Here is a 288,358-nt window from a genome sequence, read left to right as displayed (position 1 = left end):
AATTACGCGCCACGGGATTACACTGGCTGTTGAGTAGGTGGGACGCAAGTGTCCCACCTAGCCCATAGAGGTTAAGGTCCTGGAGTGGCCTAGCCAGTCTCCAGACCTTAATCCCATAGAAAATCTGTGGAGGAAGCTGAAGGTTCGAGTTGCCAAACGTCAGCCTCGAAATCTTAATGACTTGGAGAAGATCTGCAAAGAGGAGTGGGACAAAATCCCTCCTGAGATGTGTGCAAACCTGGTGGCCAACTACAAGAAACGTCTGACCTCTGTGATTGCCAACAAGGGTTTTGCCACCAAGTACTAAGTCATGTTTTGCAGAGGGGTCAAATACTTATTTCCCTCATTAAAATGCAAATCATTTTATAAAATTTTTGACATGCCTTTTTCTGGATTTTTTTGGTGTTATTCTGTCTTTCACTGTTCAAATAAACCTACCATTAAAATTATAGACTGATCATTTCTTTGTCAGTGGGCAAACGTACAAAATCAGCAGGGGATGAAATACTTTTTTCCCTCACTGTAGATCTACTGCACAGATTCTGCCAGACCTGGGCCCTGACAGTAAATCTCAGTAAGAACAAAATAATGGTGTTCCAAAAAAGGTCCAGTCGCCAGGACCACAAATACAAATTCCATCTAGACAACGTTGCCCTAGAGCACTGTCACGGTCGTCGTAATGATTGGACCAAGGCGCAGCGTGAGTAGCGTTCCACATCTTTATTATAACGTGAAACTTCAGCAAAATACAAAAACAATAAATGATCAAACAAAACGTGAAGACAGTGAAATGCAAACAGGCACCTACACAAAAACAAGATCCCACAAAACACAGTGGGGAAATGTCTGCCTAAATATGATCCCCAATCAGAGACAACGCTAAACAGCTGCCTCTGATTGGGAACCATCCAAGCACACCAACATAGAAATAAACAACATAGAACACCCCCAGTCACGCCCTGACCTAGTATACCATAGATAACCACGGGCTCTCTATGGTCAGGGCGTGACAGTACCCCCCCCAAAGGTGCGGACTCCGGCCGCAAAACCTGAAACCAAATAGGAAGGGTAGGGGGGGGTGATTAGTGTCGGTGGCGACTCTGGTGCAGGACGAAGTACCCACTCATCCCGCGGATCCGCCAGCATCGGGGGCGGCTCTGGTGCGGGCCGAAGAAACCGCTCATCCCGCGGATCCAGCCATGGACCCAGGCTGAACACTGTGCCTGGACTGGATCTCGATGCCGAGGAAGGCTCCTGCCATGGAGCGGGACTGGACACCGGCCCTGGCCTGGACATCGGTGCAGAGGAAGACTCCTGCCATGGAGTGGGACTGGACGCCGTGTCTGAACTGGGCATTGGCGCCGAGGAGGACTCCTGCCATGGAGCTGGACTGGACACCGTGTTTGAACTGGACATCGGTGCAGTGGAAGGCTCCTGCCATGGAGCGGGACTGGACGCCGTGTCTGGACTGGGCATTGGCGCAGAGGAGAGCTCCTGCCATGGAGCTGGACTGGACGCCGTGTTTGGAAGCTCCGGGCCGTGGACCGTCTCAGGAGGTTCTGGGCCGTGGACCGTCTCAGGGGGTTCCGGGCCGTGGACCGTCTCAGGGGGTTCCGGGCCGTGGACCGTCTCAGGGGGTTCCGGGCCGTGGACCGTCTCAGGGGGTTCCGGGCCGTGGACCGTCTCAGGAGGTTCCTGACTGTGGAACCGTCACTGGAAGCTCTGGACTGGGAACCGTCGCCGGAAGCTCTGGACTGGGAACCGTCGCCGGAAGCTCTGGACTGGGAACTGTCGCCGGAAGCTCTGGACTGTGAAGGCGCACTGGAGGCTTGATGCGTGGGGCCGGCACAAGACGTACTGGGCTGTGGAGGTGCACTGGAGACCTGGTGCGTAGAACCGGCACACATGGCCCTGGACAAATGATACGCTTCTCAAGGCGAGTGTGGAGAGCTAGCACAGGACGTACCTTGCTGGGAAGGCGTACTGGAGACCTGGTGCGTGGAGCCGGCACAACTTTCACCAGACTGATAACCAGACTCCTTCCCTTTGTTGATTGCCCCATCTATAACTGTCTGCTCCCTGTTTGTTCCCTGTGTCTGCATTAATGTCGTTATGTGTTCATGTCGACATTGTTTTGTCCTGTTCCATGTCCTTTGGTAATTAAATGTTCACTCCCTGTACAGTGTGCAATCACAGCAGCAAGATTTGTGACCTGTTACCACAAGGGCAACCAGTGAACAACAAACACCATTGTAAATATAACCCATATATATGTTTATTTATTTTCCCTTTTGTACTTCAACTATTTCCACATTGTTACAACACTGTATAAAGACATAATATGACATTTAAAATGTCTTTATTCTTTTGGAACTTTTGTGAGTGTAATGTTTACTGTTAATTTTTTATTGTTTATTCTACTTTTGTTTATTATCTATTTTGCTTGCTTTGGCAATGTAAACATATGTTTCCCATGCCAATAAAGCCCCTTAAATTGAATTGAAATTGAGAGACAGTGAGACAGCCAGAGAATGCGAGAGACACGGAGAGCGAGAGACAGAGACACGGAGAGAGAGAGACAGAGAAAAAGACAGAGAGCGAGAGAGAGAGAGAGAGAGAGAGAGAGAGAGAGACAGCAATACTCAAACAAATGAGTCACACCAGACAGCAACTCAACTCGGTAGTGTTTTACATCAGGTTTATTAAAACATTATTAAACACACCAAACCAATTGGCATTCTGTGTGAATATCTGAATATCGTAGAGACAACAATGCACATAATTCCCATCTCTACAAACAACTGTAGATTGACTGTTTTCATTATCAGAAGACTACCATACAGTTAAAATGACCGTCTTTTTGTTATTTTGTCAGCTCAGACCAGATGGACACACAACACAACAGATCCATCAAGTAGCTCATAACACCAACTGGGTCCGAATCTCCCTACTTCGGCTAAGGTAAATGAACAGACTAGAACAGAACCCACTGAATCAGCATAGGACCGTAATTAGGAAGGGAAGTTAATTTTTCACCAGGTGACAGTGGAGCGATTAAGGCTGGCTGCCAGATAGTGCTTGAGGTGGCTGGCTTGTCGACCCCCGGCTGAGGCCCTAATGGCTCTGAGAGCCTGGGAGCAGCAAACAAAGGTAGAGAGAGGATGAGGAACAGTTATGTGATTCAGGGCCACGACAAGAGTCTTACCACCAGAACAAAGTCTCCCTCCATAGACTATGGGGGAAGAGTGATCAATTGGCCTGAAAGGACAAGGTAAACAAAGTGAGGGTTAAAGGTTTGGAAAGCAAAGGAACTTCCGTTCAATAATCGCTGTTGTTGGAGGAGCAGGCTGTTTTCAAGTGGTGATTATTCACACGTTAACTAAATGCATGAACATAGTCGTTTGGGTCTATTCTTCTATCTGGCTCTTTCTACAAACATTTTACTAGAGTGGCCTACAAACATTTTACTAGAGTGGCCTACAAACATTTTACTAGAGTGGCCTACAAACATTTTCCCAGCCTCACAGTTACTTCTCCACACTGCCTCGCTGTTTATAATTGGGGAACAGAGTACCGAGAACAGAGATCTTTCCAAATCACATCATCTGCTTGTGGAGATCCATTCAAAAGCTATTTTATTTTATTTCACCTTTATTTTAACAAGGTAGGCGGGTTGAGAACAAGTTTTCATTTACAACTGCGACCTGGCCAAGATAAAGCAAAGCAGTGCGACAAAAACAACAACATAGAGTTACACATAAACAATCATACAGTCAATAACACAATAGAAAAATGCAAATGTAGAAGAGTAGGGAGGTAAGGCAATAAAAAGGCCATAGAGGTGAAATAGTTACAATTTACCATTAGCACTGGAGTGATAGATGTGCAGATGATGATGTGCAAGTAGAGATACTGGGGTGCAAAAGAGCAAGAGGGTAAGTAATACTATGGGGATGAGGTAGTTGGGTGTGCTATTTACAGATTGGCTGTGTACAGATACAGTGATCAGTAAGATGCTCTGACAGCTGATGCTTAAAGTTAGATAGGGAGATATAAGACTCCAGACTCATGATTTTTGCAATTCGTTCCAGTCATTGGCAGCAGAGAACTGGAAGGAAAGGCAGCCAAAGAAGTGTTGGCTTTGGGGATGACCAGTGAGATATACGAGCTGGAGCACGTGCTACGGGTGGGTGCTGCTATGGTGACCAGTGAGTTGAGATAAGGTGGGGCTTTACCTAGCAGACTTATAGATGACCTGGAGCCAGTGGGTTTGGCGACGAATATGAAGCGATGGCCAGCCAACGAGAGCATACAGGTCGCAGTGGTGGGTAGTATATGGGGCTTTGGTGGCAAAACGGATGGCACTGTGTTAGACTGCATCCAATTTGCTGAGTAGAGTGTTGGAGGCTATTTTGGCATCGCCGAAGTCAAGGATCGGTAGGATAGTCAGTTTTACGAGGGTATGCTTGGCAGCATGAGTGAAGGAGGCTTTGTTGCGAAATAGGAGGCCGATTCTAGATTTAATTTTGGATTGGAGATGCTTAATGTGAGTCTGGAAGGAGAGTTTACAGTCTAACCAGACACCTAGGTAGTTGCAGTTGACCACATATTCTATGTCAGAACTGTCCAGAGTAGTGATGCTAGTCGGACGGGAGGGTGCGGGCAGCAATCTCTATAGGGCTAGATTGAACGATTTACACAAGCCCCAAAACTGTACAAACAGATCATCAGTGACCTGCCCAGAACAAACAAGGAGAATGAAAAAACTATGAAAATCCATTTTCAACCACTTAAAAAATCTCTACAGTGGAGTGTGATGTATAACTTAACGGTGGATTGGTTTCCAAGGCAACCAGCATTATCTGTCTCTTTGATAGGAGCTGGCTGGCTGGCTTCTGTCTATTTGGTGCAGGAATGAAACTCACCTGAGGCTCTCGGCTGTTTAAAAATAGAACGCCATTAGAAACCGTATGCAGAACCTGCTGCGCGGGCGCGAGGCGCTCAGAAAAGAAAAACTGACAGCGCCACAGTCAGAACACCTTATCAGATGTTAACGTCAATACACTAGAGTCTCAGCTAGAGAAATATGGTGATGACTCAAAAAATAATGGTCACTTTCTTCGAGCAGCTGTGCTACTTTTCAGACTGTAGTAACTTGACAAGGAATGCCCACACGCATTTCAATATTACTTTCCTTTACTTTCAACCCAATAACTAAAAGGTGTACAGCCAGGTACAAATGGCACAAAAATAGCAGAACTATATAGCCCACTCAACCGGTGATGGAACCACATTGCACAGATCTGACTCTTTGTGATGACATCATCAAAGGGGAAAGGTCACGGTCAATGCCAATAATAACCATGTAATTATTTATATAGTGTCCACACTATAACACAGACCAAAAGGCAGAAATAACAAAGTATAGGTATTATATTATATAAAACACAATTTAGACAGAAAAGGTCTGTATTCATGAGAGGTGCTGTACTGTACGAAAAACAATAGAAAAGTTATGTAGAACTAAAACTCACCTTGCAGCAATAAGATAACAGGGATTTGTTTGCCACTCACTGTTCTGATATGAGCAGGAAGTGTCTTATAGACTGCCAATAGACCAATAGCTGTTAAGAAAACACTCCCATTCCTCAGAGGAGACCTGAGCTCAAAAACTTTATCCCTGGCCAACATTCCACAACAGCCCTCACCACAAATGTAAATCCTCACAAAATAACTCTTTCCTCTCTACATTTAAAACATTTTGCCTCACTGAAGAGAAGCATCATATTTTTCACCTGAAAGTCTTTAAACTCTCAAATTAAGATAAAGTAACCTGGGGAGTATGGTTATGTCCCAAATGGCACCCTATTCCCTCTGGCCAAAAGTAGTGCACTATATAGGGAATAGGTTGCCATTTGGCACCCTATTCCCTATGGGCTCTGGTCAAAAGTAGTGCATTATATAGGGAATAGGTTGCCATTTGGATTCTTCATGCAGCCCTCTGAGGATGCCTGACATGAGACAGGGACATAGTCACAAGATTCAGATTAGAACTGCACACATTGACTGTTCTTATCCTAATATTCATTCTGTAACTGGCTGTGACACAGTACACAGTAGACCTGCAGTAGATTACCCAAGTGATCAACCCCCCACTGCCACGACACAAAATCCTTGCCCAAAATTAGTTAAGGATCAAGAAACTCAGGCATTTAAAATGGGTAGATATTCTCTGTGACAAAACCCACAGACCCAACGAGACTTGCTAAACTCTATTCCAAGGTGAAAAGAGCACTTGGTCTGGCAGCTCATCTTTTAACACTTTATGTCTCTCCAGCTACAGCACTGTGTACAACGCAGCTGTCTCCATCACTCACTATAGGATATTACTCTTTGTCTGATGATGTAGAGCCATCACACATTGTACATAGCCTAATGTATGGATTCATTTTGTTAATATTTCAAAACACACTGAATGCAAACATGCAGATAGTGTTAAGCATTTGTAGCTTTCCCTGTCCTCCTCATTTCGCATTGAGCACAGTGCTTTATTCATACAACTGTTATATTTACACATGGTAATACCAATGCTTACCATTTTGTCTAACTGCAAAAAAATCAAATGGACATTGTTCTATGAAAAAGCTAGCAAAAACGACATCGTCAACTAGAGCTGAAAAAAAGCAGTGTAGCAGCACAAAAGCACACGAGGGTTTTTCATTTTAACATCCCTCCCTGATACTGTATATCAAATGGTAGCTCAGATTATCCACACTTTGCTCTGCTATCCTACTGCCACTTTCCTGACTTGGTGTCTCAGCCCAAGTGGTCAGAGCAGAGGATAGGCTACAGTACCCCCGGATCACATGGCTCAGCCACTGGCTTTGATTCCCATCCCACCAGACAGGCTCAGCCACTGGGTTGTAGCTGTGTTTGTATCCAGGCTGCTGGCCGCATGCGGGGACCAGTCAGGCCCAGGCTTTGTAGTAGGAACTGTCAGAAAGACAATGGGAACATGAGTAACTCCTACACTCTGCCTGTCTGGAGCTGCCCTTTGTGTAAAAGGGACAGTACTGCCAACCTACTTCAGCTGGCCAACACTACAAATGGAATAGGATATTCATGTCTCTCTTTCTCTCTTGGGCAATTGAAGGCCTGTGTGTATGCATGTGTAATTCTAAGAGGTAATAGACACATTTGAGTGGTGTGTGTGTGTGTGTGTGTGTGTGTGTGTGTGTGTGTGTGTGTGTGTGTGTGTGTGTGTGTGTGTGTGTGTGTGTGTGTGTGTGTGTGTGTGTGTGTGTGTGTGTGTGTGTGTGTGTGTGTGTGTGTGTGTGTGTGTGTGTGCGTGTGTGTGCGTGCATGCACGTGTTGCTGGGCGTAAGTTATGCATGGGGCAAATGCACATTTGGAATATTAATGGTTATATAAATTCACTGCCAAAACGTGTGGCCCAGGAATCCATTTGACTAAACACAGATAGCTGCAGTGCTTCAATACAGCACCATATGATGTGTGCACTTCATTGGAATGTTTGCTCGGCAAATAACATTATTTCTGGGAACATTTTGATACTCACAGGCAACATAAGACCATAATAGTGTTCCATACCTTACATCCACACTCTCTCTGCTAACATGTTGGTGCTGTAGCACTTTCCCTCTAACAGCTATAAGTGGAGCTGATCTGAGTGCCTCCGCACGCAAGGGAAGCTGGTTGGGTATAGTAAGGATGGATGATAATGGGTGGTACAAGTCGAGAAAACGGTCCTGCTGTTGCCATGGCACTGTCTGCAGGTGATGTCTTCATCGTTCTGTAAGGTCTCCAGGAGCGTGTAGTGCAAATCTGTTTTTATCCTTTTAACCAGGGAAGTCACATTGATATTGATATATCCTTTTATGGGGAGCCCTAATTTCAAGTGTGACCTAACCCTATGGGCCCTGGTCAAAAGGAGTATGCTATAAAGGGAATAAGGCGCAATATGGGACATAACAAAAATGAATTTGTGATGGATCCACCAATACCCCACTGGTCAGCATATACAGTGTATTCGGAAAGTATTCAGATCCCTTGACTTTTTCCACATTTTGTTACGTTACAGCCTTATTCTAAAATGAATTCAATTGTTTTTTTCCCCTCATCAATCTACAGTCGTGGCCAAAAGTTTTGAGAATGACAAAAATATTCATTTTCACAAAGTCTGCAGCCTCAGTTTGTATGATGACAATTTGCATATAGTCCAGAATGTTATGAAGAGTGATCAGATGAATTGCAATTAATTGCGGTCCCTCTTTGCCATGCAAATGAACTGAATCCCAAAAAACATTTCCACTGCATTTCAGCCCTGCCACAAAATGACCAGCTGACATCATGTCAGTGATTCTCTCGTTAACACAGGTGTGAGTGTTGACGAGGACAAGGCTGGAGATCACTCTGTCATGCTGATTGAGTTTGAATAACAGACTGGAAGCTTCAAAAGGAGGGTGGTGCTTGGAATCATTGTTCTTCCTCTGTCAACCACGGTTACCTGCAAGGAAACACATGCCGTCATCATTGCTTTGCACAAAAAGGGCTACACAGGCAAGGATATTGCTGCCAGTAAGATTGCACCTAAATCAACCATTTATCGGATCATCAAGAACTTCAAGGAGAGCGGTTCAATCGTTGTGAAGAAGGCTTCAGGGTGCCCAAGAAAGTCCAGCAAGCGCCAGGACCGTCTCCTAAAGTTGATTCAGCTGCGGGATCGGGGCACCACCAGTACAGAGCTTGCTCAGGAATGGCAGCAGGCAGGTGTGAGTACATCTGCACGCACAGTGAGGCGAAGACTTTTGGAGGATGGTCTGGTGTCAAGAAGGGCAGGAAAGAAGCCACTTCTCTCCAGGAAAAACACTGCAAATATTGACTCTTTCTCAAAACTTTTGGCCACGACTGTACACACAATACCCTGTAATAACAAAGCAAAAACAGGTCTTTATAAATTTTGGCTAATTTATTACAAAAAAAAAACTGAAATATCACATTTACAAAAGTATTCACACCCTTTACTCAGGACTATATTGAAGCACCTTTGACAGCGATTACAGCCTCGAGTCTTCTTGGGTATGACACTACAAGCGTGGCACACCTGTATTTGGGGAGTTTCTCCCATTCTTCTCTGCAGATCCTCTCAAGCTCTGTCAGGTTGGATGGGGAGCGTCACTATTTTCAGGTCTCTCCAGAGATGTTCGATCGGGTTCAAGTCCAGGCTCTGGCTGGGCTACTCAAAGACATTCAGAGACTTGTCCCGAAGCCACTTCTGTGTTGTCTTGGCTGTGTGCTTAGGGTCGTTGTCCTGTTGGAAGGTGAACCTTCGCCCCAGTCTGAGGTCCTGAGTGCTCTAGAGCAGGTTTTCATCAAGGATCTCTGTACTTTGCTCCATTCATCTTTCCCTCAATCCTGACTAGTCTCCCAGTCCCTGGCACTGAAAATCATCCCCACAGTATGATGATGATCACCATGCTTCACCATAGGGATAGTGCCAGGTTTTCTCCAGATGTGATGCTTGACATTCAGGCCAAAGAGTTCAATCTTGGTTTCATCAGACCAGAGAATGTTGTTTCTCATGGTCTAAGAGTCTTTAGGTGGCTTTTGGCAACTCCAAGCGGGCTGTCATGTGCATTTTACTGAGGAGTGGCTTCCGTCTGGCCACTCTACCATAAAGCCTGTTTGGTGGAGTGCTGCAGAGATGGTTGTCCTTCTGGAAGGTTCTCCCATCTCCACAGAGGAACTCTAGAGCTCTGTCAGAGTGACCATCAGGTTCTTGGTAACCTCCCTAACCAAGGCCCTTCTCCCCCGATTGCTCAGTTTGGCCGGGTGGCAAGTTCTAGGAAGAGTCTTGGTGGTTCCAAACTTCTTCCATTTAAGAATGATGGAGGCCACTGTGTTCTTGGGGTCCTTCAATGCTGAAAAAAAAAATTGGTACCCTTCCCCAGATCTGTGCCTCGACACATTTCTGTCTCTGAGCTCTACGGACAATTCCTTCGACCTCATGGCTTCGTTTTTGCTCTGACATGCACTGTCAACTGTGGGACCTTATATAGATAGGCATGTTCCTTTCCAAATTATGTCCAATCAATTGAATTTACCACAGGTGGACTCCAATCAAGTTGTAAAAACATCTCAAGGAAGATCAATGGAAACAGGATGAGCCTGAGCTCAATTTTGAGTCTCATAGCAATGGGTCTGAATACTTATGTAAATAAGGTATCTGTTTTTTATTTTTAATGCATTTGTAAAATGTTCTAAAAACCTGTTTTCACTTCGTCATTGTGGGGTATTGTGTGTAGATTGCTGAGGATTTTAATTTATTTAATCCATTTTAGAATAAGGATTTCCCAAAATGTGGGAAAAGTCAAGGGGTCTGAATACTTTCCAAAGGCACTGTATAGCTAGCAGCATATCTAGTGAGTTCCAGCTTCTTTGGGGTGGCTTTAAGGGACACGCAGCACCTTCTAAAGAGCCCTGTGTTCTCATTAAGCCTAGCTCAACCCCCCTGGCTTTGAAGCTTGAAGGGGAAAATCTCGCTATTGATCTGAAAATCGGACTACTCTCCCTAGAACAGCAAACCGCTGACCACTGAGAAAGTACTGCAGCAAAAAGAACACCTAAATGCAAGTCAGGAGGATTACATAATTCCGTTCCTCTGCATATGACAAAGGGCCAAGAAGAGAAGTATCATAACTTATTATTAACCTCTGAAATTACTGTTGACGTAGTTTTTCCAATACGCAGCATACAGTCATTAGCTTACCCCTTTCACACAGTCACCTGAACATTTTGGCAAGTACTTGATTTTGTAGGAAGGCCGGGAACCAAATACATAAAGTAAGTCATCAAAAGAGGTATGTCTAACATAAATTGTATCTAATGTGGTGGAATGTATACATACTTGGCATAAGTTGATGGTAACAGGCTTCTCCTGTCACTCACTGCCCCTAGTTTCAAACGCAGTGTACGTACATACAATAACTTGCAGTTGCTTGGAACAAAAAAGATCACTGTCCCCAGCACCTCTCCGCACCGATGGGCAGCCCTCCAAGAACTATCCGTAACCCACTCTTGTTCCTCCCTCACACAGCATTTCTCTGCCCCTCTCCCGCAACACCCATCTCCTCCCGTGGGCAGCACTCCCAGAACAAACCCGTTCCTTAGACTACTCTACTCCTGTACTATTCAGACCTGGGTTCAGCTACTATTTCAAATCTTTCAAATACTTTGAGCGTTTGCTCTATCCTGCCTGGAGTGGTGGGGTGCAGTTATTGGACTATTCTATTGGTTCCATTGTGCCAGGCAAGCTCAATCAAGCTCAGATAAAGTATTAGAAAAAATATCAAATAGTATTTCAACCCAGGTCTGGTAATGTTTATACAGCAGCTTTCCTCCGGTGGGTCAGTTGGTGGGCCGTTAGGTGGAGGGAGAGAAGGAGGATGAGGATCAATAGAAGGGCTTCCTCATCCGGCCTCATCCGAGACGCAGGACACTAATGAGCCGAGAGAAAGAACAGCTGACTACTCACTTTCCATCTTGTATACACCCCGGTCGGACCACAGGGGACTCGGACTTACACACACACGCACACACTGTACTGGGACAAAGTGAAAGCAGATTGCAGGGTGATATGCAAATGAGTTGCTGCATGGATCATTGACTCATATCGGAGCAAACCATGGAGGAACAAAAAACATCATGCAGCCACATTCCTTTGTTTAACCTCTCACTACCCCACTCCACAATGCATAGCAGTAGCCTAGGAATACTATAAAGGTTTTAACACATTTAAAAGAATGCAGGCCTCTCATTAAAATGAAAGTTAGAAGACAGTTATTGGTGATATAAGTATAGCCAGTTATAATTGTAATGGCTTAGCAGATAATAAGAAAAGACTATCAGTATTCACCTGGCTAAAAGAGAACAAATATAATATCTACTGTTTACAGGACACTCATTCAACAATTTCAGATGAAGTTTTTTGAAAAAGGACTGGGGGGCAAAATATATTTCTCCCATGGGCAAAGAAATTCAAAAGGGGGGATGATATTAATTAACAGTAATTTTGATCCAAATGTGCAAATTGTCCAAACAGACCTTCAAGGTAGATGGATGATTTTAAATATGTTATTGGACCATAAACAGACATGGTGTCATAAGATAGTTCTGCAGGAAGGGGTGAAGTCAGGCGCAGGAGACTCAGGTACGTGAAACACGTATTTTAATAAAGGGAAAGAACAGTCCAAAATATCAAGCCGAAAAGGCAGGGAAAATTCCAATAAAGGAAGACTAACATAGTCTTCTAAAATAATTTGGGACGCAGCACAGCAACCCTAACACCTAAACGTTAAGATATAAAAATGACAGGAATAAATTCCCCAACCTACAACAGCAGACACGAAACAATCCCGCACAACCCCAAAAAAGAAACTGACAAACTAAATACCCTCCCACTAATTACAAACACGAAACAGGTGCGCACAAAACAGACATAACTAACAAACACATGAAACATGGATCGGTGGCAGCTAGTAGGCCGGTGACGACGACCGCCGAGCGCCGCCCGACCGGGGAGTGGCGCCACCTTCTGTGGACGTTGTGACACATGGTTTATTAACCTATATGGTCCAAATAATAATGTATCAACTCTACAAGCAACACAAGACTCTATTATTATGGTGGGAGATTATAATATGGTTTTAAATACCTCTATGAACCGTAGAGGAAATAAATGTCATGGATATATTGGAATTAGTGGATATATGGAGGCTTAAATACCCTGACCTAGTGAGATACACATGGCGGAGGTGTAATCAAGCTAGTCGTCTTGATTACTTTCTTATGTCATTCTCTCTGGCACCAAAAGTTTAAAAAGTGTTGATAGGGGACAGAAAGCGGTCAGACCATCACATAATTGGCATATATATTACTCTTACAGAATTTCCACGTGGGCGAGGATATTGGAAATGTAATCAAAGGCTACTGGATGATAACTTGTTTTAAACTAGGACAGAATAATTTATAACTGACTTTCTCCAACATAAGATAGGTACAGCAGATCCCCTTATTGTACGGGACACTTTTAAATGTGCCTTTAAAGGTCATGCAATCCAGTACTCATCTATAAAACAAAAGCAATTTAGGTCAAAAGAGTCCATATTAGCAAAGGATATTGAAGGACTAACAGTACAGATAGATAGCAATAAAAACTGTACCATAGAGGCTCAGAGTAAGTTAAAGGAAAAGCAAAAAGAAATGAAGGAACTTATTCAAGAAAGATCCAGTGTAATATATTGTAAAAATAAAGTGAACTGGATGGAATATGGGGAAAAATGCACCAAATTATTTTTCAATCTTCAACATAGAAATGCTACCCCAAAAAATTTATTGAAACTTCTTACAAATGATGGAGTCACTCATGATTCACCAAACTATATTTTGAAAGAGGAAGTAAAGTACTTTAAGCATATGTTTTCGTTTCAATCTCCTCCATCTCCACTAACCGAAGCTAATTGTATGGAATTTTTTCCTATTAATAATGTAAAATCAACATCTGTACAGAAAGACTCATGTGAAGACCAAATTACAGAGGAGGAAGTTCTTGATGCAATTAAAGCCTTTAAGGCTGGAAAAACTCCAGGGCTGGATGGCACAACAGTGGAAGTATACCAAACTTTTTTTATATACTCAGAAGACCATTATTAGCATGTTTTAACCACTCCTATATAAATGGTAGATTATCGGACACTCAACAAGAAGGTCTGATTTCATTATTACTGAAACGGGATCCAAGTGGTATATATAAAGATCCAGTCCATAAAAAAAATGGAGGCCTCTTACACTTTGGTGTTGTGATGCAAAAATTCTAGCTAAATGCTTAGTGCATAGAATTAAAAAGGTTTTGTCAGATATTATTCATCCTAATCAGACAGGTTTTTTACATGAACGATACATTGGAGATAATGTAAGATGAGTACTGGAAACGATAGAAATATCGGGGAAAACAGATATTTCTGACTTTCTGACATAGCTGACTTTGAAAAGGCTTTTGATAAAGTACGACTGGAGTTTATATATAAATGCCTGGAATATTTCAATTTTGGAGAATCTCTTATAAAATGGGTTAACGTTACCTATAGTAACCATAGGTGTAAAATAGTAAATAATGGCTACATCTCAGAAAGTTTTAAACTGTCAAGAGGAGTAAAAAATGGTTGTCCACTATCGGCATATCTATTTATTGTTGTCATCGAAATGTTAGCTGTTAAAATTAGATCCAACAATAATATTGAAGGGATTAGAAATCCGTGGCTTAAAAACAAAGGTGTCATTGTACGCTGATGATTCATGTTTTCTTTGAAATCCACAATTAGAATCCCTCCACAGCCTCATAGAAGATCTAGATACTTTTTCTAACCTCTCTGGATTAAAACCAAACTATATTACGTATTGGATCACAAAAAATGCAACTTTTACATTACCGTATAGTTTACCGATAAAATGGTCTGACGGGGATGTTGACATACTCGGTATACATATCCCGAAAGAAAGAAATGATCTCAGTCCAATACATTTGAATAGAAAGTTAGCAAAAATAGATAAGATCTTGCTACCATATAAAGGAAAATACCTGTTTATTTGTGGAAAAATCACCCTAATTAACTCTTTAGTCATATTACAGTTTACCTATTTGCTTATGGTTTTGCCAACACCTAGCGACCTGCTTTTTAAATTATATGAGCAAAAAATATTCAATTTTATTTGGAAGGGCAAGACAGACAAAATAAAAAGGGCCTATTTATATAATGAATAGGAATTCGGAGGGCAGAAATGATTAAATATTAAAGCATTAGACCTCTCACTAAAGGCTTCAATCATCAGAGGTGTGGAATCGAGTCACATGACTTGGACTCGAGTCTGACTCGAGTCACAAATATAATGACTTGCAACTCGACTTTGACTTTAACACCAATGACTCGTGACTTAACTTGGACGTGAGCCTTTTGACTCGAACTGACTTGATACCCTCCCCAAGCCCAAATATTAAAAATGATGCTATTTAAAAAAGTGTGCAGCGCATCAACTCTTCATTTAACGGATTACAGTTTGAATCGGACAGCAGCCAATCAAATTGTGCCATTATTTTCGGATATAAAATGACGCTGTATCAACAAAAAACGGATTGCAACTGGCAAAACATGTGGGAAGAAAATTACAGACGGAGGCGCAACAATTTCTAACTTCGTTCGACATTTGAAGCTGCACAAAGAACGGTAAATCGTGGCTAATATGGCTGACAGCTATATAATTTAGAACTTTACTAGTATAGCATGTAGGCTAACGTAAAGTTAAATCAATGAGCCTCCACACAGTCAGTCAGTGCGGGAACGTGATCATTGCACCCAAGATTGAGCTACAACTGCTGGCTAGGCAGTTGGTAGCCTAAATCCTGCCTGATGTTAATGCTGTTCCTAAAACCATTGACATACGTTAGCCTACTGTAACCATACAGAGAGAGTGTGTGTGTGTTTGTGTGTGTGTTAAGGTTGGGCGATTGTGTACAAGACTACATCGCCCGATTGCGCCCCATAGCGATCCTGGGGGGGCTTTCTCATGGCTACCCATGTATTTCCATGGAAATAACGTTTATTTGGAAAGTAATAAATCTAATAAAAATACTCTTTTAAAAAATATGAAATGGTATTACATTTGGTGAAGAGCACATTATAACTTGTTTAGGACTCGAAACTCAAGTTTACATTTTACATTTACATTTAAGTCATTTAGCAGACGCTCTTATCCAGAGCGACTTACAAATTGGTGCATTCACCTTATGATATCCATTGGAACAACCACTTTACAATAGTGCATCTAAATCTTTTAGGGGGGGGTTAGAAGGATTACTTTATCCTATCCTAGGTATTCCTTAAAGAGGTGGGGTTTCAGGTGTCTCCGGGAGGTGGTGATTGACTCCGCTGTCCTGGCGTCATGAGGGAGCTTGTTCCACCATAGGGGTGCCAGAGCAGCGAACAGTTTTGACTGGGCTGAGCGGGAACTGTGCTTCCGCAGAGGTAGGGGGGCCAGCAGGCCAGAGGTGGATGAACGCAGTGCCCAAGTTTGGGTGTAGGGCCTGATCAGAGCCTGAAGGTACGGAGGTGCCGTTCCCCTCACAGCTCCGTAGGCAAGCACCATGGTCTTGTAGCGGATGCGAGCTTCAACTGGAAGCCAGTGGAGAGAGCGGAGGAGCGGGGTGACGTGAGAGAACTTGGGAAGGTTGAACACCAGACGGGCTGCGGCGTTCTGGATGAGTTGTAGGGGTTTAATGGCACAGGCAGTGAGCCCAGCCAACAGCGAGTTGCAGTAATCCAGACGGGAGATGACAAGTGCCTGGATTAGGACCTGCGCCGCTTCCTGTGTGAGGCAGGGTCGTACTCTGCGAATGTTGTAGAGCATGAACCTACAGGATCGGGTCACCGCCTTGATGTTAGTGGAGAACGACAGGGTGTTGTCCAGGGTCACGCCAAGGTTCTTAGCACTCTGGGAGGAGGACACAATGGAGTTGTCAACCGTGATGGCGAGATCATGGAACGGGCAGTTCTTCCCCGGGAGGAAGAGCAGCTCCGTCTTGCCGAGGCTCAGCTTGAGGTGGTGATCCGTCATCCACACTGATATGTCTGCCAGACATGCAGAGATGCGATTCGCCACCTGGTTATCAGAAGGGGGAAAGGAGAAGATTAATTGTGTGTCGTCTGCATAGCAATGATAGGAGAGACCATGTGAGGATATGACAGAGCCAAGTGACTTGGTGTATAGCGAGAATAGGAGAGGGCCTAGAACTGAGCCCTGGGGGACACCAGTGGTGAGAGTGCATGGTGCGGAGACAGATTCTCGCCACGCCACCTGGTAGGAGCGACCTGTCGGGTAGGACACAATCCAAGCGTGGGCCGCGCCGGAGATGCCCAACTCGGAGAGGGTGGAGAGGAGGATCTGATGGTTCACAGTATCAAAGGCAGCAGATAGGTCTAGAAGGATGAGAGCAGAGGAGAGAGAGTTAGCTTTAGCAGTGCGGAGAGCCTCCGTGACACAGAGAAGAGCAGTCTCAGTTGAATGACCAGTCTTGAAACCTGACTGATTTGGATCAAGAAGGTCATTCTGAGAGAGATAGCAGGAGAGCTGGCCAAGGACGGCACGTTCAAGAGTTTTGGAGAGAAAAGAAAGAAGGGATACTGGTCTGTAGTTGTTGACATCGGAGGGATCGAGTGTAGGTTTTTTCAGAAGGGGTGCAACTCTCGCTCTCTTGAAGACGGAAGGGACGTAGCCAGCGGTCAAGGATGAGTTGATGAGCGAGGTGAGGTAAGGGAGAAGGTCTCCGGAAATGGTCTGGAGAAGAGAGGAGGGGATAGGGTCAAGCGGGCAGGTTGTTGGGCGGCCGGCCGTCACAAGACGCGAGATTTCATCTGGAGAGAGAGGGGAGAAAGAGGTCAAAGCACAGGGTAGGGCAGTGTGAGCAGGACCAGCGGTGTCGTTTGACTTGGCAAACAAGGATCGGATGTCGTCAACCTTCTTTTCAAAATGGTTGACGAAGTCATCCGCAGAGAGGGAGGGGGGGGGGGGATTCAGGAGGGAGGAGAAGGTGGCAAAGAGCTTCCTAGGGTTAGAGGCAGATGCTTGGAATTTAGAGTGGTAGAAAGTGGCTTTAGCAGCAGAGACAGAAGAGGAAAATGTAGAGAGGAGGGAGTGAAACGATGCCAGGTCCCCAGGGAGGCTAGTTTTTCTCCATTTCCGCTCGGCTTCCCGGAGCCCTGTTCTGTGAGCACGCAATGAGTCGTCGAGCCACGGAGCAGGAGGGGAGGACCGAGCCGGCCTGGAGGATAGGGGACATAGAGAGTCAAAGGATGCAGAAAGGGAGGAGAGGAGGGTTGAGGAGGCAGAATCAGGAGATAGGTTGGAGAAGGTTTGAGCAGAGGGAAGAGATGATAGGATGGAAGAGGAGAGAGTAGCGGGAGAGAGAGAGCGAAGGTTGCGACGGCGCAATACCATCCGAGTAGGGGCAGAGTGAGAAGTGTTGGATGAGAGCGAGAGGGAAAAGGATACAAGGTAGTGGTCGGAGACTTGGAGGGGAGTTGCAATGAGATTAGTGGAAGAACAGCATCTAGTAAAGATGAGGTCAAGCGTATTGCCTGCCTTGTGAGTAGGGGGGGAAGGTGAGAGGGTGAGGTCAAAAGAGGAGAGGAGTGGAAAGAAGGAGGCAGAGAGGAATGAGTCAAAGGTAGACGTGGGGAGGTTAAAGTCACCCAGAACTGTGAGAGGTGAGCCATCCTCAGGAAAGGAACTTATCAAGGCGTCAAGCTCATTGATGAACTCTCCAAGGGAACCTGGAGGGCGATAAATGATAAGGATGTTAAGCTTGAAAGGGCTGGTAACTGTGACAGCATGGAATTCAAAGGAGGCGATAGACAGATGGGTCAAGGGAGAAAGAGAGAATGTCCACTTGGGAGAGATGAGGATTCCAGTGCCACCACCCCGCTGGCCAGATGCTCTCGGGGTATGCGAGAACACGTGGGCAGACGAGGAGAGAGCAGTAGGAGTAGCAGTGTTATCTGTGGTAATCCATGTTTCCGTCAGCGCCAAGAAGTCGAGGGACTGGAGGGTAGCATAGGCTGAGATGAACTCTGCCTTGTTGGCCGCAGACCGGCAGTTCCAGAGGCTGCCGGAGACCTGGAACTCCACGTGGGTCGTGCGCGCTGGGACCACCAGGTTAGAGTGGCAGCGGCCACGCGGTGTGAATCGTTTGTATAGCCTGTGCAGAGGGGAGAGAACAGGGATAGACAGAGACATAGTTGACAGGCTACAGAAGAGGCTACGCTAATGCAAAGGAGATTGGAATGACAAGTGGACTACACGTCTCGAATGTTCAGAAAGTTAAGCTTACGTTGCAAAAATCTTATTGACTAAAATGATTAAAATGATACAGTACTGCTGGCTGGTGAAGTAGGCTAGCTAGCAGTGGCTGCGTTGTTGACTTTGTTTGAAAGTGTAGCTGGCTAGGTAACCTCGATAGTTTCAGTGCTACACATTATCATGATACAAAGGCAACTATGTAGCTAGCTAACATAACACTAATCAAGACGTTCCTTTGGGACTTGAGACTTGACTTGATACTTGACGCTCTTGATTTGAGACTTGACTCGGACTTGCCTGTCTTGACTTGGGACTTGACTTGGGACTTGAGTGCTAAGACTTGAGACTTACTTGTGACTTGTAAACCAATTACCTAGTCCCACCTCTGTCAGTCATACAAAAGTTATTCCTAAAACCCGAAATGATTCTCTAGTAAATTAGTAAGAATGTCTCACCCCATGTTCAAGAATGGCCTTTTTCCCTTTATTCAGATCACAACCGCTCACTTTCGGTTATTTGAAAATTAAATAATCTCCAAAATATCATTATTTTTTAAACAAGCCATAGAAAGTTTGTTGCAATTTCAGTTTAATCCACCTGAAAAGACAGAACTGTCACGTCCTGACCAGTAAGGGGTTATTTGTAATTAGAGTTTGGTCAGGACGTGGCAGGGGGTATTTGTTTTATATGGTTTTGAGTGTGTGTTTATGTAGAGGGGCGTTTGATTTATGTTTCTGGGGTTTTTGGTATAGTTCTATGTTGTATAGTTCTGTCTGTTTCTAGGGTGTTTATTTCTATGTTTAGTAATTGGGATTGGGGCCTTCAATTGGAGGCAGCTGGTTATCGTTGCCTCTGATTGAAGGTCCTATAATTAGGAGTATGTTTGTTTTGGGAATTGTGGGAGGTTGTTTTGCACTGCTAGGGTTAGCCTGCAAACTGTTATGTTGTCGTCCGTTTTCTTGTTTTTGTGAAGTGTTCGTGGTTATTTAAAATAAAGGTCAAAATGAGCACTCAACCCGCTGCGCCTTGGTCCAATTTATACGACGGCCGTTACAGAACCCCCCACCAACAATGGACCAAGCAGCGGGCCCAGGAGGAGCAAGGAACCTGGGCTAGGGAAAGAAGGGAGCAGCACCTGAAGTGGAGAAAGCAGCGCGCTCGGGAGGTGATGGCATCCTGGTCGCTGGAGGTATTAGAGGCAAGGATAGACTGGACGTGGGAACAACTACTGGACCATTGTGACAGCCTGCCTGGGAAGCAGGTAGAGGTGGAGAGGCATCCACAATAAAAAAAATTGGGGGGGGGGGGGGCACACGGGTAGTTTGGCTGGGCCAGGGTTAAGCCCCAAGCCAACTAAAGGGAGGGAGGGAGGGAGGGTGGCTGCCGTCACCGACGGCTCCCGTGCTTACACCCCCCCTCCCCAAACCTCCTACAGTGGAGGTGGCTTAGGCTCAGGCCTTAGTCCCCTACCTAACCAGTCCACCCCTACTGAATACCTCGGCCTGAAGCCTGTCACTGTAGATCCTGGACTGGACTCTGGGAGCTCCGGAATGGAGGGCCGACTCTCTTGGTTCCGGACAGTGGGCCGTCTCTCTACGGGGCACTGTCGCCGGAAGCTCTGGACGAGGCACTGTTGCCGGACACTCTGGACGAGGCACTGATGCCAGTGGGCATTTTTCCTATTTTGTTGCATTACAACCTGTAATTTAAATTAGATTTTTATTTGGATTTCATGTAATGGACATACACAAAATAGTCCAAATTGGTGAAGTGAAAAGAAAAAAAGAACTTGTTTCAAAAAATGCAAAAAAATTAAAACGGAAAAGTGGTGCGTGCATATGTATTCACCCCTTTGCTATGAAGCCCCTAAATAAGACCTGATGCAACCAATTACCTTCAGAAGTCACGTAATTAGTTAGATTGCACACTTGTGGACTTTATTTAAGTGTCACATGATCTCAGTATATATACAAGGGGCAAAGGGCACCACCAAGCAAGCGGCACCATGAAGACCAAGGAGCTCTCCAAACAGGTCAGGGACAAAGTTGTGGAGAAGTACAGATCAGGGTTGGGTTATAAAAAAATATCAGAAACTTTGAATATCCCACGGAGCACCATTAAATCCATTTATTTAAAAAATTGAAAGAATATGGCACCACAACAATCCTGCCAAGAGAGGGCCGCCCACCAAAACTCACGGACCAGGCAAGGAGGGCATCAGAGAGGCAACAAAGAAACCAAAGATAACCCTGAAGGAGCTGCAAAGCTCCACTGCGAAGATTGGAGTATCTGTCCATATGATTACTTTAAGCCATACACTCCACAGACCTGGGCTTTACGGAAGAGTGGCCAGAAAGAAATAAGCAAACATGTTTGGTGTTCGCCAAAAGGAATGTGGGAGACTCCCCAAACATATGGAAGAAGGTATTCTGGTCAGATGAGACTAAAATTTAGCTTTTTGGCCATCAAGGAAAACGCTATGTCTGGTACAAAACCAACACCTCTCATCACCCCGAGAACACCATCCCGACAGTGAAGCATGGTGGTGGCAGCATCATGCTGTGGAGATGTTTTTCATCGGCAGGGACTGGGAAACTGGTCAGAATTGAAGGAATGATGGATGCCGCTAATTACTGGGAAATTCTTGAGGGAAACCTGTTTCAGTCTTCCAGAGATTTGAGACTGGGACAGAGGATCACCTTCCAGCAGGACAATGACCCTAAGCATACTGCTAAAGCAACACTCAAGTGGTTTAATCATTTAATTATCTTGGAATGGCCTAGTCAAAGCCCAGACCTCAATCCAATTGAGAATCTGTGGTATGACTTAAAGATTGCTGTACACCAGCGGAACCCATCCAACTTGAAGGAGCTGGAGCAGTTTTGACTTGAAGAATGGGTAAAAATCCCAGTGGCTAGATGTGACACGCTTATAGAGACATACCCCAAGAGACTTGCAGCTGTAATTGCTGCAAAAGGTGGCTCTACAAAGTATTCACTTTGGGGGATGAATAGTTATGCACACTCAAGTTGTCAGTTTTTTTTGTCCTAATTCTTGTTTGTTTCACAATAAAAAATATTTTGCATCTTCAAAGTGGTAGGCATGTTATATAAATCAAATGATACAAACCCCCCCAAAAAATCTATTTTAAATCCAGGTTGTAGGCAACAAAATAGGAAAAATGCCAAGGGGGTGAATACTTTCGCAAGCCACTGTAAGGCTGACAGCATTGGTGGTCTACGGCGATATCAAATCTTAATGGTCACATACACATGGTTAGCAGATATTAATGTGAGTGTAGCGAAATGCTTGTGCTTCTAGTTCCGACAGTGCAGTAATATCTAACAAGTAATCTAACAATTCCACAACAACTACCTTATACTGGGCCAGACGTTTTGTTATTGTTTCATCTGTGGATTTGCCCTTTAAACAGCTGCATATTATCAAGATATCAAAGTGTCACCAACAAAAAGGTAAACAATGGCCTATAGCAAATGCAGCATATGGCATTACATTTTCACATGTAAATAGAACTTTTCAGTAGTGCTCAAAGCATGGCATTCCAAGAGCGCAGCATTTCTTTTTCAACTCAAATCAATGAGCCCAATCAGTCCTCCATGACAACAAGATCATAAACAACAGAGAAGGGCTGGCTAATAAGTCCTTAATATAGTGGTCATGCTCAGGTAAAACAATTTGGCTAATCTATACTTCCATATTTCCAAGTCCTATTCTTGAAGTTCAAGGGGTATAACATTTATTGGAATGACTGGAATTCTGAAAGACTTTCGTTTTTAATGTGAAGATATCATTTAATCGTATTATTATATGTAATAGAAAGCGTTGGGTTAGAAGAAGCCGGCATAAAGTAAAATTTAACATCCATATACGGCCATGTAAACTTCATGACTGTGTAAACTTGAACACTGATAACTTCTGCAATAGATGTTGTTCAATTGGTAACATTTTTGTCTTCTCTAATGCCTCTTAAGGGGAAAGTAATCCAAAAGTAAACGGAATGTAATCAGATTACGTTACTGAGTTTGGGTAATCCAAAAATTGTTACTGATTACAATTTTGGACAGGTAACTGTAACAGATTACATTTAGAAAGTAACCTACCCAACCCTGAGACCTCACTATCCATTAATAGGCCCAGTAAACCATCTGTATCCTTGCACTGACCCAAAATCAAAAGTATATTTATTTTCTATACTATTAAAGATAATGAACAATGTTGCAGTTGGTTATATAGTCTACCCTAGTGATTCAAGCAATAATATTGTTTGTCCATGAGTGCTTAGTGCGCAAGAGAAACGCAGATAGGGCTTTGGGTTTATACCCCTGGGGCACTACTGTCACCAAGTGGACATTACAGCTACTGCACCTCTGGTATAATTAATCAAATCAAATGTTATTGGTCACATACACATGGTGAGCAGATGTTAATGCGAGTGTAGCGAAATGCTTGTGCTTCTAGTTCCGAAGGACTGCATAGAACCCTCAAACTCAACTCTGGACCTCGAAGCCAGTTCCACTGCATTTTGTCCCCCTCTAGTCAGGGACTGACTTAAACCTGTGACACCAGGTGTGCAATTAATAATCAGATAGAACAGAAAACCAGCAGTCTCCGGACCTCGTAGGGTAAGAGTTGAGTACCCCTGGCATAAAACACCCATCTTAGCATTCTTGAATTTGACATTGGAGAGACACTGTGAAACCTTTTGTGTCCAATGTGATCAGCAGTACAGGTTCATTACTTTTTCATCCAGTCACTGTCAAACTGTCCTGTTATCATGAGCTTCATTGTGCATCACCTGTATATTTAGTACCGGATTCGTTCCAAGCCACTTGAGCAGAATAATATTATAATTAGCATTACCATTTGAGAACTACATGACTCTTTGCCTGCAGCATGTTCAAAACCGGACTACCTTTAATCAAGTCATTTTGCAGGACGCAGTATATAAGGGCTGGGCAGTATGGCAGTGAATGACATATTACAGGTTGAACGTACAGTGCCTTCGGAATGTATCCAGACCCCTTTACTTTTTCCACATTTTGTTAGAATAAGGCTTTAACCTAAAATTGATTAAATCATTTTTTCCCCCTCATCAATCTACACACAATACTCCATAATGACAAAGCAAAAACTGTTTACACATTTTTGCTAAAGTATTAAAAATAAAACTGAAATATGACATTTACATAAGTATTCAGGCCCTTTACTCAGTACTTCATTGAAGCACTTTTGTCAGCAATTACAGTCTAGAGTCTTCTTGGGTATGACGCTACAAGCTTGGCACACCTGTATTTGGGGAGTTTCTCCCATTCTTCTCTGCAGATCATATCAAGCTCTGTCAGGTTGGATGGGAGCATCGCTGCACAACTATTTTCAGGTCTCTCCAGAGATGTTCGATCGCATTCAAGTCCAGGCTCTGGCTGGGCCACTCAAGGACATTGAGACTTGTCCCGAAGCCACTCCTGTGTTGTCTTGGATGTGTGCTTAGGGTTGTTGTCCTGTTGGAAGGTGAATCTTTGCCCCAGTCTGAGGTCCTGGAGCAGGTTTTCAGCAAGGATCTCCCTGTTCTTTGCTCCGTTCATCTTCGCCTCAATCCTGACTAATCTCCCAGTCCCTGCCGCTAAAAAACATCCCCACAGCATGATGCTGCCACCACCATGCTTCACCGTAGGGATGGTGCCAGGTTTCCTCCAAACGTGACGCTTGGCATTCAGGACAATCTGGTTTCTCATGGTCTGAGAGTCTTTAGGTGCTTTTTGGCAAAATCCAGGCAGGCTGTCATGTGCCTGTTACTGAGGAGTGGCTTCCGTCTGGCCACTTTACCATAAAGGCCTAATTGGTGGAGTGCTGCAGAGACGTTTGTCCTTCTGGAAGATTCTCCCATCTCCACAGAAGAGCTCTGTCAGAGTGACCATTGGGTTCTTGGTCAACTTCCTGACCAAGGGCCTTCTCCCCCGATTGCTCAGTTTGGCCGGGCAGCCAGCTCAAGGAACAGTCTTGGTTCCAAACTTCGATTTAAGAATTGAAGCCAAACTGCAGGATTTTTTTGGTACCCTTCCCCAGACCTGGACACACCCCTGTCTTGGAGCTCTACAGACAACTCCTTTGACCTCGTGGCATGCACGGTCAACTGTGGGTCTTAAATAGACAGGTGTGTGTGTGCGCGCTTTTCCAAATCATGTCCAATCAATTGAATTTACCACAGGTGGACTTCAATCATGTTGTAGAAACGTCAAGGGTAAATCGATGAAAACAGGATGCACCTGTGCCCAATTTCGAGTCTCATAGCAAAGGGTTTAAGTGACGTGACTCATCTTTAATCAAACATTTGTCGTAGGAAAGATTCCCAAATATTGGAAAACTGCTTGTTTTACCACTCCTCAGGGGAGGTAAAGAGCCGATAATTATCCAATTCACTACCATCTCTAAGTTCTCCTATTTGGCAAAAATTCTAGAGACATTGGTGAATAGGCAACTAATCTTTAACTGTTAATACTCTTTCTAGTAATCAATATGGCTTCAGACCTAAACACAGTACTATTACAGCCACTGTACGCATTGTAAATTATATTAAATGCCCTAGATAGAAAGTACTGTGCCGCCTTGTTCATAGATTTATCGAAAGCTTTTGACAGTGTAGACCATGCTACTAAACTTGCACTTGAGACTCTTGTCCCCCTTGCCCAATTTAAATATTTATTGGAGGATTTTTATTTTTGTATTGTTTGTAACTGTTTCAGGTAATGCAAGTTCTTGTGCTGTTAGGGGAATAACCTGTGTAAATGTAATCTGTTGCTGAATTATGTGATAGTGTAGTTTCTTAATCATTGTACCTAAACTGTATGTGTAAACATGTATACGCAGGGCCCAGCTGTAAAAGAGACCTTGGTCTCAGTCTGTGTTCCTTGTTGAAATAAAAGGAAAGTTCATATTTTTGCAAAAATTCATAATTTTTTTTGCTTTGTCATCAAGGGGTATTGTGTATAGATTGAAATTTCATCAGCATCGATTTTAGAATAAGGCTGTACTGTAACAAAGTGTGAAAAAATATATTTGCCAAAGACACTGTGTGGAGCATCATGCGTCACAAACCCATTCTAAAAAGGGTACCGGTCTGCCAGAGGGTATCCACCAATTATATAAAAACACTTAAATCAGTTAATCTAAAGATAACATTAAACAATATACATTGAATATGCATGTGGTTTCTGCATCCCAACCAACAAGTAGCATTTAATGACCATTAGGCTGTAAGAAATCATTAAGATGTGAGCCATTAATGACAAGAATATGACCTGTTTCTTTCTCTTTTAATTGAAGATGCTTAGATTTCATTTGAAAAAAAATTATAATAAAAACATTACATTCCAAAACAAGTGTCATGCACATTGCAGTCAGACTGAGGCTTTAGATGAATAAAAAAGCTGTATGTTAGAATTCCTCAACATTACACTACTACCCTATACCTTAACACTGGATTCAAAGAATACACCACATCCTCTTCACATTGCACCTGTTTAGGAACAATTAAAAACCAAACAATAGAACAATCAAATAAAATAAATCTAGGTAAAATAAGTCCAGACCCCAGCGCAACAGGGCTGTCAACTGAATGGGGACTAGAGAAAGAAACATTTGATTAAAAACCCACATTGTTCCAAGAAATACACTAAGGCAGATAAGTTTCCCTACCCGGTGGAACTCCATTTAAGGAAATCCACAACATTTCAGTTCTGAAAATGTATTTATCAAAAGGAGAAACAGAACTAAGCATGACAGAAGAACCAACTTTAACGTCTTTTTTCCTTCCTATCAGACTTGCGATCCCGGTCACTGCGAGAGGACATCTTCCCTGACCGGCAGCCCTCAGAGCTGGTCCTCTTCCTGTCAGACTTAGAGCCCTTGTCTTTGGAACCTTTGGATTCACGACCACTGCCCATGGACGACTTCTGGCTCTTGTCCCCACCTCCCTTCTTCCTCTCCCTCTCGGACGGCTTCCTCCTATGCTTCCTGTCTTTCCTCCCCCGGCTGCGGCTCCTGCTAGAGGAGCTGGAAGAGGAGCTGCCGCTGGAGGAGCTGCTCCTGCTGGAGGATCCACTAGAGGAGCCGGAGCTCCCGCTGGACGAGGAGCCAGAGGAGCTGCTAGAGGAGCTACTGCTGCCACCACCATCTCCCTTCTTGTCCTTTGACTTGGACTTTCCACGTCCCCTGCTTGATTCCTCGATCAGAGGCTCCAGCTCCTTGGGGGCAGCATCATCCTGGGCAGGCTGGACATCAGCGGTCTGCTTCATTGAGCCTTGATAAGCCTCTTGGCTCTGCTCTGTTGAGAGAGGCTCTGTTCCAGCCTCCAGCAGGGGGATCTGAACCTCAGGGGCTATAGATGCTCCATCAGAGACTTCCAGACAAGGGTTGGGCTCTGAGAGCAGGGGTTTGGACACTTCTGTTTGCAGCTCTTCATCGTCGGTTGGTTGCATTTCAAAGCTTTTCTCCTGGTCGTCTGACACAGCTGTGGGGTCCTGATTCTGAAGGGGCTTATTTTCCTTTTCTACCTTAACCTGTTGCTGCTGTTCTGCGACCCTCTCCTCATTACCTACCTCTGCCCCACCTATCACCAAACTATCCTCCATCTTCTTATCCCCGACCTGCCCCTCAGCCTCCCTCACCACTGCAGTAACCTCCATCTGCTCTTCCATCTCTCTGAACTCTACTATTCTAATGTCTTGACCATTTTCCTCATTCTCCCCCTTAGTTGCCTGCTCCTCGACTTTCTCTCCTGACTTTTTCTTTCTATCCTCCTTACACATTACACCCACATCCCCCTCTTCCTTCTCTAGTGTTGCCTCGTCCTCCATCTCCACATTAAACCGATTACCTGTCACTTTGACTACCTGACCCGTGGGCTTACCCTCCTCTTGTTCTTCTTTCTTCAGGTCCTTACCCAGAGCGTTGTCCCTCAGAGACTGGCGTCGAGGCCGAGCCTCCATCTTATTCAGATACTCGGCAAACGCCTCGCGTCTCTCCTCAAACATAACTGGAAACAGGGATAAAACAAAAACAGATTCAGTGACAGACAACGCACACCAAGGACGTGTATTATTGCCACTTGTCGAGCGCAGAGGAATGGCTAAAGGCACAATTGCTTACCATTCATTTTTTTCTGCGACTCATCAAAGAGCTTCTGAGTGGCTGAGCACATCCTCCCAGGCAGATAGAAGATGGGTGGCTTGGTCTTTGTGCGGATGTACTTGACAATTTTTGTATTGTGCACATTCCACTCCTCTTGCTAGAATACAAAAAAGTTAATAAGCACAGAATCTCCTCATTGACATGTGGGGAAAACACATGAGGGTTTAATTTCATCTTACTGCAATGTTCCTACTGGTTTAATATTTACTTTGTTTTTGTAAGGCTACTCCATAACCAATAAGATTGAATATTGCTTTCAAGAAAGGTCCTTACCAAGTGAGCAAGCTCCACTTTCTGTTCCAACAGTTTCAGCTCTGTCTGCTTGGCACGCCTCTCATCAAAGAGCTCTCGTCTTTCGCCCTCTACTTTCTTGCGTTCTTGTTCAGCTTGAACTTCCAATTTCTGTTCAATCTCAATGCGTTTCTTTTGCTAAGACAAGAGATAAAAATGAAGTTCCCATTGGGAAATATTCCAAACTATAGCCTAATGGTTGGAATCATTTTCACCAAGCATAAAGCTAAGGCAAATGTTTATGCATTTACAGTATTATGCAGTGATTAGTTTTATTGATGCACATATTGCAGTAAAGTGTTATCCCTACCCTATCTGTTGCCACATTAGATTCCTGCTTAAATTTCTGTAACGTTCCCATCAACAGGCCAAACATGCGTCGATTCCTATAGGGAAAAAGAAGCAAAAGCAATGACTAGTATGATAAGATGATTTCTTGGAAATAGAATAGTTAAATTATTTAGCACATGCTCTTACCCAGAGCAACTTAGAGGCGGAATTAGGGTTAAGTGTCTTACTCATGGGCACAGATTAGCGCCTAGTCGGCTCAGGGATTCGAACCAGCGACCTTTCGGTTACTGGGGCTCTTAATCACTAGGCTACCTGCCGCCCACTTATTCCTTACACATACGTATTGATGCATTACCTTTGTTTTCCCCTCTCATCCATGGTCTGATCCTGAATCAGGTCTCGACGCGTACGCTCCTTGGAGGTAGCTACTACTGATGACTGCAACGCTGGCTGTGTATGGAGAACGGCAAGCGGGGAGTTTAAAGACGGATTAAAGACATTAAAGACATTCAGTGTACAATGATTTACCTTTTTGACATCGTCATCATCCTCAGCGTCACTGTCATGGCGTGAATCTCTCCTCGCTCGCTGGTCACCGGCCAGCCTATACAATAAAGACACGCAAGAGGACAAACGCGTGATTTACCGGCCATATGAAATAGAAAACCATTTGAATACCACCAGGTAAAGGTAATGCCTTTTTAGGAGTGCCCACTGCCGATTCATTGACACCACATGGAAGTGACTGCAATAACTAAGGAGGAATGGCAGCCTACCAAGTGAAAGTTGGCTTCTTGCACATCTCCATCTATTTGGGCTCTATGTCTACTTTTACACTTGTCTGTGCATCCATCTTTGGTACAGCAGCCACAGATTTTTTCTTTTAAGCCAACTACTCGACCAGGCATTAGAGGGAGAGAAGCAAAAATGACTTCAATTAAATACGTGGGAATACTCTTTCAGGGATATTAATCCAGCAAAACAATCTAAAATACCACAACACTTCACCCATGCACACATACAGCTTATGCTGTCACGGAGCTGATGGCACGGGAAAGTTTGCGCCCAGAACCAGTTGATACAAAGTTCCAATTGACAGACTCCACTCAAGACAGAGTGTGGACAGGCAGAGTAGAAAGATGACTCGAATGAAAGACAACCTGAACCAACTTCCATGCAAAGCAAATGTGATTGAGGATATTTATTCTCAGTATATTTTCTGAATGTTTTCCTATTCTAATTATTTATTTTAAAAATCAGCCAACAGCTGGCTAAAGGAAACGCAACTACACTCCCTAAACAAATCACAATCAGAAACACCAAGCTCTAAGGCCAGGGAGAAAACCCCCGCAGTAATGAAGAGATGGTAGATTCATGCTGAAAACCAAACAAATTAGGCCTGGCTATATACCCTAGAATGCATTGGATTTTTTGCTGTGAAGGTGTAGCCAAGCCTGAAAAACATGGATGCAATTCTCTGTAAAGGGTGAGATCTGAACCGCAGTCTCCGCTCGGGAAACCAACCAAAACAGTAGTCAATTTATCACCCGATTTACTTAGAGGCACGTCAATAGAGCAACAATGATTTAGAAGTTGGTGGTGAAGGTAGGAAACAACATCTCCACTTCGCTGATCCTCAACACTGGGGCCCCACAAGGGTGCATGCTCAGCCCCCTCCTGTAATCCCTGTTCACCCACGACTGTGTGGCCATGCACGCCTCCAACTCAATCATCAAGTTTGCAGACGACAACAGTAGTGGCCTTGATCAACAACAACGACGCAACAGCCTACAGGGAGGAGGTGAGGGCACTGAGTGTGGTGTCAGGAAAACAACCTCTCACTCAAAGTCAACAAAAGGAGATGATCCTGGACTTCAGGAAACAGCATAGGGAGCACCCCCCATCCACATCAAATGGACGGCAGTGGTGAAGGTGGAAAGTTAAGTTCATGGGCGTACACATCACAGAAACTGAAATGGTCCACCCAACAGCGCCTCTTCAACCTCAGGAGGCTGAAGAAATTTGGCTTGTCATCCAAAACCCGGACTAACTTTCACAGATCCACAATCAAGAACATCCTGTCGAGTTGTATCACAGCCTGGTACGGCAACTGCAAGGCTCTCCAAGGGTGGTGCGGTCTGTACAACGCATCATCCAGGGGCAAACTACCTGCCCTCCATGACACCTTCAGCACCCGATGTCACAGGAAGGCCGAAAAGATCAAGGACAATAACCACCCGAGCCACTGCCTGTTCACCCCACTATCATTCAGAAGTCAGTACAGGTGCATCAAAGCTGGGGCCGAGAGACAAATAAAAATAACCTCTCGACCATAAACAGCAATCACTAACACAGAGAGGCTGCTGCCTACATTGAGACCCAATCACTGGCCACTAAGTGGATCACTAGTCACTTCACACAATGCACCTAAATGTATACATATCTTACATTACTCATATCACATGTATATACCCTATTTTATACCCTCTATTGCACCTTGCCTATGCCTCTCAGCCATTGCTCATCCATATACTTACAAGTACATATTCTCATTCACCCCTTTAGATGTGTGTATTAGGTAGTTGTTGGGGAATTACTTGTTGCATATTACTGCACTGCCGGAACTAGAAGCGCAAGCATCTCGTTACACTCACATTATCATCTGCTAACCATGTGACAAATAAAATTTGACTTGAGCAGAGTGAGTACGACTCATTTTTGCTACAGCAGGGGAAGGCCAGATCTATAGATTATTCTGACCTCAGAAGGGCCCCTTCAATGTCCCTCTGTTTAGCTGGGGGTCCTCCAGGTCCTCCACCAATGTCGGAGAGTCCACGTCTGTAGACAAATGTGAATGTTACATACAGCTCTCACAGAGGTATTGACACCAACTGATGGAAAGTAAGGCAAAATGTTTTACCTCAACAAGTTGATTCCTCGCCCCCTACCTCCAACGCCTGGGATTGTTGGCCTTCTAGCTTGGCCAGGTCTGTAATGAAGGTAGAGAGATTAGCTACTTCTTGTGATTTAGCTGTAACATACATAGATGGACCAGAGTTGTAGTCATAGCTAGCGATAGCTTTTAGAAAACCTAGCTAGTTAACGTTATATAGTGGTGATAATCCATTTGGAATGGAGATCGACACAATAATAAATCAGTGTTCCATAGCTAACTACCGTTACTTCTACTCCGATAAGTCTGGACATGAAACTGAATCGAAACTAGCCAACGTGGCTAGTACTGTTAATAATTAGCAAGCTAACGTTAATTGGAGAATAAAACATAACTGACAACGACTGAGTAAGTTAGTAATATTATATTTTTTCTGCTAGAAAGCTATCTCGCTAACGTTACTTCGCCAGTTCAACAATAATGAATGGGCAACGGCAACCACCCAGCTGCCACCTACCGGTAAGTAAAAACTCCAGTAAGCCATTTAAGTATATGTACTTCCATTTAACTAGCACAAGGTCGATTCGATTATACAGCACGCACCCTGGTTGTGGACGAGAATGGGAGATGCCATTTTTTTCTTGGGACTGGCGTATATTACTAACTAACGTTAGTTAGACGAATAAAGGCTGACAAATAGAATACGATGTTGCGTTTCAAAATGCAGTATGTCTTACCTCAATTCATTAGGATCCCGGCCAGTTAATTTACGAATATTATCGTCTACATTTTTCAAACTCTCTTTAGCTTTCTCAAGCTGGGCTTGCAAAGAACCTACTGCCACCGCCATCTTAGCTAACTAACAAGCTTTCCTCTCACAGGTCGCTCGCTGCAATGCATCATGGGGGGTGATAAACGCGTTTCACAACCTTGATTGACAACTCAAATGCCCAATTGGCAACTTCATTAGCGTAGTTAAACGCACATGTCCATAAATTGTGGGTTACTGCTTTCCAGAATCCTTGGGACATCCCTACCCCAACCATTTTCAATGTTAACTTCAATGGGGTTAAGGACGACCCAAGGATTCCAGAAAGCAATGACCATAAATGTGAGCATTCTCCAATCGCCACATGTCCAGTATTTTCTTGACGATAATCAAATATTTTCTTTGGGCGAAATCGTTTTGCATGGCCCGCTGCCCCGGGTAAGCGGAGTTTGTACATTTTAGACCATTCCATTGGTCCTTAAGTGAAATCTCCACCCGGGAACCGGCCCATGCAAAACGAACTCGCCCATTGATTCTGACTGGGTCCTGTATATCGTTTAATCATGTCACATGACCTTGATTTGACGCTTTTTCATCAAACTGTCCCGTTTTCTTTTGGTCAGCAGCACCATCCTCAGACACTTGCTTTTATTTTTTGGTCTAATTCTCATTTTTGTAAAATAAAGGCTATAATTCAGGTCATGTCACATTATTAACAAAAACACAGGGCCCTAATGATGACAAATAATAATAGTAATTTGGTTGTTTTGATCCTAAAGTTACACAACAGAAAAGTGGCATTTAAAACATCTGGTTACTAAAACACTCCTTCAGAACAATGGATTTATGTGTATGTCTGACGTCTGTATGGCATACAGTTTTTCTTTATGGTACATAGCAGTGGTGGGCTTGTAAAGATGAAAACACAACAATTGTGAAAGCAAACATTTTATTTACTTCCAACAATAGCAGAAGTTGAAAACAACCTATAATAGAAAAAAACAAAAAACGGTCCAATTTCACCATTTATTGGGTACATTTTCTTCACAAATTGCCACAGTGCAACTTCCCATGAATCCCAAATCTGAGCAAGATGATGGGTTCATAGAGCTACAGTTCATGGTGTGATCAGTTTCAGCCTCAAATCGTGGATTTCATCACATTAACCCGTTTAGTCCTCCTTATCGGCCAAGTCGTTCTGATCAAAGTACCTATGTAAAAAAAAATATATATGATTATCAAATGACAAGTTTTCCTGGCTGTGAGTGTTTGTGAAGTCAAATAACGTAGCTTACCTTGCAACAAGGCAGATCATCAAGTTTAGAGGAGACAACCTTTCATCTTCCTGGCTTTCCTGTAATGGTAAAGAAAGAAAAAATTAAGAATGACTATCATACCCTGATCAAACATTATCATGCAAACATTTGAGCATCTGATGTATTTGAACTTTACCCATAAGGAAGTTGGTTTGCAACCTCTCATCTCAACATCCATTAATACCAGCCACTATATCATCCTACCAGATTGGCCCGCACTTCAGAACTCCGTCTGGCCAGCTGTCTTATTAGGGAATGTGCTTCAGGGAGAAGAGGTTTCTCAAGGCAAGCCAGCAGTGCATACAGCCATCTTCCCTAGAGAAGTTGAACACATATTAGCCATGAAAGCATCATGGTTGGGGTAAATTCCATTTAAAATTCCAGTCAATTCAGAAAGTAAACTGAAATTCCAATGTCAATTCCAAATACTCTTCAATGCTTTTTATTTGGGACAATTTGGAATTGGGTTTACTTTCTGAATTGACTGGAATAGATATGAAATTGACCCCAAACCTGGAAAGTATTAAAAATGCCAAATTGTCTTGATGACGTTAAAGAAACTGAACTTACCAACTGTGGGACAAACTCTCTCTCTTCAAACCAGTTTATCAAGTACTCCAAAACTGCAGAGATTGTGGCCTAGTAGGGAAGATATAATTGAGTGTCAAACAAGAGTACCGTCATTGTGGTCATGATTAGAAGCATCAATTGATGAGGGAGGATTGCAGTGAGTGTCATGCCAATGCTGTGAAAACACTCACTTGATTTAATCTGCTCACTATGCTAAGGAAAGGTGGAAAACCAACCTGGTGAAACAAATGGTTAAATATCAGACACATGATTAATGGCAAACTCTTCATACAAAAATCTTACATGATGTATATTATCTATGGTCAGATATTTCCACTTTAACAGGGGTTCTTAAAGGTAACTCTCAATCCCAATTTCAGCATTTGCCCAAAACCTTCAAATAATAAAAAATAAAATGCATTCAGATGAGAAGTTGTGGCTGGGGGAGAATTGCTCATAGATATTCATTTTTGGGGTGGGTAAACATTATTGTACCGGAGCCAGACACTTTCTCACAAAAGCATAATAACTACATTATGCTACACAAGCATAAAATGTTTGGCTTTAGACAGTTAGTTAAGGCACTAAATTCTAGACATCTATTGTCACTTGCGGTGTAAATTCAAATCCCCCATGGGGCGTAATTGTTTTGTTGTTGAAACGTGAACTCACATTTATTTCAGTATTGTGTTGGGAAGAAAAGTGCAATCATCACCTTGAAAATGAAAATTAGGGGCTCAATTCAATTCAACCAGCATTGCAGTATTTAATCCAACTGTAAAATGAACTCACAGATTAGGTTTTTATACAGTACCCAAGACCACAACTACTACGAGGGCGACGCCTCTCACAGGTAGGCGTTCACTTTTCAGAATTAGAAGTGTGGGCACGGAATGAATATTGAAAATAAAGCATATGAAGAAAAAAGATATCTGCCCAATGTGGGATTAGAACTCACAACTATTGAACTAAGAGCCAAACTATCATGGTTCAAACACACCAAAACAGTCGTGAAGAGGGCATCACAACACCTTTTCCCCCCTCAGGAGACTGAAAAGATTTGGCTTGGGTCTCCAGATCCTCAAAAAGTTCTACAGCTGCACAGCAAGAGCATCCTGCTAGGCAACTGCTAAGCATCTGACCGTAAGGCGCTACAGAGGGTAGTGCGTACGGCCCAGTACATCACTGGGGCCAAGCTTCCTGCTACCCAGGACCTATTTACTTGGCGGTGTCAGAGGAAGGCCCAAAAAATTGTCAAAGACTCCAGTCAACCAAGCCATAGACTGTTCTCTCTGCTACCGCACAGCAAACGGTACCGGAGCGCCACGTCTAGGTCCAAAAGGCTCTTTAACAGCTTCTACCCCCAGCCATAAGACTGCTGAACAATTCATCAAATTATTTTACACTGCTGCTACTCACTGTTTATTATCTATGCATAGTCACTTTACCCCTACCTACATGTACAAGTTACCTCGACTAACCTGTACTCCCGCACATTGACTCAGTACCGGTACCCCCTGTATATAGGCTCCCGGGTGGCACAGCGGTCTAAGGCACTGCATCTCAGTGCAAGAGGCGTCACTATAGTACCTGGTTCGATTCCAGGCTGTATCACATCTGGCCGTGATTGGGAGTCCCATAGGGCGGCGCACAATTGGCCCAGTGTCGTCCGGAGTTGGCCGTCATTGGAAATAAGAATTTGTTCTTAACCGACTTGCCTAGTTAAATAAAGGTTAAATATATATTTTTTGAATTATGTTTAAAAAATATAGCCTCGGTATTGTTATTTTATTGTGTTACTTTGCATTTTATTTTATTTAGTAAATATTTTCTAAACTATTTCTTGAACTGCATTGTTGGTTAAGGGCTTATAAGTAAGAATTTCACGGTAAGGTCTACACCTGTTGTTGTCATGTGACAAATAAAATTTGATTTGAACTGTGTCATAGCAGACTGCACCACCAATCAGTCATCACCACTGAGGAAAAAAAACAAATACTTTGACATGACCACCACTGTCATCTATTTCTTGTTACAATGGATGTAGACACGAATATAAACATATAATCCTCATAGCCTACATGTTTTTTTCTCGTAAAAGCACAGTGTATGAAATGGTAAGCAAAAACATTGAATTTGGTCATCTGCGGAAATGTGCCTTACTGCATTTTGAATTTGGTGTAAGGTCAGTAGTTTAGTCATGGAAGTATCATTCAAAATATATTGGCACACTCCACTTAGCAAGACCATTGCCAAATTAGGCAGGCTTTCACCTGCTTTTATAGTAAGCTTTGAGGTGGGACCACCCAGCACATCTTGAAGGGGGTGTACTTCATACCAAACCCTCCCTTGAGATGACGTAGAGGCACCTTCTCAAGGTGCCTCTACATCACGATTTCAATGGTAGAGTTAAACCGCAACAGGGAAAGAGCTAGATTTACTGCTAAACTATATCACTTTTGCAACAAACTGTCAATCTGAAGACATTAAATGACGTTTCACTATAACTTACTCAAAAACATCTGGTTTTCAATTAAATAAATGTTTTTTCATTAAAGTTACTCTTTAAACTTTTTCAGCTCGAGACCCAAATGAGAAATGTACCATCCTCCCATGACCCAAATCGTCCTCCCATGACCCAAATTAAGAAAAAATAGTGTGAGACTATAGATGAATTCTCATAACTCGTGACCCACTGCTCACATGCCCAGGGCCCGCTTTGGGTCTGGACCCATAGTTTACGAAACCCTGGTCTAAAAGATTACCTTCACATAATCAAGGCCTCGATCTTCAGCACCAGGGTCAATGGGAGGGGAGTTCAAATAAACATTTTCACCCAGGCAGAACTTTTTCCATTGTTCCTCCGCATCCTGTTTTGGCTGGAGATAGACAAAACACATAGTTAGAGAGGGTGTTGTATTTTACAATTCACTTTTACCAATAACAACAAAAAATCATAATCTCATACTCACCATTAACACATTGTCATCCAATGCATGACCACTCCAGTGTTGTCTATGCTTACTGATACTCTGCAAGTAGTAAAACATGATCAGAATAACTCACTTCAACCCAACGTGACAAATAACTTGAAATGTATAGGGGATAATACAATCTACAGCTACCTGTCTTATTTCTGAGAAGTTGCTGACTTGCTGTCGCTGCCATTTTAAACTCGGTGAAAATCCTTGTGGAGCAGCTTGGCAACCTGTGAGCTACCAAATAGAAGAGTTGTCAAGAAATTATACATACATAGATAAATAGATACATACATACATACATACATACATACATACATACATACATACATACATACATACATACATACATACATAGTCGGACAGACTCTGTCGGTCTCTCTCACGCTCTGTCTCTCTAGTTACATTTTATTTGTGGCTGTGGCCTATATGCTGAAACTTACCGACACGTTCACTGATTGTTTCTTCCTCAATTTCTTTGGATCAATCTTCGCCACCACAACATCAGGACAGAGAGACGCCTCTAATCTGAAAAAAAGAGAAAGGCGGCGTAATTTTTTTATTACATGAATGCGTGTTTCCTGGGAATATGCGTGAAAACTATGAAAAGACAGAGCAATGCGGGACTTACTGAACCTGTCTCAAATACTCCTGGGGATTTCTTGGAGGCTCGTTTAGATTGAAGTCTTCGCCAGTGTCGCATGTTTCCACAGGCAGAAGCCTGGGCATCAGTTCCTCCACGTCGGATTTCATGCTGAAACTCCAAACTATTTGCTCAGTGTCGGATTGATATACTGTTAGGTTAACAGGCAACTAATGACACTTGCATTTACTACTGTACTTCTGTTATCACGTTATAAAGGTTGTTTTGTTGGATAAGGACACAAGTCTCACATCAAAATAAACTTTGACGCCATTTTGTTTCAAGTGCGAATCATGACGCGTATAGAATGTGCCCGTTGCCATGGCGATTTAAAGATAACGCTACATGTGTATTTTGGCATTCCAAATTCCACAGGTCAAGGTCTACAACATAATTTTCCACGCGTTGCTTTCCAACATAATGACCAATAACATATTGTTTTAACAACAAAATATACTATACGCCATAATTACTGTACAAATAATTAAAATCACCCAAAGGGAGATACTTCTCCAATAAACATTGATTGTTTGTATTGCTTATAGATCAGCCCTTGCCTTGGTAAATTAAATCGTTCTTGTTGCAAGCACTGTTGCCACGTTAATCATTACTCCTCAGTTACATTGTATCTTGATTCCCTCCTCATTTAGCCATTGAAACATGTTTACTTGTTGAGATGTGACTGCAACAACTTGAAGGCAATGTCCATTTGGCACAATGGAATTCAACGCAACATGACTATTCAGCTTGGAACCGTTTCACCAAAGTTTTTTTAACTACCCAGTTTCACTGTGGACCATTCTACATGACAGGACTTTCCAGCGTCGATATGGCTGCTTTACAGATATACATTTGGACATTTACTATTTTCATTTTTCCAACTCTAACTTGGGGATTGCTGTCTGACTTCAAAATTTGTGGCGACTCTGAATGTGAAAGTAAGTAGATAACAAGAAAATAAGTGGTTAGGCTATGTGCAGCACATATTACAAATTAATAATTCATACATTACCTTGTGTGGCTTTTGTGTGTATAGGCTTGCTGAGTCGGGTCAGGGCCACAAGAGATCACAGAGGAAAGGATTGTAGATTCCTGAACTTCAAAAAAGGGGATGTGATATTTGTTTACCACAAACTCTCTGGCAAAAGAGATGATCTATGGGCAGGAAGTGTAAGTGGTTTTTTTTTGTCACTGAAATTACATTGAATAACATATATTTTGTTGTAAGTTTGTTATGCAATAATGTTTTGTGCCCTATGCTGTATTTCAGATTGACAGACGATTTGGTTATTTCCCAAAAGACGCTGTGAAAGTTGATGAAATTTATGCAAACACAGAGAAAGAAGTGGCCACACAGGTAATCTTTCCACTTTATTACTCTATGAATTTTAGGCCTACTGAATGTATGGTTATAGATGTGTATTGAAGGGTGAATAAGCAGTGCTTTAAATATTTTTGTTAAACACATTCTGTTAATTAAACATACTCTTATGTTCCTTTTAGAAACAAGACTTCTTCTGCATAGATGAGTATGGCTCATTAATTGATAATGACTCCAGTGAGTGGGACAATGAAGAAAATCTAGTTTCAGAATTTCAGGAAATTGCAGCCAATGATGCTCAGGATTCTAAAACTTCCAAAGATGCCTTTCTGTCCCAAAGTTTTGCACAGAGCAGTGATGAAACAGGAAACAAAGATGCCATTCAGGCTGTAATGGAAGACTTCTCTGATGATACCAAACCTGCACCTAGCGAACAAGGTGGGTCTCAGTGGATTGGCTCTACAGTAACTGGATGGCTTAGTTTAGGTGGTGAAAGCCCTGGTGATAATCCCAAAGAAGACAACCCAGAACAAGAGTCTTTCAGGAGCAGGAAACTTTCTTTGGACATTGATGCAAACCAATTGAAGGAAGAGACGAAAAATACGGAAAACTCTGGCTGGTTTGGCAATGGACTGACTAGCGCCTTTGGTTTTGGTCAAAAAGCTCCAGAGGAGGAGAAGCCCATTGAAAAGGAAGTGGAAGAGCAACCCCCACCCTCTAACTCCTGGCTGAATATTGGCATTAAAGATATCTTACATTTTGATCAATCTAATCAGGATAAAGTTGAAGAGAGAGTAGAAGCAGCAGGCAGAGATGAATCGACAGGCACAATAGACCCACAGGACCTTGGCACAAGTCAGTCTCATCATGATGCCACAGTGGAGCAAATAAAAGAAACAGAGCACCAGAGAGATGATAACACTGGTAAGAAGGCAGAGAGAACAGAGACACACCCCTCAAAACCTGTTAAGGATTATAACCAAGAGGACCGTCATAGTCAGGAAGAAGATGGTGAGTTAAGAAAAGAGGAAGATGCAGGGTGGTATGGTAGCATCTATAACAATATTGTTGGCCTTTATGGAGAACAGGGTGATGTTGAGGAGGAGGATATACTTATAGCTGAGGATGAAGAGGATAAAGATATCAGCCTTCAGTTAGAAACAGAAACAGAGTCACAGTCTGTGTTCTCATCCATGTTTGACACTCTGGTATCACCGTTTCAGGCCAATACAACTAACAATTATAAAAATGCCCAAAGTGATGAGGTAACAGATATAAAACCGGCAGAAGCAGATGGAGATACAGAGATCTCCCTTACTTCTCAGACGGCTATCCCATATGATTCTACTGAGGCTTCTGTAGGTAGGAAGGATGATAATGATGGTAATGACAGCAATGAGCCTCCACATCCCCCTCCATTAGATATAGATAAGGTTCAGAGTGCCAATAAAATACTTGAAACTAGCAAGTATATGTCTTTGTCCAACGACCCTCAATTACAAGACACAACCAGAATAGTGAATCTTGAAGTTGATCCTGAAAAAGCTATAGCTGAGATGGAAGTTGTTGATCAAGAGCAATTTCCTTCCTCTGATCATTCCAAGGAGTGGCACGTTGAGACCGATCCCATAGATAACATAGGGTTTATAAACATTATCCTTGACCCAGTGTTAGACTCAACTATACTAAATGCTGACACTACAAGTAACAATCTTCAATTTGATAAAGGTAATGATGATGGGGAAAGTTGTATTGTGGACAAAGCATCTGAGATAGAGGAAGCAGATTCAACTAATGAAGTTACTGAGACAGAGGGGCTAGAACCAGGGAAAATAGTTGAAGTTGAGAGAGACCATGGGGATCAAGCAACTCTCCCTACACATGTCTTTGAAAATACACAGAGCAGTTCCGGACCTGATGCTAAAATTGAAATGTATCCTGACAGCTCAGATCTAGTTCCCTCTGAGACAGGAGCAGGAAATGAACAACAACAGACAGAAATCCTTGATAAGGCAGACATAGAAAACATGTCAGTGGACGATTTCATTCATGTCCACAGGGTGTCCCATGAATCTCAAAAAGACAGTGATGAGAAAAACGTCCTGAATGATAGATCTGGGATGACGGATGACCAGACGACAGCAAATGAGGACAGTAATCTGCTGCTAAATGACAGAAATCACACAGATGACAGTAATGAAATGCTGGAGGCATTCAAACAGCTACTTGGAAATAGCAAGTATATGTCTTTGTCCCACGACCCTCAATTACAGGACACAACCGGAATAGTGAATCTTGAAGATGATCCTGAAAAATCTATAGCTGAGTTCAGTGAAAATGATGAGCACGATTCTGTAGGTAGATTAGAGCTAGATGATGTCACTACTAATGAACCTGTCAGTTCCCAAGGAGATGTAGAGCCAAAGCAATTAGTGTCGGACCCCAAACCAGACAATGAAGAGGACTTGAAAATATCAACTGTGCTCCCCGAAGCGCTTTTGCATGATAGTGATGAGAATGCCCTTAATCACCATGAAGACAGTCCTGCTGTTGACCTTGCTGAAAATAGCCTGGATGATTTTGAGACTGATCATTCAGTTGGTCAGGATGCTTTAGAAGGCTCAGGGATTCTAAATCTCTCTGATTCGATTCCTATTCAGACAAAAGCAGAAACACTGACAGAGGAACTACCTGATGTGTCTGTAATGCACGCTGAGGTGGAGGACATTGACACTACAGGTATTGAAGTGGTATCCTCCAATCAGAAAGGAGACGACAGTATTCTAGTGCCTCAGAGCCCAGCAGAAGAGGACAGTGGGGACAGAGTAGGGATGCTATATGGTCAGACAAGCATGCCAGGTACAGAGGATGCTTCAGTGCTGGAGGAGGTCACACAGACACCTGACCCCCATCTGCATGATGCTCAGGACCCTCACATAGCTGAACTTATCCTGAACCTATCTTTAGTTGAACCTGTCATAGTTGATCCAGTCATTGAAAATGTATCAGGAGAGGAAGGACATCATTTGATTACCTCAAGAGAGGATGGGGAAAGTAAGGACAAGAATGAGAATACATTAGAGGTACCAGATAAGAATGTTCATGTTGGAGACATAGATTCAGTTTTTCTCAAAGACTGGTTATCTTCTAACTATGAGGAAAGTAATTCCAATGTAATGGAAGTTGTTGATCAAGAGGAATTTTCCTCCTCTGATCATTTCAAGGAGTGGCGCGTTGAGGCCGATTCTGTAGATAACATAGGGTTGATAAACATTACCCTTGACCCAGTGTTAGACTCAACTATACTAAATGCTGACACTACAAGTAACAATCTTCTATCTGATAAAGGTAATGATGATGGGGAATGTTATATTGTGGACAAAGCATCTGAGATAAAGGAAGCAGATTCAACTAATGAAGTTACTGAGACAGAGGGGCTAGAACCAGGGAAAATAGTTGAAGTTGAGAGAGACCATGGGGATCAAGCAACTCTCCCTACACATGTCTTTGAAAATACACAGAGCAGTTCCAGACCTGATGCTAAAATTGAAATGTATCCTGACAGCTCAGAGCTAGTTCCCCCTGAGACAGAAATAGGAAATGAACAACGACAGACAGAAATCCTTGAGGAGGCAGACACAGAAAACATGTCAGTAGAAGATTTCATTCATGTCCACAGGGAGTCCCATGAATCTCAAAAAGACAGTTATGAGAAAAATGTCCCGAATGATAGATCTGGGATGACGCGTGACCAGACGAAAGCAATTGAGGACTGTAATCTGCCGCTAGATGACAGGAATCACATCTCATCAGTCAGTAGCCAGGAAGTACATTCAAAAGGGACCAAAGGATTGTATAATGAGATCACTCTAGAAAACGAGAGAGCACAGGAATTAGGCCTACAGGATAGGGAAACCAATGATGGACGAAATAGCTTTGATCAGTCACATGCAGTTAGTCAGCTTTCCCCCACTGATGAAGCTTATGATGTCATTACTCAGTCAGAGAGAACAATAGACCATGATACATTGTATTCAGGTGAGAATTTCCTCTCAGACAGTTGGTCTAATTATCAAGAAGCAACAGATGTAAAGAGCACAATTAGTGATGAAGATAGGCAGCAGGATTTTGAAAAGGTGGACGTGATTGAGAAGGATGATTTTGAGAAAATCAGTTATCGGGATATTGAATCTATTCACAATGTTGAAAGAGAGGGTGAGACTTCCACTTCTCACAGTGAACCCCCTGAAAAGCAAGACATGCCATCAGATCAGATAGTAGGCCTAGACCCCACTCAAGAAGATATTGTAAACAAATCAACTTCTCACAGTGAACCCCTTGAAAATCAAGACATGCCATCTGACCAGTATTCAGTAGGGCCCCCTCAAGAGGAAATCACGGACACATCAGTCAACAAGGGTACTAGGAGTTTCTTTGAAAATGCTATGGACTTTTTGATCCAAAGCACCGACATCAAAGACTTAAAAGACCCAGAACCAAAGGGGCAAGAAGAGGAGGAACAAGAACCCCCACCTGTTCTTCCTTACCTGGACCTCCATGAACCGGAACCACAGTCTCAGTCAACCTCAGTAGAAGACTCGCTAAAAGCTACAGCATTTTTGAAAGAATACAAGAATATCCAAAAGCAAATCAGCGCAGATGAAATAACTACTTTGTTGGACATGTTTGGGAAGCACAAATTCCTGTGGCTTGACTACAGCCTAGGAAGCTCAGAGACTTTGACTGATGGCCAAGATGGTGTTAATGACCTAGCTATTATATCAGACTTTGAAAGGCTCCTGCAGTATCACATTGATGAGACAAAAACTCCATCTGGTGGAGTACTGGAGGATGAAGACCAATCCAGAAAATTGGTGTCATTACGAAAACTAGAAATACTCTTGTCAAACATAAAAAACAGATTCACCCAAGTGAAAGCACCTGTCAGTATAAAAGACAATCAAGGTACTACTCAAGTAGTATGAGAAACATTTATTGATTTTGGTTGCATGTTTCTTTCTTGTCTCTTGCATGTCAATATTGAAAAGGTTAGCAGTTGTCAAAGTGTTATATCTGACAACCATTTATTGACAAGGTCTTACATGTTTTAAAGATGATTTGGTATCATAATGTCTATATGTTATCCAGCAGAAACAGACAAGGCAAACTGCATCAATGATGATTGTTTCACTCGCAATGAAAACAAAGACCTAACCAACCTGAAAGGAGAACATTTCTCTGGGGAGGGAGACATCCAAACCCCAACACTAACAGACAAATGTAATGCATTTATGTCCATTCTTAAAAATAACATACTAATTATATAGATGAAAATGGTTCCATCTGTGGCTGGTAAAAATATATTATCAATTATTATGACACTCACTATTGTGTTATTTATACCTTGTAATTATATTTAACAGATAAACCTGAGCCTGCATTGATGGAATATCTTTTTTCTTCTGCACGTCAAGTCACTGGTGATGCTGTTGCTCATATGCTGACAGTTAAGGCTCTTCTAAAATGGCTCACTGTACAGGTAAGAAAGTTATATGACTACTATATCCCCCTTGTAATTTATTGAGATTAAATTAGCTAAACAGCCCATACATTTAAAATGATTGGACTGCGCTATGGATGCCTCCATCATCCTAAATAGAATGTCATATTTTTCCAAGAGAGGGAACTTCGGTTGTGGCATTGGACTTAGACAAATACATAACAGCACAATACACACATGACGATAATCATTGACTAGATAGCTGAAAAAGCTGGTCCTTTAAAACCTCTGGTATGTGTCTCTGGTATGCAACATGTCATATGCACTGCCCCTATGAGCCATCCAACACTTTGAGGAGTTGTAGTTGGCTCTGGCGACGAGGCTTTTCCACACACTATGGTAGTGCAATAACATGAGGACTTTATATTGAGAATACAGATGGAGGTTCAGGTTCAGGATGTTGACCAGGTGAGTAAAGGGTAGTGTTTTGGACACTGGGGAAAGCACTGAAAAGCTACAGGAAAGGTCAACACCCAACCAACAACAACAACTGGGGCTACTCTGATAGGGCAAGGCAGTTGACAGCAGAGGGAATTTGGTGACAATCTGTCTCAGCTGGAGGAAAAGGTCCATTTCTCCTGATTTATAGACTATTTGAGAATAGGGATAGGAGATTGACTAATATGTGTTGTTTTTCCACAATTTGCATGTTTCGTCAGCTTCAGTGTCACTTTAAATACGCCTCAGCCTGCCGGTGTGGCGTTCTACGATTGGTGACGTTGAAAATATACCAACTCAACGTTAGGCAGGAAGTGGGAGTGTTGTAACAATTACCAATAACTCTTTTGATTGAAAAGTCAGATAACATATATCATTGTAAAAGATTACAATTATATAAATCAATAAATATTAGTTTTAGGAAAAAATAAACGAAAGTGAGTCGTTTAAGTGAATCTGGCGTGCATAAAATAGCAACAACCTCCACCGTACGTTTCAGCGTGATGACGTTACCCGCTACCACTATCAGGTCCAAGTAACAGCTGAGCATTCGTTTTTTCAATGTTATCTAACATAATCCCGAAAATAATATTTAAATGAAATATTCGACAAATGGAAGATCAAACAAGTGTCGAGACAGTCGCTACTCAAGTGACTGATTTCAAAATGACAGCAAGGACCTATTACACTCTTGCCTTGGAGAAAGCGAAATATGTGAGTCACGTGTCATTCTATCTAACGTTAACTTGGACCAATCACTGCTAAAAACATCAACTGGTGTTATCAAGCAAGCTAGCCAACTACTACATCATTTTATTTGTAGGGCTGTCAGATAAGGCTTATCTAGCCAGTGTCTCGTGTCTTGTTGGCTATGAGAGCACTGTTGCCTGGTAAACTAACGTAAGCTAGCTAACTACTTAGCTAGATAACTAGCTATCTAAGTTGCTGGCTAGCTATTTAGCTTGTTGAGGCTCCTTATAGCATTGACAATCACTTTACTTCTCAGTAACTCACAACAAGTTGTCTCTGTGTTTGGAGGAAGTTGGACGTTTGAACTATCATGTATCCACAATCCAGGACCTGAAACAAAAATCTATAGCAGATCTATAATGATTGTCATTTCTCTGATTTTAATAATACTTTAAAAAAAGATTATTATATATATTTTTCTTTCTACCCAGGTCGTGTCATCCTTTCCTGATGACATAAGGCCAGGTCCTGACCTGTATGGACTGCCATGGGAAGCTGTCATCGTCACTGCCTTACTGGGGTTGGGCACCCTTCTATTGTTCAGCTGCAGGTTCTACCAATGTGTAAGTTGTCTGATATTATTATCAGCATGCAAGTATAGGGATGAACAACCACATTCTTTATTTTGATTGGCGAGTGACCAAGCTCACAAAATTGTTCCATTGTTTCCACAGATAAAGAGCAGACTGTATTCAAGCAAAGAGAGGCGGATGGGCCTGAAGGTGGCTGAACTATTAGAGGAAAAGTGCAAAGTCCTTGAGACGTTGAGTGACGTTCAACAAAATGTGAGGCCTATGTCAAATAATCCTGTGTGTGTGTGACTGACTGGATTTGCAAACTATTCAATGCAATTCCCTTTGAAATTACATGTTTTGTATTGACCTGTGTGTTATGAATGCCTTTGCTACTGTTTATGTTTATTCATGTACCTTTTTAGTATGAAGAACTGGAAACTGCCCTGCGGAATAGTGGCGTTTTGGCTCATGTCGCAGAGAGAGAGGATCTGGAGGTAAGACAGAGATACTACACGGTATGATTGTTCTCAATACTGAAGAAACATTCCCATATATCACAGCTAAATAACACTGCCAAGTGGTATAAAAGGACTTTGTGTGACTTTCAAGTCCCAGTAAAACTATAATGGTGTCCTCCTCAGGTGATGTCCCAGAAGCTGAAACAGTCAAATACACAACTTGAAAATGATATAGAAAAGTTAAAGGAGGACCTGAATATCCAAAGAGCGAGGAGGTTGCAGCAGGAGGAGACAGTGAGTTTACCTTTGGACTTCTTTCTCATCACCTTTTCCTGTGTTTTGATGTTTATGCGTTGACATGTTTCAGCTATTGTTATTATTTTCCGTTTTCCTCTCTGCTCTCATATTTCATTTTTTTTTTTTTTGAGTTGTGGTGTTGTGTGCAATTCTTCAGATTGCAGATATGCAGGAAACCTTGAAAACCTTAGAAGAAGAAACCAGGGACCTCAAGTCCCAGATAGAACAGGTAAAGTCTGATCTCCCCATTACAATGTTATATATTGTGAACAACATGTTAATTGTAATTCCTTCCCATAAGGCATTTTAAATCTGTTGACACAGTCAGAGCCAGGTTAGATGTAACTCATTCTGTTATCATTTCAGGCACAGACAACCCTGAAAATATTTGACGTGAACAGTGAAAGGAATCAGAATAATCTGGAGGCAGCAAAAGAAGAGAAGGTGTTGCTCCAGGAGAAAAATGGCCAGGTATGTGACCTGACATCTAAAATGTAAATTTTCATCTATATCTAGGCCTACTCATGAATCAGAGCCATAGATGCAGTATCTATGTGTGTGGCTCTGTCACTAATAGTGGTGTATACTCCAGTTCCATATCAGCCTTTGTTGCCATTAATGCAAAACAAGGCATTTGAAGTTTCTTGTTACACAAAGAACCTGCATGGGTTGTCCTGAACAGAAAGCAGAAAGAGTCCTATAGTCTGGTGGGGTCCTCACCCTCTCCCCCTCTTCCCACAGCTGGTCCAGGAGGCAGAGGGCTGGGGGGAGCGGATGAGTGAGCTGGAGGAGGAGATGAGGATGTGTGAGAGCACCTACACTGGAATGCTGCAGGATGCTACCAACAAAGATGAGCGCATCAAGGTTTGCATTCATATTACTGCACTGGCAAAAACCACATGCAGTAAGATGTCTAAAACAAATATTTGTGTACCTTGCCCTGTACTGGAAAAACCAGTCAACACCCACTGAAGATTACTTGGGGTTTCAAGTTAAACACCCTAAATGGCTCAACCTATTTAGGCCTATGATAAGCTTCATAATGGAAATCCTTTTGCTTGTTATGTAATAATAAATTGCATGTACTGTGTGTGGTATGTGTATGTGGACACCCCTTTTGAATTAGTGGATTTGGCTATTTCAGCCACACCTGTTGCTGACAGGTATATAAAATCGAGCACACAGCCATGCAATCTCCATAAGAACATTGGCAGTAGAATGGCCTGACTCTAGAGCTCAGTGACTTCCACCGTGGCACCGTCATAGGATAGCACCTTTCCAACAAGTCAGTACGTCAAATTTCTGCCCTGCTAGAGCTCCCCTGGTAAGCTATGTTATTGTGAAGTGGAAACGTCTAGGAGCAACAGTGGCAGGCCACACAAGCTCACAGAAAGGGACCACTGAATTGCTTAGCATGTGAAAATCATCTGTCCTCGGTTTCAACACTCACAACCGAGTTCCAAACTGCCTCTGGACTTAACGTCAGCACAATAACTTTTTGTGTCCTTGGCTGAGCAGCCGCACACAAGCCTAAGATCACCATGCGCAATGCCAAGCGTTGGCTGGAGTGGTGTAAAGCTCGCTGCTATTGGACTCTGGAACAGTGGAAATGTTTTCTCTGGAGTGATGAATCACGCTTCACCATCTGGCAATCTGACGTACGAATCTGGGTTTGGGGCTGTTTTTCATGGTTTGGGTTAGGCCCCTTAGTTCCAGTGACGGGAAATCTTAATACTACAGCATACAATGACATTGTAGACAATTCTATGCTTCCATCTTTGTGGCAACAGTTTGGGGAAGGCCCTTTCCTGTCCAGCATAATGCCCCCGTGCACAAAATGAGGTCAATACAGAAATTGTTTGTCAAGATCAGTGTGGAAGAACATTACTGGCCTGTACAGAGCCCTGACCTCAATCCCATCAAACACATTTTGGATGAATTGGAACAGAAGAGTGGAGGTTGTTAGAGCAGCAAAGGGCGGACCAACTCCATGTTAACGCCCATGATTTTAGAATGAGGTGTTCGACAAGCAGTTGTCAACGTACTTTTGGACATGTAGTTTATGTGTTTTGTTGCATGTATACAACACAAGTTCTCAAGAGTAAAATAAAGTTGAAGTTTGAATGGTAAAGCCTTCTCTCTCCATCAGTCCTTGACAGACTGCCTGTTGAAGATGAAGGACTGGGACTCGGTGCTGGAGGACGGCACCAACAGAGAGGAGAGGAGTGGGACACAAGGGACAGAGAATGGAGAAGGACAAGGTGAGATTCTCTTAATGATGTATACAAGGCTGACCACTTAAAAAAATAAATATATATATATTTCACCTTTATTTAACCAGGTAGGCCAGTTGAGAACAAGTTCTCATTTACAACTGCAACCTGGCCAAGATAAAGCAAAGCAGTGCGACACAAACAACAACACAGAGTTACACATGGAATAAACAAACGTATAGTCAATAACACAATAGAAAGAAATCTATGTACAGTGTGTGCAAATGAGGTAAGGCAATAAATAGGCCGTAGTGGCGAAGTAATTACAATTTAGCAATTAAACACGGGAGTGATTGATGTGCAGAAGATGAATGTGCAAGTAGAGATAGTGGGGTGCAAAGGAGCAAAAACAAAATAACAGTATGGGGAGGAGGTAGTTGGATGGGCTATTTACAGATGGGCTATGTACAGGTGCAATGATCTCTGAGCTGCTCTGACAGCTGATGCTTAAAGTTAGTGAGGGAGATATGAGTCTCCAGCTTCATTGATTTTTATATATATATATATATATATATATATATATATATATTTTTTGCAATTCGTTCCAGTCATTGGCAGCAGAGAACTGGAAGGAAAGGCGGCCAAAGGAGGAATTGGCTTTGGGGGTGACCAGTGAAATATACCTGGTGGAGTGCGTGCTACGGGTGGGTGCTGCTATGGTGACCAGTGAGCTGCGATAAGGCGGGGCTTTACCTAGTAGAGACCTTATAGATGACCTGGAGCCAGTGGGTTTGGTGACGAATATGAAGCGAGGGCCAGCCAACGAGAGCATAGAGGTCGCAGTGGTGGGTAGTATATGGGGCTTTGGTGACAAAACGGATGGCACTGTGGTAGACTGCATCCAATGTGCTGAGTAGAGTGTTGGAGGCTATTTTGTAAATGACATCGCCGAAGTCAAGGATCGGTAGGATAGTCGGTTTTACGAGGGTATGTTTGGCAGCATGAGTGAAGGATGCTTTGTTGCGAAATAGGAAGCCGATTCTAGATTTAATTTTGGATTGGAGATACTTAATGTGAGTCTGGAAGGAGAGTTTACAGTCTAACCAGACACCTAGGTAGTTGTCCACATATTCTAAGTCAGAACCGTCCAGAGTAGTGATGCTGGACAGGCGGGCAGGTGCGGACAGCGATTGGTTGAAGAGCATGCATTTAGTTTTACTTGCATTTAAGAGCAGGAGGCCACGGAAGGAGAGTAAGGCATGGTCAACAGGCTTTTGCTCACCATCTCTTTGGATCGTTTTTTAAGGAGTCAAGATATTGACTGAGGGGTGTCTACATATGTGTATGTGTCTTCCCACATTTAACTTATTTGTTAGTTTTTTTTGTTCCACAGATAACCATCAACGACAAAGAATACAGAAACTCATTCATGCAGCCAAGGTATGTCTTCTCTTCAACAACTGAAATGATGGCTTAAAAACAAAACTCTTATCAGCGATAAATGGAAGATATGAGACTTGTTTGTTTTGTTTTTTTCCCTTCTCTTTAGATGAATGCAGACTTGAAGTCGGTGGATGAAGACAAGGACAGGGTGTTTGCTAAGCTAGCAGATGAAGTCAAGGCCAAGGAGGACCTCCAAGGTAAGCAGAGTAGTCAGCTGTTCAATAGTAATTCCTCTGATCACGGTGGGTAACAAAACAACGTTTGTTTCATAATGTACATAAAATGAAGGTCTTTTGAAAGACGCTTCAATAGCTGTTTTCATGATAACAGACAATTTTTACATTTTAGTAATTTAGCAGATGCTCTTATCCAGAGCGACTTACAGTTAGTGCATTAATCTTAAAATAGCTAGGTGAGAACCACATATCGCAATCATAGTAAGTAAACGTTTTCCTCAATGAGGTAGCTATTAGCAAAGTCAGTGCAAGTAGGAAAAGACAAATACTAGGGTTAGTTCAAAAAGCGAGGGTGTTTTGGGAATAATCAAGATGCAAAGACAAAAGGTCGGTTTCCCAGACACAGATTAAAGGGATACTTAGCATTACTAGTAAATACCCATAGACTTCCAGTTATTGCACTAAAGCTAGTTAGCATTGGTTCGTGAAACTACCTCTCACTTCCTTCATACTGGACAGAGATACATTAAACTGGTATCCAAGTTCATCTGACTTTGGGGAAGTCGATTAAAGGGCCTCATTACCAAAATCCCAAAGTATCTCTTTGAGCCTAGACCTGGACTAAACACCTTTACTGTTGTGTTGCAGAGGGGGTTAAGAAACTGGAGAATGAGAAGGCCTCTCTGCAGACAGACAGTGAGAAGTACACGGGCCAGGTGCAGAGACTCCAGCAGAAACTGCAGATCATGACAGAGATGTTCCAGGAGAATGAGCTCAAACTACACAGGTACTCTCACGGGAGCCACACCAACGCTGACCCAAATGCACAGCTTCATCTATAAACATTCAAATCAAATAACATTTTATTGGTCACATACACATGATGTTATTGCGGGTGTAGCGCAATTCTTGTGCTTCTAGCTCTGACAGTGCAGTAATATCTAACAAATAATAAATTACACAACATATACACACATCTAAGTAGGAATGAATTAAGACTATATACATATGGACGAGCGATGTCAGAGCGGAACGGACTAAGGTACAGTAGAATAGTATAGAAAAACAGTATATACATATGAGATGAGTAATGCAAGATATGTAAGAATTAAGTGTCTAAGATACCATAGAATACAGTATATACATATGAGAAGTGTAATGCCAGATATGTAAAACATTATTCAAGTGACTAGTGTTCCATTCCTTAAAGTGGCCAGTGATTCCTAGTCTATGCCTATAGGCAGCAGTCTCTAATGTGCTGTGATGGCTGTTAGAAGCTGTTTTTCAGTCTCTCGGTTCCAGCTTTGATGGACCTGTATTGACCTCGCCTTCTGGATGATAGCGGGGTGAACAGGCAGTGGCTCAGGTGGTTGATGTCCTTGATGATCTTTTTGGCCTTCCTTACTCCCTGTTCAAAAAATGTAGAACCAAGAAACAGATATAGCCCTTGGTTCACTCCAGACCTGACTGCCCTTGACCAGCACAAAAACATCCTGTGGCGTACTGCATTAGCATCAAATAGCCCCCGTGATATGCAACTTTTCAGGGAAGTTAGGAACCAATATACACAGGCAGTTAGGAAAGCAAAGGCTAGCTTTTTCAAGCAGAAATTTGCATCCTGTAGCGCAAACTCCAAAAAGTTCTGGGACACTGTAAAGTCCATGGAGAATAAGAGCACCTCCTCCCAGCTGCCCACTGCACTGAGGCTAGGAAACACTGTCACCACCGATAAATCCACGATAATTGAGAATTTCAATAAGCCTTTTTTTACGGCTGGCCATGCTTTCCACCTGGCTACCCCTACCCCGGTCAACAGCTCTGCACCCCCCACAGCAACTTGCCCAAGCCTCCCACATTTCTCCTTCACCCAAATTCAGATCGCTGATGTTCTGAAAGATCTGCAAAATCTGGACCCCTACAAATCAGCCGGCTAGACAATCTGGACCCTCTCTTTCTAAAATGATCTGCCGAAATTGTTGCAACCCCTATTACTAGCCTGTTCAACCTCTTTCGTATAGTCTGGTCATGGGTGCACCTCAGCCACGCTCAAGGTCCTAAACGATATCATAACCGCCATTGAAAAGAGACAATACTGTGCAGCTGTATTCATTGACCTGGCCAAGGCTTTCGACTCTGTCAATCACCACATCCTTATTGGCAGACTCAACAGCCTTGGTTTCTCAAATGACTGCCTCGCCTGGTTCACCAACTACTTCTCTGATAGAGTTCAGTGTGTCAAATCGGAGGGCCTGTTGTCCAGATCTCTGGCAGTCTCCATGGGGGTGCCACAGGGTTCAATTCTCGGGCCGACTTTTTTTCTCTGTATACATCAATGTCGCTCTTGCTGCTGATTCTCTGATCCACCTCTACGCAGACACGCACAAATATTAGGCAGGTGAGTATTCTGATCTCATTGTTTCTATTCACATTTTCGAACTCCAAAACCATATAAACTTGAATGCTTATTGGATTTAATCATTTTCAGGTGATATGTATTTGTGTAATGAGGGAGGGTGTGGCGCAAGTGAATAACACCTTATATCAAGGTGTGCATAATTATTAGGCAGCCTCATTACCTCAGGTAAAATGGGCCAAAAAATAAATTTAACTGACACTGAAAAAACAAAAATGTAAAATGCCTTTCAGACACTCTTTAAATGGCTAAACTATTGAGGTGTGACCACCAGACATTCAAACGTTTTGTTGCGAATAGTCAACTGGGGCGCAAAAAAACACACGGGGAAGAAAAGGCACAAATTAACTGCAAAAGACTTGAGAAGAATTAAACGTCAAACTACCAGGAATCCATTATCCTCCAGTGCCACCGTATTCCAGAACTGCAACCTACCTGGAGTGTTCAGAAGTACAAGGTGTCAAGTGCTCAGAGACATGGCCAAGGTCAAGAAGACTGAAACAAGACCACCACTGAATAAGATTCACAAGTTGAAGTGTCAAGATTGAAAAACCTGTCTTCAGGTATTTCTTTGCTCAAAGGTTTTATGGACAGATGAAATGAAAGTGACTCTTGATGGACCAAATGGATGGGCCTGTGGCTGGATCAGTAATGGACACAGGGCACCACTTTGAGTCAGGTGCCAGCAAGGTGAAGGAGGGGTACTGGTATGGGCTACTATCATTGAGGATGAGGTAGTTGGATCTTTTCGGGTTGAAGATGGACTGAAACTCAACTCCCAAACCTACTGCCAGTTTCTGGAAGATTCTTTCGTCAAACAGTGGTACAGGAAGAAGTCCTCAGCATTCTAGAAGGCCATGATCTTTATGCAGGACAATGCTCCATCACATGCATCCAAGTACTCCACTGCTTGGCTAGCCAGCAAGGGCCTCAAAGATGCCTGAATAATGACCTGGCCCCCTTCCTCACCTGACTTAAATCCTATTGAGAACTTGTGGGCCCTTCTCAAACGTGAGATTTACAGTGATGGAAGACAATACACCTTTTTGAACAGCATTTGGGAGGCTGTGGTTGCTGCTTCAGCGGAAATTGATCGTGAACAGATCAAGAAACTGACAGACTCCATGGATGGAAGGCTCATGGCAGTTATTGAAAATAAGGGTGGCTATATTGGTTACTGAATATTTTTGAAAGGCCAAAAATGTTATAATTGTCATTTTGTGTTATCTGTTACTTACTCTAAAAATTGAGAATAAACAAGTGAGTTGAGAGATTATTTTTGTAATTTAGTTGCCTAATAATTCTGCACACTTATTTCCCTGAGAAAGACACAACTCACTTTTCCTTTGTTAAACATTCAGGTTTGAGGTTCAATAACATTTTGGATTGACTGAGCATTGTTTGTTCAACAATAAAATTAATCCCGAGGAATACAATTTGCCTAATAATTGTGCACGCAGTGTACTTCTGGCCCTTCGTTGGACACTGTTTTAACTAACCTCCAGACGAGCTTCAATGCCATACAACTCTCCTTCCGTGGCCTCCAACTGCTCTTAAATGCAAGTAAAACTAAATGCATGCTCTTCAACTGATCGCTGCCCGCCCGTCCAGCATCACTACTCTGGACGGTTCTGACTTAGAATATGTGGACAACTACAAATACCTAGGCGTCTGGTTAGACTGTAAACTCTCCTTCCAGACTCACATTAAGCATCTCCAATCCAAAATGTAATCTAGAATCGGCTTCCAAATTCGCAACAATGCATCGTTCACTCATGCTGCCAAACATACCCTCGTAAAACTGACTATCCTACCGATCCTTGACTTCGGCGATGTCATTTAAAAAATGGCCTCCAACACTCTACTCAGCACATTGGATGCAGTCTACCACAGTGCCATCCGTTTTGTCAGCAAAGCCCCATATACTACCTGCCACTGCGACCTGTATGCTCTCGTTGGCTGGCCCTTGCTTCATATTCGTTGCCAAACCCACTGGCTCCAGGTCATCTATAAGTCTTTGCTAGGTAAAGCACCGCCTTATCTCAGCTCACTGGTCACCACAGCAGCACCCATCAGTAGCACACGCTCCAGCAGGTATATTTCACTGGTCACCCCCAAAGCCAATTTCTCCTTTGGCTGCCTTTCCTTCCAGTTCGCTGCTGCCAATGACTGGAACGAATTGCAAAAATAACTGAAGCTGGAGACCCATATCTCCCTCACTAACTTTAGGCACCAGCTGTCAGAGCAGCTCACAGATCACTGCACCTGTACACAGCCCATCTGTAAATAGCCCATTCTCACTGCCTCATCCCCATACTGTTATTTATTTAGCTCCTTTGCACCCCAGTATCTCTACTTGCACATTCATCTTCTGCACATCTATCACTCCAGTGTTTAATTGGTATAATGTAATTATCTTGCCACTATGGCCTATTTATTGCCTTACCTCCCTCATCCTACCTCATTTGCACACACTGTATATAGACTTTTTCTATTGTATTACTGACTGTATGTTTGTTTATTCCATGTGTAACTCTGTTTGTCGCACTGCTTTGCTTTATCTTGGCCAGGTCGCAGTTCTCAACTAGCCTACCTGGTTAAATAAAGGTGAAATAAAAAAATGTAATATGACATTGGGTGCTGTAGGTGTCCTGGATGGCGGGTAGTTTGCCCCCGGTAATGTGTTGGGCAGATTGCACCAACCTCTGGAGAGCCTTGCTGTTGCGGGCGTTGCAGGTGGTGATACAGCCCGACAGAATGCTCTCAATTGTGCATCTGTTAAAGTTTGTGGGTTTTAGGTGACAAGCCAAATTTCTTTAGCCTCTTGATGTTGAAGAGGCTCTTTGCGCCTTCACCACGCTGTCTGTGTGGGTGGACCATTTCAGTTTGTCTGTGGTGTGTACGCCAAGGAACTTGAAGCTTTCCACCTTCTCCACTGCAGTCACGTCGATAGGGGGGTGCACCCTCTGCTGTTTCCTGAAGTCTACGATCATCTCCTTTTTGTTTTGTTGACATTGAGTGAGAGGATGTTTTCCTGGCACCACACTCCCAGAGCCCTCACCTCCTGTCTCATCGTTGGTAATCAAGCCTACTACAGTTGTGTCGTCTGCAAACTTGATTGAGTTGGAGGTGTGCTCGGCCACGCAGTCATGGGTAAACAGGGAGTACAAGATGGAGTGGAGGTGATGTTTCCTACCTTCACCACCTGGGGACGGCCCGTCAGGAAGTCCAGGACCCAGTTGTGCAGGGCAGGGTTCAGACCCAGGGCCTTGAGCTTAATGATGAGCTTGGAGGGTACTATGGTGTTGAAGGCTGAGCTATAGTCAATAAACAGCATTCTTACATAGGTATTCTTCTTGTCCAGATGGGATAGGACAGTGTGCAGAGTGATGGCGACTGCGTCCTCTGTGTATCTATTTGGGTGGTAAGCAAACTGAAGTGGATCTAGGGTGGCAGGTAAGGTAGAGGTGATATGATCCTTGACTAGTCTCAAAGCACTTCAGGATGACAGAAGTGAGTGCTACGGGGTGATAGTCATTAAGGTCAGTTACCTTTTGCCTTCTTGGGTACAGGAACAATGGTGGCCATCTTTAAGCATGTGGGGACAGAAGACTGGGATAGGAAGAGCGTGAATATATCCGTAAACACACCAGGCAGCTGGTCTGCGCATGCTCTGAGGACGCGGCTAGGGATGCCGTCTGGCCAGGCAGCCTTGTGAGGGTTTTACTCGCGTCGGCCACTGAGAAGGAAAGCCCACATTCCTTGGTAGTGGTCCGCGTCGGTGGCATTGTTATCCTCAAAGCGTGCGAAGAATGTGTTTAGCCTGTCCGAAGCAAGACGTCGGTCTCGGTGACGTGGCTGGTTTTCCTTTTGTAGTCCGTGATTGTTTGTGGTCCCTGCCACATGCGTCTCGTATCTGAGCCGTTGAATTGCGACTCCGCTTTATCTCTATACTGACATTTAGCTTGTTTTGATTGCTTTGCGGAGTGAATAACTACACTGTTAATATACTGCCATATTACCAGTCGCCTTGCCGTTGTTAAATGCGGTGTTTTGCGCGAATGCTACCATCTATCCACGGTTTCTGGTTAGGGTAGGTTTTAATAGTCACAAATAATTCTATACAGGCTAATCATAAAAAGATGCGTACGCTAATATAGGATTTATAAGCAAATTTATAATGGCTTATGTATGAAAGTTATAATGAAGTGTAACCAAGGTTTCACTTATTAGAGTGGGGCTATTGAACTGTACTATGCCTGATAATGTCTGTCTGATAGTGGGTGTTCTCCCCTGGTGTCAGGATGTTGACTGTGGAGGAGAGGGAGCGTCTGCAGAAGGACGAGAAGCTGACCAAGGCTGACAAGAGCATCACCCTGGCCGTGGAGGAGCTCAACAGCTACAGGTCAGTTTCTGCATGGTTTTTGCCTTAGCACTAGACCGCTGATAAAACTTTGATTATTTGAATCAGCTGTGAAGTGCTCGTGCAAGAAACCAAAGCGTGCACCCCAGAGGGAGTTCCTATCCATCAAATAGATCCAATGTGTCCTATGAGACTCCACTTTGCGGGGTGTTTTTGTTGTGAGTGCTTGTCTCAGGGTGCAGTTTTGTTTTCACACATACAGGCAAAGGGCACAAGACCTGGAGGATGAGCTGGAGAAGACTAACCAGGCCTACAAAACCCAGGTGGGAGATCTGACACTGTTGTATCATAAGAGACTGGGAGAGGGCAAAAACATTCACCACGTGCAATGATGATGTATGGCCAAAGACGCATTTTAATTCTCTTTCCATCTTTCAGATAACTTCTCAGGAAAAGAAGGCACACAATAACTGGGTAAGTACATAGTTGCATCATACATACACTATGGAGCACACCTCAGGTAACTCGTCTGTAATCTCTGTCATCTGCATTGTAGCTAGCAGCACGAGGTGCTGACCGAGACCTGGCTGAAGTTAAAAGAGAGAATGCACACCTGAGGCAGAAGTAAGTACTAAAGAATACTTCTATATTCAAGTCAGTTTCACCAGACATGGCAGTTGTTGCTACAAAATAGTATTTCCCTGTAGTGAGCAGTATTCTCCAGCTGTGGTATGTCTCCATGCAGATTGACTGATACTCAGTTCAAGCTGGATGTCGTGGAGAAAGACCCCTATACTCTGGACAACATGGACAGACCTCTGTTCAGAGGTCAGTCTCTAATAAACCTCCCTAACTGGAACAATATCTTCTGCAAAATCTCAGCTCGCCCGGTAACCCCTACTCCATACATTGAGAGGGTTGGATAGGGGAAGCAATATGGCGACAATCCAAATGCAAGATGAAGTTAACACAACTGCTTATAGCATAAAACTGGTTATGGGCGACAGGTAGCCTAGCGGTTAGGACAGTTGGACAAGTAATTGAAAGGTCGCTGGTCTAAATCCCCGAGCTGACTAGGTGAAACATCTGTCAATGTGCCCTTGAGCAAGGCACTTAACCCTAATTGTTCCAGGGTCACTGTCAATAATGGCTGATCCTTGGCTCTGACCCCACTCTCTGAGGGGTGTATCAGGGGGAGTGCAATATGCACAAAAAAAAAACATTTCCAATTCACACATGCACTTGTACATGTGTGAAATAGGACAGATGTAAGCACCCACCTAATTATTATTTGTATAATATCCATCCTCAGATCTACAGGAGTGCATTCTTACTTACAGGCCCTTCCCAACAATGCAGAGAGAAAAAGAATAACAAATACACAATGAGTAACGATAACTTGGCTATAATTTAAAATCTATATACACTGGGTACCAGTACTGTGTTGATGTGCAGGGGTACGAGGTCATTGAGGTAGATATGTACAGTGTATCTGGAAAGTATTCAGACCCCTTGACTTTTTCCACATTTTGTTACGTTACAGCCTTATTCTAAAATTGATTGGTGAGGGGGGAAAAAACTATTCAATCTACAAACAATACCGCATGAGAAAGCACTTTTTTTTTTTTTTGCAAATTCATACATTTCAAATGGAAATATAACATTTTAGATAAGTATTCAGTCTATACTCAGTACTTTTGTTGAAGCATAATCCAAGATGCCGTAGCAGTCAGACGTCTTTGTCCTGTCCCTTGTGTATATATCTTTTTCTCCACATATCTTTTAAAAATATTTTCCTAAACCTCAACTTCTAAATACTCTCCTGCAACCTGCCTCACCCAATGTGGCTTGGATCTGTTTTTTTCTTCTAAAGTATTTCTATTTACTTCAGATCTGGAATCCCTCAACTGAAGCTAGCCAGCTAACTACCTACCAGCTATCAGTCAGCAAACCATTGCTAGCAGTCATCAGCTAACCTTTAACTCGGAAAGCTCTCGCCAGTTCGAACAACGTGACTCAAACCAGAACATAACGGACCTATTATTATTTTTTTATTTCCCCGGAATCCTACCGCAAACTCTGAACATTTTCATCTGGATCTTCGCGACTAGCTAACTACAATCCCGGGTGACTACTCCTGGCTAGCGTTTCCATCCCGGCGCAAGCGCCAATTAGCCTGAAGCTAGCCCGGCCAGGGCTCCTGTGCTACCACCGAAGCCCACACCTGGGCTACAATATCCAGACCCCTTCTACTGCCGGTACGGGGCACGGAACCCCACCGATCCTCTACGACTGGAATACTGACATATTCAGCCCGAGGATTCCAACAGGCCCCTCAGGAGCGACGTCCGCTGAAGGCCCATTCTGCTAACCGCGGCCTACTAGCTACCTAGAGCTACTTGGAACCCTACTAATTCCAGAGGCAAAAACAGACTTACCCCCATCGCGACATCCCCCAAATGCTAACTTGCTAGCCCCGGTCAGCTAAACTGCTAGCTTGCCTGCCCCGGTCTGCTAACTGCTAGCCCCGGTCTGCTAGCTGCTAGTTTGCTAGCCCCGGTCTGCTAATTGCTAGCTTGTTTAGCCCTGGCCTACTAACTGTTAGCTTGTTAGCATCAGCCTGCTAACTGTCTGAATCGCCGTGTCCCCAGTCAGCCCAACCACTCACTGGACCCATATGTTCACTTGGCTACGCATGCCTCTCTCTAATATCAATATGCCTCGTCCATTACTGTCCTGGTTAGTGATTACTGTCTTATTTCACTGTAGAGCCTCTAGCCCTGCTCAATATGCCTTAACCAACCATGTTGTTCCACCTCCTACATATGCGATGACATCACCTGGTTTAAACGTCTCTAGAGACCATCTCTCTCATTACTCAATGGCTAGGTTTACCTCCAATGTACTCACATCCTACCTTACCTTTGTCTGTACACTATGCCTTGAATCTATGCTATCGTGCCCAGAAACCTGCTCCTTTTACTCTCTGTTCCGAACATGCTAGACGGCCAGTTCATATAGCCTTATCCTACTTTTCCTCTGGTGATGTGGAGGTTAATCCAGGTTCTGCAGTGCCTAGCTCCACTCCCACTCCCCAGGTACTCTCATTTGTTGACTTCTGTAACCGTAAAAGCCTTGGTTTCATGCATGTTAACATTAGAAGCCTACTCCCTAAGTTCGTTTTACTCACTGCTTTACCACACTCTGCCAACCCGGATGTCTTAGCCGTGTCTGAATCCTGGCTTAGGAAAACCACCAAAAACCCTGAAATCTCCATCGCTAACTACAACATTTTCCGCCAAGATGGAACTGCCAAAGGGGGCGGTGTTGCAATCTACTGTAAAGATAGCATGCAGAGTTCTGTATTACTATCCAAGTCTGTACCCAAACAATTCGAGCTTCTACTTCTAAAAATTCACCTTTCCAGAAACAAGTCTCTCACTGTTGACGCTTGCTATAGACCTCCCTTTGCCCCCAGCTGTGCCCTTGATACCATATGTGAATTGATTGCCCCCCATCGGTCTTCTGAGCTCGTGCTACTAAGGTGACCTAAACTGGGACATGCTTAACACCCCCATCCTACAATCTAAGCTTGATGCCCTCAATCTCACACAAATTATCAATGAACCTACCAGGTACAACCCCAAATCCGTAAACACGGGCACCCTCATAGATGTCATCCTAATTAACTCGCCCTCCAAATACCCCTCTGCTGTTTTCAATCAAGATCTCAGCGATCACTGCCTCATTGCCTGCATCCGTAATGGGTCTACGACCACCCCTCATCACTGTCAAACGCTCCCTAAAACACTTCTGCAAGCAGGCCTTTCTAATCGACCTGGCTGGGGTATCCTGGAATGACATTGACCTCATCCTGTCAATAGATGATGCCTGGCTATTCTTTAAAAGTGCCTTCCTCACCATCTTAAATAAGCATGCCCCACTCAAAAAATGTAGAACTAGGAATAGATATAGTCCTTGGTTTACTCGAGACCTGTCTGCCCTTGACTAGCACAAAAACATCCTGTGGCGTTCTGCATTAGCATCGAATAGCCCCCGTGATATGCAACTTTTCAGGGAAGTTAGGAACAAATATACACAGGCAGTTAGAAATGCTAAAGCTAGCTTTTTCAAACAGAAATTTGCATCCTGTAGTACTTATTCAAAAAAGTTCTGGGACACTGTAAAGTCCATGGAGAATAAGAGCACCTCCTCCCAGCTGCCCACTGCTCTGAGGCCAGGAAACACTGTTACCACCGATAAATCCACTATAATTGAGAATTTCAGTAATTATTTCTCTACGGCTGGCCATGTTTTCCACCTGGCTACCCCTACCCCGGTCAACTGCCCAGCACCCTCCACAGCAACCCGCCAATGTCCCCACCATTTCTCCTTCACCCAAATCCAGATAGCTGATGTTCTGAAAGAGCTGTAAAATCTGGACCCATACAAATCAGCTGGGCTAGACAATCTGGACCCTCTCTTTCTAAAATGATCTGCCGAAATTGTTGCAACACCTATTACTAGCCTGTTCAACCTCTCTTTCGTATCGTCTGAGATTCCCAAAGATTGGAAAGCTGCCGCGGTCATCCCCCTCTTCAAAGGGGGTGACACTCTAAACCGCTACAGACCTATATCTATCCTACCCTGTCTTTCTAAGGTCTTCGAAAGCCAAGTTAACAAACAGATTACTGACCATTTAGAATCCCATCGTACCTTCTCCGCTATGCAATCTGGTTTCCGAGCTGGTCATGGGTGCACCTCAGTCACACTCAAGGTCCTAAACGACATCATAACCGCCATCAATAAGAGACATTACTGTGCTGCCGTATTCATCGACCTGGCCAAGGCTTTTGACTCTTGTCAATCACCACATTCTTATTGGCAGACTCGACAGCCTTGGTTTCTCAAATGACTGCCTCGCCTGGTTTACCAACTACTTCTCTGATAGAGTTCAGTGTGTCAAATCGGAGGGCCTGTTGTCCGGACCTCTGGCAATCTCTATGGGTGTGCCACAGGGTTCAATTCTCAGGCGGACTCTCTTCTCTGTATACATCAATGATGTTGCTCTTGCTGCTGGTGATTCTCTGATCCACCTCTACGCAGACGACACCATTCTGTATACTTCTGGCCCCTCTTTGGACACTGTGTTAACTAACGTCCAGACGAGCTTCAATGCCATACAACTCTCCTTCCGTGGCCTCCAACTGCTCTTAAACGCAAGTAAAACTAAATGCATGCTATTCAATCGATCACTGCTCGCCCGTCCAGCATCACTACTCTGGACGGCTCTGACTTAGAATACGTGGACAACTACAAATACCTGGGTGTCTGGTTAGACTAAACTCTCCTTCGACTCACATTAAGCATCTCCAATCCAAAATGAAATCTAGAATCTGCTTCCGATATCGCAACAAAGCATCCTTCACTCATGCTGCCGAACATACCCTCGTAAAAGGATCCTACCGATCCTCGACTTCAGTGATGTCATCTATAAAATAGCCTCCAACACTCTACTCAACAAACTGGATGCAGTCTATCACAATGCCATCCGTTTTGTCACCAAAGCCCCATACACTTCCCACCATTGCGACCTGTACGCTCTCGTTGGTTAGCCCTCGCTTCATACTCGTCGCCAAACCCACTGGCTACAGGTTATCTACAAATCTCTGCTAGGTAAAGCCCCGCCTTATCTTAGCTCACTGGTCACCATAGCAGCACCCACTCGTAGCACGCGCTCCAGCAGGTATAGCTCACTGGTCACCCCCAAAGCCAATTCCTTCTTTGGTCGTCTTTCCTTCCAGTTCTCTGTTGCCAATGACTGGAACGAACTGCAAAAATCTCTGAAGCTGGAGACTCGTATCTCCCTCACTAGCTTTAAGCAGCAGCTCACAGATCACTGCACCTGTACATAGCCCATCTATCTACCTACCTCATCCCCATAATGTATGTATTTATTTATCTTGCTCCTTTGCACCCCTGTATCTCTACTTGCACATTCATCTTCTGCACATCTACCATTCCAGTGTTTAATTGCTATAAGAACATTCAGAGACTTGTCCCAAAGCCACTCGTGCATTGTCTTGGCTGTGTGCTTAGGGTCTTTGTACTGTTGGAAGTTGAACCTTTGCCCCAGTCTGAGGTCCTGAGCGCTCTGGAGCAGGTTTTCATCAAGCCTCTCTGTGTACTTTGCTCTGTTCATCTTTCCTTCGATCCTGACTAGTCTCCCAGTCCCTGCCGCTGAAAAACATCACAGCATGATACTGTCACCACAATGCTTCACCGTAGGGATGGTGCCAGGTTTCCTCAAGGCTTGGCATTCAGGCCAAAAATGTCAATCTTGGTTTCATCAGACCAAAGAATCTTGTTTCTCATGGTCTTGAGTCCTTTAGGTGCCTTTTGGCAAACTCCAAGCAGACTGTCATGTCTTTTACTGAGGAGTGGCTTCCGTCTGGCCACTCTACCATAAAGGCCTGATTGGTGGAGTGCTGCAGAGAGGGTTGTCATTCTGGAAGGTTCTCCCATCTCCACAGAGGAACTCTGGAGCTCTGTCAGAGTGACCATCGGGTTCTTGGTCTCCTCCCTGACCAAGGCCCTTCCCCACCGATTGCTCAGTTTGGCCGGGCGGCCAAACTTATTCCATTTTAAGAATGATGGAGGCCACTGTCATTGGGGACCATCACTGCTGCAGACATTTTTTTGGTACCCATCACCAGATCTGTGCCTCGACACAATCCTGTCTCGGAGCTCTACAGACAATTCCTTCGACCTCATGGCTTGGTTTTTGCTCTGACTTGCACTGTCAACTGTGGGAGCTTATAGACAGGTGTGTGCCTTTCCAAATCATGTCCAATCAATTGAATTTACCACAGGTGGACTCAAATCAAGTTTTAGAAACATCCCAAGGATGATCAATGGAAACAGGATGCATCTGAGCTCGATTTTGAGGCTCATAGCAAAGGGTCTGAATACATATGTAAATTAGGTGTTTGTTTCTACATTTCAAAAATGTTGCATTGTCATTATGGGGTATTGTGTGTAGATGATGAAAAATGGTAATATAATCCATTTTAGAAAAAGGCTTTAACGTAACAAAATGTGGACAAGGTCAAGAGGTCTGAGTACTTTCTCAATGCACTGTCCATGTAGGTAGGGGTAAAGTGACTAGGCAACAGGATGGATGGACAGTAGCAGTCAAGAGTTAGTGCAAAAAGCTTCAATGCAGATAGTTAGTCCTTGTAGCTACTGGTTAACTATTTAGATGTCTTATGGCTTGCCTATCGTGTTCTGGGTGTTGATTTAGAATTTCTTATTATTCTGTACATTGAACCATCTGTCCTGCAGGTGAAAGGTCACCGTATGGTCCCTCCCCCCTTCATCGCCCTGCCTCTGAGAACAGAGCCTTCCTGTCTCCGCCTACCCTGATGGATGGCCCGCCCCGCCTCTCACCAAACTTCCCCCCCATGGGACCAGGAGGCAGAGGTGAACTCTCCAGTCCATGCCTCTTATCAGTGCACTGCAGGCCTGGGTCATACCAGTCATACAATAACACCACAGCTGAATTTACATGTCTTGTGACATGTGTGCCCTTTTACCATCAGTGCCATGTTATACTCGTTGAAATGGCGTGTGATGAGTTTATATTTAACATAAATATTTTTACGTTTGTATATAATACCAATTTCCTATGTGCCATGACCTTGTAAAAATGACATTAAGAAAAATGATCTGCAGGATAAATTGATTGTTTAATTCATTCATTGAAATTAGAGTTTTCATTTTTAGTCTTATTGACTAAAACAACGCTGAAAACCTGTTCTTAAGCACATAATACAAATGCGTACTAAGTCTTGATTGGCACAACATCTGTTAGAGATGCTTATCTTTATAGTAAATTGTCTTGGCAGTGAGCATGCACCAGCAAGATAGGAAATGCTATGCTGCTGCAGTATATATATCACCTACAGTGAGGGGAGTGTTGTCTTTGCACATGTTTTGGTCTTGTCATCCATGCTTCATGAACTCATTGACATTATGCTGGCTCTCTCTTTCTCACTCACCTACCACTCCCACATATCTCTCCTCTCTTTCTCATATGCTCTTTGTCATGCTCTCTCTTTCTGCCCTTCCTTCTTCTCTCCATCCCCCCCTTTCTCTCTCTCTCCCCCATAACCAGTATCCCGAGGCCTGTTAGATCCCCCTGGTGGGGTGGACTCTGATCGTAGTGGTGGTCCTCACTCTGACAGCGGCTCGATATCTCCCACCTGGGAGAGGGATCGCAGGGGCCCACCTATACACCCTCCAGGTACAGTGATGACCACCCGCTATTGCCCCCCCTATGATCTCAGGCAGCAGCCGCTCCAATCACAATAGACAGAAGTTATTCTATCCTTCTGCTATTCTAATCTTCTAGCCTTTGACACATTCATTTGTTTTTTAGTATCAGCCCTAAAGGGTATGTTCTTTATTTATTTACTTCAGTATGTTTTACCATCTTTCTACGTAAAGAGGCCCTGACTTTCTTTTGGGTTTTAGATAATTAGTAATCAGGTTAGAGTGAGTTATGTTTAACTAACTGTCAGATTTGTTCACAGCAAAATATTTCCCCTCAGTTGGGTTACTATTTAAATTTCACGGTGAAGTCTACATCTGTTTTTATTTGATTGTGGTGCTGTAGTGTGGTCAGCCGGCCCTGTGTAAGGTTTGAGATTCTCTATTTTGGTTGTCAGTCTGTGAGGCATAGGTCAGTGAGTGTATGACTACTATTTGTCCAGTACTGATGTGGTCGATTGTCGTAGTTTCAGCCTCACCTCTGTCTGAGTCACGTGACAGGACCACAGAGATGGGCAGCGTCAGCTGGTTGGGCACACTGATTGCAGACCACTGAATTGAGGAGCTTGAGCCTCCACTGGTTTGTTCCAGAGTTTTCCCCCACCCACACTTTGGCCTTTGTCACCTGGGCCCCTACGCTACTCTAACCCAAGTCTGGCCTCAGCCTGGTTTGAGATGTCTAATATTCACTGGAGTTAGGAACTATTATCTATTTGGTTGCGTTATCATGGGGAGCAATTAGCATGTGGCATCACTGTATTTTGATTATACATTGACAATTCCACCCTGCCTACTACTGTCACTGTTTTGATGTGTACTAACTCAATGCATCATGATTTAAATGTGTGCTTGTTTTTTGTTTCTGATATGATGGAGAGGCTTTTGCTTTTTGCTCCAATCTCCTTTGGACCAGTGGAGGCTGCTGAAGGGAGGATGGCTCAAAATAATGGCTGGAATGGAGCGAATGGCATTAAACACATAGAAACCATGTGTTTGATACCATTCTGCTCCAGCCATTACCATGAGCCTTTCCAATTAAGGTGCCACCAACCTCCTGTGCTTTGTACACTTCTGACTGTGATCCCCTAATTCAGCTGAGCTGGTCTAAATAAATCTGAAACGGTGCTCTCTCCTTTTTTTTTAAATTTTTTATTTTTTTTTCCTCATATAGGGTATATGTATCTAGACCCAGGCCTTCCCTACAGGAGACCTCCACCCGGAGCCCTTCCTATGGGCCCCCTACCACCCAGGGGCCCCGGTCCTGCTGAGCCCCACAGCTTTGGCCACCAACCTGGTGAGAACCGTCCTTTCTAACATGTATTACAGCACCATAGATTTCGTTTTTTAAAATGTCTGAGATGATTTCTATGTCTGCACTATAGCCACTCTGTCAAATTAACTTCAAAAGGGTGTTTAGTGCTTGGAGTATGTAACTAAAGTGATTAAATATATTTCAAAGACAGGATCTTTAATGCTGACGTGATTCAGACCGATCTCCTTCGTCAGCAGTGACTAGTAGGAGTGTAGATGATTAGTATACCCCTGAAGAACAATCCAATTTTAGAGAATGGGCAGGATATTGTGCCTAATCTGGAAACTCCCTTGGTTTAATAGAGTTAAGCTAATAGCATTATCGAGGCATGAATGAGCCCTCTTCATCAAATAAACCCACCAAAGACGGAAGTGAATCTAGCTAGGTTATTACTGTGTTTTTCCTCGTGTTCTTGCAGACTCAGCATTTATGGGAAACAGTATGGGTCCTGGTGAAAATGAAAGAGACGTAAGTTTTCTCACCCTTCTACTAACAATAGTGGTGCATTCATGCAATGTCTATTTCTCTCATAGTTTTTTTATATAAATAAATAATTTCCCCATGGGGATAATAGTGTTGTAATGCTACAGTGCCCTCCATCATTATTGGGTATTTTAAATGTGTTCCCTCAGTCCCATCTGTCAGCACCTGGAGATCAGAGAGACATGAGGATGGGACCTCCTCTCTTAGTACCCCCTGGTATCGGTCCCCTCCCACCCTTGGACCACAGGGACCCTTACTTTGCACGCAAAGGCGCTTACGGACCTCCAGACTTTTTCTCCCCACGAGGTCCAGCCCCCATGGGCAGTAAGTATGATGATTTCCCTACATAAAAGGCTCATGTGCTTTTAAGTTGTAATGCATTATGGGCCTTCCGAGTGGCGCAGTGGTCTAAGGCACTGCATCACAGTGCTAGCTGTGTCACTAGAGATTCTGGGTTCGAGTCCAGGCTCTGTCGCAGCCTGCCGCGACCGGGAGACCCATCGGGCGGCGCACAATTGGCCCAGTGTCGTCCGGGTTAGGGGAGGGTTTGGCCTTGTCCCATCGCGCACTAGTGACTCCTTTGGCGGGCTGGGCGCAGAGCACACTGACACGGTTGCCAGGTGTACAGTGTTTCCTCCGACACATTGGTGCGGCTGGCTTCCCGGGTTAAGTGGACATTGTGTCAAGAAGCAGTGCGGCTTGGTTGGGTTGTGTTTCGGAGGATTCACGGCTCTCGACCTTCGTCTCTCCCGTGTCCGTACAGGAGTTGCGGGGAGAAAAAGGGGTATAAAAAAAGTTAACGCATTAAAACTGCAGGTTTTAAGTAGTATTACATGTAATAATTTGTTTCTATTAAACTAAGTTTTGGGTGGGAGATGACGATTGTCATTCCATACATCATTTGCTACATCTTGCAGGTTAAATGTCTCTGCGTTCATACTGTTAGACTGACTAAAATATAATCATTTCCCCTGTAGTGCGAGGACCACCTCCCCCGGGAATGTTCGGGCGAGTCCCCCCTCCACCGCCGCAGCATATGGGGTACCCTCCCCTGAGGCCCCACCCAGACAGTTTTCCCCCTGGACCCCCTCCAAGGCCCTCCCCACCTGGCAGCGAAGTGTCTTCTGACCAGTCCCCCTCTCCACATGTCATCTGAGCCAGCTCTCTCTGTGCGGGAGAAACTCTCTCGGCCCGCTTCCTGTGTGAAACTTCACTTCCTGTTGTGATAGTAGTGAGCGTGTGTTCAGGGACTGTTTCCTGAAGTGTAACTTCAACATTCATGTGACTCTTTCTCCCTTTTTTAGAGGTTGGGAGTGGAATTGTTGCACACACAAACATAGATCACTGTGTCTTAGGACTTAATAGAACAATGTGGTACCACTAGGAGTTTTACACAACTGGAAGTACTGAGCGATCATTTATGTAACAGTTTTTTTTGTAGATTCACATAGCTGTAGGAGTCATAATACCCAGCAGTCAAACAGGGAATTGTTTTTCCAACCATTTTTCCCATAGGGGATTTTAGAAACACTTAAAATGGATGAATTGAGGCAAAGGTAAGAATCTCTGTATTAAGGATCTAATTTTCGCTAAATGTATACTGAACAAAAATATAAATGCAACAATTTCTAAGATTTTACTAATAGTTCATATGAGGAAATCAGTCAATTGAAATGAATTCATTAGGCCCTAATCTATGGATTTCACATGACTGGGAATACAGATATGCATCTGTTGGTCATAGATACCTTATGATCGGGAAGCCCTTTTCTTGTCACGGTATCTGTGCATTCAAAATGCTATTTTGCCCATACCATAACCCCACCACCATGTTCACAGCAAACATGACACCATACACGTGGTCTGTGGATGCCAAATTCTTTAAAATGGCGGAGGCGGCTTATTGGCAAGGAAATTATCTTGAAACAGCTTTGGTGGGCATTCCTGCAGTAAGCATGCCAATTGAACGCTCCCTCAAAACATCTGACAACTGCACATTTTAAAGTGGCCTTATTGTCCCCAGCACAAGGGGCACATGTGTGATGATAATGCTGTTTGGTGTCACCTAGAGATGACTTGCAGGGATTTGTCATTTTGCATGTCTACTAATTAGCATTTTTGAATCTGAGTAAATAGAGCCGACTATATTAAAGTCTCCTTTGTCCGAGAGCGTTAAATGGTTATCAAAATGTCACACCAGGGTAAGCCTACATGAAACACAGCCCGTAAGGGTTTCTGAAATCCCTACAGGAAAAGTAGAAAAACGATTGGAACCATTTCTGACCGCTAGGTGTTATGGGTATGATGACTCTGCCTTGTTCTGAGTGGCGACTTAGACTAACTTGAAGGGTGCGTTTGCTTGTAATGTCAAAGGCCTTTTAAATCAATCTTATGTCCCTTGCATTCTTGACATGGGTATATATATAGAGATTGTCAATATTGTGAAGGAATTGTATATACCACTCACATTTCCTGTGTCTAAATTGAGCTGAAAAATATTTGTTTTTAGCATTGAGGTCTTGACAGTCCATAGTTTGATCATTGAAGAGATTTATTGTAAAAATGTAAAATGTTATGCTAAAGTAATTAAACTGTTGCAATGTTCATATAGTATCAAATGTTTCATTAAAAATTACATTGGTCCTATTCAGGTATAGCTGTAACCTCATGATCTGAACCACATAAGCTGTGCCAAGTCACAAATGTCCAACGACGTCTAGCTCTGACATGTTCCTGTAAGGTAAAATTACACCTGATGAATATTAAGGGTGAGATGTGGAACAAGATTAAACACTGCAATAAAAACTAGGATCAGCAAAACAATGAATACAAAAGACCATGTTTGTCTTTATAATGCTTTTATTCACTGATTAAAAGAAGCATTCAACATTGATTCAAATCAACATTCGGCTGGTTTACCCAATCTGTCAGTTAGGGGTTGTTTTTTTTTTTCATAGGATTTTCCTTCTTTAGCTATCTTGAAACCTTGGATCACTTTTCTAAATCAATAAAATTCTCTCCACACCTGGCATTTTCACACATGCGCCAGTGGATTTCCCGTTTGCAGATGTACATATAAAATCCAATGCTATGTGCTCACTTGAAACAGAACACACCTGTCCAAATATTTAAACATTTAAGATGGTAACAAACCGCTTACAAACTTTGTTCATAAATAGAACCCAGACATGTTGCATAAGAGTGTATGTATTGATATATACAAGTATGCAATGCGTTATTTTCTTCCCCGAAAGTTTATAAGGACACAGCCCAGGTGTTCGCACTGCTCGTGCCCCCGTGGTTGCCACTTGTAATGTATGACTTATTTTATTGCAAACTGTCCTGATTTTAAACAAATGCACGACATTCGTACCACTTAACTGGGGCCTGCTGGCCAGTCTCATAGAGACCATGTCTGTAACCCACGGTTGCCTTTGAAACAGAGTTTGGCTTCCGAAGAATCAAGATCTTAAAACAATAATTGTAATAAGGCCAAGTATCGTAGCAAGTTATTTCCATTTGTAAGTGACAAAAAAAAAAAAAAAGAAAGCCACTGGATTATATGCATTCCACTTGCATAGTTTGACTGCTGTAATGCAAGCCAGCCATTAAGAGATGTGGCTTGTTTTAAGCTCGCCTCCCTCCTGACCCTCACAACAGTGGACCTGTGGTATTACAGTGGTTCAGGCTTTTAATAATGGAATAAAACCAAAAGACAGAAAGCATCAGTTCTCCTCACTCAGGTCTCTTAACTTCAAGCATTTACACTCTTAAGGCTGGCATGAGTTAATTTAGCTGTAAAGTACTGTAGCTTCTATAGACAAGTTAGACCTGCCCTCCAAGCAGCTCACTGTAGCTACACAGCTTCATCCTACTCAACAAGAGAGATTTGGATTGCAAATGCATATAAAGTGTTCAGAAATAATAAAACTATCAAATAAAAAAAGGGGATCCGACCTCACAGTTGTAACCTACAAATAACCCAACTGGTCTTTTTTTCCATAGTAACAAAATATCCCCAGTCTGCTCTGCTGTGCCTTTTAACGTGCAGAAAGACTGGGCTACACAACCTCTATGCAAACAATTATTTTCATCAAAAGACCAGTTGTGACCAACCTACTGGATCCCGTTACCCTTCAAAACAAAGAATAAAAGAGTAAAAAAAAAGTCATCTCATGCAGACATTTGGCCATTTTGTTTGTTTTTAACTCCCCAGTGGAATGTTCCTTACACATTTCTTAGCAGCGTACTGGTCTGATAAAAATCAAGATTGGTTGATTCTATCTATACTTAAATTACATTCACTCTTCACAGTGAAACAGGTGCATTTGTAAAGAGAGAGAGAGCTCTACTGTTGTTGACCAAACCACAGCTCAGCTGTGCACCACATGTGGTCCAACTTCACCCCCTATTCAGTAAGTATATCATATTTCTAGAAGTATAGTAGTAGTTGTAAAGGAGTAGTCGTAGTAGTACATAACGGCTGATCAGCCACGGGCCCTGCCCTCTGCCAGCATGTGGGCACTTTATAAGAGTTGTTTCACACCGTGATCTTTGGCAGCTGACGCAGACGCGCTGACAACGTTTTTAAAATCCAGTGACTTGTTGGAAAAAAGATTGATCCTAACTTTCATTATGATGTTGAGGCCTGAGCGATGGAAATCATTTCCTCCTCTCCCTCAACTGACAGTAACCCTGAGAAAGGCTGTTTCCTGCTCACTGGTGAGAAAGTGGTACACCATGTTTTACTTCAAAACACACCATACACCCCCTTCTCTGATGTATGCACTTTTGAAACTTTACACAAAAACACACAACAACAAAAAAACACTGATGCGTAAATGAGCTATGCTTCTGTAACGGTAGACAAATGCGCTACTGGACAATGAACTGGAAACGAACGCAGAACAAATGGAACATTTGAAATGAAAGCTACTCTGGACTTAGGCACAGCATGAATGCAACATTAGGATGTTTTACACATTGTAACAATTGACTGGCATTCATCATCCTCTAACAAGGTCTTACCCTACCCCTGTTCAGCACAAACAAGTTAACTCCAAATATAGAATATTATCTATCCTTTTTGGTGTGGTACTAAAAATAGACAGGACTTGAACACTTTTAGAATCCCTCTTAACATGCATATAGTTTCAATATGACTTTTCCCCCATATTGATGCTTCTCATGCATAAACCGTAGATAGACTAAGTTTACTCCGAGTGGAACCTTGCATGCAGGCTCATCTGACTGCAACAGCTAAACAGATTAGTAGTGGATTCCACAGGCTGATTGTGACATTGTTTGAAACATGGATCACACACACACACACACACACTTCTTGCCATCCGATGTCAGATGTTTCTATGCAAGGTAATTTTTTCCTCAATATACAGTACTTTATCTCTTCTTTAACTGAAATGGCTGGCTTTGGTAGTACCAATGAAAGTCATGGGCACGGAGGAACGCAACAAGAAGCAATAGCCGACCGACGGCTTCATAACCACTCAAGGTCAAGAGATGTAGCCTACTCTCGTCTTCTCTGGAATGTTACAACATCTCAGCAGCACAGAACAAGCAGAGACCTACCAGAGAGGTCACCTATTCCAGGCCCCACACACTGTACTGCCTTATCAGTCAAGACTGGTTCCCTAAGCTTTACAAGCGAGGATAAAGAAGATATTTGTACGTAGGGGGAATCCTGGATAGCAGACAACTTTACACATTAAAAAAGGTTGTTAGCTTCACATTTACATTCTACCACTGAGCAACCAACTTCAGATTCCCTCTACTACTCTGAGCTCTAAAACAGCAAGTACACAACAATAGAAAACGTCATTAAAAGTCTTTTCACAGACGGACATCACGGATCTTAACCTTCTTAAAAGTTCAGTCGAGGGAACGAGGCGGGCTAGAAAAATAAAACCAACAACCTCTGGTGTGCGTTGTGTTGGAAGATTTCTTTCCCCAGTATTAGTATCCAGTATTCAGTCCCACCACCACGCACACTGGCCCTCAGAACAACAGATAGCTTTGCATTAAAATAAAGCCTTCATTGGAAAAAAGTACAGAAAGTGCAAAAATCCTGAGATATGGAACAAGCAAATATATGCCTCCCTCCATCCAACGCTCAGCAGGTGAAACACTGTGGCCCTGGAGTCAGTCAACACAGCAAGTACTTTGCCCTAAAACTGTGAACAAGAGAAATACGTGCAAGGAGTAGTTTGCCATTCTTTAAACTCTTTCAACACCTTAATCTTAAAACAAATGTACGACTAAGTTAGTTTACCCCGTGGTAAAAGGGGCAGATTTGATGGCAAAAACGATTGAATCCAGAACACAAGGGGATTTCCAAGGCAACTGTGACTCAAGAAAAACTGGATTAAACTGACAGACTAGCTGATTGTTTCATAGTATACATCATCACCCCCACCACCATCTTCATCATCATGTTTTGCCTACCTGAGACAGACAGAGGATTTTTCTGAGAGCAAACTGCAGCGCATGACTCTCAATGCTGACCCCTGACTAAAGTACTGCAGCTGTACATAGGCAGCTCAAAGGGTCTCAGCATGAGTGTGTCAGTGTGGAAACCTTAGCAATTGGTTTCACCAGCAGAACTGTATCACATCCCACCTCTGGGCTGAGAAGAACCAGCAGGATCTTAGTCCCGTAACATAGCAATCATATTATCTCCAAAACACAAAAGTAAAGAGCAGACAGGAAGGGAGGGGTTAGGGGGGGCCTAACAGTCCACCAGCACTGTCCCTCCCTCTGCCGGAAGACCACTGGACTAATCTCCCCTTAAAAAGGTGAACAAACAATTACAAAGGATTCCGTCATTGCAAAAAGCCAAGGTGGATTAACTGATAAGTTAGTTTACGGTAACTCAGCACTCGCTAAGAGAAAAACAACAAACAGACAAAACCAAAAAGAAAACTTGCAATACAAGTAAGCTAGCTGTGTAAAAAAAGCCCCCTCCATACACCAATCGCTCAATTAGCTACTAATCAAATACCCGACTATACTCTCCTATTCATAAGCAGGATATATATAGATAGATATAAATAGAGCTAATACTGATTAAACACAGCACATATAAAGGATTAGTTCATTCTACAAAGAAAGAAAATATAAACTAAAAATAAAGTATGCAAATGAGATAGGACCCATAAGGTTTAGATTATATCATCATGACAAGCACTGAGCATGTGCAGCAGGCCAGACCAGGGTCGTGTTCTTTAGGGAACGCAACAGAAAACGTTTCAAAACGTTTTGCAACAGAAAACAGAAGGTGAGTGTTTCTTACTGGACAAGTCCAGGTAGTCCCTCCCTGTTTAGGTCTTGTTTTCTTCCGTTTGGTGCCTAATGAACACGACCCAGATGGAGGCTCGGCCTGGCGGCTGTAGCTCTAGCCTACATGCCCAGGCTGAAGCTCTGCATCTCCCTGTGGAAGTGCTGGGTGGGCTCGCTGAGGACCAAGTTGGAGTCCATGGAGGGGTGCCAGATGCGCCCCAGGCCCTGGGACACCTCCTTCACCAGGTTGTGGACGGGGTCACCCTCCATGAAGACACCCTGGTCCGGGTCGAAGTCGATACTCTCCTCGGACACAGCCAGGACCTTGAGGCTGGAGCCACGTAGACGGGAGATGGCCACCAGGTTGTGGGACCACACAGTGTAGCCTGTGGTGTTCAGACAGAGGAGAAATTGAAAACCACTGTAGAATAAACATACTGAATGTAAACCAACTCCATTTGATCTGTGCTATACAAATCAACATGCTGCCAATATGACCTCTACACTATACACACACTAGACATAACATTACTCCTATAAAATAACCAGTTATACATCTTTTCTATCTGAGCAACTAGAACCCATGATATTTGAAATCACTCCCATTAAAATGTTAGGCTACACTAAAAGTGTTGAGCTATGTAATACTAGCTTTTGACCCAGGCTGACTCACCATGGATGACCAGGACAGAGAGGTGTACGCAGCGCCAGGTCAGTAGGACCAGCGGGTCTTCGTTGCGGTTGACGCTGAGGTCAGGGAAGCCGGTGTCATCCCTCATCAGGACGAAGTGGCTCAGGGTCTTGTTGTACTGCTGGGAAATGAGCTCCAGAGTGCCATCTGTGACCAGGGTGGAGTAGCTGTCCAGGTGGATCCTCTCCAGGGGCAGGCTGGGCTTGAACACCCTCAGCAGGTCCTGGCTGGACACATCCAGGGCCATCATGTAGACCCGCAGGTTAGCGCAGCGTCGGACCAGGGCCTTCCAGTCATCCTCACTGGCGGTGCAATCCAGTGGCTTGGCCTCCAGAGCGGCGCCATTCACCATCAAGGAGAGGCGGTGTAGTGGAGCACGATGTCCTCCAGCCAGCAGGCGGCACATCTCAGAGGTGAAGTCACAGAAGTCGAGGGCCAGGGAACGCAGGTGGACAAGGCGCTCCAGCTCCACAGGGGAGGACAGGCAGGGCAGCTGGTTGTCCAACAGGCTGAGGTGCTCCAGGGAGGCAGCGCTGGGGTTGGACAGAGAGGCCAGGGAGCAGGGGGTCACCACACCCAGCATGAAGGCTGAGGACAGCCACTTCATCTGCCTGCTGTTAGACAAAACTTCCACTAACAGCTGCTGGATTCTATTCCAGGCAAGAGGAATACAAACACAAAAAGAGAGAGAGAAAGTTCAAATCTGTGTAACGTCTTTGACTCTCAGATCTGCAAATAAAAGCCTACTCTAAATGAAAATGAATACAGGAAGAAAAAAAAAAAAATAGGCAGAACATAAATCCTATTGGATTACCTGGGGCAGGAGGTAGCCTAGTGGTTAGATTGTTGGCCCAGTAACCGAAAGGTTGCTAGATCAAATCCCCGAGCTGACAAGGTCAAAATCTGTCATTCTGCCCCTGAACAAGGCACTGTTCTTAGGCCTTCATTGTAAATAAGAATTAGTTCTTAACTGACTTGCCTAGTTAAATAATAAAATTAAAAAACTAGTTGTGTGTTCTATATGTAATTCTATGAGGCAGAATTTCAACTGAGGACAGTACTGTGATTGTGACCCATATATGCCATTTTGTCACCTTGGGCAAGATATAAAAAGACACTCACTCTTTGATTTTCACTCCTCCTTGGTCAACCTGGTTGAGATCGGCACTGTCCAGAATGCCCTCATCCTGAAGAACGCAGGTATCCCCATACAGACTCAGCTTCTGGAGATTTCTAGAGCAAGAAAGTAGCATGAGCTTTAGACAAAACCGGACACAATCAGCCATAGTGGTCAGTGACAGTATGTTCTAATTGTACTCTGCAACAAACACGACTGCAAACAAGCTCAAACAGTATGCACTTCCTCACCAATTTGCCAGAAGGCACCTTTCAGCATCACTGGTGTACACCACAAACCCAGCATTCCTCATATGACTGTACAACCAACATCTCTGGAGCTCTCTTTCACAAGTGTGCTGTTATTGAATGAGTACTGGAATTAACAACCAACAAAGAAATGCCTCAAGACAGCTTTAGTCTCCCTATGTGGCAGTGCAACTGGAACTTTTCAGGACAGTACGTGTCCAAAATATATTGGCATATTGCTAGTACAGGTTTGAGAAGCCGGACTTGCAAATGAAAGCATGCTGCCAATGTCATTGCGGACCTTAGTGGTTCCGTGTATAGATTACCTGAGCATGACCACCACTGCCGCAGCAATGTCGTTCAAATTTTCAACATGCCCTAGTAACATTTGCATACCAGGCAGAAAAACAGACTTCAGACTGTCATGTCCTATATACCAAGTAGCTAGATTATAGCTTGAATAGGCGAAAAACGACACGTCAATCAGGCAGTACACGCAGAAATCCGTAGAGAACGACATGACCCGATTACGTAATGACATTGTGGGTTTGTTTATAGTTAGGCTAGCTAAAGGTTAGCTCGTTGACTACGCAGACCCAACACACTCAAATTGGCGAGTATGGCGTAGCTGACGCACTTTGCATTAAACATTATGTTGATGTATCCAACTACCTGTTGTTTCGAATACATCCGAGGACACACAACACCTGGTCCAAATAGGTGATAATTGCGTCTTTCCAGCGGCCAGGGAACTGAGGGTCGCTTTCGACAGATTCCATCCTGCCCTCCACACCATTCAATGGCCTTAGATATCCTTCAACTGGGGCAAACTCGAGCTGTAGCTCGTGCACGAAGGAGCCAAACTTCCTCATGAGAAAGTCTAATCTTGGGGTCTGTTCGGAGCCATAGCCTCCCCCATTCGAGCCACCACCGACACGCAACTTGAGCTCCGTCCAAAGCGATGGGTAAAACAGACACTCCCTCCAGCGAGAGCACACCGACGAGGCCCGAAGCTTGTCACGGTCGGACAAGAATGAAAATATGTGGACGATAAGCTCGCTTGGTAAAGCCATAGCTCCAACACCCCCGCACAGCGCCATGGCGCAGGCCACTAAACTATTATTCGCAAACAAAAGTGTAAATATAACCGTTGTAAGATTGTGCGACAACGGTACTGTTCCGCTACTCTCTATGTGGAAAACAAACAACATTCAGCAGCTTTGCGTTCAATACTATTGGATCATACCACTTCTATGACTACGTGGGAATGAAAACAATACTCTGCAAAATCCCACTTATGAAACAGGCCGACATAGTTTGTTTTCCTTATGAAAATACATATGTTTGATACACGTTTAGTTTCCCTATAGTATGTTGTCCATTTAGTTGTACTGACGACATCTACAAATGTAGTATTATTTTATCAAGCCATTTGGAGAAATGGTTTGACCCAAGTGCTGTTATTTTTGCCATACCTCTCAAGTGCGCAAGGTGGAGTACTTTCATTGCAGTTGAGCCCCGCACTATTCTACTGGATTTCTAAAAATAAAATAGTAAAATGGTCATTTTATTGAATTCTCTGCCCACGCCAAGACCACGTCGTTCAATCAATCAAATGTATTTATAAAGCCCTTCTTACATCAGCCGATGTCACAAAGTGCTATATAGAAACCCAGCCTAAAACCCCAAACAGCAAGTAATGCAGATGTAGAAGCACTGTGGCCAGGAAAAGCACCCTAGAAAGGCAGGAACATAGGAAGAAAACAAGAGAGGAACCAGGCTCTGAGGGGTGGACAGTCCTCTTCTGGCTGTGCCGGTGGAGATTATAACAGTACATGGCCAACGTTCATAGATGACCAGCAGGGTCAAATAATAATAATCACAGTGGTTGTAGAGGGTGCAACAGGTCAGCACCTCAGGAGTAAATGTCAATTGGCTTTTCATAGCCGAGCATTCAGAGTTCGAGACAGCAGGTGCGGTAGAGAGAGAGAGTCGAAAACAGCAGGTCCAGGACAAGGTAGAACACCCAGTGAACAGGTCAGGGTTCCATAGCCGCAGGCAGAGCAGTTGAAACTGGAGCAGCAGCACGACTAAGTGGACTGGGGACAGCAAGGCGTCATCAGGCCAGGTAGTCCTGAGGCATGGTCCTAGGCCTCAGGTCCTCCGGGAGGGAAGGGAGAGAGAATCAGAGGGAGAAAACTTAAATTCACACAGGACACTGGTTAAGACAGGAGAATTACACCATATAACAGACTGACTCTAGCCCCCGACACAAACTATTGCAGCATAGATACTGGAGGCTGAGACAGGAGGGGGCAGGAGACACTGCGGCCCAGTCCAACGATTCCCCCGGGCAGGGCCAACCAGGCAGGATATAACCCCACCCACTTTGCCAAAGCAGAGCCCCCACACCACTAGAGGGATATCCGCAAACCACCAACTTACTACCCTGGGACAAGGCTGAGTATAGCCCACGAAGATCTACCCCACGGCACGAGCCCGAGGGGGCACTAACCCGGACAGGAAGATCACGTCAGTGACTCAACCCACTCAAGTGACGCACCCCTCCTAGGGACGGCATGGCAGAGCACTAGTAAGCCAGAGGCAGAGAATCCCAGTGGAGAGAGGGGAACCGGCCAGGCAGAGATAGCAAGGGTGGTGCGTCGCTCCAGTGCCTTTCCGTTCACCTTCGCACCCTTGGGCCAGACTACACTCAATCATAGGACCTACTGAAGAGATGAGTGTTCAATAAAGACTTAAAGGTTGAGTCTACGTCTCTCACATGGATAGGCAGGCCATTCCATAAAAATAGAGCTCAATAGGAGAAAGCCCTAGGGACAATAAGGAGGCCTGCATCTTGTGACCGTAGCGTACATATAGGTGCAGTGGGGGAAAAAAGAATTTGATCCAAAGCTGATTTTGTACGTTTGCCCACTGACAAAGAAAGGATCAGTCTATGATTTTAATGGTAGGTTTATTTGAACAGTGAGAGACAGAATAACAACAAAAATATCCAGAAAAACTCATGTCAAAAATGTTATAAATTGATTTGCATTTTAATGAGGGAAATAAGTATTTGACCCCCTCTCAATCAGAAAGATTTCTGGCTCCCAGGTGTCTTTTATACAGGTAACGAGCTGAGATTAGGAGCACACTCTTAAAGGGAGTGCTCCTAACTGCAGCTTGTTACCTGTAAAAAAGACACCTGTCCACAGAAGCAATCAATCAATCAACTCCAAACTCTCCACCATGGCCAAGACCAAAGAGCTCTCCAAGGATGTCAGGGACAAGATTGTAGACCTACACAAGGCTGGAATTGGCTACAAGACCATCGCCAAGCAGCTTGGTGAGAAGGTGACAACATTTGGAGCAATTATTCGCAAATGGAAGAAACACAAAAGAACTGTCAATATCCCTCGACCTGGGGCTCCATGCAAGATCTCACCTCGTGGAGTTGCAATGATCATGAGAACGGTGAGGAATCAGCCCAGAACTACACGGGAGGATCTTGTCAATGATCTCAAGGCAGCTGGGACCATAGTCACCAAGAAAACAATTGGTAACACACTACGCCATGAAGGACTGAAATCCTGCAGCGCCCGCAAGGTCCCCCTGCTCAAAAATACATATACATGCCCGTCTGAAGTTTGCCAATGAACATCTGAATGACTCAGAGGACAACTGGTGAAAGTGTTGTGGTCAGATGAGACCAAAATGGAGCTCTTTGACATCAACTCAACTCGCCATGTTTGAAGGAGGAGGAATGCTGCCTATGACCCCAAGAACACCATCTCCACCGGCAAACATGGAGGTGGAAACATTATGCTTTGGGGGTGTTTTTCTGCTAAGGGGACAGGACAACTTCACCGCATCAAAGGACGGGGCCATGTACCGTCAAATCTTGGGTGAGAACCTCCTTCCCTCAGCCAGGGCATTGAAAATGTGTCGTGGATGGGTATTCCAGCATGACAATGACCCAAAACACACGGCCAAGTCAACAAAGGAGTGGCTCAAGAAGAAGCACATTAAGGTCCTGGAGTGGCCTAGCCAGTCTCCAGACCTTAATCCCATAGAAAATCTGTGGAGGGAGCTGAAGGTTCGAGTTGCCAAACGTCAGCCTCGAAACCTTAATGACTTGGAGAAGATCTGCAAAGAAGAGTGGGACAAAATCCCTCCTGAGATGTGTGCAAACCTGGTGACCAACTACAAGAAACGTCTGACCTCTGGGATTGCCAACAAGGGTTATGCCACCAAGTACTAAGTCATGTTTTGCAGAGGGGTAAAATACTTATTTCCCTCATTAAAATGCAAATCATTTTATAACGAGAGTTGCACCCCTTCTGAAAAAACCTACACTCGATCCCTCCGATGTCAACAACTACAGACCAGTATCCCTTCTTTCTTTTCTCTCCAAAACTCTTGAACGTGCCGTCCTTGGCCAGCTCTCCTGCTATCTCTCTCAGAATGACCTTCTTGATCCTAATCAGTCAGGTTTCAAGACTGGGCATTCAACTGAGACTGCTCTTCTCTGTGTCACGGAGGCTCTCCGCACTGCTAAAGCTAACTCTCTCTCCTCTGCTCTCATACTTCTAGACCTATCTGCTGCCTTTGATACTGTGAACCATCAGATCCTCCTCTCCACCCTCTCCGAGTTGGGCATCTCCGGCGCGGCCCACGCTTGGATTGCGTCCTACCTGACAGGTCGCTCCTACCAGGTGGCGTGGCGAGAATCTGTCTCCGCACCATGCGCTCTCACCACTGGTGTCCCCCAGGGCTCTGTTCTAGGCCCTCTCCTATTCTCGCTATACACCAAGTCACTTGGCTCTGTCATATCCTCACATGGTCTCTCCTATCATTGCTATGCAGACGACACACAATTAATCTTCTCCTTTCCCCCTTCTGATAACCAGGCGGCGAATCGCATCTCTGCATGTCTGTCAGACATATCAGTGTGGATGACGGATCACCAGCTCAAGCTGAACCTCGGCAAGACGGAGCTGCTCTTCCTCCCCGGGAAGGACTGCCCGTTCCATGATCTCACCATCACGGTTGACAACTCCCTTGTGTCCTCCTCCCAGAGTGCTAAGAACCTTGGCGTGATCCTGGACAACACCCTGTCGTTCTCCACTAACATCAAGGCGGTGACCCGATCCTGTAGGTTCATGCTCTACAACATTCGCAGAGTACGACCCTACCTCACACAGGAAGCGGCGCAGGTCCTAATCCAGGCACTTATCATCTCCCGTCTGGATTACTGCAACTCGCTGTTGGCTGGGCTCCCTGCCTGTGCCATTAAACCCCTACAACTCATCCAGAACGCCGCAGCCCGTCTGGTGTTCAACCTTCCCAAGTTCTCTCACGTCACCCCGCTCCTCCGCTCTCTCCACTGGCTTCCAGTTGAAGCTCGCATCCGCTACAAGACCATGGTGATTGCCTACGGAGCTGTGAAGGGAATGGCACCTCCATACCTTCAGGCTCTGATCAGGCCCTACACCCAAACAAGGGCACTGCGTTCATCCACCACTGGCCTGCTGGCCCCCCTACCTCTGAGGAAGTACAGTTCCCGCTCAGCCCAGTCAAAACTGTTCGCTGCTCTGGCACCCCAATGGTGGAACAAGCTCCCTCACGACGCCAGGACAGCGGAGTCAATCACCACCTTCCGGAGACACCTGAAACCCCACCTCTTTAAGGAATACCTAGGATAGGATAAAGTAATCCTTCTAACCCCCCCCCTTAAAATATTTAGATGCACTATTGTAAAGTGGTTGTTCCACTGGATATCATAAGGTGAATGCACCATTTTGTAAGTCGCTCTGGATAAGAGCGTCTGCTAAATGACTTAAATGTAATGTAAATGTAAATAACATGTTTGACATGCGTTTTTCTGGATTTTTTTGTTGTTATTCTGTCTCTCACTGTTCAAATAAACCTAATATTAAAATTATAGACTGATCATTTCTTTGTAAGTGGGCAAACATACAAAATCAGCAGGGGATCAAATACTTTTTCCCCCCACTGTATGTACGACAGGTCCAAATCGGAGAGATAGGTAGGAGCAAGCCCATGTAATGCTTTGTAGGTTAGCGGTAAAACCTTGAAATCAGCCCTAGCCTTCACAGGAAGCCAGTTTAGAGAGGCTAGCACTGGAGTAATATGATCACATTTTTGGGTTCGAGTCAAGATTCTAGCAGCCATGTTAAGCATTAACTGAAGTTTATTTAGTGCTTTATCCAGGTAGCCGGGAAGTAGAGCATTGCAGTAGTCTAATCTAGAAGTAACAAAAGCATGGATTAGATATTCTGCATCATTTTTGGACAAAAAGTTTCAGAGTTTTGCAATGTTATGAAAATGGAAAAAAACTGTCCTTGAAATAGTATTGATATGTTCGTCAAAAGAGATATCAGGATCAAGAGTAAGGCCAAGGTCCTTCACAGTTTTATTTGAGATGATGGTACAACCATCAAGATTAATTGTCAGATCCAACAGAAGATCTCTTTGTTTCTTGTGACCAGGAACTAGCATCTCTGTTTTGTCTGAGTTTAAAAGTAAAAAATGTGCCGGCACCCACTTCCAGGGAGAGCAATTTTGGGGCTTCACCATATTTTATCGAAATGTAGAGCTGTGTATCGTCCGCATAGCAGTGAAAGTTAACATTATGTTTCCGAATGACGTCACCAAGAGGTAAAATATATTGTGAAAACAATAGTTGTCCTAAAACGGAACCTCGAGGAACACCGAAACGTACAATTGATTTGTCAGAGGACAAACCATCCACAGAGACAAACTGATATATTTCCGACAGATAAGATCTAAACCAGGCTAAAACTTGTCTGTGTAGACCAGTTAGGGTTTCCAATCTCTCCAAAAGAATGTGGTGATCGATGGTGTCAAAAGCAGCACTAAGGTCTAGGAGCACGAGGACAGATGGAGAGCCTTGGTCTGATGCCATTAAAAGGTAATTTACCACCTTCATGAGTGCAGTCTCAGTTCTTTGATTGGGGTCTAAAACAAGGCTAAAGCGTTTCGTATACATTGTTTGTCTTCAGGAAGGCAGTGACTTGCTGCGCAACAGCTTTTCCCATTTTTTTGAGAGGAATGGGAGATTTGATATAGGCCGATAGTTTTTTAATATTTTCTGGGTCAAGGTTTGTCTTTTTCAAGAGAGGCTTTATTACTGTCACTTTTAGTGAGTTTGATACACATTCGGTGGATAGGGAGCCATTAATTATGTTCAACATAGGAGAGCCAAGCACAGGAAGCAGCTTTTTCAGTAGTTTAGTTGGAATAGGGTCCAGTACGCAGCTTGAAGGTTTAGAAGCCATAACTATTTTCATGTGTCAAGAGTGAATGTGTCAAGAGATATAGGATTTTAAAAACTTGAGTGTTTCCATTGATCCTAGGTCCTGGCAGTGTTGTGCAGACTCGTGACAACTGAGCTTTGGAGAAATATGCAGATTCAAAGAGGAGTCCGTAATTTGCTTTCTAATGATAATGATATTTTCGTTGAAGAAGTTCATGAATTCATCACTGCTGGAGTGAAAGCCATCCTCTCTTGCTGTTTTTTAGTTAGCTTTGCGACAGTATACATTTTTTATTTTGGATTGTTCTTATTCTGCTCAATTAGTTTGGAAAAATAGGATGATTGAGCAGCAGTGAGGGCCCTTCGATATTGCACGGTACTGTCTTACCAAGCTTGTCGGAAGTCTTCCAGTTTGGCGGAGCTCCATTTCCATTCCAATTTTCTGAAAGCTTGCTTCAGGCCTCTGGTATTTTCTGTATACCAGGGAGCTAGTTTCTTGTGACAAATGTTTTTGTACTCCGACGTCCTTGGGTAGGTGGAGGGAGTCTGGAAGGGCATCTAGGAATCTTTGGGTTGTCTGAGAATTCATAGCACGGCTTTTGATGATCCTTGGTTGGGGTCTAAGCAGATTATCTGTTGCGATTGTAAACGTAATAAGATGGTGGTCCGATAGTCCAGGATTATGAGGAAAAACATTAAGATCCACAATATTTATTCCACGGGACAAAACTTTGTCCAGGGTATGACTGTGGCAGTGAGTAGGTCCAGAGACAAAACCCACTGAGTCGATGATGGCTCCGAAAGCCTTTTGGATCTGTGGACCTTTCCATGTGAATATTAAAGTCACCAAAAATGTGAATATTATCTGCCATGACTACAAGGTCCGATAAGAATTCAGGGAACTCAGTGGGGAACTCTATATATGGTCCTGCAGGTCTGTAAACAGTAGCTATAAAAAGTGATTGAGTAGGCTGCATAGATTTCATGACTAGAAGCTCAAAAGACAAAAACGCAGTCTTTTTTCTTTTTTTTTTAGGTAAATTGAAATTTGCTATCATAAATGTTAGCAACACCTCCGCCTGTGCGGGATGCGCAGGGGATATGGTCACTAGTGTAACCAGGAGGAGAGGCCTAATTTAACACAGTAAATTCATCAGGCTTAAGCCATGTTTCAGTCAAGCCAATCACATCAAGATTATGATCAGTGATTAGTTCATTGACTATAACTGCCTTGGAAGTGAGGGATCTAACATTAGAGGGATCTAACATTTAGTAGCCCTATTTTGAGATATCATAATCTTTTTCAATAATGACAGGAATGGAGGAGGTCTTTATTCCAGTGAGATTGCTAGTGAACACCGCCATGATTAGTTTTGCCCAACAGAGATCGAGGCTGAGCTGACTACACTAACTATGCTAGTGCCAGACTCCACTAAACTGGCAGGCTGGCTGGCAGCTTGCTGCCTGGTCTGCACCCTATCTCATTGTGGAGCTAGAGGAGTTAGAGCCCTGTCACTCCTGAGCAAGCCAAGCTTGGTTCTGTTTGTGGACACCCGATTAGACAACATGTTGTGGATGAGTCGGATGAGTCCCAGAAAGAGGGCATATTATCTACAAATTCTTTCTTTTGGGAGGCACAGAAAACAGTTTTCTACCAGCGATTGAGTTGTGAGACTGTTGTAGAGCTCATCACTCCCCCTAACTGGGAGGGGGCCAGAGAATTACTCAATGCCGACACATCTTTCTAGCTGATTTACACGCTGAAGCTATGTTGTGCTTGGTGACCTGACTGTTTCATCCGAACATCGTTGGTGCAGACGTGGATAACAATATCCCTATACTCTCTACACTCGCCAGTTTTAGCCTTAGCTAGCCCCCTCTTCAGATTAGTTTTTACGTCGGTAGCCCTTCCCCCTGGTAACTTACTTATGCGTTACATTTTTTTTAATTATTATTATTAAAAATTATTATTATTATTTTTGCGTTACATTTATTGTCCTGTGTAAGTATAAGCAGGAAATGCATCACCTATGCCTCTACTGCCATTCATTCCAATTAGACAGGTTTTGGATTTCTCCCTGACTAAGGTGGCTGCCATTGTTACCCATTTTGGATCTTTGAGGGTTTATGAAACATCCGTCTAGTCATTTAATAGGATCTCTATGACCAAACCCCTATCTACGTCACTTCCGAAATTTGAGGGAGAAGTGAGATGGCAGAGCTGTCGCTATATCTCACTAATGTCAACATCTCTTTGGGGAAAGCTATGGACGCCGAAAAGGTGCGATTGTGTCATAATTGCAATTTTAGACCTGTTCTCATGAGTTTAGCCAATAAAAAACGATTGTGTGTTGTGTTTGTTTTAGCTAGCGATCTAACGTTAATACTTCCTTGTAGCATCAGCAACTAGCTATATATCTAGCTTTCTATTTCGAGCATGAATAAATATGTGCATTCTGTAGGCTATTTGTTCACAATTATAACACAGACATAGCTGGCTATGAATCAGTCACTCACAGAAACTGCTTGAAAAACCTGTTGGAATGTTTTCATTCAAATGGGGATTTACTAACCTCAAAATAACGTGAGACAAACAGCCCTATAATGTAGCTGCTAAGTTTTCTAGTGCTAACATGATAGTAAAATCCTGTTTCTACCAGCTGTAACCAAACATGTCTTGAGAATAGACTGTTTTTGTTGTTGTTGGTGATGATGATTGACAGAGCTCCAATATGGTGAAGGAGTTTGAGAGTGTGGAGCTGGGAGACATAGGGATGAAGAAGCAGAAGGTGCCCCGAAGAACAATTTACTTTGCCAGTGGAGAGACCATGGAGGAATACAGCACAGATGAAGAAGAAGAGGAGGAAGTGCAAGCTTCTATAGCTGTTAAGACCTCAGCTGACCCTGTTGGTTTCTATGTCCTTATAAATTCAAATTGGACTTTACTCCATGACATGAGCTTGAATAGAATGACATTTTCCTGCATTTTGTTAACTTTGTTTTCTTATTGTGTCATTTTTGTTATAGTCCAGGTTGACTTGGGGTCCATATTTTTTGTTTCACATGTGGAGAGTGGCAACCTCCACTATTTCAGGTAAATGTGGTATTACGTATACTAGACTAAAGATACACATATGATGAGTGTCAAAATATATCCTATATAAATGTCATGTTCTGTGTCTTGGTAATACTGTGCCTCTGCCTTGTGCTTTCAGTTTGTGACTATCTTGGGGAGAGAATGGCCTCATTGTTTGGCATTACCTCACCTAAGTACCAGTATGCTATTGACGAGTACTACAGAATGAAAAAGGAGGTACGTTGTCTTGTCAATGGGGGAAGCATCTACTGGCAGACCTTGGAATGCTTAATTACTACTAATGTGTTACCACTATTTTGTCACTACTTGTTACTACTCCAAGGTGTAGTTTAGTATCCCTGCTCCTCATTCATGTTGTGACTGACAGGAGGAGGAGGAGGAGGAGGAGAACCGGCTGTCTGAGGAGGCAGAGCGTCGTTTTGAGGAGGAGCGTGACCAGGAGATGCAGCAGCCAGCCATGGAGCAGCCGGAGGGTAAAGCCTCCTTCGTCAACGTCACCTTTGAGCTGGATCAAGATGCCACACCTGATGCCAACAGATTCCCTGCCCCCATCCCCACCTAACAGTTCAATTAAATGGACATCTTCACATTTCACGATGTAGCCTCCTCAGCATTTTTGCTATAGTGTAGTTCTTATTTTTGTATCATATTGATCATGTTCTATTAATACTGTAAGTCAGACATGAGACAGAATACATTTTTTAGTTGCTGTGTTGTCAATATGCATTAACTTTTGTGTGCAATGAACATTGCTGTGCGTCAGTGAATGAGCACACACATTATAGATATGATGCTGATTTTAACTATTTGCGGGTTTAAGAGATCTCTATGATACATTTTTTCAGGTACTTAATAACATTGTTATACAATAAGTTAGCAGCGAGATAAGTGACCTTTCTAAAACCATTTCAGAGGTGGATAATGTTATTGGAATAGTTGATTTATTTCAGTTGGAAATTGCTTTTTATATTCATTGTCAACTATGACAATTTTCCCCTTAAAATACCCACAAATATCCTATTGCTTTACTATGACTAGTTCTCCTGTTCTTTTCAGAAAGTTCATCAAAATGATGTTGGGAACTGTCCTCCAGGCCTTTAACAAAACTTCACACGTTGCTTGTTGGCATCTGTGCTCACACTTCAGTCATTACTATTGTCCAGAACCATATATTTAGAAATAGCTCTGCTGAAGTTTACCTTATCTGCCATGATCCCTTCTATAAGCCTTCTATAAGGCTTGAGAAGTAAGCCCAAGGTAAAGCGAAACATGTTTAAAAAATATCTGCTGCTTTTCTTTTGAACAGCAGTATTGTCAAGATAACTACTTTTCACAGTCCCCAAATAATATGAAATGCCACTTTATTAGGGCTGGTTGTATAAGGAAAATATGTTCCCATCCTACGGTATTCACACTACACACCTTTACCCAAGGAAAGAAAAACTGAAAGGCCAACATAATTATGTAAAAACATTTTATAATGTGTTAATGGAAAAACAGTTTCATTTGAAGGCTTTTTATAATAACTTTTAGAGTAAAATACATAGTATAGAAAATGAAAATACAATGTACACTACATTAATAAACATTTAAACAGGTCATACAACTGTTGTATTTTGAAGTCTTCACAAGTTATTTTTTAAACAACTGAGTTCCAGTGAGTGTCTAGAAGTTTTACTGTAACATTTATCTTCTTCTTGCTGAGTCTAGTAGTCCCCAGTTTGACAGAAGATTCATGTATCGTCAAGGTCAGCTGTGTTGCTGTCGTTGTCGTTAGCAACCAGAACTTCCCTGTTTTCATAAGTCCAGAATCCGTTGAGATCAATGAGGATGCTGGTTACTGTGTCTCCTTGGCTGCTGTTCACTAGATCCTGCAACGTGATCTTGTAGGGATCCTTTGGCTTCACCATGTCAAAGATCTCATCCTGAAGGCACAACATTGCGACTTATTAAAATCATTGAGTTAATTATTGAAATCATCATTAAAGATGGAATCCACAGTGGGGGAAACAGCGCCACTCTCCGCCCCACGGCCGTTGTTATTGTTTTTGTTTTGTTGAAGCAGAGCTGGGGAGCATCAAGGTGAAAGAAATGTCAGTAAATATGCTGCTGTTCTTTCACGCATGCAATGACGTCTGAGGGAAAAAACTGTGTTCTTTGCAGTCATTTCTTGTAATATCGCAAACGGACGTATCACCATTAAAGATTCCAGTTTTAAAAACAAAATCCCTACTAGTACAAATGAGAATGCAGTTTGAGACTGTAAAAAAAGGTCAGGGAACTTCGATTTTATGGCATGAGAAATTTGAATCAATGTAAAATTTGTATAAACAAACTCAGAATAGAGCTTGGGGAAACACTGAACACCTACTGAGCACAATACCTTCTGGTTAACTCCATACAAATGCTTGACGCCCACACTAACATGCTGACCAGAACACTCGTGTCGCGTGTGTCCCAAAATAAATGGACACATACATGTTATTCAATTATTTCACCCACACTGCTCGTGCGCGCCAACGAGCGTCTGCGTTGCCAAGCGCTAAAACAGAAGTCAGTTCTATTTGTGACACTGAACGCAGTGCAAGTCCTGCCTCTCCCATCTCCTCATTGGTTTATAGAAGCATATACCCACGTGCCATCTCCTCATTGGTTATACCCACGTGGGTAATTGATAAATGAACTGAGGTTGGTGGGTCAGTTGTGGTAATACACCTTATTATGAATGCTAGATGCCAATCGCCATATAAAGTCCAAAGAAGAAAAACGCTGGAAGGAGGAGAGATGAGTAGAAATGAGTCGGTTGACCGTTTTATGTGTGGATTAATTGTCGGAGTCGATGACCTTGTGCATCTCAGGTAAAATAACTCAACGTTTATATCCCAGGACAAATTAGCTAACAACAGCAAGCTTGCTAAATTGGACAAATTTGCTAGCAACTTCAAGCTAGCTAGCTTCAAATTAATATAATTGGTTCAGAGTTTGTTGTGATATTTCAACCTGCGAGTCGTGATCGCGTTTGGTGTGGGGGGACAAAATCAATTTGCGCACAATGGCTTTTGGGCATGGTGTAACCACACAATATTTCTGGAGGAAATGGATACTTCAAGTTGATTTACAGTAACCAGTAGTATACTTCAGAGTTCCTTACTCCATGGTGAATTCGGTAACAGGGGACAAAGTCTATTTACCTTGACATCCTGGAAGGACACCGACTCCTGGCCATGGATTTTCATCTGCTCCTGAATGGCCTGGTGGAAAATACATGAAGCAAAAATACATGATGCAATTTTCAGATGTAGATCAATTATTATTATTATTCTCATTGATTGGTTTGATAAAGTGACTTAATAAAAAACAATTGCTCACAAAAAAAGTTGATAATTGATATAGATATCTTTTTTTTTTCTCCCCAATTTCATGGTATCCAATTGGTTGTTACAGTCTTGTCTCATCGCTGCAACTCCTTTACGGACTTGGGAGATGCGAAGGTCGAGAGCCATGCGCCCTCCGAAACACGACCCTGCCAAGGCCCGCCACAAGGAGTCGCTAGAGCACGATGAGACAAGGACATCCCGGCCGGACAAACCCTCCCATAACCCAGATGGCGCTGGGCCAATTGTGCGCCGCCTCATGGGTCTCCCGGGCACGACCGGCTGTGACACAGCCTGGGAACGAACCCGAGTCTGTAGTGACGCCTCAGCACTGCCATGCAGTGCCTTAGACTGCTGCGCTACTCGGGAGGCCCATGACAACACTTTTTATTCAGTGAGCAGGATTTCAGATGGAGAGATCTCACTGTCTACTCTGCTGTCTCTATTTATCCCTCTGATGTCTCACCCTGAAGAAGTAGTTGAGTGCGAAGACGTTGAGGTAGCCCTTATTCTCCATGTCCAGCAGCTTGAAGATGTACTGCAGCGCTGCAGGCTCCTTCCTGTTCTCCAGAGCCAGGACAAAGTCCAGGTACGTCTTATAGTCCTGGGAGACACAGGGTCAAGACCAGATTAAGCATCAAATCAGGTCATAACACATTTCACACTTACTGTGTCCTTTGATAAAATCTTAGAACGACTATTATGTGATAATGGTCTTATGCCACGTGGAATCTGAGCAATTCTGAGTAAGAGTGTGTTTTAGATGGTTTTGTACAGTTCAAAGTCATCGTATTTGGTTAAACTATTTTAAATGTAGACAAACAAAGAGCTATAAACCTGCAAGGAGAGTCTTTGCAACACACCAACATCAATCATCTATTCTAAGTGTGCATATGTATAGTAAAATAGGTCAGAACAGCAGGCAAGGTTCTTACCATCTCTCCGTCGTAGGTGAGGCACTCCTGGTACACGCGGTCCAGAAAGATGCTGGTCAGAGTGCCAGTGCCGTAGCGAGACAGCTCCTCCTTACTGAGCATGCCGTTGTGGTCCTTGTCAAGATTCAGGTACTGGCCTGCAAAAGGGAACACAGGATTGACCATCTTACCAAGAGGGCAAGGAGAAAGATCATCTGGAATCTCTTTTTTATTTGAACATTCAGGTGTTACCGGCTTCAGATTAGCCTAATGTCTATGAGGCAATTTTTTATCAAATAGCTGCTGTGTACCATAAACTCTAAGAGCAGAGGGTGCAGAGAACCAATTGGATTCCTGGCTCTCCTTGGAAAGCTCCTCATCTCTCAGCTCGAGTAGATCATCCAAAAAGCTGCAGGCCAAGATGTCTTGAATCTTAATTTTCCCTGAGAATAAACATGAATAAATGGAACAAGATGTTATTTTGTCAGAGTACGCACAGACAAACAAGTTATAGGCATGACAAAGAAGTTATAGAAATCTTACAGAAGTCTGCACATTTGACAAATATGTTTTTGGTTAGTTATCATAAGTAACAAACCAGTCCGTAGGGGATCCAGGAAAAAGAAGAACTTGCGGACAGCGGTGCAGACATAGAAGGAATAGAAGGACTTCTCCAGGCCATCCAGCTGAGGGAGTGTGGGAATCAGCTCTAAAATGTAGTTCTCCAAGTCCTATCACATTACAAAACACACACATATCATCTCAACAATAAGTCAAATCTGAATTCTAAACAGTCTGATGTTCAACCTATAGTGAATCTGGGGCAACTTGGACAATTTACACCCCAAAAGTTCATAACATTTGTCGCGTTGCTGGAAAAAACTAATCAAATAAAATTGTATTAGTCACATGCGCCGAATACAACAGGTGTAGACCTTAAAATGGCAGGAAGCTTGGCCCCAGTGATATACTGGGCTGTTCACACTACCCACTGTAATGCCTTGCGGTCGGAGGCCGAGCAGTTGCTATACCAGGCAGTGACGCAACCAGTCAGGATGCTCTCGATGGTGCAGCTGTTGAACCTTTTGAGGATCTGAGGACCCATGCCAAATCTTTTCAGTCTCCTGAGGGGAAATAGCTTTTGTCGTGCCCTCTTCACGATTGTATTGGTATGCTTAGACCATGTTAGTTTGTTGGTGATGTGGACACCAAAGAACTTGAAGCTCTCAAACTGCTCCACTGCAACCCTGTAGATGAGAATGGGGGCATGCTTGGTCCTCTTTTTCCTGTAGTCCACAATAATTTCCTTTGTCTTGATCACATTGAGGGAGAGGTTGTTGTCCTGGCACCACACGGCCAGGTATCGGACCGCCTCCCTATAGGCTGTGTCGTCGTTGTCGGTGATCATTGGCAAACTTAATGATGGTGTTGAAGTCGTGCCTGGCCACACAGTCATGAGTGAACAGGGAGTACAGGAGGGGACTCAGCACGCACCCCTGAGGGGCCCCTGTGTTGAGGATCAGCGTGGCGGATGTGTTGTTACCTATCCTTACCACCTGGGGGCGGCCCGTCAGGAAGTCCAGGATCCAGTTGCAGAGAGAGGTGTTTAGTCCCAGGGTCCTTAGCTTATTGATGAGCTTTGAGGACACTATGGTGTTGAACGCTGAGCTGTAGTCAATGAATAGCATTCTCACATAGGTGTTCCTTTTGTCCAGGTGGGAAAGGGCAGTGTGGAGTGCAATAGAGATGGTGTCATCTGTGGATCTGTTGGGGCGGTATGTAAACTGGAGTGGGTCTAGGGTTTCTGGGATAATGTTGTTGATGTGAGTCATGACCAGCCTTTCAAAGCACTTCATGGCTACAGACGTGAATGCTACGGGTCGGTAGTCATTTAGGCAAGTTACCTTAGTGTTCTTGGGCACAGGCACTATGGTGGTCTGCTTAAAACATGTTGGTATTATAGACTCGGACAGGGAGAGGTTGAAAATGTCAGTGAAGACACTTGCCAGTTGGTCAGCGCATGCTCGCAGTACACGTCCTGGTAATCTGTCTGGCCCTGCGGCCTTGTGAATCTTGAGCTGTTTAAAAAGGTCTTACTCACATTGGCTGCGGAGAGCATGATCACACAGTCTTCTGGAACAGCTGGTGCTCTCATAAATGTTTCAGTGTTATTTGCCTCGAAGCGAGCATAGTAGTTTAGCTCGTCTGGTAGGATCGTGTCACTGGGCAGCTCTCGGCTGTGCTTCCCTTTGTAGTCTGTAATGGTTTGCAAGCCCTGCCACATCCGATGAGCATCAGAACCGGTGTAGTACGATTCAATCTTAGTCCTGTATTGACGCTTTGCCAGTTTGATGGTTCGTCGGAGGGCATAGCGGGATTTCTTATAAGCTTCCGGGTTAGAGTCCCGCTCCTTGAAAGCGGCAGCTCTACCCTTTAGTTCAGTGAGGATGTTGCCTGTAACCCATGGCTTCTAGGTTGGGTATGTACGTAAGGTCACTGTTGGGACGACATCATCGAAGCACTTATTGATGAAGCCAATGACTGATGTGGTGTACTACTCAATGACATCGGAGGAATCCCGGAACATATTCCAGTTTGTGCTAGCAAAACAGTCCTGTAGCTTAGCATCTGCTTCATCTGACCACTTTTTTATTGATCTAGTCACTGGTGCTTCCTGCTTTAATTTTTGCTTGTAAGCAGGAATCAGGAGGATAGAATTATGGTCAGATTTGCCAAATGGAGGGAGAGCTTGGTATGCATCTCTGTGTGTGGAGTAAAAGTGGTCCAGATTTAACATGCTGATAGAAATGTGGTAAACCGGATTTAAGTTTCCCTGCATTAATGTCCCTGGCTACTGGGAGCGCCGCCTCTGGGTGAGCGTTTTCTTGTTTGCTTATGGTGGAATACAGCTCATTCAATGCCGTCTTAGTGCCAGCTTCCGACTGTGGTGGTATGTAAACAGCTACAAAAAATACAGATGAAAACTCTCTAGGTAGATAGTGTGGTCTACAGCTTATCATGAGATAAGGCGAGCAATAGCTTGAGACAAAAATACCTGCCGGTACAGCGTATCACCAGACAACTGTATGTTGATAGTGTCGTCGTTCAGCCACGACTCCGTGAAGCATAAGATTTTACAGTTTTGAATGTCCCGTTGGTAGTTTAATCTTGCGCGTAGGTCATCAATTTTATTCACCAAAGATTGTACGTTTGCTAGCAGAATGGAAGGAAGTGGTGGTTTATTCAATCGCCTACGAATTCTCAGAAGGCAGCCCAGCCTCTGGCCTCTTTTTCGCCGCCTCCTCTTCATGCAAATCACGGGGATCTGGGCCTGTTCCCGAGAAAGCATAATATCGTTCGTGACGGGCTCGTCAGACTCGTTAAAAGGAAAAAAAGGATTCTGCCAGTCCATGGTGAGTAATCGGAGTCCTGATGTCCAGAAGTTATTTTCGGTCATAAGAGATGGTAGCGGCAACATTATGTACAAAATAAGTTTAAAAAAAACCAGTTACAAACAACACAAATAAATGAACAAAAAAACACCATCGGTTGGTTAAACAAAGGCAAATGGGTCACTGAGAAGAACATGTCACTGAGAAGAACAACACCCTGTAACCAGAGATGCTTCACAGGAGGGTGGTTCCTGCATCATGGTCATAGTAAATATCATCTTTCACATCTCTGAAAAGCACAAATGGGTCTCAATAGGAATCATGAGAAAGTAGGGAGGGAAGGAATATCCCTATTTCACTAAGGAACCATCAACACAAGATTTTGGTGTAAAAGTAAAGTAGTGAGTGCTTACAGACTCACGGAGGTAGCCCTGTCCAGCCACGTCATAGAGACTCAGCCCTATCCTCGTCTGGTGAAGCCACACTGGAAGAAGAGACATCAATATCAAAATCAGGACAAGGCACTTATCAAACACTCTTACAAAATACCAACTTCACTTTCTCACCAAACTCAACACATTTTCACTTAGGGCCCTCAAAAAGTATGGATGTGGGTTCGCAGACCCACTGCGGCCCCTCATGATGAGTTCCAATTTTTTGTGGCTCCCACCCCATCAAAGTTGCCCATCCCTGATGTACAACATGCCATTACACCAGACTTAGTTAGATAGCACATTTTATGTGATAATTTTCTTCTGTAGTCCCTAGGCAGAAAACAGCAATATAACACTAATATACAATAATAGACAAAATAATGATATTTTGTTTAAAGGTATCTGACATCTTAAGAGTAGGAATGTCTTAATTTTCACATGACTGGTTTGCCTTTAGCCACTTTTTCAGGTTTTGATGCTAGTAAAGGTACTGCACTCTCTTGGTTGGCAGGGTGTTCCATTATCCAGATGCTCTGACTGAAAAAGTTGTCTGGACAAATTTGTTGGACCTAAGTTATGGATGAACGTTATGGATGCAAGACGATAGGAGACATGGATAATAAACTGACCTTTTCTCATAACATAGTTAAAGAACTGCATAATTGATATCCTGCCATATGGATCGTTGTGGAGAAGTTTGGCATACACTCTGGCAGTGAAGAACTGCCTAGGAGCGAAAGGCGGGACAAAAAAAACTGTTAGAAGATTTCCACGTTCCATTCCAAGATATAATGTCAAAAATGGTTAATGAGCTTAGTGTTCCATCTGCTTGTGACACACATAGTCCTGGGGTGTATTCATTAGTTGCTCACCGTTGCAAAAAGTTTTACACTGCAAAAAAACAAACATTTTGCAACGGAAACATTAACTCTAAACCAGGGATCATCAACTAGATTCAGTTGCAGGCAAATGTTTTCTTGAGCAGATGGTAAGGGGGCAGGAACATAATTACAAATAATTTGTAGACTGCAAATTGACAACAAGAAACGAATATAATATTAGATTAAAACATAATATTTTCAAACCTTGCTTACATTTACATTTACATTACATTTAAGTCATTTAGCAGACGCTCTTATCCAGAGTGACTTACAAATTGGTGCATTCACCTTATGATATCCAGTGGAACAACCACTTTACAATAGTGCATCTAAATCTTTTTAAGGGGGGGGGTTAGAAGGATTACTTTATCCTATCCTAGGTATTCCTTAAAGAGGTGGGGTTTCAGGTGTCTCTCTTACATTTGTATACAATCACATATACTGTACCTCTCTATTATTCGTGGGAATACTTTGGAGCAGATTTACAAAATAAAAATTGCTATGGTGCAAAACGTTTTGCTACGACTAATAAATCCACCCCTAGTTTACACATACAGTATGTCTCATTATGGTATTCATGTTGCCTTTTCACACCAGCTAAAAACATGCTTTTGGGCTAATATGAATGTAAACAGTGTTAATTCTGCTCAAGTGATTAGCACAAAACGTTGTGGCTCCAAAACGTAATATGCCGAGTACTCACTTGCACTTAACTCCTGCTTTTTCTCCAACCTTCAGAAAACTGTCATAGCTTATCATTGCCTCCTCTCCTGTCATGGGTGGCACTTGATGTTTGTCAAGCAGAAACCACAGATTCTAGATAACAGAAAGAAGGTGTAGGTTAAATAATTAGGTTTGATTACTTTAATAGTGCCATGGACTTACCAGATTCCAGTGCTTGTAAATCTTTCTATTTGACTAAATAGTTGTTTGATTGAACCAGATATCAGTCTCACTTGTAACTCCTCATTGTCCAGAAGCTCCCGGCTCTTCCTCTGCAGAAAGACAGCTCTGGACTCCTCTCGCAGCTTCTGCAGGAGAACTTCATCCTCTGCAGGAAGCTATAGGGATCACACAGATATATAAGACTTCAGAAACCATGATCCTTTCAGCCCCTCACAGAATAATTTCAGTCCCGTTTGGCTCAGTTGGTAGAGCTTGGTGCTTGCAACGCCAGGGTTGTGGGTTCCATTCCCACGGGGGAAATGTATGCACTCATACTGTAAGTCGCTCTGAATAAAAGCGTCTGCTAAATGACCCTAACATTTTTTTTTTTTAATTGACACGTTGTGAATATCACAATTGCTATAAAGATGTCAAAACACCACCAAAGAATTATCTGATTAGTTAGCTAGAATGTTTCTGTCAGAATGTTCAATTGCCCTGTAGTAGAAGCGTGGAATGTTCCTGTAGTTCTCTCTGTTGCCTCCACCCCTCCACTCTGTGTAGTATTTAGTGAAGAGTGCCGTCTCTTCTGCTTTCTTCTCCTCCTCAGTCCTCTCATCTGTACAGAAATGGATACATGTTGACACAATAAGGCTTTGTGAATGTTCAATAATTGAGTGGGTAGATTGCTAGTTATCTCGTTTTTCTTACACAAAAATAAATAATTAGATAACTAGCTATTCATAAATATGACTAGCTAGCTGAAATTAGCCTAACATTAGCTAGCTAACTTGCTATCTAAAAAAACACAACAGATCTAGCTATGGACGTAGAAAACCTTTCTTGGAGGATGCCAATCTTCTTTTCAAAAGTTCCTTCCAGTGTACTACCGTATCGTTTGACATTTTAACTTCTGTTTATTCCTAATAACATGAAAACAAGCTAATCAATGTTATGATAACTTATTTTTTCAGCTTCTCTGACATGTCTAAACAATCGTTAGCTCGCTTGGGATTGGTCGGCTAACGACTTCTTGTTCTTCGGTGGGGTTTATCGGCGCTTGGCATCCAACGTTATGGTGCATTACCGCCACCTACTGTACTGGGGTGTAGACCAGAGACGGAGAAACAAAATTCTACCTGCCCCGTTGCTCTTAAAAAATATAAAATATTTGAGACTATATCTAATGACGTTCTACTCTATATACTCATTAAACTAATTTCCTGTATCCCCTTCTCCGGCGTCACTACAGACCCTGGTTCGATTCCAGGCTGTATCACAACCGACCGTGATTGGGAGTCACATAGGGCGGCGCACACAGCGTCGTCCGGGTTTGGCCGGAGTAGGCCGTCATTGTAAATAAGAATTTGTTCTTAACTGACTTGACTAGTTAATTAAGGGTTAAATAAAATAAAATAATTAAAATTCTCTCTCATACTTGATCTCACCCTCTCTCTTTCCCTCTGATACTGCCCACACTGTAGCAATACATGCTCCACCGTCCTGGCAATAATCACACTTTCCTGTTGGATGCTTTCCTATCACATTTAAGGACTTATTCAACCGGCTGTGTCCCGCCCTTAATCTTGTAAAAATAGCCTCCTCTCTTCTGTCCCTTCCTGCCATCCTCCCCTCCCCGTATACTCATCTGTCTAATCCTGCAATGGGTTTGTCGGCTATCGACATGATTATGACATCATGAAATTCAACTTTCTGATCACAGGCATTCATTCTCCTGCAGGTGAATACTCCGTCAATTCTTCTTCAGCTATATTATTTAGCCAAATTATCAGCCAAAGAATAAAATAATAAACCTGTTATTATCAGCTGTTAACTGGTTGTTACTTGTAGGCAATGACAACGGATGTGTCTTGACACTTCCAGCTAGCTAGCTAATGTTAGTTTGAATTTCACTTAACTGTTTTTGGTACAACAGAGGCATGAGACCGCACAGCTGACACTGACAGTGTATACAAAATAATATTGTTAAAGTAGTTGGTATCATCAAAATATTTTCTGTAAACAATGGGCTCCTTCCTGATATCAAAACCAAGAAAATGTCAAATACATTAGCCCACACTTTCATCCCAGCACTCCTGGCTTTATTCCCCTAAATAATGTGATCAGCAAGCTATCAGGTTGTACCAGACTATTATGCATGAAAGGAGTGAGTAGACATGAAAGTACCAACAGGAAAGAAGACAGACAGAGGGACTTCAATATCAGAGAGAGGCCCCCTTTTCCCAAGTCTGTGTTTGCTGCTGGAACAGCTAAGATAACTGCTGAATACCAAAAGAAGAGAGCTGAGGCGGCCCTGCTCATAAAGGGCTTCAGCAGATCAGAACGCTGGAAGGAGGCGCTATCACACCCATCAAGAGGGCCATCACAGCGTAACTACGGCGATGCCATCGTGGGGGCAGTACTGCATGGTGACGGTGCCACTGCCGGGGCCCTGTATGCCGAACTGATGGAAAAGGGCCTCATTCCCAACCAGGAGACATGGCAGGGCCTATTCCAGTGTGGCCTCTCTCATCAGGGCCACGGGGACGGGCTGCAGTTCATGCTTCATATAGAGACAACCAGATCTATCCCATGGAGACTCTGGCTAAAGATATCAAAGCTTGGTTTGAGAGGTAAGTCCTGAGTATAGGTTACTGAATAGGCCTACAATCACACAATATTATTGGGACAAAGCATGGGTTGTGCCTATTTTAGTTTGATGATGATGATATCTTCCTCTCTCCTGCCAAGAGTGGAAGCTGGTCCACCGTAGACCCCAGGTAACGACATAAACATTCTCCTCTTCATTAAACCATTAGACCTAATGAATTCAGAGTTTTAATCAGCACTTCATAGGCTACTTCTATACTTCTATAAGAAATCTAGATGGCTGGAAAATGTAAATATTTTTTTACCTCTGGCCTTTACCCCCTGTAACCAGGGAATTGTGTCTGAGCTGTCAGGCAGAGCTGGAATTCATCACACAGAGTCAGGAGGAGTACACCCAGCTCAAGGACAGGGTTATGGGGGATGTGATCCAAGGCAGTGACGTCTTAAATGAGACCACTCCAGAGGTTTTGGAACCTCTTTTTCTTTCTTATTTGTCTCCCTCTTGTCTATCCCCACACTGATAGTGTCCAAACACATTATGCAAACTGTCTGCACTACAGGTCAGCTTTATGTTTTTTTATCAGCCGATCCTTTTGAGTACATTTGGTTGAACAAACACATCATGTAAAAGTAGATAGATCAATGGCCAGTAGATGGTGCTAGTTTCGTATTAAACCAAGTCTGCACGATGTGAATTTAATGGCAAAGGGTTGGTATTGTCAAGCAACTGCAGATTTCTCCTGCATTTCTCCAGATGCATGCAGTGAGATTTGCACATTTTTGATTTTGCATTGAACTATTCCTTTGGTGCTGGATGTTTGGGGAAACATTTTAAAAGTATTGGTCAAACTAATCAGCTGGGAAATGCATTATTGCATGATACAGTGTTGTTCAGGGCTGATCTTGCTTTAGTCTTAGAGTTTGCTGTAGTTTAACGATTTATCTCATTCCTGAATTAGACAAGATAATTTGCTGCATGGGGTCCTCTTGTATGAGCAGGACGTCTACTGATTAAATAACAAGATGTCCTCCAAAGAATCAGGCATGTTTCACAATTAGATGAGATTATGGGGATTTCCAGTTGCAGCACATTTAGCTCCCCGTGTCTCTCTATGCATCCCTCACTGAGCCCGCTCATAGTCAGTCAGCTCAGTCCAGCCACACATTGCAGACACTAGCAAAGGCTGGTCAATATGTAGGTGACAAAATAAATTTCAGCCTTTACTGGCAAAGACCTGTTGCACCTCATTGGCTTTGTTAGACAGGCAGCCCAAATCTGATTGTTTTCTTTGTCACTAATTGGTCTTTTGACCAATCAGATCAGCTCAGAAAAAGAGCTGATGTGGAAAGATCTAATGTGATTGGTCAAAAATATCCGAATTGGGCAGCCTGTCTAAATGCAGTGTTTGATGATAGCTGCTTGTAGGCTCTTCACAGGTCAAAATAATTGTACAGTATCTAGCTTACCTCCATTTGTCACTGTTCCTATATGTGGCAATTTATGTTTCATCAATAAGAAATCTTCAGACGCATGAGAGGAAACATATAATTCTTAGAGACTGAGTCTTATCTTATGTACCTAATGCTCCTTAGGGCTCAGACACAACAATAGCATTTACAGTCTGAGAGTACTTAGCACCTCTGAACGTAATTTGCCCACGGATTTTACATGTAGAATTTTGTGAAAATGTTGCCAGCCAGACGTCTACCGCGGGTTGTACTTAAAACACAGCGCGCTGAACGATCAGCAGACGAACGCTAGATACACATTCATTGCGATGTGTGCAAGCCTTTATACACAATATAACCTACAGACTATTGTGGGGAAAACACCTTGTTAATTCTGTTTTGTCTTAATGGGACTATGGGAACTCCTTTTTGTACAGATACACTACATGACCAAAAGTATGTGGACAGCTGCTCGTCGAACATCTCATTCCAAAATCATGGTCATTAATATGGAGTTGGTCCCCCTTTGGCTGCTATAACAGCCTTCCAATTAAATTCCAATTCATCCCAAAGGTGTTCGATGGGGTTGAGGTCAGGGCTCTGTGCAGGCAAGTCAAGTTCTTCCACACCGATCTCGACGAACCAATTCTGTATGGACCTCGCTTTGTGCACAGGGGCATTGTCATGCTGAAACAGGAAAGGGCCTTCCCCCAAACTGTTGCCACAAGGTTGGAAGCAAAGAATCATCTAAAATGTAATTGTATGCTGTAGCATTAAGATTTCCCTTCACTGGAACTAAGGGGCCTAACCCAAACCATGAAAAACGAAGGATACGTATGTAACAGCGGTTATGTGAGCTATATGGATCACTCCAATATATTGGTATTGCTCCGCGGCGGAGGGATAAATCCGAAGTGAGGATTTACAGATTTACTCCCGTGTACACCTGTGTCACGGCTGGGGTCCGCCCCTATATATAGACCCCATGGCCGTGACACATGTTCTCGACATCATTTTTGAGGCGCCTCTAGCACCCTAGAGGATTAGAGTGATCCATATAGCTCACATGACTGTTGCTACATACATAACCTTCGTTATGTTTCACTATATTGGATCACTCCAATATATTGGTATACCCGTACCAGATTTAGTCGGTGCTAGAGGGACCTGGCCAGCCTGCAGCGAAGTCCCAGCGAGGGATCGAGACACAGGGGCCGTCAATGTGGAAGGGGGTCACGGCACAGTCCCAGGAAGGGGAGACGACGCCCAGGACCGCTGAACCAACCGCAGAGGGAGGTGCCACATTTACCCGATAGTACCTAGCAAAGTTGCAAGAGGAAGCCCAGCTGGCCGCAGCACAGATATCAGCAAGGGGTACTCTTCTCAGTAGAGCCCAGGATGCAGCCACACCTCGTGTTGAATGTGTCACCTCAGATCCCAGCACTGGCCTGCCAGCCAGGCGGTATGCTGTCGTAATCGTGTCTATGATCCAGTGAGAGCCTCTGCTTTGATAGCCCAGCCCCCAGGACTCTCTCACCATAGCAGACAAAGAGCTGGTCTGTTGTTCTCACTGACCGTGTTCGCTCCACATAGGCAGCCAGTGCCCACACAGGGCACAGCATGCCGGAGGGAGGCCCAGGCTCCCCCGCCATTGCCCGGGGGGTCGTAAGCAGACAGGATAAAAGGGATGTTCACATGTTTGTCTGACAGAACCTTCGGGAGGAATGAAGGGTTGAGGCGGAGAGATATACTCCTCCCACCGGGTCCATCCGGTAGCACTCAGAAAGAGCATGGAGCTCACCCACCCCCTCATGGAAGTAATCGCTAATAAGAAAGCCACCTTCATAGAGAGGTGTTTCAGGGAGGCAGACTCCAACGGTTCGAAAGGCAGCTTTGCCAAAGCTGCCAAGACAACATCCAGATCCCAGCTCGCCATTGAGCGGGCCCAAGTTGGATGCAGGTGACAAACCCCCTTCATAAACCTGGAGACCAAAGGATAGCACCCTCTAGCCTGTCCATCCACCCCACATGGCAGGCAGATATAGCAGCCAAATACCCTCTCAGTGTAGAGGTTGCCAAGCCCTCATCCAAGAGAGACTGCAGGTATTGGAGGACATACTGCACCCCGCATCACTCGGGCACAACCTTAATACCAGTGCAACAAGAGCATAATAACCGCCAGTGCAACTGGTATGCCGCAATTGTAGCCGGTGCCCTTGCACTCTGCATGGTGTTCATTACACCCTCCTAACATGGACCATTGGTGCCGTTTAGCGGTCAAGCCCACAGACTGAGGCGGTGTGGTCTTGAATGCCACAGAGTTCCCCCAGCCTGAGACAGCAGGTTGGGTCTCAGGGGCAGTTGCCTAGGTGTCCCAGTCAACAGGGACAGGAGAAGGCTGAACCAGGGTTGTCTGGGCCAGTACGGGGCCACCAGCAGCAGACAATGCTCCGCCATTCTGGTCCTGTCCAGCACAGCCTGGATCAGGGGAAAAAGGGGGAATGCGTAAAGCTCCAGCCCTGGCCAATCATGAGCCAGAGCATCCAAGCCCAGAGGCCCTGGTGGCTCCGACATGGAGTACCACAGGAGGCGGTGTGCATTGTCCAGGGAGGCAAACGGGTCAACCTGCAACCTCCCGAACTTGTCCCACAGGTGCAGCTCCAGTCCCATGGTGGCGGGCCCTCCCTCGAGAACATATCCACAGCTACATTCAGGATGCAGGTATGTGCGCTGCGCGTAGAGACGCTAGATGTCCCTGATCCCAGAGAAGGAGCTCCCGTGCCATAAGATGGAGGTGGTGGGACCTCAGTCCACCCTGATGGTTGATGTAAGCCACCACTGTGGTGTTGTCCGTTCTCACCAGGACATGTCTTCCCTTCAGATGTGGAAGGAAAGACCGCAGGGCCAGCAGTACATCTCGGAGCTCTAGTGTATTGATGTGCCTGCTGCTCCAAGGGGGTAGCCAACAGCCGCTGGCCTACCTGCCCTTGGTCACCCCCCCCATTGTTGAGGAGTGACAGCACCACCTCAACAATGCTTTGAGGCACTGTGCGGTCACCCACAGCTGGCGGTGATGGTGGCGCTTCGGGTGCGGCCGGTGGGAGTTGAACCATCGTTGAAGAGGCCAGAGATGGAGCAGGCCCAGGGGAATCAGCAACGAGGCCGCCGCCAGCAAGCCCAACGGGCATTGGCAGGTCAGGGCGGATACCACCCGCTCCTGCCGAAAGTGGTCGAGACAAGATAAGATCGCCTGAACCCTTCTGGTGGGCAGGCGTGCGCTCATGAGAACTGAGTCCAGTTCCATGCCAATGAAGGCCACCCTCTGGGTGGGCATCAGACCCAGCCTGCGATGTGGGTCAGTAGCATGTCTCTGTCTGACAGGACCTAGGTCCTGGTCAGGGCACAAATCAGCTAATCGTCCAGGTAATTGAGGATAAACAATCCTCGGGACGTGAGAGGTGCCAGGACAGCGTCCATGCACTTTGTGAAAGTGCGTGTGCCAAGGAGAGGCCGAAGGGAAGAACCATGAATTCGTAAGCTGTCCCTTCGAAAGCGAATTGGAGGTACTGCCACAGGAACATGGAAGTACGCATTGAGGTTTCGGAGGTAAAGAATCAGTAGAAACCCTCCATCTCTTTTTGGGAGCACAAAATAAGTGGAGTAGAACCCACCTAGCCGTTCTGATGTCTCGATCCTGCGGATGGCACGCTTGTCCAGGAGTGAGGAGATCTCCAGCCGTAGGGTTTTCTTCAGGGGGTCGGCCACAGTGGTGACACAAAGGTCCCTGAAGGATGGGGCCGGCACCGGAATTGGAGTCAGTACCCCTCGAGCATTGTGGACAACACCCAGTGGGACTCCACACCCTCCCCCCACATTGCCCTTTGAGACCCGGGAGAAGCGGCCGAGGCCGGAGAAGGGTGTGTCAGAGGTCCTGCCGTGGCCCGCCTCTCCTCGGATTCCCCAGGCACGTCCCTGTGGCGGTGACGGTTGACAGGTTGTTGCTCCACCGCACGCTGTGCCCCTCCCTGCTGTCATCCCTCAGCATGAGGCGATGGGGCAGGAGAGGGACCCCACTATCGTTCAGGTGCAGGTGGGTGGCATGGATCGGGGCCTGAGGAGGCCTTGGACCAGGGCCTGAGGAGGCGGCATGAACCGTCTCAGGGTCTCCCGGTCCCTACGAACCTTATCGGTCCGCTCCAGAATGTCATCAACCCCTGGGCCAAACGTCAGCCCTGGGGTGATGGGGAGAGTGGCAAATGTGCTCTGGAGAGCAGCTGGCAGACGGGATTGGGCCAGCCAGAGATGGCGCCGGGAGGTAACCACATGCGCCATTGCCCATTCATTGGCGCGGGCCACATCCCTCAAGAGCAGGGAAAGCAGGCGAGACACCTCCATCGCTTCCCGGAGGAGCTCCTCTGTGCCCTCCTGCAGCCAGGGAAACAGAGTCTGCAGGTAGGCCTGCAGCAGCATGGCCGCGTTGGTAAGGCGGCCAAGAGAGCAGAGGGTCCCATATGTGGCTTTCAAGTACGCATCAAAGACTCTGGGGTCCCAGCTTCAGTCACAGGATCCGCCCTATAATCTCCCAGTCCGAGAGGACCATGGCAGCTATCATGGTGTCCATGGTTGGGTACTCCCGGAGCCCTAGTGCCTCTGCGCCCGCAACATAACTCCATGGTCCAGTCTCTGCAGTGAGTCGGAAGGACCCCCTGGCAGAGGCCCAGCTCTCCTGCAAGGTCTCGCGGAACTCAGCAGAGATGGGGACAGTTGGAGAGTCATCACTGTCTACCAGTTTTATGTCCTGTGCAGTGGCTACCCGAGCAGCATCACACCTGTCACAAAGAGAAGCCATAAGCTCAGCCAAGCCAACAAGGCCATGGAGCAGGGGTCCGAGGCCATGGAGCAGGGGTCCGACACCCTGGGAGAGCTTATGTCGTGACCCGCTTGGAGTAATTGGAACCAAGTGAGGGATAAATTACCCAGTACCTCTGCAAAAAACAGGGAAGACCCGTGTGGGAAAAGCAGGCAGACAAAAAAAACAACAACCAGGTAATGGATTTGAATTATTAATTTATTTGTTTTTGGTTTACGCCAACTGCAATATTACCTAGTCGGTTTAATATCCAAGCAGTAAAAACAGCACCATATGATGGAGTAACTCCGTTAAGGAACTCCAAAGTTAATGTCTCAACGTAGTGGAAAGCCCACCATGATACTCTTACACTCTGCAGGGGAAGAAAATGAAAAAAAACCCTGCAGGGTAATTAGCAGAGAACCCGCGTGGGAGCAAGATGTTAAAGCAATTCACAACACACACATAGAACAAGTCAGTCAGCAAGTTGTGTAAGGTAAATTATAGTTTGTGGCAGCAAGAGCCACCATACTAATGGATGCACACAGAATCGTAGTGTAACACTAACGAAACACAAGTACGACAAACCACGGGCAGAAGATACAGATCAACCGTGCACAGCAAGTGGAGCACTCAAGAGGAGGGGCTGGCCATGTGACCAGCTGCTCCAGGCTGCAAACAGCCAGTGAGTATACTTCCACGCAAGATATTACACTTACCAGTGACTTACCACTCTAAAATGTGCAGTTTTGTCACACAACACAATGCCCGTATGTCTCAAGTTTTGAGCGAGCATGCAATTGGCATGTTCAGTATAGATAAAGATATGCATATTGTATAATAAAGTAATATGCTATTTTATGGCAGTTTATTTACGGAAATGCAATTCGCTGCTGCTGCATGACAGTTAAATCCCTGTTTTGAGCTGTAATCCCTCTCTGTTGCTTTAGGTAACACTAGGTTTTTGTGACATGTTTATTTCTGGGCATAGCTTGGACAGTTTTAAACCCGCTGCAGTTGTAAGCTGCACAAAAGAGTTTCACATTTCAGCCCTCAATAGGCTCTCACATGAGTGACCCTGGAAAGTCCCTGCCTGCTCTGTGTGTGTGTGTGTGTGTGTGTGTGTGTGTGTGTGTGTGTGTGTGTGTGTGTGTGTGTGTGTGTGTGTGTGTGTGTGTGTGTGTGTGTGTGTGTGTGTGTGTGTGTGTGTGTGTGTGTGCGTGCGTGCACATGTGTTTGTGGGTGGACTCTAACCCCCCATGTCTACATGAGTGAGTAGTTCATGTAGTGAAACCACTGTGGGGCACTGAAAACTAACGCCTTCAGTCCTGGGGCTGGAGCATTGCTCCTTGCATGCTCCTATGCAGCATCAGTGTTTTATTTTCAAGGTTCAACTTTTGTTAAGTCTGTCGCATGAAACAGTGCAAGAACAATGCATTTGGAACCAATTGAAAAGCATCTGCATAATTTTTGTCTAGGATTCACAATACTGCTTTGTATTAGCCAGTTTCTCTTTCTGTCCCATCAATACTTTGAGGTAAAGGCATAGCATAAACACAAAATAATCTTACACTGACAAGAAAGAGTTTATGGTAACATTTTGCAGCAAGTTGACAGGGTTTTTTAGAATATAAACCCAGCCATAGAACTTAAACAACCGCTTTCTTTTGCTTTAGACTAGACGCTATTAGGTCACAGACATATGGGTGGAACAAATAGTTATCTACAACTTTTGTTTTGGGAGGTTGGGGGATTTTTGTAGAATAGTTGTGGAATGTCACTGTGTAGCCTAATGCATTTAATATGTAGGCTCCTTGGTGCTTTTAGACATTTTATCTTGTTGATAAAATTGTTTCTCAGACTTCTGTCCTTTTTCCACATGGATAACTTAATTGTGCAAGAACAATGAAGAGCCATCAAATGTGAAAGAATCTCTTCCTACTTGTCACAAGTGTGGAGAGGAGTAGGCAGGAGGCAGTCACAGGTTTAGAACTACTGAATTTATTAAAGCACCATATATAAAAGCGTGACGAAACCCAAAGTGCAAAAATAATAAAGTACTCGGGAAATATTAGGAGAGATTCCTCTCAGGAAAACAAGCAACATTTACAATGACCGACAAAGACAAATGACAGGGAGTATATCTATACAGTGATGGAGTGGGAATTTGAACCAGGTGTGTGTAATGATGACGAGACAAGTCCGGGGTTGACGAGTGAAGGGCATTTGCCAGCAGCAGATTCAGCAGCAACTAGAAAGCCGGCGACACTGAATGCCTGAGCTGGACAGGAGGGGGAGGTCAGTCAGGATGACGCCTGTGGAAGTCCCGAATGAGAGAACGGTCTAGGACGTCCCGCCCCGAAACCCAGCACCGCTCTTCGGGACCGTACCCCTCCCAGTCGACCAGGTACTGGAGAGACCCCTCCAGTACCCATCCCAGACCCCAACAGGCTGCGGACGGAGTACGCTGGGGCCCCCTCGCCGTCCAAGGGAGGGGGAGGTGCGTCGTGGAGTCCAGCACTTGCCAAGCGACCAGCTGCCACCAGCCTGAGGAGAGATACATGAAATGAGGGTGAGATACGGTAATTGACGACGTGCTGGAGACGGGTGTGCGCTGTGTTCCATACCTCCTCGACTCGCTGGAACCAAATCGTCCACCGCAGGAGCCTCGATCTGACTCCGGTGCCAGGATGCCAGGGCCGGCTGATAGCCTAGAACACACTGAAAGTTTAGTGGAGGTTAGTGGAGGAGTGACGGAGGGAGTTTTGTGCATGTTCTGCCCAAGGCAGAAATGCAGCCCACTTCCCCGGCCGGTCCTGACAGTAACTACGAAGGTACCTACCCAGTTCCTGATTTACCCTTTCCACCTGCCCATTTGATTGGGGACGGTACCCAGAGGTGAGGCTGACCGTGAACCCCCAGTCGTTCGATGATGGCCTTCCAGACATGGGAGGTGAACTGAGGACCACACAGCCAGACACGATGAATCCCGTAGTGCCGGAAGACGTGAGAGAAGAGAGCCTCCACGGTCTGCATGGCCGTAGGGAGACCAGGCAGAGGAATCAAACGACAGGCTTTGGAAAACTGGTCCACAATGACCAGGATGGTGGTGTGCCCCTCCAAGGGGGGTAGGTCTGTGACAAAGTCCACAGAGAGATGGGACCAGGGTCGTTGTGGAACCGGCAGCGGGTGGAGTTTGCCATAGGGGAGGCGTCTCGGTGTCTTGCTCTGTGCGCAGGTGGAGCATGAAGAGATGTAAACCCGGATGTCCTAGGCCAAGGTGGGCCACTAGTACTTGGCGGAGAGACAGTCGATAGTACGGGCCATACCCAGGAGCCCCGACACAGGTGCTGTGTGTTCCCAGGCGAGGAGACAGTCCCGCTGTCACGTCCTATACCAGTAAAAGGGGTCATTTGTCATTGTAGTATGGTCAGGGCGTGGCAGGGGATGTTGTTTTTGTGTGTTTTGGGGTTGGTTTGTTTCATGGGGATTTGTTCTTGTTTTCATTTTCTATGTTAATTTTCTATGTGTGGCCGAGTATGGTTTCCATTCAGAGGCAGGTGTCTTTCGTTGTCTCTGATTGGAAGCCATACTTAGGCAGCGTGTTTTTTCCTTTGGGTTTGTGAGTGGTTGTTTTCGTATATAGTCAATGTTACCTTACGGAACTGTTTGCTGTCGTTTGTTTTTTCTTTGTTTAAGTGTTCTCCTATAATAAACAAGTAAGAATGAGCACTCTACACGCTGCACCTTGGTCTCATCAATTCGACGTTTGTGACACCCACACATCAGAGGGTACGTAGGTACGCCCCTTGGGACAGTGGGCAGGTAAGGGCTCCTGTCGCAGGGCTTGACGGATGTCCGCGTCCACACAACAGAAGCCACAACGCGGGACGGGGGAATATTGGGTGTCACTTTCTCCCTCGGATCCTCTGTATCATGCACTCGGGACGACATATCGGCCTTGACGTTCTTAGATCCCGGCAGCTAGGAGAGGGTAAAGTCAAACCCACTGGCTCCAGGTCATCTATACGTTTTTGCTAGGTAAAGCCCCGCCTAATCTCAGCTCACTGGTCACCATAGCAGCACCCACCCGTGGCACCGCTCCAGCAGGTATATTTCACTGGTCACGCCCAAAGCCAATTCCTCCTTTGGTCGTCTTTCCTTCCAGTTCTCTGCTGCCAATGACTGGAACGAATTGCAAAAAAATTTTAAATCACTGAAGCTGGAGACTCATATCTCCCTCATTAACTTTAAGCACCAGCTGTCAGAGCAGCTCACAGATCACTGTACCTGTACATAGCCCATCCAACAACCTCATCCCCATACTGTTATTTATTTATTTTGCTCCTTTGCACCCCAGTATCTCTACTTGCACATTCATCTTCTGCACATCTATCACTCCAGTGTTTAATTGCTATATTGTAATTATTTCGCCACTATGGCCTATTTATTGCCTTACCTCCCTTATCTGCACACACTGTATATATACTTTTCTATTGTATTATTGACTGCATGTTTGTTTATTCCATGTGTAACTGTGTTGTTGTTTGTGTCGCACTGCTTTGCTTTATCTTGGCCAGGTCAAAGATGTAAATGAGAACTTGTTCTCAATTAGCCTACCTGGTTAAATAAAGGTGAAATAAAAAAATGTAAAAAACAAAAGTCGAACCTGGTGAAGAATAGGGCCCACCTGACCTGACGCGGGTTCAGCCTCTTGACTGCTCGAATATACTCTAGGTTCCGGTGGTCCATCCAAACCAGGAATGTGTTTTGAGCACCCTCCAGCCAGTGCCGCCATGTTTTCAATGCCTTCTTGATGGCCAGCAACTCACTATCCCCCACGTTGTAATTTCGCTCTGCGGGAGACAGCTTCCGTGAGTAGAAGGCGCATAGATGGAATTTAGGCAGTGATCCAGTGCGTTGGGAGGGAACAGTTCCTACTCCAACCTCGGAGGCGTCCACCTCCACGATGAAGGGCACATACAGATCAGGATGAGCCAGAACAGATGCATTCGTAAAACGTTCCTTGAGCGCATGGATGGCTTTGTTGGCCTCAGTCCAGCGCAGCTGTTGAGGACCTCCCTTCAGGAGTGTCGAGAGAGGGGCCACCACTGTGCTGAAAACCCCTAATGAAACGCCTGAAATAGTTGCCAAAACCTAGGAACCGCTGCACCGCCTTTATGTTGGATGGAACAGGCCACGACCGTACTGCACTGACCCTCTGCTCTTCCATTTCCACTTCCGCGGTGGATATCCGATAGCCCAGGAAGGAGACAACCTGCTGGAAGAAAAGACACTTCTCCGCCTTGGCGTACAGGTGATGCCCTATCAGCCTCTCCAAAACAGACCTGACATGAGACATGTTGTTCGCGTGTAGTGGCGTACACCAAGATGTCGTCTATGTACACCATTACACAGCGACCCAACATGTCTCTGAACACCTCGTTAATTAAGGATTGAAACACAGAAGGTGCATTTGTCAGGCCGTAGGGCATTACCCTGTATTTGTAGTGCCCGGTGCTGGTGCTGACGGCGGTCTTCCATTCATCCCCCACTCTGATGCGCACCAGGTTGTAGGCACTACGTAAATTCATTTTGGTAAAGTACTGAGCACTGGGTATAAGAGGCAGGGGATAACTGAATTTAACAGTTGCCTTATTCAGTGTCTGGTAATCGATACAGGGGCGGAAACCTCCTTCCTTCTTCAGGAAAAAGAAGCTGGAGGAGGCCGGAGAGGTGGATTGACGGAGGAATCTTTGGGCCAGCGCCTCCTGGACGTAGACCTCCATGGCTTCGGTGCATGCGAGAGAGGGTAGATGTGCCCCGCGGGAGGGTAGAACCAGGCAGTAGGTCGATAGTGCAGTCCCATGGGTGATGAGGGGACAGGCACATGGCACAAGTCTTCGAAAAAGCCACCTGTAGGTCCCAGTATTCCTCCGGGATAGGGACGTGGGTGGCCTGGTCCGGACTTTCCACAGAGGTGGCACAGATAGACACCTCCCCTGACACTCCTGTGACCAACCCAACAACCTCTTCTCTGTCCACGATATCCTGGGGTTATGCAACTGTAACCAGGGGAAACCTAAAACTACGGGGTGTGCAGGAGAGTCTAAGATGAGGAAAGTGATGGGTTCACGGTGGTTGTAGCAACTGAGGGAAATGGGAATCGTGGTCTGGCACACCAGTCCTGTTCCTAGTGGACAGTTGTCTAGGGCATGGACTGGGATAGGAGGTTGTAAAGGGACTAGAGGAATGCGTAATGATAAGGCCTCTGACCGGTCTAGGAAATTGCTTGCAGAACCTGAGTCCACTAGGGCAGGACTCAGTGGGGGGCCAGGATAGTCTGGGAAGGTGACAGGAAGGAGGACGGACTGGGTGGACAGAGAGGAGGAAGGCATGTTCACATCTAGCTGGGAAGGTGCAGGAGCGTCACCTCAGCCTTTCGCTTCCTCGCCTGGTTCTCCTTCTGGGACAGGTGTTCCAGGGGTGGTCCGACTCCTCACATTAGCAGAGACCCTGTTGACGGCGGTGTTGATGTTCCTCTGGGGGAAGGTGCGTCGTGCCCACCCCCATGGGCTCAGTCTTGCTGGAGGTTCCTGGGAGAGACCCGAACCCCCGGGATGGGCGACAACGGGCACGCAGTAGATTATCCAGGTGGATGGCCATGACGATGAGCTGGTCCAGCATAAGGTCCTCATCGCAACAGGCCCACTGGCCCACTGCGGAAAACCATCAACAGGGTCTGGTCGCCAGTGGACGCAGCCACCGTCCGGAAATCCAGAGCGTACTCAGACACTCTCCTGGACCCCTGACGTAGACGGAGGAGATGCTCACCTCCCTCTCGGCCCTCTGTAGGGTGGTCGAAAATGGCACGGAAGAGTTGGGTGAAGTGCTCATAGGACTGCACTTCTAGAACTTCCCTCTCCCAGACAACGTGCGCCCATTCCAGAGCCCGGCCTGTTGAGACCACCAAGGCCACCTTGTCCCTCTCAGAGGCTGTCCCAGCATGACAGGCAAGGTGGAGGTCACACTGCAGGAGAAACCCCCTACAGTGAGCTGGGGTGCCGTCAAACCGCTCCAGGAGGGGCAGGTGGAGGTTGCTAATCAGACCGGGTGATGCAGATGGTGGTGGGGTGGCTGGAACGACCGCGGGGAGCTGGGAAGGTGGTGATTTAGCCTGCAGCTGGCATACAGTCTGGAGCACCTCGTTCATGGCAGTCCCGAGGTGCTCCAGGCACAAGTCGTGGTGGTGGAACTTTGCTCCTGTAGCGGAGAGGTGGCGATGTCCTGCTGCTTCCTGTTCTCTTGGGTCAGTCATTCTGTCACAAGTGTAGAGAGGAGCAGGTAGGAGGCAGTCGCAGGTTTAGAACTACTGAATTTATTAAAGCACCATATATAAAAGCGGGATGAAACCCAAAGAGCAAAATAATAAAACAAGCAACATTTACAATGACCGACAAAGACAAATGACAGGACGAGTATATATACAGTGAACCAAGTGTGTGTAATGATGACGAGACAAGTCCGGGGTTAATGAGTGAAGGGCGGCAGCAGAATGCCAGCTACGCCGAACGCCTGAGCTGGACAGGAGGGGGAGCCAAAGCGAAGGCTGTGCTCTGCCAAACACTTTCTCTCCACAATCAAATCAAATCAAATCAAACCAAAGTTTATTTGTCACGTGCGCTGAATACAACAGGTGTAGACCTTACAGTGAAATGCTTACTTACAGGCTCTAACCAATAGTGCAAAAAGGGTATTATGGAACTAGACTGGAGATTCATTGTATCAGACTCCATCAAACAAACAACATCTAGGCACCAGTCACGTGACCCTACAACCTCTGAGAATTCCCAGTTCTTCTAGTTCCATTGTGCTCCCTCAACTCTCCATGACAACTGCTTTTGCTGCAGGGAGTAGATAGCAACACAACAAGCTGTGTTAATAAGGTAGAGGTGAAGTAAATGTGAAAGTAACCTCGTCCCAAGCCTATTGGTCAACTAGATGTTAACATCCTGCTTTTATCACAGAGGCCTGTATATGAACACTTAATGAATATGAATGTCTATGGCCTGAAACAGGGCCCGAACATTTCTTGTCTTCTGAATGTTATTTATTTCAGATCTTTCTCCCTTCTGCACAAAAGGGATTCCCCAAATATTCTTCCCCTTTCCATTCTATACATATGTCTCACTGCAATGCTGTTAATAATAAAAGTAATAATAATAATAATTTATTACATTTGCAAAGTGATTTTTATTATACAGAATAATCTCGTAGTGCATAATATAAAAAATGTAAACCAAATGGAAAATTTAAAAAAAGGACACCCCTAGACAGAGCAACTGACACAATTCACACAGCTGACGCTACAAGGGACAAGTTACTAGCTTTAGTCAAATAAGCTACAATTCTTTCTAGAACTATTATCTGCATTTTTTATTCTCAAAGGTACAGTACAATCAAGCAGTTGGAGCCTACTTGAAGAATGGTTAGTATTTTGCAAGGGTATACAGTACTGTTGTTCTGGTGGACTTTGAGGTTTGTGTTGGGGTGTGGCGGGGGATTTCTCAGGCTATTTGTATCGCAGAGACAAAGAAGTGAAAGTAGTGGGCTGTTCCCATGGCTACAGTATTGTATAATAGACACTTATACAACATGATTTGTTTAACAATGAATGGACCCTGCAGTGTCCTACTGTAATCTCCTGTGTGTAGGCTGCAGTTGGTCAGTCTCGTTGCATTCTCTGGAAACAGGAGGAAAACATTTGCATATACATGTGATGAAATCCTTTTTTTTTAAAGAAACATTTTAGTTCAGCAAAATACTTTAGATTTAGACATGTATGACCAGTATTTACCAACCTCCTACCAATGAAATGTATCTCTATTTCCAATGCAGCAGTGACGGCAACACGAAAGACCTATGCATGCATACATACAGTGTACATTTTTTTACATTTTAGTCATTTAGCAGACGCTCTTATCCAGAGCGACTTACAGTAGTGAATGCATACATTTCATACATTTTTTTTTTTTCCTCTCCGTACTGGTCCCCCGTGGGAATCAAACCCACAACCCTGGCGTTGCAAACACCATGCTCTACCAACTGAGCCACACGGGACCATGTGTACAATGTACATAATAGACAGACATGTAGAGGTGTGGCCTGGAGTTGGCATGTGGTCCAGCCAGAAATTCCCCCACTGTACTGTGTACTGCCAGACTCATATCTGGAGCCAGTCCAGGTTCCCATTGAAATGGAAACAAGAAAAGAAAAACATGACAAAAAAAGGGAAGGTCTGTCTGTCAAGTTCAGTAAATATTGAGCAAGTCTTGCCCTGTTACTAAAATTCGTCCTTGTTGTGTACAGTCAGGCATGCAACGTGCACTGGTGCTTGTGACTTTCAATAATGTTTTTGTCATGAAGTGATAATGTTCCAGCATGTGAATCCCCCCACTCCCCCTTTATATTTCACGTAAGATTTTCATATTTGATAGCTGTGAGACATTTAAATGCATCATAAAAATTTCAATATTACATATGATATGCACTTGACATGCACAAACATTTAAAATGGAAGCACAAAGCATTTCACCAAATATTTAAACCAGTAGCTTGGGTAACCAAATGTTTCTCCCTCTCCTAGGAGCTGGAAAGCTTCAAGAACTTTGTCAAGTGGAAGCCGGCCTTTGACATGGTCATAGATGGTTTCAGCGTTGCCAACATGGGCATCAAAGGGAACCAGTCGCAGATGGTGAGTGCTCTGCCAGATCTCTCATATCTGCTGGTGTGAATCCAGAATATATAATTGTCATGAGTTAAGGCAAGGCCTTGTCTATTTTCTTAAGGCAGCGACCTGCCAAACTCAATGGAACAACAATCTGAGCAAGATGGCACGAAATGTTCCGAGCCTAGGTTGGCACTGTTGATCTGACCATAAGATCTGACCCATAAGGTTGAGATGTGTTATTGATGTGGCTTCTGCAGTGCAATTAGACTGCACCTGATGGAATCTCCAAGTCCCAGCCCTGCCCTCTCCTGCCATGCCCTGCCCAGCCCTCTCCTTCCATGCCTTCTCCTTCCCTTCTCTCTCCTTCACTGCCCTCTCTACAGTAGCTATTAGAACATAATGAACACCCACAGCTGGTGTTACCATTTCCAGTTGGCGAGGCAACAGCTCATGTTAGTGTGTTCAGGTTCATGCTGACTCACTGTTACTCTTCCTCTGTCTTCCAAACTAAGCAAACCACAGTCCGTGTCACTCAAAAGCAATCTCAAAAGGCAATGGGTGGATTTCCTTAATCTGGATTTTCTACTACTTGAGTGGTCGAGCATCAGTCATCATCATTAAACCAAATACTCTCAAACATCAGTTTGGTTGAATCTGTGAAAGAAAAGTACTTGTTGATTTTCCAATATAATGACTAAGGCTGAAATTCTGTGAATATTACCTAATTCCTAGTTACAGAATGTAAAGGGTGCCTATTCTGTATTTGTGACTCAGTACAATTAAGTAATTCTGAATAGAATGTACTGTATGTACAGTATGTCTCCACCATCTCTCCTTTTGCCACTAGGGGGTAATATGGAGCACAGCCACACCAGCAGATATAGATGAATAGATTAACATTAAGATCACTTTATCGGTCAGTTGCACATAAGGTCCAACCAAAATGTAATTTCCGCTTTTAACCTAACCCCTCAGGAAGACACACATACATATACAGGTTTAGAAGAGGTGCAAGTGGCAGCCTCACTGGACGCCCAAGGAGCTGTTGTTGTGGGGGGTTAAGTGCCTTGCTCAAGAGCACAACTGCAGACAATAGCATCTAGGGTATCTAACCATTAGGCTACCTGCCTCCCCCTCGGATAGACCCCTCGGATAGAGCCAAATACAAATATCCTGAAAGGGAACGTCTTGAATTCCATTGAAGTGACTTAGTTGTAATGACAGTCTTCCCCCACTTGAGACACAGTGGAGATGGCATTGTCACAGCTGCAGGGTGATGTGGGAGGCTGTTGTTTAGATTGGATCCTGTGGGAAAGATGGGTATATATTTTTTCATAGCCTAACCATACTCTGTGGGTTTCTATCCGTAAGCAGAACCCTCAGTCACCACAGAGTCTGACCACACGGTGTGAATAATGACATTCCTTTTCCTCCCTCCAACTCCACACAACTGTGTGGCATTATTGTTTCTCTGACAGGTGAAGTGAGCAGGAGGGGCTGTGGCCTCAGGTCACTGACTGCATAGAGTAGATATTAATCCCCTGCTTTCAAATAAATAACATTTTTGTATAATCGCAGCACAGAGAGTTTTGTTTCAGCACACCTACAGGCCCTGATGCCTTATTGAGGGGGTTTCCTCTCCGGTTCTCACATGACTAACATCAGTATTTCAAGTGTGTGTGTGTGGGGTAAACTTCCATCCCAGTTATGAGCTAAAGGCCACATCTCCCTAACCCACGCGTCTGCAGCCTCAACCACATCGGACAACTAGACATGTAGGAGTTTTTTTGTGTGTAAAACCATGAATCTACTATTAACAGATATTTGCAATAAGCAATGAATTTTAATATAGAAATCATTGTGTAATTAAATCATTATTCTGGGTTTATTTTTTTTCCATCTTCCTCTTCTTGCTAGAAGAGAGAATGAGAAACTAAAACGGATACAACAATGAGGTGAGAAATATAAATTACTTCAGGTTACAGCTAAAAGTTCATGGCTCTTGTCTCACGCTTTACTTGTTAAAGCTTACACCTGCTGCTCCAAGCTCACTTCCCTAATGATGAGTTAGCAGAAAACAGCCACACCCACCGGCTGTTCCCAGGTCAACATTTCCTCATCTAGAGTGGACAGAGAAGAGAAGAGGGTGAGGGTGTGATTAAAAGGGATTGATTAGGGCTGTTGCGGTGACCAAATTACTGCAACACCTGCGGTCCTGAGTCATGAACCCAGTAAAATTCTAAGTGACCGTTGAACCATGGTAATCTCCTTTTATGCACTCTGGACATGCATTAGTAGTACTCAACTCGCTAACAATCACTCAGGGGTCTATTGTCCCTCTAACCTCTCTGACATCAATGCAAACGCAATCGAAAATCACATCAAACACTTCCAGTTCCAGTCAAAAGTTTGGACACACCTACTCATTCAAGGGTTTTTCTTTATTTGTACTATTTTTTACATTGTAGAATAATAGTGAAGACATCAACACTATGAAGTAACTCATATGGAATCATGTTGTAACCAAAAAAGTATAATTTATATATACACTGCTCAAAAAAATAAAGGGAACACTTAAACAACACAATGTAACTCCAAGTCAATCACACTTCTGTGAAATCAAACTGTCCACTTAGGAAGCAACACTGATTGACAATAAATTTCACATGCTGTTGTGCAAATGGAATAGACAACAGGTGGAAATTATAGGCAATTAGCAAGACACCCCCAATAAAGGAGTGGTTCAGCAGGTGGGGACCACAGACCACTTCTCAGTTCCTATGCTTCCTGGCTGATGTTTTGGTCACTTTTGAATGCTGGCGGTGCTTTCACTCTAGTGGTAGCATGAGACGGAGTCTACAACCCACACAAGTGGCTCAGGAAGTGTAGCTCATCCAGGATGGCACATCAATGCGAGCTGTGGCAAGAAGGTTTGCTGTGTCTGTCAGCGTAGTGTCCAGAGCATGGAGGTGCTACCAGGAGACAGGCCAGTACATCAGGAGACGTGGAGGAGGCCGTTGGAGGGCAACAACCCAGCAGCAGGACCGCTACCTCCGCCTTTGTGCAAGGAGGAGCAGGAGAAGCACTGCCAGAGCCCTGAAAAATGACCTCTAGCAGGCCACAAATGTGCATGTGTCTGCTCAAACGGTCAGAAACAGACTCCATGAGGGTGGTATGAGGGCCCGACGTCCACAGGTGGGGGTTGTGCTTACAGCCCAACACCGTGCAGGACGTTTGGCATTTGCCAGAGAACACCAAGATTGGCAAATTCGCCACTGGCGCCCTGTGCTCTTCACAGATGAATGCAGGTTCACACTGAGCATGTGACAGACGTGACAGAGTCTGGAGACACCGTGGAGAACGTTCTGCTGCCTGCAACATCCTCCAGCATGACCGGTTTGGCGGTGGGTCAGTCATGGTGTGGGGTGGCATTTCTTTGGGGGGCCGCACAGCCCTCCATGTGCTCGCCAGAGGTAGCCTGACTGCCATTAGGTACCGAGACGAGATCCTCAGACCCCTTGTGAGACCATATGCTGGTGCGGTTGGCCCTGGGTTCCTCCTAATGCAAGACAATGCTAGACCTCTTGTGGCTGGAGTGTGTCAGCAGTTCCTGCAAGAGGAAGGCATTGATGCTATGGACTGGCCCACCCGTTCCCCAGACCTGAATCCAATTGAGCACATCTGTGACATCATGTCTCGCTCCATCCACCAACGCCACGTTGCACCACAGACTGTCCAGGAGTTGGCGGATGCTTTAGTCCAGGTCTTGGAGGAGATCCCTCAGGAGACCATCCGCCACCTCATCAGGAGCATGCCCAGGCGTTGTAGGGAGGTCATACAGGCACGTGGAGGCCACACACACTACTGAGCCTCCTTTTGACTTGTTTTAAGGACATTACATCAAAGTTGGATCAGCCTGTAGTGTGGTTTTCCACTTTAATTTTGAGTGTGACTCCAAATCCAGACCTCCATGGGTTGATAAATTGGATTTCCATTGATTATTTTTGTGTGGTTTTGTTGTCAGCACATTCAACTATGTAAAGAAAAGAGTATTTAATAAGATTATTTCTTTCTTTCAGATCTAGGATGTGTTGTTTAAGTGTTCCCTTTATTTTTTTGAGCAGTATATTTTATATTTTTCAAAGTAGCCACCCTTTGCCTTGATGACAGCTTTGCACGCTCTTGGCATTCTTTCAACCAGCTTCACCTGGAATGCTTTTCCAACAGTTCTGACGGAGTTCCCACATATGCTGAGCACTTGTTGGCTGCTTTTCCTTCACTCTGCGGTCCAACTCATCCCAAACCATGTCAATTGGGTTGAGGTCAGGTGATTGTGGAGGCCAGGTCATCTGATGCAGCACTCCATCACTCTCCTTCTTGGTCAAATAGCCCTTACACAGCCTGGAGGTGTGTTGGGTCATTGTCCTGTTGAAAAACAAATGATAGTCCCACTAAGCGCAACCAGATGGGATGGCGTATTTCTATCACACCATAACACCTCCTCCTCCATGCTTCATGGTGGGAACCAAACATGCGGAGATCATCTGTTCACCTACTCTGCATCTCACAAAGACACGGCGATTGGAACCAAAAATCTAAAATTTGGACTCATCAGACCAAAGGACAGATTTCCACTGGTCTAATGTCCATTGCTCGTGTTTCTTGGCCCAAGCAAGTCTCTTCTTCTTATTGGTGTCCTTTAGTATTGGTTTCTTTGCAGCAATTCGACCACGAAGGGCTGATTCACAGAGTCTCCTCTGAACAGTTGATGTTGAGATGTGTCTGTTAATTGAACTCTGTGAAGCATTTATTTGGGCTGCAATTTCTGCGGCTGGTAACTCTAGTGAACTTATCCTCTGCAGCAGACGTAACTCTGGGTCTTCCTTTCCTGTGGCGGTCCTCATGAGAGCCAGTTTCATCATAGTGCTTGATGGTTTTTGAAATTCTGGAAATGTTCCGTATTGACTGACCTTTATGTCTTAAAAGTAATGATGGACTGTCATTTCTCTTTGTCTATATGAGCTGTTCTTGCCATAATATTAGCTTGATCTTTTACCAAATAGGGCTATCTTCTGTATACCAGCCCTACCTTGTCACAACACAACTGATTGGCTCAAATAAATTCCACAAATTAACTTTTAACAAGGCACATCTGTTAATTTAAATGCATTCCAGGTGACTAACTTGTGAAGCTGGTTAAGAGAATGCCAAGAGAGTGCAATGAAATGGACAGCACTTTCAGAGGTGACGATTAATTCCAAACACCCATATGCATATTAGACCTTATACATAGGCCTAAAGTAATGATGGACTGAGTATATTCAGAAATGTTTCATACCCTTTGACTTTTTCCACATTTTGTTACGTTACAGCCTTATTCTAAAATGTATTACATAATTTTTTTCCCTCATCAATCTACACACAATACCCCATAATGACAAAGCGAAAACAGGCTTTTAGAAAATTTAGAAAATGTATTAAAAATAAAAACTGAAATACCTTATTTACATAAGTATTCAGACCATTTGCTATGAGACTCGAAATTGAGCTCAGGCACATCCTGTTTCCATTGATCATCCTTGGGATGTTTCTACAACTTGATTGGAGTCCACCTGTGGTAAATTAAATTGATTCGGCATGATTTGGAAAGGCACACACCTGTCTATGTAAGGTCCCACAGTTGACAGTGCATGTCAGAGCAAAAACCAAATCATAAGGTTGAAGGAATTGTCCGTAGAGCTCAGAGACAGGATTGTGTCGAGGCACAGATCTGGGGAAGGGTATCAAAACATTTTTGCAGCATTGAACGCCATCATTCTTTAATTTATTATTTTTAGGTTACACCCTTTTTCTCCCCAATTTTGTGATATCCAATTGCGATCCAATTACGATCTTGTCTCATCGCTGCAACTCCCCAACGGGCTCGGGAGAAGCGAAGGTCGAGTCATGCGTCCTCCGAAACGTGACCCTCCAAACCGCACTTCTTAACACCCGCCCACTTAACCCGGTAGTCAGCCACACCAATGTGTCGGAGGAGACACCGTCCAACTGACGACCGAAGCCAGCCTGCAGGTGCCCATCCAAACCCTTCCCTAACCCAGGTGAAGCTGGGCAAATTGTGCACCGCCCTATCGGACCCCCGGTCACAGCCGGTTGTGACACAGCCTGGGATCGAACCCGGGTTTTTAGTGAGGTGAAGGTTCAACAGAATAGGTGGAATGAATACACCCCTAATCACACGCTAACGGTTCACTTTCATAGCAGCCACATAAAAACAGCATGATCACTTTGCTCATTGTAGGCCTATATATAATTACTTCTCGCAACTATCTATTCAGTCTCCTCCTCACCTTTTCCCTTCACTTGCACAACACATCAGCTGTCTGTGACCAGGTGAAAAAACCTTTCCAAGCCAAAACTTCATATCTTGACCACTAACCGTTACACACAGCCTACATCGTTGTCACATCATAGTCAACTAGAACTACTAATAAACCCGCTAAAATCATACAGTACAGTGTACAGTCAGAAATCAGTTTAGCAGTTACACTGGCTGGCATTAATAAAATACATTAATAAAACCAAAATTGTATTAATACATTAATAAAACCAAATGCTTACCTTGACTTGGAAGAGTTCCAGTGACCAAAGCTTATGATTTCAGTACTAGATTAATTCTATGATCCTTTGATTTGGTGGACAAAATGTCAGTTTATGCTGCAAGAGCTCTGATAGGTTGGAGGATGTCCTCCGGAAGTTGTCATAATTTCTATGTAAGTCTATGGAAGGGGGTGAGAACCATAAGCCTCCTAGGTTTTGTATTGAAGTCAATGTGACCAGAGGAGAACGGAAGCTAGCTGTCCTCCGGCTACACCATGGTGCTCCCCTACAGAATACTGCTGAGGCAACTGTAGACAATTGCAAAACAAAAATATAAACACAACATGCAACAATTTAAACGATTTTACTGAGTTACAGTTCATATAAATGTCGTTGGAAGAAATGGCAGCAGTTTTACGGGCGCCTAACCAATTGTGCTATTATGTGTTTTTTTCGCGCTATTTGTAACTTATTTTGTACATAGTATTTTATGCAACCGTATCTTACGGCAAAAAAGGGCTTCTGGATATCAGGACAGCAATCACTCACCTCGGATTAGACAAAGATTTTGTCTTCAACAAGCAGGATATACTGCTAACACCCGACAAGGTCAACATCCCCGTTATTGGCAAGAGAAAGAGACGCAGGTACAGAGGACACAGAGCGGGGTTCCTCGTAAGGATCCGCAGAAGGCGAGTGGGAAAGCCGCCGTTACCGTTAATATTAATCGCCAATGTACAATCATTGGACAATAAATTAGACGAGGTACGATCACGAATATCCTACCAGCGGGATATCAAAAACGATAAAATCTTATGTTTCACGGAATCGTGACTGAATGATGACATGGATATTCTGTTTATTTACCACCACAGATGGATGCTGGCACTAAGACCACACTAAGACCGCACTTATAAGGAAATAAGCAAACAGGAAATCGAGCACCCAGAGGCAGCACTCCTAGTGGCCGGAGACTTTAATGCAGGGAAACTTAAATCAGTTTTACCTAATCTCTATCAACATGTTAAATTCGCAACCCGAAGGAAAAAATTGTAGATCACCTGTACTCCACACACAGAGACGCGTACAAAGCTCTCCCTCGCCCTCCATTTGGTAAATCCGACCACAACTCTATCCTCCTGATTCCTGCTAACAAGCAAAAATGAAAGCATGAAGCACCAGTGACTCGGTCTATAAAAAAGTGGTCAGATGAAGCAGATGCTAAACTACAGGACTGTTTTGCTATCCAAAGTGGAACATGTTCCGGGATTCTTCCGATTGCACTGAGGAGTACACCACTTCAGTCACTGGCTTTATCAATAAGTGCATCGAGGACGTCGTCCCCACAGTGACTGTACGTACATACGCCAACCAGAAGCCATGAATTACAGGCAACATTCACACTGAGCAAAAGGGAAGAGCTGCCGCTTTCAAGGTGCGGGACTCTAACCCGGAAGCTTATAAGAAATCCTGCTATGCCCTCCGACGAACCATCAAACAGGCAAAGCGCCAATACAGGGCTAAGATTGAATCGTACTACACCGGCTCCGACAGTCGTCTTATGTGGCAGGGCTTGCAAACTATTACAGACTACAAAGGGCAGCACAGCCGCGAGAGCTGCCCAGTGACACAAGCCTACCAGACGAACTAAATCACTTCTATGCTCACTTCGAACCAAGCGACACTGAGGCATGCATGAGAGCATCAGCTGTTCTGGATGACTGTGTAATCCCGCTCTCTGTAGCCAATGTGAGTAAGACCTTTAAACAGGTCAACATTCACAAGGCCGCAGGGATAGACTGATTAACAGGATGTGTGCTCTGGGCATGTGCTGACCAACTGGCAGGTGTCTTTATTGACATTTTCAACATGTCCCCGATTGAGTCTGAAATACCAACATGTTTAAAGCAGACCACCATAGTCCCTGTGCCCAAGAACACTAGGGCAACCTGCCTGAATGACTACAGACCCGTAGCACTCACGTCTGTAGCCATGAAGTGCTTCGAAAGGTTGGTAATGGCTCACATAAACACCATTATCCCAGAAACCTTAGACCCACTCCAATTTGCATACTGCCCAAACAGATCCACAGATGATGCAATCTCTATTGCACTCCACACTACCCTTTCCCACCTGGACAAAAGGAACACCTATGTGAGAATGCTATTCATTGACTACAGCTCAGCATTCAACACCATAGTACCCTCAAAGCTCATCACTAAGCTAAGGACCCTGGGACTAAACACCTCCCTCTGCAACTGGATCCTGGACTTCCTGACGGGCCGCCCCCAGGTGGTGAGGGTAGGTAGCATCATATCTGCCACACTGATCCTCAACACTGGAGCCCCCAGGGGTGCGTGCTCAGTCCCTTCCTGTACTCCCTGTTCACCCACGACTGCATGGCCAGGCACGACTCCAACACCATCATTAAGTTTGCAGAAGACATAACAGTGGCAGGCCTGATCACTGACAACGACGAGACAGCCTATAGGGAGGAGGTCAGAGACCTGGCCGGGTGGTGCCAGAATAACAACCTATCCCTCAACGTAACCAAGACTAAGGAGATGATTGTGGACTACAGGAAAAGGAGGACCGAGTACGCCCCCATTCTCATCGACGGGGCTGTAGTGGAGCAGGTTGGGAGCTTCAAGTTCTTTGGTGTCCACATCACCAACAAACTAGAATGTACACCATGACAATAAATCCATTAAACACAGCAAGACAGTCGTGAAGAGGGCACGACAAAGCCTTTTCCCCCTCAGGAAACTAAAAAGATTTGGCATGGGTCCTCAGATCCTCAAAAGGTTCTACAGCTGCAACATCGAGAGCATCTTGACTGGTTGCATCACTGTCTAGTACGGCAACTGCTCGGCCTCCGACCGCAAGGCACTACAGAGGGTAGTGTGTACGTTCCAGTACTACACTGGGGCTCAGCTGCCTGCCAACCAGGACCTCTACACCAGGTGGTGTCAGAGGAAGGCCCTAACAATTGTCAAAGACCCCAGCCACCCCAGTCATAGACTGTTCTCTCTACTAACGCACGGCAAGAGGTACCGGAGCGCCAAGTCTAGGAACAAAAGGCTTCTCAACAGCTTTTACCCCCAAGCCATAAGACTCCTGAACAGGTAATCAAATGGCTACCCGGACTATTTGCATTGTGCCCCCCCAACCCCTCTTTTACGCTGCTGCTACCCTCTGTTTAGCATATATGCATAGTCACTTTAACTATACATTCATGTACATACTACCTCAATTAGCCCGACTAACCGGTGCCCCCACACATTGGCTACCCGGACTATCTGCATTGTGTCCCGCCACCCACCACCCCCCAACCCCTCTTTTACGCTACTGCTACTCTCTGTTTATCATATTTGCATAGTCACTTTAACCATACCTACATGTACATACTACCTCAATTAGCCAGACTAACCGGTGCCTGTATGTAGCCTCGCTACTGTTATAGCTTCGCCACGGTTATTTTTCACTGTCTTTTTTACTGTTGTTTTTTTATTTCTTTACTAATCTATTGTTCACCTAATACCTATTTTTTACTTAAAAATTCCACTGTTGGTTAGTAAGCATTTCACTGTAAGGTCTACATCTGTTGTATTCGGCGCACGTGACAAATAAAGTTTGATTTGATTTGATATAAGGAAATCAGTCAATTGAAATAAATTCATGAGGCCCTAATTTCACATGACTGGGCAGGGGCGCAGCCATGGGTGTTGCCTGGGAAGGCATAAGGCTACCCACTCACTGGGGAGCCAGGCCCTGCCAATCAAAATTCATTTTTCCCTTCAAAAGGGCTTCATTACGGACAGAAATACTCCTCAGTTTCATCAGCTGTTTGGGTGGCTGGTCTCAGACGATCCCGAATGTGAAGAAGCCGGATGTGGAGGTCTTGGGCTTGCATGGTTACACATGGTCTGCGGTTGTGAGGCAGGTTGGACCTACTGCCAAATTCTCGAAAACAACGTTTCAGGCGGCTTATGTTAGAGAAATTAACATTAAATTATCTGGAAACAGTTCTGGTGGACAGTCAGCATGCTAACATTATGCTAAAATGCAGTCAGCATGCTAATTGCACGCTCCCTCAAATCTTGAGACATCTGTAGCATTGTGTTGTGTGACAAAACTTCACAATTTTAGAGTGGCCTTTTATTGTTGCCAGCACAAAGTGCACTTGTGTAATGATCATGCTGTTTTATCAGCTTCTTGATATGTCACACCTGTCACTAACAGGAATGTAAAGAATTCTGTGCTTAAAATGTGAGAAATGTGCTTTTTGTGTGTATGCAAAATTTCAGGGATTTTTTATTTCAGCTCATGAAAATAGGACCAACACTTTACATGTTGAGTTTATATTTTATTTCAGTATAAAAATTATGTTTTTAAAAAAATATTTGTCTATTTTTATTTCTATGAAATTTTTGTCAAAAGTCGAAAATATGCAATATCCTGTAGAAAAGAACTCCCATCATCATCACCTCTGAGTAGGGTTGTCCAGGAACTCCAACTGTTTTTTTTTGGAAAACCAGGGAAATTTGGGAAAGTTACTGGATTTTTGCAACCCTACCTGAGTAAACCAATAGTTAATACCAAAAAAAGCCAAAACAATGGTTAAGCATTGAGATAATTAATTTCTCTACAGCTGATGTAGGCCGTCATCATAAATAAGAATTTGTTCTTAACTGACCTGCATAGTTAAATAAAGTTTCAAAAATAATAATATGTGTCAATTGTCACAGACTCAACCAGGGAAATTCCCTACAGAGGAAGTGAATGAAGGTATTAACACATGACGGACTGAGTATTCATCCCAATGGGCGAATGCATTGTTCTTTCATTCATAAAAATCTTACATTACAGGGATAGGAGAATGTTCACCCTAAATGCAATGCATTATATTGGCTAACCTTTGTTGATCTTCTAAAAGCAAAATAATGTTTATTAAGGCTGGCATGCAACAAACATTCTGTTAAAATTTGCAAAGAAATTAGTAGTCCTTTTAAATACATTGTGTTCTGTTTGGTTCCTAATTAAAAGGACCATGGTGTGACATAAGTGATGATGGCTAAATGTCTTTGTGTTTACATGCAGCTCCTGGTGGTGGTGTCAGAGCTGGAGCGACAGGGCCTGGTCATTCTGGTCCTGTGGAGGAAGCACATGCAGCGGCCCTCACTCAGCTGGGACAGACATGACATGAGCCTGGTCCAGCAGAAGGCCCACTGCTTTTTCACTGACATGTGAGTTCAGCTGTATACTCTGTCTTACAAACTCAGTCCTATATCTTTACAAACCAAAGCTTTCTGGAGGATCATATTAGGCAACGCAGTATTAGAAAGGTGTTCTTAATGTTTTGTCCACTCTGTGTATTTGTGTGCAATACATTGTGTATTCTTTGGGTTTGTTTGGATCTTGACACCGCTGGTTGTTTGACAGTTCTGAGGATGACCCTTTCCTTCTGTATGTCACACTGCACTCTGGGAACCACTGTAACTTTGAGCCGGGACCTGATGCGGGACCACAAGGCCTGCCTGCCCGATGGTGCTACTCGACGCCTCTTCTTCAAGTGGCAGAGAGGGCACTAGCTGGTGCTGAGCAGTTACACTCCAGGAAAGAGGGTACAATTCCAGGTGAGAGTAAAAGAGAGATGGAGCTTGCTTATTTATTACAAATCAATGCATAAATTCATGTTGTCTATATGAGGACCTAAAAGGAACATTGTGCGCCGCCCTATCGCACAGGGATACAGCCTGGATTTGAACCAGGGTGTCTGTAGTGATGTCTCTAGCACTGAGATGCAGTGCCTTAGACTGCTGTGCCACTCAGGAGCCACAAATAAATAAATACATGGCATGCGTGTGTTTGAGGTTATTATAATTCTTGTGGTGTTCTGTTACTTTTTTTCAGAGGATATCAAGTTATGACACCATTGTCCAGACAAATGGAGGCTCCTGTCACATCCACTATGATGAGAATGGGGCAGAGAGATATACTTATTTAGTTCCCCAGAAGTGGCTTTGATTCACCAGGGAAAAATAAGGCACCTGCTTCTGTTTGCTCTTCACAAACTGTAAAATACAGTGTTCCTTAATGAAACTATATAACGTGAAAAAATTATAAAAGAAAGACGCAATCACTTTGAGTCCTAGATTATATATAAAAAAAGCATTCATCAAACCAGTGTGAGTAAACTACGCCCCTTCTTCGTTTGACCCAAACAGGAATCTACTGTTCCCGAGAACTACTTCCGGGGGTCATTGCCGTGCATCGTTTTTTCCCTGAGCGGTTCTATTTTCAGTTTCAACTTTTATACATATTTACCAACAAAATGTCCCGAGGGTCGAGTGCAGGATTTGACCGACATATTACCATCTTCTCTCCAGAGGGCAGACTCTACCAAGTCGGTTAGTATGGGATCGTTATGAAGAAAAAAAAAATACTAACTTGCGCAGTCATCACCGGTAGCAAACTAACGTAAGCTAGTAACTTAGCTAGCTACTAATGTTAAGGAACATGTTACTTAAGTTAAGCATATTATCTCTAGCTAGCTGTTTAATTATGTCAGTGAACGAATAAAGTATGTTAACATTGTCAGATCCTAACGCGTAAGTAATTGATTATACTTGCTAACTTGTAGGTAATCAATTAGCTAGTTAGCCAGCTAAGTAGCTATCCTAGCTAACGTTAAAATTCAACAGTTCCTGCTGCGCTTGAAATTTGTTAACTTAAGAACTACTCGTGTCACGTTATTTGACAGAAGTTGCCGCTTTGAATCTGTTATCTCTCCCATAAACAACAGTCTGGAGTGATACATAATTTTTTACTGTTGTGTTTATTTCCCCAGAATATGCATTCAAGGCTATCAATCAAGGTGGCCTTACCTCATTAGCTATCCGAGGACAAGACTGTGCAGTTGTCGTCACACAGAAGAAAGTTCCAGTAAGAACACCATTCATGACTTATTCATTGCTCTGTTATCAATATGCTTATGCGATGTTACAGGCTGTAATGAGATGTACTCTTCAATCTCTCCCACAGGACAAGCTTCTTGATGCCTCCACAGTCACACACCTATTCAAAATCACAGAAAACATTGGCTGTGTCATGTCCGGAATGACAGGTGGGAAATATTTTATGTTGAAATATCCAATACACACTGAAGATTAACTTAACTTAATGGAGTGTATTAATTAATTTCTGTAATAATGACAAATAATAACCGATTCATTTGTCTTCAGCTGACAGCAAGTCTCAAGTCCAGAGAGCTCGCTACGAAGCAGCCAACTGGAAGTACAAGTACGGCTATGAGATCCCAGTGGACATGCTGTGTAAGAGGATGGCTGACATCTCTCAGGTGTACACACAGAACGCTGAGATGAGACCTCTGGGTTGCTGTAAGTGTTACAAATCTGTTTAAAAATAATAATAATCTTGGACTATAAGTGGTTTCAAATTATTGGAGGTGAACCAAACCTGCTGGTTTAAAATTAACAGTACGGCTGTTGTTCCTCACTAATAAAAACGTCAGGACAGCAGAGTCCCTGCCCATCTTATGAAAACGTCTGAAACCCTACCTTTTCAAAGAGTATCTTAAATAAGACATCTGTCTTATCCCCCCTCCCCCTAAAAAAACTGCACTTTTCCTACTTGCACTGACATTGCTGATAACTTCTTTATTGAAGAAAAATGTACTTACTATGACTGCGATATGTGGTTCTCACCTAGCTATCTTAATATGAATGCACTAACTGTAAGTCACTCTGGATAAGAGCGTCTGCTAAATGACTAAAATGTAGATTTATTTTTTGGGGGGAAATGCAGAGTAAGGAAGTTGCATTCTTAGCTAAGATGTTTTGGCCTTTGATCTCACTTAATGCATTGTTTTTTTATCCATTGTTGCAGGCATGATAGTGATTGGTGTGGATGAGGAGTGTGGTCCCCAGGTGTATAAGTGTGACCCTGCAGGATACTACTGTGGCTTCAAGGCCACCGCTGCTGGGGTCAAACAGACAGAGGCCACCACCTTCCTGGAGAAAAAGGTCAAGAAAAAACTGGACTGGACCTTTGCGCAAACAATCGAGGTAAAATACCATACCCCTTGGCGTGTAGAATAATAAAACCTAAATCAGCAAACTAGTCCCGATTTGAAGTAGTTTGAGTTTCATCCTCTTCTGTTTACAGACTGCGATAACTTGTTTGTCTACGGTACTGTCCATTGACTTCAAGCCCTCCGAGCTAGAGATCGGTGTCATTACAACGGAAGACCCTAAATTCAGGTGAGTCTCCATGGGAATTGTTTAATAGTGATGGAACTTTTCGAAGCTTGGTGCAGAAAAGAACATAGGAAGTCATAAGTGTAAATAGAAATGTAATCTGAAATGTAATCTTTTTTTGTATGTCGTGTAAACACCAAGTATACACTGGACAGATAGGTTATGTACAAAGAACCAGGCAGAATCAGTATTTCTCTCTCCATTTGCAGGATCCTGACAGAGACCGAGATCGATGTCCACCTTGTGTCCCTGTCAGAGCGAGATTGAGTGTTTCCATGTGTTCCAGTCTAGAGGGGAGACTACCCTAGATATATGACAGAGAACACTACCGCTGATCTTCAGAACGAAAGCCCCGACTTCTTTTTTGCTGTACATTTACGCTGTTCAATTAAAGAGAATGTTTTCGAGAAACTCAAATCCTGGTAGGTTTTCTTTCCCCATACAGATATGGTGCATAGATCCAAAGCCTTATGCTGACTGTTATTTGACACCATGATTGTGTGTGTGCTATAGAAATTCCTGAATGTCTTATTTTCCTTATTTTCCTTATTTTCCTTCAAAGGCAAGTGGATTCAGATCTTTTGAAATAAATTGTCCACACAGCTCAGCACATTAGTGATGCAATACAATAATATTTGAAAGTTGAGCAATGGGATTGAAGATCCCCTTATTCCCTGTTCTAGACTGCTGGATGTACAGCATTCTTGAAGTGGTTGTAAGCATATGTGCATTATAAACTTGATACTCACATCCACAAATGTCTTATCAAAGACAACTCTGATTTTTAGCAATCACCTAAAATGGAATTACCTCATCTTCAATGATGACATTTTCATAAGTATGCATCCTGTTTCCATTCATTGTCCTTGATGTTTCAACAACTTGATTAGAGTCCACCTGTGGTCAATTCAATTGAATGGGCATGATTTGGAAAGGCACACATCTTTCTATGCAAGGTCCCACAGTTGACAGTGCATGTCAGAGCAAAAACCAAGACATGAGGTCGAAGGAATTGTCCGTAGAGCTCTGAGACTTGGTCAGGGAGGTGACCAAGAACCCAATGGTCACTCTGATGGAGCTCCGGAGTTCCTCTGTGGAGATTGGAGAACCTTCCAGAAGGGGAACTATCTCTGCCGCACTCCACCAATCAGGCCTTTATGGTAGAGTGGCCAGACGGAAGCCACTCCTCAGTAAAAGGCACATGACAGCCTCCTTGGAGTTTGCCAAAAAGCACCTAAAGGACCCTCAGACCATGAGAAACAATATTATCTGGTCTGATGAAACCAAGATTTAACTCATTGGCCTGAATACCAAGTGTCACGTCTGGAAGAAACCTTGCACCATCCCTACGGTGAAGCATGGTGGTGGCAGAATCATGCTGTGATGTTTTTCAGGGACTGGGAGACTAGTCAGGATCGAGGGAAAGATGAACGGTGCAAAGTACAGAGAAAACCTGCTCCAGGGCGTTCAGGACCTCAGACTGGGGCAAAGGTTTACCTTCCAACTGGACAATGACCTTAAGCACACAGCCAAGACAATGCAGGAGTGAGTTCGGGACAAGTCTCTGAATGTCCTTGAGTGGCCCAGCCAGAGCCCAGACTTGAAGCAGATCGAACATCTCTGGAGAGACCTGAAAATAGCTGTGCAGCGACACTCCCCATCCAACCTGACAAAGCTTGAAGAGGATCTGCAGAGAAGAATGGGAGAAACTCCCCAAATACAGGTGTGCCAAGCTTGTAGCGTCATACCCAAGGAGACTCAAGGCTGTAATTGCTGCCAAAGGTGCTTTAACAATGTACTGAGTAAAGGGTCTGAATACTGAAGTAAATGTGATATTTCAGGGGGTTTTTATATTTGAAAAAAATACTAAAAACCTGTTTTTGCTTGGTCATGGGGAATTGTGTAGGTTGATGAAGAAAAAAATGATTTAGTCAATTTTTGAATAAGTCTGTAATGTAACAAAATGTGGAGAAAGTCAAGGGGGCTGAATAATTTCCAAATGCACTGTATATTCCCCTTCATGAAGACGGTCTGGATTTTCCATCCGAAGGCTTTGTCATTTCTCCTTGTCATGCCGAGTCATATGAGCTTCTCTTATTCCCCCTCGGGACTCTTTTCTGAATGGCCTGGCTGTCCCTCTTGTGTTTCCTGATCACTTCAGGCTTTGAGGGAGCATGCTATGACTAAATAATTTGCCTTCACCTGCAGAGGTTTCTTTGAGAATGCACCACTGAAAAGTAGACCGACAAGGCAAAATGACTAATCTTTGTAGTATGAAAATCAGAAGCTCCGTGGTAGGATTCCCATGAGCTTTTAAGCTTGTACTTATACGCATGACAATAACCACACTGACAATAGTCTCAGAGTTCTACCAGACTGTTTGTACACACACACACAGGTAATCAAAGTTACTGTATATCCCTCATCACATGACTTTAATCACAGTAAACATCTGAGAGTTCCTCATGTCTGGGAAGCTCTGACTCCCCAGGGAAATTGTTCACTGCTGCCAGTCTTGGCCCCACCCTTACAGGAAATGCCAGTGTCCTCGGCTATAATAACATTACAAATGACCCATACAAGTCTATGGATAGATGGTACAGCTCATCATATGGCTGTAACACATTCACAAGCCTGATAGACCAGCGTCTTGGGACTTGAGTCCCTTATTCTGTTCAGGCATTTGTGATGTGCCATTTTATCTGCATAATAGTGTGTTCGTCTTGAACAATGACCTTTCAGCATATGTGTAATTTATTTAACATAATTGCATGATTCAGTCTCGTAAAGAAATATGACTGAAGTTCTGAAAAATTACCATATTTTTTCATCAATCTCCAACAGATGGAAAAACACCAGAAATCAAGGCAATGTTAAATATGTATTGTTTTAATTTACTGGAGTGTGTGGCTTGCTTTACCTTTCCACAAACAATGGAAAGCATTTACAATAGTCAAACTTTACGTATTTAAAAATATAAATCTTTGTATTCACATCCATTTACAATATAATACATGTAGGTGTTATTACATCGTTGGTTGGATGTATGCTGTGATAATGAGTCTCTTTCAGAGCCATAAAGACTTATTTATTGGCATCCATTTTGTTTATTTGGCATCTTCTCAGTGGTTCACACTGTCCATCATCACTTTGTCAGTCTGTTGTACCCCTGCTGTACCAGTCTTCTGCCATCCTCTACCTCAGGTTGGCACCACTTCGGCATGCGACTGTACCAAAGCTAAAGCCTGTGCACAGATGAGCTTCTGTCTCTGCCTGTACTACTGTTCTTTGGAGGTTCTGTGGTCTATTTTCTAATGGCACCCATTCCATTGAACGTCATCATACCAACATGTCACCTGCGAAAGGAAAGGAGAAGGTGGATTAGAACCAAAGTTCACTCATGACTATCTAAAACGTCTAATCTGCTGGGTTCACTCATGACATACAGCTAGATATGCTGAACCGTTTTCCCAGTTTAGTATCACTTCAGAACTATATGGCAAAACCCTATACCCTATGTAAGCAATCACACACAGTAGCGATGTGTCACACTCACAGTCCAAATAAACTCACATCAGAGTTAAGTCACACTCACCACTTCATCATCAGACTGTCCCTCCTCTTCCTCACTGTCCTCAGACTCACTGTCTGGCAGTTCTCTCAGCTCCTGAGCCGTCAGCTCATACAGTTCCCTTTCGATGGAGGCGTTCTGGCGTCCGTAGGTCAAGTGGTACGGCGTGTGACCGCCATAGGTCAGGCTGTTGACATTCGCCCCTTTACTGACCAGGAGCAGCACCAAGTCCAGGTTCTGTAGGTCAACAGCCAGGTGGAGAGGGCTGCGGCCATTGCACTGCTCCTGGAACACCAAGGGACAAATAAGTACCAAATAAGTTAACGGAAAATACACAGCATTTGGATGCTTTTTATTAAATGTGCACGGCATTATAGTCAAATGAGTGGACTATTGTGAAGGTAGGGTTGAAGAAAGACTAAGTTGTTGCATGCATACCTGTGCATCGATGTCAGCGCCGAGATCAACAAGGCTCTCCACTAGCGAGAGGAAGCCATGGATAGAGACCAGATGCAAACAGTTCTGACCTGAAACAGAGAGCAGAGGAAGACCAATGGTCAGAGAAAAAGGATAACACTTTACATTAAGCTGCCCTTATACCTGTGTAGTAACTGTAATTACTGCAGTTGTTAAACATTATTAGGTAATTGCTTAGTTTCAGTATGGCCACAGGTTCCCTACCAGCTGAAACAAGTAACAGAAAATAGACTAGACCCTTCTTACCACTGTAGTTTGGCGTGGCCATGATGGCTGGGAGCTGGGTAGAGCAGCCCTGGGTCTGGGTGAGGACACTGAAGCAGGTGAGAGAGCCCTTCCTGCAGGCGATGTGAAGGGCTGTGTTGCCACTGTCGTCCACTAGCGTGGGGTCACAGCCAGCCTTCAGGAGACGCTCCACTATCTCAGCCTGCTCTGTGATCACTGCCAGGTGGAGAGGAGTCTATGGGGGAGGAGGGATTTGGTTAGGAACTGGAAGTATGGGTCTCACACAGAAAAACTTTATTGTAAGTGTGCATCTACTTCACTCTCTCGTACATACACATACACCTTGTATTCTACCTATGCAGGTTTTAGCTGTATTTACCTGTCTCTGGTAGTTATGTTGATTGAGGAAAGGCTCATTGCATGACAGCTCTATCATCTTCCTTGCACAGTCCTTGGCTTCATGGATAATGGCAAGGTGGAGAAGCCTGCATAGATTTAAAAAGAAGTAAGAAAAAAAGGATGTATTATTTAACTGCTCAGATTACTCAACAAAATAAATGAATATGACATGTAGGGGTTTAAAATGTAGAATGAGAAAACGGCAGCACTTCATAGACTTCACACTTTTTCCCCCTCAAGCTATTTCTACTAGTGGTGGCTTGACGCACTGGCATACGTTGCAGCGCGTGGTTTCTGGCACGAGGCCTGGGACTTTCCCGGCTGGGGCAGTGTGAGCGCCGCCCATTTGACCCCCGGCCATAGTACATTCCGTTCTGATAGCCTTTTGTTTACGTACAGTCCACAATGACCATAATAATCACTCTGACTGTAACTCCCCCCAATACCTTCCTTGTGCATTGTTTAGAGGCTGCTTTGCATGCAAATGCTAACAATAACTGTTGCACACTGGAAGGCACCCACAATTGCGCAAAAATTACTCAACTACAAAAATAAGCGTACATTTGTTTTTATATTGTCACATTCACCGGATAGGTGCAGTGAAATGTATTGTATGCCATAGTAGTAAGGCGCCCCTGAAGCAAATTAGAGTTAAGTGCCTTGCTCAAGGGCACATCGATTGATTTTCACCTTGTCGGCTCGGATATTCAAACCAGGACCCTTAGGTGAACTGCCCACCGCTCTAACCGTTAGGTTACCTATATAGCCTAAAAATAACAATAATAATGCATTATTTATAGTAGACTTGGTGTAACTATCTTCTGACATGGAAAAAAACTTGAATGTCCACAGATGGTATTATAGTTTCTCAACTTACGTGTCTCCATCCTCTGAAACTTGTTCCTTCCACGGTTCATTGCCGCATTCGTCTCTCTGCGGTGGGGGACAATCCACACGAAGACGCTCGAGCTCACAGGCGACAACTTTATATTCCTCATCTTTGAGAGAGTCGAGGCCACTGTCCAGCCGCTCTTCATTGAAAGATTTAACTTTCCCATCCTTAGAATGTCGACCATCAGTGTTACAATCCATGTGGTTGAGGATTCTCGTTCGATGAAGGTCCATTGACACTGGCTTCTGTGTTTGTTGTAATTCAGAACTTTACATACACCAGCATTAAATTATAGCAGTGCCCGAGGGGGAGGAGTCAACACAGGGTGGGGGATTTCCAGGCGGATTGCACTGTCACATATTTCAATTCTGCATTTTCATTATTGTGGCCGTTTATCCAACATGAAACGAACCCCCTTAAAAAAAACAACATATTAGGTTTATGTTAGAACACTGCAGAGGGCATTTGAAGTTTTGAGAAATGTGCATAATCCTACATAAATGCAAATAATAGCCTAAATAAAATCAAGACTATTCACTCATTTAGTTGATTAAAAGTAAGCAAAATATAATTTTGCCTGATTATAGTGCATGGCGTTGGCTACTTGCAGAATAGATCATATAGCCTATTGGCTGAGTAGGCCTGTCAATACATTTTATTTTGTCAAATATTTTATCTCTCTGTACAATGATAGGCCTAATGAGACAGAACTGCATTACAATTAGAAAACTCCTGTCTGCTTAGAGTGCATCCAGAAAGTATTTGGACCACTTTACTTTTTCAACATTTTGTTGTGTTACAGCCTTATTCTAATTATAATTTTTTTTAATCTCCTCATCAATCTACACACAATACCCCATTATGACAAAGCAAAAACAGGTTTTTATAATGTTTGCATGTATTAAAAAAAAGAACTGAAATACAAATCACATAAGTATTCAGACCGTTTACTCAGTACTTTGTTGAAGCACCTCTTCTCTGCAGATCCTCTCAAGCCCTGTCAGGTTGGATGGGGAGCGTCGCTGCAAAGCTATTTTCAGGTCTCCCCAGAGATGTTCGATCGGGTTCCAGTCCAGGCTCTGGCTGGGCCACTCAAGGACATCCAGAGACTTGTCCCGAAGCCACTCCTGCTTTGTCTTGGCTGTGTGCTTAGGGTCATTGTCCAGTTGGAAGGTGAACCTTCGCCCCAGTCTGAGGTACTGTCACGTTCTTGGAAATGAGCGGACCAAGGCGCAGTGTGAGTATAGTTCCACATATTTATTTAAGTGAAACTAACAAAACAAAATAACAAAACTTACAAAGACCGCTCTTCAGGGCGAGTGCGAGGAGCAGGCACAGGACGTACCAAACTGGGGAGGCGCACTGGAGGCCTGATGCGTGGGGCCGGCGCAGGTTGCACTAGACTGGTGACACGCTCTTCTGGGCGAGTGCGAGGAGGAGGCACAGGACGTACCGGACTGGGGAGGCGCACTGGAGGCCAGATGCGTGGAGCCGACACAGGTTTCACCAGACTGCTAACCGGATCTTCTGGTCGAATGTTGAGCAGAACACACTTGCACAACATCTCTCTCCCAACTTCTCCATTGCCTCCCTGACAGTCTCTGGCTCTTCCCGCGGCTCAGCCACCAGCTCCATGTGCCCCCCCCAAAAAATATCTTGGGGTTTCTGTGGCCGTGGTCTGACGACACGCTCCTCCAGAGTTCACCATTCCGGCTCTGGCACTCTCCTCGGCTCGACCGGCCACCCCTTGTGCCCATCCCCCCAAAAATCTTGGGGTTGTCCTTGGGCTTTCTGTGGCCGCGAACCCTGGCGTCGTCGCTGTCCTCCATTATTACCTTCTGTCTGCCGCCAAGGAAGGGTTTTGCATCCACCCATCACTTCTTCCCATGTCCAAAACTCCTTTACCTGGTGAACACGCTGCTTGGTCCTGGTTTGGTGGGATATTCTGTCACGTTCTTGGAAATGAGCAGACCAAGGCGCAGCGTGAGTATAGTTCCACATATTTATTTAAGTGAAACTAACAAAACAAAATAACAAAACTTACAAAGACCATGAGGACGTAGTGCCCAAACACACTAACAATCAATATCCCACAAAACACAGGTGGGGAAATAGCTACCTAAATATGGTTCCCAATCAGAGGCAACGATAAACAGCTGCCTCTAATTGGGAACCACATTAGCACCAACATAGAAATAGATATACTAGATCACCCCCTAGTCACGCCCTGACCTACTACACCATAGAGAACCAAGGGCTCTCTATGGTCAGGGCGTGACAGGGCGTGATCTGGTGCAGGTTCTCTCTAAGGATCTCTCTGTACTTTGCTCTGTTCATCTTTACCTCGATCCTGACTAGTCTCCCAGTCCCTGAGGCTGAAAAACATCCCCTCAGTATGATGCTGCCACCACCATGCTTCACCGTAGGGATGGTGCCAGGTTTCCTCCAGACATGACACTTGGCATTCAGGCCAAAGAGTTTAATCTTGGTTTCATCAGACCAGAGAATCTTCTTTCTCATGGTCTGAGAGTTCTTTAGGTGCCTTTTGGCAAACTCCAAGGAGGCTGTCATGTGTCTTTTACTGAAGAGTGGCTTCCGTCTGGCCACTCTACCATAAAGGCCTGATTGGTGGAGTGCTGCAGAGAAGGTTGTCCTTCTGGAAGTTTCTCCCATCTCCACAGAGGAACTCTGGAGCTCTGCCAGAGTGACCATCGGGTTCTTGGACACCTCCCTGACCAAGGCCCTTCTCCCCATTGCTCAGTTTGGCTGGGCAGCCAGCTCTAGAGGAAGAGTCTTGGTGATTCCAAACTTCTTCCATTTAAGAATGATGGAGGCCACTGTGCTCTTGGGGACCTTCACTGCTGCAGACATTTTTTGGTACCCTTCCCAGATCTGTCCCTCGACACAATCCTGTCTCGGCGCTCTACGGACAATTCCTTCGACCTTGTGGCTTGGTTTTTGCTCTGACATGCACTGTCAACTATGGGACCTTAAATTGACAGGTGTGTTCCTTTCCAAATCATGTCCAATCAATTGAATTTACCACAGATGTGGACTCCAATCAAGTTGTAGAAACATCAAGGGTGATCAATGGAAACAGGATGTACCTGAGCTCAATTTTGAGTCTCATAGCAAAGGGTCTGAATACTTATCTAAATAAAGTTTTCCTGTGTTTTATTTTTAATACATTTGCAAATAAAAACCTGTTTTTCACTTTGTCATTATGGGGTATTGTGTGAAGATTGATGAGGGGAAAAAATGTTTTCTTCCATTTCAGAATAAGGCTGTAACGTAACAAAATGTGGAAGAAGGGAACGGGTCTGAATAGTTTCCGAATACACTGTATTTATCCTTGATGCCAATCGACTGTTGTTTAATGTGTGTGGTGTGAACAACATAGTGAAATCCAGGGGTCTTTCTATTTGCACAACACAGGAAGAAACACAATCATACACATCAAGGTACATTTCTCTTCAAATGAAAGCAAAAGAAACATAGCAACTATCTCCATGTGTTACCAGACCACACTGACAGGAACATACACACTAGTGGTGGTAACCACTGTTTATCTGACCTTACTGACAGAACATGACTAATGATTGGCACGTCTGAAATGACCCAGCTGAACTTGAAAAGAAGACCAGTTTGTTGCCATTTTGAGTCTCTCTGTCTGTATGGGTGAACCATGATCTGATCAATAACCTGTATAGCAAGACAATTAATCATTTGACGAGGCCGGTGGCAAGTATTACCTGAAGTGCAGTTTATTCCACTGTGGCACAAGACCATATGATTAATCTGACTTTAATTCAAGTCTAGGTATGTAAGGTCATTACTTTCTTTTATCTCATGTTATGATAGTCCTTTTTTGACATGTTCTCTTTAGATGTTCTACGGAGTCACATGACTGAGTGGACCGGATGTGGTAGGAAACTCCTGGCACATGAAGTACTTTTTGAGGAACAACAACGTCTGTGCATGGAAAGATGGGAGACTGTGTTATTACACAACCCTGGGTTGTCTGCACTGAAACAGTAATATTAAGTGTGCGTGCAGAAAAGACACACACACAGGTTTCAGCCTGAGAATATTTTCATATTCACAACAAAGAGAACAGCAAATCTCCATTAACTATCTTCTGCAAAAAATGTCTTATAACATTGGAATATAAACTTTTTTCACAACACTAGTGCTGCAGTTAGATTATGTCTGATGGGTGGATGGGAGTTTCAGGGGAAACTCAACTTTAAACCCCATAATCTGCATCTTACTGGGGGAAGGGAGGAGGACAGGGTGGAGGAAGGGCATGTATGGGAATCCCTAAAACTCCACAGGGCAGAAATTTCAGAAACACAAACACTGAGCAATGGGCATGAGCAGACAAGTATGGACATGTACAGTACAGTAATAGTGAGTCATAATTAATACTAGTGAATCACTGAATCAAAATGTAAATGATGAGTGTGCTGCCTTGTCAAACAACCAGTCCAACCCAATGGAAAACAGTAGTGTGTGTTAATTGAATTGAATTGATGACATTGTGTATTTTGTGTGCAACTTTGTCATTACAGTTGGCATTTCGTTGTGACATATTATCCAGGCAAGGTGATGGTATGAATCATGACTCCTTTCTTTGGATTCCTCCGGACTTCCCAGTGAGTAAATTAGTAAAGCATACCAGGTGAGGTGAGTCAGGTGTGTGTGTGTGTGTGTGTGTGTGTGTGTGTGTGTGTGTGTGTGTGTGTGTGTGTGTGTGTGTGTGTGTGTGTGTGTGTGTGTGTGTGTGTGTGAGAGAGAGAGGGAAATAGAAAGATCATGCTCCTTCCCCATGGTTTAGCGAATATTTGAACAATGTGGGGAATGCAGTTTCCTTTCAGTTTCTTGTCCAGAGAAGAGAAAGGGTTGGCAGATGGAATAACAGGCATATTTATAGATCCTTCAGCTAAAATGACTCATTTATCTAAAAAGTAAATAATTTACTAGAATCATTTACAGTATCCTGTTTAAACTTCCTCAACATTGTCCTTGTTATATTATGGCGTTTATTAGTCACATGCACAAGGTTGTCGATTTAATTGCAGGGTACAGTAAAATTCCTCTAAAAGTGCAGGTCAAAAAGAGAAGTGAATTATAGTAAATGCATGGAAATAAGCCACAAAGTATTAGCATATAGGCTAGCTGAAAAGAACACAATCTTTGTTCTCTGATGATATGCTGTGGCATGTTAATACTGTGACCAAACATTTTTCATACCATTAGCCCTACTCAGACATGTAGGGGAATATAAGGGAATGCTTTATTTTCTTATTTAAAGGCAGACTGAAAACACCTGATTTGGATGCATTTCATGTCTTGGGATGAGAAGATATCACCAACTACACAACAGCAAAATATCAGTTCAAGCTCAATAACATAAGAACAGGGCTACCAACTCTTGAAGAAAGCTTGGGGTGAGATTTGCTATGTGAATTTCATTCCCCCCTAGTACAACCCCTAGACAGGTAAAATTGTAGCCTACTGTTTCAAAGCTCATTTCCTACAATTCGAGGCATTTTGACATTAGGCCTATGACCAGAGTGGATTTAAAAAAAAAAAATAAAACACAGGTCATGTGTATTCAGTATGCTTTGAACATTAAATGAACACTCAAAATTGGACGACTTTGTTACTTTGCGATATTTGGGGGATGAAATTTAAAGTATAATAATATTTTTTTGTGCATATCTTTCGGTGGTTTGACAGTTTATTCTGACAGTAATGAAATGAGATCGGAAGACAGGCAAATACCAGAAACAGTGTGAAGGTTGGAAGCAGGGATTGATCCCTGTTGTCAGGTAAATACCAGAAACAGTGTGAAAGTTGGAAGCAGGGATTGATCCCTGTTGTCAGGTAAATACCAGAAACAGTGTGAAGGTTGGAAGCAGGGATTGATCCCTGTTGTCAGGTAAATACCAGAAACAGTGTGAAAGTTGGAAGCAGGGATTGATCCCTGTTGTCAGGTAAATACCAGAAACAGTGTGAAGGTTGGAAGCAGGGATTGATCCCTGTTGTCAGGTAAATACCAGAAACAGTGTGAAGGTTGGAAGCAGGGATTGATCCCTTTTGTCAGGTAGAAAGTTGTCTGCAACGTGCCGGCAGACTGTTACAACTACACCAAGGCTCTGTACAGGAAATATTAATGGTTAATGGCAGTGGGTAACCAAATCATAGATTGCAGTCTCCTTGTCCATAGACTGCTTTCAAGGTATGGGCACAAACATTTCGTATTTTGTAATTTGGGTGAACTATCTCTTTATAATGGGTCTGGAAGAAACTTCTGCTTGCTCTCCAGAAGGGTTGGCCACTCCTGATCTATGTTTCCCAAGTGATGGGTGTTTGAAAATGTTCTTGTTATAACCATTAATTTCTCAAAATTACCAAACCTTCAAGAAAAATCGAATGAATATCAATATTCAGGTGGTTTAAGCCTACTAGTTGAATATCCTTGTCATCATCGTACTCTACATAGACGCGTTTTTGAGCTGCCTAGCATGTGCACAATACTAAAATGGAAAAAATTATATTTGATTCCTGGAGCATTTAATATCCTGTGCTTATTTGTATAACTTATTAATAACTGTCCATGAATGGCTGCACAAATACATTGCCTCACATAATTCATTTTCAAAGACACAAGTAGGCATATGAGATTTAAAATATGTGATTACAATGGCAAAATTGGGAAGAAGTGGAATAATAAAATAAGTTTGGGGAATAACAGTAGTGTCCTTGCTGACAAGCACAGTAATTACCCTATAGCCCATTGTTAAGAATGATAATTGTTCCACTGATCAAACTAAGTAAATAGATAATAACATCTCCTAGACAAGATTACATAAATCTGCCCGACACACTAACCAAATTATTTAAATTTTTATTGTCCCCTCTCTAGAATCTAAATTACAATTTTGGGTTCACAATCTGTTTGACAAAATGATTTTCATAATTACAATATGTCACCTAACCAAACTTCCCTGCTAAAACATATTGTAGGTCTGCCAATCACCAAACGAGGGGACTAATGCAAATGTGGATGAAAGTTGGCATTATGTCACGGCTGTCGTATAGAGGGGACCAAAGTGCAGCGTGGTTGAAGTTCCACATGTTATTAAATCCATGAAACCTTTGCAATACACAAATAACTGAAAATGACAAAAAACAACAAACCGTGACGCAGAGAGAAACAAACACTACTCAAAATATAATAACCCACAAAACCCAGGAAGAAAAACCCCTACTTAAATATGATCTCCAATTAGAGACAACGAGGACCAGCTGCCTCCAATTGGAGATCAACCCCAAAAACAACAACATAGAAATAGAAAAACTAGAACTAAAACATAGAAATAGAAAACATAGACAAACCACCCAAAACACCCCCTGTCACGCCCTGACCTACTCTACTATAGAAAATGACATCTTACTAGGGTCAGGACGTGACACATTAGTACATGCTGTGTCAATAGGCACGGGTGTAAATGCAACCTAATTTTGTTTAAAATATTGTACATAAAACACTATTTTACAGTTTTATAAACTCAGCGGAGAACTTCTCGCTCTCCATTCAGCTCCACTCCCTTGTGGGGCATTTATTTAAAACATGCATCCAATCCCCTTAATCCCTTACATTTAATTTTTATTTAACCTTTATTTAACTAAGCTATTCAGTTAACAAATTCTTATTTACAACGACAAGAGAGACAACACAACACTACATAGAGAACTAAAACAACAACATAGCAAGGCAGCAACACATGACAACACAGCATGGTAGGAACACAACATGACAACAACATGTTAGCAACAACATGGTAGCAGCACAACACATGGTACAAACATTATTGCGCACAGACAACAGCAGAAAGGGCAAGAAGGTAGAGACAACAATACATCACGCAAAGCTGCCACAACTGTCAGTAAGAGTGTCCATGATTGAGTCTTTGAATGAAGAGATTGAGATAAAACTGTCCAGTTTGAGTGTTTGTTGCAGCTCGTTCCAGTCACTAGCTGCAGCAAACTGAAAAGACAAGCGACAAAGGGATGTGTGTGCTTTGGGGACCTTTAACAGAATGTGACTGGCAGAACGGGTGTTGTATGTGGAGGATGAGGGCTGCAGTAGATATCTCAGATAGGGGGGAGTGAGGCCTAAGTGGGTTTTATAAATACGCATCAACCAGTGTTGCGACGGGTATGCAGAGATGACCATTTTACAGAGGAACATAACTAGACAAATCATATGCTTCAATCATATGCTTCAATGTGCCGTGGTTCACAGTGCTGTGGCAAGACAGCACAATGATAGAGGTTCAGGTCGTGATGTTAAATTGCAGGCACAGCTGCTTTGATTTCAAAAGGATTTGGAGAACAGTTGAACAGTTAACGAGCTGACTATACAATGGACGAATTAGAAAAATAAAAGCAGTACTTTTCAGTGCGCGAGATGTGTGCGGTGAGAGCGTAAGAAGAGGGTCAAATGCGTGAGAGTTGGCAGCTCTGTAAGAATCAGACATTCTGAAATACAGTGAAAAATCTAGTGTGCATGTAGTACCCATATGACAGCATATGCACACACTAATCACAAGAAACCAGAAGATGGCGACAGAGGACAACATAAAAAATTAAAAGGCTACTGGATGTTCTAAAGACTTTTTGATTCACCAGTCGACTTAAAAATATATATATATATTTATTTGACCTTTATTTAACTAGGCAAGTCAGCAGAAACAAATTCTTATTACAATGACGGCCTACCCCGGCCAAACCCGGACGACGCTGGGCCAATTGTGCGCTGCCCTATGGGACTCCCAATCATGGCCGGATGTGAAGCAGCTTGGATTTTAGGCCTACAGCAGTACGCCTATATTCTCTAGTCTAGCAAGATACATGGAGACAGGGAGAAAGAAAGACAAGGTAAAATAAAGAAAAGTTTCCATTTAACTGTATATACCTAAACATAAAGACTGTCTATGTCTTCTTTCTAACGGGCAGAATGCGTAGACGAAATGGCTGGTGTGTTTACGGACATATTCAATAGCTCCCCATCTCAGTCTGCTGTCCCCACATGCTTCAAGATGGCCACCATTGTTCCTGTACCCAAGAAGGCAAAGATAACTGAACTAAACTCAGCAAAAAAAGAAACGTCCTCTCACTGTCAACTGTGTTTGTTTTCAGCAAACTTAACATGTTTGTATGAACATAACAAGATTCAACAGCTGAGACACAAACTGAACAAGTTCCACAGACATGTGACTAACAGCAATGGAATAATGTGTCCCTGAACAAAATGGGGGGTGTGGCCACCAGCTGCATTAAGTACTGCAGTGCATCTCCTCCTTATGGACTGCACCAGATTTGCCAGTTCTTGCTGTGAGATGTTACCCCACTCTTCCACCAAGGCACCTGCAAGTTCCCGGACATTTCTGGGGGGAATGGCCCTAGCCCTCACCCTCCGATCCAACAGGTCCCAGACGTGCTCAATGGGATTGAGATCCAGGCTCTTCGCTGGCCATGGCAGAACACTGACATTCTTGTCTTGCAGGAAATCATGCACAGAATGAGCAGCATGGTTGGTGGCATTGTCATGCTGGATGGTCATGTCAGGATGAGCCTACAGGAAGGGTACCACATGAGGGAGGAGGATGTCTTCCCTGTAACGCACAGTGTTGAGATTGCCTGCAATGACAACAAGCTCAGTCCGAGGATGCTGTGATACACCGCCCCAGACCATGACGAACCCGCCACCTCTAAATCGATCCCGCTCCAGAGTACAGGCCTCAGTGTAATGCTCATTCCTTCGACGATAAATGCGAATCCGACCATCACCCCTGGTGAGACAAAACCGCGACTCGTCAGTGAAGAGCACTTTTTGCCAATCCCATCTGGTCCAGCGACAGTGAGTTTGTGCCCATAGGCAACGTTGTTGCCGGTGATGTCTGGTGAGGACCTGCCTTACAACAGGCCTACAAGCCCTCAGTCCAGCCTCTCTCATCCATTGTGGACAGTCTGAGCATTGATGGAGGGATTGTGTGTTCCTGGTGTAACTCGGGCAGTTGTTGTTTCCATCCTGTACCTGTCCCGCAGGTGTGCTGTTCGGATGTACCGATCCTGTGCAGGTGTTGTTACACGTGGTCTGCCACTGCGAGGATGATCAGCTGTCTGTCCTGTCTCCCCGTAGCGCTGTCTTAGGCGTCTCACAGTACAGACATTGCAATTTATTGCCCTGGCCACATCTGCAGACCTCATGCCTCCTTGCAGCATGCCTAAGGCACGTTCACCCAGATGAGCAGGGACCCTGGGAATCTTTCTTTTGGTGTTTTTCAGTCAGTAGAAAGGCCTCTTTAGTGCCCTACGTTTTCATAACTGTGACTAATTGCCTACCGGCTGTAAACTGTTAGTGTCTTAACGACCGTTCCACAGGTGCATGTTCATTAATTGTTTGTGGTTCATTGAAAATGCATGGGAAACAGTGTTTAAATCTTTTAGAATGAAGATCTGTGAAATTATTTGGATTTTTACGAATTATCTTTGAAAGACAGGGTCCTGAAAAAGGGACGTTTCTTTTTTTGCTGAGTTTAAATGACTACTGCCCTGTAGCACTCACTTCTGTCATCATGAAGTGCTTTGAGAGACAAGTCAAGGATCATATCACCTCCACCTTACCGGCCACCCTAGACCCACTTCAGTTTGCATACCGCCCTAACAGGTCCACAGACGATGCAATCGCCATCACACTGCACAATCCCATCTGGACAAGAGGAATACCTATGTAAGAATGCTGTTCATTGACTACAGCTCTGCATTCAGCACCATAGTACCCTCCAAACTAACCATTAAGCTGGAGGCCCTGGGCCTCAACCCCGCCCTGTGCAATTGGGTCCCGGACTTTCTGTCGGGCCTCCCCCATGTGGTGAAAGTAGAAACAACATCTCCACCTCGCTGACACTCAACACTTGGGCCCCACAAGGGTGAGTGCTCAGCCCCCTCCTGTACTCCCTGTTCACCCACGACTGTATGGCCATGCACGCCTCCAACTCAATCATCAAGTTTGCAGACGACACAACAGTAGTGGGCTTGATTACCAACAACAACGAGACAGCCTACAGGGAGGAGGTGATGGCGCTTGGAGTGTGGTGTCAGGAAAACAACCTCTCTCTTAAAGTCAACAAAACAAAGGAGAAGATCGTGGACTTCAGGAAACAGCAGAGGGAGCACCCCCCTATCCACATCGAAGGGACAGCATTGGAGAAAGTGGAAAGTTTTAAGTTCCTCGGCATACACATCACTGACAATCTGAAATGGTCCACCCACACAGACAGTGTGGTGAAGAAGGCGCAAAAGTGCCTCTTCAACCTCAGGAGGCTGAAGAAATTTGACTTGTCACCCAAAACCCAGACTAACTTTTACAGATCCACAATCGAGAGCATCCTGTCGGGCTGTATCACAACCTGATAAGGCAACTGCTCCCCCATCAACCGCAAGGCTCTCCAGAGGGTGGTGCGGTCTGCACAACGCATCACCGGGGGAAAACTACCTGTCCTACATGACACCTATAGCACCCGATGTCACAGGAAGGCAAAAAATATCATCAAAGACAACAACCACCCGATCCACTGCCTGTTCACACTGCTACCATCCAGAAGGCGAGGTCAGTACAGGTGCACAAAGTTGGGACCAAGAGACTGAACAGCTTCTTTCTCAAGGCCATCAGACTGCTAAACAGCAATCACTAACTCAGAGAGGCTGCTGCCTACATGGAGACCCAATCACTGGCCACTTTAACAAATGGATCACTAGTCACTTTAAACAATGCCACTTTAATAATCTTTACATATCTTACATTACTCATATCATATGTATATACTGTATTTTATACCATCTATTGCACCTTGCCTATGCCGCTCGGCCATCGCTCATCCATATATTTATATGTACATATTCTCATTCACCCTTTAGATTACATTTACATTTACATTTAAGTCATTTAGCAGACGCTCTTATCCAGAGCGTCTTACAAATTGGTGCATTCACCTTATGATATCCAGTGGAACAACCACTTTACAATAGTGCATCTAAATCTTTTAGGGGGGGTTAGAAGGATTACTTTATCCTATCCTAGGTATTCCTTAAAGAGGTGGGGTTTCAGGTGTCTCCGGAAGGTGGTGATTGACTCCGCTGTCCTGGCGTCGTGAGGGAGCTTGTTCCACCATTGGGGTGTCAGAGCAGCGAACAGTTTTGACTGGGCTGAGCGGGAACTGTGCTTCCTCAGAGGTAGGGGGGCCAGCAGGCCAGAGGTGGATGAACGCAGTGCCCTTGTTTGGGTGTAGGGCCTGATCAGAGCCTGAAGGTATGGAGGTGCCGTTCCCTTCACAGCTCCGTAGGCAATCACCATGGTCTTGTAGCGGATGCGAGCTTCAACTGGAAGCCAGTGGAGAGAGCGGAGGAGCGGGGTGACGTGAGAGAACTTGGGAAGGTTGAACACCAGACGGGCTGCGGCGTTCTGGATGAGTTGTAGGGGTTTAATGGCACAGGCAGGGAGCCCAGCCAACAGCGAGTTGCAGTAATCCAGACGGGAGATGACAAGTGCCTGGATTAGGACCTGCGCCGCTTCCTGTGTGAGGCAGGGTCGTACTCTGCGAATGTTGTAGAGCATGAACCTACAGGATCGGGTCACCGCCTTGATGTCAGTGGAGAACGACAGGGTGTTGTCCAGGATCACGCCAAGGTTCTTAGCACTCTGGGAGGAGGACACAAGGGAGTTGTCAACCGTGATGGCGAGATCATGGAACGGGCAGTCCTTCCCCGGGAGGAAGAGCAGCTCCGTCTTGCCGAGGTTCAGCTTGAGCTGGTGATCCGTCATCCACACTGATATGTCTGACAGACATGCAGAGATGCGATTCGCCGCCTGGTTATCAGAAGGGGGAAAGGAGAAGATGAATTGTGTGTCATCTGCATAGCAATGATAGGAGAGACCATGTGAGGATATGATATAGATGTGTGTATTAGGTAGTTGTTGGGGAACTGTTAGATTACTTGTTAGATTTTACTGCACTGTCAGAACCAGAAGCACAAGCACTTCGCTATATTTGCATTAACTTCTGCTAACCATGTGTATGTGACAAATACAATTTTTAACAACAATCTAAATGTAATTATTGAGCAAGCTGTCGGCCACAGACGTCAGAGCTGTCCGCTGAGCTGAAACTAAGAAGTGAGCCAACCTTGAATCCAAAATATTAAATGATCATATAATGCTTAATCATCCGAGGTCCCCAACGGCGATTAAGCAAGAACATGGACCATCAGAAAACAGACAAAGTAGGATACTATAAGGCTTATAGCAATTAGGGCACGGTCTGAATTACAAAGTCCAAGTTGTTAGGGCCTTTTGACATAATACTTTAAAATGGATGAAAAAGAAATATCAATTCATTCATTTTCAGTAGTCTGTGGGATTAGAGGAGGGCATTGATCACAACTGTAACATCTCGGTAATCTGATTTCGGAGTAGGCTAATCTTGTCAAATCAGTAGGGTAGTCTAGCAATAACACATATTTCAAATAGGCCACATTTTAACAGTGAAAACCTATTTCAAAAGTTACATTTCTGAACCAAGTAGCCTATGAGTTCCATGAACAAAAAAATAAATATATATATATATATATATATATAATCGAGTTATCATTATAAAAATGTTGTTACCCTAATAATGATAAGAGATCAATTTACTCAAACAAACCCTTGGCCTAGCCTACCAATAGGCTATATAGTCTAGAATAAATAATGCAAACATGGGTCTAAAATTAAAATATTTTAGATGTTTTACTAATACATCACTGATTGATAAATAGCATAACTGTGACTCAATTTGGCTCGGGCTGTTAACACTTAAAACCTCTTAATTCCCAAGGTGCCCCCTGTCAAGCGAGCATGAAAAAGGACGCGCCAGTTCTCACTCGAATACGCTTTGATTAGTTTCCAGGGACTCTCCCCAAACCGCGAAACAACTCCGCACGACGTAAACCACTAGGGTCAGCGCGATAGTCTTCCCCAGGGATAAAAGTGATTCGCGTCTCTGATCTCTTATCTGCGTTCCCAGCTTCCCGTGGCGGGTAGGAGGACCCCCTCTTTCCCACTATGGGCGGGTTGGGTCTCCGCCACCAACTCTCGTCTCTTCTCAATTTCGTGAGCATCACCGCCCTTCTGCCGCGGAGATAAGGCGTTGGTCTCACCAGGGAAAACCGACACCGAGATATTCCCATCGTTTGCGCAACAACGACCGAGAGGAAAAGATAATCAGTGGAGATAGGGTCCTGCATCCCTAAATAAAAGCAATAGTATCACTCTCATTAGCTTATGACCTTAACTGATAAAATAGCCTACAGGATTATATGGTCTGATTCTAAATGTTGATAAATTATGGCCTTTTGTAAAAGCACAGTAGGGATCCTATTGATGAAGGTAAATGCCTACATGTACAGTGGGGGGAAAAGTATTTGATCCCCTGATGATTTTGTACGTTTGCCCACTGATAAAGAAAGGATCAGTCTATCATTTTAATGGTAGGTTTATTTGAACAGTGAGAGACAGAATAACAACAAAAATATCCAGAAAAACGCATGTCAAAAATGTTATAAATTTATTTGCATTTTAATGAGGGAAATAACTATTTGACCCCTCTGCAAAACATGACTTAGTACTTGGTGGCAAAACCCTTGTTGGCAATCACAGAGGTCAGACGTTTCTTGTAGTTGGCCACCAGGTTTGCACACATCTCAGGAGGGATTTTGTCCCACTCCTCTTTGCAGATCTTCTCCAAGTCATTAAGGTTTCAAGGCTGACGTTTGACAACTCGAACCTTCAGCTCCCTCCACAGATTTTCTATGGGATTAAGGTCTGGAGACTGGCTAGGCCACTCCAGGACGTTAATGTGCTTCTTCTTGAGCCACTCCTTTGTTGCCTTGGCCGTGTGTTTTGGGTCATTGTCATGCTGGAATACCCATCCACGACCCATTTTCAATGCCCTGGCTGAGGGAAGAAGGTTCTCACCCAAGATTTGACAGTACATGGCCCCGTCAAATGATGTCCCCTTAGCAGAACAACACCCCCAAAGCATAATGATTCCACCTCCATGTTTGACGGTGGAGATGGTGTTCTTGGGGTCATAGGCAGCATTCCTCCTCCTCCAAACACGGCGAGTTGAGTTGATGCCAAAGAGCTCCATTTTGGTCTCATCTGACCACAACACTTTCACCAGTTGTCCTCTGAGTCATTCAGATGTTCATTGGCAAACTTCAGACAGGCTTGTATATGTATTCTTGAGCAGGGGGACCTTGCGGGCGCTGCAGGATTTCAGTCCTTCACGGTAGTTCTAACCTTAAATATGACTGGGCAAAGTGCCAAGAATAGGAGAGCCATCTATTCCATAGTACACTGGAACACAGCAAACATGGACAATAACAGTCTGAACATAGCTGAGGGCAATAGAGCAAAATGTCCACTAGATGACAGCAAACGGACCTATCACGACCCTACAGGAAGGGTGAGAAATCCATATCTTCATTTAAACCAGGGTACTTAGTGGCCTGTGGTTTGTAAATCCCAAAACTTTCCCTTTGGATTAGCTGTTTAAGACGGCCCCCTTTTCTAATTGTGAGGCCGGAACATGATCAATACCCATAGCTTGTAGGGAGGCAGGGTTGCCATGATGTAAGAACTTGTAGTGCCTTGCCATGGGATAGTCTTCATGGCCTACTGGAATGGAGATCTTGAGTTCCGCTAAGCAGTCTTCAAGACGTTTCTTTGTCCGTCCAATGTAGAACACCTTGCACTGTGGACATTACAAATGCTTGACTTAATACTCAATTTTAGAAGCGCTTTCAACAAAATACTTTTTCTGTGGAATATTTCTGCAATGGTTGCACTGGTTGTATTTAAAAGAGCCCTTGGGTTTGTGGTCTGGTCAAGTTTTGAGAGTCACCAGGAAGACAGTTGTGGACTAATTTGTCATTTAGGGTAGGACATGACTGGTGGCTCTGGTGGCTCTGGGAAGACTTTGCGTAGTAGCATGTATTGTATGTATTGTTGTGTAATGGCTTTGCTGACATGCATTTAAAAACATTTTTTTTTTAGTTTGCCCCACAAATATTTGCATGCTAAAATCGCCACTGCCTAGCCATATTATTCGGATAAGGGGATATTTTTTATAAAACCTGGACTAATGAAAACAAATTGTTTTGAATTCATAGGATTCAGTTAAGTTAGATTTAAGCTACACATCGGAGGTGCGGAGAGACCACATTTGTGTTTTCTTGTAGATAATGTGCGCTAGATTATGGGTCCTTAGTTTACCCATCCGAGTCACTGTAACCAGTTGAATTGACAAAGTTGTTAAAAAAAAATCCAAATTGTAAAAAAGGAAGATTTCTTATAAGGAGACGTCATACTCAAGGGGAGCCTTCGTAAGCCTATTCTATTGGTGAAACATTGTCGACACAGGTTACATGGAGACTAATTGGTGGTTGAATAGAAGAGCTGCCTCTCAAATTAAACAGCTTTAATCGAGCGGTTAACATTCATTACTGCGCGCACAGCTTGCAGCCCCACAAAACAAATGAGAGAGAAGGTAAAGTGCATCAAATGGACAGATTAAGGCAACAGCTTTCTTCTCATAAATGATAAATTACGCGACATGCCAACAGAACAGAACGCCAAAAGAATCCTGCTTAACAACAGAAGGATAATTAAAATCCGAATAAAGGATTCTCAGAAAGGTTATGCGTGTGGGGATACAAATAATTCATTAATTACGAGTTGCACTTCGCAACTTTGCCTGCACTAGGAGTCAATCTGCTCTTAATAAACATGCTTTAGAATAATGACATATAACTGTTGTATTTATAGCATATTCATATTCAATGGCATTATTAGGATTAAGCAAAAGTGTTATGGGAAATTACTTATCTTGCCATTTTCAACAATATTTGATCAAATTCTGTAGCCTATCAATAAGGGTATGTATCCTAACCTGGAGGTCAATGTGCTTTTGCTAGTTTATTAAACACATCGTATTCCTAAATGACAGTCATTTCATTTGCAGAAACAGTCTACGAGAGTTTACGCAACTCAGTATCACAGAGAAAACGTATTGAAAAATCACGAACCATATCTTAATTGCACGGTCAGTGTTTTTTTGTGATACATAAGTCAATGTAATATGGATGGATAATGACACGTTTTATGACATCTGATCCAATTTTGCAAATCCTGAAGCACTAGGCTAGATGTAGTCTAACGATCGGCTATAAAGGAGAACATGTAAAGTGTGTGAGCGACTTATAATAATTAACTCGACATTAGTAATATTACTGGATAGCCTCATTAACGCTCGCGCGTCACCCCACCTCCCCACTGTCGGTGCTGATTGGACAGGGCTTGGCCACAAACTGACTTTACAAAAAAAACTGAAGGCGACACCAAAGATAAAAAAACAATGCAAGCTCATTGATGTGACAGAGTCCTCCGTCCCTCTCTCCTGTCAGCAGTCACCTCGCCCGTGCGCCTTTCATCTGAAAGGGACCGCGAGCGCTCCTTCACTTCAAAGTGGACTCGGGAACCGTTCCATTCCGGCGTAAAGATGCCCAGAGGATTTTTAGTGAAGAGGAGCAAACGCGGCTCAGCGGCTTCTTACAGAACGCGTAACGACGACAATTTAATGCCAAAAGCGGACCTGCCTGTGAATGCACCGGAGAGGCCAACCGGTGTGCCAATTGCGTGCCCAATTGTGCCGTTATCCGAGGACGGTACATTTGAAGAACCATGGACCTGTGCCCCGGCTGAAGCGGACCAGGCGCAGCTGCCAGAGAGCGCAGACAATGTGGAGATTAGAGAGGACTTTGGGAAATACCCACCACACCATCCCCGCACTGAGCCGGACCACGACGGATCTCCGGGGCGGGCTGACCTCTCCTATAGCCCGATAAAACCAGTTGGCGCTGTAGTGGAAAAATCGTCCCTTGACCGGTGTATGAGTTCACCAACAGTGACAGAGCCGTACGCAATGAGCACGCCCGTGTCTTCAATACAGAGACTTCTTCTAAATCACGCGCCCGTTGGACACTCTGATATGAAATTCGACCCACCTGTGCACCTCTACCAGTCTTTCCATCATGCTATGAAACGCACGTACATGGAGCAGGAGCGCAAGATCAAGCCAGCAGCCAAAAAGCCTAAAGTAATCCGGAAACTCAGCTTCGAGGACGAAATCTCCACCTCACCCGTGCTTGGGCTGAGAATTAAGAAGGAGACCCCCGAATTTAAAGCAGCTACAGCATCTTCTGCTAATAAGAAACCGCTGGGAGAATTCATCTGCCAGCTCTGCAAGGAGGAATACAATGACCCGTTCTCTCTCGCACAACACAAGTGCTCCAGAATTGTGCGCGTAGAGTACCGCTGTCCCGAGTGCGACAAAGTTTTCAGCTGTCCTGCCAACCTGGCCTCTCATCGTAGGTGGCATAAGCCTCGTCCGGTAAACCACAGAGAGGCACAGAGCGCCAAAAAGTCACAGCCGGAGGCACGGCTGCATGAGAGGACTTTCGTGGAAGGGAAAGAGAACGCGAGCGAGTTGAGAGTTAACAATCAGCACCACGTCTCTCTGGACAGCTCCTCGTGTCAGCGGGCCGTCACCGTGGACAGCTCCCACAGACAAGAGCAGCTGCGCATGAGGGCACAGGAGAGCCCGCCGCCCTTCGATCCGCGCTACCGGGACCCAGATAAAAGTATGGACCTGCACATCAGAGCGGGTGACAGCCCAGGCATAATGCATTGTCCGGAGACTACCGACGTAGCACTGCCCACCTCTTCCTTCTTAAAGACCTCCGGGACAGTAGAGGAGATTTACGAATGTCACTATTGCAGCAAGAAGTTCCGAAGACAAGCCTATCTGAGGAAACATCTTGCGGCGCATGAGACAATCAAAGCCTCGACCTATAACCAGATAGAGAGTGGGCAAATCACGTTTCCCTGTCACTTGTGCGGTGTCCATTTCCCATCCACTGAAATTTGGGACAAGCACAGAGTTTGGCATGCAATGAGAGATGACATTCTGATGAATCCAGGGAAGATTGCGGGTAGACCAGACTTGGTAAGACCAGAATTAATAAGACCAGACCTCACACTGGGAGACCAACAGATATTCACCTGTAAGCACTGCCCATCTACCTTCTTCAGTTCTCCCGGGCTTACCAGGCATACCAACAAGTCTCACCCCACAGAGATGCGGCAGGTGATGCTTCTACCGATGGCAGTCAGACCCGACTGCTAGTAGCCTAGTCTAGGCTGATGTAGGCAAGTCTAGGCCAGGGTTTCCCAAACTCAGTCCTGGGGTCACGTTTTGTTTTTTTGCCCTAGCACTACACAGCTGATTCAAATAATCAAAACATGATGAGTTGGTTATTTGAATCAGCTGTGTAGTGCTAGGGCAAAATACAAAATGTGGGGGGGGGGCAGGACCGAGTTTGGAAAACCCTGGTCTAGGCTACAGACTTACTGAAATGCTGAAACCCTTGAAAAACAAGTGGATGAATTAAATACCTATGAAAGTATGAATGTGTTATTTTTACTACATGTGTGGTTGTACTGTAACTTATTATACTACCTGATCAGGTCAAAAACAATACTAGCATTTTCTATTTTCATGAGAAGAGAACGTTTTTTTTGCAATGACAGATTACAGCACACTAATAGCTGAATAGAGCCACATTGTAACACGTGCTTTTGGCCTATATTCACTAATGTACATTATTGATTGATTTACAGTGTTATGATTGTTAAAACATTTAACAGTAAAAATGGGCATATCAAAAGTTTCAAATATTTTAGAGCTGTCATTTTAAGCATGTAATGAAAATGAGAGGGTGACCCTGTGAATATTACAAGAGTATCAGACCTCACTGCCTTTATCTTAATGTAGTTCCTATGGAAATTGAATGTGCTTGTTCAGTATAGATGTGGAATTTATTTCTAAACCAGCAAGGCTATCAATATGTATTTTCATACAGAAAATCAAGTTTACCTGTTAGAGTATAAAACTGTTTGAGTAAAAAAAAAAAAAATATATATATATATATATATATATATATATATATTTATTCTCTGAAATGCACTTGCTAAAAAAAATGCCTTCATGATGATGATTGTGTTACAATTATGATGTTGTATTTTGATATGTAGTGAACAACATTTACATTGATTGTCAATAAACACAAGTCTATGTGCATACCAGTGATGGCCACTATACAGTATTTTACGATATTGTCTAGGATTGGGCAGTATCCAGATTTTCATATCATCATACTGTTCTTCTCTAATCCCGGGATTTACGGTATTATCGGTTTAATACACAATGGGGCGCTAAAAAGTAGGAAAAAAACCCCCGTTGGGCATCATTACCAGAATGCTAACAAAATTAGCACAAGTAATAGAGGAATTTCCATAGAGACTGCTAGGTAAATAGGCTTACGAGTGCAAATGAAAGTAAACTAATTGCAAAGACAGGCAATCCAGCTCAGAAAGTTATACATATATAGGTAGTAGCTACCGAATTTCCTTTTTGGTGAGTTTGGATATTTACAAGAAAATGTGAATGAGAGACATTGTGCAAATGAACAAAGTTTGGATGCATGCTTGTCTGAAGGAAGAACAGAACTGGATCTGGAGCAGCATGTGTACATGCTGTGTCTATATGGAGTCTGAAGAAGCTAGGGCTTGGAGAAGAGGGTGGAGGAGCAGTCTAAATGAAGCCTTAACTGAGGAGAAAATAACACAAGGAAATCAAGATGGCAGTGGCAGCTGTACAGATAACTCATCCAAAGTGCTTTGACTTCTCAAACAAGGCAAAAAGCTACCACTATATGATATTATTATTATTAATTTAGTCACTTACTTAGCTAACTAGCAAGTTAAAACAAATACACAGCTCGACTCACCTGCTCCTGCTTTCTCCCCTGGTGTTATTGACAAACAAACGTTACTGGCGCAACGGTTCTGGGGAACTACTGTAAGCTTCATAATGTAAAATGTGACCGGTGAAATTAAGAACGCTTTCTACTTTATCTCCTAACATATTGCGCAAGTTGACTGCAGGTATTTACTTAAACATTTGCTACAAATACAGTATTAAAATTGATTGAACAACTTCAAATAAATACACTGCTCAAAAAAATAAAGGGAACACTTAAACAACACATCCTAGATCTGAATGAAATAAATAATCTTATTAAATACTTTTTTCTTTACATAGTTGAATGTGCTGACAACAAAATCACACAAAAATAATCAATGGAAATCCAATTTATCAACCCATGGAGGTCTGGATTTGGAGTCACACTCAAAATGAAAGTGGAAAACCACACTACAGGCTGATCCAACTTTGATGTAATGTCCTTAAAACAAGTCAAAATGAGGCTCAGTAGTGTGTGTGGCCTCCGCGTGCCTGTATGACCTCCCTACAACGCCTGGGCATGCTCCTGATGAGGTGGCGGATGGTCTCCTGAGGGATCTCCTCCCAGACCTGGACTAAAGCATCCGCCAACTCCTGGACAGTCTGTGGTGCAACGTGGCATTGGTGGATGGAGCGAGACATGATGTCCCAGATGTGCTCAATTGGATTCAGGTCTGGGGAACGGGCGGGCCAGTCCATAGCATCAATGCCTTCCTCTTGCAGGAACTGCTGACACACTCCAGCCACATGAGGTCTAGCATTGTCTTGCATTAGGAGGAACCCAGGGCCAACCGCACCAGCATATGGTCTCACAAGGGGTCTGAGGATCTCATCTCGGTACCTAATGGCAGTCAGGCTACCTCTGGCGAGCACATGGAGGGCTGTGCGGCCCCCCAAAGAAATGCCACCCCACACCATGACTGACCCACCGCCAAACCGGTCATGCTGGAGGATGTTGCAGGCAGCAGAATGTTCTCCACGGCGTCTCCAGACTCTGTCACGTCTGTTACGTGCTCAGTGTGAACCTGCTTTCATCTGTGAAGAGCACAGGGCGCCAGTGGCGCATTTGCCAATCTTGGTGTTCTCTGGCAAATGCCAAACGTCCTGCACAGTGTTGGGCTGTAAGCACAACCCCCACCTGTGGACGTCGGGCCCTCATACCACCCTCATGGAGTCTGTTTCTGACCGTTTGAGCAGACACATGCACATTTGTGGCCTGCTGGAGGTCATTTTTCAGGGCTCTGGCAGTGCTTCTCCTGCTCCTCCTTGCACAAAGGCGGAGGTAGCGGTCCTGCTGCTGGGTTGTTGCCCTCCTACGGCCTCCTCCACGTCTCCTGATGTACTGGCCTGTCTCCTGGTAGTGCCTCCATGCTCTGGACACTACGCTGACAGACACAGCAAACCTTCTTGCCACAGCTCGCATTGATCTGCCATCCTGGATGAGCTGCACTACCTGAGCCACTCGTGTGGGTTGTAGACTCCGTCTCATGCTACCACTAGAGTGAAAGCACCGCCAGCATTCAAAAGTGACCAAAACATCAGCCAGGAAGCATAGGAACTGAGAAGTGGTCTGTGGTCACCACCTGCAGAACCACTCCTTTATTGGGGGTGTCTTGCTAATTGCCTATAATTTCCACCTGTTGTCTATTCCATTTGCACAACAGCATGTGAAATGTATTGTCAATCAGTGTTGCTTCCTAAGTGGACAGTTTGATTTCACAGAAGTGTGATTGAATTGGAGTTACATTGTGTTGTTTAAGTGTTCCCTTTATTTTTTTGAGCAGTGTAGTTTGAAAGGTATTGATGGTATTGAAAAACAACCCCGTGGCTGTTTCCAAATACCCCGGTATACCCCCCAATCCAAATATTGTCGCATAGATGTTCAAAGAACAAGCTGGTGGTAAGAATGTTTTATTGTCAAATTCCATTCCACAGCCACTCTCCTCCTGGAACAACCATTACAAATGTGTAGATACTACAAGTTTGACAATACTATTTTAATTGTGTGTGTGTGTGTGTGTGTTGTGTAGCTGTTATATCAACACATGCAATTAGTACTGGCATCATGCAGCATTTGGTCAGTAGTAACATACAGTATAAACTCACTTTACAGTATGCACAGGTTTCAGTCACTTCTGAGTGCAGGGAGAGAGCTAACCAATCTCATCCAATCTCCTCAGCCTCAAGTAAGGATGCAGCACGATTTTCTCGCTCTCTCTGGCAAGTTTTTAGTTCTCATCCTCTGCCATTTAAAAAAATAAATAAAAATAAAATAAATCGGAACTGACCTCACTCATATATTCAAACATAACACAAAAATAACGTGGATTTGACCTTAAGACACGGTAGCAGTTTTTAAAAGATATAACAGTTCAACCGAAAGGTCCAAAACAGGCATTTACAGTCCCTTTCCTCTCTGGTAGAGAACCTGTAGCTGAAAGCAAATAATGATACAAACATTTTAAATGCAGGGTTTGCTCTGTGCTAGTGTGTCTTATAGATGGACACAGAGTTGGGAACTGGAGTGAAGACCTGCTTGATGCTCTTGTCTTTCCATCTTAATTTGTGTTGTTGCACAAACAGACACTGAACCGTAACAGAAATGACTTTGTTCTAGCTGTGGATAAAGCTACAGTACAGCTTTATTTGTATTGGCCAACTTCAGCAGGAAAGCTTTGTGAAAAGGTCCAACGCAGCAGACCTCTCATATGAAATAAGCAGATTTGATCACACCTTCAACTGTTGGTCTACGTGACGTAAGGGTAATATAGGTTTGGTATTTTTTGGCAGCTATATTCAAATATGTACATAGTTCAGGTATTGTCCTCAACACTATATTTATACCACAGCATTGTTGAATACTCAGATATGATTGGCTAGAAGGGCATACTAGAATGGGCATTAAAGCAGATAATGGGACAGTTGGAAAAGATATCGGACACCTTGCAATCATGACACAATATGCGCCTTATTACATTCTAAATCACTACACATTTATGAATGAAAACATCACGGGACCTAGACTAGTAACAAGAGCCAACATATTTACAACTGACAGTGAAACAAAGTAGCTACTTTACAAAGATTAGCCTACACCTAGTTACAAGCCTAAAACATGGAGAAAAGATGGAGGAATTATGACATTTAATTTTTTTATAAAGTCGAACAGTTGTCCTAAGCCCGAATGGTGGAAATAAAGTCCCTTTATCAATAAAAAAAGAAAACGCACAGAGAGCCGACAGTTACGGACGTGACGCTCACCAAAATTGAAGTGGAGCGACATGAAGAAAAACAATTAATGCGAAAAACAATAAAATGGGCAGTTAAAACAGAAAATGATTGGCTCAAGGAGAATAAGGACATTTGACAGCTACCGGCCAGAAGAGCTAAACAATATCCTTCGTGCCTTTTTTGATTCTGTCAGCGCAACAAATGGACAGGAGTACTCGGTATCTAATTTTGTGTAGCCGGGATAAATCGTGCAATGCGGCACAACATCATGACCAATGACAGCTTCAAAACAAGCAAGGACGTCTTCAAGTCCCTTGTGAAGAGGTATAGGAGATCGGGGAAAGTCGTCAGCACCATATCGACTGCTGACCTCCAGCTGCTACGAGAGTCCCCTGCGGTTTCCCCCGACACAGCTACAGGTCTGGTGAGGAAGGTCTGGCTGGATATCCAGCTGTATCTCGCTAAGCGTGGGGCGAGAGGGAAATCGAGACCTGAGACCTTCCTCTTTCCAGGTTAAGACGGACGAGGATGTAGTGGAGTCGGCCACCTCCGTCTCTTCCACAATGCAGAGACGAAAAACCACCAACAGGTGAACGAGCCGAATGAGGAGAACCACAAAGGGTTAATATTTACTTTGCCCGGCAACCCAAACCGCCCACGGGCAAGTTTGAAAACATACCTCTCCAAGTGTCCCCCGGACGCTACATCCCTTTACCGCCACCCACGGCGGTCCCCACAAGTTGAACAAAGAAGGACATTTGGTAGGCTACTCTAAGAGTCGATGGGGGTACACTACCTCGGCAACCTGTTACCGTGTCTCAGCGAATAGGCCGGGTTGTCAATGCGCTACCAGAACCACAGCCTCCGGAGCACAGCCGTGGAGCTGCTATCAAATGCCGATCTGGTGTACATACAAATTATAAGTGTAACCAGGCACAGGTGCGAGAGCAGTTTGAGGAGCTACTGGGCGCCTTCTGTGACAGAGAGGAAGCGGTGGAATCACCTCCTCTCATCCGAGGTAGAGAGCCCACAAAGCCCCACCACAAGCAGCAGTAACAACAACAATACAAACAGATGGAAATGGTACCAAGCGAGTGAGTCATTCGGCTTGCCCCGCGGCTTGAAGATGTCCCATTTCACCATTAACGGCAGCATCCAATTAAATTTTAACAAGTAGCTGGCAAGACAGCTAGCTCCGAAGAACCTAACAAGCTGGTTAACCCCTGACATCAAAACAACTTATTGCATTATTTTAATCTTAATTTTTTTATTTAGGCTGTCTTGGTGTTTCTATAAAAAAACGTTTCATATTGATTCGTTTTTTGATGCCATTATAATATTGAAAAATGGAAAAAAGCACTTGCACATCTGAATTATTTTCTGGTGTTGGAAACAATCCAATAACTTCAAAGGAAATATATATGCACACTGCCTTTATATAGATTAAATATGTATTTTTAAGCCATTAAATATATAGCTAAACCTTAGCTTTTTTAGCCTACAAACCGTGCTGTCAAATAGTCCCACATGTGCAATCACGGGATGAACTAGCTATGCTACATGACGAGAGAAGAACGTTGCCAGCCTGCATAGTGATCGAACTACAGTAACGAGATATAGTACTAATCGAACGAACGACTGGGTCGCGTCTCTGGCAACCACAAGATGAGAAAGTATAAATTAACTTGTAAAAATATAAAACAAAACCATGTTATTTCTACAGGTAAACGTGTGCTTTAGTATTGTTTTCTTTGGCAACTGTGGTATGAGTGGGATAGACGCTGACGTTCTGTACATTTCCCTGGATCCATTATTTCCAAGGTAACATACATAACGTTTGCGTTCATCCCTTACATATAATATATTCATCATGAGTGGAAAAAAAGGGGTGGTTCAATACAACACATTGTATATGAACAAAACAACCTAATCTGCAACGTTCTTTATCAGGTGAAAACCAAATTTACAATCATAATAAAAATGTTATGTGACCCCTAAAAAGGCAAACAGTAGTGAATATTACACTCAGAATGTCAATCAGTTCCACAGTTTAGTGTGAAAATCCAAACAAAATGTAACAAGAAATGCTTCACATCAACCAAACAATTTCCATCTTACAACTCTATAGACAAACTTATTTCAACCTCAAAACGTGTATCTCCTTATCATCAAACACTAGCCAACATTGCTTCAGTCCAAGCATAACGAAAGTGGCAACTCTTCTCTATATACAGAGTATAGTACAAATATATAAATGTCTCATGGTGGACACAGTGACCAAATATGAAAAATACGATTTTCCTTACTTTGTGTTTCTTTGTTCTTTCTTACAAACTCAAGTTCTTACAATCACTTTCCTAGTGGGTCAGAGGCCTGGAAAGCCAGGGGGATGGGATACTAGATATGGATCACTCTGCTCAGGGACAACAACAGCTACAACCACAGCAGAGATAACACTCTAGCTCCTCATCTCAGTCAAATATCAAGTGATTTCAACCATCAACAATCCTAATCACATTGAAAATACACATCTGTCATGTTGCCTTTACGCTTTCTGTACACAACAGAACCGATGCTGCTTCTTAAATATATCTATCTATATCTAAATACATTATATTTTGCTCTCTTTCCACATTTCTCTGGAGTGCAAAGTTTGCGGTGGTGAGCATAGTTAGAATACCTTGCCCAAGAGACATGTTAATTCTGTTGGAGCTTTGCTAGCACAAGCTCAGTCCTGGGGGACCTAGGCCCGGATCTGTTCAAGGGCCTAATCCTGCATCTTGGAAGGGTTGTACAGTAGGGGAGATGCGGAGTCTGACCATGCAGGGCAGGTGTGTCCATGTCCATGTAGTTGGAGTACATAACATGCAATGCATCGCTGTTAGCAGGTAAAGGCTGGTAGTTGCAGTGTAGTGCAGTCCTAGCTGTACGGTACAGAGAGAGAGAGAGTCAGTCTCTTCGTCTGAAGGCTGTGAACTCTCGCTGGGTGTGGCGTGGAGGGTCAGCGGAGGGAAAGTCCGATCAGGTCTTGTTGGCCGAGCCGGAGGAGCGTCGGAGCTTCATGGACATACGGCTCTTGCTAGTATGAGGGGACATTGGCAAGGCTAACTGGTCGGCCCCGTCTAGAAGCGCTGCTGCTGGACTTTCTCCCTGCTGACTCTCGAGGCATGAGCCTGTGGAAGGAGGGAGGGGGGGAAAGGGAAGGAGAGCACAGGCGTTAGAGCCCCCCCCCCGTTGCCTGTAGCCCACTACTGTGACAGTCAATGGTAAAACAGTAATGTAGAAGGCAGGGCTAGCTGCTGCCCCCCCACCCCACCCCCTACAGACAGACTGGGTCCTACTCCTCCAGTCTACAACCTGCCTTCCTGAGGTTAGTCCCCAGCTCATATTAGTCTTTATGGAAGGGGAGGGGAAGGTCAGTACATGCACTTTGATTTGTACTGCAGTGGTAAAGGTGTTGCATCTCTCTGAAAGTAATTGTATTATAATAAATGTTGACACATTTTAGTATAGTTATGGGTAGCTTTCTTTAGCTGTAACGTATCGAGGCATCAATGTTCATGAAATAAATCTAAACAACTAATCCCAAAAGGTATGATGGTGGTGGTACTATAAAACACAACTGAAATCTAGAACGTCAGAGAATAATAAAACAGGAAACTAAAGGAGGAGGAAACAGGGTAAGAAGGAACAGAGAGAAAAAAGGTACTTTGCCGTGTTAATGTTTTAGCATACCATTCACAGCTAGCGTGAAAGACCTTCCGTTTCAAGTCTTTGCCCTTTACCTTGCTGAGCCCAATGTTTTCTAGTGGAGTTTTGGGAAGGAGCTGAAATATCAAGCTCTCTTTGGTAGGAAAGGTGACAAGCCACAAAGCCACAGGTGAGAGAAAGGGGAGGAGAGAAAGAGAGGGGAGGGGAAGAGAGGAAAGGGGAGAAGAGGGGAGGAGAGAAGAAGAAAAAGAGGGGAGTAGAGGAAATGGGAGGAGAGGAGGAGGAGAAGAGAGGAAAAAGAAGAGTAGGAGAGGGGAGGGTAATGGAGGGGAGTAGAGGAGAGGAGGAAATGGGAGGGGAGGAGAGGAAGAAGAAGAGGGGGAGAGGGGAGGGTAATGGAGGGGAGTAGAGAGGAGGAAATGGGAGGGGAGGAGAGGAAGAAGAAGAGGGGAGAGGGGAGGGTAATGGAGGGGAGTAGAGGAGAGGAGGAAATGGGAGGGGAGGAGAGGAAGAAGAAGAAGAGGGGGAGAGGGGAGGGTAATGGAGGGGAGTAGAGGAGAGGAGGAAATGGGAGGGGAGGAGAGGAAGAAGAAGAGGGGGAGAGGGGAGGGTAATGGAGGGGAGTAGAGGAGAGGAGGAAATGGGAGGGGAGGAGAGGAAGAAGAAGAAGAGGGGGAGAGGGGAGGGTAATGGAGGGGAGTAGAGGAGAGGAGGAAATGGGAGGGGAGGAGAGGAAGAAGAAGAAGAGGGGGAGAGGGGAGGGTAATGGAGGGGAGTAGAGGAGAGGAAGAAGAAGAGGGGGAGAGGGGAGGGTAATGGAGGGGAGTAGAGAGGAGGAAATGGGAGGGGAGGAGAGGAAGAAGAGGATACAACAGGATAAAGGAGGTCAGTAGCGCAGAAGAAGGAAAATGGGACAGGAGAGAGGAGGAAGAAATGAAGGATTAGGCAGGGAAGGAGCGGTACAGCGGGGTAGAGCGAGCAAGGAAACGATTGGAAAAAAGCAAAAAGAAGACAAAGACAACAGGAGAGAGAAAAGGAGAGAAGAGATAAGAGGTGTGAGCAGTGACAAGGCTAAGAGGGAATCAATAGAAGATGCGCACAGAACAGACGGAAGCACCATCTAAACACATCATCATACACACTCAATACACAGTCAGGTCTCTCACACACACACACACACACACACACACACACACACACACACACACACACACACACACACACACACACACACACACACACACACACACACACACACACACACACACACACACACACACACACTTAACAGTCCGGACACAAATGCAGACCTGGCACATTAATGCAATGATTCCACTTACTTACCGACATTTACACTGTTACTTTAAATATTGATCTTCAGGGCCATAGTTATCATCTATAGTTACATACCTTGTGTGTGTCTATGCCATCCATGAATACAGAGTGCAACTGTACTGTGCTCTGACTGGACTCATAAAAGACTTAACTGACAAAAAAAATATACTGAACATTCCAGATGTACTGAACACACCAAGGAGGTAAAGAACCCGTGTTACAATAAGTTAGTGCTCAGGAACACACAGAGGAAGATTCTGGTTAGAACAAACCAAATCATCTAGAGTGTTAGTGAAAAGGCTTGGGCCTGTCCGGCCTGCTATAGTGGAAGCACGCAAGGACTGAGGTTCACGTTAATGTTAGATAGACGTCCAACTGACAACATGATGGAGCAGATACAAGAAACAGGGAAAAAGTGAGAAGCAGATTTGGTCAGTGGAGAGAGAGAGACATACAGTGACACACAGAGAGGTATCGTGAGAAGTAGAGTGGTCATAACATTGTTACAAGTCAATCAGAAGGAAGCGGCAGCAGAGGCAGCCTCAGTTTGTTAGCTGTGGGGTTTCCAGGAGTCTTACCTTTAGATTTACACAAGTGATAGATTATGATCTACAGGGGGAAACATAAGACAAAGGAAAATAAAACAAAAAATAAAATTCTATTAAAATTAAAATGGCAAAAAAAGAAATAAAATGAAAATAACAACAAAAAAGAAGCATAACAGAAATATGATCATTTGCGGTTTGGAGGAGCAGAGAGTCCGTGGTGGACTGGTGTTATCAACACGGGCAATAATTCATCTTAACAAGGTTTTGGGGCTGAAGAACACTAATCATTTCATTCTGTACTAGGAGAACTAAAGTTTGGTAAAGCACAGGTCAGTGCTACTATAATTACATGACTACATTACCATAATAATATCAGGTATTTTTCTCATTATGTGGAGAAAAGAACAGGCACGCATCTTTTTAGAAATCAAAGGGTCGCAAATTCAAACTGTCGAAAAGCAACGTCTGATGGACAGATTCAAAATTCAAAAAGGCACTCGCACATCTGAGCTATCTTTGTTGCAGGTGCATGGTAACAGCTGAATAACATGAGAAAAAAGAAGAAACCCGCACACACTTATTAAGCTTTACATATCGGCCTCAAGGCCTTCGTCAGAGCTTTTGTGAGTATTTTTAATTTGCACTTTTATGGAGACATTGCTCCACCCACATCCGTTCAATGCATCGCATGGGGTTGGAGTCGAGGGAAAATAAAACACGTGTTACCAAATATAACAATGCACATTTCATAAGTATTCTAATAAAGTGTGTACATAAAACGTATTAAACCCGCCTGTAAAACCATAATGAGGACATCAACATGTCAAGTAAGTTTTCATAAATCATTGGGTACAGTGCAATAAATGTACAGATTCCAAATATTTGTAGATATATACAGTATCAGTCAAAAGTTTGAAGACACCTATTCATTCAAGGGTTTTTCTTTACTTTGACTGTTTTCTACATTGTAGAATAAACTATGAAATAACACATATGGGATCATGTAGTAACAAAAAAGTTATGTTAAACAAATCAAAATATATTTTAGATTCTTCAAAGTAGCCACCCTTTGCCTTGACAGCTTTGCACACTTTTGACATTCTCTCAACCAGCTTCATGAGGAATGCTTTTCCAACAGTCTTGAAGGAGTTCCCACATATGCTGAGCACTTATTCCTGCTTTTCATTCACTCTGCGGTCCAACTCATCCCAAACCATCTCAATTGGGTTGAGGTCGGGTGATTGTGGTATTTGGTATTTTTGGAATTTTATTAGGATCCCCATTAGCTGTTGCAAAAGCATGACATAATACAGAACACCAATAGACAATTACAGCACAAGGACAGAAGTACATACATTTTGGAGGCCAGGTCATCTGTTGCAGCACTCCATCACTCTCCTTCTTTGTCAAATAGCCCTTACACAGCCTGGAGGTGTGTTGGGTCATTGTCCTGTTGAAAAACAAATGATAGTCCCACTAAGCGCCAACCAGATGGGATGGCATATCGCTGCAGAATGCTGTGGTAGCCATGCTGGTTAAGTGTGCCTTGAATTATAAATAAATCACAGACAGTGTCACCAGTAAAGCACCCACACACCATAACACCTCCTCCATGCTTCACGGTGGGAACCACACATGCAAAGATCATCCGTTCACCTACTCTGCGTCTCACAAAGACATGGCGGTTGGAACCAAAAATCTCAACTCTTCTTCATATTGGTGTTCTTTTGTAGTGGTTTCTTTGCAGCAATTCGACCATGAAGGCCTGGTTCACGCAGTCTCCTCTGAACAGTTGATGTTGAGATGTGTCTGTTACTTGAACTCTGTGAAGCATTTATTTCAGCTGCAATTTCTGAGGCCGGTAACTAACTTATCCTCTACAGCAGAAGTAACTCTGGGTCTTCCTTTCCTGTGGCGGTCCTCATGAGAGCTAGTTTCATCATAGCGCTTGATGGTTTTTGCAACTGCACTTGAAGAAACATTCACATTTTTTGAAAATGTCCAGATTGACTGACCTTCATGTCTTAAAGTAATGATGGACTGTTGTTTCTCTTTGCTTATTTGAGCTGTTCTTGCCATAATATGGACTTGGTCTTTTACCAAATAGGGCTACCTTCTGTATACCACCCCTACCTTGTCACAACACAACACAACTGATTGGCTCAAACTCATTAACCTCTTGGGGCTAGGTGGGACGCTAGCGTGCCACCTGTGGTGCACTCCATCAACAGCAGGTGCATTTCAAGAGCGGCAAATTTGAATCCAAATAAATGTCAAAATTCAAATTTTTCAAAAATACAACTATGTTACACCATTTGAAAGATAAACATCTCCTTAATCTAACCACGTTTTACGATTTCAAAAAGGTTTTACGGCGAAAGCATAAATTTAGAGTATGTTAGGACAGTACATTTACAAGAGTTGTGTGTAATGTTTTGTCAAGTCAAAGACAGGGTCACCAAAACCATAAAACCAGCTAAAATGATACACTAACCTTTTACAATCTCCATCAGATGACACTCCTAGGACATTATGTTAGACAATGCATGCATTTTTAGTTCTATCAAGTTCATATTTATATACAAAAACAGCGTTTTACTATGGCATTGATGTTGAGGAAATCGTTTCCCTCCAATAACCGGCAGTCAAGTCAGCGTCAGAAATTAAATAATTAAAATTAGAAAACATTGTTAAAATATTATATTGTCATTTAAAGAATTATAGATTTACATCTTTTGAACGCAATCAACTTGCCAGATTTAAAAATAACCTTACTGGGAAATCACACTTTGCAATAATCTGAGCACTGTGCCCAGAAAAATACGCGTTGCGATACAGACTAGACGTCATGTTGGGGAGATCTAAAATCGAAAATACTATGTAAATAATCCATTACCTTTGATTCTCTTCATCAGATGTCACTTCCAGGTATCACAGGTCCATAACGAATGTAGTTTTGTTCAAAAAAGCTCATCATTTATGTCCAAAAATCTCCGTCTCGTTAGCACATGATGTAAGCCAGCCGGACTTCTCGTCATGAACGAGGGGAAAAAATATATTTCCGTTCGTTCAAACATGTCAAACGTTGTATAGCATAAATCATTAGGGCCTTTTTAACCAGAACATGAATAATATTCAAGGTGGACGAATGCATAGCCTTTTATAACGTATTGGAACGAGGGTACCCAACATGAAGTAGCGCGCCAGGTGTCTAATGGGACATCACCGTTCCATGGCTCTTGTTCGGTCAGATCTCCCTCCAGAAGACTCAAAACACTTTGTAAAGGCTGGTGACATCTAGTGGAAGCAATAGGAAGTGCCAAAATATTCCTAAACCCCTGTGTCTTTCAATGGGATAGCTTTAAAGTCAATACAACACATCAGGTATCCACTTCCTGTCAGAAAATGTCTCAGGGTTTTGCCTGCCAAATGAGTTCTGTTATACTCACAGACACCATTCAAACAGTTTTGGAAACTTTAGAGTGTTTTCTATCCATATATAATAAGTATATGCATATTCTAGTTACTGGGTAGGATTAGTAACCAGATTAAATCGGGTACATTTTTTTTATCCAGACGTGCAAATGCTGCCCCCTAGACCCAACAGGTTAAGAAGGAAAGAAATTCCACAAATGAACTTAAAATATATTTTAATTTGTTTAACACTTTTTTGGTTACTACATGATTCCATGTGTGTTATTTCATAGTTTTGATGTCTTCACTATTATTCTACAATGTAGAAAATAGTAAAAATACAGAAAAACTGGAATGAGTAGGTGTGTCCTGACCTTTTCCTGGTACTGGGTATATTTTTAAGTGTATTTATTTTATTCTCTTACTGTAATTTACTGCTTTATGAGCACACATCATCTTCCACCTGTGACTAACATTACAAATATGAGAACAGAGAGAGAACAGTTCTGTGTCCCAGTATAGTAATCACCTTAAAGATTAGGTTGACTAGTCTTCTGGCTGGGTGACCCTTTCATTTTCTGCATGCGTGTACTGTAGTCTGTAGCCACTGAGCAGAGACAATGAGGCTGGAGAGAGAATCAATGTGATGTGAGACCATGGGAAGACCAAAAATGCCCTGGGCCTGGCAGAGCACTTATCACCCCAGGAGAGAGAGGGGGAGACACGTGGCTAACTGTTCTATCTAGGGGAAACACTGTATTCAGCGTGTATTTTACAATACTTAAAAAATACTGTGGAAGTGTATAGAAGACAGAACTAGTGCGTTTAAGGTTATTATGGCAAGTAGCGTGGTTAAGGTTATTATGGCAAGTAGCGTGGCTAAGGTTATTATGGCAAGTAGCGTGGCTAAGGTTATTATGGCAAGTAGCGTGGTTAAGGTTATTATGGCAAGTAGCGTGGTTAAGGTTATTATGGCAAGTAGCGTGGTTAAGGTTATTATGGCAAGTAGCGTGGCTAAGGTTATTATGGCAAGTAGCGTGGCTAAGGTTATTATGGCAAGTAGCATGGCTAAGGTTATTATGACAAGTAGCATGGTTAAGGTTATTATAGCAAGTAGCGTGGTTAAGGTTATTATAGCAAGTAGCGTGGTTAAGGTTATTATAGCAAGTAGCGTTGTTAAGGTTATTATGGCAACTAGTGTGGTTAAGGTTATTATGGCAACTAGTGTGGTTAAGGTTATTATGGCAACTAGTGTGGTTAAGGTTATTATGGCAACTAGTGTGGTTAAGGTTATTATGGCAACTAGTGTGGTTAAGGTTATTATGGCAACTAGTGTGGTTAAGGTTATTATGGCAACTAGTGTGGCTAAGGTTATTATGGCAACTAGTGTGGCTAAGGTTATTATGGCAACTAGTGTGGTTAAGGTTATTATGGCAACTAGTGTGGTTAAGGTTATTATGGCAACTAGTGTGGTTAAGGTTATTATGGCAACTAGTGTGGTTAAGGTTATTATGGCAAGGGAAGGAGATTTTAGAGGCCAACACCTCCTAACTAAAACACTGAAGAACTTGGAGAAACTTAGGGATAATTTCCCAATTAGTGCCAACTAATGCTACAAAATTGCACTACAGATATGGCAAGAAATCCTAGTTAAATCCTAGTAGTTTTTGCTCTCCAAAACCATTGCCCCATTGTGGACATGCTTTGTTTGTAAAGCTGGTCCAGAACTGAGAACTGTCCAGTGGAGTGTGATGGTGCCTCTCTGGACTGCAGTATATGAGAGATGTGAGATGGACTGGCTGTGAATGGCTAGAAACAGACAGACTGAGTATACAGTGATCTTACCTGGGTCTGACGGGAGGTGGTGGTAGGGGGCGGGGCAAAAGACCCTTGCTGCATAGTCCTCGAAGGTGGTTGGCTCCAGGTGGTGATGTACGATGGTCTCCAGGTAACGCGCTCTCTCCTCGTAGCTGGGCCAAAGGTCAAGGGTCAAAGGTCATTCAGCATGAGAGACAGAACACATAAGGATCACAGGACCTCTCTCAAATGGAGATAAAAAAATCTAATAGAAATTAGAGACTCGGAGGAAAAAACAACGCCCTTTGGGACGGCATTACCTGGTGCAGCACTGTACCCACCTACCTACTCTACAGTCTAGATCAAATCTCAGCCTCTCATCTATTACACCCCCCGTCTCTCTCTTTCCTCTGTCAACCAAATAAGTCTCCCTAATCAGAGACTCTCAGGCCATAATGACAACTATCCACTGCCATTAGGCGCTCCTAGGTAAAAAGAGACGAAAGACACACAACCATCTCCGTCCGACCCATAATATCAAAAGTGTATTAGGAACCTATCATTGGCTTTTGAATATCATGACATTTGGCAACAGTGGCCTTTTTACTGTCTCTATTATCCAGTTAAGTAAAAATGATGGTATTCTGTTAATGGATTGGATTGGATTAGAGTTGGGATGTTGCATATGGGTTTTCCACATGAATACGGCAGGCAGAGAGGAGAGAAGCGGAGAGAGAGAGGGACAGAGAAGCAGACAGAGAGAGTATAGGAGAAAGCGAGAGAAAGCAATGGAGAGAGAGAAAGGGGAGTGGATATTTTGGGAGCAGCCCTGTGCGCTGTGTATCTAGGGGTGAGGAGCTGCTTGGCGTGAGCTGACACGAGGAACAACAGCCAAACAGACTCTTTCTCACACACAAGGAAGTGTAAGAGGCTGCACAGCAGGGGGAGAACAGCACTCCAGTGGATCTGCCGCCTGCCCTTTCCTGTTTCCCAGCACCCCACTTCCTGCTCGCTGTTAGAGCTACCAGAAATGCTGCTCAGACAGGGTGATGGCTGTGAGAAGCAGAGAGTGTGTGTGTTGTGTGAGACAGTAACTGTGTGTGTGTGTCACAGTAATAATGATCAAGTTAATGAACGTCTGTCAGCAGGCACCAGAGCAGACTCCTTAAAACCTCTCCCATTTCATGCCACTTGCAGAGAAAAAAGACGCCCCACACGCCTCCACACAGAGAGACAACATGTCACACTGACACCAGGGCACAAACACTGGGAGGAAAACAACATCAATAACCAATCACCTCTCTTGATGGATGTTGGAGACGGAGTTAGAGTCAATGAGTGCCTCATCAAGCCAACAGGTTTTCTACCATTTACCTGTTCCATTTAATTCAAACATCTCACAAGAACATACGTCTGAGTCTTGATATCAGTATCTCAGCCTTTCACTACACCCATGTTACTGTGTGAGGTTCCAACCCAATAACAGAGCCTGGCAGTGTTTCTTATGGACCGATAGGTGTACAGTATCAGTACTGTATATCAGCCTTATTCACTGCACACATGTAAGTCACTGTGTGAGGTGCTGTGTTTGGCGGCCCTCTAGGTAGGTCAACAGACACGTCTGGTCAGACCAGGGCAGCTGTGTCTGACATCAGCTTGGAGAGGAGAAGTGAGGAGCAGCTCCACTGCTGTGTTATTTAATGGTAATCATCATTTCAGCCTCCTTATCCTTTCTTTTCCATCTTGTTCTCGCTCTCCCCCTGTCCCTGCCCTGCGTGATGCGTTGCTAATGCCACCCTGTCAGCACGACAACTAATCCCGTCGCACTGTTGACTTGAGATGCTCTTTTGTGCATCCGTAAAAAAAAAACGAGGTGAAGGAAAAAAAAATATTTTTTCAACCATCAAATAGGCCCTGGCCTCAGCTCCGTCTGCTAATATACTGGAATTGAATTTTTGATGTGTATTTCTTTTAACAGCTTGTTAAAGAAGAAAAGTGTCTTTAGGTTTCTCTCTCCAGCCTTACAGCCTCTCGAGTGGGGATAGGAGCAGTAGAGAGGAGAGAGGGGGAAGGAGAGGGGCCTTTTGTGTATTACCAGAAACTAATTTTCCCTGTGGATGAAAGGGAAAAAGAGAAAATGCTCCTGCCCCCCCCACCAAGCTTTTCATTGTCACTGTGCTCAACTCCCGGCTCTCGGAGGAAAGAGGACAAATTGCCAGTGAAGAGACACCAGAAACGAGCTTGTTAGCACATTATGGGTGGTGGAGGGTGTGTGTTTGCGTGTGTGGCGGAGGCTGTGTGTCTCAATGTGTGTGTGTGTTGGATGGTGTCTGTCTGTGTGTGTGTGTTGGATAGTGTCTGTCTGTCTGTGTGAAGGGGACCATGGTGAGCTACAGGAACAGTTCCCTGGCGTCGTGTTAATTCAGCACACAGAACATACTGCTGCTGATAGCCTCCAAATGTATGGCTTTTCTCCTTTCCATGTGCCCAACCTCCCTCCTTCCCTCCCTCCCTGTGCACTTCAGTCAGAGCTCACAGAGAGAACACAGGCCCAACATTGACCTGTGCACTTCAGTCAGAGCTCACAGAGAACACAGGCCCAACATCAACCTGTGCACTTCAGTCAGAGCTCACAGAGAGAACCCAGGCCCAACATCAACCTGTACACTTCAGAGCTCACAGAGAGAACCCAGGCCCAACATCAACCTGTACACTTCAGAGCTCACACACAATGACATGGATGAGGACAAGGATGACAGGAAAGGAGGAGATAAAGCAGACAATATGAATGTACTGTACAGAGAGCACATATCAGGCTTTTGTGCCCAGTGAGTCAAATAGCATTTCCTTTTTTAAACACGCCACAATTGAAAACAGTATGGCGCCCTGGTAATTACAACTGCAAATGAGAGGGGAGAGGTGTACACCTAGCTAGGGGATCAAACTGACACCTACAGGATGTCACACACATCCCCCCCCCCTCGTTTTTTAAAATTGTACACTTGCTCATTCCCCCTTCACATCAATTTCTATTATTGGAACCTAACAGTCCTCTGTGGGGTGTTGCATTGCTGGCATCTTCAAAAAGAAAACACAGTAAGAATGTGGAGAGCCCGGAAGAGCCTACTGTTCTAATGTGAGACGAGAGCAGAGCATAGCATAGCTACAGAGAGAAAGAGTGAGGACATGTTTCAATAACTGTCCCTCTACACTGCTTCAACGCAGCTCTGCAATCTGCCAGTCAGGCCCCACTACCAAACAGAGAGCCAATCTGCCAGTCAGGCCCCACTACCAAACAGAGAGCCAATCTGCCAGTCAGGCCCCACTACCTAACAGAGAGCCAATCTGCCAGTCAGGCCCCACTACCAAACAGAGAGCCAATCTGCCAGTCAGGCCCCACTACCTAACAGAGAGCCAATCTGCCAGTCAGGCCCCACTACCAAACAGAGAGCCAATCTGCCAGTCTGGCCCCACTAAAAAAACAGAGAGCCAATATGGACACGATCATCAACCCAGTTAGAACGGGAGAATACACATTACATTCAATATATCCTGACAATTTTGCCCATCCACTGCAGCATCCGATGCATGCATAACTGATATTATTCAAGAAACAATGTGTATATGGTTCATTTAAAATGATCATAAACAGCTGTACATATCACAGTGTGGGCCTTTATGTGGAGGTCAGGGGTTTTGACACAACACTTCTCCAGCCCTTTGAAATAACCCCAGATCAGACACGACTAGCATCAGTCAACAGACCAGCGACTACAAGAATCCCAGGGCTCCACATCGCTCATCTCACAGCCCAAGAATGATCAAATTGAATTTTGATGAAAATATGGGGCAGCAGAAACGGACCCAATATCAGTGATTCTAACTGGTAGTGTTCGTACAGCTACCTGCTTTATTCTGCACCACAGGGCAATGGGAGAGAGAACAGAGCAGAGAGAAAGAAAGAGAGGGAGAGAAAAAACATCACATAATTGAATTTGACGAGTTTTACAGACTATGATTACAGAAATCTATGTGCGCCCTGAAGTGCAGGGTAATCGGTTTATTCCCCCATCTGATGGCTGCGATATAGAGGATCTAACAGTGATTTTATTACTGTGAGGAGGACGGAGGGAGCTGCGGCTGACTGCCATAGCCCTCCTTGTCATTACAGCCAATGTCCCCCTCGCTTCCTCCATTGCCAGCCCCCAGATAGGAGGAGAAATAGCCCAGCTAATGCTCCTCCGCCTGGGGCCACACAGTCACAGATCTGGGGCCCTCTGGAGTCAGATCCACTCCTATTAATCTCCTACCAAACCGAATTGGAGGGCTGCCTATGAAATATGGCTCCCAGACTTGAAGCCCTGATTTATCTCTCGACCATTCTGCCCCCCCCTCCCCCGCCGCCCCAGGGGATGGAGAGATGGTGCTCACTGCTCACACTGCCTGCTGACACAAATTCAACATTTACTTCATGTTTAAAGGCGAAGCGGGGGGAGTGCTAATGTTATCACGGGCAGGAGGAAACATACATGGGAATAATGATTCATGAATTAGAGGAGGGAAGTTTACATGCATACTGCTCTGACGCTGAAGGACATTAATTCATTAGGAGATGAATCAACAAGTTTGAAGACGTTACATACAGTTGAAGTCAGAAGTTTACATACACCTTAGCCAAATACATTTAAACTCAGTTTTTCACAATTCCTGACATTTAATCCTAGTAACAATTCCCTGTCTTAGGTCAGTTAGGATCACCACTTTATTTTAAGAATGTGAAATGTCAGAATAATAGTAGAGAGAATGATTTAGTTCAGCTTTTATTTCTTTCATCACACTCCCAGTGGGTCAGAAGTTTACATACACTCAATTAGTATTTGGTAGCATTGCCTTTAAATTGTTTAACTTGGGTCAAACGTTTCGGGTAGCCTTCCACAAGCTTCCCACAATAAGTTAGGTGAATTTCGGCCCATTCCTCCTGACAGAGCTGGTGTAACTGAGTCAGGTTTGCAGCTTGGCTCTCTCGCACAAGCTTTTTCAGTTCTGCCCACACATTTTCTATTGGATTGAGGTCAGGGCTTTGTGATGGCCCCTCCAATACCTTGACTTTGTTGTCCTTAAGCCATTTTGCCACAACTTTGGAAGTATGCTTGGGGTCATTGTCCATTTGGAAGTTTTAACTTCCTGACTGATGTCTTGAGATGTTGCTTCAATATATTCAAATAATTTTCCTGCCTCATGATGCCATCTATTTTGTGAAGTGAACCAGTCCCTCCTGCAGCAAAGCACCCCCACAACATGATGATGCCACCCCCGTGCTTCACGGTTGGAATGGTGTTCTTCAGCTTGCAAGCATTCCCTTTTTTCCTCCAAACATAACGATGGTCATTATGGCCAAACAGTTCTATTTTTGTTTCATCAGACCAGAGGACAGTTCTCCAAAAAGTACAATCTTTGTACCCATGTGCAGTTGCAAACTGTAGTCTGGCTTTTTGATGCCGGTTTTGGAGCTGTGGCTTCTCGGCCTTTCAGGTTATGTCGATATAGGAATCGTTTTACTGTGGATATAGATACTTTTGTACCTGTTTCCTCCAGCATTTTCACAAGGTCCTTTGCTGTTGTTCTGGGATTGATTTGCACTTTTCGCACCAAAGTACGTTCATCTCTAGGAGACAGAACGTGTCTCCTTCCTGAGCGGTATGCCAGCTGCGTGGTCCCATGGTGTTTATACTTACGCACTATTGTTTGTACAGATGAACGTGGTACCTTCAGGCGTTTGGAAATTGCCCCCAAGGCTGAACCAGACTTGTGGAGGTCTACAATTTAGCTTTTGAGGTCTTGGCTGATTTCTTTAGATTTTCCCATGAAGTCAAGCAAAGAGGCACTGAGTTTGAAGGTAGGCGTTGAAATACATCCACACGTACACCTACAATTGACTCAAATTATGTCAATTAGCCTATCAGAAGCTTCTAAAGCCATGACATTTTCTGGAATTTTCCAAACTGTTTAAAGACACAGTCAACTTAGCTTATGTAAACTTCTGACCCACTGGAATTGTGATACCGTGAATTACAAGTGAAATAATCTGTCTGTAAACAATTGTTGTAAAAATTACTTGTGTCATGCACAAAGTAGATGTCCTAACCGACTTGACAAAACTATAGTTTGTTAACAACAAATTTGTGGAGTGGTTGAAAAACAAGTTTTAATGACACCAACCTAAGTGTATGTAAACTTCCGACTTCAACTGTATACACTGTTATCAGCTGTATAAATAGGCATAAATACGGCATTAGGAAAATAATTATGCATAGGAAAAGAATGTGTTCGTCAATGCATCTTGATTTCATTTTACATTACAACGCAATTAGATTGATAACTAGATCTACTATTTCTTAACTAAATTGAATTGACTGCTTTATGAGAGAGCACGGCAGTAGAGTGATATATCTGAATTAGTGTACAGCTGATGTCTGTGCTAAAGAAATACATCTGAATCATCAGCATCACAGTGGTCAGGAGGACAGAGCAGCTAGGGTCAGAGCCAGTTAGAACAAACAGAGAGAAGAAGAGTGGGAGAGCGAGATTAGTGGTGAGCCCGCCTCCCCTTTTCTTTCTTTACTCCCACCTTCTTTGACAGGATACAATTAGCTAAGCACCCCCCCCCCGTCTCTCTCTCACACACACACACACACACACACACACACACACACACACACACACACACACACACACACACACACACACACACCAGGCTGCCGCAGTACTGGAACACAATAGGGCCCATCGTGAGAGCTGGCAGTGTGTGGCTGCACTGCCTGTTAGGCGTTTGGCTGCGCCTGGCTGTGTATGTGTGTGTGTGTGTGTGTGTGTGTGTGTGGGGGGGGAGAGACAAAAGGAGCCCATGCCCAAACCTTTAATCAGCTCAGTTAGGGAGGGAGGCACTGACCTAACTCTCCCTCTCTATCCCCCTCTGCCTCCCTCCCTCCCCCCCAGCCTCTCTCTCTCCTCACCTTCCTACCCTCCCCCTGCCTCTCCCCCTCCACTATCATGCTCCACCATATGCTGACCCCAGCAGCAGGGCAGTTATCGCTGCCAATCAGAAGCCAGAGTGTGTGAGAGAGGCTCCCCTACTGCCAGTCTCTTACTGGCTCACATTCACACACCACTGGACTGGCAGGGCCAATGGTAAAATCGCTTAGCGACTCTCCTCTCTCTCCTTCATCCTCCTCCTCAACCAACATTGTTTCTCCGGCTCCACAATCGGCCACTGACAGATGGAAGGTGGCTGTGGCTCACAGTTACATTTGACTCTGCCTTCCAGCTTTCCAAACAGCTTGAGAGCAGTCCCTCATCCCCAGCCTCAAGCCAGACAGATCAGATAGGCAAAATAGAGGGAGACGTGTGTGTGTGTGTGTGTGTGTGTGTGTGTGTGTGTGGTGTGTGAGGGGGTGAGTGAGACCGGAGGTTGTTGAATGTTATCAGGGGGCCTCAGCTCGGATGGACCACATGGTCCAACAGCTGTAGAGGGGGTCCTGTAGAGGGGGTGGATGGTCGAGCCCCTGGCCCCAAGGTCAGAGAGGTCAACCTAGCTTTAATCACCCCCAAACATTCTAACACTAACTAAACAGTGTGGTAACAGCTAACCTGTCCTGTGCTGATCAAGCAAACATCTTTCCCCCAGGCGTGACCTTCACTCACTACACTAAAAACATTTAAATCACACAGCCCCCAAATGCACTGGGAGGCAGTGGGAAGGAGGGCTGAGGATCTAGAGGGTGTGTGTTGTGTGTGACTGCTGCAGAACAGATCCCCAAACTGGCTGGTTGGTGTGAATGCAACCGCACAACAAGGTTTCTGTTATGAAAATGTGGCGATGGACAATGTGACTGGGAAGATTTTAATTTACCAGCCATTTGAGGGAGTCTACCCACAATGATCAGAAATCACATTTAGATTATGGTTATACATATTATTAGAACATGCAACTCATGTAATGAAGCAGCCAATAAAACATTTTTCCAAAAATTGCCAAAATTCAATTAGCGGGAAAACACCATTCTAAACCGCGAACCTGATAGCGGCTCCATATGTGACAGAGATGAAAATCTCTACTAGAAACTTAGAAAGAGGGGGAATCTAACGATCCAACAACTAGAATGGGTTGCAAATATGACTACAATCCTCCTTTGGATTCTGGACAATGAAAGAAAGTTGATATGAAAACCAATAGAACAAGAGAAAAATGGCATAGCAATGGGTCCAATAGGGAAGTAAATGAAATTGAGTATAATTAGCCTCTTTAAAAATAAAAAATGCTGTGTATTGTTTCAAATCACAAGCTCGTAGACCTAAACCTGTTTGGGAATCCCGCAATTTGGGCAGCGCACGTGGCAATAGGCGTAGGTCATTACTGAGTTGCGGCTGTCAGTGAAAAGCATCTAAAATATGCGTATTGAGTATAATTTTAAATGTTGAGACAAGAAGGGGAGGGGTGTGTGGTGAAGATATAGGCCAGTCTCTCTCCAGAATGGCTCAGCTGTCTCCCGCCAATTCTTGCGCATTCATTGTTTCATGGTCTGAATTGTTTGCCCTTTTTATTTTTATTTGATAAATTCCCCATTACATATGTCACCAGTAGTACATGTACTGTCATTTGGTTACACACTGAGTGTACAAAACATTAGGAACACCTTCCTAATATTGAGTTGCCCTCAGCACATCCCTTTTGCCCTCAGCACTGCCTCAATTCGTCGGGGAATGGACTCAAGGTGTCGAAAGCATTCCACAGGGATGCTGGCCCATGTTGACTCCAATGCTTCCCACAGTTGTCAAGTTGGCTGGATGTGCCTTGGGTGGTGGACCATTCTTAACGGGAAACAGTTGACCGTGAAAAACCCAAATGAAACTGTTCCAGTACTTGACAAACCAGTGCGCCTGGTACCTACTCCCATTCTTCTCTGCAGATCCTCTCAAGCTCTTTCAGGTTGAATGGGGAGCGTCGCTGCACAGCTATTTTCAGGTCTCTGTACTTTGCTCCAATCATCTTTCCCCTCGAACCGGACTTGTCTCCCAGTCTCTGCCACTGAAAAACATCCCCACAGCATGATGCTGCCAACACCATGCTTCACTGTAGGGATGGTGACAGGTTTCCTCCAGATGTGACGCTTGGCATTCAGCCAAAATAGTTAAATCTTGGTTTCATCAGACTAGAGAATCTCGTTTTTTTTGTCTTGTCTATTACTGAGGAGTGGCTTCCGAGGCTCTCTTGCTCTCTTTCTGCCTCTCTGGCTGTGTTCGCCCAGTAGCTCCATGATGCCAGGTACTGTAGCAGCTTTCTGCCATTTGAGTCCACCAGACATTAAGACCAGCAGCAGAAAAAGGGGGCCATTTTCTCCCTTTCAAGCACTGATTTCACAGTCATGGCAAATGAGGGATCAGTGAGTGGAGGAGGCAGATGGACGAGCCCCAGAGCCAAGAGGAGGAACTTAGTGTGGAGGAGAGAGAGGGGTCGGCGGGCACGTGCAGGAGAGAGGTACAAGGTGTCAGTGGACAGAGAGAGTGGTACAGGCTGGATGGGATGGACAGACGGACGGATGGACGGAAGGAAGGAGAGAGAGGGAGAGAGAGGTACAGGGTGGATGGTGGACAGAGAGAGATGTCATGAGCAGATTAGTGGCTGAATTTTTCAGCATGCTTTTACAAAAAGATAGATTTAGAGTTTATTTAGATTTTTTCACAAGGACTTATACAGGATACTACCCTCCACAACATAACCTTTACTCCAAATCAAAACCTACAACCTGATTTTGGATCAAATTAGATTCTTATTCCCAAGGACTATACAGCAAATACTCTGGAAACCAACGACCAGCAAAAGAAGTACAACAGAAACATGAAAACACCTGGAACTGAGTGAGTAACGTTTAGCCTGAATGGGTGGAAACTCAGGACACTAGACAACGAGGACTTTGAGTCAGCTAATGTCTACCTGAACAAGTCTGGAACAGTACAGGTCAACCCTAAACAGTTTCAGATGGATTTCCACAGAATCAAAGAGGGAGCGCAACAGAAGAAGCGCTCTCGAGGAAGACTCTCCCACCTCGAGCGAGTCAGACCAGACCTTTTCTTTAAACAACCCCACAGACGAGCCACCCCAAGCGGAAAGTCAACCTCCCAGCACAGTGCACTACTCCCTCACTGAAATGAAGGATGATTTCACCCAGCTGGAGGTAAGGCAGGTGAAGCTGGAACAGCAGGTGAACACACTCCAGTCAGCACAGACCCAGACAACAGTCCAGCACAACAACACCCCGTCAACCAGACCCGGAGGGGGAGAAAGAAACGTCTGCACTCTGGACTGTGGTGAGACAACTTCAATAGGAAAAAGAGCAGGAGCGGCAGAAGGAGAAGATGAGAGCACTAGAGGAGAAGGTGAGTGCTGGAGGAGAAGGTGAGAAAGATGACGTGTGACATAGAACAACCCATTAGACATCTGGCCACCCCCGCCGAGAAGCCAGCAGAACAGCCCACCTCAGACCCTGACCAATGTCTTGACACCACAGCAGGACAGATAAATGAAGAACCCAAAGCCCAGGGGACCCAACCCCCTCCTAACACCCCCCCTCCACCCACTGAGAACACACAAGCCACAGATTATACTCCTTATGGACTCAAACGGGAAATATACAGTTGAAGTCGGAAGTTTACATACACTTAGGTTGGAGTCATTAAAACTCGTTTTTCACCACTCCACAAATTTGTTGTTAATAAACTATAGTTTTGGAAAGTCGGTTAAGACATCTACTTTGTACATGACACAAGTCATTCTTCCAACAATTGTTTACAGACAGATTATTTCACTTATAATTCACGGTATCACAATTCCAGTGGGTCAGAAGTTTACATACACTAAGTTGACTGTGCCTTTACACAGCTTGGAAAATTCCAGAAAATGATGTCATGGCTTTAGAAGCTTCTGATAGGCTAATTGACATAATTTGAGTCAATTGTAGGTGTACGTATGGATGTATTTCAACGCCTACCTTCAAACTCAGTGCCTCTTTGCTTGACATCATGGGAAAATCAAAAGAAACCAGCCAAGATCTCAGAATTTTGTGCGAAAAGTGCAAACCAATCCCAGAACAGCAGCAAAGGACCTTGTGAAGATGCTGGAGGAAAGAGGTACAAAAGTATATATATCCACAGTAAAACAAGTCCTATATCGACATAACCTGAAAGCCCGCTCAACAAGGAAGAAGCCACTGCTCCAAAACCGCCATAAAAAAGCCAGACTACGGTTTTCCAATGCACATGGGGACAAAGATTGTACTTTTTGGAGAAATGTCCTCTGGTTGGATGAAACAAAAATAGAACTGTTTGGCCATAATGACCATCATTATATTTGGAGGAAAAAGGGGGATGCTTGCAAGCCGAAGAACACCATCCCAACCGCGAAGCACGGGGGTGGCAGCATCATGTGTGGGGATGCTTTGCTGCAGGAGGGACTGGTTCACTTCACAAACTAGATGGCATCATGAGAAGGAAAATTATATGGATATATTGAAGCAACATTTCAAGACATCAGTCAGGAAGTTAAAGCTTGGTCGCAAATGGGTCTTCCAAATGGACAATGACCCCAAGCATACTTCCAAAGTTGTGGCAAAATGGCTTAAGGACAACAAAGTCAAGGTATTGGAGTGGCCATCACAAAGCCCTGACCTCAATCCTATAGAACATTTGTGGGCAGAACTGAAAAAGTGTGTGCAAGCAAGGAGGCCTACAAACCTGACTCAGTTACACCAGCTCTGTCAGGAGGAATGGGTCAAAATTCACCCAACTTATTGTGGGAAGCTTGTGGAACGCTACCCGAAAGGTTTGACCCAAGTTAAACAATTTAAAGGCAATGCTACCAAATACTAATTGTGTGTGTATGTAAACTTCTGACCCACTGGGAATGTGATGAAAGAAATAAAAGCTGAAATAAATCATTCTCTACTATTATTCTGACATTTCACATTCTTAAAATAAAGTGGTGATCCTAACTGACCAAAGACAGGGAATCTTTACAAGGATTAAATGTCAGGAATTGTTAAAAACTGAGTTTAAATGTATTTGGCTAAGGTGTATGTAAACTTCCAACTTCAACTGTATACAATAATATTTTTTTATACCCAAACACAGTGTCCAAACATCCACCTTCTGTCTGAGGACCAACTAGGTCCACCCAGACACATAATAATATACACAGGCACCAACGACCTGAGAACACAGCAGGAAAGGGTGGTCACAGCACTCAAGGGAGTGATTGAAAAAGCTTCTTCTACTTTCGCCAACGCACAAGTGTTTATCTCCACACTGCTACCATGAGAAGATTTCAACCCTGCTACCATACTGCGGGTAAACGCAAGTATTTCCGGCGACTGTGCCTCAAAACCAAATGTTTACCTGGCCCACCACGCCACCCTGGACTTGAACAGCCTTTACGACAAGGTCCACCTATACAAGTCAGCAGTACCCACCTTCGCCAGGACCCCGCTCACACTTACTGGTCTGAGGCCAAACCACACAACTAAAAACAGACACTTAATGGAACACAAAGCTTTCACTCTCTCATCCTGGAATATCCCAGGCCTGAGGTCATCTGCCTTTGGCCTAAAGAGCAGGAATCTGGACTTCACCAAAGAAATCAGAAATTCAGACATTGTAATCCTACAAAAAACATGGTATAGAGGAGATGGACCCACTGGTTGCCCTCTAGTTTACAGAGAGCTTGTAGTCCCATCAACCAAACTACCAGGAGGAAAACAATCAACTATTTTACACAATTTGAAAGATAAACATCTCCTTAATCCAACCACGTTGTCCGATTTCAAAAAGGCTTTACGGCGAAAGCATAAAGTTAGATTATGTTAGGACAGTACATAGACAAAAAATTACACAGACATTTTCAATGCAAGGACAGGTGTCACCAAAAGCAGAAAACCAGCTAAAATGATGCACTAACCTTTGACAATCTTCATCAGATGACACTCCTAGGACATTATGTTAGACAATACATGCATTTTTTGTTCTATCAAGTTCATATTTATATCTAAAAACAGCATTTTACATCGGCGCGTGACGTTCAGAAAATGTATTTCCCCCAAAACTACCGGTGAATCATCACTACAATTTACAAAAATACTCGTCATAAACGTTGATAAAATATTAAACTGTTATTCAAAGAATTATAGATTAACATCTCCTGAATCCAACCGCATTGACAGATTTCAAAATAACTTTACTGGGAAAGCACACTTTGCAATAATCTGAGTACTGTGATCAGAAAAATACACTACGCAATACAGATAGCCGCCATTTGAGTCATCTAAATGCATAAATAGCATTAGAAGTATTTACTTACCTTTAATAATCTATATCAGAAGGCACTTCCAGGAATCCCAGGTCAACAACAAATGTTGTTTTGTTCGATAAAGTTCATAATTTATGTCCAAATAACTCCTTGTTGTTTGCGTGTTCAGTTCAGCTACTCCGAATGTAGGAAGCGCGCGGAAAATGTGACGACGATAAGTTAAAAAAAAATCTATTTACGTTCGTTCAAACATGTCAAATGTTGTATAGCATCAATCTTTAGGGCCTTTTGAACGTGAAGATTCAGTAATATTTCAACCGGACGGTTCCTGTGTCTTGAAAAACGTTTTGGAACAGAGGTTTCTCCCTCGTCAACGCGCACCAATGAAGTGATGTCCTTCCCTGGGTGACCAAATTCCCAGCCTTCTCATTCGGTCTCTGTTCATCGTAGACGCCTCAAACAACTTTCTAAAAACTGTTGACATCTAGTGGAAGCCTTAGGAAGTGCAAAATGAATCCTTAGTCACTGTGTGTTCCATTGGCAATGACTTGAAAAAAGTACAGGCAGAAGATTTTCATTTCCTGCTTGTATTTTTCCTCAGGTTTTTGCCTGCCATATGAGTTCTGTTATACTTAGACACCATTCAAACAGTTTTAGAAACTTCAGAGTGTTTTCTATCCAAATCTACTAATAATATGCATATTCTAGTTTCTGGGCCAGAGTAGTAACCTGTTCAAATTGGGTACGTTTTTCATCAGGTCGTGAAAATACTGCCCCCTGGCCCAGACAGGTTTTAATCAAAACAGTAACATTTTACATTTGACTAGAAATGCAAAACGAAATGATCTCAACAGAAAGAAAAAAATATCCTGTGGGCTACCTATATCCCACCACTAGAATCCCAATACTTTAATGAAGACAGCATCTCCATCCTAGAGGAGGAGATCAATCATTTCCAGGCCCGGGACATGTACTAGTCTGTGGTGACCTAAATGTCAGAACTGGACAAGAACCTGACACCCTTTAGTACACAGGATGACAAACACATACCTGGAGGTGACAGCATTCCCTCCCTCATATGCCCCCCTAGACACAACTACGACAACATAACCAACAAAAACGGGTCACAACTCCTGCAGCTCTGTCGCACGCTGGGTATGTACATAGTCAATGGTCGGCTTCGAGGGACTCCTATGGTAGGTACACTTATAGCTCATCTCTTGGTAGTAGTACTGTAGACTACTTTATCACTGACCTCAACCCAGAGTCTCTCAGAGTGTTCACAGTAAGCCCCCTGACACCCCTATCAGATCACAGCAAAATCACAGTCTACTTGAACAGTGCAATACTCAAAGTCAAAGGAACAGAAAAATATTAAGAAATGCTATAGATCGAAGAAAAGTATTGTGGAAACCTACAAAAAAAAAAATAATTAAAACAGTGAAGGTGTAAACTTGGCAGTAGAAAACCTAAAACAGTATATTTGACCTCTGAGCTTCCCTATCAAATCAAAAAATGTCAAGCAGACAACCTAAGAAAATTAACAAAAAATGGTTTGATAAAGTACAAAAACCTAAGAATTATATTGAGAAACCTACCAACCAAAAACAGAGACCCAGAAAACCTGAGACTTCACTATGGTAAATCACTAAAACAATACAGAAATAGACTACGAAAAAAGAAGGAATAGCACTTCATAAATCAGCTCAATGTAATTGAAGAATCCATAGAATCTAACTACAGTGCATTCGGAAAGTATTCAGACCCCTTGATTTTTTCCACATTTTGTTACATTACAGCATTATTCTAAAATGGATTAAATAGTTTTTGTCCCTCATCAACAAACACACACACACACACACACACACACACACACACACACACACACACACACACACACACACACACACACACAACCCATAATGAAAAAGCAAAACCAGGTTTTTCGATAACCCTTAACTCAGTACTTTGTTGAAGCACTTTGGCAGTGATTATAGCCTTGAGACTTCTTGGGTTTGACACTACAAGCTTGGCAGACCTGTATTTGGGGAGTTTCTCCCATTTTTTTCTGGAGATCCTCTCAAGCTCTGTCAGGTTGGATGGGGAGCGTTGCTGCACAGCTATTTTCAGGTCTCTCCAGAGATGTTTGATCGGGTTCAAGTCCTGGATCTGGACTCAAGGACATTCAGGGACTTGTCCCGAAGCCACTCCTGCATTGTCTTGTCTGTGTGCTTAGGGTCGCTGTCCTGTTGGAAGGTGAACCTTCTCCCCAGTCTGAGGTACGAGCGCTCTGGAGCATGTTTTCATCAATGATCTCTCTGTACTTTGCTTTGTTCAGCTTTCCCTCGATCCTGACTAGTCTCACAGTGCCTATCGTTGAAAAACATCCCCACAGCATGATGCTTGTCACCACCATGCTTCACCGTAAAAATGGTGCCAGGTTTCCCCAAGATGTGACGCTTGGCATTCAGGCCAAAGAGTTCAATCTCAGTTTCATCAGACCAGAGAATCTTGTTTCTCATGGTCAGAGTCCTTTAGGTGCCTTTTGGCAAACTCCAAGCGGACTGTCATGTGCATTTTACTGAAGAGTGGCTTCCATCTGGCCACTCTACCATAAAAGGCTTGATTGGTGGAGTGCTGCAGAGATGATTGTCTTTCTGGAATTTTCTTCCTTCTCCACAGAGGAACCATCCTGACCAAGGCCCTTCTCCCTCGATTGCTCAGTTTGGCCGGGCAGGCAGGTATAGGAAGAGTCTTGACGGTTCCAAACTTCTTCCATTTAAGAATGATGGAAGCCACTGTGTTCTTGGGGACCTTCAATGCTGCAGAAATTTGTTGGTACCCTTCCTCAGATCTGTACCTCGACACAATCCTGTCTCAGAGCTCTACGGACAATTCCTTTGACCTCATTGCTTGGTTTTTGCTCTGACATGCACTGTCAACTGTGGGACCTTGTATAGACAGATGTGTGCCTTTCCAAATCATATCCAATCAATTTAATTTACCACAAGTGGATTCAAATCAAGTTGTAGAAACATCTCAAGGATGATCAATGAAAACAGGATGCACTCGAGTTCAATTTCGAGTATCATAGCAAAGGGTCTGAATACTTTAGTAAATAAGGCATTTCTGGAGGTTTTTTGTAAGGGAAAACGTTTATTTAATCCATTTTAGAATAAGGCTGTAACGTAACCACATGTGGAAAAGTCAAGGGGACTGAATACTTTCTGAATGCACTGTACTTCTGGGAAAATTGGAACACACTAAACCAACAACCACATAAAGCGTTATCTATCCAAAATGGAGATGTATAGATAAACCACTTCTCAAATCTTTTTGACTCTAAAGCAAAGAACAAACAGTGAATACATATACAGTACCAGTCAAAAGTATGGACACACCTACCCATTCAAGGGTTGTTCTTTATTTGTACTATTTTCTACATTGTAGAATAATAGTGAAGACATCAAAACTATGAAATAACACATGGAATAACATGGTAACCAAAAAAGTGTTAAACAAATCAAAATATATTTTATATTTGAGATTTTTCAAAGTAGCCACCCTTTTGCCATGATGACAGCTTTGCACACTCTTGGCATTATCTCAACCAGCTTCATGAGGTAGTCACCTGGAATGCATTTCCATTAACAAATGAACTTTTGTTAAAAGTTCATTTGTAGAATTTAATTTGTTCTTAATACGTTTGAGCCAATCAGTTGTATTGTGACAAGGTAGTGGTGGTATACAGAAGATTGTCTTTTACCAAATAGGGCTAAGTCCCTATTATGGCAAGAACAGCTCAAATAAGCAAAGAGAAACGACAGTCCATTACTTTTAAGACATGAAGGTCAGTCAGTACGGAACATTTCAAGAACTTTGAAAGTTCTTCAACTGCAGTCGCAAAAACCATCACGCGCTATGATGAGACTGGCTCTCATTAGGACCACCACAAGAAAGGAAGACCCAGAGTTACCTCTGCTGCAGAGGATAAGTTCATTAGAGTTACCAGCCTCAGAAATTGTAGCCCAAACAAATGCTTCCCAGAGTAACAGACATCTCAACATCAACTGTTCAGAGCAAACTGCGTGAATTAGGCCTTCATGGTCAAATAGCTGTAAAGAAATGACTATTAAAGGACACCAATAATAAGAATAGACTTGCTTGGGCCAAGAAACACGAGCAATGGACATTAGACCGCGGAAAACTCCAAATTGGAGATTTTTGGTTCCAACTGCCGAGTCTTTGTGAGACGCGGAGTAGGTGAACAGATCTCTGCATGTGTGGTTCCCACAGTGAAGCATGGATGGTGCTTTGCTGGTGACACTGTCAGTGATTTATTTAGAATTCAAGGCACACTTAACCAGCATGGCTACCACAGCATTCTGCAGTAATACGCCATCCCATCTGGTTTGAACTTAGTGGGACTATCCTTTGTTTTTCAACAGGACAATGACCCAACACACCACCAGGCTGTGTAAGGGCTATTTGACCAAGAAGGAGAGTGATTGAGTGCTGAATAAGATGACCTGGCCTCCACAACCACCAGACCTCCCCAATTCACAAAAGTGGAGACAAATTTGAGTCTGCAGCACCCGGCCTCACCCTACTAGAATCTGAAGTCAAATATCTACAGTTTGCTGATGATCTGTTGCTTCTGTCCCCAACCAAGGAGGATCTACAGCAGCACTTAGATCTACTGCACATACTTGGGCCCTGATAGTAAATCTCAGTAAGACAAAAATAATGGTCTTCCAAAAAAAGTTAAGTTGCCAGAACCATGAATACAAATTCCATCTAGATACATACATTGGTCTAAACATCAGCGCCACAGGTAACTTCCACAAAGCTGTGAACGATCTGAGAGACAAGGCAAGAAGGGCCTTTACGCCATCAAAAGAAACATACAATTCGACATACCAATTAGGATCTGGCTAAAAATACGTTATGGTTGTGAGGTCTGTGGTCCGCTCACCAACAAAGAATTCACTAAATGGGACAAATATCAAATTGACACGGCATGCAGAATTCTGCAAAAACATCCTCTGTGTACAACGTAAAACACCAAATAATGCATGCAGAGCAGAATTAGGCCGATACCCACGAATGATCAAAATCCAGCAAAGAGCCGTTATGTTCTACAACCACCTAAAAGGAAGCGATTACCAAGCCTTCCATAACAAAGCCATCACCTACCTGGAGAAGAGTCCCCTAAGCAAGCTGGTTCTGGGGCTCTGCTCACAAACACAAACAGACCCCACAGAGCAACATAATTAGACCCAACTAAGTCTTAAGAAAACACAAAGATAATTACTTAACACATTGGAAAGAACAAAAAAAAAAAAAAACAGAGCAAACTAGAATGCTATTTGGCCCTAAACTGAGAGTACACAGTGGCAGAATACTTGACCACTTTGACGGACACAAAATTAAGGAAATATTTGACTGTGTAGAGACTCAGTGAGCATAGCCTTGCTACTGAGAGGCCGCCGTATGCAGACCTGGCTATCAAGAGAAGACAGGCTATGTGCACACTGCCCACAAAAGGAGGTGGAAACAGATGCACTTCCTAACCTCCTGCCAAATGTATGACCATATTAGAGACACATACAGTGCATTCAGAAAGTATTCAGACCCCATCCCTTTCCCCAAATTGTGTTACGTTACAGCCTTGTTCAAAAATGAATTAAATGAATCAAATCCTCAATCTACACACAATACCCTATAATGAAAAAGCAAAAACAGGTTTTTAGAAATATTTGCAAATGTATAAAAAATATAACACAGAAATACCTTATATACATAAATATTCAGACCCTTTGCTACATCCTTGAGATGTTTCTACAACTTGATTGGAGTCCACCTGTGCTAAATTCAATTGATTGGACATGTGGAAAGTCACACACCTGTCTATATAAGGTCTTACAGTTGACAGTGCATGTCAGAGCAAAAACCAAGCCATGAGGTCGAAGTAATTATCTGTAGAGCTCAGAGACAGGATTGTGTCGAGGCCCTGATCTGGGGAAGGGTACCAAAACATTTCTGCAGCATTAAAGGTGCTCAAGAACACAGTGGCCTCCATCATTCTTAAATGGAAAAAGTTTGGAACCACCAAGACTCTTTAGAGCTGGCCGCCCAGCCAAACTGAGCAATCAGGGGAGAAGGGCCTTGGTCAGGGAGGTGACCAAGAACCCAATGGTCACTCTGATGGAGCTCCAGAGTTCCTCTGTGGAGATGGGAGAACCTTCCAGAAGGACAACCATCTCTGCAACACTCCACCAATCAGGCCTTTACAGTAGAGTGGCCAGACGGAAGCCACTCCTCAGTAAAAGGCACATGACAGTCCACTTGGAGTTTGCCAAAAGGCACTTAAAGGACTCTCAGACCATGAGAAACAATATTATCTGGTCTGATGAAACCAAGATTGAACTCTTTGGCCTGAATGCCAATCGCCACGTCTGGAGGAAACCTGGCACCATCCCACGGTGAAGCATTGGGGTGGCAGCATCATGCTGTGAGAATGTTTTTCAGCGACAGGGACTGGGAGACTCGTCAGGATCGAGGGAAAGATGAACGGAGCAAAGTACAGAGAGATCCTTGATGAAAAACTGCTCTAGAGCGCTCAGGACCTCAGACTGGGGCGAAGGTTCACCTTCCAACAGGACAACGACCCAGAAGCACACAGCCAAGACAACGCAGGAGTGGCTTCGGGACAAGTCTCTGAATGTCCTTGAGTGGCCCAGCCAGAGCCTGGACTTGAACCCGAACAGCTTTGGAGAGACCTGAAAATAGCTGTGGAGAGACCTGAAAATAGCTGTGCAGCAACGCTCCCCATCCAACCTGACAGAGCTTGAGATGATCTGCAGAGAAGAATGGGAGAAACTCCTCAAATACAGGTGTGGCAAGCTTGTAGCGTCATACCTAAAAAGATTCAAGGCTGTAATCGCTGCCAAAAGGTGCTTCAATAAAGTACTGAGTAAAGGGTCTGAAAACCTATGTAAATGTTAGTTCTTTTTTTAAATATAATTTCTAAGAACCTGTTTTTGCTTTGTCATTATGATGTATTGTGTGTAGCTTGATGAGGGAAAAAAGCTATTTAATCAATTTTAAAATAAGGCTGTAACGTAACATGTGGAAAAAGTCAAGGGGTCTGAATACTTTCCAAATACACTGCATTTCCCTTTGATTACACAGATCCACAAAGAATCGAAAACAAATCAAATTCTGATAAACTCCCATATCTATTGGGTGAAATAACAGTGTGCCATCACAGCAGCAAGATTTGTGACCTGTTGCCACAAGAAAAGGGCAACCAGTGAAGAACAAACACCACTGTAAATACAACTCATATTTATGTTTATTCATTTAACGTTTTTCAACTTTAACTATTTGCACATCGTTACTTTGGAACTTTTGTGAGTGTAATGTTTACTGTTAATTTTATATCGTTTATTATCTATTTCACTTGCTTTGGCAATGTAAACATTTTTCACATGCCAATAAAGCCCATTAAAAAGAGAGAGAGAGACAGACACAGAAAGAGAGATATACAGGGTGGATGGTAGACTGAGGGAAAGACGTACAGGGTGGATGGTGGGCAGAGAGAGAGAAAGAGGTTTGACAGTCATGGAAAATGAGGAATCGGTGAGTGGAGAAGGATGGTCAAGCCCCTGGGCCAGGACGATATACTTAGTGTGGAGAAGAGAGGGGTCGGCAGGCACGTGCAGGAGGAGAGATGTACAGGGGTGGATGGTGGACAGAGAGAGGTACAGGGTGGATGATAGACAGACAGCGAGAGCGAGAGAGCGCGCGACACACAGGTACAGGGTGGATGGTGGACAGAGAGAGAGAGGTACAGGGTGGATGGTGGACAGAGAGAGAGAGAGGTACAGGGTGGATGGTGGACAGAGAGAGAGAGAGGTACAGGGTGGATGGTGGACAGAGAGAGAGAGAGGTACAGGGTGGATGGTGGACAGAGAGAGAGAGAGGTACATGGTGGATGGTGGACAGAGAGAGAGAGAGGTACATGGTGGATGGTGGACAGAGAGAGAGAGGTACAGGCTGGATGGTGGACAGAGAGAGAGAGGTACAGGCTGGATGGTGGACAGAGAGAGAGAGGTACAGGCTGGATGGTGGACAGAGAGAGAGAGGTACAGGCTGGATGGTGGACAGAGAGAGAGAGGTACAGGCTGGATGGTGGACAGAGAGAGAGAGGTACAGGCTGGATGGTGGACAGAGAGAGAGAGGTACAGGCTGGATGGTGGACAGAGAGAGAGAGGTACAGGCTGGATGGTGGACAGAGAGAGAGAGGTACAGGCTGGATGGTGGACAGAGAGAGAGAGGTACAGGCTGGATGGTGGACAGAGAGCGAGAAATCAAATCAAATTTGATTTTTCACATGCGCCGAATGAAACAGGTGTAGACCTTAACCAACAATGCAGTTCAAGAATAGAGGTAAGAAAATATTTACTAAATAAACTAAAGTAAAAAATAAAACAAAAAGTAACCCCCCCCAAAAAATAACAATAATGAGGCTATAAACAGGGGGTACCGGTACTGAGTCAATGTGTGGTGGTACAGGTTAGTTGAGGTAATTTGTAGGTAGGGGTAAAGCGACTATGCATAGATAATAAAACAGTGAGTAGCAGCAGTGTAAGAACAAAGGGGGGGTGCATCAATGTAACTAGTCCAGGTGGTCATTTGATTAATTGTTCAGCAGTCTTATGGCTTGGGTGTCAAAGCTGTTTTAAGGAGCTTTTTGGACCTAGACTTACCGCTTGCCGTGCTATAGCAGAGAGAACAGTCTATGACTTCGGTGAGTGGAGTCTGACAATTTTTTGGTCCTTCCTCTGACACCGCCTAGTATATACAGCGGCAAGAAAAACTATGTGAACCCTTTAGAATTAGCTGGATTTCTGAATAAATTGGTCATAAAATTTGATCTGATCTTCATCTTAGTCACTACAGTAGACAAACATAGTGTGCTTAAACTAATAACACACAAATTATTATATTTTTGTCTATATTGAATACACCATTTAAACATTCACAGTGTAGGTTGGAAAAAGTATGTGAACCCCTAGGCTAATGACTTTTCTAAAACCTAATTGGAGTCAGGAGTCAGATAACCTGGAGTCCAATCAATGAGACCAGATTGGAGATGTTGGTTAGAGCTGCCCTGCTCTATAAAAAACACTCACAAAATGCGAGTTTGCTATTCACAAGAAGCATTGCCTGATGTGAACCATGCCTCGAACAAAAGAGATCTCAGAAGACCTAAGGTTAAGAATTGTTGACTTGCATAAAGCTGGAAACGGTTACAAAAGTGTCTCTAAAAGCCTTGATGTTCATCAGTCCACGGTAAGACAAATTGTCTATAAATGGAGAAAGTTCAGCACGGTTGCTACTCTCCCTAGGAGTGGCCGTCCGGCAAAGATGACTGCAACAGTACAGCGCAGAATGCTCAATGAGGTTAAGAGTGTCAGCAAAAGACTTACAGAAATCTCTGGAACATGCTAACATCTCTGTTGACGAGTCTACGATACGTAAAACACTAAACAAGAATGGTGTTCATGGGAGGACACCACAGAAGAAGCCACTGTAGTCCAAAAAAACATTGCTGCACGTCTGAAGTTCGCAAAAGAGCATCTGGAAGTTCCAGCGCTACTGGCAAAATATTCTGTGGACAGATAAAACTAAAGTTGACTTGTTTGGAAGGAACACACAACACTATGTGTGAAGAAAAAAAGGCACAGCACACCAACATCCAAACCTCATCCCAACTGAAAATATGGTGGAGGGAGCATTATGGTTTGGGGATGATTTGCTGCCTCAGGGCCTGGACAGCTTGCTATGATCGACAGAAAAATAAATTCCCAAGTTTATCAAGACATTTTGCAGGAGAATGTAAGGCTATCTGTCCGCAAACTGAAGCTCAACAGAAGTTGGGTGATGCAACAGGACATTGACCCAAAACACAGAAATCAACAACAGAATGGCTTCAACAGAAGAAAATATGCCTTCTGGAGTGGCCCAGTCAGAGCCCTGACCTTAAACCGATTTAAATTGCTGTGGCATGACCTCAAGAGCGGTTCACACCAGACATCCTACGAATATTGCTGAACTGAAACCATTTTGTAAAGACGAATGGTCCAAAATTCCTCCTGACCGTTGTGCAGGTCTGATCGGCAACTACAGAAAACATTTGGTGGAGTTTATTGCTGCCAAAGGAGGGTCAACCAGCACATACTTTTTCCACCCTACACTGTGAATATTTACACGGTGTGCTTAATAATGACATGAAAACGTATTATTGTTTGTGTGTTATTAGTTTAAGCAGACTGTGTTTGTCTATTGTTGTGACTGATGAAGATCAGATCACATTTTATGACCAATTTAGCAGAAATCCAGGTAATTCAAAAGGGTTCACATACTTTTTCTTGCCCTGTAGGTCCTGGATGGCAGGAAGCTTGGCCCCAGTGATATACTGGGCCGTCAACACTAGCCTCTGTAGTACACCTTATGGTCGGATGCCGAGCAGTTGCCATACCAGACGGTGATGCAACCGGTCAGGATGCTCTCGATGGTGCAGCTGTAGAACTTTTTGAGGATCTGGGGACCCATGCCAAATCTTTTCAGTCTCCTGAGGGGGAAAAGGTGTTGTCGTACCCTCTTCACAAATGTCTTGTTGTGTTTGGACCATGATAGTTTGTTGGTGATGTGGACACCAATGAACTTGAAGCTCTCGACCCGCTCCACTACAGCCTCGGCGATGTTAATGGGAGCCTGTTCGGCCCTCCTTCTCCTGTAGTCCACGATCAGCTCCTTTGTCTTGGTCACATTGAGGGAGAGGTTGTTGTCCTGGCACACTGCCAGGTCTCTGACCTCCTCCCTATAGGATGTATCATCGTTGTCGGTGATCAGGCCTACCACTGTTGTGTTCTCAGCAAAATTAATGATGGTGTTGGAGTTGCTTGTCCACGCAGTCATGGGTGAAGAGGGAGTACAGGAGGGGACTAAGCACACACCCCTGAGGGGCCCCAGTGTTGAGGATCAGCGTGGCACATGTGTTGTTGCCTACACTTAGGTGGTGTTTAGTCCCAGGGTCCTTAGCTTAGTGATGAGCTTAGTGGGCACTATGGTGTTGAATGCTGAGCTGTAGTCAATGAACAGTATTCTTACGTAAGTGTGCCTCTTGTCCAGGTGGAAAAGGGCAGTGTGGAGTGTGATTGAGATTGCGTCATCTGTGGATCTGTTGGTGCGGTATGCGAATTGGAGTGGGTCTAGGGTTTTGATGTGGGTCATGACCAGCCTTTCAAAGCACTTCATGGCTACCGGCGTGAGTGCTACGAGGCGGTAGTCATTTAGGCAGGTTACCTTTGCTTTCTTGGGCACAGGGACTATGGTGGTCTGCTTGAAACATGTAGGTATTACAGACTCGGTCAGGGAGAGGTTGAAAATGTCAGTGAAGACACCTGCCAGTTGATCCGCGCATGCTGTGAGTACACGTCCTGGTAATCCGTCTGGCCCCGCGGCCTTGTGTTTAAAGGTCTTGCTCACATTGGTTACGAAGAGTGTGATCACAGTCGTCCGGAACAGCATGCTTTAGTGTTGCTTGCCTCGAAGTGAGCATAAAAAGGCATTTAGCTTGTCTGGTAGGCTCGTGGACAAAGAGAGAGAAAGAGAGAGGTACAGGGTGGATGGTGGACAGAGAGAGAGAAAGATACAGGGTGGTCGGTGGACAAAGAGAGAGAGAGAGGTACAGGGTGGATGGTGGACGGAGACAGAGAGAGGGATAGAGATACAGGGGTGGAGAGAGAGAGAGAGGTACAGGGTGGATGGTGGACAGAGAAAGATACAGGGTGGTCGGTGGACAAAGAGAGAGAGAGGTACAGGGTGGATGGTGGACGGAGACAGAGAGAGGGATAGAGATACAGGGGTGGAAAGAGAGAGAGGTACAGGGTGGATGGTGGACGGAGACAGAGAGAGGGATAGAGATACAGGGGTGGAAAGAGAGAGGTACAGGGTGGATGGTGGACGGAGAAATAGAGAGAGGGATAGAGATACAGGGGTGGAAAGAGAGAGAGGTACAGGGTGGATGGTGGACGGAGACAGAGAGAGGGATAGAGATACAGGGGTGGAAAGAGAGAGAGGTACAGGGGTGGTGGCAAGTAGGTAGGTAGGTACATTTTACAGTTCTCTCTAGGCAAGAACTACCTGAAATAAGTCCACTCACAGAGACCAATACATTTAATAAATTGGGATTCAATATGTAATTCTATCAATACTTCATAGGTAAACTGTACAATAGCTACCAAAGAACTAAAACTGCAGAACACAGGAAATAACCCATCATCCTTAGAGGAAGACAGGAAATTGTTTCTTCCAGTGGATTTCACTAATAATGCATTACAATTATAATAATCAATAATGCTGTTTGTTCACATTGTTCCGTGTACAATAACGAGCTGTCGGAGGTGCTCTATCAACAGGTAACCACACACAAATGGCTGTGCTCTGCTGCACTATCAATAGGTAACTAGGTACCGCTCAGTGTCTGTCTCAGTGTTGCTGGTCTTCTGGGACTGCTCAATTCTTTCTGCTGCAGCGCTTGCTAAAAGCCCCTGAGTCGAAGGCATTTGGAGAACAGCTTCCTTAAAGGAGAAGTTCACTATTTTACAACTTGATAGATGGTTCCTCACCCTGAAAATAGTCTATAGGCCAAGAAAATGTTATACATGGTAACTTCAGCTAACTTTAGCCACCGCTAGCTAAACATCTATGGAACTGATGGAGGCATTTAAGTAACATCAAACTAAATATGGAGCTGATTTCAGATGATTGACATTTTTATTAAACATGCTCTCATGCCCCCATCACTTGCATAGATTTTTAGCTAGCGGTGGATAAAGTTAGCTGAAGTTAGGTACCGATCAGTGTCAATAAAAGACAATACTGTGCAGCCGTATTCATCGACCTGGCCAAGACTTTCAACTCTGTCAATCACCGCATTCTTATCGGCAGACTCAACAACTTCTCAGATAGAGTTCAGTGTGTCAAATCGGAGGGCCTGTTTTCAAGACCTCTTGCAATCTCTATGGCGGTGTCACCACTAGCGGTTCTGGGGGGACCCCCTTGTGGCCCCCCTAAATGTGGAGTATGAAATAATTTTTACATAACAAATTTTTGCTATTGTTCTTTTTTTACATCCGTTATTAGACAGTGGTAACGCGGAACACTAATTTAACCCACACATTTTCTGGAGGGACGGCTTTAGGCGGAACATAACAGTATCGTACCACATGCATCTGCAAGTTTTTTGTTGTTGAATGATTATGAACATGGTCTTTTGCCTGCTAATGCCTGCAATGCAGTGAAGAAAACGATATGACAACAATAACGTCTAATGTAACTGGCCCCTCTAACAGTACAACTGGCACCAGCTTGGCCCCCTCAGTTGAAATGGTCTAGAACCGCCACTGGGTGCCACAGGGTTCAATTCTCGGGCCGACTCTCTTCTCTATATACATCAATGATGTTGCTCTTGCTGCTGGTGATTCTCTGATCCACCTCTATGCAGACGACACCATTCTGTATACTTCTGGCCCTTCTTTGGACACTTAACAAACCCCCAGACAAGCTTCAATGTCATACAACACTCCTTCCGTGGCCTCCAACTGCTCTTAAATGCAAGCAAAACTAAATGCATGCTCTTCAACCGATCGCTGCCCGCACCCGCCCGCACGTCCAGCATCACTACTCTGGACGGTTCTGACTTAGAATATGTGGGCAACTACAAATACCTAGGTGTCTGGTTAGACTGTAAACTCTCCTTCCAGACTCACATTAAGCATCTTCAATCCAAAATTAAATCTAGAATCGGCTTCCTATTTCGCAACAAAGCATCCTTCACTCATGCTGCCAAACATACCCTCGTAAAACTGACTATCCTACCGACACTTGACTTCGGCAATGTCATTTACAAAATAGCCTCCAACACTCTACTCAGCAAATTGGATGTAGTCTAACACAGTGCCATCCGTTTTGTCACCAAAGCCCCATATACTACCCACCACTGCGACCTCTATGCTCTTGTTGGCCGGCCCTTGCTTCAAATTCGTCGCCAAACCCACTGGCTCCAGGTCATCTATAAGGTCTTTGCTAGGTAAAGCCCCGCCTTATCTCAGCTCACTGGTCACCATAGCAGCACCCACCCGTAGCACGCGCTCCAGCAGGTATATTTCACTGGTCGCCCCCAAAGCCAATTCCTTCTTTGGCCGCCTTTCCTTCCAGTGCTCTGCTGCCAATGACTGGAACGAATTGTAAAAATCACTGAAGCTGGAGACATATCTCTCTCACTAACTTTAAGCATCAGCTGTCAGAGCAGCTCACAGATCATTGCACCTGTACATAGCCCATCTGTAAATTGCCCACCCAACAACCTCATCCCCCTAGTTATTATTTTTTTTGCTCCTTTGCACCCCAGTATCTCTACTTGCACATTCATCTTCATCACATCTATCACTCCAGTGTTTAATTGCTAAATTGTAACTATTTCGCCACTATGGCCTATTTATTGCCTTACCTCCCTAATCTTACTACATTTGCACACACTGTATATAGACTTTTCTATTGTGTTATTGACTGTACGTTTGTTTATCCATGTGTAACTCTGTGTTGTTTGTGTCGCACTGCTTGGCTCCATCTTGGCCAGGTCTACCTGGTTAAATAAAGGTTAAATATTTTTTGTTTATAAACATAAAAGTTTGTAATGGCTGTTTAAAGAAAACTGAACCATGAATTACAGTTTCTCCTGGCCCATAGACTATATTCAGGGTGAGGAACCATCTACTATCAAGTTGTAAAATAATGATCTTCTCCTTTAACACGCACGGACCCATGCATGGCTTAAAACATTTCTATGAATCATTCCTTAAAAAGGCTTCAATTAGCTGCCTGCTGGAAGACTAGACAAGACTTCTCTATTTCTGAAGTAAAAGAAAAGAGAAGGATAAGAAACAAACAAACAAAAAGGAGAGGGGGATGGAGACAGAGGCAGATAGAGAAAGATGTAGTCTGGAAAGACATCAGTCGATATTGACAGATTACTGTAATTCTGGCTGTCAGGCCCATCGACCGGTGCAACTCACGCCAATCAATAGCTCAGTCCAGTATCGAACCACGCTGTGCTCCGCGCTGTGCGCATGCACGCACACACGAGATTGGACATAGCAGATGAGAATCGCTTTTCACCCCCCTATATTTTGCTTTGTTTTCGAGCATTATTATATATATTTTTTTAAACAGGGGTTAGAGGGTTGATAGAGTATTTAAAGGGTAGATAGAGAATTTAGAGGTGGGGATTTGGAGCATGTGAGCTTGAGTGGTCACCAGAGTCTCACTTTCCAGGAAGATATAAAATAATAATGACTGAAATGGGGAGAAAAGTATAGGTGAAATTACAAATCATTAGCTAAAAGAAAACTGGACTAGAGGGAAAAGTGGTGCTTTTGTACATATTTGATTTGATTTCTACATGGCATAGAAACTGATGGATGGTTTTTCTACTCACTCCAGGCATAAAATACTGAAGCATTAACATTCATATTAACATTATGTTCATTTTGTAACATCGTTACAAACAGCATTATTATCATTGGACAATATAGAAACAATTTGGCAAAAATAAAGCTACTTAATCCCCCCCAAAATGATTTTACTATTCAAAATGATCAACATTAGTGCTAGACAGAGTTCAAAAGCCATGCTACTGGCGATGGTGTGAGTCACCCAAGTGAGGCGAGAGATTAATCGCTACTGAAGCAAATTGCTCTGAATCACTGTGAGGAGACGATGGGCAATGATCGTCGTTTCTCTGCTGGAGAAAAATGCGGTCATCTCTTTGCACCGAGCAGAATGTGATGCTCTACATGTTGAGAAAATGAGCACGGGAGGGGATGAGACATCGATAATTATCGAGCGAGAAGGACGCCGTTCTACCATTATGCCTTGTGAGCCTGCAGTGCAGTGAGGAGCTGGTCTGTGTGGCAATCTATCGCACTCCTCAGAACAGGAGCAAGTCAACACGACAGGAGCTATAGCCGGATTCATTCTACATGCCTTCCACTGTCTCCACAGCAAGGTGACACACACACACACACACACACACACACACACACACACACACACACACACACACACACACACACACACACACACACACACACACACACACACACACACACACACACACACACACACACACACACACACACACACACACACACACACACACACACACACACACACACACACACAGATCTCCCTTGCTAGTGCAAAATAACAATTAACGTGAAAGCCATGGCCATAGGTGAGGAGAGGCATAACAGATCAGTTAGCGAGTGTGTTGTGGCTTTTTCTCCCCCCCTACAGGCAGGGTGCTGGACAGGGTTGTGGTTTGGAGAGTGCTGCCAGGCCATGGCAGGGAGATGGAAAGATGGAGAAGGATACAAGTTCTGGTAAAGGGGGATGAGGGATTTAAGAGCCCTGCTGGCGTTGAGAGCCGTGGCCCGGACCATGGTGGGAAGGATCTTCTCATCCACTATGGCTCCATCGAACAGGGGCCCGAAAAATGGTACCTAGAGGGAGAGAGGGGGGTAGAGTGAGGGAGAGAAGGGGGGGAAGAGAGAGAGGAGGAGGGAGGAGAGAGAAAACAACGCCGTAAGTTACTATTGATTAGATAAAGCCATAACAATAAGAAACTTTATAAAACTATAACAGTGACAAGTGGTTTTCGTCTATCAGATCCCAGGGAATGCAATGTTCAATGCAACATAATGTTTTTGTTATTTTATAAAATTAACCTATTGTTTCAGTGCCATAATTGACTTTCATAAAAGCCAGACCTATTTTCTGTCCTTATCTGGCCATCTTTCCACATTTCCCCAGACTCTGAAGGGACAGACCCATCTTCTAGCCATATCCATACCGCAATTTAATTCTAAGAATCCTGTTGATCCGATTAGGCCGGACATAACTGAGCAGGAAGCAGGAGTACCACAAGACATTTGTTTTGATTTGGTTTATTGAATTATTACAATATAACACTGCAGCAGGGATAGCTGTGATATTGTCAATTGTAATTTTTCAAAACACAGAAATGTGTCTTTTTAGCTTTAATAAACTCACAAAAATATCCCGAGGGATTGGAAGCTAGGGTCAGCCATTGTGCGGTGCCCCTAGTGCAGTTTAGCAGTTAGCCTAAGTGCCTTGCTCAAGGCAACAATGGCAGGAAATGGGATCTAGGATACCTTAATGTCAACGTGATGATTAAAACCGATGTAAAACTGGGTTTTTTGTGTGAACCCACCTCTGGCTTCTTGAGGATCTGGATGCTGTACATGTGGTTCTTCATGGGGTAGATGATGATGAGGACGTCTCCAAACTCCGTAGGGATGATGCCTCTCCTGTAGTCCCGCGAATGCTCAGACCACACAATGTGCACCTCGTCATTCCCAAGATGCCTTAGCTAGAGGGACAGAGGTGAGGGAAGAGGTGGGAGGGGAGAGGAGGAAAGAGCGAGAAAGCAAGAGGGTGAGTGTCCCTGTCCAGGAGTCAACGTTGATTTTTTGTGTTTAAAAATTCAAGTTCATGTTATTCATTCACATGGCAGAGGATGATTAAACATTGTCACACATTAAAGTAACTGCCTAATGTTTCCAGATTTCTATGAAATATAACATATAAATTACTAAGAATATGACTGCAATAGTTTTCCTTTCCCATTTTTTAAAATTATGTATGTTAAAATGCATATTTTCTGTGTTGGAATGGTGTTGGCGTACGCCAACAACAGAATGGTGTGGGCGTGGTCATTAAAAGTTTGCAAGTAGATCGGTGATTGGCCAGCTCATCCTCCTCAGGGAGATGACATGTTCTATGAGGAAATAGCAAACATTTCTGAAACTGTCTATTTGAGATACAAGTTTGAGGTAGGGTTTTTGACGTGTTTTTTCTCCAATTTATTATGCTTTGGCCACAAATAATCTACATGACCAAAAGTATGTGGACAGCTGCTCGTTGAACACCTCATTCCAAAATCATGGGCATTAATATGGAGTTGGTCCCCCCCTTTGCTGCTATAACAGCCTCCACTCTTCCGGGAAGGCTTTCCACTAGATGTTGGAACATTACTGCAGGGACTTGCTTCCATTCAGTCACAAGCGCATTAGTGAGGTCGGGCACTGACGTTAGACGATTAGGCCTTGCTCGCAGTCGGCATTCCAATTCATTCCAAAGGTGTTCGATGGGGTTGAGGTCAGGGCTCTGTGCAGGCCAGTCAAGTTCTTCCACACCGATCTCGACAAACCATTTCTGTATAGACCTGGCTTTGTTCACCGGCCAACTTCTCGGCTGAGCCGTTGTTTCTCCTAGACGTTTCCACTTCAAAATAACAGCACTTACAGTTGACCGGGGCAGCTCTAGCAGGGCAGAAATTTGATGAACTGACTTGTTGGAAAAGTGGCATCCTATGACAGTGCCACGTTAAAAGTCACTGAGCTCTTCAGTAAAGCCATTCTACTGCCAATGTTTGTCTATGAAGATTGCATGGTTGTGTGCTCGATTTTATACACCTGTCAGCAACAGGTGTGACTGAAATAGCTGAATCCACTCATTGAAAGGGGTGTCCTCATACTTTTGTACATATAGTGTGTACAGGTATATGACGAGTCAACAACTTCATTTGGATATGAGTAACAGAATATTAACTTTTAAAAAGTGAGATATTCATTGGGCTGTTACTTTAAGTGAGAGCCTTGAGCTTGGTGTCCCTGATGGAAATTCACTGTCAAAACTCAGGCTGTCTGGGACGGATTCTCATTCTCTCAGGGCCCGTATTAAAAAAAAGAGTCTGAGTAGGAGTGCTGATCTAGGATCAGTTCTCCCCGTCCATATAATTTTTGTCATTGTGATCTAAAAAGAAAAACTGATCCTATACGAGAACTACTACTCAGACTCTTTGTGAATACACTGTCTAGGACTTCTCCATTCATCCAGGACCATCTTACATTGTCATTGTGTCCTGTGTGGGGCAGGTAGCACGAGTTGGCTGTCTAGGACTACTCCATCCAGGGCCATCCAGCACCGTGTCATTAACCTTGAAGAGTGACAGGCGAGAGGTGCCGCCACTGCCACACGCCGCCTCAGACCACAGCACTCATCCATCTTCTCACACTCACTCCATCTTTCTAATGTTCTCTCCATCTTCACATGTTCACTCAATCACTCCGAGGGCCACAGAGAGCCAGGCTGTCACAGGCAGTCCCACAAAGGCCACGTCACACTGTCCTGGCCTGGGTCGTGTTCATTAGGTGCAAAACTGAAGAAAACTTTCTCAAAAAAGGAGGGACTACCTGGACTTGTCTAATAAAAAAACCCTCATTTACTTTTCCCGTTGTGTGCCCTAGTGAACATGACCCTTGTCTGTATAGAGAATTCCATTTGGTAAATCGCTCTGCACATTCATACTCAGGCTGACTGGCTCCCGTTCAGGCAAATAAGTGCACTAAGGCTATCTGGAAGGCCAAAGTTAGTTACTTTAGGAGCAGTTCTCTCTCTAACCCCAAGAAGTTCTGGAAAACGGTTAAAGACCTGGAGAATAAACTCTCCTACTCACAGCTGCCCTTGTCCCTTAATGTTGATGATGTGGTTGTTACTGACAAGGAGCACATGTCTGAGCTCTTCAACCACCACTTCATTAAGTTAGGATTCCTATTTGACTCAGCCATGCCTCCTTGCTCGTCCAACATTTCCTCATCTCCCACCCCTTCTAATGCGACTATCCCCGATGCTTCTCCCTTTTTCCCCCTGTCCCGCTTCAAAGTTTCTCCCTGCAGGCGGTCACTGAGTCCGAGGTGCTAAAGGAGATCCTTAAACGACCCCAAGAAAAACATCTGGTTCAGATGGTTTAGACCCTTTCTTCTTTAAGGTTGCTGCCCCTATCATCGCCAAGCCTATCTCTGACCTTTTTAACCTGTCTCTCCTCTCTGGGGAGGTTCCCATTGCTTGGAAGGCAGCCACAGTTCGTCCTTTATTTAAAGGGTGAGATCAAACTGATCCTAACTGTTACAGGCCCATTTCTATGTTGCCCTGTTAATCAAAAGTGTTGGAAAAACGTATCAATAATCAACGGACTGGCTTTCTTGATGTCTATAGAAATCTCTCGGGTATGCAATCTGGTTTCTGCTCAGGTTATGGATGTGTCACTGCAAACTTAAAGGTCCTAAATGATGTCACCATTGCCCTTGATTCTAAGCAATGTTGTGCTGCTATTCTTTTCAGTTCGCTGCAGCTAGCAACGAACGAGCTGGGCAATGGTGGACTGGACCGTTTTATCTCCATCTCTTCATTCAAAGACTCAATCATGGACACTCTTACTGACAGTTGTGGCTGCTTCTTGTGATGTATTATTGTCTCTACCTTCTTGCCCTTTGTGCTGTTGTCTGTGTCCAATAACTTTTGTACCATGTTTTGTGCTGCTACCATGTTGTGCTGCTGCCATGTTGTGTTGCTACCATGCTGCGTTATCACGTGTTGCTGAATTGCTATGTTGTCGTCTTAGGTTTCTCTTTATGTAGTGTCGTCCCTCTTGTCGTGATGTGTGTTTTGTCCTATATTTTTTAATCCCAGCCCCAGTGCCCGCAGGAGGCCTTTTGCCTTCTGGTAGGCCGCCATTGTAAATAAGAATTTGTTCTTAACTGAATTGCCTAGTTAAGGTTAAATAAAAAATAGCACCTCCTTCTCATCCTCCGCTCTCAACCAATAGGAAACTACTATTCTTTCCTCCCAGCCAGTCACAACATCTAATCCTCATCCATTGCCAAACAGATAGTGGCTAGCTGCTGCTTGAGCCATCTTTCCTTTAACATTTCCCATCAGCAGCCCTCATTCATAAATCCTTGGTCCATAAGACCCAGAGGGTGTGTACGTATTCTCAGCCTTCAGTACGCCTGTCACTGTCTGTTACGAGGTGGGCTGAGGGGAGATGGGGAAAACAACAAACAAATAAATATGCAGGGTGTGTGTGTTTGAGTGTGACTGTGTGTGTGCGCGTGCTTCCCTATGTGTGTGTGCCTGCTGGCCGCTCTCGCTGGCTGAGCTGACACGCTTTAGTGTCTGGTTAACATGGTTTAGTGTCTATCTGCAGATCGCTCTGTTTGATAGCGTCTCCTCCAGCCTCTCCAAATCCAATCAGCTGCTGAGGAGTCATGGTAGGAGTTTAACCAGGGGGACAGCCACAGCCAGATCTAATTTGGCTACATTATGGCCATGTGCAGCGCGGACCACCGGGTGAAGGGGGAGCGGGAGCAACGCTCCAGGTGACGAGTCCCAAATGTCACCCTGTTCTCTATATAGTGCACTACTGAGCTCTGGTCGAAGGTAGTGCACTATATAGGGAATAGGGTGTAATTTGGGATGAACAAAGGGGTTTGGGGGGGCCACCACCACCCGCACGCACAAACATCACTTTGTTGCTATACATACACACCTAAATCGTAGCAATGAGTTATGAGCAGAGTGGTGAGCGCAGATGCAGAACATGAAGACAGAAAGGCCTTTCGGCGGGCTGGATGAGTGATTTCAGACATGAGATAGGAGACGGTTATTTGAAATACGGTGGTTTGAATTTTTTTTTCATCTTACACTCATATCAAGATGGCGCCGACAGAGATGGTCGCCTCACTTCGAATCCTTATGAAACTATGCAGTATTTGTTTTTTGATGTATTATTTCTTACATTGTTTCCCCAGTGCACATCGCCCACCGCTCCCGAGTATACTACTCGCCAATGTCCAGTTTCTTGACAACAAGGTAGACGAAATTCGAGCAAGGGTTGCCTTCCAGAGAGACATCAGAGATCGTAACATTCTCTGTTTCACGGAAACATGGATGATATCCCGGGCTTCTCCATGCATCACACCAACGGAGATAAACACCTCTCTGGGAAGAGGAAGGGCGGGGGTGTATGCTTCATGATTAACGATTCACGGTGTAATCATAACAACATACAGGAACTCAAGTCCTTCTGCTCACCCGACCTAGAGTTCCTCACAATCAAATGCTGGCCATATTACCTTCCAAGAGAATTCTCGTCAGTTATCGTCAAAGCTGTGTACATTCCTCCTCAAGCAGACACCAAGCGGGCCCTAAAGGAACTTCACTGGACTCTATGTAAACTGGAAACCATATATCCTGAGGCTGCATTTATTGTAGCTGGGGATTTTAACAAAGCAAATTTGAGAACAAGGCTACCTAAATTCTATCAGCATTTTGATTGCACAGCGCGAGGGTAATACACTCGACCACTGCTACTCTAACTTCCACGATGCATACAAAGCCCTCCCCTGCCCTCCATTCGGCAAATCCGACCACGACACCATCTTGCTCCTACCATCTTATAGGCAGAAACTCAAACAGGATGTACCAATGACAGGTCTGACCAATCGGAATCCACGCTTCAAGATTGTTTTGATCACACGGACTGGGATATGTTCCAGTCAGCCTCAGGGAATAACATCAACCTATACGCTGATTCGGTGAGTGAATTTATAAGGAAGTGCATTGGAGATGTTGTACCCACTGTGACTATTAAAACCTACCCTAACCAGAAACCGTGGATGGATGGCGGCATTCGCGCAAAACTGAAAGCGCAAACCACCACATTTAACCATGGAAAGAGGACTGGCAATATGGCCAAATATTAACAGTGTAGTTATTCCCTCTGCAAGGCAATCAAACCAGTGAAATGCCGGTACAGGGACAAAGTGGAGTCACAATTCAACGGCTCAGACACAGTGTCTACAGCAAATCACGCTACAAAAAGAAAATCAGCCACGCCACGGACACTGACGTCACGCTTCCAGACAAACTAAACACCTGCTTTGCCCGCTTTAAGGATAATAGAGTGCGACCGTCGTGGCCCGCTAACAAGAACTGCGCCCCCCCCTCTCCTTCTCCGTGGCCGACGTGAGTAAAACATTTGAACGTCGCAAGGCTGCTGACCCAGACGGCATCCCTAGCTGCGTCCTCAGAGCATGCTCAGACCAGCTGGCTGGTGTGTTTACAGACATATTCAATCGTTCCCTATCCCAGTCTGCTGTCCCCACATGCTTCAAGATGGCCACCATTGTTCCTGTACCCACGAAGGCATAGATAACTGAACTAAATGACTACCGCCCATAGCACTCACTTCTGTCATAGTCAAGGATCATATCACCTCACCGGCCACCCTAGACCCACTTCAGTTTGCATACCGACTAACAGATCCACAGACGATGCAATCGCCATCACACTGCATAATCCCATCTGGACAAGAGGAATACCTATGTAAGAATGCTGTTCATTGACTACAGCTCAGCATTCAACACCATAGTACCCTTCAAGCTAATCATCAAGCTGGAGGCCCTGGGCCTCAACCCCGCCCTGTGCAATTGGGTCCTGGACTTTGACGGGCCGCCCCCAGGTGGTGAAGGTAGGAAACAACATTTCCACCTCACTGACACTCAACACTGGGGCCCCACAAGGGTGCGTGCTCAGCCCCCTTCTGTACTCCTTGTTCACCCACGACTGCGTGGCCATGCACGCCTACAACTCAATCATCAAGTTTGCAGATGACAACAGTAGTGGGCTTGATTCCCAACAACGACGAGACAGCCTACAGGGAGGAGGTGAGGGCACTTGGAGTGTGGTGTCAGGAAAACAACCTCTTTCTCAAAAAGTCAACAAAACACAGGAGATGATAGTGGACTTCAGGAAACAGCAGAGGGAGCACCCTCCTATCCACATTAAAGGGACAGCAGTGGAGAAAGTGGAAAGTTTTAAGTTCCTCTGCGTACACATCAAGGACAAACTGATATGGTCCACCCACGCAAACGGTGTGGTGAAGAAGGCGCAACAGTGCCTCTTCAACCTCGGGAGACTGAAGAAATTTGACTTGTCACCCAAAACCCTGTCTAACTTTTACAGATGCACAATTGAGAACATCCTGTCAGGCTGTATCACAGCCTGGTACGGCAATTGCACCACCCTCAACTGCAAGGCTCTCCAGAGGGTGGTGCAGTCTGCACAACGCATCACCGGGGGCAAACTACCCGCCATCCAAGACCCCTATAGCACCTGATGTCACAGGAAAGGTGCTTCTACACCTGCATTGCTTGCTGTTTGGGGTTTTAGGCTGGGTTTCTGTACAGCACTTTGTGACATCTGCTGATGTAAAAAGGGCTTTATAAATACTTTTTTGCTTTCAATCAATCAAAGACAACAACCACTCGAGCCACTGCCTGTTCAGACCGCTACCATCCAGAAGGCGAGGTCAGTACAGGTGCATCAAAGCTGGGACCGAGAGACTGAAAAACAGCTTCTATCTCAAGGCCACCAGACTGCTAACCAGCAATCACTAACTCAGAGAGGCTGCTGCCTACATGGAGACCCAATCACTGGCCACTTTAACAAATGGATCACGAGTCCCTTTAAACAATGCCACTTTAAATAAATGTTTACATACCTTACATTACTCATATCATACGTATATACTGTATTTTATACCATCTATTGCACCTTGCCTGTGCCGCTCGGCCGTCGCTCATCCATATATTTATTTGTACATATTCTCATTCACCCCTTTTTGATTTGTGTGTATTAGGTAGTTGTTGAGGAACTGTTAAGATTACTTGTTAGATATTACTGCACTGTCGGAACTAGAATCACAAGCATTTCGCTACACTCACATTAACATCTGCTAACCATGTATATGCGACCAATAAAATGTGATATCTTAGAGGTCATCTGATGGATTGGATGCCTGTTAGTTCACATTATCAGCAGTGTGAGTGAGTAACCACAAGCAAGCTATCAGTGGCGTTTCAACTCTTGTTATTAAACCCCTCAAATCAGACTGCGATAAAAGACACCCCTCCTCTCTCTAACCTCCTCACCCAAGCCACTGCAGAACAAGGGGAAGAAAATTAAAACTCACAGCTAATGATCCGTCTGCTTATTACTGGTCATTAGACACCACAATGTTCCTCTGGTACATTTACATTTTTATCATTTAGCAGGTGCTCTTATTCAGAGCGACTTACAGTTAATGCATTCATCTTAAGATAGCTAGGTGGGTCCATAGAGATCCTGGTTGAGACAACTACATATCACATTACCCTCCTCTACTACACTAATGTTACAACGAAATGACTACTGTGGCCATTGGCCTACTAAGAAACTGTGTGCACAACCATGTGTGCACACACATGCACAACCAGCCACTTCAATATTCCCCTCTTGTCTGTCTGCGTTCATTAATGAGTATATTATTAGTATTAGCAGCACCTTAGCATCCGGTCAAGGCTGTGTGTGTGTGTGTGTGTGTGTGTGTGTGTGTGTGTGTGTGTGTGTGTGTATATCGCCCCTATTGAAGACGTATGCCAGGGGAAGTGAGGGGACAGCTCTAATGATACTTCATTGTTCATTCTGCATCGCCGCGGCGATCTATAGCTACAGGCCCTCTGTATCATCGGCCACCCCGGCCTCACAGCCAAACTCATTACAGCTAATGCCCTCTGTTCCCTAATTACATTTCTGCCTGCTGAAAAATAATACCAAGACAGACGGATATTTGTAGAAGAGGAGAAAAACAAGGGAGAGGTGATGTCTATTTTAGGTTAAGAGTGAGAGAGAAGTAGGGTGAAAGAGAGAGATGCTAGCATGTTCCAAAGGGAAAGAGAGAGAGATGCTAGCATGTTCCAAAGGGAAAGAGAGAGAGATGCTAGCATGTTCCAAAGGGAAAGTGAGAGAGATGCTAGCATGTTCCAAAGGGAAAGAGAGAGAGATGCTAGCATGTTCCAAAGGGAAAGTGAGAGAGATGCTAGCATGTTCCAAAGGGAAAGAGAGAGAGATGCTAGCATGTTCCAAAGGGAAAGTGAGAGAGATGCTAGCATGTTCCAAAGGGAAAGTGAGAGAGATGCTAGCATGTTCCAAAGGGAAAGTGAGAGAGATGCTAGCATGTTCCAAAGGGAATGAGAGAGAGATGCTAGCATGTTCCAAAGGGAATGAGAGAGCGATGCTAGCATGTTCCAAAGGGAATGAGAGAGAGATGCTAGCATGTTCCAAAGGGAAAAAGTACAGAGGCAGAATGAGAGATAAAGAAGAGATAGAAGGAGAAAGGGCTTCATGAGAGAGAGGAATAAAGGGAACCATTTAAGGTGAGAATATATTTTCTCCCTCATTGCCACTGTAGCTGGAAGGAGATGGAAGTTCCTCTCGTCTTCTGTAGCAACCCATTGCCCCTGTAGCTGGAGGGAGATTGAAGCTCCTCTCGTCTACATTAGCAAAACATGGCATGTTTCTCTGTGGGGCTCAAGTCCACACAAAAACAGCTCTCTGCAGGTAGAAATGTGACCCATCTGAGAGAGCTCGACATATAATGGTTAAGTAGTGGACTGAACAGAAAGGTCAGTGTGTTTTCGTTCCGCATTGTATGAGTTGGGGGATACAGAGAATCACTACAGAGTGGTGTGAGAGAGAGAGAGAGAGAGAGAAGACATTGGGTCTCTCTCTGCAGGGGAGCAGTGAGAGCATCTAAAAAGGCAACACAGAATAACCCACCCCCTGCTGACTGGATGAAAGGGAGTGAGAGGGACATAGACAGACATGGCTGCGGTCCAAACACTTAAAAGACACACCCTATCCGCTCACCCCTCAAATTAAGTGGACACTTCTGATGACGTATCATGACGTCTGACAAGTATACACTTGCAGGGCAAGGGGCGAGGGAGGAAGGAAGGAATGATTTTTAAATGGACCGCCCTTGGCCAATCGTTCATCCCGCGATGATTGTGTTTTCAGCCTGAGGTAGCTTGTGGGTGCTTTATATGCGCTACAGTCAATTATGAGAATTATGTCTACTAATATTAAACATATCATTCTTAATATACGCCTAATGTATGATAGCTAGCAAATTAATTTGCTAACTAATGTTAGCCTGCCTAGCTGGAACTTCTGGAGGAGAAAAATGTTTGTCTACAATTCCCAAAATATAACCAAACAAAAACATATTTACGAGACGTGTTTGTGCCATCATGTGCATTAGTAGCACAATTTCTAACTTATTTGTTACTTACACTTGTATGACTTCTCCATTGATGCTGTTTTTAAGTTTTTGCGGACTTTTCTTAACGGATGTACAATCGTCGCAAATTGAATTTTGGGGAGTTTCAGGCCCCGGAGTGAAACGAGGGCTGAGGGCCTTATGTTGCAAACTTCCCTTGCTTGGCTAATCTTTGGACCACCCTCCAAGATGATGAAGGGATTCCCCCAATGGCATAAGGCGAGGGTAAGTGGACGAGGGTGAGTCTTAAGTGTTTGGACCGCAGCCCTAGTGTGTGTATCTCAATAAAAGTTCATAACAGGGTTGCAGTCAGACATGATCTTTTTCACATAGACACCAACTACCATTCATAGAACACCATAACAGACCTTTTTGGTGAGTGAGTCGTCTGAGTCGGGGGGCATCCGCGTGGAGACGTGGAACATGACCTCAACGGTGGAGGTAGCGAAGTAAGGCGTGGTGAGACCAGTACTCTTGTTCCTCTGAAGACCTCCCATAAAGCCACAGTGACTGGTCAAGTTCACCTGGAATACAGATCATCAAACTTCCATAAGATACACTAAAGCAAGAAGTGGGCCATCAAAGTATTTTCAGTGTTCTAAGTCAGGCACAGAAAAATATAACTCAATAGTAATATAACTCGACAATATAACTCGACAAAACGAATTAATATTGAAAAAAAAAATAAAACAGGTAACCACGTTAAGAACACCTGCTCTTTCCATGACAGACTGACCAGGTGAATCCAGGTGAAAGCTATGATCCCTTATTGATGTCACCTGTTAAATCCACTTCAAATCAGTGTAGATGAAGGGGAGGAGGCAGGTGAAAGAAGGATTTTATGCCTTGAGACAATTGAGAAATGGATTGTGTACATGTGCCATTCAGAGGGTGAATGGGCAAGATAAAATATTTAAGTGCCTTTGAACAGGTATTACAGTGGTTGCTCAACTAAAAGTTTTGAGATTATGCTGCGGGACTTAGAAGTAATTTGTGGTTTAGTACGGTACCCTGCGTCACTGCTTCATTGCTCCAGAACAGCACTGATTATGCTTACTGGAAAATACTCTTTCAAAATGAATGGAAGAGGCAAGTGGAAGGGGGAAAAGACAGCGCTGCTCTGAGACAAGCATGGGGACTGGTCTTGATAAATCAATGAGATTTCTATTTTCACTGAATCTCCGTTTGGGTATTGGTTAGACTACAATAAGGGTGTGGAAATGTTATGCTCTTAGTACTGTAGCCTACTCCCGACTGGTCACGTTGTACAGCTCCATATTTTCCTAACGGAAACACTGAGGGTTTCTTTTTTCTTGGAATAGAAACATCATAATATTAATCAAATTAATTAAGCAACATTTCTTAAAATCAATCCCATTTACTATGTTCTTACAAAAAAAGGTTTTAAATTCTCTAGTACAGCCAATATTGAAGACTGTCAAATGCTTCTCAAAGATGTTAGTGCTAGTTTGACCACCAGAGGACTAGCATTAATGGCTGACAATTAAATAACGTGCCATAGAATTCTGCGGCAGCCCGCAAGGTGGACTCCAGTATGATGCAACTTTTACAAGAAAAAACACTGTAGGTGCCAGGTGCACCGGTTCATGTCAAGAACTGCAAAACTGCTGGGTTTTTCACACTCAACAGTTTCCTGTATCAAGAATGGTCCACCACCCAAAAGGACATCCAGCTAACTTGACACAACTGTGGGAGGCATTGGAGTCAACATGGGCCAGTGTCCCTGTGAAATGCTATCGACACCTTGTAGAGTCCATGACCCAACGAATTGAGGGGGGTGCAACTCAATATTAGGAAGGTGTTCCTAATGTTTTGTGCACTCAGTGTACAGAGATGCTGAAAGGTTGTAATGGAGAGAGGGGTCTGTCTTACCTCCCAGCCCAGCCCAGAGACAAAGTCCTCGTAGGCCTGACTCCCCCTGGTATTACACAGGATAGAGTGCTTGTCCTCCTGCCCCTCCGCCACGTAAAACACGGCTATTTTGTGCGTCTCTCGACTACAGGAAAAGATGGCGAATGAGAGAAAAGATAAGGAACAAGAAAAAATATATAACAAAGATAAGGAAACATTTTCGTTGTTCCCTAAAAGTAAAACAGTATGAGGAAGAAGAACCACTAACATACCACTGCCTGGAGTCGAGGTTCTTAAGCTCTCTAAGCAGCTTCTCGTTCTTCTTCAGGAGATGGAAGTTGCTCCTATAACAGAGAACAACAAGTGTATAAGCCATTGGCATAAAGAATTGTGACATAGATTCTACATAGCCTACAGATTCTATTTACAACGCAGTGATGTCTTGGAAAATATTCTAAAGTATTCGGAAGCTTGACAGCAACAAGACACTGAGAATAGACAAAAAAGTATACATTTTATTCTATTCACAACAACATTAGCCAAGCCTGTCCTCACTCCCTACAGGCAGACAGTGATCAGGTGATTAGGTCTATACTGCACAGATATTCACTAAGTAGCCCTCAGACTTCTCCCTCTGCCTGCCGCAGACTACCTCTCCATCATTAGCAGGCCCACATGTCTAATTGGCCTCCTCTTTGTTTTTGTCACAGCATTTCCTGGAACATCAGACCAATCGAGTCAAACCACAGCTAAATAAGTGTTGGCAGGAATTCTGGGAAATAAATACAAAATCCTTATCACAGTATTTAGCTAAAAACACGAATACACTGCAACTTTATAGCAAGCGATGGACAGACAGCTCGAGATCCTGAGAAATCAATACGCTTAGATCTTAGTTACCACCCCGGTGTAACAACACGCGAGATCTGGAGCTTTAAAACGTTGCCTTATTTCCCCCAATCTGGAGTTTGAACATTAGCTGATTAGGCCTGGTGAAGTTCGAACAGAAGGGGGGAACAATGACGGCTCATGTAAAAAGGCACGACTACTTTTTAAAAAATGACTTTGTTTCGTGGTCTTTTTCCTCCTCCCTCTCACCATTTGAGTACGGGCCTATTTATTAGCTTGTTACAATGTAAGGGTCTTAATTATTTCCATTGAAAGTGAGCCATTTCAAAGGCGGCAATCAGGAACCGCACACTCGTTCGCCCACGCACCGCGGTATGAATGCCAGAAGAGAGAAATAAAGAGAAAAAGAAAACGCGAGCAAGACAATGGCTCATTAAAGGCTATCTCCTCCTGACTCCTTTCTGCTCCCTCAGTAATTGAGGAAAAATGTACTTACTACGACTGTGATGTGGTTGTGTCACCGAGCTATCTTAAGATGAAATCACAAATGGTTAGTCGCTCTGTATAAAACCATCTGCTAAATTGCTAAAATGTCAAATGCAGTCGATCCAGGGTTTCGCAGGAATACATTTTTATAACATTTGGCCACAAAAATATTTGATTTTGCTGTGGCAACTGACATTTTGCATGGCAATATGAGATGATTTTGTAAAATCTGTCGCAAAAAAAGGCGCTGAAGAGCTTGACTGAACCATAATATAATGTGCAGTGATTGGTTGAAAAGCAAGCCCTCGCTTTGTGCTGATGGGTCAGTTTTACGCAACAATATCGCTATGATTTGATAGTTTTATGTGGAAATATTGTGGTGACTGGTCAAATTTTCATGCCCTGCGATCGCAGATTTACGGAATCCTGTAGGGACTGAAAATGTAAAATGTTTGGTATATTTTACATTTTCAGTCCCTCCAGGATTCCGTAATTCTGCAATCGCTACAGTTGCAGGGCTCTGAAAAGTCTCTCTGTGTTTGTGTGTCCTTTTATTCTCTCTTTGCATGATGTGAGTAGGCTAATATACTGAACACAAATATAAAATGCAACATGCAACAATTTCTAAGATTTTACTGAGTTACAGTTCATATAAGAAAATCAGTCAACTGAAAAATGTATTAGACCCTAATCTATGGATTTCACATGACTGGGAATACAGATATGCATATGTTGGTCACAGATACCTTTAAAAAAAAGTATATCTGGTGTGACCACCAACTGCCTCATGCAGCGCAACACTTCTCATTCGCATAGGGCTGATCAGTCTTGACTGTGGCCTGTAGAATGTTGTCCCACTCCTCTTCAATGGCGGTGCAAAGTTTGTGGATATTGGTAGGAACTGGAACACGCTCTGTCATACACGTCGATCCAGAGCATCCCAAACATGCGACATGTTTGGAGAGTATGCAGGCCATGGAAGAACATTTTCAGCTTCCAGGAATTGTGTACACATCCTTGTGCATTATCACGCTGAAACATGAGGTGATGGCGGTAGATGATTGGCAACACAATGGGCCTCAGGATCTCGTCACGGTATCTCTGTGCAATCAAATTGCCATTGATAAAATGCAATTGTGTTCGATGTCCGTAGCTTATGCCTGCCCATACCATAACCCCACTACCACCATGGGGCACTCTGTTGACATCAGCAAACTGCTCGCCCACATGACGCCATACACGAGGTCTGAGCTGAGGTTGAGGCCGGTTGGACATACTACCAAATTCTCTAAAGTGACATTGGAGGCGAGGCGGCTTATGGTAGAGAAATTAACATTAAATTCATGCCAATTGCACGCTTCCTCAAAACTTGAGACATCTGTGTCATTGTGTTGTGTGACAAAACTGCACATTTTAGAGTGGCCTTATTGTTCCCAGCACAAGGTGTACCTGTATAATGATTATGCTGTCAGGTGGATGGATTATCTTGGCAAAGGAGAAATGCTCACTAACAGGGATGTAAACAATTTTGTGCACAAAATGTGAGAGTTAAGCTTTTTGTGCTTATGTAAAATTTCCTGGATCTTTTATTTCAGCTCATGAAACATGGGTCCAACACTTTTTTTTGTTCAGTATAAATTAATGTTCTAGTCCCTCTCCCTCTATTCTACTGATAAGATGACCTCTCATATACATAAATCTGTTAAAGTTATATTTTGTGAAAGAGTAATGAATGGGAGAAATTAATGAAAGGGGCTATTTTTATGTCAATCATTGCTCTTGGATAGATGGATGTGATCGCTGATAAACACAGCCATTAGGGCTCAATGTGACGCGCCATTTCCATTTAGCCCAATTAGTTCTCATCATTAAAGATCCAGCCTCCATCTCTAGTAATACAATAGATAATACTTCAAAGACATCAATGAAAAAAGCCATCAGAAATAGCTGCTTCAGGAAATGGATCTATGTAAAGTAATATACGTAAAGTGTGGTGATAATGAGGTGGATGAGATGACCATATGAGTAAGTGAGCGAGAGAGAAAGAAATAGAGAGAGAAAGAGATGCGGACGGGCTAGCTACTCTAATCTGATTATAATAAATCTCAGTGACGGGTTGAGAGACAAACAAGGCTGGCGGTAACAGTGACACATGGTGCATTTTTTCCACCCCCATCTGAATATAGCACAGCACCTAGAACAAGTTGAAGTTCCATCATCACTTACCCATTTTCTACAAGAGTCTACTGGATCTCTCCAAATGTGCCAGTTCTGTAAACAATAGGCTACCTGCAGAATAAAGCTATTTTGCCATAACAACTTTGAATCAACTGTAGACTATGATGTTGGTCATGTTCAGTAGGGCACACCGTAATAAAGCATATCCAAACTGAAAAAGGGCTTTTCAAATTGAACAATTTTGGGTAATACAGTGCCTTCAGAAAATATTCAAACCACTCTACTTTTTCCACATTTTGTTGTGTTACAGCCTGAATTTAAAATGAATTCAATTGAGATTTTGTGTCACTGGCCTACACACAATACCCCATAATGTCAAAGTAGAATTATGTTTTTGCTCACTGTGTGCAATAATAGTGTTTATCATGAATTTTTAGATCCCTAACTCATCTCTGTACCCTGCCCATACAATTATCTGTAAGGTCCCTCAGTCGAGCAGTGAATTTCAAACACAGATTCAACCACAAAGACCAGGTTTTCCAATGCCTCGCAAAAAGGGGTACATATTGGTAGATGGATAACATTCTTAAAAAGCAGACATTGAATATCACTTTGAGCAGAGTGAAGTTATTAATTACACCTTGGATGGTGTATAAATACACACAGTAACTACAAAGATACAGTGCATTCGGAAAGTATTCAGACCCCTTGCCTTTTTCCACAGTTACAGCCTTATTCTAAAATTGATCAAATGTTTTTTTTCCCCCCTCATCAATCTACAGACAATACCACGTAATGACAAAGCATTATATATAAAAAAAAAATATTCAGAGCCTTTACTCAGTACTTTGTTGAAGCACCTTAAAGAGCGATTACAGCCTAGAGTCTTCTTGGGTATGACGCTACAAGCTTGGCACACCTGTATTTGGGGAGTTTCTCCCATTCTTCTTTGCAGATCCTCTCAAGCTCTGCCAGGTTGGATGGGGAGCGTCGCTGCACAGCCATTTTCAGGTCTCTCGAAAGATGTCCGGGCTCTGGCTGGGCCACTGAAGGACATTCAGAGATTTGTCTCGAAGCCACTCCTGCATTGTTTTGGCTATGTGCTAAGGGTCGTTGTCTTGTTGGAAGGTGAACCTTCGCCCCAGTCTGAGGTCCAAAGCGCTCTGGAGCAGGTTTTCATCAAGGATCTCTCTGTACTTTGCTCCATTCATCTTCCCTTGAGCCTGACTAATCTCCCTGTCCCTGCCGCTGAAAAACGTCCCAACAGTATGATGCTGCCAACACCATGCTTCACCGTAGGGATGGTGCCAGGTTTCCTCCAGACATGACTCCCTAGACGTGGCTCTTAAGACATCTTGGTCACCTCCCTGAGCAATCTCCCCTGATTGCTCCGTTTGGCCGGGCGGCCAGCTCTAGGAAGAGTCTTGGTGGTTCCAAACTTCTTCCATTTAAGAATGATGGAGGCCACTGTGTTCTTGGGAAACTTCAATGTTGCAGACATTTTTTGGTACCCTTCCCCAGATCTGTGCCTCCACACAATCCAGTCTCAGAGCTCTACGGTCAATTCCTTTGACCTCATGGCTTAGTTTTTGCTCTGACATGCACTGTCAACTGTGGGACCTTATATAGACAGGTGTGTGCCTTTTCAAATCATGTCCAATCAATTGAATACATTTTTTATATCTGAGAATTAACCAATGGTATCAGCCTACACCTGGCCATGATTACAAACACCTGTGTGTGTCCTCTGACATGATATAAACTAGTAACCACGCAGTGTCATTATACCCTGATGAAGAGAGCTTGTCTGTCGAAACGTTGGTTATTAGGTTATTAAATTATTGCATCGGATCTCCTAGAGTGTGCGGCTCTCCTTAATTTTTCAAGTGTTCTACTCCACTAGCCAGCACCTTGCCTAAATAGGTGTGCGTTTCTTTCGCCTCTAGATCAATCCATTTAATTTACCACAGGTGGACTCCAATAAAGTTGTAGAAACATCAAGGATGATCAATAGAAACAGGATGCCCCTGAGCTCAATATCGAGTCTCATAGCAGAGGGCCTGAATACTTTTGTAAATAATGTATTTCTGTTTTTTATTTAAAATATTTTTGCAAAGATTTCTAAAAACCTGTTTTCGCATAGTCATAATGGGGTATTGTGTGTATAGATTTTTATTTATTTAATTCATTTTAGAATAAGGCTGTAACGTATCAAAATGTGGAAAAAGGGAAGAGGTCTGAATACTTTCCGAATGCACTGTATACAGGCGTCCTTCCTAACTCAGTTGCCGGAGAGGAAGGAAACCGCTCAGGAATTTCACCATGAGGCAATTGTAACTTTAAAACAGTTACAGAGTTTAATGGCTGTGATAGGAAAAAACTGAGGATGGATCACCATTGTAGTTACTCCACAATACTAACCTAAATGACAGAGTGAAAAGAAGGAAGCCTGTACAGAATATATATATTCCAAAACATGCATCCTGTTTGCATTAAGGCACTAAGGTAAAACTGCTAAAAAAAAAATCCTGAATACTAAGCTTTATGTTCTGGGCAAATCTAATAAAACACATCACTGAGTACCACTCTTCATATTTTCAAGCATTGTGGTGGCTGCATCATGTTATGGGTATGCTCGTCATCGATAAGGACCAAGGAGTCTTTTAAGGATAAAAATAAACAGAATAGAGCTAAGCACAGGCAAAATCTTAGGAAGAATACCTGGTTCAGTCTGCTTTCCAACAGGGGCGGCAGATAGCCTAGTGGTTAGAGCGTTGGACTAGTAACCGGAAGTTTGCAAGATTGAATCCCCGAGCTGACAAGGTAAAAATCTGTTGTTCTGCCCATGAACAAGGCAGTTAACCCACTGTTCTTAGGCCGTCATTGAAAATAAGAAGTTGTTCTTAACTGACTTGCCTAGTTAAATAAAGGTAAAATAAAAAAAAAAAAAAACACCGGGACAGAATCACCTTCCAGCAGAACAATAACCTAAAATGCAAGGCCAAATATACACTGGAGTTGCTTACCAAGATTAGATTCAATGTTCCTGAGTGGCATAGTTATAGTATTGAATTAAAAATCGTCTTGAAAATATATGGCAATGATCGACAACCAACTTGACAGAACTTGAAGAATTCTGAAAAAAATTGGCAAATGTTGCACAATCCAGGGGTGGAAAGCTCTTAGACTTACCCAGAAAGACTCACAGCTGTAATCGCTGCAAAAGTTGATTCTGACTTGTATTGACTCAGTGGTGTGAATACTTACAGTATGAAAATGAGATATTTCTGTATTTCATTTTCAATAAATTTGCAAACATTTCTAAAAACATGTTTTCACTAAGGCATTATGAGGTATTATGTTTAGATGGGTGAGAATAACATTTATTTAATCAATTTTGAAGTCAGGCTGTAACGCAACAAAATATGGTATAAGTCAAGAGGTATGAATACTTTCTGAAGGCACTGTACCTCCCAGTTTCAAAAGGTTTTCTCCTGTTGTGTGCCCCACTGAACAGGACCCTGGTTTGTGGTGTGGTGTGTCTCTCTCACCTCTTCTCCCAGGAGTTCATGCCCAGGATGTTGAGTAGCAGCCTGCAGTAGTAGAAGGCTGACTGGGGCCTCTGAGGCCCTGGCTCCCCTTGCTCCACGGCCCTCATGTTCAGCCCATTCCCCCTGTGCACCGCAAAGTCCCTCTCCTCTGCACACTGCTTCAGGATGGCGTTGATCACGTCGTTCTCCTGCTTCTCCGACACGCAGACAGGGGGTGGGGCGGGGATGTTAAGGGGGCCTCCGGCGCGCTGAAGGCACTCGGGGCTGGAGTAACCCAGGTACTGCAGCATCTCATCTAGAACGTCTTCTTCTCGCAGGGAGTTCCAGGACGGGACCGCCTCGCGACACACACGCTTAGCCTGCGGGGCCATGAGCTCCAACACACCTTTCACTTCCTCCTCTCCTTCCTCCTCCACAGCCTCCCCCTGCTCCTCCTCTCCCAGCACCACCACCTCCTCTTCCTCCAGTGCTGCCCCCTCTTCCCTCTCCTCTTCTTCCTTCTCTATAGGGTCTCCAACCCAGTTCTTCTCCTTCTCCCCCTTTGTAGTCATTCTCTCTGTTGGTGTGTTACTGTAGAGGTGCAGGGGCTGATTGGGAACACCACAGTGAGGTGGCCCGTACAGCACAGCCGAATCCCACGAGTGTTTTCCGGAGATGTCTCGGACGATAACCCTCACACAGGCACTGGTGGTGGTGAGGCCTGCAGACATTCCTCCACCAGGCACACCATCCTCAGCACGGACCTGCAGACAGGATAGGAGGGTGGTGCCATTCAGGACAAAGAACTGTAGGTTGGGCCCGTCGAAGAGCTCTGGGGCCAGGTCAGGGCTGTCGCTGTAGGGGTTGTCCATGTTCTCACACACCTGGCTGGTCAGGGTAGCAGGGCCTCCAGACATGGGGTAGTGCCCAAGGTGGTTGACCAGGTGGGTGATGACTGTCCTGGCCGCGATGGAGATCAGACCGTGCTGGATACGGCTCCGCACTACAGGGGGAGAGGAAGAGAGAAATAATAAGGAGATAAAGAGATGAAGAGCTCTAAAACAAGAACAGGGGGATATAATGGAAACTGTTTAATGTTGACATTGCATCATTTCTCAAGACCACTTGCAGCATTTCTCAAGACCAGTCCAATAAACAGGAGAAAAGATAGAAAAAGCCAGCCAGCCAGCCAGTCAGTCAGATAACATATGTATCAGCTCAACCCAGTGGGACCAGGTATTTCAAGTGTTACCCTCCAACAGAGGATAAAGGGATGAGGGAATCAAGCCAATCAAAAGTAAAATGCTAGACACCAGCTACAACAACGCCAGACACCAGCTACAACAACGCCAGACACCAGCTACAACAACGCCAGACACCAGCTACAACAACGCCAGACACCAGCTACAACAACGCCAGACACCAGCTACAACAACGCCAGACACCAGATACAATGCTAGATACCTCAATGGTTCCAATAGAGAATATTTTTACATTTCTGGGTGGCACCATGCAGAGTACAATCTGATGCCATGACACTCAGTGTTCTACCAACCGTTTCTTTCCAATAAGCATAATTACAGCCCCACAGAGCTACATAAACCCTGAGTGAGCCATTACAGGGAAAAGGAATGTGACTATCGACAGGACAGGAGGACAAGTTTCTCTCTCTCGCTCTCTCTCTCTTCAATAAAATCTAGGGGGGCCTTTAAGGCACAGATCTTTCTTGCAAAAGTATTTTTTATCTCAATGAGACAAACCTATATAAATAAAGGTTAAATCTCTCCCTCCCTCCATCTTTCCTCCGATACCCCAAAAGAAAAGGAATGAAATGAACAAATAAATTGATAGATCGAGGACCGGAGGGAAAAGGGGAGTTAGTTGCTAAGGAAGGAAGCATGCCTCACAAAGTGCTCCAATGATTAGTCATTATCCCCTGCTGGGAAAAGCTGCAGGTGTCCCCTGCTGCTCTGAATCTAACACAGGACACATAGGAGCCTAGCTGCATTCACATCACACCCAGTCCATAGGAGAAGGAATCAGAGTAGGGGAGAGGTAGAGATTAAGACAGAGGAAGAGAAGAAGAGGGCATTACGTTCTTACCCTCAGTGACAGGCTGTAGTTTGGAGGAGCGTTCTGAGTCAGGGGAATGGAGGGGCTCTGGTTCCTTCAGACTCTCCAGTAGCAGGAAGGGGTCGTAGTCTGGACTGGTCAGGTCTGACAAGTTCATAGGAAAATACCTAGGGCTGTTGAAGTTCTGGGCCCCATACACACAGCCATGCAGCACCTGGGGGGGAGAAGTGGGAGAGTGGGAAAGAAGAGTAAGACCCAAGAAAACAATCAATGAACACTACTGCACTATTTCATATGACTGTAGTTTTCTATAGAGAGAAATGAGAGAGAGAGTGCGAAAGAATGAGAGACAGAAACAGAGAGACCGAGAGAGAAAGGAGAGAGAAAAGAGAAAGAGAGAAAGAAACTTGAGAGGTGGAATCCTTATCGGAAATAAGTAATTAAATGATCTGCTGATCCCGTCACAGTGTGTTTCCGTGAAGAGAGAGAGAAAGGGCGGTAATGGGAAAAGAGGGTGCTGTGATTGAGTGCTGACAACTGAGGGAGTGAGTGAGTGAGTCTGGGTGTGCTCAGTGCCAGCTGTAGCATGCATTAGGAAGGAGGCCCCCCAGTCTGTATTAAAGGTGTAACGTAGAAGTCCTGAACTCCATTAGGAAATGAAAGAACACTAAACACAAAAGAAGTGCTACTCCATGGGTCAGGTTCCACACTCCACTGTATGCTTTGGTCAATGCTAAGCAAAGTAAAGACGGATATGTCGGCATCAAACACTGTCTTGAAGTATATCAACTCAAAAAGCTACTACATAAAGTTACTATTCACAAAGCTACTACTACTACAAAAGTATGGGCAAGGGTTCTACTGGGCATACCTTGTAGATACAGCTGAGGACAGACTTGTCTGGCTTCTCCTTGTCAGGGCTGAGGGTTTGGACAGGCTGCAGCAGAGTCTTAGGAGGCAGAGCCATCACCCAGTCCAGCAGGCACAACAGCAGAGACACCACCAACTAGGGACAGGAAAGCAAAAACACAGTTTGATTTCATAAATAAAAGCAGAGAACAAAATACTGTATTATGATGAGGAATAATTTCTTCATTGAGCTTCTGCAAGAAACATGTCAGGCCGGTATACTGTAAATAGAAAAGCAACAGTTGTGATCTTGTATTATTACCAGCTCTCCATGTGACTAGGAGAGTTGTGTATGAGGAGAAGTGACATACCCTCTTGTCCAGTTCATGAGGCGAGGATTCTGTAGTGGGAAGCAGGTGAGTGATGGTCGCTATGAGGATCTGAAACAAGAGTTAACATGTTACTGTCATTCAAAAAGGATACTCTTCAAAAGCTCCAAGAATAGTTTACATACTTCATTATTAAAATGGACATGCCAATTTACCTCAACTATTTTCTTTGGAGTGTCGAGTGGGAATTTCTGAAGGTCATCGACATAGTTTATGAGCAAGTGCAGAATGTCGGAGGCCACCAGCGCGACAGTTTTATTTGGAAACTGAAAAACAAAAAGAGACACAAACACGCACGCAATTGAGAAAAGTGTAAGGGGCTCAGGGAGACGACCCACCTCCTCCTCCTCTCACTGTGACCCTGCCTCAGGAAGAGTGCAGAGTGCTTTTCCAGAGCAGCAGGCCAGGGCCAAGGCGCACACAAAACAATTGTCCGGATCACCAGCCATCCCATTTGATTGATAACAATATGGAGAGGAGTTAGAGAAGGGAGGGAGGGAGGGGGGGGTCAGTTGGCGAGCACCCTTACTTCAGAAGACTGAAAAATAACAATTCCTTGAGGTGGGTGTTGTACGTATTCTTCATGGGATTAGCCTTCGCCTTCTGTCTGAGCAGAGTGGAGAGCACACAGAAGCCAAAATGTTGACAGTCAGGCCAGATTTAGCTGGGTTGGAGTTGTGTGTGGTGGGCCAGACCAAACCAGCCGGTACTGTCTGTAAGCTTCTTCTGGCTACTCAGTGCAGAACATCTTTCTCCCACTCCAGGCAGACTGGCACTGCTGTAACTGTGCCAGTCAACAACACACAGACCAGGGCAGGCCACAGGGAGATACTGCTTCTGCTAACCAGGGACTGCTACAGTACAATTCCCAAGTCAAGGGATGAAGGCAAGCCAACACATTTCAAAATTCTAATCGCTGTGCATGGCAGATGACTCCAACAGCATCAATAACACTAGGGTTGTGGGTTCAATTCCCATAGGGATCACATATACACTACTGTTCAAAAGTTGGGGTCACTTAGGAATGTCCTTGTTTTTGAAAGAAAAGCACATTTTTTAAATAACAAATTGATCAGAAATACAGTGTAGACATTGTTAATGTTGTAAATGACTATTGTAGCTGGAAACGGCTGATTTTAAATGGAATATCTATATAGGTGTACAGAGGCCCATTATCAACAACCATCACTCCTGTGTTCCAATGGCACATTGTGTTAGCTAATCCAAGTTTATCATTTTAAAAGACTAATTGATCATTAGAAAACCCTTTTGCAATTATGTTAACACAGCTGAAAACTGTTGTTCTCATTAAAGAAGCAATAAAACTGGCCTTCTTTAGACTAGTTGAGTATCTGGGGCATCAGCATTTGTGGGTTCGATTACAGGCTCAAAATGTCTAGAAACAAAGAACTTTCTTCTGAAACTTGTCAGTCTATTCTTGTTCTGAGAAATGAAGGCTATTCCATGCGAGAAACTGCCAAGAAACTGAAGATCTCGTACAAAGCTGTGTACTACTCTTTTCACAGAACAGCGCAATCTGTCTCAAACCAGAATAGAAAGAGGAGTGGGAGGCCCCGGTGCACAACTGAGCAAGAGGACAAGTACATTAAAGTGTCTAGTTTGAGAAACAGACGTCTCACAAGTCCTCAACTGACAGATTCATGAAATAGTACCCACAAAACACCAGTCTCAACGTCAACAGTGACGAGGCGACTCTGGGATGCTGGCCTTTTTTTTTGCAAAAAAAAGCCATATCTCAGACTGGATAATAAAAATAAAAGATTAAGATGGGCACAAGAACACAGACACTGGACAGAGGAACTCTGCCTGAAAGGCCAGCATCCCGGAGTATCCTCTTCACTGTTGACATTGAGACTGGTATTTCATGAAGCTGCCAATTTTTTAAATCCATCAGATATTGACTAAATTATAGCACAGAAAACATTTTACTGGCACAGAAAACTTTGATGGGAATTCAGGTATTCAATTTATTTTAAAATGTCATTTTTCTTAGAATGCAGTCATATATACATTTTGTAATATTATCAGGTATTTTGTAAAAACAATATGTTAAAATAAAGAAATTATATGTGCACTTATCTATACAGTGGGGGAAAAAAGTATTTGATCCCCTGCTGATTTTGTACGTTTGCCCACTGACAAAGAAAGGATCAGTCTATAATTTTAATGGTAGGTTTATTTGAACAGTGAGAGACAAAATAACAACAAAAATATCCAGAAAAAACGCATGCCAGAAATGTTATAAATTGATTAGCATTTTAATGAGGGAAATGAGTATTTGACCCCCTCTCAATCAGAAAGATTTCTGGCTCCCAGGTGTCTTTTATACAGGTAACGAGCTGAGATTAGGAGCACACTCTTAAAGGGAGTGCTCCTAACCGCAGCTTGTTACCTGTAAAAAAGACACCTGTCCACAGAAGCAATCAATCAATCAGATTCCAAACTCTCCACCATGGCCAAGACCAAAGAGCTCTCCAAGGATGTCAGGGACAAGATTGTAGACCTATACAAGGCTGGAATGGGCTACAAGACCATCGCCAAGCAGCTTGGTGAGAAGGTGACAACATTTGGTGTGATTATTCGCAAATGGAAGAAACACAAAAGAACTGTCAATATCCCTCGGCCTTGGGGCTCCATGCAAGATCTCACCTCGTGGAGTTGCAATGATCATGAGAACGGTGAGGAATCAGCCCAGAACTACACGGGAGGATCTTGTCAATGATCTCAAGGCAGCTGGGACCATAGTCACCAAGAAAACAATTGGTAACACACTACGCCGTGAAGGACTGAAATCCTGCAGCGCCCGCAAGGTCCCCCTGCTCAAGAATACATATACATGCCCGTCTGAAGTCTGCCAATGAACATCTGAATGACTCAGAGGACAACTGGTGAAAGTGTTGTGGTCAGATGAGACCAAAATGGAGCTCTTTGACATCAACTCAACTCGCCGTGTTTGGAGGTGGAGGAATGCTGCCTATGACCCCAAGAACACCATCTCCACCGTCAAACATGGAGGTGGAAACATTATGCTTTGGGTGTGTTTTTCTGCTAAGGGGACAGGACAACTTCATCGCATCAAAGGGACGATGGACAGGGCCATGTACAGTCAAATCTTGGGTGAGAACCCCCTTCCCTCAGCCAGGGCATTGAAAATGGGTCGTGGATGGGTATTCCAGCATGACAATGACCCAAAACACATGGCCAAGGCAACAAAGGAGTGGCTCAAGAAGAAGCCCATTAAGGTCCTGGAGTGGCCTAGCCAGTCTCCAGACCTTAATCCCATAGAAAATCTGTGGAGGGAGCTGAAGGTTCGAGTTGCCAAACGTCAGCCTTGAAACCTTAATGACTTGGAGAAGATCTGCAAAGAGGAGTAGGACAAAATCCCTCCTGAGATGTGTGCAAACCTGGTGGCCAACTACAAGAAACGTCTGACCTCTGTGATTGCCAACAAGGGTTTTGCCACCAAGTACTAAGTCATGTTTTGCAGAGGGGTCAAATACTTATTTCCCTCATTAAAATGTAAATCATTTTATAACATTTTTGACATGCGTTTTTCTGGATTTTTTTGTTGTTATTCTCTCTCACTGTTCAAATAAACCTACTATTAAAATTATAGACTGATCATTTCTTTGTAAGTGGGCAAACGTACAAAATCAGCAGGGGATCAAATACTTTTTTCCCCCACTGTACATACTAATCAGACATAATATCACTCTTAATCAGTGTTCATTTTCAGAAGGTGATTTCATTTCTGCGTATCTAATTTGTAAACATATCCATCTTAATAAATTATAACTTTTTTATATTACCCAAAAAATGAACACCCATCAAAATAAAGTTATCTTTCTTCTCTTTCTTGTGATGCAAGTGTCAAGGCGATGTGTTATATCCTAGATGAAGCTTTAGCGACGTTATAGACGCCCAATTCAGCCATTACTGGAGTGCTTGACAGGTCATTACAAAAATGGTTGTAACGTTAACAGGAAAAAATTACAGGCACAATTAAAGAGTCGCAGGAGTAAAATGAACGCAATCAATCCAGTACGCTTTAAGTGGCTAGTGGATTTTTCAGCTCAAACATAGGAAGTAGATGGCTGAAAATGACAGCTCCTCATGTGAGGCATGGGCATTGTTAACAATATATTCCATTTAGCAGAAGTGGCATATTACTATATCATATAGAGCTGGTTACCTTTAGAGTGACACAGATGACGTTGAGGGCTTCTTTGATCTGAGGGTGCTGGGTGCCGTGGACCAACTCCTCACACAGCCAGATACCCAGACTGCACAGGGCCACACACCTGACGGGGCCAAACACAACATAACACAACTCCCGTTCATTTTCCATTGGGCTGTTTTTTATTTAACGGACCCAAATGACATACATTAGCCCATTATAAATAGCTTTAATATTTTGAGTCACAGTTGGTAACCAATAAACACAAATACACATACATAAATACATAATCAACTAACAATACCAATGTCAGTGTGATACTGAATGAGACTAACAGGGACAATACACAGGGAAGACTACAGTATAACCAAGGCCAGCTTATATTAGTCACCAGAGCCCATACAGTGACACCCTCCTCCCCATTCCCTCGCCACATTTTTCTTACAATAATCTGCTGCTTGGCAGATGTCTTACTCCTGTCAGGGACAGGCAAAGACTGTCCTTTATGGTACCCTACTCTCTATACAGGCCGCTGGTCAGAAGTAGTGCACTATGTCGGGAACAGGGTACCATTTGGTTGTTTGGTTTGTGGGGATGGGTGGTTGTGGTTTGTTGGTGGGGATGGGTGGTTGTGGTTTGTTGGTGGGGATGGGTGGTTGGTTGGTTGGTTGGTTGGTGGGGGTGGTTGGTTGGTTGGTTGGTTGGTTGGTGGGGGTGATTGGTTGGTTGGTGGGGGTGGGTGGTTGGTTGGTTGGTGGGGGTGGTTGGTTGGTTGGTTGGTTGGTGGGGGTGATTGGTTGGTTGGTGGGGGTGGGTGGTTGGTTGGTTGGTGGGGGTGGTTGGTTGGTTGGTTGGTTGGTTGGTGGGGGTGATTGGTTGGTTGGTGGGGGTGGGTGGTTGGTTGGTTGGTTGGTTGGTGGGGGTGATTGGTTGGTTGGTGGGGGTGGGTGGTTGGTTGGTTGGTGGGGGTGGTTGGTTGGTTGGTTGGTTGGTGGGGGTGATTGGTTGGTTGGTGGGGGTGGGTGGTTGGTTTGTTGGTGGGGGTGGTTGGTTGGTCTTCATACCTGGCTGGGGCTGAAGGCTCATCTATGGCTGAACTCAGGATGTGTTTGATGATGTGTTCCTGAAACAAAGGACAGGGTCTATCAATAAATGACAAATTAATCAATAATTAACTGATTGAGAGATTAATGCACCCATCAGCCTGTTTTATTCTCCACTGAACAACAGGTGTGCTGCTAAATCACACACGCACGCGCACACACACAAAACAGACTCTCTACTGGCTGAATTAACCGGTGTTTTGTCATTCACAGCCAGACCCAGGCTATCAGATGCCATAATGTGAAATTCTCTGTCCAAATATGAAACACTCTCATGCATGAAATTAGCTCTTTAACCAGCAATCAACAACAACATGCGGCACAATAACAACGAGGCCCTGTGAATGGGCGCCTGTGACATAGCTGATCACCCACTAGAGAGTTAGATAACCTAGCACTACTTCTCCCTCAGTACCACAGGGGGAAGAAATTAAAAGGTAATTGGGTTTAATGTGGGTTTGATACAACATCAAACAATAGGTGGCTTCGGTGGTCTAATGGTTACCAGTGGTCAAGTGGTCGAATGGTTACTAGTGGTCAAGTGGTCGAATGGTTACTAGTGGTCAAGTGGTTGAATGGTTACTAGTGGTTACTAGTGATCTTGTGGTTAGTAGTGGTTACTAGTGGTCTAGTGGTTACTAGTGGTTACTAGTGGTCACTAGTGGTCACTAGTGGTCACTAGTGGTATCATGGTTACTAGTGGTTACTAGTGGTTACTAATGGTCTAGTGGTTACTAGTGATCTTGTGGTTACTAGTGGTTACTAGTGGTTACTAATGGTCTAGTGGTTACTAATGGTCTAGTGGTTACTAGTGGTCTCGTGGTTCCTAGTGGTCTAGTGGTTACTAGTGGTCTAGTGGTTACTAATGGTCTAGTGGTTACTAGTGATCTTGTGGTTACTAGTGGTTACTAGTGATCTTGTGGTTACTAGTGGTCTCATGGTTACTAGTGGTCTCATGGTTACTAGGGGTTACTAGTGGTTACTACTGGTGATCTTGTGGTTACTAGTGGTTACTAGTGGTCTCATGGTTACTAGTGGTTACTAGTGGTTACTAGTGGTTACTAATGGTCTAGTGGTTACTAGTGGTCTCATGGTTACTAGTGGTTACTAGTGGTTACTAGTGGTTACTAGTGGTCTAGTGGTTACTAGTGGTCTAGTGGTTACTAGTGCTCTCATTGTTACTAGTGGTTACTAGTGGTTACTAGTGGTCTAGTGGTTACTAGTGGTTACTAATGGTTACTAATGGTCTAGTGGTTACTAATGGTTACTAGTGGTTACTAGTTGTCTCGTAGTTACTAGTGGTCTAGTGGTTACTAGTGGTTACTAATGGTTACTAATGGTCTAGTGGTTACTAGTGATCTTGTGGTTACTAGTGGTCTCATGGTTACTAGTGGTCTCATGGTTACTAGTGGTTACTAGTGGTTACTAGTGGTCTAGTGGTTACTAATGGTCTAGTGGTTACTAGTGATCTCGTGGTTACTAGTGATCTTGTGGTTACTAGTGGTTACTAGTGGTTACTAGTGGTTACTAATGGTCTAGTGGTTACTAGTGATCTCGTGGTTACTAGTGATCTTGTGGTTACTAGTGGTTACTAATGGTCTAGTGGTTACTAGTGATCTTGTGGTTACTAATGGTTACTAGTGGTTACTAGTGGTTACTAATGGTCTAGTGCTTACTAGTGGTCTTGTGGTTACTAGTGATCTTGTGGTTACTAGTGATCTTGTGGTTACTAGTGGTTACTAGTGGTCTCGTGGTTACTAGTGATCTTGTGGTTACTAGTGATCTTGTGGTTACTAGTGGTTACTAGTGGTCTCGTGGTTACTAGTGATCTTGTGGTTACTAGTGATCTTGTGGTTACTAGTGGTTACTAGTGATCTTGTGGTTACTAGTGGTCTCATGGTTAATAGTGGTCTCGTGGTTACTAGTGATCTTGTGGTTACTAGTGGTTACTAGTGGTCTCGTGGTTAATAGTGGTCTCGTGGTTAATAGTGGTCTCATTGTTACTAGTGGTTACTAGTGGTTACTAGTGGTTGGTGCCGCCACCTCCAGGATATTAATACCTGTGTGAATGTGGGTAATAACCTCAAACCCCACTGCCATTTGACACACTGTGTCCCCCTCCTATCTTTCCAATATATCCCTCTCTCTGACCATCGGTTCAATAAAATCACACAAACTACCATATCTTAAAAAAAATATAAAACAATCAAAAAGCAATAGGGGCAATCAATAAATGTTCAATAACCAACCGTGGAGCGGTACCTACAGGTTGAAGCAATAGAATAAAGCAGGTTGAAAATGTAGAGTTAACCGACCACCCTACATGAGGACAGTTACCTTAACGTCTCTGAACTTGGTTATGACCACGTCAGCGGTGGTGGGGTGTAGGGCAGGCAGCTCCTCGTATAGGTTAGGGAAACACACCAGAGAACCCAGCAGGATCTGAGCCTCCACCCGTGGGGCCTGACAGTGACAAACAGGGGGGCAAACTCAGAAGACTACAGTGTTGAAACAGATCATTGAACTGTACTGGGGGAGGTGTTGTGTGGTGCATCCAGAAGTATGTGTACAGTATATTGAAGCAAGTTTTCTGATTCAAAATGAGGGGAGAATTAAAACACCTCAAAATGTAAAGTGAATCTGCACTTAAGAGAAGAAAGATAAGTCAGTCAGTCGGCCAATAAGTCAGTCAGTCCTAACAGACATATTTTCCAGTGCATTACGATCATAATCAGAGAGATAGTGAATTGCAGCAGTGTTGTTCTCACATTGAGGGAGGAGCAGGCTGTGACTCTGCTGGCTGCGATGATGAAATCCAGGATAAGCATGGTGGCTCCAGGCAGCCCGATGGAGAAGAACCGAGGAGAACAGTGCTTAATGATGGTGTTCACTATGTCCTGAGGAACACAGAGGGAACAGTATTTAACAGAGGGTAGTGATAACTGCAGCCAACACACTCTCTCTCAGTCTTCCCCTCCCTCTCAGAAACACACAAGCGCACGAAAACACACACACCTGGTCGACGTGCATAAGGCCACAGTGCATGATGTTGTAGAAGTGTGTGAGGAAGTCTGAGTTGGGCGATACGTCCTGCCTCCTCTTCATGATCTTACAGATGAGTTTGTAGGCGTGTAGCTTCCCCTGTTTGTACCTCTCTGTCAGCATGGTCGCCTGTACAGGGGACCAAGTGTTAAACATAATACATTTTATATTTGAGATTCTTCAAAGTAGCCACCCTTTGCCTTGACAGCTTTGCACACTCTTGGCATTCTCTCAACCAGCTTCATGAGGTAGTCACCTGGAATGCATTTCAATTAATAGGTGTGCCTTACCAAAAAAGTTAATTTGTGGAATTTCTTTCCTTCTTAATGCATTTGAGCCAATCAGTTGTGTTGTGACAAGGTAGTGGTGGTATACCAAAGATAATCCGGAAAATTTCAATAACTAAGTACAGTCGCAAAAACCATCAAGCGCTATGTTGAAACTAGCTCTCATGAGGACTGCCACAGGAAAGGAAGACACAGAGAAGACAGCAGAGTTAACTCTGCTGCAGAGGATAAGTTCATTAGAGTTAACTGCACCTCAGATTACAACCCGAATAAATAACAGACACATCTCAACACCAAATGTTCAGAGGAGACTACGTGAATCAGGCCTTCATGGTCGAATTGCTGCAAAGAAACCACTACAAAAGGACACCAATAAGAAGAGACTTGCTTGGGCCAAGAAACACGAACAATGGACATTAGACCAGTGTAAATCTGTCCTTTGGTCTGATGAGTCCAAATTTTAGATTTTTGGTTCCAACTGCCATGTCTTTGTGAGACGCAGAGTAGGTGAATGGGTGATATCCGCATGTGTGGTTCCCACCGTGAAGCATGGAGGAGGAGGTGTGATGGTGTGGGGGTGCTTTTCTGGTGACACTGTCAGTGATTTATTTAGAATTCAAGGCACACTTAACCAGCATGGCTACCACAGCATTCTGCAGTGATACGCCATCCCATCTGGTTTGCGCTTAGTGGGACTATCATTTGTTTTTCAACAGGACAATAACCCAACACACCTCCAGGCTGTGTAAGGGCTATTTGACCAAGAAGGAGAGTGATGGAGTGCTGCATCAGATGATCTGGCCTCCACAATCACCCGACCTCAACCCAATTGAGATGATTTGAGATGAGTTGGAATGCAGAGCGAAGGAAAAGCAGCCAACAAGTGCTCAGCATATGTGGGAACTCCTTCAAGACTGTTGGAAAAGGATTCCAGGTGAAGCTGGTTGAAAGAATGCCAAGAGTGTGCAAAGCTGTCAAAGGCAAAGGGTGGCTACTTTGAAGAATTTAAAATCTATTTTGATTTGTTTAACACTTTTTTGGTAACTACATGATTCCATATGTGTTATTTCATAGTTTTGATGCCGCTATTATTCAACAATGTAGAAAATAGTAAAAATAAAGAAAAACCCTTGAATGAGTAGGTGTGTCCAAACTTTTAACTGGTACTGTATGTTACCTTCAAAGTACATGTATTTTATAACGTAATGGAACAGTGAGGGGTAATACTTACTTTAAAGAGCCAGGGGGTGAGGATCCGGAGGGGAGGGATGAGGACCGGGGGAGGAGGAGATGACTGGTTGTCCAGAGAGATGCCCAGATTATCTCTGATCTGATGAGAGAGGGAGGAAGGAGAAAGAAGAAAGAAAAGAGAGAGTGAGAGAAGATAGGAGAAAAAGAAAGAAAGGAGAGAGAAAGAGAGAGAAAGAGTAAATTAATGTCGTGAATGAGTGTCTTACATACATTGATCCAGTAACTTCCATTCTTGTATTGAGTACACAGTCTGATTGCCGTATGGTTCCTCACCTTGGCCAGGTTCTGCCACAGCTCACAGAGGTAGTCAAAGACTTGCGCGTGGATCTCTGGGTCCTTAATGGTGTTCACATCACCCAGAATGCCTAGCATCCTCCGCCACATCACCGTGGCAACGTCAGCGTGCCAACCGGTCAGGGAGCCACCGGCCATCACACTGCAGTCCTCTGTAGGAAACTCACTGATTTCTGAGAGGAGGGAAAAGGGGGACAACACTTTTGAGTACACTGTTAGTATGTAAGTAAGGCTGAGTGTGTAGTCTGTTTGTGTTGTGTGACAGATAGGTTTGGGACCATTTAAGTATGGGTAGTGACTAGATAAGCCAGTTACTATGGAGAGCAGTGTGGGTGTGTGTGTATTACCCAGGTCATCAGGAGTGTGTAGTACAGAGTGATGTAGTTTCTCATCCAGCTGCAGGTCCTCATGCTGCAGCCCTATGTGTTCAGCGGTCAGGGTGGCTGGAGACGGGCTCTGTGAGCAGGAACCACCCAGGGAATGCATCGGGGACGCACTCTCTGAACCTGGATGGAGGCACACAGAGATTGATGTAATGAATTAGGTAGACATTGTATAATAATAATTTATTGGATTGAATCCATATTTTATCATGGATTTCTATGAGCTTTGCCGGATGATCAAAGTTCATTAATGTGGGAAAGTCACTAAGATGTATAAAAGGGTGAGTGATGTGGACATTGAAAGCCGATGTGTTCTGATTTGTGAATCTGCAACTCTGACCTGTGATGGTGTCTGCAGACAGGCCTTGCTGGCTCAGACTGCTGGTCTCTGAGTCTGTGTGTGTGTGTGTGTGTGTGTGTGTGTGTGTGTGTGTGTGTGTGTGTGTGTGTGTGTGTGTGTGTGTCTCTCTCTCTCTGACCTGTGATGGTGATGGCGTCTGCAGACAGGCCGTGCTGGCTCAGACTGCTGGTCTCTGAATCTATGTGCAGGGTGGTGAGGCTGGACAGCTCCTGTTCCTCTGCAGTCTGGGGCACCCCTCCAAGGCTAGCGTTATCCTGGTCCAAAGACCCCGCACCACAGTCATCCAGACCAAAGCTGAAATCTAACAGCATAGTGCCACCCAGTGGTCAGTACAAGTAGTAGTCCTCCAGCATGTCAAGAGCAATATACAATTCACGCCCACTCCGATCCACTCCACCACAATCCACTCCAATCCCCTCCAATACTATGTTACTTAGTTACAGAACCAGGTTTTTTACACAACCAATATGCATGCAAAGCAAGCATGAGCTAACTGATATAATCATGATTTATAACCTGTGATATCCTCAAAAACACGAGTCACTGATTTAACGAGATGTGATGTCACCTGTGGTGATGTCACTTACTTTCCAGCTTGCATTTGGCGTACTGGAAGGCGTTGAAGGAGTCTGATTGGCTGTCGGAGCTGATGACGTCGCTGCTGCTGGCGGGGGAGGTCCACTCAGAGGGCACACCGGGGTCGTCCACGGGTTGTGTGACGTTCTGACGGTCCAGGAGCTCCGGCAGGTCTTTGGGGATCTCCAGACTACCGGGGCTACTGCCACGCCTCGTCATGCCCTGCAGAGAGAGGTAGAGAGGAGAAGTTAGTACTCTAATGTTTTGACTAAACATATAGAGAGCATGAGCTGAGAACATTCACTTATTCACTCAGCTCAAAAATTGTGTGTGTGTGCACGCGCATGCGTGCATGAGAAATGAAAAAGAAAATTGAAAGGTGATTTACAGAGGTGCCTCTCGCTCGCAGACGCTCTTGGATAAATTCGTCCATCAGGTCTCCAAAGTTTTGGTTGCCGTTATCACTGGACACAGCACGCATCGTCTGACAAGGGTCCTCCTTGTTGCCTGTGTTCAGGCAGAGAGCAAAGGACACACACGTCACCCCACTGTCAGAAGATACTGACACACACAGCTACAAGCATCTTCACATCTTTATCATACAGATCAACACAATACAAGACCATTGGACTAAAATATTGAATGCATGTCATTCCTATAGGCAGTGGATAATGTTAAGTTCAGAAATGTATGCCTGTGTAAAAGTATCAGTCAATAAAGTAAGGTAACTGTGGTGTTGTATGTGCTGTTAAATAGAGATTAAGAATTAAGGTAACTGCTGCACAATTCTCAACGAAAAACCTTAAAGAAAATCCAACCAACACAACTGAGTCCAACCAGTAAAGCGATGCAGGAGTTACTCACATGCATGCAGTCAGAGAGAGAGAGAGAGAGAGAGAGAACCTTGTCTTGTCTAAGCCATGAGTACAGCACACCACAGAACAGAACAGAGATTAGTCTAGCTATGTAAAATGCACTGTGGTTGGGTGAGGGAGCGGTCAGTTAGTCTAGCTATGTAAACTGCACTGTGGTTGGGTGAGGGAGCGGCCAGTCAGTTAGTGTGTTAACTGGGTAGCCAAGGGAAACTGAAAGATGAGGCAGCATACATATGAAGGCCATGATACATTTATTAACAGTTATTGTATTCACTTAAATGTTGAGCTGGATTGTCAAAGAGAAGCAGAGGGCATAGAGTATGTCCCCATCCCGTGACATTTCTCTGGTTAGTTTGAACTTTCAACTGTGTTTATGTTCTAAACTAGTGACCTGCCATTAAAAATGTGTGTTTCTACTGCCCTAAGAAGCCACTACTACATGTTCTGCTAAACCAAAGATTATGGCAAGCTGTGTCAACTGCCAATGTTAAAATAGTATCTAGCTACTCCAGTGAAATTTAGTGGAAGAAAAAATAAGAGACATTGGACTTTGTGGTAGAGTGTCATTGAAGTGACTCAAGAGGGCCCAGCTCAATGCGTGGTGCTGAAATCCTATTCTCCATCAGAACGGTTATACTGCCCCCACCTGTTAGGAGGTATATTGACATGTGGTTATTAGAGCATCAGTTTAGACTATAGGACACAGATACATTTCCCAGTTTCATGTATATATGGAAGAAATGGACTTCATAGACCAGTATCATGCTACACTATGTGTTCTGTCAATTTATCACTGTAAATGAGTTAGATAGCCAGTTTTGGCCAGTAGATTTGCCCTCAGTGTGTGCAGTGAATGTGTTGTACAGTGTTGAGTTGATATGATAGAGAAGGTGGAGGGGGAGGTGTGAGGCCGCATGCATCATTCAGGGAAGGAAGAGGAGGGGCAGAAGAGATTTAGTCCAAGAAGCTGTAGGAGGAGGGGAGAGCCATCCCAAGAGGAGGGGTCTTTGGCCGGGCTTTGGTTCTTTTTTGGGATCGTATCTGCTACTTTAAAACAGGAAAGACAAAAAAAAAAGCTTCAATTCAATCCGCATTCAGCAAAAACAGTTAATAAAGAAAACTGAAAAAGATGGAGGAGATAGAACGGTGGTGCTTTGTGTTTTTGTTTCATTTTGTAGTTTGTTTTTCCATGTTGTGGTAGTGCCTTGGAGCACAGCGACGCTCCTCAAGTCTCTCACCTGGTGCTTTCTTTCCAAAATAGCCCAATACATGAGTGTACAGGTCCCTCAGGGGCGCCTCTGTGGCCACGCCAGGGGCTTTGCTTTGCCGCTGCGGTGATGCGGAGCCGGAGGCGTGGGCCTTGGGCTTGGAGAGAGCATGGACCACAGATTTATACACACCACCCAACAGAGCCCCCTGCTGCTGCCGAGAAGGACTGATCCCTGACTCCGCATCCTGGGACCTGGACCGAGTCCCACGAGGCCGAAGGGAGGAGCGCCCCAGACGGACACGTCCTGGCTCTGTCGCATGACCCCCCAATCCACTGGCCTCCCGTTCCGGATGCTCCCCGCTTCCGCTCACCCCCTCCCCTCCTGACCTCTCTTTACCCTTTGACCCCCCCAACCCTGCCCCAGCCCCTCCAGACCCCACCCCTCCTACAGAGTGGCTGCTGAAGTGGCTGAGGCGGCGCAGCCTGGTCCTCCAGTGGGCCTCCTTGGAGTCTAGAGGGTTGTGGAACTGGACAGACTCTGTGGAGGGCCGGAAGCTGACGTGTACCCCTCCCCCTGCCCCATGGTGCTTTTTGGGCCTACCCCGGACCAGCCTGGGCTTCAGGGAGTGGTGGAGGTTGAGGGACTGCTGCTGGGGCTGAGGGGCCTGTTGGCCTGAACCTCCTGTTTCATTATTATACTCACACTCTGTGGCGTCTTGCCTGACCAAGTGGGGCTCTTCCCTATTCTCTGTTCCCCGAGTAGTTACCTGCTGGTCAAGACTAGAGCTCCCCCTGCTGATCAGCTCCCAGTCATCACTCTGTTCCAAACACTCATAGATACTCTTCTCAGCAGGCTGCTGCTCTGCCTCTGTACTGTTCTCTTCTGCTGAGTTTAAGATGCTATGCTGCCTTACCTGGACCTGTCTCCTGACCTGCTGTGACCCTGACTGTACCATCACAGTGCGACCCTCCACAACGTCACTAGGGCCACCCCTCTCCCCCTCTCCACCTCCCTCCTCCAGGCTTATGTGCATCAGGTACTCCCTGAGAGAACTAAGCAGGTCCTCCTCCCCCTGCATCTCCCCCTCCTCATCTCTCTCAGAGGACTGGGTGGAGGAGGAGGAGGCTCCACCACATGTCCAGTCAGGGGCAGGGGGCCGGGGGCCTATCATCTGCCACAGGTAGTCATAGATGCTATCCCCCACTTCCAGAGAGGCCAAACTGCTACCTGGGGCTGTGTGGGGGTTGGGGGGGTGCAGGGAGTGGCTCCGGGAGGAGCAAGGGGGGTGGTGGGCGTGGTGGGGGGCAAAGACAGCGGTGATGGTGGAGTGAGAGGGGGGACTGTCGGGGACAGGAAGTGCACCTTTGACCCTCTCAGCGATGAAGGGCTCCATGATGTCAGAAGCGCTACTGCTGCGGGGAGCGTAGGCCCCTGGGGTTCCAGGTCACTGGATGCTGAGAACACCTCAGAGGCCGGGGTATTCTCGCTCTGGGAGCAGTGGCGGATCCTGGGTCCCCGAGAGGTCATGGCCATGGGGGGGTCCTCCATATCTGGACAAAGGGGATACACAGGGCACAGCTCACTGGAGAGGGGTCCTACCAACTCTATGTGCAGGAAAACACAGCGAAGGGAATGGATCAGTAACATACACCACACCGTGGTGCAACAATATGATCATATACAGTCATATATTTTCCACATTTTGTTAATTTACAGCCTCATTCTAAAATGGATTAAATAGTTGTTGTTTTTTCATCAATCTACACACAACACCCCAAAATGACAAAGCAAAAACCGGTTTAGAAATTTTAGCAAATGTATTAAAAATAAAAAACAGAAATAACTTATTTACATACAGTACCAGGCAAAATTTTGGACAAACCTACTCATTCAAGGGGTTTTCTTTATTTTTACTATTTTCTACATTGTAGAATATTAGCGAAGGCATCAAAACTATGAAATAACACATATGGAATCATTTGATTCTTCAAAGTAGCCACCCTTTGCCTTGATGATAGATTTGCACACTCTTGGCATTCTCTCAACCAGCTTCACCTGGAATGCTTTTACAACAGTTTTGAAGGAGTTCCCACATATGCTGAGCACTTGTTGGCTGCTTTTCCTTCACTCCGGAGTTCAACTCATCCCAAACCATCGCAATTGGGTTGAGGTCAGGTGATTGTGGCAGCCAGGTCATCTGATGTAGCACTCCATCGCTCTCCTTCTTGGTCAAACAGCCTTTACACAGCCTGGAGGTGTGCTGGGTTATTGTCCTGTTGAAAAACAAATGATAGTCCCACTAAGCGCAAACCAGATGGGATGGCGTATCACTGCAGAATTCTGTGGTAGCCATGCTGGTTAAGTGTGCTTTGAATTCTAAATAAATCACTGACAGTGTCATCAGCAAAGCACCCCCAAACCATTACAACTCCTCCTCCATGCTTCACGGTGGGAACCACACATGCGGAGAATGAGATCATCCGCTCACCTACTCTGCATCTCAAATTTGGACTCATCAGACCAAAAGACAGATTTCCACCGGTCTAATGTCCACTGCTCGTGTTTCTTGGCCCAAGAAAGTCTCTTCTTATTATTGGTGTCCTTTAGAAGTGGTTTCTTTGCAGCAATTCGACCATGAAGGCCTGATTCACGCAGTCTCCTCTGAACAGTTGATGTTGAGATGTGTCTGTTACTTGAACTCTGTGAAGCATTTATTTGGGCTGCAATTTCTGAGGCCGGTAACTCTAATGAACCTAACCTCTGCAGTAGAGCTAACTCTGGGTCTTCCTTTCCTGTGGCGGTCCTCACGAGAGCCAGTTTCATCATAGAGCTTCATGGTTTTCGCGACTGCGCTTGAAGAAACTTTTAAAGTCCTTAAAATGTTCTGATTTAACTGACCTTCATGTCTTAAAGTAATGATGGACAGTCGTTTCTCTTTGCTTATTTGAGCTGTTCTTGCCATAATATGGACTTAGTCTTTTACTAAATAGGGCGATCTTCTGTACATCACCCCTACCTTGTAACAACACAACTGATTGGCTCAAACGCATTAAGAAGGAAAGAAATTCCACAAATTAACTTTTAACAAGGCACACCTGTTAATGGGAATTCATTCCAGGTGACTACCTCATGAAGCTGGATGAGAGAATGCCAAGAGTGTGCAAAGCTGTCATCAAGGCAAAGGGTGGCTATTTGAAGAATCTCAAATCTAAAATATATTTTGACTTGCTTAACACCTTTTTAGTTACATGATTCCACAGCTATTATTACATAGTTTTGATGTCTTCACTATTATTCTACGATGTAGAAAAGAGTAAAAATAAAGATAATCCCTTGAATGAGTAGGTGCCTCCAAACTTTTGACTGGTACTGTAAGTATTCAGACCCTTTGCTGTAAGACTCGAAATTGAGGTCAGGTGCATCCTGTTTCCATTGAAAATCCTTGAGATATTTCGACAACTTGTTTGGAGTCCACCTGTGGTAAATTCAATTGATGGGACATGATTTGGAAAGGCGCACACCTGTCTATATAAAGGTCCCACAGTCGACAGCGCATGTCAGAGCAAAAACGAAGCCATGAGGTCGAAGGAATTGTCCGTAGAGCTCCGAGACAGGATTGTGTCGATGCACAGATCTGGGAAGGGTACCAAAAAAATGTCTGCAGTGTTTAAGGTCCCCAAGAATACAGTAGCCTCTTAAATAGAAGAAGTTTGGAACCACCAAGACTCTTCCTAGAGCTGGCCGCCCAGCCAAACTGAGCAATCTGGGGAGAAGGGCCTTGGTCAGGGAGGTGACCAAGAACCCAATGGTCACTCTGACAGAGCTCCAGAATTCCTCTGTGGAGATGGGAGAAACTTCCAGAAGGACAACCATCTCTGCAGAACTCCACAAATCAGGCCTTTATGGTAGAGTGGCCAGACGGAAGCCACTCCTCAGTAAAAGGCACGTGACAGCCCGCTTGGAGTTTGCCAAAAGGCACCTAAAGGACTCTGACCACGAGAAACAAGATTCTCTGGTCTGATGAAACCAAGATTGAACTCTTTGGCCTGAATGCCAAGCGTCACGTCTGTAGGAAACCTGGCACCATCCCTAGGGTGAAACATGGTTGTGGCAGGATCATGCTGTGGTGATGTTTATCAGCGTCAGGGACTGGGAGACTAGTCAGGATTTAGGGAAAGATGAACGAAGCAAAGTACAGAGAGATCCTTGATGAAAACCTACTCCAGAAAGCTCAGGACCTCAAACTGGGGACAAAGGGGGGATCAATTATGTTTTAAGTTCCTCGGCGTACACATCACAGACAAACTGAAATGGTCCACCCACACAGACAGTGGTAAGAAGGCGCAACAGCGCCTCTTCAACCTCAGGAGGCTGAAGACATTTGGCTTGTCACCCAAAACCCTGACAAACTTTTACAGATGCACAAACGAGAGCATCCTGTCGGGCTGTATCACAGCCTGGTACGGCAACTGCACCGCCCTCAACCACAAGGCTCTCCAGAGGGTGGTGCGGTCTGCACAACGCATCACCGGGGACAAACTACCTGCCCTTCATGACAACTACAACACCCGATGTCACAGGAAGGCAAAAAAGACAATCAAGGACAATAACCACTTGAGCCACTCCCTGTTCACACCGCTACCATCCAGAAGGCGAGGTATGCACAGGTGCATCAAAGCTGCAACCAAGAGACTGAAAAACAGCTTCTATCTCAAGGCCATCAGACTGCTAAATAGCAATCACTAACATAGAGAGGCTGCTGCCTACATTGAGACCCAATCACTGGCCACTTTAATAAATGGATCACTAGTCACTTTAAACAATTCCACTTTAAATAATGCCACTTTAATAATCTTTACATATCTTACATTACTTATATCATATGTATATACTGTATTTTATACCATCTATTGCACCTTGCCTATGCCGTTCGGCCATCGCTCATCCATATATTTATATGTACAGTTGAAGTCGGAGGTTTACATACACTTAGGTTGGAGTCATTAAAACTCGTTTTTCAACCACTCCACAAATTTCTTGTTAATAAACTGTAGTTTTGGCAAGTCGGTTAGGACATCTACTTTGTGCATGACACAAGTTATTTTTCCCAAAAAATTTGACAGACAGATTATTTCACTTATAATTCACGGTATCACAATTCCAGTGGGTCAGACGTTTACATACACTAGCCTTTCAACAGCTTGGAAAATTCCAGAAAATTATGTCATGTCAATTAGCCTATCAGCAGCTTCTAAAGCCATCATTTGAGTTAATTGGAGGTGTACCTGTGGATGTATTTCAAGGCCTACCTTCAAACTCAGTGCCTCTTTACTTGACATCATGGGAAAATCAAAAGAAATCAGCCAAGACCTCAGAAAAACAATTGTAGACCTCCACAAGTCTGGTTCATCCTTTAGAGCAATTTCCAAATGCCTGAAGGTACCACGTTCATCTGTACAAAAAAATAGTATGCAAGTATAAACACCATGGGACCACGCAGCCGTCATACTGCTCAGGAAGGAGACACGTTCTGTCTCCTAGAGAAGAACGTACTTTGGTGCGAAAAGTGCAAATCAATCCCAGAACAACAGCAAAGGATCTTGTGAAGATGCTGGAGGAAACAGGTACAAAAGTATCTATATCCATAGTAAAACGAGTCCTATATTGACAACCTGAAAGGCCGATCAGCAAGGAAGAAGCCACTGCTCCAAAACCGCCATAAAAAAGCCAGACTACGGTTTGCAGCTGCACATGGGGACAAATATCGTACTTTTTGGAGAAATGCCCTCTGGTCTGATGAAACAAAAATAGAACTGTTTGGCCATAACGACCATCGTCATGTTTGGAGGAAAAAGGGGGAGGCTTGCAAGCCGAAGAACACCATCCCAAACCGTGAAGCACGGGGGTGGCAGCATCATGTTGTGGGCTGCTTTGCTGCAGGAGGGACTGGTGCACTTCACAAAATAGATGGCATCATGAGGCAGGAAAATTATGTGGATATATTGAAGCAACATCTCAAGACATCAGACAGGAAGTTAAAGCTTGGTCGCAAATGGGTCTTCCAAATGGACAATAACCGCAAGCATACTTCCAAAGGAAATCTGTGGGCAGAACTGAAAAAATGTGTGCGAGCAAGGTGGCCTACAAACCTGACTAGTTACACCAGCTCTGTCAGGAGGAATGGGCCAAAATTCACCACTTATTGTGGGAAGCTTGTGGAAGGCTACCCGAAATGTTTGACCCAAGTTAAACAATTTAAAGGCAACGTACCAAATACTAATTGCGTGTATGTAAACTTCTGACCCACTGGGAATGTGATGAAAGAAATAAAAGCTTAAATAAATCATTTGCTCTACTATTATTCTGACATTTCACATTCTTAAAATAAAGTGGTGATCCTAACTGACCTAAGACAGGGAATTTTTACTAGGATTAAATGTCAGGAATTGTGAAAAACTGAGTTTAAAGGTATTTGGCTAAGGTGTATGTAAACTTCCGACTTCAACTGTACATATTCTCACTCACCCCTTTAAAATTTATGTGTATTAGGTAGTTGTTTGGGAATTGTTAGATGACTTGTTAGATATTACTGCACTGTCGGAATTAGAAGCACAAGCATTTCGCTACACTCACATTAACATCTGCTAACCATGTGTATGTGACTAATAAAATTTGATTTGAAAGGTTCACCTTCCAACAGGACAATGACCTTAAGCACACAGCGAAGACAACACAGGAGTGACTTCGGGGCAAGTCTCTGAATGTTCTTGAGTGGCCCAGCCAGAGCCCAGACTTGAACCCGTTCAAACATCTCAAGAGAGACCTGAAAATACCTGTGCAGCAACACTCCCCATCCAACCTGACAGAGCTTGAGAGGATCAATTTTGAGTCTCATAGAAAAGGGTCTGAATACTTATCCAAATAAGGCATCTGTTTAAAATGTTTAATACATGTGTAAAAATCTCTTAAAACCTGTTTTCGCTTCGTCACTATGGGTTATTGTGTATAGATTGATGAGGGAAAAAAATATATTTAATCAATTTCAGAATAAGGCTGTGTAACGTAAACAATAGTGAATAAGGGGAAGGAGTCTGAATACTTTCCGAATGCATTGTACATCTGTGTAAAGGATGAAATGATCAGGTGGTTGAATTTAGTCAGCCCAATAGGCAAGTTTGTATTAATGGGTTTCTCTAACCCAATATCACTTCACCCAAGAGCACCAACCAAGTCCATGCAATAACATGTTCTTATGTATGCATGTTCTTATATACAAAAACAATGGCAGACAAAACATGGCAAAAACTGCATTCCTTTTCATGGTTAATAGAATATTTAAGCTGCATCCAATCATATCCATATCATTAAAGCCAAAACAGCTGCAGTAGAGGAAACAGACAAATTACAATACATCAACAAGAACAAATGAGAATTAATCCCCAGAAAAATCATTAAAAAAATGGGTTGACAATATGTCATATCTTAGCAGAAGCCATCAAATCATAAATTGATAGGGACTAGGGATGCACACCAAACCGCATGCAGGGAAAACTGTTTGGATCTGAGAAGGATATTAAATAGTGATTCAGAAACAACAACAGCCTAAAAACACAACATACCCCCAGAGTCTAGGCCTGAGAGAAATATCCTCAAACAAGAGCACCCAAACACACCAAGACAAGCAGGCTGTGTGGAATCACAAGCAAAGGCAAGCATAGAAACAATATGCAAAGACAGACAAGAACATACAGATAGTGAGTGAAGAAGTGAAGTGGGTGGAGGGGGGTACAGATAGACACACAGGTACAGATAGAGGTACAGGTACAGGCGTAGAGTAGAGGGCTCTACCTGCCAGCTCGTCAGCTAGGGATGTGTGGACAGAGTCAGACAGGAGAGGGTGGAGAGGATGGATCAGGACAGGGGCACTTTTAGCGCTGCGGATAAAGGCTTGGGACAGGAAGCTGTCGCCCGTAGAGCAGCTACGCAGGGCTGAGGGACGGACGGACGCCACACAGAGAGGAGAGAGAAGGGAGGAGTAGGAGAGAAAGGAGGGAGGGGAGGTGAAAGAAGGAAAGGGGAGAGGGAAGAGAAAATAGAGAAGAGTAGGGGTCATGGAATATAGGGACAGAGAGGAAATGGATAGAAAAGGAGTTTAGATAGAAGAGGAAGGTAAAAACGGGAGAGGAGGAAGGTGAGAAAGTGAGAGGAGAAAGTGAGGACTGTGAGATTAAGGCAGAGAACAGTGACCTTCAGAGAGGAGGACTAGGAAAAGGCAAAACTACTGTCTGCCTGTCTGTACCTCAGGAGCCAGGTCACAGAGCCCTCCGTGATTATGACAGTAGGTTACGTCTGTAACCCCGGTTCTCTGATAGCATGAGTGAGGTATTTCACTATGGGATACGCACCCAGCGTATTCGTCAGAAGCCTTATTACAGTACGCCAGCCATGATTGGCTGGATGTTGAGACGTGTGCGTCGGGGAAGGGTTTCCCTCCTACCCTATAAAGGACCCGACGCAGCGTCTCTGAGTCATTCAAGAATAATCCACACCTCTTCCGCGCTCATGCAAGGAGGGTGGTCTGGTGAAATACCTCACTCATACTATCAGAGAACCGGGGTTACAGTCGTAACCTGTCGTTCTCTTACAAGTGTTCGTTTCGGTATTTCACTATGGGATATACTGAGTCCCGTATTGCCAGACAAGCTTATCCTGACGACCGACTGCCTTGTGCTATATATCATACAAATGGGCCTTACCCTCAGAAGATCCTACACATAAAACAGTATGTGCCAGGGTTGGTGCAGTGACATCGAGCCCATAAAACTTTGCAAAGGCGAAGCCCTACTTGCTGCTGAGCAAATATCTTGGACAGATATGCCCCTAAATAAAGCCCAGGACGTAGCCATTCCTCTAGTGGAATGAGCCCGTAGATCAGCAGGAGACTGAAGACCCTTACTTGTGTAGGCCAAAGCAATAGCCCCCACTATCCAGTGGGAGAGGCATTGTTTAGTGAGCGCTTTACCTGTGAGGTTTCACCCAGGAAACAAACAAATGATCACATTTCCTAAATCCCTTAGACCTGTCCATGTAAATGCGCAGAGCACGTACTGGACACAACATATGCAATCGTTGATGCCACGATGGTACCCTATTGTTACCAGGTGCAAATTGCACACATGACGAGTGCACAGAGAATGCGTGAATGTCACTTACACGCTTTGCAGAAGCCAGTGGTCGTAATAGCGCAGTCTTAAATGAAATAATTTTCAGTTCCACCTGATCCAGGGGCTCAAAAGGCTGTTGGCATAGAGCATCCAAAACAATTGATAAATCCCATGATGGGGCAAGCTGTTTGGACACCGGACACAAGCGACAAGGGGGTGTTGCCCCACTGTCGTGTTCCCAAAACCCATATGACAAGCCAATATAGCTGCCAGATATACTTTAATAGTAGAAAAAGCCTTTCCTTTTTCTACAAATTTCTGTAGAAACGACAGGATTACCGGGACAGAGCACTGGAATGACACCGTCTGTATTTTAGTGCACCATTCCTCAACACCTGCCATTTATAATTATAAAGGGACCTGATAGATGCGGCTCTAGCACTCTGAATAGTGTAAATTACAATGTGGCGCAATTAGTATGAGCGATAGCCCCTTCTCCCGCACCCTGGCTCGGGTGGGGCAAATCAGGATCAGTGGGGGGAATGCATACAGGAGGACGCGTGGCCACTCGTGCGCCAACGAGTCCACTCCCATCGGTGCATCCCGATCCCTCACGGAAAAGAATAGCGGACACTGAGTATTCTCCATTGATGCATAAAGATCCACTGCTGGCATGTCGAAGTGTTTCCAAACCTGATTGGCTACCTCTGGGTGGAGCTTCCACTCTCCGTATAGAAGGTTCCTCCCCTGGCAAGTAAATCTGCCCCCAGATTCAGTACTCCTGGTACATGAGTACCTCTCAGTGACTGGAGATGCACACTGCTCCACATAATCAGTATGTGTGCCAGTGTGTGTACGTGAGGGGATAGCAGTCCCCCTTGTCTGTTTATGTAAGCCACAACAGTGGTATTGTCTGTTCTGACTAGAACATGACGACCCTCCAGAAATGGGAGGAACAACTTTAATGCTAAGGACACTGTAAGGAGCTCCAGGCAGTTTATGTGAGTAGAACGGAGATGGGGTCCCCACACACCCGTTGACTGTTCTGCCCTCATGAGTAGCACCCCAACCCGAGAGAGATGAGTGCGTCTTGACTACTTTTCTGGATAAAATAGTGCCCATCTGGGCACCCTGTGACAGACACATCCTGTGTCTCCAGGAGTGCAGTGCTACCATACAGTCTATTGAGATTAGAGGTCGGCCGATTAATCGGAATGGCCGATTAATTAGGGCCGATTTCACGTTTTCATAACAATCGGTATTTTTGGCCACCGATTTGCCGATTTTTTTAATTTTTTTATAAAAAAATCTATATATAATTACACCTTTATTTTACTAGGCAAGTCAGATTAAGAACACATTCTTATTTTCAATGACGGCCTAGGAACGGGGGTTAACTGCCTTGTTCAGGGGGGATTCGGGGATTCGTTTTTGCAACCTTCTGGTTACTAGTCCAACGCTCTAACCACCTGCCTTACATTGCACTCCACGAGGAGCCTGCGTGGCAGGCTGACTACCTGTTACACGAGGGCAGCAAGAAGCCAAGGTAAGTTGCTAGCTAGCATTAAACTTATCTTATAAAAAACAATCAATCTTAACATAATTACTAGTTAACTACACATGGTTGATGATATTACTAGTTTATCTAGCGTGTCCTGCGTTGCATATAAATGATGCGGTGCCTGTTAATTTCTCATTGAATCACAGCCTACTTCGTCAAACGGGTGATGATTTAACAAGCGCATTTGCGAAAAAAGCACTGTCATTGCACCAATGTACCTAACCATAAACATCAATGCCTTTCTTTAAAATCAATACACAAATATATATTTTTAAACCTGCATATTTAGTTAATATTGCCTGCTAACATGAATTTCTTATAACTAGGGAAATTGTGTCACTTCTCTTGCGTTCCGTGCAAGCAGTCAGGGTATATGCAGCAGTTTGGGCCGCCTGGCTCATTGCGAACTGTGTGAAGTCCATTTATTCCTAACAAAGGGCGTAATTAATTATGACATAACATTGAAGGTTGTACAATGTAACAGCAATATTTAGACTTAGGGATGCCATCCGTTAGATAAAATACGGAACGGTTCGGTATTTCACTGAAAGAATAAACGTTTTGTATTCGAAATTATAGTTTCCGGATTCGACCATTTTAATGACCAAAGGCTCGTATTTCTGTGTGTTATTATGTTATAATTAAGTCTATGATTTGATAGAGCAGTCTGACTGAGCGATGGTAGGCACCAGCAGGCTCGTAAGCATTCATTCAAACAGCACTTTCGTGCATTTGCCAGCAGCTCTTCGCAATGCTTCAAGCATTGTGCTGTTTATGACTTCAAGCCTATCAACTCCCGAGATTAGGCTGGTGTAACCGATGTGAAATGGCTAGCTAGTTAGCGGGGTGCGTGCTAATAGCGTTTCAAACGTCACTCGCTCTGAGACTTGGAGTAGTTGTTTCCCTTGCTCTGCATGGGTAACGCTGCTTCGAGGGTGGCTGTTGTCGATGTGTTCCTGGTTCGAGCCCAGGTAGGAGCGAGGAGAGGGACGGAAGCTATACTGTTACACTGGCAATACTAAAGTGCCTATAAGAACATCCAATAGTCAAAGGTATATGAAATACAAATCGTATAGAGAGAAATAGTCCTATAATTACTACAACCTAAAACTTCTTACCTGGGAATATTGAAGACTCATGTTAAAAGGAACCACCAGCTTTCATATGTTCTCATGTTCTGAACAAGGAACTTAAATGTTAGCTTTTTTACATGGCACATATTGCACTTTTACTTTCTTCTCCAACACTTTGTTTTCGCATTATTTAAAACAAATTGAACATGTTTCATTATTTATTTGAGGCTAAATTGATTTTATTGTTGTATTATATTAAGTTAAAATAAGTGTTCATTCAGTATTGTTGTAATTGTCATTATTACAAATAAAAATAAAGAATAATTTTTTTTTTTTTAAAAGCAAAAAAATATCGGCCGATTAATCGGTAGCGGCTTTTTGGGCCCTCCAATAATCGGTACCGGCGTTGAAAAATCATAATCGGTCGACCTCTAATTGAGATCTGTACATGGTGATGTTTGTGACGTATTGGGCTCAGACCAAGAGAAGAGACCCAGCGTTGAAACCCTCTCATATTCAAACGTCCTAATGGAATGACTGCTAAAGCCGATGCCATGAAGCCTAGAAGCCTCAGGCATGTTTGGAAAGAGACCAGGTTCCCTCTGCGAAACAGTGCTAGGCAATCTTGGAATGTTCTTATACATTCCATCAAAAGGCAAGCTTTGAACAATACTGAATCCAGGATTAAACCTAGGAAAGAGATTGTCTGCATGGGAATCAGAACACTCTTTACTGTGTTTATTCTGAAACCTAGAAGTGTCAGGTGTTCCAATAATAGCTGACTGTGTTCTAAGACCTCATCTTCGATTGCGCACACAGCAGCCAATCGTCTATGTACGTCATCAGCCGAATGCCCTTCTCTCTGAGTGGGGCTATAGCTGCCTCGGTACACTTCATAAAGACACGAGGTGACACAAGAGCGGCCAAAAGGGAGCACCAGGAATGTGTAGATCACGCACTGAAAAGCAAATCTGAGAAATGTCCTGTGAGGGGAGTATATTGAGATGTGAAAGTAAGCGTCCTTCAGGTCGACGGATACGAACCAATGGCCTGGGCGCACAAAACGTAGCAAAGCAGTGTGTGTACACATTCTGAACGTGTACTTCCTCATGTGTCTGTTCAGAGCATGTAGATCTAAGATCGGGCGTAGGCTGCCCCTCTTTTTTGGAACCAGGAAATATCGAGTAAAAACCAGTGGCTTTGCTCGGGAAGAACAATTCTTATTGTCCTTTTTCCTATTAGTGATGTGATTTCCTCTCGGAGTACATGCGCTGATTCCACCTGAGCCTGAGTGTATATGATTCCCTTGAATCTGGGCAGGGTGACAGTGAATTGCAGTCTGTATCCCCTGTCTATCGTGCCCTGTACCCAGTTTGACACTGCAAATGCCCGTCAATTCTCTCTCTGCTCCGAGAGCGGGCTGACCCGGGCTTTCCACCATAGATGGTGCCGCAGCACCCTCTGTCGGGGGGAGGGTGTATGACAGGCCGTGACGCACTACGCACGTCCGGCTGGCTCGTAGCGGGAGTGCGCTCATGCGAAACATGTCTGACTGCTCCCTTGGCCTGTAGCCTGGTTGCACTAGTGTTAACATTTTTCATGTGAACTGACATTGGGGAGTGTTTGAGACAAGAGGGGGGCTTTGTGGAAGCATCCATCTGAACATTGTCTCTTCTCTTTGGGCTGTACTCTGTGACCACCAACTTGGGCCCGGTAAGCCGGACAGAACACTGAGGTGCCTGGGAACTTGCACCCTTGAACAGGCTCAGGATTGGAGGAGGGGATAGAACAGTGCTTGGGGGAGACTGTTCTTGCCTTTCTGGCGATGGGGACATCGCTAGGCCATGCGCTTCTTTTCCCCTTACCCCCTGGGTGGGGTTAGGAGCAGGCTGGCCCCTTGGTGCCATTGGCCGGAAGGAGGGCTTCTTAGACCAGGGGCAAGGATCCAAGGTTCTCTGCTGCCCTGGGTTTGCAGCCTGGGGGGCTGGGCGTCTGGGGATCTTAAAGGTTGAGGGTGGTCGACCTGCTGCAGCCTGGGCGAAGGTGCGGCGAGGCACAGGGGAGGCACTGGGCTGTGTATTCCTGGGCAGACAGAGCTTCACCCTCCCTCTTTTTCTCCTCACACCGTTTCTGCATCATCTCAACAGTGGGACCGAAAAGGCTTTTAGGGTCTACTGGAGCGTCTAGGATCTTCATCTTCTCACTCTCAGACCCCGTGGATAGGTTGATCCAGATCTCTCCTGGGATATCATGAGTCCCATGGCTCTCCCTGACACCCGGACAGCGGCTTTGAGCAGACGCAGGTTGAGGTCTGTAGTAATACAGATCTCATCCCATAGACCCGGCTCTGGTTTGACCGCTAGCTCCTCCTGTAGCTCAGCCTGGTATGCCGAGAGCATGGAGCCGGTGCTGAAAGCCCTCACCGCTGTGGCAACCGACCTGTAGACCTTCTCTATCGCAGAGATCTAGAAGCGCTCATACTTAGTTGGTAAGGTGGGGCCAGCCGAGGTCATGGAAGACTTCTGGCTGGGATGTAGATGGGAAGCCACCAGGGGTTCAATGGGGGGCATGTGGGCCAGCCCAATCCCTGTCATGTCAACACAGTCTAACATTGACCCACCCTGGACAGGGTTCTTGGAGGAGAAAGGTGTTCTCCAGGTACGGGTAACCTCCTCCAGACATTGTGGGAAGACTGGTAGTAATTGCCTGGCTGCCCGTTTAGCTTTGGGTAGCCTCTTACCCTCATAGCGGGATGTGGTGGTCTCTGCTACTGTGTTGGGCCAGGGAATCATCAGTTTATTAGCCACGCGTTCGCACACGTCCTGCAGGTCCACACCGAGAGATGGTGTGGATTGTGCTCCGTCAGGAAGCTTGGTGGGCTGGCATGAGGGGATGAAGGAATCTTTGTCTCCAACAAATGATTCTGAAAGGAGACTGTCGGAAAATCCTGTGGAGTCGTTGTCGTCTCGGATCAGGAAGCCCGGCGGGGGGGGGTCGCGGTGCCATGGCGTCTAGCTGGTCGCCCCAGCTAGCCGTTGCTCCACGATCTCCCTCTGGGGATACCCATCACCTCCGGTGCGCCGGTCCCCATGTTAGGATCCTGTTGACTCAGGCTAGCTTGGCGTGCTAGCCTGCGATGGAGGCTCTTCACGGTGAAGAAGGAACCAGTGTGGGCAGGAGCCAGGGGAGGCTAATGCTTCCTGGGCATGTTGCAGCCCAAGGCAAGCGGAGCACACCGATTGGGTGTCCTTGGCCGACATCTTATTCCACAGGAGCAGATTCGTGCTGGGAGCTTCTCCTCGTTTGAGGTGGGAGATGCCTTTGTCGCATAGCTTGGATGCTATGTTTTTAGCTGCCAGAAAAAAAATAGCATGGTAGGCTAGACCAATAGCTAGCGATTAGAGTGGGTTATCTCTGACGGTGGCACTCGGTGTGAAGGCCAGGTACCGTTTCCGAAAGGCCAGGTTAGAAAAGATAGCTTGATGTAGCAGGGAAACTTTTCTTGCCGAAGTAAAAAATTTTAAAAAATAAAAGCTAGCTAGCGTGGTGGCTAGTTTTCCGACGACTAATCACTGTTCGGATACAGCTAACTTGGATGTGAACGAGTTAGCCGTGTCACAGCTGTACCCGTTACTCCCTCAAATAAATGTTCCTCTAGCTATGGTGAAGGGAATCCCAAGAAAAGCGCCCGGCGAGCGAGTTGTAAGCTCCAGTCTGTGGACAGTTTAGCTAGTTCTGGAAAATGCAGTCGTGTTGAGGTAAGCTTTCTGATGAAAAGCGAGAAGAGGTGTTTGAATGACTCAGAAACGCTGCGTCAGGGTCCTTTATAGGGTAGGAAGGACACCCTTCCCCGACGCACATGTCTCGATGTCCAGCCACTTATGGCTGGCGTAGTGTAATAAGTCTTCTGATGAATATGCTGGGGGCATATCCCATAGTGAAATACCGAAACGAATACTTGAAAGAGAACCCATACAACCCTTATGCTCAGTTGAAACCTTCTTCACTGGAGGACTCCCACACGGTACTGATTTCCTATTTCATTGATTATGTATAAATGGCAAAAAAAATGTTATGACAGTTAACAGCAGTTTAGCAGCATTATAGCAGCATTGACCATTACACCAAAACCCTACTCAAATGTGCCACGTACATAGGTCTACTGAAACCATTACATAAAGCATTTTAAATAATCCATGAAAATATATCTTAAACACCTTGCCATAAGGTTAAGACAACCACCCTTCTCATATGTAGACATGTAGTTTCCTCTGACAAATATGACGGCTGTGGCACTAACCCACAGTCTTCTGGCGTATGATGTTCCTGGCCTTCTCCATGCCCGGGGAGCCAGCGGTGGTGGCACTGCGCTGCCTCATGGCTGCTGCTTGACCGCTCCCAGGCTGGTCCCTGCTCCAGCCCTTAGAGAAAGAATGGTCCACAGCCGTCTTCTGGCCCTCGTGAGCGCCCCCTAGTGACCAACACAGAGAGGGAAAGATTGGGTACAGGTTGGAACGTCTCTGTGGTGTTAAACAATAGAAAGGGGAGGGAGAGGGAACGGGAGAGACAGACAGAAAGAGTGATGGAGAGAGCAGTGGTGTAGTGGTCCAATTGCAAAGGCACCTAGCACTGTTGTTTGGTTAGCAGTGTTTCTGTAGCACATTAATTGGAGTTTGAAAAATAAATGGCTACTGGATTGATGCAATAAAAGAAGGTTTTGGGAAAGCATTTCCATCTACCAAAAGATGTTTAGGCCTATCATTATCATCGCTATATTTTTTATATTTCTTAATTGTTTTAAACCTGGACATTTTACTTCATATTATGAGGAATGTCTTACCTTACTTTAAAGTAGCCTATAGTCAATATCCCACCATAGAAACGTGGAGGCAATTATTTTTATATAGACTTAGTCATATGCTTTCTCCTGTTCTATTGGCTTTCCTTCAACTTCCTTCCATTGTCAAGCAGCCAAAAGCATGATCTTAGTAAAATTAGCAGACCATGATGGTTGTTGCATATTTAAATCCCCTTTCTTTCCACGAGGTGAGATCTTGAATGGAGCCCCAGGCCGAGGGAGATTGACAGTTCTTTTGTGTTTCTTCCATTTGCGAATAATCGCACCAAATGTTGTCACCTTCTCACCAAGCTGCTTGGCGATGGTCTTGTAGCCCATTCCAGCCTTGTGTCGGTCTACAATCTTGTCCCTGACATCCTTGGAGAGCTCTTTGGTCTTGGCCATGGTGGAGAGTTTGGAATCTGATTGATTGATTGCTTCTGTGGACAGGTGTCTTTTATACAGGTAACAAGCTGTGGTTAGGAGCACTCACTTTAAGAGTGTGCTCCTAATCTCAGCTCGTTACCTGTATAAAAGACAACTGGGAGCCAGAAATCTTTCTGATTGAGAGGGGGTCAAATACTTATTTCCCTCATTAAAATGCAAATCATTTTATAACATTTTTGACATGTGTTTTTCTGGATTAAAAAAATAAAATAAACCTACCATTAAAATTATAGACTGATCATTTCTTTGTAAGTGGGCAAACGTACAAAATCAGCAGGGGATCATATACTTTTTTCCCCCACTGTATCACTGGGTATTAGGAAGTGAGTACATGCAATGCCCACAAAACAATAAGTGGTTATACGGCGTATACCTGCCTATACCCTCCAGTACACCACTGAGAGAATGATAGAGAGAGGAAGCAGTGTGTGTCAATCAGAGTGAGTACCTTTTCCCTTGTGTTTTTTCTGTTTCTGTTCGCTCAGCTTGTCCAGGGGCAGCTCGTTGAGGTCCAGACTGTACAGATTATGGAACAAAATAAAACATTTAAAAAGGGGCCAGCCCTCACTGTGATTCCATTACAAATTGATCCTCTGTTTAATATGACCATAAAACTTCAATTAAAATGCAGTCTCAAATAGCCGCTTTTAATAGTCAGGCAACGGCACACATTTCAGCAAATAAATGCCTGTCTCAAATAAACAGCGGGTTTAAATGAATTAGGTTATCATGAATTACCATCAATTGTTTACAAGGTTTTATGTTTGATTTATTAATTAAATAAATAAACATTAAATAATTCAGTAATGACTTGAAAAAATGACAATATTCTGTTTTTAATCGGCAGTAAGAAACTGCTAGCCACTGGCTAACTGGTAAGCACAAAACAACTTCGGGAGTACAGACCCCCAGAAATCATCCTATCGCCCTCTATTGGCAAATGTAAGAACTGCTGAAAATGCACAGTCAAGGATCTTTAAAAAATATATATATAATAGAGGCATACTAAGACCAAATAAACTTGACAGTGTGTAACATAACACATTAGTGCAGGAAATAATATAATAAATTGATTAAAATGCTGTAAGTGAATGCTGGAATAAAACAATTAACTATGAAAATTAACAAAAGCTGTGTGCAATAAGGAAAAATACTCCTGGCTCGAATAGAAGCCTGTCTCTAATAAGCGCCTGTTGTGTTCAGGGATTTAATCAAATATTTGCCCAGGCTATTAATTGAAGTTTTACTGTATTTTCATTACATGTCTTAACAAAATGCTTGGACTTGTGCCTTCCACGGTATGTGTGTTTAGCACGTACTCTCCTGTCGTTACCTGTACAGGTTGCGGGCCAGAACTTTGGTGAGCGTCTCCATGGTGAGGGACCACTCTGTGACCAACTCCTCCCAGCAGGTGAGCGAGGACAGCACAGACAGCAGGTCGTCCCACAGCTCCCTGGAGATGTACACGTTCAGGTTCCCTTTAATCCAGGCCACTATCAAGGTCTACCAGAGGAGGAGGAGAGTCAGAGACAGACACACAGTAGCATGACAAGTAGAAACGCCCCTTAGAAACATTCCTTAGTTAGGTCTCATGCAGAGGAAGGTTATGGAGGCACCATGGCTCTCTCAAAAGTCTTTGCCTCCATTCCTTTTGTCCGCTCCCAAACTTCTTTACAAATGTAATGGAAATTATATGATTAAAGGTTTGACTAAATGATTTCACTCAGAAACCCTATAACCTGTTGAAATGTATTCGAAATAAGGCTATAATAATGGGTTAAAAACTATATTCCAATACTGTGTGTGAGGAAGACACTGTTACCACTTCAAAATGAGCAGGGCAGAGTTGATAAGACGACCTTGGGAAAGGAACAGGAGAAGATGTCTCCCTAAGTTAGGGAGAGAAACAACGGCCTGGGAACAGCTAGGCTGGCAAAAGATAAGGAGACAGGTGGTCTGGGTACTGTGGAAAAATACAGCCGCCTAAAGCTGGGTGGAGTTTTCTACTGATGTGTGTGTGTGTGTGTGTGTGTGTGTGTGTGTGTGTGTGTGTGTGTGTGTGTGTGTAATATAAAAGGCTTTGTACATTGTAAGGATTTTCAGAGCTCTCATAAATAAAGGTTTTGACCCTTGTGGGCTGGGTCTCCGTCTGCTTCATTCAACCAGAATCTTACACACTCTGGTGGGGTAGAGTGAATAGTTTAATTGAAGTTCGGTTTAAGAACATTGATAACTTAATTCACGTAACAACAAAATGTCAGTGGGAAGCGAGAGAGGATTCAAGGAGAGGTCATGAGGAATCAAGAAAATACTATTAAGAAAAAGTCCTTGTGGTTAGTCACAGTAGGTATCCCAAATGGCATCCTCTTCCCTATATAGTACAGTGCTTTTAACTCATGGGCCCAGGTCAAAAGCAGTGAACTATATAGGGAACAGGGTGCCATTTGGGACACAACAACTGTATGGTGTGAGTACTACGCTGGGTACCTGAAAGACGGCCCCGGCCAGCCTCCCAGAGAGGGTGATGTTCTTCTTGCCATGGGGCATGATGGAGGGAGGTCTCCTCATCACACACTCGGTCACCCTCAACAGCACCAGCAAGATCTGCTCCCTGCAGATGCACAGATAGACACCAGAAGAGTAGCGGTCACATAGGGATCCCTCATGTTACACAAAGAGTGGAAAGTTCCTACCCCTCCACCTTGGCCCTAACCTAACATAGCAGGCATTAAAAAAAAGCCTGAGCAGGGTCTCTGCATCCGGTTTTCAGGGGGAAAGGAAGCTAGGTTGAAGATACTGTATCCCTGAAAATCGGATGTGGATACCCCATCAAATAAGCGGATTCGGCTATTTCAGTCACACCCGTTGCTGACAGGTATATAAAATCGTGCACACAGCCATGCAATCTCCATAGACAAACATTGACAGTAGAACGACCTTACTGAAGAGCTCAGTGACTTTCAAAGTGACACCGTCATAGAATGCCACCTTTCCAACACGTCAGTACGTCAAAATTCTGCTCTGCTAGGAGCTGCCCCGGTCAACTTTAAGTGCTGTTATTATGAAGTGGAAATGTCTAGGAGCAATAATGGCTCAGCCTCGAAGTGGTAGGCCACACAAACTCACAGAGTGGAACCGCAGAGTGCTGAAGCACGTAGTGCGTAAAAATCGTCTGTCCTCGGTTCCTACACTCACTACAGAGTTCCAAACTGCCTCTGGAAGCAACGTCAGCAAAATAACTGTTCGTTGGGAGCTTTATGAAATGTGTTTCCATGGCCGAGCAGCCGCACACAAGCCTAAGATCACCATGAGCAATGCCAAGGGTTGACTGGAGAGGTGTAAAGCTCGCCGTCATTGGACTCTGGAACAGTGGAAACGCTTTATCTGGAGTAATTAATCACGCTTCACGTTCTGGCAGTCTGACAAACGAATCTGGGTTTGGCGGATGTCAGGAGTACGCTACCCGTCCCAATGCATTGCGCCAACTGCAAAGTTTGGTGGAGGAATAATGGTCTGGGGATGTTTTTCATCGTTTGGCCTAGGCCCCTTAGTCCCACTGAATGGAAATCTAAACGCTACAGCATACAACGACATTCTAGACGATTCTGTGCTTCCAACTTTGTGGCAACAGTTTGGGCCCTTTCCTGTTTGAGCATGACAATGGCCCCGTGCACAAAGCGAAGTCCATACAGAAATGGTTTGTCGAGATCGGTGTGGAAGAACTTGGCTGGCCTGCACAGAGCCCTAACCTCAATCCCATCAAACACCTTTGGGATGAATTGGAATGCCGACTGCGAGCCAGGCCTAATCGCCCAACATCAGTGCCCAATCTCACTAATGCTCGTGGCTGAATGGAAGCAAGTCCCCACAGCAATGCTCCAACATCTAGTGGAAAGCCTTCCCAGAAGAGTGGTTGCTGTTATAGCAGCAAAGGGGGACCAACTCCATATTATTGCCCATGATTTTGGAATGAGATGTTCAGCGAGCAGGTTTCCACATACTTTTGGTCATGTAGATTACCTAACCAGACCCTTCAGATCTGCAAACATAGAAGGGTTAGGGCTAATGGGAGTGGTAGGTAGCAAATTGGGTCTGGCCATAAATGTATGCTATGCTTCCCCATTAGAACCAATACGCTGCTCGGTGTTAGCGTGTAGTGTTGTGGTGCTGTACCATGTCTTCTGGTCCATGGTTTCATGCATGACCAGGCTGCGGTAGATGTTGAGGACTCTCTTGCACATGTCAACATGTTCCTCCAGCAACACCTTGAGCTCATTGGCTGGCTCCAGCAGAAAAACGTTGGCAGAGTTGGTGACAAACACCTGGGGTGAAAGAGAAAGCAGTAGATGACGGTGGTGAAGAAAGGCATGGAACTGGACAGTATCGGATGGAAGTTAGTGATCATTCCAGAATAAGACTTTATGTGGTTGCAGATTTAGCATAATGTGTGTATGTGTTGGGCAATAGAAAATACCTGTAGAGTGGGCTGAACACCGGCATGCACACTGTACTCCAGCAGCTCTTTCTCAGACACTTTATTCACCCCCTGAGGACACAGAAAGACATACACAAGAAGTGTTAGACTGAGAGACCACGAAGACAGGCTCCATCATGTGTACTTACTTGTCTTTGTTGAGGATTGTGTTCATTAGACACCAAATGTAAGAAAACAGACTGAAACAAGGAGTCATTTTCCATTGCAAAATGTTTTCCTTAGTGGACCCTGGCGCTTCCATCCATCCTCCCCCACACAAAGCCCCAGCTCTCACCTCCTCCTCCTTCTCAGTGTCCTGCTGGGGTACAGGCTCTAGGTTGACCCCTCCAGCCGTGGTAAAGAACCTCTCTTCCTCCGGCTCCCTCATAAACACAGGCTTGTCCTCCAGGGCGAACCATTCCTGGTACACCCGCACCACCTTCCTCATGGCTGCAGCCTCGCACATCGGCAACAGGAAGGCCTGAGAAAAGAGGACAACACACCAATGTCACTGTGCTGGATTCAAATGGAGCAGACTTGTTTATCTTCTCTGCTCTCTGTAGGGCATACAACCACACAATACCAGACTTTTACAGGGGTATTCAGAACATAGTAGTAGTAATAGAACTTTATTGTTCCAAGAAGGGATACCTATGTATCACAACCAGAACCAGCAATACACAATGTACTGTGCGTGTGAGTAAGTGTGCTGTACCTGTCTGAAGACCTCGGTGATGAAGTTGACGTTAGTCCTGGAAGAACAGAGGACTCGTCTCACCACCTCCTTGTCAGTGAGGTGCTCCTCGTCCATACTACACAGGCTGGAGGAGCTGGGCTCCCTCTCCGTCAGGGTGGAGGTGTTGGAGTGGGATGGCTCCTGCTCATACCCAATCGCTCTGTCCAGGCTGTCTGCCCTGGGGCCCAGGTCCTCCCCCTGGCCATGTCCCCGCGCTGCCAGCCCTGCTGCTGCCCTCTGGAACACAACCAGAGAAACACAACCACCATTAATGCTTCCATAAGGACTGGAAATGTATGTAACACAATACACGAGTTGGAGGTTCACTAGTATATCCCACAGACAGAGAAATATCACAACTCAAAAGCTGTCCCAGAGGCTATGTTTAATGTAAAGATATAGTTATGCTAACCCTGCATACTTCTGCCCTTCAGATGTGCTGCCTGCATGGCCAACCTGGATGTTTTTTGGCAAGTTCTCTCTATGATTCCTAGATATAATATATACATTGTGCTAACCCAGGCAAACTCTCCCCTCGGGTGTGTATACAGTGATTACCTGGATGTTCTTTGGAACTCTCTCCCTCTCTCCGTCCACCCCGGGGATGTGTGTTCCAGTGTTGGAGCGTGGCTCCAGCCAGAAGGACACCAGCCAGCGGATGAAGATAACGCGGGCGTTGAGGAGGCTCTCCTTGGTACAGTACACTGTGTCGTTGGTCTCTGTGTCTCTCTTCACCACACTGTAGTAAGGCTTTGGTCTCATCGAAGGAACCTCTGGAGGGGGGACATACGGAGAGAGGTTGAATAGAGAATGCAGATGTATCACTATACCCCTTTTCACACCATTGTGTTGACCCAACCCATACTGTGCTGGCTCTGATGTATAACCATACCAGCTCAGCTCGGCTCAGTCGTACCAAAAGGGTATCAATGTACTTCTATGCACACTGCACCACTATAGTAAAATGCAAAGCTAAGAATCAGCTTTAGAATGTATATAAACAAAGAACTGTTTCTTTAGCTCATACTAATTGAAATGAGTCTCCTCACCCAGTATGGGATGGTACAAACTGGTCTCCTTGGAGAAGTTGGGGAATATGTGCGGCAGGTAATATTTCTTAAAGTTTCCAAACAGGAATGCAAAGCCCTTCTCGTGGTTGTCTTTACACTTCCACTCCAGACTTTTGGCCTGCAGGGGGAAAGACAACAAGAGACTACTGTTAACAAAGAGCATTACAGAAACAGGACCAGAGACAGGGAGTGAGAGGAGGCACTGTCTGCGGCAGGGAGAGAGAGAGCAGCACAGCCGTTAACTCAGTGTGTTTGTGTGTGAGCATACAGTACACTGCAGCAAACGCATGCCGATGCAACTCAGCGTTAATAATGTGTTCGAGCTATCCATATGAGCTATGTTGTTGATCCCGTTTCATTTTGAACTGAAGTACTGCTTGAGTTCATTGTGGGTGACTTAACATGATGTAACGAACTTTTTAGGGGGTTACGGTCATTTGCACTTCTCAGCATGCAGACAGACAGACGTCCATCTCAAAAGGCTCACTGATAGGTAGTAGGTAATATTGCATCCACGCCAAGCATATTAGCAGTGTTAGTAATTAAGGGAAGAGTACCTGGTTTACCATGTATTTCAGAAGAGCCTCTAGGAAGTATCCTGTGAGGTCTTCCTGGGCTTTATCTCCTGTCTGAGGAGGGACCAGGGGACTGATCTCTTCTGGAGTCACTTGAGCTGAAGGAATGGAAGAAGAAAAGAAAGAAATAAAGGAGGAGATAAAAAGGATAAAAAGCAAAAGAATCAGCTTGACTGATAGTTAGGTTTGACATTGGCCATAGGAGTTTGAATCTGAAATATGTTTAGGCTGCAGAACAGCAGACCTGCCAACCCTGTCCAACTTTTTAGAGTACCAGAAGCGCACGGCAAATTAGAGATAACTATCTATAACGTTTTTCTTAGCACATACCTCCAAGTTTAGTCTCTATAGTAGAGGAACGCTTGTCACCTCTCAAACAGGGCCAATCACTAGGGCCAGCTCACAAGTATTGGCTTTTTAGACACGGTTCCTAAGCAATACTAAAAGCAAAATCATTTTGAAAACATAAAAACAAACACAAATGATCGCGTCGACAGACCGCAAATGTCACGACTTCCGCCGAAGTCGGTCCCTCTCCTTGTTCGGGCAGCGTTCGGCGGTCGACGTCACCGACCTTCCAGCAACCGATCCACTTTTCATTTTCCATTTGTTTTGTCTTAGTCTTACACACCTGTTTTCACTCACCCAATTACCTTTTTATTATTTAACCCTCTGTTCCCCATGTTTGTTTGTGAGTGATTGTTTGTTGTATTGTGGTCTGTATTTGTGGGCTTGGAAATGCTCTTGTATTTTGATGACTTTGAGTAAAGTTACTTTTATTTACTAATCTCTGCTGTCCTGCGCCTGACTCCTCTGCACCAGCTACACATAGATCCTTACAGCAAACTGGTTACACAAAGCTTAAGTAGGCTACCGCAAAGAGAATCTGAACACGGTTCGCTAGAAGAGTCTGCTGTTTCAGCCTATGTAAAGGTACCTATTGGACCTTTGCAGCGCATACATCATTTCAGATTTTCGAAATATATGTACGTAATTTGTGTCTATATATATATTTATTTATATTTTAAAGCAAGCCCTATTCATTTCTGTGTACTTTTAACATTGGATCTCGAACCTGCGTACATGGACAGAGAATTGCGTAGTTGGTACGCAAAATGCATGCTTGTTGGCAGGTCTGGAACAGTCAACCTCAAGATGTTTCCTTATAACTACAGTCACTAGCAAGGTGATAGGTGTAGAGATACTAACTCTCCTGGAGGCTGAGAGGGGGGTTGACCAGGTTGTCCAGGGTTCGAGGGGCCCAGCTCTGACTGGGGAGATGGGAAGCCAGGGATCAGACAGGCAAAAATCCATAGCTGCTCTCTCAGTGCGTTGCCCTGCAAGGCCTGCATCCATAGCAGGAACAGACGTACACCCTCCCTTCGGATCTACAGGGGAGAGAGACACAGTCAGGAACATGCTCAGAAATAGAATTGAGCCTTTCTATATTTATGAGCATACTATTACCAAATACCCATAGCAGTCAACACCATTGCAAAAGACGAAGACAACAGCAAAAACAGAAGTACTGCATGTACAGAGGCAGGTTGGCTACTGGCGATGCTACTAACGAATGAAGGACTACTCTGATGTACCTTTAAAGAATTCCCAGTGTGCAACAACTTCTTCAGAATGAGGCCTGTGAGGACACAACAAAACGCATCACATGGAATATCAACAACTGGACTGCCACTCCCCCAGCCCTTACCACACCCAACCAGCCCCGCCCCCAATACTACAGCACATGTCAGAGTTCTCGGTCAGACCTAGGAGACCCTCATCCCCAGATCCTTGGCTTTCTCTGGGTGGGCTTTGTATCCAACTGCACAGTGGTCTCAGTGCAGTGGAAAAGAAGAGACCACCTAGTGGAGGGGTGAGGAGAGGGCAGTGGAAAAGGAGAGACCACCTAGTGGAGGGGTGAGGAGAGGGCAGTGGAAAAGGAGAGACCACCTAGTGGAGGGGTGAGGAGAGGGCAGTGGAAAAGGAGAGACCACCTAGTGGAGGGGTGAGGAGAGGGCAGTGGAAAAGGAGAGACCACCTAGTGGAGGGGGTGAGGAGAGGGCAGTGGAAAAGGAGAGACCACCTAGTGGAGGGGTGAGGAGAGGGCAGTGGAAAAGGAGAGACCACCTAGTGGAGGGGTGAGGAGAGGGCAGTGGAAAAGGAGAGACCACCTAGTGGAGGGGTGAGGAGAGGGCAGTGGAAAAGGAGAGACCACCTAGTGGAGGGGTGAGGAGAGGGCAGTGGAAAAGGAGAGACCACCTAGTGGAGGGGTGAGGAGAGGGCAGTGAAAAAGGAGAGACCACCTAGTAGAGGGGTGAGGAGAGGGCATTGCAGGGCACTAATGTGCTTCACTCTCACTCCAAATGCATGTTACAAATCATGTAGCTACAGTCAGTACTAATACAGACATTGGTAAGGGAGGAGTGTGTGGGCCTGATACGCACTTAACTGGCTTAACCTGCTTTTCAAACACATGATGGTACCAAATGTCTGATCATGAGGTAAAATCTTGAGAAGGGATGGGCAACTGGCAAAATGTCATCTAAACCTCATGGCAAAATGTGTAGAATTGCATGAAATGAACTCTCTACTGTCAAGAGGAGGGCTGCTAGAATGATGAGTTCACCCACATTAAAATGTTGCCCAACCCTGATCTAGAGGGAAAAAAAACATTCCCACTCATCTGATGAAGATGTCCACACTCAATGGCAGCACACCATGTAAGGCCTACTACACATGTACCTATGCTGTGGAACTGCCATCGTCCTTGTATTCGCTCTGGTAGGAGTTGCAGAATTTTCTGTTAACAGAACATAGAATACAACAGTCAGGAGTGGTATGAAAGCCAGTGTCAGTATTACTACTGGGTTGAAACAAATGAATCCATCTTCATTGGAGAATATAATGTCAATTGTCCAAAGACTGTCAGTGGTCTAGCCTCTCTGTTGTGGATGAACTATATCATCGGCCAAGTGGTAGACGTCTCCGACTCCGTATGAAGAAGACCATGAGGCAACAAGGGAGAAGAGAGGTGAAGACACCTTTCCGGGGAAATCTTTGAAAGGAAGACTAGTGAGACTAGTTTGACTAATCTCACACATTTCAACACCTGCAACTACTTAATCCCTGTCACCTAGTCTGACACACATGGAGAGGAAAGGCAGTTCTCTCAGGGAAACTTTTTAAATATCACTGGCCTTAGATGTGAGGTGAACTGCAGCAGGAGGACTAGGCCCTCCCTGTAAGGAGACTATGAAGATGTAATGGCACATGACTCATTCACACCCATGTCAACTGATAAAAGGCCACTAGCTGTTTGGCAAACAGACACCCATTTTATTTTGGACCAAAAACCTGCCTCTCAGCTCACTGTCTAGGTCTATAAATATGACACAAGACAATGCCTACAGTGTGTGTGTGTGTGTGTGTGTGTGTGTGTGTGTGTGTGTGTGTGTGTGTGTGCATGCGCATATGTTGGCAGGATCATTTTGATCCTCGTAATCTAAAAGGAACATCTTGCCACGGTCTTCAGGCCTCACTGAGCCTTGCCTCCAGTCCATTCTAATACCCTCGTTTGGGGGGTCACCAGGCGCACGCCTGTATGTATGTATGTGTGTGTGTGTGTGCGTGCTGGGGGATATTTCACACATGGGGATTGAGGAGTTGTCAAGCTAACTTGTCAAGCAAACACATAGAAAGAAGCACTCCACTTTCTGATTTACAGTAGCCTCCACATTAACCTGCTTGGGGGGGGGGGGATGTTAGGCCAACTCTCTGTTACACCTACTCCATTCTGATTTCTATGCATTCAGAATCCATCCCTCTCAAAAGAATTGGGACACTCATTTAAAACAACTCCTCAATATTGCAGAAGTAACTGTCCTACCTCGAATATGAAAAGAATGGAGTCAAGTTCTTCCCTTTGTGATTTGTGACCTGCAAAGGAGAAGAGAATGTGTCTGAAACAATACCAGTGTCACCATGACTAGCGGCTGTAAAACATCCTGTAATAATAATGTGAAAATAATATTCAGGCCAACCAACCAGACTATTCTCAAACTTTTATCCTCACCTTTTTGTTTGAGACTGACTTCAATGTTAACAAAGTTCTCAAAGAACACATAGTAGATGTGAGAGTAGTATTGGTCAAAGAAATGCTTCAGGTCCCCCGACTCTGCATTTTCTGCAGAGAAAGAAAGAAAGAAAGAAAGAAAGAAAGAAAGAAAGAAAGAAAGAAAGAAAGAAAGAAAGAAAGAAAGAAAGAAAGAAAGAAAGAGGAGAGAGAAAGAAAAAGAAAGAGGAGAGAGAAAGAAAAAGAAAGAAAGAAAGAAAGAGAAAAAAAAGAAAGAAAGAAAGAAGAGAAAGAAAGAAGAGAAAGGAGAGAAAGAAAGAAAGAAAGAAAGAAAGAAAGAAGAGAAAGAAAGAAAGAAAGAAAGAAAGAAAGAAAGAAAGAAAGAAAGAGAGAAAAAAAGAAAGAAAGAAAGAAAGAAAGAAAGAAAGAAAGAAAGAAAGAAAGAAGAGAAAGAAAGAAGAGAAAGGAGAGAAAGAAAGAAAGAAGAGAAAGGAGAGAAAGAAAGAAAGAAAGAAAGAAAGAAAGAAAGAAAGAAAGAGAGAGAGAGAAAGAAAGGTAGAAGAGAGAGAAAGAGAGGAGAAAGATGTACTGTTAATCACACAGCAATGCAAACAAGCAGACATAATGATTCAGAGTTAAGGCTGCTATCTGAGAAGAATAATCAATGTCATAAAGGCTTTGAATGCCCTGGATTTCAACTACACCTACACTTAGCCTGGAGGGGCTATTCATAGAAATAAAATGAATAGAATGGTCTTGGAAGCTCTAACTCTGGCAATTTGACTGGTAAACGTATGGGTGCATGAGCAAAGGCTGCCTGGAATTGTGTTGCAACAATTTCCATGGTGTACTGAACAAAAATATAAAATCAACAATTTCAAAGATTTAGTTACAGTTCATAGAAGGAAATTGGTCAATTTCTGGGATCTTTTACTTCAGCTCATGAAAAATGGGACCAACACTGTACATGGCATGCATACTTTCCAGACGTCACACATGAGCATGCTCTAGATCGACGAGTATGAAACGTGTTACAGTTGCCACAACTTCGCACAGCCATTGAAGAGGAGTATGACATCATTCCACAGGCCACAATCAACAGCCTTATCCCCTCTATGCGAAGGAGATGTGTCATGCTGCATGAGGCAAATGGTGGTCACACCAGATACTAACTGGTTTTCTGGTCCACGCCCCAACCTTTTTCAGAAGGTATCTGTGACCAACAGATGCATACCTGTATTCCCTGTCATGTGAAATTCATAGACTAGGGCCTAATTAATTTATTTCAATTATACATTAACTATAATGCAGTAAAATCTAAATTCGAAAATCGAAAAATTGAAATTGTTGCATGTTGCGTTTATATTTGTTCAGTATAGCTTTAAAACAGTTTTTTCTCTCTTTCAGACACATGACAAAATGTGTAGAATTGCAGGAAAATGGTTTCAAAACTGTAAAATTCAGGCCTCCCGACTGGAGCAGCGGTCTAAGGCACTGCATCGTAGTGGTAGAGGCGTGACTACAGACCCGGGTTCGATCACAGTCTGCATAACAACAGGCCGTGATCGGGAGTTCCACAGGGCGGCACACAATTGGCCCAGCGTCGTTCGGGTTAGGGGAGGGTTTGGCCGGGGGGGCTTTACTTGGCTCATTGCGCTCTAGCAACTCCTTCCCTGGGCGCCGAAGATGTGGATGTCGATTATGGCAGCCCCCCCGCACCTCTCGTTCAGAGGGGTTGGGTTAAATGCAGAAGATGCATTCAGTTGTACAACTGACTAGGTATCCCCCTTTCCCTATTAGTGTGTAGCCAAAACTGTTTGGGCGCTACAGACAGAAGTTGGCAGATTGGTGGTACTGACAAGTCCAGTGGGGGTTGTAGAGCAAAACGGAGAATACCATCGTGTCCGTGAGAGTCTCATCTTTCCATAGAGGGGCCATAATAGTTTGCCAAAAGGTTCGGACACTACAGCTGTAGCTCTGCCACCTCCAACCGCAGATGCGGTGGATTGAGACGCAGCCCATACTAAAAACAGATCTCTCTAGCTTAAGGGGTCTACAGACAATACGCAAACAGGGCCGACAGAGTGCAGCGCAGTGTTGCAATGTAATTTTTCGTCACAAAAGTCGCGGCTCCTTGTAATACACGCAGTAATTCAACGCAGTTTTTTAAGACCGACATGCCATTCCTTGCAAAGACTGAGGGGCAGTATTGAGTGAGTTTTCTGCAAGCTTGCTTTTTTTGTGCTTTTATTTCGAGATTTGCTAAGCACAATTATGTCTATGTCCAGTTTTGAGGAGTGCCTGTGCAAGCTGGTGAGAACACGAGAATCTTTACAACCCTTCAATGAGGTCGTATTCCGACAAGCATGCAAAAAAACAACAGCTGGAGGGAGAACTCACGAAATTTGAACAGGGATACTGATATCAAAGAAACATGGAGAAAGATTCCGGACCAGTATGTTCGCAATCTGAAAAGGGTGAGGAGACTAGGAGTGGGGCTGACGCTAGGGTGTGTACCCCACCGATTGTCTGACAACTGGATTGGCTTTGTGTTTACGTGAAACAATCTCAGATAGACACCAATATGCCAGATACGGTGTGTACTCGTCATTGTGTGTGTTTGTGATCTTATGTTTCGTAGACCTAGTTAGAACATGAAATCAGCTCTTTGCTGGCTGGAAGAAATTGTGACTGGGAAATCTTCCGTGCCTGTGTTGTCAAATTATAATGATTAGCAGGGCTAGTTCAAACATCTGAAAACAGACAAGTGTGTTGTGTGTGTGCTAATTAAATTGAGATGTTCATGAATTCAGTTATTTTGGGTAAACATTAACTCAAAGGAGCCCATGGGGATGTTTTAAGATTGCATGCATTGTATTCTAATGTATTTTTGCCATCTGCTTGTAGATTTTGGAGGGTAGGGGTGTTTTGGACAGCTCAGAGACAGCAGAGCCCTGAGGGCCCATTGATTAATCTCCTCCCAGGCCCCTTTCCCCAACACCCAATGCACCATCCAGGTGCACCGTTGCCCTCTGCCCTGCAACTCCATCAACCTCCGCCCCATCTCACCGCCCAGGTCCAATGGCCAGAAGAGGAAGACAGCTGAGGATCATTTTGGACACTGACATTATGCAGCAGATGGATGACTTAAAGAAACGGAGTCACAGAAACGGCACAAAAGGCTGTCTACGACGTCATGGTACGATGGATTGTGTCTAATCCTGCTGATCAATGTCTCTCGTTTCTCAGGGACATGATGTGTGTCTGCTCCATCCACTCTCCAGTGAGACAGCGCCCTCTGTCTCACCCCAGAAACTGTTGTGTGCTTTTTTTCTTATTCACTGTTTTTTTTATATTGACTTATTTCCTCATTCACATTCACAGGTGGTTACTTTGTCTTTTCTCTTATTTCCCCTTTCATCACTTTTCACCTGTGTATTACATATCACTATTTTCCTCGTGACAGTCAATATCTAAAAAGGTCTGCAAATGTATTTGCCTGGTTATTACTGATTTCAATCAATCAGTCACTCAGTAAACTTGTACTTCTTTGTACATGAGCTATGTAGATGAGGTTAATGTCTCGAGGGTCTGTCCCTATTGTCTACAGCTAGACAGCCAGTCTTAACCATGTACCATAGCAGGAAAGTCTTAGATGAGAGGCCACTACACATGACACAAGGTTAGGTAAATGTTTTAAGGGTCTAGCCTCCAAAAAATATGAAAAACTAAAACAAGGATGAAGTGACTGTCATGGTGGTACTTTATTGTGAGAAAAACAGCAAAATCCAAACAGCAAAACCAAGCGTGTAGGCCCACGTCATAAACAGACATCGAAGAAAACGTATGTGTGGACATGTTTTCCAAAGCACACTCCAACGTTTACATGTTTCTTGGGTCCAGGAAACGGTCTCCACTCTCCTGTACGCAGGTCCCCAGTGGTTGTGGAGTGATGACTGTGTTGTCAATGATTAGTGTATGTGGTGCAAAGCTAATTGTGTAGGGCCATGCAGGCCTTCACAATGGTCTCTCCCAAAGCAGTTCTCTGAAATGCTTATGGCTTGAGTGGAGGTAGTTGTAGATCTTCTTGGTGTCATCAAGGCCAGAAGAACCTTTGAATAAAATAAGCATTTCCATTAGTATTGAACAGGAACATGAAGGTTATGAAATATGTACTGTAACAACTGTGTAGCATATGCTTTGGACATAGGCCCCTATTCTCTCACTTTTATGCATATCATTTCAACGTCTATATCGATATAATTTTCACATCCTATGTATATAGTCACATATATTTTGCGTATCTTACCTGGATATGGTTCAATCAGGTTTACCCTCATCCCACGATGACATACAGGCTCAGTGTTTGGGTCCCCAACAAGCACTCTGGCCTTGGTAGTGGCAGCTGGCCTGCAATGAGTTGGGAGCCAAACTTGCTTTGTGAGAAGATTCCCGCATCTCCCTCCCGACCATATGCGCCCACGGCGATGACGATGTAGTGGTACCTTGCATCGCAGACTGCCATCAGGACCATTTGAGAAAAGCCCTTGTAGTTGTAGTCCTCCCTGCCTGAGTTTGCCGAAGCTCGGATCCAATAATGTTATCCGCACAAAACGGATAATTCAAATGATCCCCAAAATCCCTGGAGATTTCTCCCATTTTACAGCAATTGAAATTCAAAAAGAGACATGATTGCTTCTGCTCCTGTGGCTAAAAAGTAGTGTTGTAAAGCACATAACACCAGACTAGGCTAACATGTAGCTAGCTAGCTAGTATTTGTAAACAGGCATTACACCGGATCGGAAGTTCAAATGTTGTCACTAACTAGAGTCAAAAAGAGTGCCTCGGCCCTTCTTGCTTTGTCAGCTACTCTGGCTCCCAAGCCCCTAGCGGTTATACACTACACAAGGCGGACTTCCTCTCTGCATGGAACGCAACAAAAAGAGTCTGCTGCCCCCCCCAAAAAAACGACTCCACCCATGTGCACACACGGAGCGGAGCTTCTAGCCACCTCTAAACAGACAGATTTATATAGGGATTTGCTTATTATGCTAATTACATTTCCACAGGGGCACTGACATCAACTCTAGTGGGTTAAAAAAGCAAAAAGAATCTCTGCGTCCCCCTTACGCTAACTTTGCCACCGCTACTGGAAAAAAATCTGAGGGGAAACACTGCACACACACACAAACAGATAATAGTTGTTGAATTAGCCTTGAGGGTCTTCTGCCCAGAGCCCACCATATTCATTTACACACTAATCAGCCTGGGAGGGTCTGCTGCCCAGAGCCCACCATATTAATTTATACACTAATCAGCCTGGGAGGGTCTGCTGCCCAGAGCCCACCATATTAATTTATACACTAATCAGCCTAGGAGGGTCTGCTGCCCAGAGCCCACCATATTAATTTATACACTAATCAGCCTGGGAGGGTCTTGTGAAGGACACCGCTAGGATAGTGTTGAGAAGCCTGCCAGAGGGAAAACAGAACAGGAAAAGACAGGCACATGGAAGCATGCATGTCTTCCTATCTTGTCCAGTCTCCCTGAAGCCTGGAGAATCTCAGGGAAGAGGCTTTTAAATCCCCTGTGACATCATTTAGGCTACTCCTGTATTCCTGAACAGAGCCAGAGAGGAGAGATGGCAGACTCATGGGAGAGACAGGAAGAGATGATGTGTGATTTAGCAAAATAAGATACTTCCAACAGTTATTTTTTTCTCTCGTCTGAATCACTAAACAAATACTTGGCCTCAGGAGGGCCCATTTCGGAAACTCTCTCTCACTGGTGCCACACACAAACACAGGCACACATACTTCTCTGACCTCTCGGTGCTATGGAGCATATCTCAAATAACTGATGGAAGAGACTCAGTCAACTGCAGCCAAGAAACAATTCTGAGACTCAGATTGTTCACTTTAAAATGTATGCCAAACTAAAAACACTGACTGCAAAGTTAAACAAACCATACATCTCCATGCACAATGACTACTTTGAACAATTTCCACAGACATTTTTTACAACAACACATTTAGATGCAAAGTCTGGTAACAGAATAACGGCTTATGCTGTTTGTGCGTCATTCTGTTCCCAAACTTTGCATCTGCACTGTTCTTCAAGTGCAATCATTGTTTTTTTGTTTGACATGCATTTTAAAGTGAACAATCTGAGTCTGAGCGTCATTCTGTTACTGTTGAATTGTCCTGTACCATTACACAAAGCTCAAACACTTCTCAACACAACACTCTCCTCTCTATGACAGTCCATCTCCATCACTGCAACACTTCTCAGCTTAGCACATGACAAATCCAACCAAACCAACATGAAGAAAACAATTTTGGGGCCAAAGGTACTAACTAATCCTAAATAATTTTGACATGGCTTGGCTGAAGAACTACACTGGTCAACAGGTAATATTAATATCTGCCAAACAGTACACACACACACACACACACACACATCCAAAGAATCCTAAAACAGAACACCTCTTTCATAATCCAGCTTCCTCAGTTTGCCCAGTTGAGAGCCAGCCCAGAACTGCTCTGTCCTAAACAATAGCCTAGCTTGGGGAATGGGGGCATGTTCTTGTTGACTTGCTCTGCTGAGATGGCAGCAAGCCAAGCAGTATTGCAGTTCAAAAATAGAACACTTGGAAGACAAGAGTCTCTTTATCAGAAAGAGGCAGCATGCATCTGAAATGGCACCCTATTCCCTATATACAGTGCCGTGAAAAAGTATTTTCCCCCTTTCCGATTTTCTCTATTTTTGCATATTTTTGATACGGAATGTTATCAGATCTTCAACCAAAACCTAATATTAGATAAAGGGAACCTGAGCAAAAAAAATGTATACTATTTTATTTATGCAAATCACAATTCCCCTGTGTGAAAAATAATTGCCCCCTTATACATAACTGGTTGTGCCACCTTCAGCTGTAATGACTGCAACCAAATGCTTCCTGTAGTAGTTGATGCTTCCAGTCTCTCACATCGCTGTGGAGGAATTTTGGTTCACTCTTGCATGCAGAACTGCTTTAACTCTGCAACATTTGCGGGTTTATAAGCATTACCTGCTTGTTTCAAGTCCTGCCACAACATCTCAATTAGGACTTCGACTAGGCCATTTCAAAACTTCAAATTTGTTGCTTTTTAATCATTTTCATGTAGGCTTGATTGTGTGTTCTGGATCATTGTCTTGTTGCATGACCCAGCTGCACTTCAGCTTACAGACAGATGGCCTGACATTCTTCTGTAGAATTCTCTGATACAGAGCAGAATTCATGGTTCCTTCTATTAAGACAAGTCGTCCAGATCCTGAGGCAGCAAAGCATCCCCAAACCATCACACTACCACCACCATGCTTGACCGTTGGTATGAGGTTCTTACTGTGGAATGCAGTGTTTGGTTTTCGTCAGACTTAATGGGACCCATCTCATCCAAAAAGTTGACTCAAGTTTGACAAAAAACACCTGGAAGCACCTGGATGATCATCAAGACTCTTGGAAGAATGTTTTATGGACAGATTAGTAAAAAGTATAACTTTTTGGATGACATGGGTCCCATAATGCCTGGGGGAAACTGAAATTGTAAAGCGTGTATTTTTCCATATATAGACACACCCTGTGTTTTAATAAAATCAACTATATGTACTGAGCTTGTCTGACACTTTATGCACGCTGTTTGATTCAATAATTTAGACACACAAATGACTCAAGAGGGAGCCATAGATCACGATAGCCAAACTAGAAGAAAAATACCTGTTCCCAGCCCTCCTCCTCCCACTGCTGCTGGGCTTCTCAGATCCTGCCGTTACACTCCTGAAGTTGCCGGTAATAGGCTACACCAGGCGTCGGCACCCTTTTCCATTTGGAGTGCCAATTTATATCTTACCATTTCTACCGATCTGCATATCAGTTATGATTTCATATGCACATTTTTGTGCAAAAGTTACATTTCATTTATAATAGTCTTTGTAACTCAAAATCATTGTCATGTGGTTAATCTGAATTCAATCTAAAAGAAAATTATACAAATCTAAAAGTAACTTCTATTGCCAACTATGTAAAAACATCCTACATAAAGCCAACAAATAAAAAAATTGCAGCCTGCAGGTCAAAAATATCCTGATAAAAAAAATATCCTAGAAATCCAATTGGCTATGCATGGCTGTCTGCAACCAACTTGAAACATTGTATCATCTAATCAGCTGTATCTGTCTGGAAGCTCCAGCTAGCAAACTTGCAACAACAATATTCTGGGCCCACGGGACAGACACAACTGTAGGCTATTTGTGCAAGAGATAAGAATTAATCAGGTATTTTATGACGTTTCCACTGGATTAGAGCATTACATGTTTCCCTTTCATACCGACTGGTTATCGAAAGGGAGATAGCTGGAAATAATTGTAAAATACATTGAGTAACTATTGTCATTCTCAATGGATTCTAAAAACAGACTGTTTACTTGCTGTTTGATGTGATATTTGTAATCTTTCTTTCCTTTTCTTTAAGCTCCAAAACTCATTACTGGTGGCGAGATAAGACAATCAGAAATACTGCCCAAATGGGCACATTTATAGGCGTACATTTGCACACAGGCCAGGTAGCCTAGGCCTACATTTATATGCAAAATCAGGTCCATGTCCTTACTCAACATTGAAAGATGCGCTGCAAACAAAAGACAATGAATAAATTGACAAAACTCATGAATTGGGAAAAAAAAAAAAAAAACTTTGGTTGGTGAGCTCTGAAAACAACGTGTCCACTCCAACAATGAGAACGGTACACGACTAATAATAATAATAATAATAATAATATATTGAATGCATTAACAGAAAAAAATTGGGTCGACCAACAGCCTATGGACCAGTCGACTAAATGGGGTCAGCCCTAGTCTGCCTTGTGTTTTCATTTTTGCTACTGAAAAAAATACTGGGAAACAGGCCCTACTTTTTAACCCAAATCTTTGGCCAAAAGTAGTGCGCTACATAGAGAATAGGGTGACATTTGGGAAGCAACCTTAGTGTGTGGAGAGGCTGGTCCTCTCTCTGGTCATGTTTACATGAAGACTGTAGTCAACAACACTGAATTCTGCCAAGTCTTTGTCTACAGCACATGCTCACACTACTGTGATTGGGAACACTGACTGTGTCCAACCATACACATTGCCTGTCTGAGTTTGTTCTTTTGACATGGTGCTGGCATTGGTGCCATGGGCCATTTAAAGTTGTCGCCACTGTTTCAATGTAATTTCCTGTCCTAGAGAGGAAAAGCACCTTTAGGTTCCACCTATGAAGAATGACGAAGGCTACTTATACATGTTCACGAATTGGGTGTGGGAATTTCCACGGAGTTGATAAACATCAACAAATAGGGCACTGACAGCTGTCAGTGTAGCTAGCTAGCATGTTAACTTTATCTAGCTAGCTTGCTATCCTGCTAACCTTATCTAGCTAGCTAATGTTAACTGTTGTTGCCGATTTTTGTTTTTTACTATACTGTATTCAAAAGATTAGCCAGCTGGTTCTATGGCTGGTTCTGGAGCTTGATTTATCAGAAGCATTGATTTAGGGAAAACATATTTGAATTCGCCATCAATAGTTATCTCCAAAGTTTTGGCATGTTACATAAATTGCAGCCACTTAGCCGCCTTAGAAAGAGTTACAAAGAATAATATGAAACGCCGGTAATATGGGTAACTATTGAAAGACAGTTATCCATATTCTCTCATAGTGAGAGAGCATCTGGCCATCACGGTAGTGGCACAGGGCTACTCATTTCTCCTAAGTGGAGATTCTCTTTTCTCCCTTTCCCCATTTCAATTCCATGACGTCACTGTCACTTGTCCACTCAAGCTTAACATTATTGTCATCTTTCTCCTTCCCCCCTTCTGACACCCAGGTGGCGACACGCATCTCTGCGTGCCTGGCAGATATGTTAGCTTGGATGTCGGCTCACCACCTCAAGCTAAACAGAGCTGTTCTTCCTCCCAGGGAAGGTCTGCCCGCTCAAAGACCTCTCCATCACGGTTGACTCCACAGTGTCCCCCAGTGCAAAGAACCTTGACATGACCCGGGACAAGACCCTGTTGTTCTCAGCAAATAAAGCCGTGACTCGCTCCTGCAGGTTCATGCTCTACAACATCCCTAGAGTACGACCCTACCTCACACAGGAAGCGCCGCAGGTCCTAATCCAGGCACTTGTCCTCTCCTGACTGGACTACTGCAACTCTCTGTTGGCTGGGCTACCCGCTTGTGACATCAAACCCCCGCAGCATATCCAGAACGCCTTAGCCCGCCTGGTGTTCAACCTTTCCAAGTTCTCCCATGTCACCCCACTCCTCCGCACACTCCACTGGGTTCCAGTTGAAGCTTGCATCCACTACAAGACCATAGTGCTTGCCTACGGAGCAACAATAGGAACTGCCCCTCCCTACCTTCAGGCTATGCTCAAACCCTACACCCCAACCCAAGTACTCCATTCTGCCACCCCTGGTCTCTTGGCCCTCCCACCCCTACAGGAGGCCAGCTCCCACTCAGCCCAGTCCAAGCTCTTCTCTTTCCTGGCACCCTAATGGTGGAACCAGCTTCCTCCTGAAGCTAGGACAGCAGAGTTCCTGACCATATTCTGAAATCATCTGAAACCCTACTGAAATCTTAAATAACCCCACAGCACCCCCCCCCTCGCATTCCCCTTCTCACCTAGACACCCCCCCAAAAAAGTATATATTTTTTAAACTAACACTTGCACTTTACTTTTCTTCCCCCCTTACTAGTTCTGACTTTGCTGATAGCGACTTTGAGGAAAAATGTACTTACTAACTGTAAGTCGCTCTGAATAAGAGTCTGCTAAATGACTAAAATATGAAATGTAAATGTGTTTTTCTACATTTCCATGGACACGGTGCAACCTTTGGTAGGTAGGCTGCTGGCAGACTTTGGCTGCAGTACAGCAAAGTCAAGTCAGTGAAATGATAGGCTACAATCAGGCATGCCACAAATGACATGCATCTATAAATTCTTTGAATTTTATTTCGCGAGTGCCTTTTCATTATCTGGATAGACTAACATTACACCATTCAAAGCAGTGGAGCGTGTAGTGAAGCAAAACTTTAGCGGTCAAAACCATTCATTTTGGGGCAACGGGGGAAGCGAGTTTGTTTTTATTTTTTTATTTAACCTTTATTTAACTAGGCAAGTCAGTTAAGAACAAAATCTTATTTACAATGACGGCCTACACCGGCCAAACCCGGACGACGCTGGGCCAATTGTGCGCCACCCTATGGGACTCCCAATCACGGCCGGATGTGCTACAGCCTGGATTCGACCCAGGGACTGTAGTGACGCTTCTCGCACTGAGATTCAGTGCCTTAGACCACTGCGTCCATGTGTGTAACTATTTAACTGTACTAGAATGTTTAAAAGGCCACTAAAATGTTAAATATCGATATCGTTTTTTTTGGCAAGGAAAATATCGGATATCGGCCAAATATGTCATATCGGCGCATGCCTAATATGTACCCATTGATTCTTGAAGAATATAACTTATAAATGCTTCATGAGGTTAGTTCAACAATCATACCCTATTAGAACCTAAAATATAAGCTTGTTCTACTCCAAGGTTTGTAAAAAGAAAATGTACAAACACCTTATAGCTTCAAAACATGGTTAAAACTAGGGATGCACCGATATGACATTTTGGCTGATACCAATATCCGATATTTTCCTTGCCAAAAAAAAACAATACCGATAATAAAAATTAAGCATTCTTGTAGAGTTTTTTTAAGCATTCTTGTACAGTTAAATAGTTACACAAAAATGACCAAAAAGTTATTTTGTTGGCATTTACGTATGACCCCATTACCAGTGAAACATAATCAAAACCTATTTCTTTCACATACTTGCTGTGCTGTTTCGTTGTTAATTTGTTCAGTCTCAACCAGGATTTCATCATACACGTCAAGCAGTGGAGTTTCAGCTCTGTCTGTCCGTGGCCTCTCTTCCTTGGTGTGCACTGTCGCTGTGTCCATTTCCATCTTGTCCAGCTGTGTCTAACATTTCCGTAAACCCTGTTTCTTGTCTGCATCAAAGTAGTGGTCCTTGTACCTAGCATTGAGCATGGTGGCGACAGAGTAAAGAGGCTCAGAGAGAATGCCACCGAATCGCTTGTTCACAGCCTCTTCTAAAGTACTTCTGCAAGTTTTAACCCCACGGTATGTGTCGGCAGTTATGTTGAGCAGGAGTTTCAATGCCATGACAGAGGGTATCACGTCTGCTGCAGACGCAGTTGAGATTATTTCTCAAGTCAGTTGTTCGAATGGAGCTAGGACTGTGTTCATGTTTCCAAGTTTCAAATGCCATTGAAATGGCAGCAGCGGTATGAGAACAGCACATTCTTGAGCATGCAATACGGCTTTCCTCAGTACGAAATCCTCGTCGACCCACTGTGTTGTCAGACTCAGCATGCTCATGGGGCGGACAGCGCTGGTCCAAATGTCAGTCGTGAAGCTAATAGCAGTGACACCAATAGCAAGTAGCTCATAGATGTGCGTTTCAACAATACTGTGTAACTCCGGTAGGGCAACATTTGAAAAATAGCACTTACAGTGAGGGAAAAAAGTATTTGATCCCCTGCTGATTTTGTACGTTTGCCCACTGACAAAGAAATGATCAGTCTATAATTTTAATGGTAGGTTTATTTGAACAGTGCGAGACAGAACAACAACAAAAATCCAGAATAACGCATGTCAAAAATGTTATAAAATGATTTGCATTTTAATGAGGGAAATAAGTAATTGACCCCTCTGCAAAACATGACTTAGTACTTGGTGGCAAAACCCTTGTTGGCAATCAGAGGTCAGATGTTTCTTGTAGTTGGCCACCAGGATTGCACATATCTCAGGAGGGATTTTGTCCCACTCCTCTTTGCAGATCTTCTCCAAGTCATTAAGGTTTCGAGGCTGACGTTTGGCAACTCGAACCTTCAGCTCCCTCCACAGATTTTCTATGGGATTAAGGTCTGGAGACTGGCTAGGCCACTCCAGGATGTTAATGTGCTTCTTCTTGAGCCACTCCTTTGTTGCCTTGGCCATGTGTTTTGGGTCATTGTCATGCTGGAATACCCATCCACGACCCATTTTCAATGCCCTGGCTGAGGGAAGGAGGTTCTCACCCAAGATTTGACGGTACATGGCCCTGTCCATCGTCCCATTGATGCAGTGAAGTTGTCCTGTCCCCTTAGCAGAAAAACACCCCCAAAGCATAATGTTTCCACCTCCATGTTTGACGGTGGGGATGGTGTTCTTGGAGTCATAGGCAGCATTCCTCCTCCTCCAAACACGGCGAGTTGAGTTGATGCCAAAGAGCTCCATTTCGGTCTCATCTGACCACAACATTTTCACCCAGTTGTCCTCTGAATCATTCAGATGTTCATTGGCAAACTTCAGACGGGCATGTATATGAGCTTTCTTGAGCAGGGGGACCTTGCGGGTGCTGCAGGATTTCAGTCCTTCATGGCGTAGTGTGTTATCAATTGTTTTCTTGCCAACTATGGTCCCAGCTGCCTTGAGATCATTGACAAGATCCTCCCGTGTAGATCTGGGCTGATTCCTCACCGTTCTCATGATCATTGCAACTCCACGAGGTGAGATCTTGCACGGCTCCCCAGGCCGAGGGAGATTGACAGTTCTTTTGTGTTTCTTCCATTTGCGAATAATCGCACCAACTGTTGTCACCTTCTCACCAAGCTGCTTGGCGATGGTCTTGTAGCCCATTCCAGCCTTGTGTAGGTCTACAATCTTGTCCCTGACATCCTTGGAGAGCTCTTTGGTCTTGGCCATAGTGGAGAGTTTGGAATCTGATTGATTGATTGCTTCTGTGGACAGGTGTCTTTTACACAGGTAACAAACTGAGATTAGGAGCACTCCCTTTAAGAGTGTGCTCCTAATCTCAGCTCGTTACCTGTATAAAAGACACCTGGCAGCCAGAAATCTTTCTGATTGAGAGGGGTCAAATACTTATTTCCCTCATTAAAATGCAAATCAATTTATAACATTTTTGACATGCATTTTTCTGGATTTTTTTGTTGTTATTCTGTCTCTCACTGTTCAAATAAACCTACCATTAAAATTATAGACTGATCATTTCTTTGTCAGTGGGCAAACGTACAAAATCAGCAGGGGATCAAATACTTTTTTCCCCCTCACTGTACTAGGTTGTGTGTACCGGAGCTCGAGGTCCTCGACCAGTCGGCGAAAGCCAACATCATCCACGACAGAGAACGGTTGATTGTTAAGAGCAATGAATTTCATTATCTTTGCGTTAATGGATTTCGCCTTTGACTTGTTTCGCTGAAATTTTCTTACACTTTCAAATGACTGTTCGACTTGAACTTGGTTAGTTGTTGGAAGTGTGCGCTTTGTATTTTTCTGCTTTTGTTCTGTGTTGCTCTGTATTTTTCGTAGCGTCATTACTAGAGGTCGACCGAATATGATTTTTCAACGCCGATACCGATTATTGAAAGACCAAAAAAAGCCGATACCGATTAATCGACCGAGTAAATGTAATTGCTAAAATGCACTTTAGTATCAAAAGTAAAAGTATAAATAATTTATAATTCCTTATATTAAGCAAGCCAGACAGCACCATTTTCTTGTTTTCTTTTATATATATATATATATATATATATATATATATATATATATTTAAAGGATAGCCAGGGGCTCTACAACACTCAGACATAATTTACAAATTAAGGATTTGTTTAGTGAGTCTACCAGAGGAAGTAGGGATGAGAAGGGATGTTTTCTTAAGTGTGTGAATTGGACCATTTTCCTGTCCTGCTAAGCATTCAAAATGTAACGAGTACTTTTGGGTGTCAGGGAAAATGTATGGAGTAAAAAGTACAATATTTTCTTTAGGAATATAGTGAACTGGAAACCACATATCCTGAGGCCGTATTTCTTGTAGCTGGGGATTTTAACAAAGCAAATTTCAGGAAAAGGCTGCCGTAGTTCAATCAACACATCAACGGTAGTACTCGCACTGCTAAAAACACTCAACCACTGCTACTCCAACTTCCGGGATGCCTGCAAGGCCCTCCCCCACCATCCTTTCAGCTAATCTGACCACGACTCCATTTTGCTCCTTCCTTCAGAAACTCAAAGAGGACGTACCCGTCCTAAAGACTATTCAACGCTAGTCTGACCAATTGGAATCCATGCTTCAAGATTGTTTTGATCACACGGACTGGGATATGTTCCGGGTAGCTTCCGAGAATAATATTGACAAATATACTGATACGGTGACTGATTTTATCAGGAAGTGTACTAAGAGTCAGAGCAAACATAGCTAGCTAGCTAATACAGCCTGGTACCAGAGCTGGTGTAGTCCTAGATAAGCATGCTGTTTGTGCAACGATATCTTCTAAGTAAAAAAAAAGAATAGGTGAAGCATGAATATGTTAGCTAGCTAGACAGCTACATGAGCTTAGAAAACATGTAATGTTTCACCTGGAAACACTGACCAACACTTCAGTTTCTACCCTGTCAATAATTCCTCCCTGGCATATTCATTTGTTGTCACGCCAAACAACAATGTATTCAAGGTGCTGCCCACGATATTCCAAGTATAGCATTTGAATAATCATTCCATTTTCATGATTCCAACAGGTTACCAATTAACTATGCCTAGATTTGTTGCCCCTGTCATGGAAAATTGCAAGATCATGTTATAATGCTTGTATTGTATTATAATGGTTGTTTTATTCGACAGAATAGAGTATTCTGTTAACTTTTGTGTGTGTGTGTGTTTTACTGAGGATGGGCCTCTATGAGATAGCACTGAGAGGAGATTTACGATGTCTTTGGGTGATAAAACCTAAAGAGCATTCCAGAATAACATGAGGTAATGTTTTTGTGCTATGAAGTACCAGGAACGAGATTAGAACCTCGTCTTAGGGACCAAACTGAACAATAATTTATAGCAAATGTTATCTGGCTATGGGATACTCCTCTCTCAAGTAAAAGTCTTTCTTTGTGAACTGCTCCTAAGATCTGTGGTTCGTCATGTAGATTGAGAGGGGTGTATCTTGGCTATAAAAGATCTTTGTACTTTTGTGTTGTCACTTTCAAATGGTTCATTAGAAATGGCGCATCATTGAAAGTCATTGCTAATGCAAAGCTCTTATTATTAAAGATGTAGTTTAAGTATAACTCTGACTGGTGTGTGAAGTTTGTTTCTCCTCATTTGGTAACGCAGAAATTAGCCACCACACCCCTTTCATGCAGCCGTGTGTGGCACAGTGTGGAAATATTTTTTGGGAAATGTGTAGAAAATTATTTTTGAGGGAGATGGATTAAACAGTATAAAACAATCAGAAAATAAAGCCCCACTTTTATTATTCAAGAACATAAAATACAGTCAAAAAATGTAAATATATAATAATTTGATATTTTGGCCATATCGCCCAGCATTATGAAGTGGGCAGTTCAAATGTCACTTCAAGCGCAAATATATCATACTTTGACTAAAACGATAACTTGACTTAAATCGTTGTGCAACATCATGGGTATGCTCTGGCCATCGTCTTTCAGCTCGAAAAAGTGGATTTCTACCGGTGTGGGCATTTAAAGCTAAAGATGCATCCAGACCGGTGCCTGGCTCCGACACACCACACTTTGTCTACATCCCAAATGGCACCCTATTTCCTTTATAGTGCACTACTTTTGACCAAGCCCATTGCCTCTGGTCAATAGTATATAAGGAATAGGGTGCCATTTGGGACACACAATATGGTAGTTCCATACACAACAGAACAACAACACATTCATTTAATGAAATAACTAACTTCCAGATATCCTAAAAATCTCAAGAGCATTGGATAGTTAAAGACAAATTTTGGTAGCGTGATGTCTACTGATGTCTAGAGCTGCTCTCTGATAGGCTAATAGAATTAAGCAGTATCTGACTGTAAATAAAGGGCAATAAAGTTGACTTGACGTCATCAACTTTTCATTCCCAAAGACACAGACAGGCAGATATTGTTGTGAGTCAGTCTACCAATTGCCAGTTGCCACAATGTTTAGCCTACTGCTGCTTGAAATGATCCACATTTGACAATAACTAGATCCCCCACCCCTCTATTTGTACCTCTGCACATCAACTCAGTACTGGTACCCCTTGTATATAGCCAAGTTATCATTATTCATTGTGTATCTATTATCATTATTATTATTATTATTATTATGTACAGTTGAAGTCGGAAGTTTACATACACTTAGGTTGGAGTCATTAAAACTTGTTTTTCAACCACTGCACAAATGTCTTGTTACCCACTATAGTTTTGGCAAGTCAGTTAGGACATCTACTTTGTGCATGACACAAGTCATTTTTACAAAAATGGTTTACAGACAGATTATTTCACTTATAATTCACTGTATCACAATTCCAGTGGGTCAGAAGTGTACATACACTAAGTTAACTGTGCCTTTAAACAGCTTGGAAAATTCCAGAAAATGTTGTCATGGCTTTAGAAGCTTCTGATAGGCTAATTGACATCATTTGAGTCAATTGGAGGTGTACCTGTGGATGTATTTCAAGGCCTACCTTCAAGCTCTGTGCCCCTTTGCTTGACATCATGGGAAAATTAAAAGAAATCAGCCAAGACCTTAGAAAAAAAATTGTAGACCTCCACAAATCTGGTTCATCCTTGGGAGCAATTTCCAAATGCCTGAAGGTACCACGTTCATCTGTACAAACAATAGTATGCACGTATAAACACCATGGGACCACGCAACTGTCATACCGCTCAGGAAGGAGATGCGTTCTGTCTCCTAGAGAAGAACGTACTTTGGTGCGAAAAGTGCAAATCAATCCCAGAACAACAGCAAAGGACCTTGTGAAGATGCTGGAGGAAACAGGTACAAAATGATCTATATCCACAGTAAAACGAGTCCTATATTGACATAACCTGAAAGGCTGCTCAGCAAGGAAGAAGCCACTGCTCCAAAACAACCATAAAAAAGCCAGACTACGGTTTGCAACTGCACATGGGGACAAAGATTGTAGTTTTTGGAGAAATGTCCTATGGTCTGATGAAACAAAAATAGAACGGTTTGGCCATAATGACCATCGTTACATTTGGAGAAAAAAGGGGGAGGCTTGCAAGCTAAAGAACACCATCCCAACCGTGAAGCACTGGGGTGGCAGCACCATGTTGTGGGGGTGCTTTGCTGCAGGAGGGACTGGTGCACTTCACAAAATAGATGGCATCATGAGGTAGGAAAATTATATGGATATATTGAAGCAACATCTCAAGACATCAGTCAGGAAGTTAAAAGCTTGGTCGCAAACGGGTCTTCCAAATGGACAATGACCCCTAGCATACTTCCAAAGTTGGGGCAAAATGGCTTAAGGACAACAAAGTCAAAGCATTGGAGTGGTCATCAGAAAGTCCTGACCTCAATCCCATAGAAAATTTGTGGGCAGAACTGAAAAAGCGTGTGTGAGCAAGGTGGCCTACAAACCTGACTCAGTTACACCAGCTCTGTCAAGAGGAATGGGCCAAAATGCACACAACTTATTGTGGAAAGCTGGTGGAAGGCTACCCGAAACATTTTACTTAAACAATTTAAAGGCAATATTACTAAATACTAATTGAGTGTATGTAAACTTCTGACCCACTGGGAATGTGATGAAAGAAATAAATGCTGAAATAAATCACTCTCTCTACTATTATTCTGACATTTCACATTCTTAAAATAAAGTGGTGATCCTAACTGACCTAAGACAGGGAAATTTTACTCGGATTAAATGTCTGAAGTGGTCAAAAACTGGGTTTGAATGTATTTGGCTAAGGTGTATGTAAACTTCCGACATCAACTGCATGTTATACTTTTCTATTATTTCTCTCTGCCTTGTTGGGAAGGGCCCATAAGTAAGCATTTAACTGCCTGTTGTTTACGAAGTATGTGAAGAATACAGTTGATTTTATGTTTTTCCATTGAAGATTTTCTTTAAAAAGGAGCCATGGATGTTGATTAAGCCATGGGAAATACTGACTGAGCTTAGGTTACACATCCTGTGTGGCGTCGTGCCTGAAGCTTGTCATCCGTTGCTCAGCTGCCATTACGATCAGACAGTGCCGCACCACAGCTACACAACTCTCTTCTAGGCCTAGCCTATATCCCCAACATGATTGTGTGATTGTTATCTTGGGCCTGAAATTCCCCATGGAGTGAGCTGGCCAGGGCACACCCATCCAATTTCCACAGAGCGCAGTTCCTAACCTACTCCCTGGCAAACTCAAGCCACTCTAGGTGTACACCATGTGTGCAGCACTTTTGAAATAAAAGTAGCTTCTACATTTAGCTAAGGCACAGCCATAAAATCATGTTTTTTACACTGTCACAATTAGCCTATTTTTTGCTATACTAAAGTTATATTATTAGCCTATAGTTTTAAATGATTAGTTTTAAATGAATTAGCCTAGATTATTTTTCAACAACCAATAAAAGGAAATGCTAGGCCTAACACATCACATTACATTATTATTACACAGTATGTGGCTATGCTGTTTCTCAGTAGCACACACACACACACACACCTCTCCAATCTCATGCCGCATCCAAAACAACTGAGAACTCAGAAATATCCGACTTCATACAGTGCGTTCAAGACAGCTGGGAACTCTGAAAAAGAAAACAAGGTCCATCTGGTTTTGAACAGTCACCCAACTCAGAATTCCAAGTCGGAAACTCAGGCATCCTTCTAGAGCTCCGGCTTTCCAATCTGAAGATCACTGATGTCTTGATTTCTGTTGATTTTTTGTTGTTGTCTTAAATGCTCCATCAGCTACTGGCACATGCACAATGGGATGATGACAGTCTGTGTTCCTACACCAGTTGCTATACTGGGGGACATTGGAAAAAGGACATTTGGTATGTGCCTTGAACACAAATGGGTTCATGAAATGGAGCAGCAATGTTTCACTCACAAGTCACAATGCCATGAAGTTTTCATATTTTTCATAGCTTCTACAAAGACAACAGAATTTAACCATCTCCAGTCCATTTCCTCTCAATATCATATTTTTAAAGCTTTGGAACAGACCATGCAACAAGAGGGCTTTTGACTTTAAATTCAGGACACTTTGGTGAAACAGTAGGACTCGGTTCTCTCTAGGACTGACTTTCCTGACAAATCCCAAAGGAAGCCCCGGTTTACATCGTCTGTTTTTTCACAGGGTCCACCCAGTGCCGCCCACAGACCCAATCCCATCCTCCAGACAGATTCCGTTTTGCAGGCAGTTTTTGATGAACTCCTCCAATTAGCTAATTACCTGACATCTCAAATCTGGTTCTAGTATATGTTGCATCTTCAGTCCACAAATTGTGCAGAAGGCAAGGGGCAAGACAGAGATAAATCACTGAAGACATAAATTGACAAATGGAACGGTATATCATCCTTGGGACGTCCCTACCCCATTGAAGTTGAAATGTAAAATGGTTAAAGTTCGGTAAGGGTAGGAGTTTAGGTTAAGCACGTCCCAAGGACCCCGGACAACACTGACCAAATCAAAACATGGTTGACATCTCGAATTATTTGCAGAATAGAATAAACTTGAGCTACTGTGAATACAATCAGTATGCAACCAGCACATCAAATTCATTTTAAGCATTGCAATTATACAAAACATGTTATAATGGCTAGCAACAACTGTATGCTTCCAATCCGTCCAATGATGGAGTAGCAACAATTAGGCACCTTAGCTAGCTACTCCGCATCAAAAACTGATAAAAGTCGCGAGCTCACTTCAGCTAGGATAGCTTTGGTTTAGCTGTAGCATCAAGCTATATCTAGCCCAGCAAGATAGCCGACAAAATGTCTAATTTCGACTTACCTATAACGATCCGCAGGTGTTTTAGACGTGTCAGTACATCTTTTTTGGGATCCAACACTTTCGGTGTTGATTTTTTGACGTCCCCATGAGGCTTTTTTGAGAACATTCCGAAAGAAGGAGACGAACGAATCTGTGTAGGAGGCACCAAGCCCCTGCTTATCTTCTTCAAAAGATTGATAACCACAAAAGAGCTGGAGGTCCGTTATCATTTGATTATGTACTGCGACCTAACAGCCTTCAAGGGCGATAACATATATACAAATAAATTCAAGTCGGTGAGAGGTGTGCATTTTGCAGATAAGAGTTTATGTAAAATGTTGCTAGCAGTCCAAACAACACACCTCTCCCCAAAATATCAAAACATGGCGGAGCTTGAGATATGAAAAACAAGTTAGTGGAAATCAGAGCAATTCAACGCTCCAGTCTGGTAGAAAAAAAAAATATATATATTTTAATGTAGTGTCTGGTTTGATTATTTCAAACATTTTAGATGACAGTCAGATCCTAATGAATGGCATAATGTTTCCCAAGCAAGAAAGCAATCTGGAATTTTCATTTGAAAGACCACTACTTGTGGGTGCACCACTTAATAAAAAATCTAAAGTTTCACTTTACATGGAAAAGTGAAAGTGCACTGTATTAGTTTACATTTATCATACTGTGTTCTGTGACTGTCAAACAAGAGGCAGAGTGAGAGGGGAGAAAGAGATAAACGTTTTGTGTGTGTAATGTTTACTCTGATAGTTTTTTCTTTGTTTTGTTTAAATCGCTTTGTTGGTTTTTGTCATTATTTTATGTTTATTTCACTTGTTTTAGCAATATAAACAAGTTTCCATGCAGAACGACAGATTTTACCTTGTCAGCTAGGGGATTCGATCAAGCAACCTTTCAGTTAGTGGCCCAACGCTCTAACTACTAGGCTACATGCCACTAGGCTACCTTTAAAAAATATATATATATATATATTTTTATTTTTATTTTTATATCAAGGCTCAGCACCCCTACTTCCCGCGACTATGCCTGTTTTCCTTCCTCCAAATGCACTGATTTGATTGGAACTGGACAGGTAACAGCAAAATACCTGAAGCCAGACTCCACATTGCTTACCCCTGTTCTGTCATTTCAGTTGAGATCTTGATCTGAAAGCGAAGTGAAAATACCGACAGTATTTACTGAAATATCTAGTTACAGTAGTACTGTAACTACATATTGACTTACATACGTTTTCACGCATGCTTTTATTATCAGCATATGAACTGGAAATTCGAGACAGTTACAGTACTAGTGTAACTACATATTGACTTAAGGTTTCACGCATGCTTTAATTATCAGCATATTAACTTTTTCAAAATCGAGACAGTTACAGTACTACTGTAACTACATATTGACTTAA

At 44.1% G+C, this 288,358-nt stretch overlaps 10 protein-coding genes across 30 annotated transcripts; 4 read left to right on the top strand and 6 right to left on the bottom strand.

The window, feature by feature from the left end:
* Positions 1 to 26,239: 26,239 nt before the first annotated feature.
* Positions 26,240 to 32,533, bottom strand: LOC100380709 (pinin). 2 transcript variants are annotated; one of them, XM_014211138.2, is made up of 9 exons: positions 32,347 to 32,532; positions 31,637 to 31,705; positions 31,477 to 31,554; positions 29,245 to 29,320; positions 29,072 to 29,166; positions 28,736 to 28,811; positions 28,408 to 28,563; positions 28,093 to 28,231; positions 26,240 to 27,979 (listed from the first exon to the last, which is right to left on the bottom strand). In XM_014211138.2, exons 1-9 carry the CDS (start codon positions 32,457 to 32,459, stop codon positions 26,739 to 26,741), a joined length of 2,043 nt encoding a protein of 680 aa, XP_014066613.2. In that variant the 5' UTR covers positions 32,460 to 32,532; the 3' UTR covers positions 26,240 to 26,738. The 2 variants fall into 2 exon arrangements, with proteins under 2 accessions (XP_014066613.2, XP_045579541.1); XM_045723585.1 differs by having other exon boundaries at positions 29,072 to 29,320; positions 32,347 to 32,533.
* A 777-nt stretch (positions 32,534 to 33,310) lies between these two features.
* gemin2 (gem (nuclear organelle) associated protein 2) lies at positions 33,311 to 39,009 on the bottom strand. 2 transcript variants are annotated; one of them, XM_045723584.1, is made up of 11 exons: positions 38,898 to 39,009; positions 37,874 to 37,996; positions 37,686 to 37,770; positions 37,390 to 37,479; positions 37,237 to 37,296; positions 37,030 to 37,143; positions 34,456 to 34,500; positions 34,265 to 34,333; positions 33,899 to 34,009; positions 33,674 to 33,732; positions 33,311 to 33,589 (listed from the first exon to the last, which is right to left on the bottom strand). In XM_045723584.1, the coding sequence occupies exons 2-11, from the start codon at positions 37,993 to 37,995 to the stop codon at positions 33,550 to 33,552; spliced, it is 795 nt and encodes a 264-aa protein (XP_045579540.1). In that variant the 5' UTR covers position 37,996; positions 38,898 to 39,009; the 3' UTR covers positions 33,311 to 33,549. The 2 variants fall into 2 exon arrangements, with proteins under 2 accessions (XP_045579540.1, XP_014066612.1); XM_014211137.2 differs by lacking the exon at positions 38,898 to 39,009 and having other exon boundaries at positions 37,874 to 38,469.
* ctage5 (CTAGE family, member 5) lies at positions 38,512 to 70,562 on the top strand. 19 transcript variants are annotated; one of them, XM_045723575.1, is made up of 28 exons: positions 38,513 to 38,823; positions 38,922 to 39,055; positions 39,156 to 39,242; positions 39,389 to 44,171; positions 44,358 to 44,486; positions 44,681 to 44,745; positions 46,386 to 46,517; positions 46,629 to 46,739; positions 46,892 to 46,963; positions 47,111 to 47,221; positions 47,382 to 47,453; positions 47,591 to 47,695; positions 47,966 to 48,088; positions 49,374 to 49,485; positions 50,831 to 50,877; positions 50,987 to 51,077; positions 51,705 to 51,843; positions 57,773 to 57,874; positions 58,095 to 58,155; positions 58,271 to 58,306; positions 58,389 to 58,456; positions 58,578 to 58,660; positions 65,177 to 65,314; positions 66,009 to 66,137; positions 67,335 to 67,457; positions 67,894 to 67,943; positions 68,108 to 68,282; positions 68,936 to 70,562. In XM_045723575.1, the coding sequence occupies exons 1-28, from the start codon at positions 38,691 to 38,693 to the stop codon at positions 69,112 to 69,114; spliced, it is 7,590 nt and encodes a 2,529-aa protein (XP_045579531.1). In that variant the 5' UTR covers positions 38,513 to 38,690; the 3' UTR covers positions 69,115 to 70,562. The 19 variants fall into 19 exon arrangements, with proteins under 19 accessions (XP_014066600.2, XP_045579531.1, XP_014066597.2 ...); XM_014211122.2 differs by having other exon boundaries at positions 44,630 to 44,745; XM_014211124.2 differs by having other exon boundaries at positions 44,355 to 44,486.
* A 237-nt stretch (positions 70,563 to 70,799) lies between these two features.
* LOC106611180 (F-box only protein 33) lies at positions 70,800 to 78,552 on the bottom strand. The gene is made up of 4 exons (XM_014211136.2): positions 77,983 to 78,552; positions 77,068 to 77,178; positions 75,928 to 76,595; positions 70,800 to 75,640 (listed from the first exon to the last, which is right to left on the bottom strand). The coding sequence occupies exons 1-4, from the start codon at positions 78,519 to 78,521 to the stop codon at positions 75,375 to 75,377; spliced, it is 1,584 nt and encodes a 527-aa protein (XP_014066611.1). The 5' UTR covers positions 78,522 to 78,552; the 3' UTR covers positions 70,800 to 75,374.
* An 8,219-nt stretch (positions 78,553 to 86,771) lies between these two features.
* On the top strand, positions 86,772 to 89,306 carry fam177a1 (family with sequence similarity 177 member A1). Its single transcript, XM_014211120.2, has 5 exons — positions 86,772 to 86,891; positions 87,334 to 87,516; positions 87,638 to 87,704; positions 87,826 to 87,923; positions 88,075 to 89,306. The coding sequence occupies exons 1-5, from the start codon at positions 86,823 to 86,825 to the stop codon at positions 88,267 to 88,269; spliced, it is 612 nt and encodes a 203-aa protein (XP_014066595.1). The 5' UTR covers positions 86,772 to 86,822; the 3' UTR covers positions 88,270 to 89,306.
* Positions 89,168 to 98,624, bottom strand: ppp2r3c (protein phosphatase 2, regulatory subunit B'', gamma). The gene is made up of 12 exons (XM_014211119.2): positions 98,426 to 98,624; positions 98,085 to 98,206; positions 97,659 to 97,763; positions 97,406 to 97,518; positions 96,451 to 96,548; positions 95,801 to 95,871; positions 92,594 to 92,726; positions 92,307 to 92,438; positions 92,017 to 92,153; positions 91,548 to 91,685; positions 90,899 to 90,958; positions 89,168 to 89,632 (listed from the first exon to the last, which is right to left on the bottom strand). The coding sequence occupies exons 1-12, from the start codon at positions 98,490 to 98,492 to the stop codon at positions 89,441 to 89,443; spliced, it is 1,368 nt and encodes a 455-aa protein (XP_014066594.1). The 5' UTR covers positions 98,493 to 98,624; the 3' UTR covers positions 89,168 to 89,440.
* A 17,550-nt stretch (positions 98,625 to 116,174) lies between these two features.
* On the top strand, positions 116,175 to 131,521 carry LOC106611176 (proteasome subunit alpha type-6). Its single transcript, XM_014211118.2, has 10 exons — positions 116,175 to 116,249; positions 127,926 to 128,071; positions 128,268 to 128,461; positions 129,053 to 129,235; positions 129,676 to 129,770; positions 129,870 to 129,951; positions 130,070 to 130,225; positions 130,734 to 130,912; positions 131,013 to 131,107; positions 131,314 to 131,521. Exons 1-10 carry the CDS (start codon positions 116,190 to 116,192, stop codon positions 131,369 to 131,371), a joined length of 1,248 nt encoding a protein of 415 aa, XP_014066593.2. The 5' UTR covers positions 116,175 to 116,189; the 3' UTR covers positions 131,372 to 131,521.
* Positions 131,522 to 133,972: 2,451 nt separating this feature from the next.
* nfkbiab (nuclear factor of kappa light polypeptide gene enhancer in B-cells inhibitor, alpha b) lies at positions 133,973 to 136,960 on the bottom strand. The gene is made up of 6 exons (XM_014211117.2): positions 136,654 to 136,960; positions 135,757 to 135,862; positions 135,399 to 135,612; positions 135,114 to 135,202; positions 134,700 to 134,960; positions 133,973 to 134,460 (listed from the first exon to the last, which is right to left on the bottom strand). Exons 1-6 carry the CDS (start codon positions 136,899 to 136,901, stop codon positions 134,416 to 134,418), a joined length of 963 nt encoding a protein of 320 aa, XP_014066592.1. The 5' UTR covers positions 136,902 to 136,960; the 3' UTR covers positions 133,973 to 134,415.
* A 17,195-nt stretch (positions 136,961 to 154,155) lies between these two features.
* Positions 154,156 to 156,137, top strand: LOC106611217 (insulinoma-associated protein 2-like). The gene has a single exon (XM_014211194.2). It carries the CDS (start codon positions 154,341 to 154,343, stop codon positions 156,024 to 156,026), a length of 1,686 nt encoding a protein of 561 aa, XP_014066669.2. The 5' UTR covers positions 154,156 to 154,340; the 3' UTR covers positions 156,027 to 156,137.
* A 7,610-nt stretch (positions 156,138 to 163,747) lies between these two features.
* On the bottom strand, positions 163,748 to 287,352 carry LOC106611173 (ral GTPase-activating protein subunit alpha-1-like). Its single transcript, XM_014211096.2, is given in 44 exon segments — positions 163,748 to 164,778; positions 171,788 to 171,912; positions 201,603 to 201,730; positions 202,462 to 202,620; positions 212,622 to 212,777; positions 214,147 to 214,270; positions 214,398 to 214,469; positions 221,190 to 222,171; positions 223,272 to 223,455; positions 224,113 to 224,247; positions 224,462 to 224,530; positions 224,635 to 224,745; positions 228,693 to 228,801; positions 229,742 to 229,800; positions 232,118 to 232,243; positions 232,549 to 232,677; positions 232,796 to 232,951; positions 234,341 to 234,439; positions 234,634 to 234,827; positions 235,002 to 235,160; positions 235,517 to 235,699; positions 235,986 to 236,196; positions 236,363 to 236,481; positions 238,088 to 239,492; positions 239,495 to 239,610; positions 245,909 to 246,049; positions 254,159 to 254,329; positions 255,591 to 255,658; positions 256,476 to 256,645; positions 257,630 to 257,753; positions 259,316 to 259,464; positions 259,617 to 259,688; positions 259,912 to 260,097; positions 260,332 to 260,589; positions 260,911 to 261,125; positions 261,402 to 261,540; positions 261,980 to 262,095; positions 263,207 to 263,255; positions 263,257 to 263,385; positions 263,593 to 263,636; positions 264,740 to 264,797; positions 265,884 to 265,933; positions 266,070 to 266,180; positions 286,966 to 287,352. Coding segments are annotated over 44 exon segments (7,881 nt in total). The 5' UTR covers positions 287,072 to 287,352; the 3' UTR covers positions 163,748 to 164,563.
* Positions 287,353 to 288,358: the final 1,006 nt, after the last annotated feature.

The sequence above is a fragment of the Salmo salar genome, chromosome ssa09, assembly GCF_905237065.1.
Source record: "Salmo salar chromosome ssa09, Ssal_v3.1, whole genome shotgun sequence".
In the NCBI taxonomy this organism is placed as follows: Eukaryota; Metazoa; Chordata; class Actinopteri; order Salmoniformes; family Salmonidae; genus Salmo; species Salmo salar.
This window is presented reverse-complemented; position numbering and strand designations above follow the sequence as displayed.

What these genes read in the sequence shown, in the direction of transcription:
- LOC100380709 (XM_045723585.1), bottom strand. Translation starts at nt 32,459, where the DNA reads ATGGCGGTGGCAGTAGGTTCTTTGCAAGCCCAGCTTGAGAAAGCTAAA. An exon ending in CGAGGAATCAACTTGTTGAG is followed by an intron (nt 31,555 to 31,636) that starts GTAAAACATTTT and finishes ATTTGTCTACAG; the next exon opens with ACGTGGACTCTCCGACATTG. An exon ending in CTAATGTGGCAACAGATAGG is followed by an intron (nt 28,564 to 28,735) that starts GTAGGGATAACA and finishes CTCTTGTCTTAG; the next exon opens with CAAAAGAAACGCATTGAGAT.
- gemin2 (XM_045723584.1), bottom strand. Translation starts at nt 37,995, where the DNA reads ATGAAATCCGACGTGGAGGAACTGATGCCCAGGCTTCTGCCTGTGGAA. An exon ending in TGGATGACAATGTGTTAATG is followed by an intron (nt 37,144 to 37,236) that starts GTGAGTATGAGA and finishes GTCTATCTCCAG; the next exon opens with CCAAAACAGGATGCGGAGGA. An exon ending in ATGATCTGCCTTGTTGCAAG is followed by an intron (nt 33,590 to 33,673) that starts GTAAGCTACGTT and finishes TTTTTTACATAG; the next exon opens with GTACTTTGATCAGAACGACT.
- ctage5 (XM_014211121.2), top strand. Translation starts at nt 38,691, where the DNA reads ATGACAGGACTTTCCAGCGTCGATATGGCTGCTTTACAGATATACATT. An exon ending in ATGATCTATGGGCAGGAAGT is followed by an intron (nt 39,056 to 39,155) that starts GTAAGTGGTTTT and finishes GCTGTATTTCAG; the next exon opens with ATTGACAGACGATTTGGTTA. An exon ending in CAGAGAGAGAGGATCTGGAG is followed by an intron (nt 46,964 to 47,110) that starts GTAAGACAGAGA and finishes TGTCCTCCTCAG; the next exon opens with GTGATGTCCCAGAAGCTGAA.
- LOC106611180 (XM_014211136.2), bottom strand. Translation starts at nt 78,521, where the DNA reads ATGTTGTTTGTTTTCCACATAGAGAGTAGCGGAACAGTACCGTTGTCG. An exon ending in GGATGTATTCGAAACAACAG is followed by an intron (nt 77,179 to 77,982) that starts GTAGTTGGATAC and finishes TTCTTGCTCTAG; the next exon opens with AAATCTCCAGAAGCTGAGTC. An exon ending in GGAGGAGTGAAAATCAAAGA is followed by an intron (nt 76,596 to 77,067) that starts GTGAGTGTCTTT and finishes TGCCTGGAATAG; the next exon opens with AATCCAGCAGCTGTTAGTGG.
- fam177a1 (XM_014211120.2), top strand. Translation starts at nt 86,823, where the DNA reads ATGGCAGAGCTGTCGCTATATCTCACTAATGTCAACATCTCTTTGGGG. An exon ending in TTAAGACCTCAGCTGACCCT is followed by an intron (nt 87,517 to 87,637) that starts GTTGGTTTCTAT and finishes TTTTTGTTATAG; the next exon opens with TCCAGGTTGACTTGGGGTCC. An exon ending in ACTACAGAATGAAAAAGGAG is followed by an intron (nt 87,924 to 88,074) that starts GTACGTTGTCTT and finishes TGTGACTGACAG; the next exon opens with GAGGAGGAGGAGGAGGAGGA.
- ppp2r3c (XM_014211119.2), bottom strand. Translation starts at nt 98,492, where the DNA reads ATGTCAAACGATACGGTAGTACACTGGAAGGAACTTTTGAAAAGAAGA. An exon ending in ATTGGCATCCTCCAAGAAAG is followed by an intron (nt 98,207 to 98,425) that starts GTTTTCTACGTC and finishes ATTTCTGTACAG; the next exon opens with ATGAGAGGACTGAGGAGGAG. An exon ending in AAAGCAGGAGTTAAGTGCAA is followed by an intron (nt 96,549 to 97,405) that starts GTGAGTACTCGG and finishes TTTCGCTCCTAG; the next exon opens with GCAGTTCTTCACTGCCAGAG.
- LOC106611176 (XM_014211118.2), top strand. Translation starts at nt 116,190, where the DNA reads ATGGTCATAGATGGTTTCAGCGTTGCCAACATGGGCATCAAAGGGAAC. An exon ending in GGGCAGACTCTACCAAGTCG is followed by an intron (nt 129,236 to 129,675) that starts GTTAGTATGGGA and finishes TTATTTCCCCAG; the next exon opens with AATATGCATTCAAGGCTATC. An exon ending in TGTCATGTCCGGAATGACAG is followed by an intron (nt 129,952 to 130,069) that starts GTGGGAAATATT and finishes ATTTGTCTTCAG; the next exon opens with CTGACAGCAAGTCTCAAGTC.
- nfkbiab (XM_014211117.2), bottom strand. Translation starts at nt 136,901, where the DNA reads ATGGACCTTCATCGAACGAGAATCCTCAACCACATGGATTGTAACACT. An exon ending in GTTTCAGAGGATGGAGACAC is followed by an intron (nt 135,863 to 136,653) that starts GTAAGTTGAGAA and finishes AAATCTATGCAG; the next exon opens with GCTTCTCCACCTTGCCATTA. An exon ending in GCGCTGACATCGATGCACAG is followed by an intron (nt 134,961 to 135,113) that starts GTATGCATGCAA and finishes TTGGTGTTCCAG; the next exon opens with GAGCAGTGCAATGGCCGCAG.
- LOC106611217 (XM_014211194.2), top strand. Translation starts at nt 154,341, where the DNA reads ATGCCCAGAGGATTTTTAGTGAAGAGGAGCAAACGCGGCTCAGCGGCT.